Raw genomic sequence first — 288,358 nt, forward strand, 5'->3', positions numbered from 1 at the left:
AAACCTTGACTACCTCAACCGTTACAAATTTTCATTGATTTCAATTTTCACACATATAACTGCTGGGCATACACACTGAGGCACAGGAGACTCAGCAGTGTCATACCTTATTACGTTGAACAAGGCATGCATATGGATGAAGGAGCCTTGCGGTGCAAGGTAATTCAAAACTGAAAGGAGCTTTGTGAAGACCGAGGTGTGGGGATCTGACAATGACAAGCAGCTAGTAATGGGCAAGAGAAGCTTTATTTCCGAAAATCTCCTTGTACCTGTGACAAATCGTCTCATTTATGACCGATGATAGTGTTTACCTTTCCTCTGCTGAAATGAACAATACAGCATTTTTGGAATGTTGTCTTTGATTGACTCTGACAATGAGCTATTATGGGGGTGAGCAATGATACGGAGACAAAAGCAGTGGGAGAAGATAGAGAATAGGAAGTCTTCCACTCTTCCCTGCATACATGAATCATTGCATTTTTTGTGTTGTGTTTTTGCAGGCCACAAAAACATAAGCACAAAGGTATTAACAAGCCAAGGTGTTGAGACAGATGAACTGAAACTCTAGAGAAAGAACATGTTTAAGATGAATACAGCTATGACATATAGCAAGAAGAGTTCTATGCCTTCTACAACCCAGGCACGAAGACTGACAAACAAATAGATGGCTGCAGGAGTCAGAGAAAGAGCTGGGACATCTACACGCACAGGGTGCCAACTGAAATGCCGTCATCTGCCAGCCTGCCTCTTGTCTGCCTGTCTCTTTTACCCAGCAAGAGGTATTATTTATGAATGCCAGAGTTGTTTATGCACTGCAAAATAACATCCTGAGTGGGTCAAAATGAAACCAGCGCAGGAGTCTATGATGGGTACCATATTATTTTCATTACATTTCCTGAAGCCTGAGCTATAGCTTTCAAAGGAAGTAATGTGAAGTGAGACAAACAAACAGTCGGCGATTCACATTAAACCGCTTCAACATGCTGTTCGTCAATTCTCGTCATAGTAGTTATACGACTGCAGAATCATGGCTAGAGAGTTCTTACATAAAAAGCGATAAAATTATATTACTTTATTGATTTATAGAAGACCATTCTCCCCTGGTTTTCTCCCCTTTCCAAGGAGGCCAGGCCAGGGTCCGCTGCAGACTCATCTTGGGAATCCACACTTCCATATTAAACGATCCATGTCTGCAGAAATTCTTGTCAGAAAATGTGCGATGATGAGATACTGCCGAGCCAAAGGCAGAATACTGACAGGCTGTGAGTCTGAAATAGGATTTCTTCAATTGCCCCTGGAAATGGCAGCTATGGTTGGTTTATTTTCCCAGATAAATATGCTCCTATAATACAAACCACACGTTAGCTCCAATTCTAACTTGTATTTGCACTGCCATGAATAATGGCTTTAATCCTCTCCATCTCACTGGGACTCCAATTAAATTTTATTTAAATGCTGTGACATTTGACACTTGTCTTTGAAATCCGTTGCTTGAAGTGTTAATCCTGACTTTTTTTTCACTGGTTTGGATTCAAGCATTTCAACTTCTGTTTTTATTTATCCTGAGTCCTGACAAGGCCCATTTTGTGGGCGGTCAACACATTCAGTTATGCTGCTTCTTTCATTGCAAGGGATAGTCTGATTTATTTATTTTTTATCCGTCATCTTGTTTGTATAAGACATAACCTGCCCCATCTATGTTTCACTCAGATTTGTCAGCCTTGTTTCACGTCACATTAAAATGTAATTCTTCCTAGACAGACATGGTAAACATTTCTCATGATTTACATGATTATAAAAGTAAAACTATTATACCTTTTGTCTTTACCCAGTCTGGGTTCATCCTGTGCATAGTTTGTACGAGTCAAACATAACTGAAGTAATTTAAACTTAGAAATAACCAAAAATCTAATCTTTACTAATGGTATGAGGTCTAAATGGTGCCCCAGTCTGGGAATGGCAATTCTATCTATTCAGCTACACACACATACATGCACACTTGCACACACAGATGTGCATCTCATTCAAAATGGGCTATTTCCACAGTGCAGCAGAGCTTCTATTACTGCCAGAGCGGGCATCTTGATTATTCAGTCTGTTACAGCGGCACAGTGTGGTGCCTCCTGCCAGTGCTCCTAATGGGCCACTTATTATCATGCAGTATTCTAACACCAAATCGACTGGCCTGTAACAATGATTGCTGTGCTTTGTTGCACAGAATGACAATAAAATCAACACATTTTTTTTCTTTTGCTGTTGTTTTTCCATTTGATAAATGGGCAGTTATGAAACAGGACACGATGCAGAGGTCAACAGTGACGCTTTCTCTGCTTTACAGTCAGTTCTTCTGTTAAACAAGGAAACTCTGCCTCTCATTTACCCAAAATGTCAAGTCAATTTTCAGTCAAATTTAAAGTTAAATTTGAAGAACATTTAAAAGATCTTTGACATTTTCTTTCACCACTGAATGGTATTTGGTATTTTCTTGACATATTTGATTATCTGACAGCATTGCTTGTGATGTAATGCTCTTTGGCTGCCAGTTCTTAAGTTTTAGATGTCAGAGCTCAACACAGAGCTGCTTGAGCCAGTAGGACTCACTTGTCACATAATGTATTGTCATATGTCACAACAGTGCATGTTTCTACCTCGGAAAGCCTTGGTGTGAAAAGTAAAATTTGGATTTTGACCTTGAAGGTGTCATGAGGAGATTGAGTTAAGGAAACTTGATCCTTGTTTCAGTAAAGGTCACAATCCAGAGGTGCCTGTCGGATGGTGAATAGCTTCAGAAATGGTTTCTATAACTTTCCGAAATTGACAATCCGACTTTCACACTCACTTCACGCCATGATTGGCTAGCTGTGCTGAGGTGAGAAAAGAGCCAGGGTTTGAACCTTATTTCTACCTCACTTTTTTTATTCTTGACACAACTATTAATGTTGCTTTTGATGTGAAAAACCAAGTGCAACACTGAAAATGCCTTTCAGGGGAGACAGTCTGAAAATGTCCACCGTTATCCCCATATTTAAACAATATCACATCTTCCGTTTCTTCTATGATGGCTAGCTTATCATGCCACCGAACAACTATACTATATAACAACTTTGATTTGCGACGTGGCCAGACAATACATCGTACAAACTCGTTCCGTTTGAGCACAACCCAACACTTAGCGGCTCCTATCAGTTTACTAGGTCCACATAGCTAAACGCTAAAAGCAGCCTAATAGAGCAGCCCTGCAATAAATCCTTTTCAGTAGGATAAAGTATAATATTCGGTTTTCGTTGAAACTGATTTAGAGGTGTAACTGCAACTTTATGGTCATTTTGGAGGATGTAATTTGTGCTGCCGATGCATTTTATTGTGTCATACTGAGTTGTTAATAATATATAGATTCTATACACATATTTGTTTCAGTTAAAGAGGATTTTTTTGTTTGTGCCACATAGCTTTCAACCTCTGTATAGCATCAGTGTTGCCTCCTGAAAAAGTGAGAATACAGTCCTGCAACAGAAGTCCAGTTATCAATCCTTGTTAACATGCCACATGCAATGGGAGTCCAGTGTTTCTTTCAAAAGACACACATTATTCATCTCCATATGGTCCGGCAGTTTGGCCCGGGCAGTTGACCACAGGACCAGGGCTCTGTGGCTCAGCCCCCCTCAGTCTGTGCATATGGCCTCGCTGGCTCCACTGGGCTCAGATGATACACTAGCCGCTGCCGCCATCCTGCTCACTGCCAGGTAACACCCACCCACAGACACACCATCACTGAGGTCTGTGATAGCATGGAAACTCTGGTTGTTTTTGAGCAGTTTTGGCTCATGCAGCTTCTGTCATGTTTTCGTTTATTTGCCTCAGGCGTCAGCCCCGCAGCAGGTTGTGCAATTGGTGTGAAACATTGTATGATGGAGACACACTGTATGAAGCACTGTATGATAGCAACATACAAATCTGTGTTCTTTTCAGGGCAAGTCATTCTGCTTTCCAGTTAAAGAAATCCAACTTTTCAAAAAAAAATTAATGAAACAAACCATACAATCACTGCTGCCTTAGCCACATTCTTTGTTCAATTGTTTATTTAATCTGAAGAAATTCCTTTACTGGCTCCAGCAATTTGAAATCAGTATGGAATACACTTTCCCTGACTTAGATGTTGTTGTGTAACTGCTTTGTAGACTACATTAGCCATTCAAGTACAAAGAATAGTCAATTATGAATAATGTTCTCCTCAAAACATTTATGTAAAGAAATCAACAAGAAAGTGAAAAATAAAGTGTTCTCTTGAATTCCAGTGAGGTGGAATAAAATAAAAATAAAATAAAATCAGATGGGTGGTATTTTTAGGTGGTACAAAGCATCTGTTAAAAATAGCATTAACATACAAAAACAAAACATAAGATGTGTTTTTGATGTCATTGTATTGCAGGAATGAATAACGTTGTTGATGGTACCCCTACTCTGCAGGGGATCGCAAGCTTTTCATGCTAATTTGAATATTGACACAGCGCGGCAGGAGGGATGGCTGAGAGGTCAATACAGCCATGGACACGTGCTGTATGCGCAGGTGAAAACAAACATTCTATATCCAGTGAAGAAAGCTAAGGTAAAAGTAGCACAGCTATCAATAAAATCAGCACATGCTGTGAGATGAAGCCTCAAGCTGTTCTCCTTGTGTCAGTCATTGTTTCTAATTAGTGCACATTTAGAGGATGTCCTGACATACTTTGGCTGAGCCCACGCTGTGCCTTTTGATTACAAACAGCCAGCAATGATTGTGATGATAAAAAAAGACTTGACCCATCGGTGCCCTTCTCTCAACCCGGCTCACTCACACCTTGCCAGACTTTCTGTGGATGTTTGTGGGGGTAATGAGGAAGCTTCAACAGAGGCAATTAGTGGGTCTATTATAACAAGCACTGTCTCTGCCAGCGCTAAGGCTTCTAATGCTTTTAATTCTGTTAATTAGTGTAAACTTTAATGAGTAATACCCAATTAACTCCTGCGCACGATCAATAGAGCCAATGAGTTATCAATATGATTTGCTCTTAACCTTTCAGTTTGGAGGTCGGGAAAGCTTAGAGAAGGATCAATGAGAGCACATGTGTGAGGTTTGTGTTTTTATAATCTAATACAGGAAATGCAGTAGTTTCTTTCAGTATATTTGGGAAAAGTAACAAGGGACCTAATGTCTTTTTGAGTTTGGCAACAACCTCGGTGTTGAGCAGTATTTACTTTGGTTATTTGAGCAAATACACAGCACCTTCATACTGTGTTTTTAATATTTTGTTCCTGACTAACTGCTGTTCTTGCCATAAAACACAACACTTCCTGTGCCACAAAGAAAAAGAAAGCTGAATATGACATATCTAAATATGCATACAATACATTATGTACTGTATTTGAAAAGGTAATAGAATGTTGTTCTCAAATTATAATTTAGAGGTATAAAGTCCCTTCAAAACATTGTAACATGTGAAAAACAAACAGCATTGCTACCCAATAATGTTGATGTGACAGAGCTGGAACAATTCTACAAAGGCAGATGAGTGAAATTGGTAATGATTAAGTGATCTAAAAGGATTTATTTAGATTGTACTTTAGATTGTTGTTACTGATGTTTGCCATCAACTCGTAGAAGAGGAATGCCACTGTAAGTGAATGTCCCCTGAAATTCATTTACAGTGGCTTCTCTGAAGGTCTTCAAATGAGGATTCATTTCAGAGCCATCCAGAGAGTGATCAGAGAATCTAAAAACAAACTCAATTAACTCAATGAGATCTTTTTTTCTCTCTAATAATATGTATTCATTAAAAGAAAGTACAACAAATATATTGGGCTCTGCATCCGTAGCTGTCACCCAATCTTTGCATATGTCCACTTTCAGACCAGAAAGAGACAACCAATGTTAAAGGTTATATAAAATAAATTGGGAACATTAGTATAGCAGCAAACTATTTGCAATGTAAAGATATAGTGGAGTGACAGCGTCCTGAGAAGAAATGAAGTCATACTCCCTAATATGAGATTTTCTAAAAGCATGTTCGGCATCTTGAGCAGTGTATGTAAGTCCCTCCCAATGAAACTGTTGGCTTTGATGAGAGTGATATAGTGGCTGTTTCTTTGTTTTGTCATCTAATTTGGTGAATTAAGAATTTATGTCAACCAAAAAGAGTTGGTGATTGTTGGAAAGACCGTGGAAGGACTAAAAAAGAACTTGGTTTTGGTCAGTTTTATTTTGTTTCTGTCCAGTTTGAATAAAGTGTGTTTTACGAGGTTTATAAACTGTTTTTGTCTGTTTGGTCGGCTTTAGTGCCTATTTGTTTTGGTCTGAGAAACTGGTACTCTAGTGTGACATCTAGTGGCAGTGAATGGCGTATATAGAACCTTAAAAACAACGCAGATTCTTTTCATTTTGACAAGACAACTTTGACCAAATCTTGAAGCGTTCTTACCACAGTAAGGCCTCATTGATATCATGTTAGCAAAGTTACCTTTGTAGAATAAAATGTTTTTACTTTTTAGAGTACATTTTTTTTCAATGCTGAAAACAATGAAACATAGAAACTTTCCAGACCACTTTTCCATCATAACTGTTCATATGCTCAGTTTGTTCCAAACACTACTACAAGAAATTGCTAAACACACTGCTACTTTCACCTGGTAATGATCAATTATGCTCACAAGAGTGATGGCCTCAGGGCAAGCAACAAACTTAAGTATAATTTTTTCATAGCAGAATTTTTTATTTTGACACGAGAAGGGAAAAGGGCAAAAGCGATTTCCAGTCAAAAGGCTATGTGAGTGAGGTCTTGAGTCCTTGGAGTTAAATTGAAAGTCCAGTTGCAACTCATCAGATTTGTGACTCGGGTCGGACTGGTGTCAAAATCACATGACCCTGTCCACACCCCTGGCACACACACACACACACACACATATACACATCTACAGTCTCACAAAGTTTGTGTGTGTGTGTGTGTGTGTGTGTGTGTGTGTGTGTGTGTGTGTGTGTGTGTAGAATTTGGCAGAGATAGAGACTGGTCACGTCCTGCAGTGGCTGCAGTTCAAAGAGATGTAACGGGCTTTGCTTGCTGTGCATGTCTCACTTCGTGCTCCACCTGTTCCTTTGCCCTAACACCACATTACGTTGGCACAGGATCCACATATACAAACACACACAAAGATGCACACACAATGACAAACGTGCAAAAGCAAACCCCTACATACGCTCACATAGACAGTACATGTGTACTATGTGGGCTCACAATCACACACACACACAAAGTTCCCCTTCCCAACCTCCAACAGCTGCGACAACAGGAGGTTAGAGGAGTGAAATAAATTAACAACATCTGCAGGCTGCAGATTAATGGGAGAAATCATCTGTAAATTAGGCATGGAGCTTATTCATCTGCTCAAGAGAGAGAGAGAGAGAGAGAGAGAGAGAGAGAGAGAGAGAGAGATGCAAAGTCACAACATGTAACTCATCTTCTAGAATATTTTGAGTGTGTTAATTTTGCTGAAGCATTTTTTAATGTTTTTAATGTCTCATAAATTCTGATTTGTTTTTGTGTGAAGTGGAAATTTTCTCTCAGTGGTTTAAATTGACTTGGTTATATACACCGATCAGCCATTATGACCACTTGGGCACCCTGGTGGTCATAATGGCTGATCGGTTATACAGCCCCATACACAACAAACTGCAATGCACCGTGTGCTCTGACACCTTTCTATCAGAACCAGCATGAACCTTTTTAGCAGTTTGAGCTATAGTAGCTCGTCTGTTGGATCGAACCACATGGTCCAGCCTTTGCTACTCACATGCATTAATGAGCCTTGGCCACCCATGATCCCGTCGCCGGTTCACCGCTTTTCCTTCCTTGGACCACTTTTGATATACATACTGAGCTGATACAAGAGCTGCAGTTTTGGAGATGCTCCCACCCACTGACAGGTGCCATGATAACCAGATAATCAGTGTTATTCACTTCACCAGTCAGTGGTCATAATGTAATGGCTGATCAGTGTATAAATATTCTCACACTATGAAGAAATGTACTTTGTCAATACATAACAATAGATGATTTTTTTTTTTTATCTCATTCAAAGTATTCTGAATTAGAAAGCATGTGGCGGGTGCACACTGTCTAGAGGATATGCTAAACTGGACAGCAACATATTGCTATTTAACTTTATTAACCCATAAGTGGGTCTAAAATGACCCGGTGAGGTCGTTTTCTTGCAATATCTTTGTAATGAAAAGTTGTTATCGTTTCATATTCCAGGTATTCCTCAAAAAACATGTTATTGATATAATGCCCTTTACATTTTTAACTTACCTTTTATACATTTTTCGAAATTGTAGTTTTTGTATTACTACCCCAAGCTTCCATAAGTGGGTCAAAAATGACCCGCATTCATTTCTTATGGGATTTCATGGGAATCTTTGATTCTTATCAACTGTGACTGTCAGGAATATGTATTTTGTGGACCACACAGACTATATCATAAGTGTCACCCCTTAAGAAGATTATTTTACACAGCAAGATCTGATACAGGTAAGTATTGTCTTCAATGTGTGTGCGTGTCATTCATGACTACTGTGTGAAAGAGTATGTGTTTCTTATCATCTATCATCAAATTTGTCTATTTTATTGTTTGCGAAACTAGCTAGCTAACCAAGCTAACTAACATTACTGAATTGCGTGTCTGTGCGTGTGTCTGTGTTTGTGTGTATTTATTTGTATAGCTACATATTGATCAATAGGTTTGCTTGTCATTCAAAACCTTCTCTTCCTTTTATGTTTTCTCATCCAAGGTGTCATGGCTGGTGTCAGGTATACAGTTGAAATGGTCCTACAGATGCTGGATGAAGAGGCAGTTATGGGATTGACTAGAACCTGAAATACACACACACACACACACACACACACACCACACACACACACACACACACACACACACACACACACACACCCGCATGCCACACACACACACACACACACACACACACACACACACACACACACACACAAAATGGATATTGACATTGGTCTATTGCTGTTGTGTAATTTTGTAATGTTGATTCTTTTCAAATTTTCAAAATGTTTTCAAAATGTTTTCAAAATGTAAAAAATGTTGAAAAAGTGAAAAATAAAAATATTTCATACATGTAATCATTCTTGTGTGGACCAAAATATAATACAAATTATAATACAAATGATTATTTTTAACTAAAATGACAAAAATGGCATAAAAACACATTGATTCTAATACGGGTCATTTTTGGCCCACTTATGGAAGAGTGTAGGGTCCAGTCACTCATGCATCTAAGGGTTAAAGGCTTAACTACTGCTACAGTGTGTAACTTTCATTACACACTACTACACAGTGTGTAACTTTTATTACACACTGTAGCACTGTAGACTTTATTTCACTTAGAATTTGTCCTCTTTATGCTTCAGGGGTAAAGAGTGATAGCCACCCCTGCCATTCCGTAGACACCACCACAGACAACTAAGGCTCATAATAACTGGTGCAAACTGCCACTCAGGAAACTGGAGTAGCACTACTCTCAGGCTGAACTAAGAATACTAATATTCTCAAATAGATTAGATATATAATAGAGTTCCTGAATAAAATTCTTCAAATGATAATTCACCAATGCAATGTATCACTCAGAGTAATGCAGTTTAAGTTGATCAAATATTTAAATTCACCCAAAAGTACATACATCCCAGAATCAATGCTGAACACTACAGTGCCCAGAAGAGAGCTCTTCTTTTCCGTAGTGTGAAAGCAAGCCAAGCTTTTTGATGGTGTGGCTGGCCCTGTTTCACCTTTCTAGCTGTCCAGAGAGGCCTCAGTCAGGCAGGAAATTAAAGCGTTTGTTCTGCTTTGAAGTAAGAGGAAGCATTTATGCCAAACCTCACTGAATGTGGGTCATTTTATGTGGCTTAGGTGGCTTCCATTTGTATTGTATAACAACGATACAATTATACAATGAATCAGTCATACTTGATTATTTGATTATAGGTGACTGACAAACTAATAAAGACTAATAAGACAGTACACATTTAGTATAAGTCTAAAAAAGTAATAAAGAATGTAAAAGTGACATAAAATAAATAAAACAGATACAATAGATATAAGACAACAAGCATAATAAAACAGCATTTCCATAGTTCTAAGAATCTCTGTAGTGACACCTGAGGTCAGTACGATGGAGTATTAGGGCCAGACTAAGAAATTAGTAAAAAGTAATTTTGGGAAATTACGAGAATAAAGTCATAATATTACGAGAATAAAGTCGTAATGTTACGAGAATAAAGTTGTAATAATACGAGAATAATGTAATAATAATACAAGAAAAAAAGTTATTTTAATGAGAAAAAAGCTTCGATAGAGTTAACAAGATCTGATGTGACCAGCTCAACCAAACAGCAGCCTCAGCCTGAGCCCAGCAGCCGCTGTTTGTCTCAGTCGTACAGTACAGTCAACAGGTAAGATTAAAAGAACGTATTAATACGTTCGTCAGTTCTCATAAAATTACTACTTTATTCTCGTAATATTATGATTTTATTCTCGCAATATTATGACTTTATTCTCATAATGTTACAACTTTATTCTCGTAATGTTACGACTTTATTCTCGTAGACCTAATATTACGACTTTATTCTCGTAGACCTAATATTATGATATATATATATAGAATATTATTTATTCTCGTAATTTCTCCCCCAAAAAATATTTTTTTTCTCTTAGTAAGGCCCTAATACTCGGTCATAGGTCAGTTCACATGTGGCTAAAAAGTTGGTTGTATTTGGTCAGTTGATGACGTTGGCAGCTAGGGCACAAGCTGGACCTTGCCCAGGGCAGTACAGACAGCCAGAGGTGATCGAGCCGCACCTGTCTGTACTGCTTTAATGGCCACCACAAATTCAGAGTGGTCAGATCCTATGAAAACTAATAGAAAGAGCCCTGTTAATGAGCAGAAGAGGTACATCTTTGCAGGCTTTCTACTGGATATGAGTGCTCAGTCAGGCTTGGGCTCTCTGCCATTAAGGCATTGGTAATGTGGAACTTAGTTGACTCTCTTTTCACTAGAGAGATGTCAGAGGAAACGACGAGGCGACTTGGAGTTGACTAGCTCATGGCAAAGAGTTTGAAGACGGAAGTTCTCTGATGAAGGTGTTGCTGAGTGGTGTGGTCAGATAAGTTAACAGACGTCCATTCCGACAGCTATATATTGCAGGCTCTCAAACATCCAGGAAAAAGGTGGAAAGAGTCAACAATTAAGAGGCAGGACTTACTGATTGGAGGTCATAAATCTTTCGAACAATCAATCAGTCAAAAACCCAATCACATTCAAAATGTAATTAATGTTTATTTAACATAAGAGGAAAGATCCAAAGACAAACTAAAAACAGGGTGGGAAGAGAGAGCAAGTGGCTAACTGCCACAAGCTTATAGTGTAGTCAATCAGTCGAGTTGAGTTGAATTTCCCTGATGAACTGACTTTTCCCACCAGGCTCCTGTAGAGAGAGGCAAAGGAGTCCTGCCAAGAGAAAGTTCATTTTGGGAGGGAGATCGCTGTGATCTGACAAAGACATATAATGTGTGGAACATTTAAAAGCTCAACTATTAAGCTTTTAATTGTATTGTTTTCCATTAGTGGCCATACAACAATCTAACAAGTAGTAAAAATAACACCAACGATTTTTGCACACCAGCTCTCAGTCCACTCATTCATTCAGATCACTACAGAGAAATACGTGCGTTACGAAAACACAAATTTCTTTACAGTTCCCATGTTTTGATATTTGCTGCATGAACATTACAGCTGACTATTAAAATAATTATGTGTGGTTTCAGTGTCAAAAATACAGAGCACAATCATCATACTTCACAGGAATCAGAGGGAGGGAAAGTACGTTGAGGATTAATTGGATGGAAGTTGACTAAACTCTGAGAAAAACTTATAATAGGAGACAAAATGGGAGCAGTGTTGTTTCTCTTTTGATTAAAAGTTTCTGTGCAGATATGGCCCTTAGCAAAGAAGATCATCTTCCATGAAGAACCAATAATTGCTTCGTTGTTGGAGGTCAGACGAACAGACCAAACAATGAAAGATAAAATCAGTTAAATCCAGGACAGAGAAAACAAAAATGGAATTGTTTCATTCTAACTTTTATTTCAGCCCTAAGAAAACATATCTTTATTCAAATACTGACAGGCCATTTCTAGTTTGTTTATAAAGGCTCACCAACAATAACCCCACCCTGTCATCATGCATTGGTTTTAATTAGCATTTGTAGAGCTTGATGTGGAAAAAAAAAAGAAATAATTCGATACAAAGAAAACTATAAAGCATAAGTTCACACACTGTTCATATCCGCTGTTAAATCACAATATGAAAGTGACAGTAATTAAAATTTCACACTTTACCTGACAAAGAACATAAAGACACAGTAAGCCATTTTAAATGTACTAACAGGGGAAAAATGATTCACATCATTGGTATTTTAAGTTTTGCTTTGCAACTTGTCAAAAAAAAATTAAGCATATTTATTGATTAAACATTGTTATTTCACAATATATTAAATCCGTGGGGTAACCTGTTATATTTGTGTTTTTGATAGGACAAACCACCACAACAACACCTGGATATCAGCCATGTGAGTGTTTGCTAAATGATCAAATCATGTATGTACAAGCTGTAAGACTGATTATTGTTACTGGATCTAGGGAGGAAAAGTCAAGACCTCATTGAGTGGCTGAGTGCACACTTGTATAAATAAGACAATTAGATATCTGACACACAGAAAAGGATTGTTGTGAAGTGAAGGACATTGTGGACAAGCCAGTCAATAATAGGACAGATTCAATTATGTGTTCAAGCAATTACATGCTGGTGAACAATCTACATTTTCAGGAAATATGGCAGTAGCATAGAGACGTCAGCTGTGTATTTATATAGTAAGGTTTAAAATGATACATTTGTTTTAAAAAAAGGAGAAGGGAGAAAAACGATGCTTCATTGCCTTTCTCTGTCCTGACAAATATTCATTAATATGATGTTAGATGTTGTAAATTGGTTATTTTGTGCATCCCTTCACAAATTGTTATTTATTTGTGTTTCAAGTTTTCTTAAAAATATTTTATTATTTGGTTAGTATGGCAGCTTATTTATTTGATAATATTCTTTACTGCCTCATTTATCTGGGGGAAAAAAAAAACAACTGGAGAAATTAGTTTAGAGCAGAAGCCTGAAAAAAATCTCATTAAAACCGGGATGACGTTGGAAAACTGAATTAAACTGTGCTGTATGTAAAAGTATGTATCATCTCCCACTCAAAGTCAGTGTAAACTCTTGTAATGACTGCCTTTCACGCCCCCAGTCCTACTTGTGCTCATTGAAAAGACTGTCAAGCAAGAGGACTGAAACCGGAATAGCGCAGTGACTCAGCCACCATATTAAACTTTCACCATAAAGAATTGAATTCTGCTATGCAAATCTGTGATAGATCACAACTGTTATGGATGTATCATAAAATTCAGCATCATATGTCTGCAAATCCATCAGTACGTTTGTAAAACTTGATTGAGGTCACACTGTCCCAGAGTAATGCATTTCCAAATGCAGCCATTTGTCCAGTTTTATTGATTCTGCTGCGGCACCTCAAGTCTTTATTAGTTGGCACATAATTTTCCCCCCGGCTTGGCCTGTGAAAATGAGCTACAAGCTTAGCAATGGCCTGTGGCCAGCCACCGCCTTCATGCAGAATAGGCCAGTAGCAAGGGGCCAAGCCATTACCATAGCACAAATTGACTTTGCTTGACAAAATCATTTCAAATTGAACACCCTATGAGATTTGTTTTGCATGAAAACATTGCCGCAAAGAACTTCAATAGATGATGGCAGAATGGAAGGATTAATGATCACACTGATACCTTGTATAATAAGAATAATTTGGATTCGTGTAACAAATATTGCCACTAAAGGGCAATATTTTATTTATAACATGCATCCTCCTCAGCGGGTTGACTTTCATCAACTGTGGCCATGCAGGCCCAATTATATCTGCAGGTTCATCTCTTACTGGAGGTCAGACTACAAAGGTCAACATCATCAGTGTATTCCTATCTGTTCATCTACCCATCTCAGCATGAGTCGAGCCTTTGAGACAATGTTTAGCAGAGAGTATGATATCATTAAATAGAAACTGTGACAGCCTATAAGCCAACGTCGAATTTGACGGTGTCTTAAAGCATGCCATGATTACTGCTGTAGGCCTCCTGAATAAAAAAAGGTAAGGGTCAAGCTAATTATATGGTGCCTGAGCATATTGATTTCGGGGAGAAGCTTACTAATCATTGGCTTCATGCTGATAAAGTGTACATGGGGGTTGAAGTCAATCTGTCAATTCCATTTCAGGCAATATGCTGTTCTTGCTTGGATGAGTTTTCCTTAGGTTTGCTCCTGCAGCAGGAATCTCATTTTAAAGTACATGTTCTCTACACTTTGAGCAAACTTGAGCTGGATTATGTTCTGAAAAATGTCATCTGGATTTAAATCTGTTCTTTTTCACTGTAATGAAGAGTGGTATTACAACTCCCCCTTGTTCCAGCTGCTAATGAGAATACATGGCGGGAGAAGGGGAAAACATGTGTCCTTCTAGTAGGAAACCGAAAAGATTCAAATTAATTCACAGAAAAATGCATGTTAGGAATGTTCCGCCTTCTTACTCTGTGCCTTGCTGACCTTTATTAAATTCTGTCTGCTATGGCTCTCTCTGTCACCTCCGTTCATTATTTGTCTTGCCTAGCTTTGCCCTCGTTTTTCACCGCTGCGCACTTTCATTTCAAGTTTACTTTGAATGAATTGCTTGATGCTAATAAGCCATCACAAGACTTTGATGAAAAGGAGGAACATGAGCAATTTTGTATTCCCTCTGAGCTCAAAACTAATTGCCTTTTAATTTATGGCTTTCAGCTTTTATTATCTGTGTTATTCTGAAACACCCTTGCTTTGTGGGTTTTAATAATTTATGACATTTCTGCTACATTATCATGGCAAACACAGAGGAGAAGTTCACATGATAGTTGCATAACATAAATGCTTTTGTTATTTGTCTGTCCCTTTCTGCCCGTAGGCTAATATCTTATTATCTGGCGGTTCACAGTAGGTGGTTAAAAAAAACTAAAAAACTCAATTGACTCATAGGTATCCAAGACAATCTCACACATCTTTGAACATGAGACAGAAACAGTAGTCCTATTCCCAGGATAGTTCTAAAAGTAAAGCTTACAAAACAAAAGCCATACAAGTACAACTACTTAAAGTGCCAAAAATTACTGTTGCATCTCAGGAGACTCTTAAGAAGCTGCTATGATTTGCAAGACAAGGGTATTGTTACCAACACAGGGAGCCGACTTAGCACTTCTGCCAGCGATCTGATGGCTGGTCAACCACCACTGATATTTAAGATCATTACTTACTGTAGAAACTGCTTATTTCATGAAAACGTTCGAAAAGGTTACATTAAGGAAATGATGATTAATGATTATTCAAAATAATGTTTGCTTACTTCAACACGTGGACACGAGAATCCAGGGATCGCAGCACCAACCCAGTGATTAATGGATGGATGGATTATTTTATTTCCTGTGAAAAGTTTAAGTTTTTACAAATTTACATACATAACTTGTGTTTTTGGCATCTCCAATCATTATCCTCTTAAAGTACAAGCTTAACTGTAAAAGAAACCAAGTTAGCCTAGCAAATGAAAAAGCCTAGTAATGCATTCTCCCTCAGAAACTCATGCCCATATATAATCAAAAAACAAGCTAAGACTCAATGAGACAATTTGACTTTGTTTCTCTTCTCTTGCTATGGTTGCTTCAATTCTAATCCCACAACTTTATTTAATCTGTCCATTCATGCTGCTATTACTGTATCTTCTTACATTGGTAATACCCCCTTCCCTGTGTGTCTGTAACTTCCTGTGTTTTATATCTGCTCTGTTTTATCTGTATCAGTTATATCTGACTGAGTGCATACACGAGTAGACCTGTTTTAGCGTGATGTACTCTGTGCTGTGTCTGAGCATATGCAAGTGGGTTTGAAATTATATGCGTATGTGCGTGTCTACCCTGCCCGCTGTCTCAACAGGCCGCTGGTACACCGGCTCCAGTGTCTGGTGGCAGCTGTCTCTCTGTGTGTCCCTGTTTCAGGTGACAAGGTACCTTCTCATGTCATATCATTGTTCTGCCTCAGCACTCAGACACCAGTCTTCTGGCTCAGCTGCTCACTGTGAGACCGGGTAGCTCTCCCCAAAGAAGGACAGTGCTACAGAGATAAAAACAAGAAAGCTTATTCACATGCCAAGCCTGGGAGTTCTTGAATGTGTGTGTATTTGCACGGGCGTGCACGTCTGAATTTGCATGCCTGAGTGTGTGTGCTCTCTACTGTATCCCTCCAGTTTTGGGGATAGCTGTCTCCAAAGCTCGCAGCTCACAGTGGGATGAGCCAGAAAAGAAAGGCATTCACTTCTATTTCTATATTATCCTACCCAAGGGCATGCTGATATAATGAATACATCATTCTGTTATCTGGAGTGAGCAGTACACTTGCTGATACTTTTTGCCAAGTGGACTTAAACGATTTCCGGAAAGTTTCACATTCAAAAACATGTACAGTCCTCCCTTTGTACATTTACACAAGTAGTTTATCTTTGGCCCTCTGAGTTCCTTGTGAGGAATAAAAACTATGTCAAGGTGATCTCGGTTGATATCCTGCACACAATGTTAGTGTGTCCGTATCTGTGTGTGCGCATATGTGTATGAGAGCGAGTGTGAATCTTTTGAATATAGAGTCATATCAAGGCCCATTCACAGATAAAAAATGAGGGCTTAGCTTATTCCTATGCACAGACAAAGTTGTAAGTCACGTCCTCTCCACCAAATTCCTATTAAAGTGGCTTTGGAGAAAAGAGCATTTGAGATTTAAAAAAAAAAAAAGAAAAAGAATTTGCATCTGTAGGTGATTTGACTTGCCACATATTAAAGCTTACACAACCCCCCAGAAAGAAAAAAAAAACATGATCACTCTCCTGTTTTTCGGTTCATATTCGGTTACTACACTTTAATTTTGCTCAATGGCCCACAAGACCAAACTACAGTCTCTTCTTTACACGGTCAGTTTACTTTTAAAATTGTTTATTTCTCTGCCTCTCCTAACTTTTCTGCAAATATACAGACTTTATCTCGAGACACAGAATGTCTATTTCCATAGAAATTAAAGTCTGACGAAGGCATTTCAAAGCAAAATAGTGGTATGGTTGGGGGAGACGGCTGGGGAGGGGACTAAGCCTCTGAGAAACTGTCCCTCTGGGAGAGAGAGGACTAGAGACTGGTGCACCAGGCAATTCATCAGTAACTGAGAACGCTGTGATCCGTAGCAGCCACCAGCATGCTAATGTTCTTCTGCTGACTGGATGTGTCACTCTTCTTCCTGATGTCAGTGCATGAGGGTGCCAGTTTAATCTCACATAACAGATGTTTAGAGCAGGACTATATCACATTTTACTTCCTTGTGGCGATGATGAACAATCCATTCTCTCTGCATTGCACATCATAAAAGTAGTTGCACACTCGTAGTCCTATGCAGAAAGTACACGAATGTAGAAGCCAATGCGTCAACAAAGCTCTTTGAAGATACTGTTGTTCTCATTATTTGATCAATCACAACCTCTGGCATACCCGTGAAGACTGGAGTGCCTATTGAAATCCTGCAGTTGACGTCAAAGCCTCAAACTGCTGCCAGACTTGCAGGCAGAAAATACAGTATTCCCAACCTTGCCAGCATAAAACTGCATTGATACTGACTGCTGAGTCACATGAGATCATATTAATAGTTAAATTTCATCATAGCCCTTTCAATGGACATAACTGACATTTATGGGAATCACGACTTAAAAGTGCTTCAGAAGAAGGGGTTATTGTCTGGGCTTCGCAGTGATCATGTTATAAATTATGACTCATATTTTTAAATTTGTGAACCTTTGTGTGTGTGTTGCTCCTAGCCAATAACATCTCCACCAGATTGTAAGCACTCATCCAAGAGGAGGCTACACTTCTGGTGTCGTTGAGCCAGAGGAGAGGGACCAACTTTGAACATTGTGTTTTCAAACCGCAACAGAAAAATCCTGCTGTCTGTCTTTAAATCATATTATAGTCATATGAAGCCTGCAGCAGACTGCTGTGTTTCCTATAACATTGTATTAGCTAATTAAGAAACATATGTGACTTATTGGATGTACCTGTACAGTAAGTGAGACAAGTTGTCAGAGGGTGGAAACTGGTCTCATAATAACTGATTAATGAAAAAACAATGAATTGCTAATGCAGTGCATTTTATTCCAATGCAGAGTGTCTGGCCCTGTCTAAGTCAGGGGGTTGAATTGGCACATGGCTACAAAGACAAAGTCAGATACTAGCACACCTTGACACAAGACAGCAACAACGTTCTGAGGACCGTGATTATGATTGCTTGAAGAACTAGACTAGACTAGAAGCCTTGAAATTTTCTCCACTTGACATCCGCCTCTCTCCTATTGTGTCACGATCCCTGTATCCCACATGATTGCAAAAGTACACATTTCCAAAACCCCCATCAACCCCCTAGTGTTCAGTGTCAGCACGCACTATGATTGGTTGAAGAAAAATAAAAATCAGAAATTTTTTCAAGGCTTTTGACTTTGTACATGTTTTGTTTCTCCTAATCCAGTTGGTACTTGAAGCTTTTTTCGCTTAATCAAAAGCCTCTTTCCCCCTCCCTCATCTCACAGGATCTTCTGCCAGGCAGATGCTGTTCAAATCTCCAAGGTAAAAGTTTTGTGCATTTCCATGTCAAAGGAAGAGTTCCTGCGCAGACAATGTTTCCTCTCAAGACCAGCTTCAATCAAAGCAGTGTTAACTAGAGCACTGATTCAGATAGCACTACAGTAATGACATTCTGGCAAATGATGAGACTTGCCTGAATACTGCTTCTCAATTACTGCATATTACAATAAGTCATCTGCAGATTGATTTTTGGTCTGCGGTTTTCTTATCAGGTAATTCATTGTAACTGGAAATGCCTATACTTTGGGTTTCACCTAAGTGTATTCATTAAGGCATGTTCCACATTGATATTCTGTCCAAGTCTAGGTAATGGATTCAGGATGCAGAGGGCGAACACGAGACAGTATTTATGAGAACTTGCCACATTTTGCATCACTTGTTTACCCAACTCCTCTGTAATAATGCAACCTGTAGTAGCATTAGAAAACACAGTGTCAGTTGGCCTAGAGCAACAAATCAGCAGAGAAAAGAATGTCCCTACACAATTCATTGGCATTCGGATATTGGTAGTTTTACTTTTTGCTTCATATTGATCATGGTAAAGAAAACAACACAGAACAAAACATGCAGTCCAGTGCACTTATTCTTATAACTGTGGACATACGGGAAACACAGACATTTGTAAAACAACATATGGAGGAAAGCAGCTTTCCTCTTAAATTTTGCATAAATAATATTGAGTCTAAGCAAAAGTAAATAGGATAATTAGCCCTCTAGATTAACACTGGAGACATATGCATCAATATCAACATGGCCTACTTACCAGTTAACCAACATATATGCTTTGACACAGATGACCTGTAAATTATGACCCATATCAAGTCCACAATAATAACTTTCCTCAAATTAGAAAACAATCATGCTTTTTGGAGACTTTTAACCCTGCAAAGTTCTAATGTTTCAAGTTAACATAATTTTGTGTAATGAATCACGGCTAAAGATAGTAAGTTAACAGGATTCGCTCATGTTGAAGCAAGGGAAAAGCTTTTTAGCACAAAGTAAAGTTTTTACTTTAAATGCAAATAATTTATAGCTGATAACAAGTCAAGTTACCTCCATATATGTTGATTTTTATCTCTATTACATTGTTGCCTTTTTGAGGTTTACACATCTTTAAAACTGAGCAGTCTTTCAACGTGCACCCTTGTTGCCAGCTGGTGTCCTGCCTCTAGGTCTATGGTTTGTTTGATTTTTGTTTGCTGGCTTTTATGTTTATTTGGACATATTTTATGTATTTATGTACTGCTCTCACACTCTTTCATTTTTTATTGGCCCCTACAAGGCTAGTTTCCTTTGAAGGAACAATAATGAAAAGTGAAGCGATTAGAAGAATGCGAGAAAATCATGTTAAGATGGATGCATGAATGAGCAACAACAGTGTGCATGTGTTATTCCTGCCCACACTTAGGCTAACCCACACTAGATTGTCTCTTTTTGTTCAGATGTATGGATCCAGGATAAATGAGGAATGGGAGTAATCGGATGGTTCAACCTTTCCTATTAAATGATAAGAAGGCCATCTGCTGACAGGTCTGCATGTTAAGAGACTTAGCACTGACAAATACAACACACATTTCTCTCTTCATTGTTCTTCATCAAAGGCAGCCCAGGGGTGAAGGTTATATGGGAAAACGTCTAATGATGTGTGGACTGAATCAATCTACTTCCTCTCCTCAGTGGCTTTTCTCAACACGATAAATGGTTTGGGCTTTCATTTCCCATCTGTACGCCACATGTTGTGTTAATGTGTCAAGCTAGTTTTCAAGTTAGCCATCTACTTCATGTCGGCAAGTTTTTTTTATATAGTCATTATTATTATTATTATTATTATTATTATTATTATTATTATTATTATTATTATTATTATTTAATTGTAAACGTAAAACAGGACCAAATAGAAAAATATAGTAATTAGTATAAAACCCAGAAACTAAAGGCTGTCTAACTGAATGAATTTCCGGTCTGTCTGATACTCACACTGGTACACTGGTACTCTTGCTCTACACTCCATGGTAATTCGACAGTACATCTGCTTTCACTGCACAGCCAGTGTAGACGAGATGAATTTAAAACAGAGGAAAGGCGTGAACGTCCATCCATTCAATCAACGCCGACTCCGACCTCAGTTACAAACGCCACTGTCCTAAGAAGATGCTGAGCTGACAGGACAGCAGGCGGCCAAACTGTCTTTCAGGCTGACTAATATCAGACATTAAAAGTCATGTAGACTCTCTCAAGAAAGTGGGCCCACTGTAGATTGCCAGTTAACCTTCCTGCTGTTGTAAATACTCTACAGTACCAAAAGTATTAATCAGTTAGTGTGTTTCCACAAAATGCATTATTTACTTTATTTGAGTAATTTTGTTAAAAGCAGTTTTAGGAATTTATTTTCCCTTGTTTTCTGTGAGCCATATATGCATCTTATGTGCATTTTGCATCTATGGACAGCATAATAATGTTCTTTGCCTTATAGTACAAGTTCAGAGGTTAAGCTGACCAGCCTGGATACATTTTCAAAATTGTCATTAAGAAAAGCACAAATGTATTAAGCAAATCTAGACCACTGTCTGGCTCTGCAACCAGCAAATGTGGCTTGACTCTGGGCCGAAGGACACATGCTTGGTTTTAAGGTCAGCAGCCCTGTTAATCTGTCGGCCTTAATCACCTTTCACATTAGCATGTTGCCACTGCTGGGGATCGATTGTCTGCTCACACTCCCCATGTGTTCTGGCCTTTGTTCAATCAGACTTGTCTGATTCAAATCAACTATAATTTATTTGTCTTACAAGTGGAGGAGACGCATACAGACCCGACTTAATCAGCACTGGAAAGGAGAGGGTTGGTAATAGATCGATCCCTTATTCTCCCATCACTGGCTTACCTACGGGGGAAGAACTACACCAGCCAGTTACAGATATAGTAGCCATACTTTCTTCTTTACACGATTCACTTAAATGCTGTCCCCAACAAATAATATAATGCAGACTTCCTATATAACCATATTGTCTTTGGTGATGATTCCTGTTTTGAAGCATGAGCGCTCTTACATCCGACGGAGAAGAGGTAAATCATCTTTTCTGTAGACCTAACTTTGTGTAATTGTTCTACAAGAGTACCCAGCGTATGTTTTAAGTTAAGCATCAATTAGTTTTTGAATAGTGGCATTAAGACTCCCTAAGGTCCTGGATTATGCATTTTAAAAACATGTAACTTATTCTGAGAGTTCCTTGAGAGTTCATTTACAATGTGCTCATACCTCCATAGATCCCTTGGCTTTCATTTTGACAGTCTCAATGTCTTTGAGTCCTCATATGGATGCCTTACCATCTGCTGCGTCTCAGCTCTATAACTCAGCCTACATATATCCACCTGTCAAACCTGCACAGTGTTTTGACAGGCTGCCCAATTTATTCTCATATGGCTTAATTCCTAGGAAATGGCTTTTAAGGTTCTGTAGAGAAATGTTAGTTATGCCTGTGTTAAATGCTGATATATGCATATTGTGCATTGTTATGTTGTTGACCTATTTTGGGTGTGTGAATGTATGAACAGATTCTCTACATAGCATTCTCTTGATAGAGTTTACATGTATCTCACAATATATATGTTTTACATAATTATGTTGTGTTTTGCTTTGCACATTTACCCTATCTACTCAGGAAATGAATTGTGCTGGAGAGCCACAGGCTACCTGCAGTGTTTTATATGAATTAATGATGAATATATATAAATGCCTTTTTTTGTGACATTTTCAAATGTGCTTCAATAAGACAGTTGGGATAAGCTCCAATCACAACATTCCCTCTCCTCCTCTTTAACCCTTGAAAGGCAGCAGACAGTTCAATGAACCAAGGTCTAGGTGACTTTCTGGATGATACTGTTCCCCCCAGGAGATAAAAGGATTGTGATTTTGTTATTATTGTTGATTATTTTTTTAAATTACAATACATTCCTTAATTGAATCAAAGCTCAATCGAGAGTTAGCAAGCTTAAAAATATTCTTAAATATTTGAAAAGAGCTAATTAATTAGTTTTTACTTTTTAAACATTTTAATAGTACCTTATATGAAGCTACACAGTGTGAAAATACAGCAGTAATTAATAGATTTTGTATTTTCTTTCCAAATAGGCGCCTCCCAGTTAGAAAGTGAGATTAGTATTAGTATAAGTTTGATTCAGTAAGCAGCCAAGCTGAACTGTTGAGTGTTTTTGCTTTTGTGATTCAATTGTTGGGTAAATGTGATGGCCTCCTGTAGGTGGAGTCGAAGCTTAGTGCACCAAGTTAGAAAACAACATTGTTAGTTTGTAAGTATAGGCCCTCAGTGCCCGTAGCTCCACCCAGTTAATAATCACCAGCCACCACTGGTTGAGAGTGTGCTCAGCCAACAAGCTTGTATAATTGCTCTTTGTGAGGTGACCTGAACAGATGGAAACGCACGTAAACAATCTGACAACAGTGAGGGTGCATTTGCCTCCACAATCTGCGTATCACTGTGAGGTTCTTTCTATCCCTCACTCTCTCTCTCTCTCTCTGTCGTTGTACAGTCTATAATCCAGAATGTTATCAAAAAGAATGCTGTCTCTGTGTTGGGGCGGAGAGGGAAGATCACTTGAACAGGCACCGCAGAGACATCATTTGAATGTCAATGTTACCAGTTAGAAGTCAGTTTCACTAAAAATGCAACACAGAAACCTGAATGTTCATTGGGACTGAGCAGCATTTTTCCTAGATTGCATAAAGCATGTATGCATTTAAATACAATCATTTTTGTGAGCACGTCTCTAAGTGTATGTGTGTGTGTGTGTGTGTGTGTGTGTGTGTGTGTGTGTGTGTGTGTGTGTGTGTGTGTGTGATTAAAGCTAACTGGCATGCTTGGATGTAGTAAGTGATGGCAATATGGGATGCATGGAAGCATCAATGTTCCCTGTAGAGAACCAATTAGATGGAAGCCTTGGGAACGCTCAGAGCCATACGTTAGCTTGCCAGCATGTAACAGGCCAAACGTAGGGAGGGGGGCTTTCTTTCCATTCACACACAAGAGCACACACACTACCAAACACACATACAGAGCAAATGCATGTGACACACAGGCCCACACTCAAGAACACATATTCACCAGCCATAAACAAATTGCCATTTTCAAGTGTCAGTGCAACTGTTTTCAAGTGGTGACTTGAGGTGAAACAAATTCTGCAAGCTGCTCTTCTCATCTCTTTATGTTTTGATGTTTGAGGGGTACTTAAAATGTCAAAAGCTTTCAAGAATACAAAGTATTCACCACTCTAAAGTTGTGTTAGACGAAGTGGATCTAAAACAAATCTGCAGAAAAAGTTATTAAACTCTGCTTGTTTTACTCTTTGCCTCCGAAAAGAAAGACAACTCTGTGTTATAGGATTATTTTGCGTGCACTGGAATAAAATACAACTAGATTTATTTAAGTCAAAAGAACGAGGATGATTGCGCAACGTGTCAAGTAATATATTTGTCTTTGAGTGTCACATTTCTCCATGCATGGTTGTTCATATTGCAAGCAGACATCCATCTAGGATTTGCTTTTACAGAATGTATGTATGCATCAGCTTCTGTAATACACTGTTTGACTGCAAATGTCCCCTATATTGGCTATCAGTGCTGGCTTCAATCCCATAGGTCCACTAAGCCACAGAATTTCCCAGCATTCTGTGCTTCAGGCAATCTATTCGAATGATCAATATAACAGGTGCTCTGTTTCAGCAAGCAGCTGCAATATTGTGTATAGGATTTTCTCTTAAATCCCCCACAATTTAACATCACTTAACAGAGTTCTGTAGATTTACACACGCGTACAAACACATTCAAGAAAACATTCTGTTAACTATTGTCGGTGTTGTTGTATGTGTGACATTTTATAGAACCAAGCCTCTCCCCTCCCTCTCTCCTATGCATGCTCAGTTGATTTGTAGTGGGCTGGTAATTAGTCAAGCAGGTGGTAAGTCATTAAGGAACAGACGCTCTGTTCGAACCAGAGGAGAAACCTGAGCCACAGAAAAGAAGTTACTGTTGTATGGAAGATGTATTCACGGTCTATTCACAAAGTGTGTCCATTTTTTTAGAAACTGTATTTACCGAGGATTTATCAAACCATAAAAATAAGCTACCCATAATCCAAAAATAAACATTGCTGTTGAGGCCAAAACAAATTTGGAGAAGATAATCATCCCGTGCAAAATAATTAAACCAGGAGAGACTTCATTTTGTGATATATTTTCAAGGAGTTGGTGAAGCCATGATTAGTATAGGAAACCCCCATGATGGAGTCTGGACACCAAGGAGGGGGAAGAGGGGTTGAAGAGAATGCTAAAGATTTGGATGTGATGAGGAGAGAATTTCTGATGAGCTCAGCATGTGCACTGAATATGATGACCTGGAGGTGAATGGGGTGGAGAAGGGTCTCTACGATTTCGCAATGAAATGACATCTGAAAGCAGCAGAGAGGAGAACAGATTTACAGTTTGACAGCAACAGCATGATTGGCTGAAGGACATCATGGCAAAGTCTGACTGGTTTAATTGAAAGTGTAAATGCAGTAAGCTGATTAGGAAGAAGAGTGAGAGAGATAATTGTGAATGAATGAGGCACTCACACTGAGACAGAACTTGTGCTGAGCTTCATTTCAGTTAGCACTCGGACCAGTTATAGATTTTAAATGGTTGCCTTACTGAAAATGAGCTTTCAAAGAATAGTTTCACCCAAGAAGAGTTTCAATCGTCCAAACTATGCTTTACAAATATAATACACTGTAGCAGAGCAAGTGGGGAGGCAGAAGGTGCAGCTGCCCAGGCCCACGGCTCTCTAGGGGCCCACTAGTCTGTCTGCTGCAAAGCAGAGATGAGCCCTGACTGCTGCCAAGGGGTTCTCTGCAGTAGCGGGGAAACCGTGGCCTGTTTGTATTGTCACTGATTCTACACCGTTAGTACCACCTTAATTTATTTGCTGTTTTTACTGACAAAAAAAAAAAAGTTCAGAGAGCAGAGGAAGAATTCAATTCAATTCAATTCAATTTATTTGTATAGCGTCAATTCATAACAGAAGTTATCTCAGGACACTTTTCAAATAGAGCAGGTCTAGACCGAACTCATTAAAACATTAATTACAGAGACCCAACAGTACCACCATGAGCAAGCACTTGGCGACAAGGGCAAGGAAAAACTGCCTGTTAAAAGGCAGAAACCTAGGACAGATCCTTCGGCTCTAGGTGGGTGGTCGTCTGTCTCGACCAGTTGGGGTGAGAGAGAGAGAGCGAGAGACAGACAGACAGACAGACAGACAGACAGACAGACAGACAGACAGGTGCACAGCAACAACAGTATTGGCAATGGCAATCTAGCTGGACCATGGCAGGAGGCTCCACCAGGATCGACGAGAACCTGCGAGACGAGAAAGCACAAGAACACCGGGGAAGAAGTGAAGTTAGTAACATGCATTAATGGAACATGAATGAGTGCAGAAAGAGAGAGGAAGGGAGGAGCTCAGTGCACCATGGGAAATCCCCCGATAGTCTAGGCCTATAGCAGCATAACTAAGGGATGGTTCAGGACTCACCTGATCCAGCCCTAACTATAAGCTTTATCAAAGAGGAATGTCTTAAGCCTGCTCTTGAATGTGGTGAGGGTGTCTGCCTCCCGAACTACAACTGGAAGCTGGTTCCACAGGAGAGGAGCTTGGTAACTGAAGGCTTTGGCTCCTGTTCTACTTTTAGAGACTATAGGAACCACAAGTAGCCCAGCATTCAGAGAACGTAATGTTCTAGTGGGGTAATAGGGTACTATGAGCTCTTTAAGATATGAAGGGGCCTGACCATGAAGAGCTTTATAGGTGAGGAGGATGATTTTAAATTCTATTCTACATTTTACAGGGAGCCAATGCAGAGAAGCTAGTACAGGAGAGATGTGATCTCTTTTTCTAGTTCCTGTCAGTACTTGTGCTGCAGTGTTCTGAATTAATTGGAGCGTTTTAATGGACTTATTGGGGCAACCTGATAATAAATAGTTGCAGTAATCCAGCCTTGAAGTAACAAATGCATGGATTAGTTTTTCTACATCTGTCTGTGATAGTATGTGTCTAATTTTTGTAATATTACGTAAATGAAAGAAGGCAGTCCTAGAGGTCTGCTTTATGTGGGAGTTAAATGACAAATCCTGATCAAAGATAACTCCAAGATTCCTGACAGTGGTGCTAGAGGCCAAGTTAATGCCATCTAGAGTAACTATATCTTTAGACAGTGAGTCTCTAAGGTTTTTGGGGCCAAGAACAAGAATTTTGTTTTTTTCTGAGTTTAACATCAGAAAATTGCAGGTCATCCAGGATTTTATGTCCTTAAGACATGTTTGTAATTTAGATAATTGATTAATTTCATCGGGCTTGATTGATAGATATAGCTGCGTATCATCTGCATAACAGTGAAAGTTAATGGAGTGATTCCTATTAATGTTAGGAATCAATGGGAGCATATATAAAGTAAATAGTATTGGTCCAAGTACAGAACCTTGTGGAACTCCATGACTAACTGTATGAATCTTGTGGCCTCATGTGTTCTGCTCACAAACTTATTCTCACTCAACAACTCAACCCTCCATGTCTGAGAGGCCTGCTGTTAGCTCTACAAGCCAAACAGGTGGAAATGTTCCCAAGCGGCAGCAGCTCTCTCCCTGCAGGTAGCTGAAATCTATCATGATGAAGATGATGATGGTGGACTGCGTTTGGACTGTTTGGGCATTTCATTTAGGTGACAGTGGCTTCATGTCATTTTTGCTGGTTTGGATTTAAACTGACAGCTGCTGGATAAAAACATCATTGTAAGTCATTATTTGTGATGACAGGCTTGTCGTAAATGCTGGGTTTTTTGGCATTATTCAAACATAATGTTGTTTGTTGCTGCTTCTGTTATTCCACCGTTCCACTGTTATTGTAGTAGTCTAATTGCAGGACGCACATTGCTGGCAGACTCGTAGCCTAAGTTATTGTCATGTGTGACTTGATTATGTGACTGCATTGTGTAGGGTTTATGGCTGTGTGGCTGTATGGGCATCCAGCATCACTGAATATCAAATGCTGAATGCTCGCTGGTTTAGTCAATATTGCTTTTTTATCCTTTGTCTGCTCTGAAATAGCAGAAGTTGTGATGCTTAAATATCAGCAGGTTGCTGTTTAATGATAAATCCATGGTACTGTCCTTGTTTGTGAAATAGCACACCTCACTGTAATCCACATTTCACTCCGTTCCCCCCTCCCAGCCTATAGCTTGTCTATACAATATTTCGCACTTTTAAGGACCCACTACAGGCGCGCCCCCCCTCTGCAATGAGACATCAGCTCCGCGCCTGATAATACAGCTCACTGTTCTCACAACACGACTAAGGGACATAATATCCTACCTGACTTGGGAACACCTCAGGATCCAGGAACAGCTGAAGGTTGTGGCTGGGGAGAAAAAACTCTGAGATACCTTGCTTAGCCTGAGGCAGAAAGCATCATCAAACATCATAACACTTGAGGAGGAAGTATATACGTTATATTCATTCTGGCAGGCCAACCCATTTATGCAGTACTTTTACAACTGATGAACAGCTACAATGGGAGCACCTGGCAGCTCAAGGTCGGCAAGTGTTCCAGGCAAAATTTTTACTACTACCTCTTAGAATTTCAAATGCCGAATTACAATACAGTACCTGTTAGTTATGACTCCATACAGGTACTCAGCTCAGGGCCAACTCTTATTTTAACTCATGAATGTGACTGGTTGAACCTTCACAGCATGAACACTGAAGCCTTCTCAAAACCGCTCGCACTGTAGATTCTACAGCTCACAGCCCTGATCCAACACTGAATGTGAATCAGTTTACCCCACTGACATTTCCTTCCTGTGTTACATGCTGCAGGCAGTAAGGGCGATAACACTAACTCACATTGATCCTCCATTTCAGTTCTTTTGTTAGCTGATTACTGGGGAGGCTTGTGACCACAGGCTGTTACAATGCAGAGGCCCAATGTCAGGTGTAACTTAAGGCAAGGCAACCAGAATATATTAGGTAGGGCGGTGCTGATTTATCCCTGAGCACACTTAATCTCTGATGTTGCACTGGACTTGAAGGATGCTGAAGGCAAATTGCCTCTGAGGTGATATGAATCAACATTTTTCACACAGAACATGGCATGAGCTTTGTCAGATGCCATTGTCTGTTGTCTCCTGCAATTTTACAAACAACCAACAGTAAATATGATATTGCACTGGAATGCAACAGAATAAAATGCGGTATATTGGTTTGGAACATCATAGCATCCATACTAACATATACAGTAAGCTGAAAAACCAGCAGCGGAGAAATTACAGTCTGAAAAAGGATTTTATAAGGGACCATATCTTAGTGAAAGCATTGATGGTGTTGAGTTTTTCGTTTTAAAGGAGCCATGTGAGGCTTTTCTCTTTTTTTCTACTTAATTGTATTACTTACTCAGGCGCCCAGAGCGCTGTGCACAGGCGGGACAATAACCATTTTAAAAGTTAATGGTCTCTCAAATGGTCGATGAACACACAGACATTCTTAAATCTTAACGACAGACACAAATACATGGGTAATAGCTTAGGTGATCAAATAGAATTTGGGTGAACAGAAGGTGATGATGGTGTGCATTTCAAATAATTTACAGTAGCACTTTTCTAAAGTTGCTCTAATCAATATATTTATATTAACAATAGGACAACTTACCCATAGGCCCACATTAAATGATAATTTGAAAGTTTTGTGTCTTTCAACTCATTGTTTCTATCTTGGTGCTCTTGTTAACCTTTGTTTTGAGCAAAGAAGCTCTGATAAACCCACTGTATATAACTAACCCAGCATAAGCCGGCTGACAGAAAACTGTAGCGACAAGCTGATGAACAAAGTGGAGCATTTACCTCAGGTGTTGAGGGAGATAAAAGCAGAGCTAAAAGAGGACTGGTCTTACATTTGCCAGGTGGCCAGAAACACAACTCCTGGTTAATGCTAATGTTGCTCGATATGCTAAATGTATGAAAAGGCAAATATTTAAACACACTCGCAATAGCAACTTTATAAGGTGATATTATGTCAATGTTGTGTTTACAAGTTGAATGCAAATTTTTGGGAAGTGATTCAAAATTGGGTAAAAAAAAAAAAACGTACCAGTGAATTCAGTCCTATTTACAAAATATGCCTTTAAAGTGAAGCTTTTTCTGGTATCACTACATTTTAAACCTACCAGGGATGGAGCACAATATTTGAGAAGATGATTGTCTCTCTTTTCTGTGCCTTAGGAATCAAATAGGACACAAGGAGATTTAGCTAGAGGGGAATCTAATCTTCCAGAGAATGCTCTCAAACTATTGCTTAACTCGCTTTGGGGGTCAGATGAGGGGATGGAACCTGTGAATTAAATTTTGGCATAACTTGTTTTCCAGGCAGGACAGTTGAATGTCATGTTGCTCAGAGCAGTGTTTCCACTTCATCGCTGCAGAGCTTTCAGACAAACACTTTGCTGACAAAGCAGGTGAAACCCTCTGGTACCTCAAAGCAAATCTGACATTACTTTTCCATTAAATTGAATAGAATTCATGAATAAAAGCTCGCCAAACACTCAGACTGCTTTTGTAATATTCTTCTTTAGTCCATGTCCTTCACACACAGACACAGCATAATGGTAATCACTGTAGCATTTATTGAATGGTATTGCAGTAATGTGTAAATGAGTTGGAATGGGTCACCGTGGTGCATTTAAGGGTTGGCTTTGTTTCCAAATCTGGATTTTATTTTGCTTTAATTCTGTTTAACATCTGATCTTTCATGGACCAGAATGAAAGCTCTACTGTGAATGTTTGTCATGAAGGCTTTCCACTGCTTGCAGACTTGTATGGCAGTATTCCCGTATGAACTGCATTACTTCTTAGTCCTTAAAGGTCCAGTATGTAACATTTAGGCGGATCTGTTGGCAGAAATTGAATATAATATTCAGGTATGTTTGCATGATTGTATAATCACCTGAATATTTTTATTTACAGACACTGGGGGTTGCCTTCTATGGACTAAACAATGGCTGTAGATTGGACCTTTGGCTTTTTTTGTGAGTTTTGCAGCGACCTTTGTCTCTCCTACACTCTTCACAGCCCATTCTCATTCCCAAGTCGTCAAATACTGACACGAGCGATGTTCAGTTAGTTGCAATTTGCAACTTATCCACTAGATGCCACTAAAGCCTAAACACTGGTTCTTTAATACTGCAGCTGACTATGTAATCTGCTGGATTTATTATAGTCACTGAGCTTGGTGAGCTGGTCAGTTCTAGATGCAGTCCTGGAGCTGTCTATGTAATGACCGACTGCATTAATAAATCAGGCACTGAATACTCTCAAATTTCTCCACAAACTCAATAAAATTTTCATCTTAAACTCTTGCCACAAGTGTGTATTAAATGCATAATGAGATTAGTGCGGTGATGGTGACCATGCACATTTTTGACATTTGGCACCAGTTGTATCCATAGCAACGAAGGAGTAGACTGCCTATCCTTTTTGGCCTTTTTATGCAGCCTCACACCTCTGTGCCCTTTTAAATCCACATTGTCATGCTGAGCAGTCAACTTCAGAACATCTAAAACCACAGTCTGTCAACATTTGGTTTCAGCAATATACTTTCTCTGTCACGCAATCTCGCATTTTTTACTTTTTAACTAACGTTGTGTACTTACTCATATCTCAAATGTTTCCAACAGTGTTCCAAACCCAGAAAAGTCCATAATTTTAATTAAGGTAATGGTGCGTCAATGTCATCCTATTGGCTTTACCCACTCTAGTTGCTACATCCAGGGATACAAAGGATACGTCAGAGAGCGAGGATGTCAGTGAACTTGACTAAGGTGAATAAAACTTTAATATATTACCTGGTCTATGACTCCCCGGATCCCACACTACTTCACAACTTCATCAAACTGTCTTTTGCAATTGTGAGAGATCCCCAGTAGCAGAAATGACATACTGTGCATTTAATTAACTTTTCTCTATACTTTTTTATTTAGTATGTGCATGTAAGCCTACATTATATGTTGTAAGTGCAGTGACAACAAAACAGAAACTGAACTCTGCTCTCCCATCCCCCTCACCATGATCCCCTCACTGCAGTGATACACAGTCACATTTCTTGATCCCGATGCTAGTCAGTTACAATGGCTCCCACTTACCATGTCAGAATCAGTGCACATCACAATCTGTCTCTCAAGATGCGTTGTGACAGCTTCTGCTGCCTGCTCTGGACAATGTTTCCTGTGACGTAAGACTGAAGGAGGTGGAGAGGTGCCAGGGTAAAGTATAAGAGAGAGAGATGATGTGAGACAACAGATACAGAGAGACAGAGATGGAGTTTGTGTGCAAGTTCTCAGTCCTCTGAAAAAAACAAAAAAACATCAGCCTTGTTGAACATCACAAGGCTGTATGTCACACCAGCACTACATGTCCAGGTACAAATAAGTGCTGGGCAAAGGAACATTTTTCTTTCACTTGGGAAAAAGAAGTTTATGGTCTTTATGTTTGATTGTGCTTTCATTTGAGGAAATAGGTGAGATATTGGACTCTCCATCATGGTATCAATCTTACTTTGCTGGTTAAAGCTTTCAGCCTCTCACTTGAGAGACACAAACAAACACGCACCCACAGTTCTTTTGACTAAGATTGTGGGCTAAACTGTAGACACCACAGTGAATATGTTTGTATGACGTGTTAAAGGATAATTGGGGTTTATTAAAACGTTGGTCTTTTTTTCAACCTGACCTTCTTGATTCCAAGTTCCACTTCATATAAGGATGTGAAAGATGAGAACATGATATTTACAACTTACAGTGATCAAACACAATACACAGTAACATTTTAGTATATAGATTACAATTTTATTCAAGGATTAAAGCTTCATCTCAGTGCACCTGTAACCATTTGACTATCAGCCTTGGATCAGGAAGATGTCACTGACATTGTGGGTGAACAATAAAGGATTACAGCATGCAAAGAGAAAGCATACATTAGAGATGGAGGAGGAAGTTGAGGAGAGAGAACAGAAATGAAGAGTTGTCATCAAAATGGAGAAGGAGAAAATAACACAATGCTGGTAAGAGAAAAACTAAAGAGTGTGAATGCATATGACAGAGTGTTAGGGACAAAAAAAAGAGAAGGAAAAGGCATTAGGAAAAAGATATATTGCGATGGAGGTGTGACTGAGTGAAGAAACGTGTATACTAAGAGACTATGAAAGTGAATGGAACCAAATCCTTTTGCCCAGCGTCCTCAGCAAGTGATGAAAGTCATTTCAGTTACAGCCATGATGACATGTCCCCAATGTCCACTGTCAAATCGATCAATGTGTGCACAAGTGTGTGGTTATGTGTGAATGTAACCCATTTACAGCCTGTGACCGCCCTTGGAGTTTGTATCTATAATTCTGCTCCTCGATTGTGAACATGCATGTGTGTTTGTATCATGCATTCATTTCTGCTTTTCTTATTGTATAGGTATATCTCATGTATACAAGAAAGATATGTCCTTATAAAAATAGAAAAACCCTCCAAAGTAAGATGATTTGAATGATTTTCTTTTTCTTTCTTTTTGTTAAAGAGACATTTTTATGGCAAGAAATTGGGTTTAGGCAATACAGTTCTGTTCTTAAGTCTCACATCTTTTAAGAATATTGTAATTACACATTGTCACCTGTAGCCATGAATAGTGTCTGCAGATCTTCCTCTTGGGCTGCACAAGGTTTCCAACAAGTTCGACTAATCAGTAGCCTGCCTAAGAGCTGAAAACCAGGGCCAAAAGATATTCGAGCAAACACTTGTTGATACTTAAGCTTATAAGCCTATTGCTGGGGGCATACAGGTAATAATTAAGGCAATGTAGAGCTCAGGTTTATGAACATTTCTGTAAACTCAGAGAGAACATTTTAATCATACTTAAGTGAATGAATGAAATTGAAAATATAAAGATTTGGGAGGTTGAAGGTAAGGTTAACATGTCCCTTCATCCCCAGTGGAAGCTCTGCATGGTGTTGCAGTCAATAAAAGTAAAGTGTTTGTCTGTTTTAAAAGCCTGTGACCAACCTTGGCATATGTCTCTTTGTGTGTCAGTATATCTGCTTGTCTACCAGTGTCTTCCTTTCTGTGTGTGTATTGTGTGTACCGTTCTCTCTTTTTTAAGAAGTAAATGGACTTGTCATGCTCCTGGCTGCCTCCAGTGAGCAAGCCAAGATGAGGGTTTCTTGTCTCTTTGGGTTTTTTTTTTTTTTTTACCTTTGATCTGCCCCACTGTCTGGTGGAAGAGGTGACATGAGCTGTCACTCTCCTCTCCAGTGCTGCACATGCTTCTCCAGAAGAGCTTAAAAACACCTCAAGGATCACCAAGTCACACAGAAGGACAAACACACAACATGAGGATGCACATCTGCATGTACATAAGTCACATTCACAAACAAAGAAATACAAGTCAGATACACTAGAGACACACTAACAAGGGTATGTGTTAGGGTGTGTGCAGACATCAAAACATACGTGCAGGCATGGGACGAAATTAGCAACTGTTGAAGATAGGGAGTGAGACTGCTGACTGACAGGCCGCATAGCTGACAGCTGGAATCATTCACAATGTTCTTGGGACTCACACTCTTGTTTTGACTGGTGAGCATCTGTGGCATATTCACTCACTTGGTTTACGATAAATGTGATGCAGGGTATTACTGGAAAAGAGCAAGAGAGCTCAGCTGACTTTTCCTGGATAATATTTACAATCGTCCAACCAACCATCAGTTTTCTCTTAACGCTCACACTCTCAGATATAGAGAGAAATGTGTTATAGTGTGTCCAAAAGTGATATGTTTAAACCTCTAGCATGTCCTTTGATGTACCCTTCCAATCTGTCTTGCCCAAGCCACAGCAAAATGAAGGAATCCAAGGGCATTCCTCATCACATATGTGAAGGAACAACTACTGAACTCACCTTGATATATCAGCTGTTAGTGAGGCCACCATCAAATGGAGTAATCTAACTTTTTTAATGAGTTTTTCCCTGTATTCCTCCTAATTGGAAGCCCCAAATGCTGCTGAACACCGGAATCACATCTTAAAGAAACCTACTCGTCTAACTTTAATTTCATTGGTCTGATCCAACTCTGAGTCCATCTTGCGTTGACAGTAATGAGTTCATGGAGGCTCACAGAGAGTCTGAAACCACATTCTTCATTAGATGCCGAGAAGGCATTTGACCGGCTGGAATGGTGCTATTTATAGTTTGTGCTTCAACATATGGGCTTCAGTAAAGGCTTTCTTTGATTAAGCTATCATCAGCTTTCATTTTATCTTTCTTTGGAACAAGTCAGTTGTCCTTGAGCCAATCATCATAGGCAGCACATCACATTTTCTTATATGCAGGTGATATCTTGATTGTTACCAAACATCCCTCTAAATCACTTCCCCATCTCTTTAAACTATTTAAGGGTTTTTGGTAATAACTGGGCAAAATCAGCATTAATGCCACTGGATGAAATAAGCAGGCAGACACCTGCTTTTAGTATTCCTTTTGTTCGCAATTTCAAATTATCAGGGTCTTACTTTCCTTGACACATTAACTACTAATAATACAATAAAGTCCTAAACGACATAGATAGTGATTTAAGGAGATGTGGTCAGAGTTAGGGGTTAGGGTTACACTTCCTACCGCCTTTCAGTCTAGACTTAGAGTCATTAAGATTAATGCATTGCCACGTATCAATTTTATCAGCAGATGGCTACTGGATAAAGTTGCATTCTGTTCAGGAACAAGGAAAAAAAACAGAATCAAAGCTTCTTCTTTTCAAAATAGATTATCTATTATCTATTATCTATTAATCTGTCTAATATTGAATGGTACTCATGGTGTTTGCTCTGCATCCACTTTCTACCTGGTAGAATCCAGAGACTCATGTGTTGTTATCATATCTGCATAATGAACAACATACCCCATAAGATAGTGAAACAGGACTTTGGGACAGTTATATGATCATCCTTTTCCACTGTGTGGTAAAAGGTCCAGCAATTTGCCAAAATTTGTCAAACTCTGTCAGTCTCCACTTGTCCATAACTATTCTTTTTTGGGAGATGGAAAGCCAATTTTCTTCCCAAAGTGGGGTGATAAATGTGTTCCAACTGTCCAAGACATTGTAGGGCAACAAGGTCTCTGTGAATTTCAGCATTTATAAAACTCTTCTAACCTCCTATGCACTCATCCCCATCACTCAAAAAACAGGAGGGAAACAGTTTAAACTTAAAGGTGTACCAATGCATTACTTAAACATAACTCAACTCAAACAACATACAGAAAATATACTGAAATGATGAGCTGTGTTAGTCAGTTGTATCAGTGTGTCATTAAGTGCATGAGTGGATAAATGATGGATGAGGGTGTTGTAAGGTGCAAAACCAAACCAATAACCAGGCCAAAGTCAACCTAACAGGAATATGGTGCCGGAGGAATGAAGGCAGAGTGAATGACTGGGATGGCCGGATCTTAAATGCCCCTGGGAGAGTGGCCAGGTGCTCCGAGGGCACTGATAAACTCCACACACAGACTTGCAAAACAAATACAGACAGACAACAGCAAGGGAGAAACACAGAGCAGGCCCTGCTAAGGCAGGAGGCCGCCAGACACAGTATATACTGTGTCTGGCGGCCTCCTGCCTCCTGCCGACAAATATAGCCCTGTCATCCAGAAATCCAAAACATCAAATTATACACTATAATTTATTTACAGGTCTTGGCACTGTTGGTGAGGGAATGGCTCTCTTCTTACTGGGATATTGCACAGCTGGAGCTTTCTACAGCACAATTACTTTATGCCAAAACACCAAAATGTTATTTGCTGGTGAAAGCTACTGAGGAAAATTTATGTTTTATTATAAATATTTTTTGGTTGGCTGTCTTTTTCAGCTATGCTTTCATGTTTTTACTTACTTGTTACTTGTATCTATGAATACTACATGTACAGTCATTGGTTATTTTATGTGTATACATATACTCTTGGCTATTTCTGTGGGCATAATTATTTAATTATTTTGCGTTTGAATGCTGTTGGTTCTCCTTCTGACCTGACAGTTTTATTACAATGTGAATGCCATTGCCAGATTTTTACTGTGGAGAGACATTTGGTGTCACAAATACCAGTGCGAATTATGCTGTTATTAGCAATTGCATTACATTCAATGCTTTACTCCAGTTCCAGTAGTGGTATGTAACAAAGTACATAACTCAGTAACTGTTTTGACTTGCAACTTTATACTTCTACTCCACTATTTCTCATAGGCAAAAATGGTACTTTCTACTACTTTAGTTACCATTTACTTCACAGATTACAATTTTTCATAACCTACCTGTACAGTGAGAATCATGTATCTCCATATTTGGTGATTTTAAATTTGAATGTTCCTGATAAATTGAAGGATTAAGTGTTCCTTTGAGGGTTGAGAAAATTCTCCTGCTTCTTAAGCTAAATAAACCATTTAAAACCCTCTTGGATTAGCCGGAAATGCATTGTCACACAGCTGAAAACAGGCTGCTCTTCTGAGCTCTTTTTATAGATATGTGGTTCTCACAGCAACGCTACAAATATATGATGATTATATAAAATATGGTGCATTGCTGTAGATCAAACTAACCAACAGTATATACAGTAGTTAAAACTAGCACAGCCTTAAAGAACTACAGCATAGGCTACACATTCATTCAGCAGTAATCCTCAAACATCCATTTTTTTCTGCATAATGAGTACTTTTACTTGTGATACTTTAAGTAAATCATGCTGATAATACTTGACTGCAGGATTTATACTTGGAGTATTTTCAAAGTTGGGTTAAGATTGCGGTTTGGCGGCCCCAATTTGAGAGTGCAGTACTACTGTCGTAAATATGGACAGCTGTACGCTTGTATTTGATATGATTATATTACTTATGATCACAAACTAGTGAGTCAACAACTTTGTTAACACAAAGCATCAAGCAAGTGCAACAACACAAGACATAGCAAGCTAACTAATATTACTTACTAATCCAACAGTCCAAAACCAGCTCGTGGTTTGTCTGCAGCCTTTTATTTCATGAAGCTCTCACCAACAACTAAAAGCCAGCTTGAGATTTATTCTTGTCCAGTGGCTTCTTGCCCAGTCACTCTACTCTCTTCTCCTCTTACCTTCCTCCATCGTCCTCTAAAGTCTCTTCTCCTCTGCCATTAGCTATGTCTATAAAAGCAGCTGAGCCTGGTTACATTGCCCACCAGTTCTGGCTCGACACCGGCGCTGCTCTTTGTCAGTATTCCTGCCCCCTGTCCATCTAGCCTCTCTGGTGAGGTGACAAGATAAAAAGCCTCATAAAATGCTTTAGGTGAAAAAGGACAATTTGCATATATCTACCCTTTGATGTAGGACTCCCTGGATAGACTGTAGCAAGATGATGGCCCATTACAACAAGTTAACTATGAAAGCACAAACAACTCTCTACACGCATATTTAGATTAATTCAGTGTCCTCTCATTTTCACCTTTTTCATCATTTCTCTGTTGTTTCCAGGAATACATTTGAGGTGTTATTTGAGTCTGCCTGTGTTTGAAGCAGGGTGCTGAGTTTAGGAAGATACACACACTGTCAAACTTTACGACTTTAAGAAGAGCAGGCTGTCTTCTCTCTGCCTCTTATTTTCTAAAATGAGGTAAGCATGGGAAAATAAATAAATTCAAATAATTAAAATATTAACTCTTTGTAATAATAAAAAAAAACATTGTAACCATGCACACTACACACCGTTACTTGAACTACATAGTGTACCAGCAGCTTATAACTTCTGATAATGTGCTTGTGTGCTGAGAAGATTTTGTTCCACGCAGGCTGACTGACCCTGAGGGACACTGAGCTCAGAAGGACTCCACATAGCCAGAGAGGTATCAAAACTAGACATAGATGCAGAACTGCGGCATATAGTTCCACCTCTTGGGACAAAGCTTAAAAGTTACAGGCCCTACTTATGACTGCTGCTTCCTCTGAGAGGATTGTAGCACAGGGCACAGTCCTATAGGTCTCCAGCTTTGCTAGTGAATCTCAGTACCAGAACCAACCCATTACCCAAATTATCTTTTAAATCAATTCTGTCCAACTCGTAGACATTATCAAATGGCTTGGAGGCAGCTCCTGGCACAGACAGTGTACATTAGGCAAGTGCAGGGGGTACCAAGGTTTTACAGGGTCGCACTATGGCCCTGGAGGGTGGGAAAAAAAGCTCAGAATAAATTAAAAAAACATTCAGTGATACGTGTATATGAAGGAGGAAAAAGCACTCTCCATGTTGTGATTGAAATATGTTAATTTGCCTTGTCAGATCTCTCTATGTTGAAGTTTCACTTTGTCACTTTGATATAAAATTTTCAACTAATGTCAGTGCACATCAAAAGAAAACTTGGATTGTCTCTAAGGAAGAGTTTTTACTGGGTTACATTAATGACTTATCCAATTTTAAAACTATTATAACGCAAGGCTGGATTGCTAACGTGGGCAACTGCCAGGCCTCAGAACTCTAGAGGCCTCAAAGCTATTTACTTACTGTGCATCAAATGGTTTGCGCTAATTAAAAGTTTTTTGGGGAATATGAAAAGCAAAATGTCAACTAACATGATGAGGTGGGTTTTGAAGAGGATCTCTGTTTCAAAATCTAGCTTTAAGACCTAAGTTATTTATATATTGTGCTTACCTGTTGCATTGTCCTGAATTACTTTGTGCTTAATCAAATTACTACACAGCAAACCAAGTAGTATCCCAGCATAAAAAAGCTGTACACATTACAAGAGGCAGGAGAAGCTCAATTTTGCCCAGAAAAACATAGCAGGTTAATTAAGCCTTGGTAGAATGTATGAAGACTGTCTCAAAAACTCATAATGTCCGACCCTGGACAGTCCCTCTGCAGTCACATGAAGGAGGCAAGCCCATTGTCAGCATAGAGGATCTTTATAGCCCCAGATAAAGGCAGGACATTGGCATAACTCCAACAACAAGAGAGCAGGAGATAGAGGAGTTATAGAAGGAGTTATTGGTTCTCCCTTTACATAGGGAGAAGAGGAGCAGGAGAAGGAGTAATGTTGCATTTCTGCTATCTTGAAGTAGGTCACGTATACAGTGCATTTGTCATAAGTGACAGCCCTATTAATCATGGAAGGGGCAGTGTCAATGCCCAGTGGCTTTGCTCTGCAGGTGGGTTGTCCCTCTGGATGCCAGGTCTCCAACCTCGGTGTTCTACCCCTGTTCTCCCTACTTTCCTTCTCCTCCTCCTCTTATCGCTCTGAAATGGCTCTCCTTGCATGCCCTCTGTGGACATCCGACTCTCACCTCTTTCTTTTTTCAACTCCAATTCCCTCTCTCCCTGCCCTTGGAACTTTTTGGCTAAATTTTAAGTCCTGCACTGACTTTCCCATCAAAAAGCTGACTCTCTTGCCTCGCTCAAAGTCTGAAACGTCTCAGGTTTATCAGACCCTTTCTCTCTGTCGTATTATCAGTTTGTCTCACTTTCTTTCTTCCTCTTTTTCCACTGTCCAACCATTCTCCTTCTTTCCAGTCTTCTTCCACCCTATTTTCTCCTCTAGTTTTCCCCAGACGATGGCTCTGGTTTTTTAGGATACTCAGCAGGACCTGCATTAGCAATCAGCCAGTTTGCACTCCAAGCACTGACACGTTTGTGTTCCCAGGTGTTTTGACCAACCTTGTTCCACTCACAGACCTGTCTCTTCATTCCATCTACTCCTTTCTGTGTAGAGAGTTGTTAGTACAGGCCTTAAGGGGGAAAAATATTAAAAGGTGATTCCTGTGTAACTGTCTGTTTGATTGTCTGACAGGTTGTCTGGATAACTTATGTATGCGGGAACATGGGATATGGTAAGATATGACTCAGGAGGAGTTTTGGGCTTCTGAGTTACTTCCCTCACACCCTTCAACTGCTATTTACAACTGACATGTCTATTGGAATAAATATATATTATATATATATATATATATATATATATATATATATATATATAATTTTGGAAAGAGAAAGCATGTAATACCAAAAGAGCAATGCATGTAAAAAAGTGAGGTTCAAACAATAGCATGTCCACGGGGGAGTTTTACAATATTGAAGAGAAATACATGAAAAGAAATTGTATTACAGTTACAAATCACAGTAGTTCTTGTTCGCTGCCTTCTGGTGTTTTATAGATGTTTTTATATCACTTTGATCTCTCTATGATACCTTTAACAGTAAAAAGTAACATAACACATTTTTCAAGTAACTTGCCTACGACTGACAATGACTCTATTAAAGGTCCACTGTGAAACATTTAGGAGGATCTATTGGCAGAAGTAGAATATAATATTCATAAGTATGTTTTCATTAGCGTATCACCTGAATTAAAAAATGGTTGTGTTTTCATTACCTTAGAATGAGCTGTTTATATCTACAGATGACACAAGTAGCCTTCCATGGAGTCCGCCATGTTTTTATAGATGTTTCTGATGGGACAAACTAAACACTAGCTGTCACCTTTTTTCACAAGTTTCACTGCCACCGTAGTTTCTCCTACACACTTCACAGTCTGTTCTCATTTCTAGGTCATCAAATACAGACACAATCAGTGTTCTGTTAGTTGCTTGCTAGATGCATCTAAATCCTACACACTGGTTCTTTAATCAAACCAGCACAGTCTTTGGATTTCTTAAAAAAAACAAGACAACACATGGAGTTGTCTCATCTAACACTGGCCTCTGTGAATATATGTGTGTGTGTGTGTGTGTGTGTGTGTGTGTGTGTGTGTGTGTGTGTGTGAGAGAGAGAGAGAGAGAGAGAGAGAGAGAGAGAGAGAAGAGAGAGAGAGAGAGAGAGAACCGGTGTGCCCATCACTGCTGTTGATAGTGTTACATATTTCAGTCAGATTCCACGGTCATATATCTGGGTGCATTTGAGACCCGAGATAAGGAGGGATTTATGAAGGCAGCCCTCTGCTAAGTCAAGGTGAACACCAGAGATATGATGCTTTTGTGTGTGTGTGTTTGATTCAGTGTTTGTGTGAGAGAGCACAAATGTATGATACAATGTTAAACCATACACATGCATGTTGGATTGAGTGCGTGTTTTTGTGTGTGTGTTCACTTCTTACGTAGTATTTTCAACTTAACTATTGCCACAGTGGAATGCCTGTGAAGGATTTGATGTCTTATGGTGCTTGAAATCCTTCTTTTTAATATCTCAATATCATTTAATTCTTTCATTCATTTCTTTTTTTCCCCCACCAACTTAATCCTTTTCATGGTCACGGGGCTGAAGCCTTTCCCAACATGCATTTGGCACAGTCAAGAAGTTCTGTGATGGACTAGTGACCTGTTTTTGGTGTCTCTCTGCTTTTTTTCCCCAATGGGTGCAATAAATCTAATAGTTTAATTTAAATCTCCAAACTATATAGATGGATAATTTTAGCAGAATTTCATTACCTGATGTTATCAATCATTTTATCATATTTCTGTTATTTTCATATGAGTGGCACTCAACTGTCATTTCAGTCAAAGGCAGTGTTCCTATTGTATACCTTTTTTTATTTCTTAATCCTGTGGTTAAAGCTAATGATCAACCTCATGTTTGTGCAGCAGGGTAGTCAGTACAATGTGCTCTTGAACTGAAATGTTTTTTTGGTTTAAAATAGTATTGATGCATGCTGAATTTTTAAGCATAGAAAGCATTCAAAGTGCAGCAAGTTGTGTGTCACTGGAAATAACTAATTGTTACTCTCTATCCTATGCTTGCTGAGGTAACATTAATGAAGTGTTGCATTTCCATCTGTCATTACAGGTGGAGGATCATTATCACAGTGCATTATCGCTAACTTTGTCTTTGGGTCAGTTGGCAGCTTCAATTTATTGGCCTTCAGGCAAGATCAACCTTCTCTCACCATCACTCCAGCAATCATGGACTGATTATCATGACCATGGGCCCCAGGCACAAATTCATTTATACGCATATACACTCCACCAGAGCAAAGCATTTATCTTATCAACAGTGAAATAAGCTCTACCTTAATCACAGCCTTCCTTGGCCTTCTGTAAGTCATCAGTCTAACTCCAACTCAACTTGAGCTTCCTTTTCTTTAGGGTTATGCCTTGCTGACCCACAGGAGTATGGCTTTACATGCTGAAATCGTGCTTTCACTCGTCATTAGTGTTTTGCACTTCCTTTTACACATACTTTTACAAAAATCCCTCAAGATGTTATAATTTTCATATTAACAATGGATCATGGTGTATGTGTGATCTGAAAGTAGTCATTTATAGTGACCTATAGAGAATTATCAACCAACTCTGCAGTTCCTAGCAGCTGTATGAAGCTTTTTAGCATCTAAGCTTTCAGCTCATTGTTTTTGTTTTACAGCCACAATTTTACTTATTTGGTTCAGTCTCACTGCTCCCATCAACCTTGTCTCCAGTTGCAGCAGGCAGCTGTTTTCAAAAGCAAAAAAAATGTTCACAAATTTTCATTTTCATAGATTTCGATGGAAATCCTTTTAATAGCTTTTTGATTTCTTGCAATAAGATTAGTTTACTAAGTTATATCCCTCCTGAGCCACTATATGTACCCCTGGAGCCACTGTCACAGTACAGTAACACCTCCCACTTCTGCACTTGTAACTGATGATGATGATGATGCAATATATATAATATATAAGCATTCATCTGAAGAACATACCGTGTTACCCTCTGTGCCTTGTCCCACTGTCACCACAACTGCAGTGACAGCTGGTGGAGTATGTTATCTTACGTTGTTGTGCTGAAAGTTTCCCGCTAGGCCCCTATATCGGCTGCTAGGCGTGTAAAGAGGACTACATTTATATAGCGCATTTCTAGTCTTCTGACCACTCAAAGAGCTTTCCACTATATGTCACATTCACCCATATGCACACATTCATACACCGATGGCAGATTGCCTTTTTTGCAGTGTTTGTGACTAGAGCAGGAGCATGTGTGGATGTTGTGAGTAATCTACTTTGTATCTCTTCCCCCTCACTGCCATCAACCACAGTGTAATATTTAGACATTTTCTTGTTGTGTATCTGAGCTGAAGCATTTTATCTCCTATGGTATTTAAATTATAATAGATAATTGCTTCTGTTTGCTTGCTTAACTGTGTTTAGAGTTTAGAGTAAGTCCTCGTCTCTGCTCTTTATTCACTGCCAAATGCAATCGTATTGAACCTGTGGTAATCAGCTGGTTCTTAATTGGTTGACTGAATTTTATTTTTGCAAGTTAAAGCTCTCAGCTAAATTGGACCTTGCCACGGCCTGGCCATATATTGAAAGCATAAAATGCGCAAAGAACTTATTTATTTTCATATAATTGCCTCCCAAGTGAAAGCATAAAGAGACAACTCACAGTTCTGCATAATGTATAAGTTAATTCCTGTTTACAACAATGAGATGGTGACTGATGACTGGGGGGGTTGTATCTGAGGTGATATTTTAAGTTATACCTTGTACTTGGAGGTCAGAGACGCTGCAGCATTGTGGTTCATTTTATTGGGTCATGTAGGTTTTGAGAGCATTTTCAATCAATGCCAAAGGAAACAATGTTTTTCAAATTTGGGGAAACTTTTCGGGAAAGTTAGATAGGTGATATGACTAAGTTTTGGAGAACAGGATCGGAGACATCGCCGTAGAGGACAGTAGTGTTGGGTGATATGTGTCACTCCCTATTGCGTGTCTCTCTCGCCCCGCCACCCCATCCGCTGGCACACTCCTAACTGAGGAGGATCAGACTGCACAGCACACAGCGACTCCTGCCCCCTCGCATTTTGTTATTTCATCGAAGAGTCTCGCTCTTTTTCGACTTTTCTATCAGGTCTCACAGATCCCCTTGTCTTCCCTGTCACATAACTTTCTCTTTTCAACTTTTCCCCCCTCAGAAAGAACTCTAAAGCCTTTATCTACTTTATTTAACACTCAATCACCATCACAAGGCAGAGAACTGGGACAGAGAAGGATAAAAGGGAGGTTTTTTTGAGAAGCGGATCGCAAAAGTGTAACTTATGTGCCTTATTCTGCCACATTGTTTTTGGTACATCTGTTAAATGCGTAAAATGTGTCTATGACTTAGGTTTTGCTAATCAAGTACGCTATATGCTGTTACTGATGTGTGTATACAGTTCACAATTAATTGATATCAGCCGGGAAAAAAAGCTTAAGACCATCTCATAATGTGAGTATTGGACACAAACAGAAGTTATCATCTGTACTGTACTGTGTTATTATGTTCACTTCTACTTAGTCAAGTGACACCCACAGAAAGTAAAGCAAGAAATAACTCCTTCAAAAAACATTGCATCATTATCACATTCATGTTCTTATGGGGCATGTTTGCTAGAACAAGTGAGACAACGGCTACTTTCATGCCAGGTTTAACACCTGACAGACTTTTTTTTGTTTTTAAAATGGTTTAAATACAGAAGTAAACAGACTATAGCACTTTAACTGTCCCCTGAGTAAAAACTGTGTCTGGTCAGAGGTCTCAAATTAACAGCATTTTGTGTTCTTGTGTCACACTGTGTGAATTCTGAGATTTTTTGCGTATCCCATAATGGATTTCTCAACCCTACTGTACAGTACCATCCTGGTAAATATTCACCACTGGAGATTCCAATGACAAAATACCTTTTTCCTACATTGGTGTAAGGAAAGAACATTGCCACCTTGGGAGTACAGCATAATTGGACTACACTCTCACACACTGAGCTTCTTTACCAAGTTGGTCAATGCTTTCTGTGCTAAATGGAGAAAAAAGGTACCCGTATGCATTCTTTATACTATTTATGTCCGACTGCGGTGACACTAATAACTCCTGTTAACAATGTCCATGCTTTCAGCCCACGGTTATTGACTGTAGGCCCATTAGCACACATTGTAGCTCTCTCTCTCTCTCTCTCTCTCTCTCTCTCTCTCTCTCTCTCTCTCTCTCTCTCTCTCTAGCTCAACATAATTTTACCTTGTTGTTTCTTTGTTGTTGTTTTATATACATACATATACTATATATAGACAAACACACATTACATCCTGCTTGCAACAACTAAATCTATAGAGAGACTGCGAACTGTGGAGTTCTCTAGCTGGGTGCAAAGTTTGATATTCATGAAGCCACCCTCGTGGAATGAAATGGTTTTACACTCATCAGATTATGTGGTGAAAATACTAAATAGGTGGTTGAGACTGGAAAAAAGGTGTGGGGGCAGAGAGATAACTAAAGCTAAAACAATACCCATAAGAAACTGGTGTAGTTAACCTCAATTCATGTCTTGGCGTTAAACCTAAACGTTAGCTAAGGCTGAAAAAGAGTTTTCACTAGTAGTAAGTTGTTTTATATTTTTTATATAGTTTTTATTAACTCCTTTCAGCTACACTGTATGTGACGAGCTATGCAGTGGCTGCCACCTCCCATTATTTAAGTGACAAATGAAATTGTTGGCAGTCATGGTCATATTCACTCTTGCAGTTAAGAGTCAACTCCTTTAGTCTATTTCATCTAATCAAGCAACCTTAAAAGTACCACTTCTCTCACTGACCCGCATAGGTGATAATCACTAATCATCACTGCCTTCTCCATACAGTAAATTGCAGCTGTAGCCAGCTGCTTTCAGCACCTGATGAACTGTGGAGTGGGGATTCCCAACCACCAACTAAAACCTTCCTCGCCATCCTAGAAAGGATAAACGAAACACTGGCCCTAGATAGGGCCTTTAGTGTTTTTCACAAGTTCTGCAGCCATAGTTTCTACGACACGTTTGGAAGGGAAGAGTGAAGGGAGGGAGTTACAATCTGCAGTTACATGCTAGAAGCCAAATCCTTTTTTGCACAAAATGAGGACTGTTGATTGTGTCCCCCATCACTTACATTGAAATTGCTTTAGGAAGGGATCTCTTTAAGACCAATGTAGACAGGAGAAACAATTACAGTGACCTAGAAGTCATTTAATCTACTGTATGGACATGTGAGGTGCACATAGTCTTCAAGCCAGCATTAGCCTGCAATTCTTGTAATCTGCACCCATTTCAGTATTTATTTATTTATTTATTAATGTTGAACAAAACAGTGGCGGTTACAAGGGCTGACCATTCATTAACCATAAGGTGTCTTGTTGTTGCATTCAGGTTATTCCACATATACATCTGCTTTAAGTCACTGCTGCTGTCCCCATGAGCAAGGCCTCAGCCTCTATAGTGCTGTACCATGAACAACCCTTCAGTGTGACATCTCTGATTAAATGCTTGTATGTATGTTTGTGAGGAAAAAACAGACATTGAAGATTCGGTCTTAGTTCTATCCCGCCTCTCAAGACAGGTCACTGGGCTCTGTTTAAACTGCCATTATGGGGACAGTGATGGAAAACCTGGCACTGCACACTGTAATGACATACTGAGGTAAAGTGAACTGATTATTAGCAAGCAAATATGGTGGCATAATTATTAGCAAGCAAAAAAAAAAGATTTTTCTTCCTTTTTTTTTATCTACCTGCCTTCTCTCTCACACACATTTTCTTTTTATCTCTCTCCCCGATCTCTCTCTCTGTGCTCCAGTTAGATACTGTTTGAATGATCACATTCCCTGGCATGAGAGTGCTATGTAATTAACCTATGAGATTCTTGCTGTTGCAACGTGCCTCCTGCCTGCCTCAGAGGCCTCCTCTGGTGGATTATTACTGCCATCTTCTGGCAAAACAAAAACCTCAATATCCCTACAGTGACAGAAGGATGTGACAGAGGAAACAGTTGACATTTTCACAAGTATTCCTGAGATGACTGATGATTACTGCCAAAGTCAAAACTCTCCCTCTGTCTCTTTAGGAATATCTGATGGAGCCTTTTTGAACTTTAAACAAAAAAAGGAAGGTAAAAGGGTAAAGCCCAGAGTTGTATAAATGACATAAAATGAGCACAGCTTTGGGTTTTATTTACATAGCTCTGTTTGAATTAAATGAATAATGGTGTAATGATTTATTTTTATCTAGAAACTTCCATATTAGCTATAAATTCTGGAAATCAACCCATAAACTATTCCTTAATTTCAAATAAGCATATAAATAAAAAAAGGAAAAAACAGACATAGCTTATAAATATGTATATATATGCCATAAACCTCCATTGTTGAGCCACATTGTACTGTTTCTTCATCGCCATGTACACAGTCACTAAAATACATTGTAGCTATCTAGCAAACTATTAGCTGTTGTTATTATTAGCATTTGGTTGCTAGAGCAAGCTGTCATTTGGGTTACACCTCGGACACTGCTCCACCCTTAGCATTATTCTGTTTCTTTTTCCTCCGCCTCTCTTTCTCTTCTCTCTTTTTGTGTGTGTGTGGCTGCTGGAAGGACAGCTCTGCATTTTGTTTCTGCTTCAAAACAAACATCATAGCGGGCACCTGGTTGAGGAGCAGAATGAAACAGGCCCCTTTTAGGGAGCTTTACATGCAGATGTCATTGCAACAGTGGCTTTAGGATGGCTATATTGCTGTTGCTATCAATAATGTGGAGTCAAATCAGTCATTCTTTGGAAGCCCCCTCAATTCTTTTGGGGCCCCAAGCAGTTTCCTGCCGTGCTTATCCATAAATAATACATATCTACTTCTTTCTTGGGCTATTTTTATTTCACTGATACATGACATGAACGCTCTCTTTTTCTCACACCTCTCTGTTAAGCAGACTGTTATCACAGCAGGGTATCAACTTGTACTGTTCAGTTAAATAATAATCCACCCTTGATAAGGTTTATTTTGTGTCTTTGTAGATACTACTTTTTTCTCTGCCTGGTAGACAGGTGTATTAGTATCAATTTCTCTCTAATTATGTGTGTAGTAGGTGCTTACGAAGGCTAATTATACATTGAAACTGCATTGAAGGAGTTTTATCTTGGAAGCATGATGTAAAAACACTGTAATTATAGATAATGTGGGTGTAATTAGGTACTTCTTAATGAACAGACTTTAAATGAGATGTTGCTTAGATGAGAGCAAGAGCCAGATAAGACTGAGAGACTTTTTGAACTTACTTCCTATGTATTGTCCTCACTTATTTCTCCCTATATGAGCTTGCAGTAACAATCTTTGATGTGAAAATGGAGGGCATCTGTGTTGTACACTCATCAATGCAACCTCACAGTGCGGGCTCATTGATTCAGTGGCTGCTGCATCTGTGCCCACCACATTTAACACCTGGGATAAACTCCATGATGATCGGAATATCTTGGATCTCATTTCTGTTCTGCAGATAAATCCGGAACATTACCAAGTTCTAACATTAGTCCGTGCTCTTGTGGCTGAAAATGTATGAGGGTTTTCTGGTACATGTTCCTGAATCAAACTCTTTTTTCTATAAGCGAGCAGTTGCAGTCTTTGCACCCCCAGCTGGGATCAGATACTTGTAAGGGTGACACGGCTGACTGCCATGTTTTCCAGCAGTAACTTCACTCTCCCTTAATTCATTTATTCCCCTGCTCCACCTCATCTCTCGCTGCATACCTCTGCCTTCTGCCTCATCAAAGCTAAGCTTAGCTACCCTCACTGCTGTGTTTGATATTCTCACTCTCCCCCGCATTGATCCATCAATCACGAAACTGCGCTTTGATCCGTACATGATTGGCCGTGACATGAGTGGCATTCATCGCCTTGGCCTATCGCATTCACGGCTGTCTTAATGTCCACTCCTACACAGTTCAAAGGCTTCAGCCCTTAAAGTTTAAGCGCTTCTACTCTATCTCTCTCTCTCCAGTGAACTAGTTTTTACTTTACATTTTCTCTCCTTCACCCCTCTGTTTGTTGTGTCATGGGCTCTATTAATTCTTTCAGGATGAAGGTTGTGAAGCAAAGTGGGAAATTTGACAGGTTATACAGGTATTTCTTAACAAACAAAAAAGATAAGATACACAGAGGTTACTTTTTTGCTGTTTTAAATGCCAACTTGTATTACAGAAAACATCACTATTATAGGATAAAGCCCTGAAGAAAAATAGACATTGCTGAGTAATATGACTTCTCCCTCTGTACTCAGTATAGCATTTTTGTACTTGTGGGAACCGTGTTAAGTGTAGTAGACCTCAAGCTGTGTCAAATGCACACAACCATTGTAGAATATGAGATTATTTACTTCTCTGGAATAACATTACAAGCAGTCTCATTTGATGCTGGCCCATGCCCTTTGAGGCTGATGGGCCTTAAGATTCCAGTCACATTCAGTCTTCTGCCTTGTTGTCTCCCTGCTTGTTCCTCAGATCGGCTTTTAACTTGTACTGTAGCTTCATGGGAATTCACAAGAGGGGTGAAGGACATGGATTGACATTTGTATATTTTAAAGTATATGCTCTGTCTAAATGTTGTTGTTTTGTTCCCTGCAGACCCAGAGAGAGACAGAGACGTGTGACCAGACTTCAGTCCATCCACTAACGCCCTTTGAAAGCCCTCCCTTGGCGGACATGGAAATGCTTTTAGTGAAACGTATTATTCAGACTCTGGTGCCCCCTGTCTGCTGCCACCAGCATCGCAGACTTCATACCCTGCCCTACGGCGCTCTGTTTGCCCGCTCAGGCTGGCTAAACACCTGCTCCCCAAACCCCACGAATATGTTTACAAATCAACAGAGCCAAGTGGGTGTGACTGGGCCGCTGTGTTGAGAAAGCTGATTTAGAGCCACCGAGCAGTTCCGATCCATCAACACACCACAGAGCCTTTTCACAAGCCTGTTTTTGTGAGATGTTCCTTTCACCTGAGCAGCAGAAGGAGGCGCAGTAAAAATGAAATGAAAGAGTAAAAGTCAGGCTCAAGCCCAGTAACCACTCAGCCTTTTAAAAGGGTGAAATATCGCTGCGTTCTTTCGATATTTTGTCTGCCAACAGTTCTCAGTTGAAGCGCCTTCAACCTTCACAGGGAAAAGCCTCGCTGGGTGCTTTTTCTTTACAGATGACAGGGGCCTGAATGTCATTTGATGCAGGCCTGGCAATTTGCTGAAGGGAACAGGAGGGAGAGGGAAAGAGAGAGTCAGGAGAATTAGAATGTATTTCAGGTCTAAGGCAAGTGGTGCATTGCTGCAACTCGTATCTCAGGGAAGGAGGGAGTTTAAAGGGGTGTGTGGAGGAGAGCAGCTGGGAGGGGGAGGCTTTTGCAGCAAACTGTTGCTAGGAAACACTTGTGGCATCTCTACTGCCACTCGTTGAAATGCCAGAACTAACTGACAGAGAAGCCGGAGTGAAATGTCAGTCCAATCCTCCCAGGAGTTTGAAGAATGTGCCGCGTGTTTCTATTTAAGTAGCCATGTTTATCAAAGGGTTCTCAAAGAGTCAACACGAGCCTTTCTTCTGCCGGAGCAGAGAGTGTTTGGGATGCTGGCTGGAGCTTCTCCTGCTTCTTTCTCGTCTTCTGTTTGTCTGGTTGGCTGACTTTTTTTCTTCGTCTTTTGTTTTTTTCACCCTCTCTTTCTGTCTTTCAAGATATTCTGTCTATTCTCTCACTGCCTCATGTTCGCCCCCTCCCCTTCCTTGCCTCACTCACTCACTCACTCACTCACTCACTCTCAGTTGATCTCTCATTATTCTCCCCTTATTCTCTGTCTTTTATTGGTCTCCCTCCCTCCCTAATTCCCTCTCTCCTTTTCAAATTCCAAGCCATATGGTCCATCAGTCTAATCCTCTGCCCAGATATTTGATTATCAAAGCTGTCTGGCTGAAAAAAAGCTCAACTCTCCACCGGCCACTATTGAGTCCATTCCCCTACACTCAGTAAATTGTAATTCAGAGGGAGTAACTGGCTCTGAATTAGAATAAAAGCATTCATATTCTACAGTGACCTCATCTGCACCACAATGCATCAGTAGAGTGAGATACACTTGGACATACCGATGAAGAGACCTTTGAATAAGGACACAAAAATCAAATAATCCTTCATTTCCAGACTTCATTTCCATGTAGCCGTGGTAAAGGGACACCACTTTTATTCTTGATATTTATCTTAAAGAGAACAAAGGGATGTTTGAGGTTCACATATGTTAACATACTGACTAACTTCTATAATACATGAATCATCCTTGTTTTTGTCAGCTATTTTAACATGTAGCATCTCTGAAATATATTCTAAGCTACCACACTGTTTTACCACACCAAGTCAGAAGGATGGCCTTCACACAGTTTCCCTCAAGCTTTGAACTGGATTACCATCCACGGAACCTTGAAGAAATCTGATTAGCCGTCTTTGGCTTTCACCACATACGTACATACTGTACAGAGCACACTCTTAAATACCCTATATCCACATGCTTTACTGCATTCATATACCTATATGTTTCACTCTCCTACTGGAAGGGGATCAAATTTATACCATTAATTGGCTTCCATTGCATTGTGTGAGGCCTTAAAGTTAATTATCTCATAATACATGCCAGGTTCATGCATGGAGAATAATGATTTATTTTGACTCGTGAAAGGGGAGAAGCCAGGATTTGACAGCGAGATGCCAACAGTCCCATGCCTGACTGCACTGTATGGGTTTGTATAAGGGGTGTAATTGGAACGTATTCCACTCTTTATTGCATGTTTACTGTACCATATTTGCACCCAACATTTCAAACTAATACTGTCTTTTTGGACTTTCTGAACTGGCACAAAGAATGATGATATTATAATTCTGTGTTGCAGCTTTTGCAGTTGACATTGTACTAACTGCCTGACATGCCTGAGGACATAAGCCAGGAAAAAATAACAGTTTTAACCACGATGTAATTGGGAAAAAACAAATAAGAATATAGACACGAGGAGACAAGGTTATGCAATATAATAATATGAGACATTTTAATAAAATGTCCCTCTCAGTAAGGTGAACTTTATATTCCCCAACAATTTTATATTGAAATTATTACAATACCTGGTGATTGTTCTGCTTTCCAATGAATTAAACGTGTATTAATAATAGTGCAATATGCTGAAAGAACAAGAGTCAATATAGTTTCTGTATGACCATTTACTGTAGGATGTATTTTTCTTAATAAAAAATGTATGACTGAGACTTTACTGAAGCAAAGCATGTGGCACTGATAGCGCATGTTCATTCATTTTGTGATTTCCAAAACCTTTACACAAGTAAAATGAAATTTGTCAAATGTAGCTCAGTTGGTAATAGATGGGACTGTAAGGTTATTTGTTCAAGCCTTGCTTCCAGCTGCTTTTTCTCAATGGCCAATAACTAGCTCTGTGTAACTTTCAGTATAGCAACAAAAAAGTCAATAAAGTGAGTCTTTTCCAGCAAGTAAATGGGTGTGTTTTCCAAAGGCCAATATCAATATTGACAGTGGGGGGACGTCCTGTGGCCCGGACCTGCAGCTTCCACAGCAGGCTGGTTTTCCGACAGTCCCTGCTTTGTGTTCCTACCCACTGCGCCTGCCGCCACACTACAGCGTCTCCATAAGACTTGTATGTATAGTTCCATTTTATCTCACTATAAATTCTGAGCAGAAACTTCCAGAAACTGGAATTTGATCTGCTTTTGTTTTGCATTTGAGATTTGAGACATGTTGAGTCAATGTGGAAGAATATGCCTCAGATTTGATTCTTAGCGTGAAATGTAGCGTGTATGTATAAATATATGCTTTATATGAGAATTACACCTATGGGGCACTCACCTAACTAGATGGAATACATTTTCTGTTTTCTATCATTATCCTGCAGATTTCTGAGTTCCGCTGTTGATGAAAATGCTGTTGAGGGTCTGTCTCATTGCAGCTCTACTAATATGCTGTAAGTAGCCTACTGCATGCAAAATGTACACTACAATTTAATTTTAACATATACACATATATGCATATATAGGGTATGCCTGGAGTATTTATCCACAATAACTGTACCAAGTTGCCCACCAACAAACATAAACACAGTGATACATGCACACCACACAACCACATGCTATAATCATGCATGTGTAGGCACACTCACATACACACACAGCAATTTACCATTCCAGTGTACACTAATAAGATTCCTATTATAGAAACAATAAATGGTGTATAAATATCTGCCTGCCCCTGGAGATTGCCATGAACTGAGCTCTATTAGCAGACTGTAAACTCCTGTAAACATAAACCTTGGGGGTTCGGGCCTATTGCTGGAGTGTTGGTACAAGTGGATGAGACATTTAAAGCATGATTGAATGTTTAATGCAACATTACATAATTGCATATAACTGCAAAGCTTAAGGCACACTCTGAAGGACTGTTGAGCTACATGAAAATGAGACAGCCATCTTGTCACAGAGAGAAAATGATTCATGCCCCACTGTGGACACAACTCTCACTCCCAGAAATCTGTATGTCAAGTGAACACAAACCAGTCAATCACACAGCTAATATTTGTCTGCATTAATCTATTCTGGTTAACTGGAGACTGAATATCATTCTTTTTTATTACTTAAGAGATTTACTTCATCCATGTGTACTGTATCCCACCACAGAGTAAAAGTATGAAACAATACATCCCCAAATTCTTCTTTTGTGTCTTCTGTGTATAAACTCAAACAATGCTCAAACTCACTTTTTTTTTTTTTTAATTATTCAAAGTTTTCTAAAGAAACATAGAAATCCAAGCTCTGACAGATACTTTGAAGACAATGCTCAAAGTAATTATAAAACTTTAAAAAGTACATTTTTTGTCCTTAAAATTAGGTATGAGACATAATAGTGATGCATGTTGCCTGGCCGGATAGCACACTAACTTTAAGATTATGTGAAAATGTTGTATACCCTAGCAACCATTTAGCCACACCCTGCAAAAGAATCATCAATCACATTGCAACAACATAAAGATACTCTAACAACCTACACAAACAGTGATAAAGTAAAAAGCACCATAACACCCTCGCAGCCCCATAGTGTAGCACCACCACCAAGCAATACACTGACAACCATTTAGCAAAACACTAGTAAAACCATACTCCATGCTAGTATTACTCTAGCAACGGGCACACTTACATTTTTGTACATTTTTACAACTTTTTTTTTTTTTTTTTTAGTTCACTCGCTGAGGGAAATTGCTTTTCCATGCCACAGCCAGCTATCCTGCCTGACTGTCTCCCAGCCATTAAGGCCTTCTAGTGATAAGCAGCTTCTTTCAATCACTGAGCCCAGCGTGTGTTCCTGTGCCAGGGCAGCGTGATTGAAATATTTTCTGTGCCTTTGAGGTTAATAGAGTTAATGAAGATCAAAGTCTCATGTCTGGGCAGGATAATTAGTATTCTGTCAGAATCAAAACTCACTATGAATAACTGAACTATGACTCTGTCTGTCTATATGGACAAGTAACACAGTTTTCAACAAGTGTGCCCAGGCGGTGAGCTAAGACGTACCTAGAGATTTTGTTCAAATGTTATGAATAACCATGCCTAACAAAGGTATTTCAAAGTAATCGAAAGCAAGTTCTGTGAACTCATTAAAGTTTTTCTATTAACATCTATCAGTTGTTAATGTCCAGAAGGTGTGCTTTTTAGCTTTCTTTATTATATTATTTTTTATGGAATTCCATAGCAATTAGCAGTTAACTTATAAATGTATCAAAATTGCTTCAGGATCAGGAAGTTTTGGGGAATAGTAATTTAGTTCTCTTTCTTTTTGATCATGTGGATTTCTTGTGATTGGTTTTTGAGCCCTAAAGTGAATCCATTTAACACTAACCCACCTCAACATTCTCACAATCTACATTTACTTGATATAGTATAATAGATACATATCCTCAGTAGTCAGTTTATTGGGTACACTTACCTAAAACAAATGCAGTCTAATACACCAGGCCAGCAATAAAACCTTCCTTCATGAAGCTTATTGTTCAGTTTTTGTTGAAAGTCTTTTGAGAGATGAGGCTGCTATTTGTGTTGCTGTTGAATCATATTGCGTTATAGCCTACTGACAGCTGTTCAGATTATTTTGGCCACCTCATTTATATCAGTGAGACTGGGCTACATAACAAAAACACTTCTCCATATGATGCAACACAGTTCAACAGCACCACATACTAAGCTACTGAGTGTGTAGATTGGTAATTCGTACCCAGAGTAAAATCATCTCAGTATCCCTTAAATTTGAAGAAACGAAATCCAAATTCGAAGGCAATGGCAAATATCTGTCTCCCAAAAGTTTGATTTAATCCCTAATCCAAGAAAGTTCTTTCATGCCACATTTTGCATCACTTTTAATCATCTCTTCTTAACTCTGAGTACCTTTCATCTCTCCTCAAGATATCCTGTTAAGTTGTGCTTTAGAACATGAAAAGAGGAAAGGTGAAGAATTTCAAAGCCCTGACAAGGATACTGACAGAAACATCAAAGTGAAGAGAAATTACACAACAGCAAATGACAAGAGAGCCAAGGCTGGCACTCCAAGGAAGATGGTCAAGAAGACGGGAAGCAAGAAACTTGCCGTGAGCACAAGAAGTGACATCAGCTGCACCAGACTGGGAGGCATCTGCCAGTCCAACCGATACATCTGCCAAGGCCGATACTTAAAAGACAAGTGTTCGGGGCCCAAGACACGGCAGTGTTGTATGCCAGGTATAGTGACACGTGCAAATATTACACAGGCTGGCTCGAGGCGAAAATACTCCAGCACTACTTCAGACAGTCACACAAACACACTGCTTTTGACAAGCAGGGACTAAAAGGGTTGTGTACTGCTCTTTTCTGTCTGAGTCATGAAAATATGTTATCGTGGGCATGAGACTGTATCAATGTCTGACACACCGCTAATATAAAAAAACATCAATATATGACATTTGAATAGTGTCTATCAGCTGTAATTGGCCTTATTTTCACATAAATGGAACATGAGGTGACTCACACTCTGTGGATGTTATAAAACATTTTTTTTAATAGATTTATATGCTTGGCCTTTTGGAATGCAACGCAGCAGGCTTTAAATATGTTTTTTTTTAAACAAACACTTTTTATTTATTTTTTTTCATCTCCCTCTTTTTATCTCTGTAGTTGGAGCCTGGAGTATCCTTTGTGCCGGTCACCACAACAACAGAGTGAGGGCGTGTGACGTGCATGGCTGTGGAGCTTTCAACTCCAGAAGGTGATTTTGTCCTGATCCGAGTTTTAGTCTTAAACCTTAAGATTACTTGTGCAGTAACATGACATGATTGCTATGGGTGGAGCTCTGGGCAGACGAGTATGTATCCATAGCTAGACATTTTTGAAATAATGACTAACTGCAGGCCTTTTAAGATTGCTGCGTAATTCACATCTTTTCTGGTTCTTCTCTTACAGAGGTAATGACCCACATAAAGCAGTGGACCTGGTGTGTGATGACTATGGTATTGTCAACACTCCATTCTCAGGCTCTCTGGCGGGTCCAGTGAGTCGGAAAGACCCCGCTGGGAATCAGTATGATGGGGTAAAACTTCTCAGTGATGGTAAGGAGCAAAATATGTCGATACAGTACTTGAAAGTGAGTGCAGCGAGGGAAAGAAACTTCTGAAGATTATTCATCTGTATTTGAAATTATAGCTTGTGAAAATGCTACAGTGTCAACAGTGACACTGAAACCAATGTTAAAGTCAATACTTTTGTGTGCTTCTATCTACTAAATAAAAGGATAGTAAACAGTTAATTTTCATTTTATGGTGACTGTATATAATATCAAGACTACAGCCATACTAGACTATAAATGTCTGCAACACATTGGATGGTAATCCATCCAACAGTTGTCAAGACACTTCACTGAACCACAAATTTTAATCTGCTGGTGCTGCTAGAGACAAAAATATCAGGATCGCTACAGGCAGTAAAATGTATTAAACAGGGAACCATGAATGTTTGTACCAAAATTTATGTCAATTCATGTGGTATATGCAGAGATATTTCACTAGATAAGCTTAAAGGTGAAATGTTTGATCTGCTGGTGTTGCTAAACCAAAGTCAGGGAATAACCAATGTCATTAGGATTCATCCTCTGGGCACCGTGCATATCTGTTTCAAATTTCATGGCAACCTATCCAGTGGTATATTTCAGTCAAGACAAGGTGGTGGACCAACCATAATAGCGTGGCTAAAAATCACCTCCTTTTTCCGGAAATTACATCTAAAAGTCATACTGATATTTGAACTATTCAATCGCCTTGTAACCTTGTGCTATTATATCTGCAAATAAATTCCTAATCTCGTATGGGTCCATGGCTAGGCCACAGGCGATGTTAGGTTATTACGGTGTGGGCGTTAGGTGGGAATGAAAAGAAGGAGTGATTTAGAGGGATTAGTCAAGGTGTAGGATAGAGGGGCTGAGACTCCATTGAACTCTTGGTTGCCTTTAACACCAGGACCCAGCTGCATGTGAAACCCCATCAAAGGCTGTTCATGAGTAATGACCCCCAGTAAGGGCCATCATTACAGAACAAAGCAATGCATCAGCGTTTGTGTGTTTATCTGGGTGGAGCTTGGCAGAAGAGTGCACGCATGCCTTTGCAATGTGCATTATATTTGTGTCTGTATACATGCTTGTGAGTGTATTTTGAGAGCATCCTGAGTTGATAAGGCACTGGAGTGATGAGTAAACATCATTAGTCCTCATTCTGCCTCTACTCCTAATTGAACTGTATTATCAGAAGAACACATGTCCTGTCAGCTCCTTTCATCTCAGGGTAAAGCACAGACATGATTAGACATCACAGAGACACATTACCTCGCCATGATACCCACATTAATGCTGAGACACTCATCATTAGGAGCTTGTAGGATTTAATGATGGTGTTGACTTGTAGACTAGCCTACTTCTGGGTTGTTTGTTTCTAAGTTGGCAGCTTGTTTATTGTCTACAGAAAGGTGAAGGGGAGATGGTAAGACAGTTGTTATCTAGGGCCTTGAACCTATGTTGATCCATTTGGAATGATAAACGATCAATTATAAGACTGTTATCTCCACATTTTCTATTTGTTGCCTGCTATACATGTGTGCATTGTGCATTCAGATTTATGGATTTTGCTTGTATTTTTTTAATCACTGATCAGCCATTTGTTCCTATTTACACATTCATTCACCGATGGAGTAGAAACAGCTTTATACTGAAATGTAATGTCGTAAAATATGATTAATTTCTCACAAATGTACCTGAAGAACATAAAGTGCAAAGAGAACAACTTGACTTTACAGGTATAAATTAGCCCAACTTCCCAAAATACTCACTCAATAAGCTGAGTTGAGTCACTGCTGGCATTAGCACCATCTCTTTCTATTGAAAAAATGTAACTGACATCCTCTAATTATTGAAGAAAAAGCTATTCACATAAAACAAAAACTCTCTTCTAACAGGTCCAAGAAGGAAATAACAGGGCATCAATGTCCTCAAAACCACTATTTTTGTTTCTTTCACATGCAGTGCACTGTGTGAAGATCTTCAACATCCGTCCTTATCGTTACATTGGGCCGGTATCACAGGGAGAAGCCTTGGGTTATCTGTTACCGCTGCAGGAACGCTTCTCTGGCATCACATCACACCTGGAGCTGCAAATGTGTGACGGCACTGACCCTTCACCTTTCATATGATCTCTAACCTCTCACCCCTTATACGGCGTCTGAGTCTTGACCGTATGACCTCTCCTCACTCAAATTAACCTTGACCCTTCACTTTTAGTATGACTTCTGACTTTCATCTAATAGCCTTAAAATGATTATACAACCAATGTTAGTTCTAACTTTCCTGTGGCCTGAAAATGAACACTTTTTATTCGATATTTAGCTCTGCCAGTTTTCATATAAGTCTGGTTGATGATACAACAGTCCCAAAGATTCACCCTCAATTGCATTACAAAACTTTGGACTCTCTGATGACAGAATTTTAAAACTAATGTCTCACATTATGGAAACTACTGCTCCCCCCCAATGACAGTCATTTAAGTACATCATTCTTACAAGCTCGTGATGGCCAGCTTTTGTGTGACTGATGATCCCTTGTCTCAGTTCTTCCATTTTTTAGCCCTTTTGTATATTTTTGTACTATCATTATTATCTTTTTTTTTCATTGAATGTCATGTTCTTTTATAAAGTTAAATGGAAAAACTAAATATTTTTAACGCTTATGACTCTTTTCTTCTTCTACTTTCTTATGAAAAATATTCCATCCCACAACGAGGACTCATATGACCCCTTTTATGTCATCTTTTTATATTTGAATGATGTAATAGATTCATACTTTCATTTCTGCTTTTGATGTAAGTGGTTTTTATTTCCCATACCCCAGCTGGAAGTAAAATGTACAGTGTGACCAGTTTAAATTGGAGAGTCACATATTTTCATTACTTTTCATAAAGCATGAATTGCTTAATTTCCTCAATACTTACTCTAAATTATAACTTGTTATGACAATTCTGACTTCATATTGTAGCCGTCATTTTATATTAATGAACTGAATTACTAAAGCAAGGCATGTGCCTTCTCAGATAGGGGACAACTGCCACATATACAGTGTTAATGTAATGAGTAAAACACACCAAAAGATGGAGCTGTCTTGCAACAGAATTTATAGTTAGAGCCATAGACTGTATAATTAAAAATCTCAAGCTTGATCATTAGTCTCTGTAATAAGTATCAATTTGCAATGTGTTCAATTCACTTATAAAATAATTACAATTAAAATCTAAAACAAAACCATTACTGTATAACATTGTGATATTAATATGGAGAAAGCAATAATAACTTTATGCTTACGAAGCATTTTTCTGAAGCAGAATTAGCACGTTTCCAGTTATCTCATGACTAAGAAATATTTACCACATACACGCAGGGACTGTGTTGGTAGGGTTATCATGTGATGCAGTCTCAGTGACTCAAGCTCAACAGTTCCAAGTCTGATGTTTTCCACCATAAATCATATTGATCATATTGCTGTCCATGTGCATAAGCAACAGTGCAACCACTGGTGCACATGATCAAGTTACAAAATGATTATACCATTTGGCATAATTCATTTTTGAAACCGACAATAAAATAGACCAGGTCAATTGAACCCGCGTTCCTAAATTCATATACTTTTATGTCGAGTAAAGTCAGTTGTATTTAACCTACATAGCACAAAATCACAAATGTACCTCAAAGGGCTTTAACAATACAATATGTATGCGGTAGAGGTGAAACCAACCAAGGGTACTTGTACTTCTGCAGTTGCCAGGGGGTTTGTGGATTGTGAAGAGCTCAGCTAATTTGAAATAATAGATGTTAGGATTGAAGTGACAATAAACTGTCAGCAATAGCACCTGAACACCACAGGTACGAGTGCATAAACTCGCATAGCTATTAGCAACATAGCAGAAACGTTTAATTTAATTTAATTTAATGTATTAATGAATACATGCTTTTAAGTAATCAGCCAGCTATATAAGGAATAGCTGGTTGGAATGAACAACAAAAAAAGTAAGAGATAAGTTGTTGAAATGGTTAAAACAGCTAGCTAGAGCGTTACAACCGATGCATAAATGGTTGAAATAGTTTGTATAAGGTTGAAATATATAACTATATGGCTAAATGGTTGAAATAGTTTGTATAATGTTATATAAGGTTGAAATAACTAAAACTATATGGCTTAATGGTTAGTTTGGTTAGCCAAAAGTAATGGATACATGGTTGAAATGTCCAGCTTTACAAAATACACTTAACCTATGCCAATTCAACTGTAAGGGGAAACAATGTATATCAAATAGTTGATTCATATCCAGTTTCTCACATTCAAATGAACACCTTTGAAACGTTAAAGGTGGTGGGATGAAGTTCACCTGGCAGGGCTTAGGTTACAGTAAATGAAAATGAAAACAAAGTTGTTGTACTCTTAAAGAACGAAATACATGTCTTGTACAGAGCAGACAGAAACACCAATAGTACACTTGATGATGGTATAAAGTAAGAAGAGTGCCATCATAAATTAAATATATGCTCTGCTTGAGTGCACTTGGGCTTGATGCTGCGTTTGAGTGCTGCCTCAGTGTTCAGTAATTGTCCACTCTCCTTTTCTAATCTGTGCATTTGGTGGATTATTGCAATTAAACGTTGTTACATGTGAAACATTCACACTTAAGTAACGTTAATACAGCTTTAAATGTAGGAATTGAACCCGTGGCTAGTGATCCCTCAGCCTGTGGTTTGTTCTGACGCTGGAGGGGTTGGTCCATGGAGCATAAGGAAGCGTCCCAGTTGCTCAAATGGGAGTGGGCGAGCTGGGATAGGCTGGGAGTTTGGTAGGAGCCATCAGCCGGGACGGGACTAGGCACAAGAAAAACCGACCGATTATTAACTTCTGGCTCCTTCCGCAGCTGAATGTTGGACAGGAAATTTGACGTTGACGGAAAATAGCATTTGTTGCATTCAGGGGTTCACGGATCCGAGCGGCGCGGATGACAAAGAAGCGTCGCCGTGCAAACTTTTCTCAAACGGGTGTGTGATCGCTCGTAAAAAAAAAAACCCAACGGGGAATTCTGTTTTTCTTTCTAACGGAGGCGTAAAAAAAAAAGGACATCATGCCACGGCGCACCGTACAAGAAGTAACAGTGCAAGATGTCCAGAAGCGGAGAAATCCGAACAAACACTACGTAAGGCTCGTTTCATTATCACAACAACAGGGCTTTTGCTGGTTAAAGTGAGCAACAAGATCGAGGTTATCTTTTGAAGTTCTTCTCCTTCTGCCTTTCCTGTCGGGTAAAGTAAAAACAAAGAGAGTGTCAAATTACAGTTTACCAGGCGAGCCGAAATGAACAGTTAGACCTACTCACTCTGATTTTATTATTCAGACTGCTAGCACCACAGATAATGGAGAAACTGATTTATTAACGAAAGATCCCCAACAACCCATACAGGGAGAAAGGACAATAAACAACAAAGTTTGAGAGCCTTTAATAGTTAACTTAAACTAGACTACAGTGTGCTGCAGGGTGTTTCTGATTGACATGTATCTTACTGTTGAACCAGACTGTAGAAAATAATGTTGGATTCATCAGTTGTTGTTTTTTTTTGCTTTTCAGAGATTTAACCAACAACTTCTGTCTGTTACTTCTTAGAGAGCTCACTCTTGTTGTTGTTATGGGAAGCCTTAAGGGGCATTCAGATGAATCTGGCTCATATGACACTCCTTGACTCTGCATACTTTCAAGTCAGCAATTCAGTATAACATGTACACCATCATAGACATTGTGCTGTTACTGCTACAGTCTGCAGTCTACCCAAATCTCCTCCAGTGCTTCTCATATACCTGCTGCCACGTGTGTGCACTCCTAGAGCAAGGTCCCAGTAAACATCTTTAGTAGGCAAATCAATCAAGTCCACAAACCATCCAGACTAATCCCACTGAGGATATAGAGTTCAAATTGAGCACCCCAGCTTTGTCATGCTTCAGGCTCTCCAAATTACTCAGAGAAATATACCTACAGGCACTGGCAACCAGCAACTAACAGGGTTTCTGAGGTCATCACAGTGAACACAGGGCAATGTTTGATCAAGGGAAGGGCCAAAACATTACATACCACGCCATGTGGCATTTGTAGTTTTATGACTTTAGTGTTGTAGTAAAGTAGATTGTACAGTTTTAGGGCTTTACTGTGTTGATACATTGACTATTATTTGTACATAATTGCTGTAGTTCTGCAGGGTTTATTTGAGGGAGACATTAAAAGTGATAATGTCCTGATGTCAGGTGATAATGCTGTCATTATCTCATTAACAGTGTCTCTCTATTGCCATGCAGTATCTTTGCCAATTTCTTTCCAATCCCATTGCTGTGTGGGGGAAGATAAATGTAGGGAGAGAGGAAGAATCAGTGTGTGGATTTTTTCATGTTTCAACTACTGGAACTCGAAAGTGTGGGAGACAAGAATGTCAAAAGAAGACAAAGACCTATTGCTCGCTTTTGCAATTCATAAACAATGGCGCTTTCATCCGTCTTGTCTGAGAGTGAGTAGTGCGTGGTTATATGTGGGTGAATTTGTCTGCAAAAGTGCAGTCAGTGTAAAGTAACACATATGACATCATAGGATATAGAGGGCCAACAGTGAAAGCCACTGCCAAGGCCTTAGCAGGTGTTAGTGTTAGGTCTGTGTACATGGTGTGTTCCCGTGTGTGCACTTGTATGCATATTGTTGGTTTGCATGCATGTACGTGTGAAAATGATGCCTGGGTTGAGGGACCAACAGACCTTATACTGCTGTGAGTGTTAGTGGTCAAGGACATAGAGTTCTTGAGGTCCTGTGTCTTCTCCATCTGTCTGTTTGCTCTCTGGTGCAGCCCATGTTGATTTGTTGCCCTTGGTACTCGCTTTGTACATGCAGGCTGGACACCTTTAAATCTCCCACAACCCTGGAGGTTTGGTTAAGAGTACAAAAAGCAGTTTATCTCTTCTGCTCATCAGAGTTGTGTGTGTCATGTCAAAGGGAAAAAAGAGACTTCCTAAGAGACTTGCATAAATACGAGCATTTTATTGCCAGCATCAGTGTTTCATTGACCAGAAAAGCTTTTATAGCTAAAGTGATGTCTTTTTATGTCCTTTTCTTCCTCAGAAAAATGGCTTTACCCTCAACTGCCATTGTAGATGTTGTACTTGTAGTTTTAAAGAGCTTATTTGCACACATTGTAGCAAGGAAAACAAAACAAATCATAAATCCTTTTGCATACAATAATTCTCCCTCTTAGTTGTTGAGAATTTATTTGTGAATAGTAGTGGGCCACAGACAATACCCTGAAAATAGTGCCCATCCTCCGTTTGGTCTAAGTTTACACACAAGAATTTGGAATAAATATTACTCTTTTGAATGAAAACTGAATGTGGCTCCTGTAGTTGGTCCATCCATGGCCATATCTGACTCTAGTGCCCTGAAAGTGACAGCGAGGCCAGAGAAGGTCTGGGAGTGGGGCCAACAGCATTCAGCCAGACACAGCGAGCCACCAGGGAGTTTCCAATCACCTCCCTGCCGCTCCTCTCTTCTTCTTCTTTAGAGAACAACATAAAGAACTGTCTCTCTAGACTGCAGTGATTAGGTTAGATGCTTTTGGTTACACATTTTATGATGTTGATATGAGGCAGATGGAATATGCAGGTGCCCATGTACAAGACGTAAAGTTTTAACTTAATTTAGTGCCACAAATGATACAAAGGTAACTGTTTATCTCTGTATTGTAATGATGTTTGTAGCCCCCCAACATTTACAATGTTATGTTTCCACGACTACCTGCCCCAAAAATGTCTTTCAAAGAGCTGCAGTTTTGAAAAGACAGCACAGTCAAATCTGCTGCATTCATACATCACAATGACTCCCTTTCCTCCTCAGCAGGAAGTGATGCAAACGGACTGGGAAATGAAATAATCGGATATCCCTATTGCGTTCATGTGAACGGATGATGACACTGACCGCTGCATGATGTTGCCTGACAAGCGTGCTGTCCGTCTTTCCTCATGCTACCCTCTATAGGAGTCACAGCGCTGCCAATTAGTGGCACTATGAGTCAGGAGTAATGCTCCAGGGGGTTTGGATCATCAAGTGGCTGACAATAATGACTGTTTGTAAGTTTAAATGATTCCAGTTATGCTTGTTGTTTGCTTTTCCAGGTTTACATCATCAAAGTGTCCTGGAGCGATGGCAGTACAGAAATCATTTACAGACGCTACAGCAAGTTCTTCGACCTGCAGGTGAGGAAGTGTGTTGCTGTGTGTGTGACTGTGTGTTAGTGTGCCTTGGTATGTGATTGTCTTTTTATTTTGTAGTTGTGTGTGCAGTTGCATGTTGTAGGGGGCAAGGAATGAGATAAGTTATAACCTTTCCACAAGCGAAGACTAGCATAGGTCATGAAGTACTCTCTCCACATAGCACATTCCCCCTGTGGATGGTGCTTGTAGTCGAGCTCTCCCTGCTCCACCCATATGACACTGGTAATTATATTGTGCGAGAGGAGTCGGAAAATGTCCCAATGAAGTTAATAGAGGACAGTGATGAACGCGACGACCGCACTGATGACCACAGAAATGTCTGAATCATTCTCGATCGTCACGCTTGCAGTGTGTGTTGCACAGGGAGGGAATCTCATTAGTATCCTAGTTTCCCTTCCTCTTTCGAAGGTAATGGATCTGGGGCCCTGGCCACATCTGAGCTTAGGGAGCATGGACTCCAGGAAACCCAGAAAGGCAACCGCTTTTAATGAGCCCGTAGTTGATTTAGCTGAAGCATACTGTCATCCCTAATTGGATTAAATTCCTTTTAATTGATTAGGATGGTCGAAGCATGAGCAATGAAATAAAGCATTATAATGCCCCACCAAGGTTTTCCTGAGCCTGCAAATGCAATGCAAGCCAAACAAATGTAAACTATTTCATTACTAATTTAATTAGTTTGACTTAAACCTACAAAAGCTGCCAACAGTCTTGCTCATACATCAGCTCGTATCACACTCAAAATTGTTTGTCTGATCTTTACTGATAACATTAACATGGATATTAATTCATCTGTGCCCTGTCTTGAACTATTGTCAATCAGCAGGAAGAACAGCAACAACATTAAAGAACTTGTCTCCTCCAACACAAGAACAGACCCCAACCCACTTTATCATTAATTAGTATGGTCTGTATTGACACAAATAATAAATTTTTCATTAGAGACAAGAAAGATGGCTATAATATAAATATAAAGCGTACTAGGAGACATGTCTGGGTTTTATTTGTGTGCGTGTTTGTGTGGATTAATTACTGTATGACCAGTTACAGATTATTAACTGGAATTTAGGCTGAATGGTTGGTTGAACATTTGTCATTGGCTTCTGTAGCTGTTACATATAAATAATTCAGACTATTTATGTTTGGAAAAAATTCCAAACAAAGTAAACTAAGATCAGAGAGAGATTTCCAATGTTGGTAATTAAATAAATTTGGTTTCATCATTCAGCCGTAGCACCGCTTTGCTTCAGATGTTCTTGGCTCAAGAACAAGGCTTTTTATACACTGTGAGTGTGACTGAGTGAGAAAGGGGAGTTTTCTTTCCAGTATTCGCTGGAAAGTGAGCTTTGAAAGCCAGACATCTTAGCACCAGATCACGTAATTTGCTGTAATAGAAATAATTAACAACTGTACTAGGGATGCCACCGAAAACTTGATGATTCGAGTCATCAGTTGAGAAGACTCGCATTATGCCTGTCGAATCTCTGCGATTCTTTAGCTGAGTCATTGTACACAGAGAGAGACAGCATGGCAGGCTGTAAACTTTACAAAATGACCATAAACCACAAAACTAACTGCAATGGAAGCAAACAAGAGTGCAGTGGCTGCCCCGTTGCTGGCTGTCAGTGAAGTCGGCTAAACCTGTTTTGAACCGGACGGCGCTACAACCTCTTCTACTGGCATCCACTGTGATTGACTCTTCGGCAGCCCAGCAGAGAGACACTTTGTGGTGCACTTGGATTTTCTTAACACAAGTATGAGCAGGACACACGCAAATGCATTAAAACGTGACGTAGGCTAAAACATTAGACTCATGTAGCTGTGTTTCCACTGCAGGAACTGCTGATATAGGAGTTTATTGTGGCACTGACAAAATTCTGACTCGGGTACAGCCCCAGACTGTACATGTTGTCATTTGTGTGCTAGGAAGTACAGAATCTGTCTAGTTGCCTCTTTGAAAACATTTATAAATATTCATAAAACACATGTTAACTGCCACTGATCATTTTCAACAATATCATTCCACACTATCATCCACAATCCATACATACAGCATATTACCAACATATATTTCTAGTTACATCCTGAAGGACCTAGTATCGGATCAATGGCATTGAATCAGTTGGGCATGTGTGAGATGTTTTCAGCGGGGGCATTCCCCGCTGGTGTTTACCCCTACCACGGCATTCAGCTGCTTCCTGCTGTGTTGACAGCCTGTGGGTGGGCTCTCACTGGTGAGGGAGATGTAGATAAACCCAGCTGGAGAGATTACAAGCCAATCTCTTATCTCCTGTTAGGTTTAGCATTGACACATTATAAGCCACCTCCGAGCTGTGGTATTTCTTACAGGAAAGTGGCAAGTTGGAACACTCAAAATCCCATCAGCTCCACCTTGATAAAGAGACTATACATGTTTCATGAGTCAGCAGTTTGTAATCTTTTTAAAAGGTTATTTTATCATTTTGACCTGTTACACTTTGGGCTATGTTAAGGAATAAGGCAATGTTTTGACATCATCACACGTCATCCCAAGTGCCCGGCAAGGATGATGACATAGAGCTGAGTCAATCATTTCTTCATTTCATGTCATCCTCCTTTTGCTTATTTTTCCTCTCATCCTTCCCTTTTCCCGTCTGCTCTGGTCATGTCTCATTCTGTGCCTTGATGCTGTTTTATTGTTGTGTGATTTAAGAGGGGTTTATATAAACAGACAAAGAAAGAAAACATGAAGTGTTCCTGGTCACTCCAAAGCTTCAGAGCCAGACAGGAAGTGTTATTCATCACATCCTGTCAACACAGCTGGCCCAAGCAGTGCATGCCTTAGTTCAACCAAGGCAACATGTTCTTTTGTGTGTGACCCGTCACCACAGACTGTGTTTTATTCACTCAGTCTGACTTCAGTGTGAATTAAACATTTATTAAGGGAATCTGTATTCTTCCAGGCTTGCTTGGTTGTCATTGTTTAAATCCACATACACATATTTTATATTTGAATGACACATTATCAGTTATGTTTCCTTTTATTTAATCCAGACCAGGCTGTGTTCAGCAGACAGTGATCCTGATTACAAGGAGAAAAACACATTAGATCATTACAGTCTTAATACTAATTTGCATTTCTTTACCTTTTTTTAAAAGTAGTTATGTTGCACTAATTTGCTCAGTAATGATTCTCCTGCAAGATTAAAGTAATTCTCTGTTAATAGAAGTGTAAAAAGGATTAGTATATAACACGCTCCAGCACATTAAATACAGAGTCTGCTTTGTGATCATGCTGATCATTGCTCAACATTCTCTATAATATCTTCCATGTCTGACAGCATTCACTTCCTGAGAATACTTGACCAGGAACCAGATGTTCTTTTCACCCAATTTACAGTATGTCTGCTACTTCTCACCCACCTTTTTCCTGCAGCACCCAAACCAGAATTTCTATGTAGCTGCTTCCCCTAAATATCATCAGGGAGTTTAGTATCCATTTCTGCATACTGGTAAAGGACTCTTGGGTGAGACAGAATTATTGCCTGCTCTTATGCATAAATGTATGTAATGCAAAGTATGTGTTTACTTTTGCAAGCTGGGCGAATGAACTAAGCAACTAGCTTTTTAACATAAAACCTGTGGGATATTTTTCCTCCTCTGTTTCAGTGTGTTAAAAATAAAAATAGACATGTTGCTTCAGACAGACGGAAAGTGCAGAGATTTTGTGCCATGGGGTCATCCTAGCGGCTTTGCAATTTTATTTCCATGTCACTAAGAACAGTTTCCATGCTGTACACGTATCGTCTCAACTTCCCAAGCTTAGTCTTCCAGCATTCCCAGTCTTTATGGATACAAGATACACTCTTACTTTAAAGCTGTAGGAAAAAATCCAGTACACCGCTACTTGACTTTACAGAGTTGCACAGCTGTCACATATTTTCCATCTGCAGTATTCAAATGACAAAACTTTTTAAAGAAGGGCCAGTTTATTTTGTTTAGAGTAATGGGTGTGCATTTCACCAAGCAAGCTACTTATGTGGTATTTTCCTTCTTGTGCATAGTAACTAAAGTTAATTTTAAATGTAAAGTAAATTTAATTTTCAGAATAAAGTATGCTGTCTGTATCCTCAAACAGTGCAGTTTGTTCCAACAATAACCAAAATCATCTTTTTTTATTTATTCAGGGAATACTGAAAAATAGGAACTTTACTGAAATCCTGTTATCGATGTTAGGGATCTAGTTGGTAGGGACTGAATATTGTGAAAGAAAACAATGGCGGTGTAAGTGAACGATTCATCATAAAATATTTATTCCACTCAAATTTGATAGATGAAGATGAACTATTGCTGATATTGAAGCTATCTATACATCACCATGGCACTCTTTTTTTTTTTTTTTTTCAATTTTCTTATTCGTATGTGTCTTATGCTTCTGACTACTGTTGATGGCAGTGGTTTCTAAGTAGCACAGAAAGCCAAGTGTGAAGTGGAAGCTCTGTTTTGTTTTTTCACCCTCTGGCTCCTTAACCATTTGCTGTTATTCAGCTATTTTGAGTAGGATTGGCCAGCATGATTTGCAGCTTTATGTCAAATGACTTGATTGGTATTAGTCATGTTTTAGGAAAATGGCTTATTGTTGTTGGCTGCTTGAGAGATGACAGGCACAAATGAGCCCACTTGCTATTCCCATCACATGCATGTCTCTCCTTTAAGTGGCAAGAAATGGATTGAGCGTGCATCTGCTGGAGCTATGAAATACCATAAAAACTGAGATTGAGCAGTTGTGTTTTACATCTTGTGATTGACTTGTGACCTGTCCTGGGTGGACCCAGCCACTTGTCCAGTGCATGCTGGGGTAGGCTCCGGACCCGGCAACAAAGAATAGAATAAGTGGATATACAAAATCAGTGAAAGGATGGAAATTGTGCCTTAGCAACAAGGAGGTGGTGGAGGTTGGGGGAACATATGACCGAAAAATTGTGTCATATGCCTCCAGGGAGACAAGGATTGCAGAATCACAGTATGGGATAAAACCCAGGTTTTTTTTTAACGTGTGTAACTCAGGGACCCAAATTGGGGACCCATATTTGATAAGTTGTAGTCTTAGGGGATCCCTGTCTGATTAAAATGTAGCTAATCCATAACTGTCTATACTATAGATTTGCAGATTTTACTTCATTTTGTACAGAAGGCTGCCCGGAATATAGCCATCAATCAAGTTAACCCACCATTTAATTCCAGAGCTACTATAGTTGATAATAAGCCCTTGACATCATGCAGTATAGTATGTGAAACTGTTAACACTGAGAGCCGCAGTCCATGGATGATTTCTTTGTTCTCACTATAAGTGGACTAACAGCTCAGCCTTCCACAAATGTGGGGTGTTTCCGGTTGTCTGCAAAGGGTTAGAAATGACCTCAACTATGACTGTATGGTGGACTGAGTGAAAGAATCAGAGGTCTACCGATATAGGCATGTTGTAAAGAGAGCAGCTATTGTTCTCTGGCCTTTTATACTCTCATTCAAGAGAGCCTTGGGCCTCTCAGATCTTTATTTGAAGGTTGATGATGTGGTTAAAGTGGATATGAACTAGACAAATTATAGCCCCATTAAGGTTACGTTCTGAATCAGCAAGAATTTGGTAAATTAAATAACTGTTTAAAAGTTTACAATACTACTGGGCATGTTAACAGACTGTTAATGTGACAATAGTTAGGTCTGTCAGTCTGTTTTTTTTTAAATGATTAGTTATAAAGTAACCAATGACGCCTCATCAAAACTATACTGTGTTGTAAACAGATTTTGTCCAAAGTGTAGTAATTCTTTCCTTTATTCAGTTTCCCTGGCAGATGAAAGATTTGCTTAATGTTCCATTTATCGCTGGAAGTCTAGATATAAAGCATTGTTTATAATGACCACAATATCTCCCTTATCAGGCTTTGGTAAATGAGAGAATGAGTTCACGAGTCAGTGATACTTGACATTGTACTAGCGTGACATTGCATTTTAGGATTTAAATATAACTCTTTACAGATTTTTGAATTTACACTACAGTACATAGATGATGCACATATCCAGAACTAACTGACATTATCAGTTTTGTCAGGCTGTTGTTTAATGTGATCAGTGTGTGACGTCTAGGGCTATTCAAAAATGCCTTGTCATTTTGTACCAAATATTGATACCTAAGGAGTAAATCTCATCAGCATCAGTGCACCAATAAGCACACAGCTGTTCAACATTACACGTTGTAGTGGCATGAAGGAAAAAACACTATGTTTACACCCAGAGAAACGGCTGACTGTTTTTTCTCATTCAGGAACCATTATCGAAGTGAAAGTGAAACAATTTAAACCATGTCCACACATTACTATCTATATCTGTTATTATAAAATCTATATAGTACTAATGTGGCGTGCCTTTTTCTAGCTGAACTGAACTCGGCAAGATACAATTTACAATAACATACTCCAGAATAGCCTTGGAAAGTCATGTGGAGCTTGATTCTGGTTCGCCTTGGCCCGTCATCCTCCTGCCTGTAGAGCATGAATATTTGATGTTGGGTGCATGATGTAACTGGTATTTTGAAGAGACGTCTTTACTCTATCCAGATGCCTTTTCTTGTTTGAGTGGTTCTGATTACAGAGTAGATACAACGTTTAGAGTAGACACAGAAACTGGGTGTGTCTGTACTCATATGGGAACAATTACAGTGTGTGGGGCATTGGCTCTTCTATGTTTGTCTCTCTCTCTCTGTCTGCCTGTCTTGTGGCTTTTTTCTCTCCCTCTCTTAGTACCGTGTCAGTGATGAAGCATCTGACTCTTAAGCCTAGCAGATTGTTGCTATGTGAATTTAGTGCACTTTTTTTTGGGGCTTTTTCTGAATTCCTTCTTTGCCTCCTGCTGTATCTGAAGGAACTACAAAAAGTGAACTGACTCACCTCTTTCCTTTCCTTTTGTAGACAAAGAGGATTAATAGCTCCCTTTTCTGCTCCCCTTTCTTTTCATTGTTATTGTTTAACAGGCTAACATGTGGCTTTAACTCTGTGATGTTGACTCTGAGCTTTAGCAGTCAGAGCCAATGATAAGTGCAACCATATTGACGATACCAGAAATTTAGTAGTCGATACCAATACCAGTGAAATTTCACAATTCTCGATACCAATTAGATACCATGCTCAAAAACAAAAACAAAACAATAAATCCCATATACTTCAGCTTATGCTCCTTTTTTTTTTTTTTTTAAATTGAAAAAACATTTGAACATTACAAAAAAACAGTGGCCCCTTTTCTAATAGATATTTTCTTATACTTAATTTACTACTTAGCTCACAAACAGTTTTAATCTGCTCACCTTGCTTGTGTCCTTGTTAATGACGTAGCCTACATAAAATGATCTAAACCAACATGGTACCAAATGACGTTGACACCAGGCGATGTGTTCAGTGCCATTTACTGTTGCTTTACCTGGTCCTCGCTGGTAAAATAATAACCGTATCTTCACAATAGAGTGTCTCTGTCTGTGTTTCTTTGCAGAGCATGTGCAACATTTTCTGTCATTAAACTGTACAGGAGAGGCCCCATCAGGTTGGGAAGAACTGATTCTCCGGTACCTACTGAACTTACGATACTGTAGAAAAACGAGTACCGTCATATTTTCAAAACAATGGCATCGACTTGGTACCAAAGTATCAGTTCTGGTGACATCCACAATACAAAATATGCAATTTCACATCATTTTGTCTGGCATTTTGAGATAATCACATTGGCTGATGCCTGCGCTGACAAGGCAGATGAACAAAAAATGACGGCAGACTCATCTACAGCATCAGTATAATCTTTTCTAAATGTTAACATGTTTCTCCCATCCTAAATTATATGATAAATATATATTATGTTATAATACATAGAATAATGACTATGACTGTATCCTGCTCTACAGAATAACCCTATGTATTTTTCCATTTCATTAATTAATAAAAATTGCATCTAAAACAACATGTCACTGGCTATGTAAAGCATGTACCGCTATTGATGTCGGCCATCGGTTGCCCTGCTCTCTAAATATCTGCATCGACCATTGAAAAACCCATATTGGTCAACCTCCTGTGGCTCAGGAAGTAGAGCAGGTCGTCCAGTAATCAGAAGTTTGGCGGTTCGATCCCTGGCTCTTGCTGCATGTCACAGAGTCCTTGAACAAGATACTGAACCCCAAATTACCCCGTTGCTGTGGATCGGTGTGTGAATGCAACTGAATGGATTTGTTTCTGTTTGTGATGAGCATGTGCCTTCACTGTGTGAATGTGTGTGAATGGGTGAATGTGGCGTGTAGTGTAGAAGCGCTGCGAGTAATCGGAAGAATAGAAAGGCGCTATACAAGTACAGTCCATTTAGCATTTAACCACTAATAATTTTTGAAGAGAGGAAAATTATTAAAAGCCTTTTCAGGTGGTTGAGTCACATCAATACAGAATTGAATTTAAGATTCCAAAGGAATGCAAAGTCTCTTTTTCTTTTTTCTTGGCATGCTTTACGATTTGGAGCTTGCAAAGCTAATCAGAGGTTTCAAGATTATGTTAAAATTAGGTTGTTGAAGTTCCTTGTAGATTAAATAAGGCTGTTGTACAAAATTGACAAACTTAATTAGAAGCATGAGGTATGAGCAAGAGTGAGTGAAGAAATAAATAAAGAAAGCAAAGGCCACATAGGGTTTTTATGTACAGATGTCAGACATTTATTCACCTGTGAAACGTATGCTTGAACATATATCATGTTTCCTCCTTTATTCTGACTAGTGCTTTTCCATCCAGATGCATCCAGGAGCTGTCAGACTTTTGGCTCTTGTGGCACTGTTTCGTTCGAGAAACAGTTTATAATTGAGAGATTATATTTCACTTAGAACCTTTTTTTAACTAAAATATCTATTTCTGTTATGGATGACTATACATGGGTGACATCTAATTCAGTCAGTTTTGCAGCTTTCACTATTCAGTCTAGCTGTCTTCTGGCTGTCTTGGTCAAAAAGTTATTGCATCTGTGTTTTGCCCAAAATAGAAAGTATCAAGTCCTATCTACTTAAGTGACTTGAGGCTGTTTAAACATTATGCCACTCATTGTTTTATGGCGACAACACCTCTTTGGCAGCTGACTAGACTGAGGCAGTCCATAGTAAGTACTATAAAATACTATTTGGCACAGGTCTCAGCTTTTCCCATAACCCCTCCATCACCTCACCTTATAGTACACCTCCCCTTGTCGCTCTCTGTTAGTTTTGGCTCAATTCAACTCTTTGTTTCTTTCAAATTCATCAGAGGTCATTTTGTGCTAGCTTCACTTAACCTTATTTATACTGTTAGAAAACTTGCTGTGGAAACTACACGAGTAGACTGGAAAATTGGAAGATAACATTTATTAGCATTAGGAGGGCAGTATTGTATCATAGAATCCCATCTGTGAACTTCAATGAATAATCAAACCTCATAGCAAAAACTGATATTTGATGAGCAGATAAAATGCGGCACCTTACAGCACACATCCTCTACCCAGTGATGCACATGGTTCATGTTTCATGACTCACTTGTGTAAAATTAGATTTAAGAGTAGGTGGATCAGAGGAGGCAGATCAGTGATATAACAGTTTATGTTCAAAGTATATTTTGTAATATAATGGTAATATTTTAAGTCAGTTATATTTCATATTGACAGAAAGTTTGATGATTCTAATTGTCAAATAGGATTTAAGTGGAATCACCAAACCAAATATAAATCCTGCCTTGAATAACACATCAAAAGTCTATATTTTTGTCGAGCTACAAAGCCCAGAAAAGACAAATACACTCATTATGGGATCTGAAATTTAGCCATTGAGGATAAACCCAAACATTCCTGTTTGAGTATTGCCAGTGGGGAGAATTAATAATATCCCTGTTTTGTCGAGCCAATTAGTTTTGACCCTCAAATGCCTCTATAGAGCACAGCCTTGATAGATGTATCATTTTATCAGGTTGATATTGAACAGGCGGTAGAAGAGTGAGTCAGAAATGCTATTAATCCCATTATGTGATAGCTCTGTTGAAGTAGCCTACACATGGGCCAACTCTCAGTATTAAGAAGATCCTCAGATGCAGTTAAAGGACCAATGTGCAGGATTTAGTGGCATCTAGCGGTGTAGTTGCAGACTGCCACTCCCTCGCTTCACTCTCACCTTTCAAGCCTAGGAGAAAATATGGTGGCTCTGAAATGTGCGAAAAACACAAATCTTTGGTTTAGCCATTCTGGGCTACTGTAGAAACATATCGGTTCAACATGGCGGCCTCCATGGAATGCAACCCATGGCGTCTGTAGGTCTAAAAGGCTTATTCTAAGGTAACAAAAACGTAACCATTCTTATTTTTAAACGATTACACTAATGAAAACCTTATATTCCATTTCTGCTAATAGATCTTCCTAAATGTTACCACACTGGATCTTTTAACTATGTTGTCTGTTTTGTTAGTTTGGAGAAGAGGATTAATTAATCTGGTGTCGCTCTGATTTCAGTTTAACCTTAACTAACTGTGGAGGTCGGAGCTCCAATCTGTGCCAATCTGTCACTCATTTGCTAATAATAATAACATTGACACCAAAGTCCTCTGTGTGTCAACAGTAGGTCATTTTAAGGCCCCAATATACTACCAAACAGATTCATACATGTTTGAAAGATTTGAGTGGTTGGAAGACTAGAAATGCACTATTTGTGTGCAGTTCATTTACCATTTACTATTATCTCTATTATCTTACTTGTTGTTGTTTTACTACTGAATAGCCAGTACGTTTTTTTCTAATGTGCACAAGACTGTCTGGCAGTTTTATGTCAAAATTAAACCAAAAACACTGGATTAAATAGCTGTAACTGCATGTCCTGATGTTCTGATATGATGTGCATGAAAGAATGAAGGTTTGAGTTTCAACTGGTGATTTCATTAATGCATCATTCAACAAAGTCAACAGTGAACCCCCTGGTGGTGCCCCTTTTGGCCCATTGTTCAACAACTAAAAACTGTGATCAAATAAACTGGTTAGTAATTTAAGAAATGGTGTATGCTTTTATATCATTGAGCCAAACATTGCCTGGTTATGCAGAGCCATGAAAAACGTACTTGAATGTCCTTGACAATGTTTTTCTGTAGTCAAATAAAATTTGCCTTGGAACATGAAAGTCTTCTCTTAATGTTTTTGAAGTATTGGATTCTGTAGTGCAATATCAAAGAAATGTCCAAACACTGGTCTCTCAAACTTTCAGTTTTTATTTTTATTCCTAACCCTAAATCCTTTGTTTGGAGGTTTCATGTGGTTTTACTTTAAGCACCATACAAGGATCCATGACTGAAGGCAATGTGCACATCCACTGTCAGAAAAGTGTGTTGAGGAAAGAGAGTGCACTTGGAGTTCACTGGGCAATATGGCCAAGTGTCCTTTCATTGGTCTCAGCTGCATGGAGAATGGAGGACATGCACAGACTCTCTTAAATATTTCTTTATACCTATATGGGTAAATGACCATATTTCATTAAGAGCCATGGACAAACAGGGAGACATAAGTAGCCAAAATGATGGAACATTATGTATAGTTCAATGTGACAGAGGGAGGGGAGCAAAAAGTGATGAAGTAGACTCTTAAGACAGAGTGAGAAAAGAAAAGAATGATCAAGAGAAATGGTGATCAACAAATATAAGGAACCACTGCTCTCTGGGCTTTTAAAATTATGGAAACAGAAATGTTCCACTATGTCAGTGTTGCCTTGCTGCTAACAGCCCCCTTAGCTGCTGCAGCATATGAAGTAGAAGGGGGGGAAAAACCATACCATCTGCTCAGGACATTCCTAATCATTGGCAGGCCTTACTTTATTGGCCGAATTCCTTGTAGGAACTGCTGATTTGTAAAAATGTGAAGCCTTCCTCTCCAGCCTGAGCTATCCTGTTGTGTGTAATGTGAAGTGTATGTTTATTATTTTTGTATGTGTGAGTGTAAGTGCTTTGTGTGCTAATAAGTTTTAATTAACTGTGGCGTTCCAGATGGAATTGCTGGATAAATTCCCAGTGGAAGGAGGCCAGAAAGACCCTAAGCGCAGGATCATTCCATTCCTACCAGGTAAGAGTTAAACACAAAGTGTCCCCCAAGATCCTTTAACACATGGCACACACACAACTGCGGCTTGTTTGGAATTAATAGAGGAAGAATTATTTTGATATTCAGTTGAGTAATATCAAGAAACAGTTGTTGGTTCCAGCTTGGGAAATTTTAGGATTTGCAGCTTTCTCCCATTTATATTGATACATTTTTCGTTTGGGAATGTTAGCTGTACAAATCAATCAAACTTAAGAGGTCATTTTCAGTTTAAGAAATTCTGATGGACATTTTTCATTTTTCTAAAAAAATGTAGAAGCAACTAATATGAAAAATAATAATGAAAGTAACTAGTAGTGGCAGTCCTATTTTATGATAATACAATGGGTAAATATGCACATAACAATTAAGACCTTGAACTCATGGGTTATAACTTTAATCCCTCTGTATTTTGTGTCTTTGTCTCATTCCTGCTCCCTCTGACTTCTCCCATCAGAAACATTTTGCACACATTGGGTTAAAATGTGGACAACAGTGACTCAGTGATAGGCTGTGAGTGAACTGGAGCGAAGCATAATATTTTGCACACAAAGGAACCAACCAGAACAATCTGCTGCAACTATAATTGGCCATAACCTCACTGTTTTTGTGAACCAAGAAAGAGTATGTTTCCCCATACACTTAAACATTAAGTCAGCTGATCTCTAAGTATATAGTCCATAGACATTAAACAATTATATAGATTACGGTTCAAGGCTTTGGGTGAAACATTAAATATTTGCCATTTTGACATAAAAATCAAAATCTTAAATGGTTGTGTAACATTCATTTTGAGCTGTTTTTTTGGCTTAGCTGCGCCGTTGTCCTGACTGAATCCTCAGCTTGTGTAAAACCTGACTGGCCAAAATTATGCTTTTCTTCTTTTTAGTTGTCTGTTTAGTTTTCCATTACTTTACTAAAAGTGGCAATGAAGTTTATTTGGAATAAGGGCTTTGGGTGTGATTACAAACTTTTGAAATAGTTTGAGATTAAGATCCTGCTGAAAGTAATCCTTTATGAGAGGTTGGAAGAATGCCTCACCCAAAGACCCCACCCACATCCCCCCTACCGAATTGGGACGGGTAGGGGATAGATTTTTTTTTTTTTTGTGGCCTTGCAGGTCTGGAACTCATTGAGAGATTACACGCACAAAAAAACACACACACTCTCAGACTTTCTGATGAGCTCTGAGTAGGAGGAGGGAAAGGGGGAGAGATAGAAAAACACTGCTTCTTATACTATCCCCCAAATCTCACAATTTTACCCTGAAATTCCAAATTTTCTCAAAATTGTGTCTGCTTCCATGAAGGATCTTTGCTTTCTCTCTTCCTGTCTTAAAGTACTGAGTGCTGGTAGAGGCTTTGATTGCTCCTCTTTTCTGTGGAAGAAAATGGCCACTGAAATGCCACAGAAGAAGGCACTTATTCCCCAGATGCTCCTCTAAAGCTGCTAAAAGACCAAGGTTTAAAACTGAGCGGACTCTACGTGGCATCCCCTACTGTGGAACTGTTTACTTCTGTGGTGCAATGTTGCAGAAAAACATTATTTATGCTCAGTGTCTGCATAAATTGAGGTTAAAGAGAATGACCATTACTAGTCCCAGATCCCAGATCAGGTTGTAAACCTCTAGATAGATTTCAGGCTAACATTTGGCTTATTTGCAGAAGAATTTCCCTGACTTCACTTACTGAGCAGAAGTCTGGACTGTGGGCTGAGACCAACCTAACAAGGCACGGAAGTGGTTTTCCCTTCTCGGTTTGATTTGTTCAAGGCCCCAAAGCTGTTTTTACTCGTTTGGTATCTCCACATCAGCAAAGTGGCTTGTCTGTTTGTGTCCATAGTGCTGAATTTCTGCTGCCTGTTTTTTGCCAGGTGTACACACTAAAAGTTAACTGTTGCATTTTGTCCACCTTTAACTCTAAGAGGAACTTGGCCATTTAAACCCAATCCTTAATCTGTTTTTTTTTATTATTTTGAAGGTCAACTATTTTGTTATCGCAGAGTATCTGTAGGCCATCTGTCATCTGAATATCTCACAGTCCTAAATTCCTTTGACAGGTTTATACATGACATTTAGATAAAAGTGATGCATTTGATCCGTTTACTCCAGAGCCTGAGCAATGCTCTTAAAGGCAATGTCAGCAGGTCAGTCCTCAAAAAAGAGCAAGTAGGCTCATGACCAATTTAAAGTTGGGGTTGTTGAACTACGAGTCAAAACCCAAGATGGAATATGGCTATGTTTCTTTAGTGCCCCTGCATGATAAAATAGGTGATATTATTTCATGAACTTGGATCCCAGGTGTAGAATATGAATGTGTTAGTTGGGTTGACTTTTTTTCCCTTTTCCTCTTAATGATAGATTGCATACTTCAACTGGGGAGCTCTGTGCCTGCCACAGTAGGAGGCACAGTATGTTGGATAGGTCAAATATGTTTCTCTGGATCTGAATAACGCATTCCCCTGTCGGCTGTCTATGAAGTTTAGAAAAACACGAAGTAACTGAACTGTTACAATAACCTTGTTGCTTATGACTCATTCATATCACGTTCATCTTTTGTCTGCAGTGGAAGGCAATCACTGCTCTTGTCTACTTGAATGCGGTGCACCAGCTGACTTGTCTTTTACAGTGGCTGATGCAGTCGTATCTGCCCTTAGTCAGCATCCCACCTAAGAACACAGTAATTACAACACACACAGAGCTCATTCTTTCACACTTAAACTTAGAACCTTCACACATGCCCCGTTGCAGCGTTGTGTAGAGCCTTTTCGAGCAAGTCATTTGAGACAAGACCAAATTACATGTAGTAGCAAGTCTCAAGTCAGTCAAAACAAGTCCAAGTCAAGTCTCACGTCTTGTCTCGTACAATTTGTGACTTGAGACTTGCTGTTAAAGTTACTTGGATTTGTCTTGAATGATTTGAGTCAACTTGAGACTTAATAGTGTAAGTCCAAGTCAAGTCTCAAGTCTTTTAATAGTAGTCTCAAGTCTTGTAAAAGCAAGTCCACGTCAAGAGAGTGTCTGGTCAGTGTCGAGTCATTCTAGAAAAGTCCAAATCAAGCCAAAAGTTGAGCAAAGTGTTTCAGATCTCTGTAGGCCAACCATACAATTAAAAGATTTAGATCAAAATTTGAAATGTAAATGTTTCTTTTTCAAGTCTCAATTCAAGTCTTTATGTTGTCAAGTATCAGATCAGTCAAGTCCTCAATATTTTGTGAGTTAAGTCTGACTAGAATTCATGTTCAAGTCTACAGCTTTGGTGTTGTGTAAAGGTTTACCTACTCAAAATCCCTCTGAAGAGCCAAAACAGGGTGAAAAAACAGAAGGAATCCATGTGTGGTGAGCCCAGTGATTAAGAAGTGAGGGCTGAGAACAGCTTTCTGTGTGTGAGGTGTGTAACAACCACCCTCTCTGTGTTCCCATCTCTATCTGTCTCTTCTTACCATCTACCTCCCTCACTCTCTTCAGGAAACAAAAGTTGTTTGATACCCTTGGTCAATGCTGGCTCTGAGACTTGCCATAAAGTCTACTCTGCCTCGACCATGGCTCCAAGGCAGAAGTTTTCCTTCCCTCCCTCCTCCCTCCCCAAACAAGCCCTTTTCTCTGGCTGCACCCATGAGTTGCCTTGCATACAGAGTGGGCAGTGTTGAGTCAGTGCTTCTCTCCTGACCCCTGAGAGCTTTGGAAAACCATCAAGAAAGCTTTCTGTTTGAAAAGTGACGAGGGGAGGAGATGAAGAAAGAGACAGAAAGAAGGAGAGAGAAAGAGTAGAGGAGGCATGCAGGGGTTGACTTTCAAATCTCTTTAAATTCTGTGAGCTGTCCAGACAGTGTGTCCTTGTGGTTACTCTGGCAAGATGTTACCAACACCTTGGAGATTTGAAACGTCTTCTCTCATTCATCATCTAGTTAATCTTCTTTTTAATAGTCTCCTTTATCTAGTACTGTACTGTTCTCCTCGGCACAAACATGGAGGGAAATTGGACTTGTCAGACAATGCACATTTTTTACATTTCCTATGTTCATTCCTCTTTGATGTAATTCTGAAATAATGAAGAACATATTAGTCTATGCTAGCAGCTCTGGGGACACTGAAATGCTCATTGAACCAAATTGTGAAGTGGATAAGTTGAGGTCAATTGTTGGTTTTTGACCCTTAGTATGAGTATAAAAGTGTAAAAAATGGTGATGGTGTCAAGTTAAAGGTCTTTGGTAACTCATACCATGTTGTGAGCAGTCCATCCAGTAATTGTTGACATTTCACTATGAACCAAAAATGTCAATCTACTGATAGTTCTAGATGAAAAGGGTCACTTAACATCACTACGGTCTGGGAACCAGAAATGTCTGTGTCAAATTTTGTGCCAATCCATCAAGTAGATGTTGGTGTTCGTCCTCTGAAGACCTTGAATATTTCTACCAAATTTTATGTGAATCCATCCAATAGTTGTCAACACATGCCACTCAAACTCAAAAGTGTTGTTCGAGATGAAGTCAGGGGATCACTGAAGTTCGTAGGATTCATCCTTTCGGGGACCATGAATGTCTGCACAAAATCCATCCAATAGTTGTTGAGACATTTGGCATGGCTAACAAAAATAGAAGTTCGAAAACAAAAGCCACAAGAAAATCTGACTATTCTCATAAAATTGACCTGTCTAATCATAGTTATAGCTCATATGAATCTTCAAACCATCCAGGTTATTTATATTATGGTATGATACACTCTCTTACAGTATATTTCTTCACTATAAAGTCTATGAATATGATTTCCTGTGCTCTTTCCTGAGTCAGCTAGTAGCTGGATAGAGTACAGAGGTGAAGTCTTTTGGAAGTGGGGTTTTGTTGATTGCGGTAATTATGTAAAATGTATGAGATCTGAGCTCTTTTGAGGAAGTTGCCATGCACCTCTTTACACATTCTCTTTTTTTTCTTGGTTTAGTCTTTCCCTTCATGTATCTTTTATTTGCTTTAGTCTTGGTTCACAAGACGAGCAGTAACTTATGTGCATAAATCAGTCATAATCAGACACTGATGATCACAGACATCATCAAAACGTCGGTCATTCACCCACACCAACAAAACAAACATTTTTGGTTTTAGCTATATGGGTTAAGGAAGCACAATAATCATTTTTAGTAACATGGTGAAGCGGTGGCGCTGTAGGGGGGGCTGACTGCTCAGTGCTGATCTCGTGAGAGATAGATTCGTGTTTCAGCAAGTCTGTTTTAGATACTCTCTAAACAAATACCATAACCCCTTGATGGAGGTGATGCAGTAACTTCTCCAAACATGTCCTTTTTGGTGTTCAAGATCTTGTTACACCCTTGACTTCCTGGCCAGTTTATATGTTTGCATTAGAGCTGTCTCAGTGAATTCATTAGAAAAGCTTCAGCAGCTAAAACGAGGAGAAAATAAATAGTGGCTCTAAAATATCCTGCATACCGTTAAGTTAGATGTGTGTTTTCAGAAACCCATTTGTAGCCATTTCTTGTTATTGTTATGGCGACCCAGCTCGTCTGAGCCTGTGGTTATTTGTGCCTGGAGATAAGAGCAGTGGAGTAGCATTTAAGCTGTCAAGCAGACATAATTTGCTTTCCCCAAATCATTTATTCATGACTTGGAAAGGCCAGCTATTCACCTAGCTCCTTACCCACCTCATTGTGCTGTCAGAGTTATTGATGACGTGACTGTATTGTGTCTGCATGCTAATTCACTAACCATGTTTCGTAAAATCCACTGTGTCCTCATTGTCCTTCAGTGGACCCTTAACTTTTTAAAGTTGCTCTGGACAAAAGCATCATCCAACTGAATTAAATCAGTGTTTTTCTTATTTGGCAATATTGCTTTTATGTATGTAACAGACAAATACATGCAAATTATAAATAGTAATGATAAGAATATACTTTTGCCGTGGAATTACTGGTACCAATGCCGATGATCGATATTCCTTAGGTTACATTTCTTTGAAGATTGGAATTGGGCATCATAGACATGTACATCTACTGTATATGTTTGTGTTGATTGAAGTTTCTGACTTCTAAATCTGTTTTTCTTCTTTTTATTAAAGGAAAGATCCTGTTTAGGAGAAGCCATATCAGGGATGTGGCCATGAAAAGGCTAAGGCCCATCAACGAGTACTGCAGGGTGAGTATATTGACCAATAATAAATAATAACTAATACCCTGGAAAACTGTGAAGGTATGTTTGCAGTTCATGAAAGCTAAAATGAAAAGTGAGTATTTGCCAGCGCAAGGACTAAAATCAAGGTAGAAAGTACAGTGGTCTGGGGAAAAGAAAAACAAGTATCCCACCCACGTTGTATTAACTTAGTCATGAACAGGAAAATGGAAAATAATCTTTTCATGCCCCCTGTGTATATATGAGCAACACAAGTCGCTCATTCTTTCAGGACATTCAGGATTACCTGACCATCTGATTTCAAGAGAACTGGTTTATGTTTGAATACATGTCTTGTTTTGTGACACAGTTACTGTATTTGTTAAAAATTCCAACACATGGTTAAATTAATTAAAGTTAAGCTCATAGTCACACTGCACAATTTGCATAACAAGATTTATAGCATTACATTGTTCCAAGAACAGCTGTCTGAATACTGCCATTGTCCTTGCCTTTTAAATTGCCAGTGTTTGGTTTGTGCCATGCTAAACCCCCCTGGAGCAAGCCTTTGTGACAGCAGGCATCTACCCTGCTGAGGTGTCCTAAAAGCTCCCCAGGTGCTCTGTAGACGACTGTGACCTCTCTGCTAAAGGAGAATTTCTCTCAGGGGATCGATAGTGTATGAGCAAAAATCTGTTTCCGTGTAGCTAAATGTGAAGAATATGTCATTCTACCTCCCAAATGTACAGTAAACCCCCACGATCCCTGTGGTCAAGATCATTTATAAATGGACTTTATGCTGTGAAATTGCTGTCAGTGACAGAAGAAAAACAGGATGGACTTTTGTGGAGGGTAGAAGTGTGTTGTAATGTGTTAGTGGTGTCTGTTTTACCATTTAACATACTGCAGTTCTTTCCACCAGTAAAAACAGAGATGATATAAAACCTATGCGTTACCCAGCTCATTACATGGCTTTTTACCAAAGAGATTAATCACTTGGCCTCAAGAAAGGGGGGGGAATGCAACTGTACATTCTCAGGCTCCACTGTAGCAGAACTGCAGCCATAAAACTGCCAATAGTTAGCAACTAATTGCTACAATTTGACAGAAATGTAACCACAGCAACCTCAATAAATACATTATGATTGATGTTCAGCTTCTTAGCAACAAGACACAGCTTTGTGCCTTTGGAGTAAATTGTTTTAAAATTTCCATTTTTTCTAATTTAGCTTACCAACTGTTTATCAGCAGTAACCAAGGAGTGAGTCTGTTTTGCAACCAGGGGTCATTACTTTTTATGATCAAGACATCTCCAAATGGATATCTTTGCCACAAAGTCACATGATTTAGGTGTATAACAGGGAGGATGAGCTGTTGATGGGTCTACTGTTGTGGTGGTAACTATCTGCAGAGAGTTGTGCCGAAGGCAAAGGGCTCGGTGGTGCTGAGCTTGCTCTAGTCAGCACATAGGTTGTGTTTTTGTTCAATTTTACTGGCTTGCCTTAGGGCCTCTAAACCATAAGCACCTACTTCAGTCTGACTACGAGAGATGAAATTTGAGGATGTTTTTACAAGTTACTGACTTATCCCTTACTCATGCCTTCGTGTATTTTCAACTGTATTATTTTGTCACATCTCTATGAAGTGTCTCATGAAACCACCACTGCACAAATAAGTTTCTGATATGGTGTTGATGAGCCTTTTGTCACTCCTCTCTGAATAAAATAACAATTCAAAAGGCCTCAGAGTGAAGAGAAAGGTTTTATGTATGATAAACAATGTTGAGGACTGCTGGGGACTGTACAGCTCTACTTCACCAAGTGTCGTCTGGGGTTAAAGGAATGTACAGCTGGGGTAGGCAACATCTTTAACCACTTACGTGAAAAATAAGAGTTTGGGGGAGGAATGGGTAGAGTTGTTAGTTCGTGTCTATGGGTGTGGATGTTTATGGGAATAGCTGAGCCACACTAGTGGCTGACTGCCTCAGTCAAGGTTGTTGTTGTGGTAATGTCTAAAATGCTATAACAGATTTACCTGTTGAGGATTGTTTTGAGGATTCCAACTAAATGTTGCTGATATTTTCACTTCATAATTTTGCTGAAGAAAAAAGAATCAGATTCATGAATTGTACCTGGTGAACTTCCACCACTATTATTAGCATTATGTGGAGTGGAAATGAATAGAATCCTGTTGCACTGCTTTTAAATTGGAGCAATGGAAAGACACAACTTGCCAGCCAGTGAGCTAAATGTTAGCATAAACAGTGTCTGTCACACAGTTCAGCCCTATGATGGCATCATGGAAGGTCAGATCTCAGAATGCAGTGTTGTCAGTGCATTCTGGGTTTTGAAGTAACTACTGAAATAAATATGAATTTGACTGTTAGCAAAAAAAAAAGCCTTTTCATCCACCCCCACATGCAGTCAGGTTGACAAGGTGAAACTTCATGTTTTTCTTCGGGAAGAGCTGATTCAGCCCTTCTGTTGCACAGCTGAGGCTTTAACCTGACTCATATGGAATTTCCCCAGTTGTAAAGTCTTATGTTTTTATTCAAGTCAGGAAACACAGTTGGGAAAGAAAGAAAGAAAGAACATGGAACCAGGGATTGTTTGCATAAACCAAGTGTAAGACTGCTGAGCTAGGATGACTGGAAAGGTCACACAGTTTGATGCACATCAAAGAGCCTATTTAGGTATTAAAGCAACTTCCACCTCATTAATAAATATTCAAAAGATGTGTTTGTTAGTGAAAGCATAACATTTTGCATTGATAATACCTCAAAATGTTCTTTTATTCTGAGGCCTTTTAGGATAGAAAATGCTCACAGGAAACACATGTGCACAACCTCAAGCATACACTAGCACAGGCAGAGGCACAGGCACAAGCACACACAATTACCTTAATGCTGCCTGCTGTAAAGAACACCCATAAAGTCCATTTGCTGTAATGTACCCCGAGCCTCCCTCCCGTCTCCTCCCTGGGGAGAATTGTAATGAGTGGACGGGCCACAGGCTGACACGAGCAGAGGAATAAATCCAAGGAGACGATAGCCAGTTCAGGATCGACTATGACCTCAGGCATAGCTTTCTGCACTGTTGGACTAGATACTGGGAGGGGGGGGGTCCTCTGGAGGTCACTAGTTAAAACTCTTAAATCAGCTACTTGGCTTCAGTGTCTCAAGATGTGGATTAAGCTACTGTAAAAAGCAGATTCCAAGGTCATGTTGATGCACAATAATCTAGCAATATTATATGAACCATGAATCAACAAACATGTAAGTGGGCACACATGCACACTCCATATGACTTTGCGGCTAATTGAAAACTCTAGTTATACTTTGTTCATGGCAGTAGTCCCACTCCTTTCCTTCGGCACAAGCTGCTGGCATGAACTTATGGTCATAAGAATGACAAGGCAAATGTGGCACATGGGACAAGGGCACCTTGGTTGGTCTTTGGCTTCTGTTCCACATCCATCAGCCCTGACGTTATATCAGTGTGTGTCAGAGAGTGCGAGAGGTAGACAGAGACTCTGCCCCCTTAAAGGACTGAGCTGAAACACTTAGGAGTATTAAAATCAGAGGTAGAGGCCAGCAGAGGAAGCTTGATGGATAGCATTGAGCATTGCTTGCCAGCAAAAGGAGAAGGAGTGGCTTAGCTCCCTTAGCTGTAAGAGAGATAGTCACTATTGGGTCGTTGGCACCAGTTATTCTGTCTTCTAGTTTGGGGCATCAAGCTGTTGAGGTGATTATCTGTTTCACTGCTTGCCCTTCAGTGAATTGGTTGAAAGAGTAGGAGAAGCAGATAAAACAGACTCAGGAGAGAACAAAAAGAATGGCCAGAGACAGAGAGCGATAACATGACTGGCAGTGTGTGTCTGTGAGAGAGAGAGATCACACCAATGAAGACAAAGATTAATGTGGATGTTTGTCTTTCATCTCCAGCCGTGTTGTCAGGATTCATCTCTCTGTTGCTAGTGATCCTCCACAGAGACATAAGATTAGGGAGGAAGGTAGGCGAGACAGATCAATGAGCTGAGCTCTGGACCAGCGAGGAAAACGGAACCAGCTGGTGTGATTGAAAAGCCCTGCAAACAGAGAAAATTACTTATTTTACTTATTGATGTGCTTTTAATCCTTATAATTTTTCTCTTGATACTGAAATTGAACACCAGCAGTGATTATACCAACCAATATCACAAACTAGAAATACTGTTAGAAACTAGGGGGCACATAGGCTGCACAAAAAGTGTTATTTTAATAAGATTTTGCACTTCAGTGTGAAGTGACGGAAAGACAAGTGTTAACTCTTTAACTTCCATGTCTGTGTGGGAAGATTGTACACAGGTAATTGACAGGAAACAGAGTTTATTTGTTTGAAAAAATTCAGACAAACATCAGACAAAATAAGTTGCTCTTTGTACTAACTAACTAATTTATCCCTGCCCACGAGTCTGAGAATTCCCCTTACAGACTGTATGTAATAATTGTCTGTGCTTGGACACCAAACACTATATTTAACCTGTGGTTAACTTCTGTGTGCAACAAAATGACTGTAATGTACAGCGTGTACGATTACCTAAGTTTCCTGCTCTCTTTCGTGTCTGCAGGCCCTCATTCAGCTGCCAGTCTACATCTCCCAGTGTGAGGAGGTCAGAGTGTTTTTTGAGACCAGACCTGAAGACCTCAACCCACCCAAGGAGTAAGTACCACACATGTACGCAAACTCGCACGCATATCTCCTTAACTGTTAAAGGCTCACATACAATGGCGAACACTTATCATTGTTCCACTGACTCATGTCATGTCGTGTCACGTCCTGCCACATTTCCCACCAGCCTGCCAGGAATTAGCATTCATTATACCCTCTAATGGATATGATTTCTTACCGTTTTTTCAAGCTGAAACTCACGTAATGGATCCTTTTTAAATGCTGAGTTAGCACTTAAGCATGTAGCTGCAGCTCAGTTCAGCCAACATGGCTCCAGACTGCTGAGGCTGCTCTGAAGGTGTGCAGACCTGCTCTGTTGTCTCTTGTAAATCTCAATCAACAGATTAGCGTCATACCCAGCAGTGACAGTTACAGTGTGCCAAAACTAAGACATCATCGAGCAATGAAGGCCAGCGTCCAGCACACACAAGCACGTGTTGACACACACGTAATTTCACACAGGCCTCAGTTACAGATGTGTTGTTATTAAAGCTAACAGCACCTTCAGGGCAGTAGAGGTTACGGGTGGCTGGTTTCATAGAGACCATAATATGCGGCTCACATTTTGACCCTGGAGAAGGTTTTTACACCAACAGCTGTCAGCTGACGTATTCGTTTTAACCTCTCTGTCATCACATACTGATGTGTGGCACTGGGCGTTGAGAAGTTACCACAGTAGGCATGAAATTCAGTTGATAAGTCCTGTGATATATGCAGGGAGGGCATGCAGGGCCAGCAGTAAGCCAGCACATAGAGAGTGGGTTGTTCAATTTTGGAGACTTATAAAATCTGGGTCATAGAAGTGAGATCCCTTTAAGGACCAGTGAGTAGGATTTATTAGACTCACAACCCAGTCTCTAAACACTTGGCTTAATACAGTGGGAGGACTTTGTTTCAGCTTTTGTTGCTAAAACTATGTGGAAACAATTAGAAAGTTAAAAAGACCTGTATTGCAGAACCAATACTAAGTCTTTAGGCATATGCTGAAATCATGTGCTTGTAAACCATATAAACGTGGCTCGGTACATACATTTTTAGTGTTTTTAAAAAGCTCTCTCTATGTTACTAAGTGATTCGCTATATCTCCAGTTTGCATTTAGAAATTCCAAGATGATCGGTAGGCACTTTAGTGGCATCTAGTGGTGAAGGTAGAGGTTGTAACCAACTGAATACCACTCAAATTTGTGAAAAGTGTGAAGGAGAAACTAAGGAGGCCACGAAACTTGGGCAGACACGCTGAAAGCCCTATCTTGAGCCAGTGAGTTTTTGTCTGTTCTGGGTTACTGTAGAAACATGGTGGTTCAAGATGGTTGACTCAATAAAAGAGGACCCCCTCCCTCTATAGATAAAAATGGCTTATTCTAAGGTAATTAAAATACAATTTATGAAAAATATACTCATCTAAATCATCCTAAATGTTGCACACCACACCTTTAAAACAAACTTAATACTATGCTACTGTACTGCACTAATAGTTTCAACCTAACGTAACTGTTCACAGTATAAATACAGGATAAATTATTGTACGCCATCATTTTGAACTACTGTTAGCAAAATGTTAGAATATGTATTACTTAATTTATTGTTTTCTGAGCTGTCCCTTGAGCTGTTGCATCAGTATCTACTTTATGTTCTTTGCACTGTGCGTTCCATTCACCACATTCAAAAAATCTACCAATCTTAGTATGCATGCTGCTATTTTCAAATATACATCATGTATTTCTTTAGCATCCAATTTGGACACATCTTTTTTAACTCCTCAGTTATTATAATGGCTTTAAGAAAGATATGTTCTTTAGCACAGCTTGGTTCAGACAGCCACAGTACTTCACCTGCCTAGTGCCAGTGTAAATTTGTCTTTTTCATGTAACAATTGCCCCGCTGAGTCCCCTTGACATTTAATCTCAGTAAAACTGTTGAGCCAGTGGGACTGCAAAATGTTGCTCCAATTTTGGATTTATTCTAAGTACTGGAGCTACTGGTGTATTTGTGATTTTCTTGAGTCTTTGCAGTCTTTGCTCATTGCAGCCCTTCCTTCACTGTGAAACAGGGACAGCAGAGAATATTAAAACTCTACACATTGTGGCTTTCGTTTTATTTTGAAACGGTTTCTTTTAAAGTTTAGCTAATAACATTATATAATGTAATTATTACAGCATTTGGTTTAAGGCAGCACAATATTTACATTCATATTGTTAGTATTCAGCCAGTGTCTACCAGGAGTGACTTACACTGAGTGAGCAGCTGGGGGTTCTTGCTCAAGGACAATTAATAGGCCACATTGCTGTTACTGTTATGAGACGGGTACTTGCACCAGCCATATTGTATAATGTGGATGGATTTAATGTCAGTTTGAAGTGCACTGTCTGTTGCAGGCAGGTGGTTCACTGAGTTTGCTGTATTGCTCAGGCCTGTGATAACAGATCAGAAATCATCAATCAGAATTTTGTGAATGTGTCACTCCCAGAGAAGCGTCTCGTCCCAATGTTTTTACTAGTGTTACACGCATAAAAACTTTTAACTTTCCCGTGGAAAGAAACTTCATATCTGTGTGTAATCTATACACAATATATGTATACACACCCACATTTTGTCTTCTGTCCTCCCTCAGAGGAGGTTGCCAAGGACACATACCTCCTTACTCCTCATGCAAAACCCCAAGCATGTGTTGGGAGAGGCAGGAAAGAGACGGAGCATTTACTTAAGGCAGATGAATATAGGAAAGACCTTGGTTTGTCTTTATTGAAATTGGATTACTGCTTTCTGCTAGTGCAGCCTGTTGTTTGGCTGACTGACAACAGGGCTGGTGTACAGACACAGCAGCCACTTTGGGAGAAGATTTATCATCGCCTATAAATCTACTACACTGAGAGGGACATCTTAGACTTTCTCCTTAACAGCAGCAAAGTAAGAGGAGAAGAAAAGCAAATACTTCAATGTAAAAAGGAAGTAGACAATCATAAGGCCAGAAAAGAGGGTTGAGAAGTGACAGAGTATGTAGAAAAGAGGAAGTGTTGGGGGCAAGGAAAGGAAAATAGAAAGTAACCGAGATCATAGGGGAAGAAAATGGAACTAAATGGTGGATCAAGATGTAATAAGAGCTGGATAGAAACGGAGCTCATGTAGGGCTAGGACAGAAGGCGATGACGGGATGGGTTGAGGTGAAATAAGGAAGGGTGGGGATAGAGGGAGAGAGAGCTTATGAGAGGAGGGATTTGAGTAATCATTCAAATCAATGATGTGTGAGTTAGGCATGGAATAATATGAACATTTCATGGCACAGTTATCCTGGCTAAAATAATTGTGATTCACGATATTATTCTGATAATCATCAAAATATACTTAAAACACTGATACATACTGGAATCACTGTACCTAACATTTTGTTAATAATTGAATCACAAAGAGGAGACCTCAAATATGCACCTATGTATAGTATTTCCACACATCTAGTTTCACTTTTTTTTGTGGGGAATACAATGGGAAAACCAAGCCTTAAGTCGTGGTGACATGCTTATGCTTTGGGAATGACTGCAAAGATGTGGGCTCCACTATCAGGAAATCAATATAGGACTATACAACAGCTTTTTCAAGTAACTCATATGAGGACATTCACGATTATCCCGTTAATGTAAACTCACCACAATAAACTGTCCCATCCCTAGAATGGTGTAGAACTTAGTAGCTTTTATTTTTATAGATCTGAACAATCAGAGCTTAGAGTGAATATATATTAAATATATATAATCATCTCCTGTAGCAGAGGGTAGAAAGACATTGCATCATTTGCCTATTTTTTTTTTTTTTTTGTGACGGCAAACCTGTTAAGTGTTGTCTCCAATTCCCCCATTCATCATGTCAGTGGTGACTACATGACTCAGGCATAGCTGCCTGTTGTGAATGTTGTTGTTTCTTCATAACCAGCTTCAGAGCAACATGGAAACTTATAAGTGGGAGGATTCATTTGATTTGATACTCTAAACTAGTTACAGTAAATAATCATATTAAGGATCTAGGTCATTGGCTATGTCTGGTGCATTACGTGACCCTGGTTTCAACTCAGTTCAAAACAAGCAATAAAAAGCATACACATATTTTGACGCACACGTTCCTGCTCTATAATAATCCAGAGCATTGGTACTGCTTTGGTTGGCCTGGCCAGGGATTTCTTTTTATAGTACGTTAATGGGCACACTTGTGGGTAAAGATTTATTGAGACTTAAGCATCTGCAATTAACAGTTCTGCCGATCGAACAATGCTTTATGTGGCTGAGAGCATTCATGTTGATGCAGGGAAATGAACAAGCGGTAGGTGCCAAGGAAAATGATCAAGGGAGACGAAGGAGTACGTTAAGTACACATGGAAGATGTGAGATGGAAAAAGGGAAGGCAAAGGAAGGCCATAAAGTGAGAGAGTGATATTTAGATAACAAAGAGGGAGAGGCAGAGGGAGTGAGAGAGTAAAATGCTGAGCATTACCCACCATTGACTTTTCAGGGCATCTGGACATTGAATCAGCCCCTGACTGCTGCTGTGGAGTGATGGTCTATTTATCTGGCTAATGTCTAAACCAGACACAGCAGATGCTGTATTGAATTTAACATCAGACTAAATTTCAGAGATCAGCTCTCTAGAGGCTCTCTATTCACATCAGCCCGAATCAGAGAGAGAGGCAGAGAGACGGATCCTTTTCTCGTGTGTCGGTAGCATATTAAAACAGAGAACGATTATGTTCGCAATTATTGTTAATTCTTGCTGGAGTAATCAGTGTGAGTGTTGTGCTGTGGGACCATGACAAATTCAAAAAAACGAATGAAACGATTCAAAATCTGATCAAATTAAACGTATTCAAAGTTTGTTGAAAAAGCATCATTAATGCCAGTTTGCCACACAAAGTTAATTACTGAAAACATCAATTGTAATAGAGATTATACTAGTGCAGCAGTAGTATAATGAAATAAATGCATAAAATAAACCACCAAACCTCTTCACAAGAATTAACTTTTTTGAGGTTATGTGAATTATTATAGATATTGATAATGGTATTTGTTGGTCATAAATATATTACTAGCTCAGATTGTCTCCAGTACTAATGTGATGATGTCCTCTCTTTAACAGAGAACCCATTGGAAAGAAGAAATCAGGTAAGACAATTGTATTTGTTTGAAATGAAAATGGGTTGATGGCCTTGGCTATGGTGTATTATTTTGTCTTTTGAAAAAAGAAAAAAAAAGAAGTGCAGGAGAAATACAGTCAGGTACTTTTGTTGTTTTTCTGCCTTTATGGGCCTCCATTTTTATGACTTCCTTTATTATAGAAGTCTTCTATACTTGATCTGTAGTATATAATATGGCTAGATCTCCATCTAGTGGTCACAGAGTTTTTCACAGGCAAAAGAAAAAATTGATTCCCCCAGCTCAAATGTTCTTGTTTCGTTAACAGAGACATATGCAGTCAGAACTCAAACGTTTCAGTTTGTTTTCCTGGAGTTGACTGTTATGGTACCACCTTTGCCATTGTTCAACTGCTCAATTTTATATTCTCTCTCTCCTCTTCATCTAATATTCTTATGTTGCATCCATGTCATTGTTTTCAGTTTTCTTCTCCATTCATTTTCCTTTCCATCAGGGATTGTGGACCGAGCGACTACTTTCCTAAAGCGAGGTAGTAAACACTTGGTCGTGCTGTGTGTGTGACCTAGTCGGTTGCTAGTGGCCTGTTCCCCCTCTCCTCCCCTTGGCCTGGGCAGGTGGGATGTGGCTCTGTTGAAGGCTTGGGGCTTGCATAGGTTCCATAAGGGAAGCATACAATATAGTTGGAGGTCTTCAAACCCTGTGTGGCTCATTTCTTGGGTGTAATTTAGGTATTTTGCTTTAAGACAGAGTAGAAAAGATTGATTGATTGATTGATTGATTGATTGATTGATTGCAGAAATAATGTGAGTGTATGTGGTAAGTAATTTGATTTGATTTGAATAGTTAACCTGAGTTTCTTGGATTAGCTTGTTAGTCGAGCTGATCTTACAAGTTTCAACCTAGCCTGGAATGAATGAATAATGAATTGATTTATATTTGCCCAAAGTTTTTAACCTCAACCTGATGTCAGTTTCCCTTTCGACTGTTTCTGAGAAATATTTCCATAACTAATATGCTAATTTGTAATTGATTGTATAGATTTACTTTTGCATTGATTTATTAAAGAAAAGTTTGCTAATTAAACCCATTGGCTGCTGCTCACTGAAGGATGTACATAAAAAGATGTGGTATTTTAAGGTGTTTTAAGAACCACACAAATATAACTTTACCACATCTGTACATTTCAGATTTTCACATTATATTGAACTCATCTGCTGAGACCTGTTTGCTGTCTGCTTGTGTGATAAGATAAGATGAGATAGACTTTATTGATCCCACACTGGGGAAATTCACTTGTTATGAACACGTTTGTTGAAAATGTGTTTATCAGCACCTTCAGTGATCTGCATGCTGTGGTAGATTGACATTGAATGTCCCTTCACCATCCCTGCAGTTGATGCAAAGGCATACAGATTGTCAAAATTGCAATGTGTCAACCGGAAGGTGTTAATTTAATATATCAGGGTTTGTTTTCAACTTTGTAAAGAATATTCAAGAGAAAAGTCAAGAGGAAAAAGCTTTAGTGATGTGAGTTTGTGCTACTGGTTGTATTGTGAGCCCTCACGTGTTGAAGTAGGTTTTCCTCAGGCTGGCTTGGTGCTAACATTGGTGATGGGACTTAGTGGTGCTGGTTTCTTTCTGTGTGGAAGTCACAGCCACATTGATGATTGACTTAACCCTCTATACTTTTTAAATCCCTGCCTTTCACTCCCCTTTTTTTTTTTTTAAATCTCCCATTATCAGCTCATTGTTTCCCTCACGCCATCTCTCCAATCACATCCACTACCTCCTCTGCTTCATGTCTGGGTGAATCTCCATACTCTAGATAAGCCTCCTCTCACTTAAACTTTTGAAGCTTTTGTGCCAAAATTAACCTTGGAATTAAAATTGGCATTTCATCAAAAATGAGTTGTTCATTTATTATAGCTCCACAGATGCATTTTGGCTGTTTTGTAAAGACCATGCTAAAATTGGATTAGTTAAGTTATTTAAAGGGCCTATAAAATCTGACATTTTAAAAAGGTCATATTCCCTTCAGTCGGTGAGATTCCCTCAGTGAGGGATTTTAAAGGCCAATATCTCTTATCTCTGGTGATTTCACATTCGTGGACATCCCTTTAATATCCATTAACAAATATTATCACAGATCCTTGGTGGAAAGCAGATGGCAATGATTAGAGGCTTATTTACATTATTGAGACACCCTTAGCTTCCTAACAACAAAGGAGCAGAAATGAGAAAAGGGCTAAATGAGCCTCTGTTCTGATTTGTTCCTCTCAACAGGAGATTCCACATCAGCAGACCCTCTCCTCCTCGACCAGTATGTGGCAGTAACAGACTATGAGAAGCAGGAGAGCTCTGAGATCAGCCTGCATGTGGGTCAGGTGGTGGAGGTCATTGAGAAAAATGAGTCTGGTAAGTAAGCTTGCAGGTTTAAATCTGTCATGCATTTCGACAATGAATTATTACAATTACTTACATTTTCTCAACATATCTTGGATGTCAATGTGTTCATATGCTGCTCATTTAGGGTGGTGGTTTGTGAGTTCAGAAGATGCCCAGGGCTGGGTCCCTGCCACCTGCCTTGAGGCACAGGATGACCCTGATGACTTCACTTTTCCAGGGGAAGAAGGTACATAAAACTTTCCATCTGGGTTATATTGTTTAGATTCAATACTTCTTCAAGAAAAGGCTTAGAATGTAAAGAGTCCATTTAGCATTTAATCTCAAACCCACTGTACGTGCAAGTTATTTCTTCCCTTTGAAATAATGAGAGTAAGCAGAAGTTATACTGTACTTTTTTTTTAATTTTGACAAAAAGTGTTTGTGCTGTTGTCTTTTTCCTTCTTAAGTGTAACACACACCACACCTAGTACTACGTCATTTGGCATGCACCATTTGAGTATGTTAGCACTTACATTTAAATATAAATAGAAGTTGTCATGGTGATGTACAGATCTCAACAGCAAATGTGACACCTCACAATTATGTATTTCAACATAATTGGATTGGGCAACACACACACACACCGGCAGAATATAATACACAACCTCACCCATTGCTCAAACACTTGCTGTGTCTTGTAGCCAACACTTGGCAATAGACAATCCAGTTATGTAGAAATACAAATAATATATGCAATCGATGCACTAAAAGGTTAAACTTGAACAAAAACACGAACAAATAGGTAAATAAATGCTATCTGTGGTATAACTTTGGAATGAGATTATATAAAAAAGCACAGTGTACAGTAGATGATACTATAATATAATGTAATGATACACTACAGCACATGGTAGCAACCATGGTAAGCAAAGAAGGATACAGCCAATATTCAAATTATAGACCATATAGCAAGTCTTGGCAAGCCTAAAAAGTATGTGGTTTAAGAGTGGACATTTAGCTGGCTGCCCTGTCTTTGTTGGGCAGGTCACCCCTCCGAGCCCTAGAATTACAAACTCACTCACAACTAACATCCACATTCACTGACATTACTGCAGATGTATAGATCTATAATACAAAAATAGAAGCAAATAAATGAGCAATTGAGCAAGTACATGATACGGTCAAGTTGTCTCTATGCTAGTCGGCATCAGTAATGACAAGATTTAATTAAATAGTCCCAAGACCATGCCTACATCTACATCACCCCCTAATTAACAATAAACTGTATGGTCTACAACTTACTATTAAAAGAACAACGTATACAGTAACTGCCTTCGGTGGCAGTAGCATTGTACAATCGTATTCCCAACATACTGATAAGGACAGCACTTGGGGTTTGAGTAGGAGAAGACATATTTCACCTAGCATGGATGGAACCTGTAATACTATGATTTAAAATGATTAAAATGTGCACAAACCTAGAGGAATTATTTGTCGGTATATGGGTAAAATGTCACCAGACCTGCCAGGAGGAGAACTGTTGCCGTTTTTCCACTGCATGGTACAGCTCGACTTGACACGCTTTTGGTATCTCTACTTTGTTTTCAAGAAGTTGCAGCCTTTGTTCATTGTCAAATTGTAAAGCGTGGTCCACACAGCACGCGTGAACAGCGTGTCCAGAACACGCAGTTCTTGCTTTTTATTTTGGCACCCGTGTTAACAGGTTAGCGCAGCCACACTGTCCGCATTAGATGTGCAGCTGCAGCAACACTTTACTAGAGAGTCAAAAATTTTTCCTGTTTTTTCTGCAGACAGTTCCCAGCAAAATAACACAGTGAAAATGATCTGTTTATAGTCATATAGACATACAATACACCTTTCACTATAGTTTAAGTGTCTATATTTGTAGGATATGACACGGATGTGAAAAGAAACTATATTTCTTTAATTCAACACCTCCTGTGTCAGTTTCAGATTAAAAGCTCTCTAGCGTCTCTGTGCACAGAACCCATTCATTTGTTATCAAGACTTTTATTGTATTGTTTGTCATGCTGTGTGGACAAGGGGTAACTTATACTGTACATTTACTGCCAGGCATCACCTTTTAATATCTGCTCAGCTCGCTTAGAACCTCTACTGAGGTGATACCACAAAAAATACCAGCTTCTACTATGCTTAATGGTAAACCAAAAGAACAGTGAGTCAAGCTGCGCAGTACCGTGCATTAGAAACACGCTTTATGATTTCTACTTGGCCCACCAATATTGACAATGCTCTCATTTAGGATGAAAACATCCTCCAGATGGCTTATGTAATGTTCACTTCCTATTTTGCCCCACTTACTGTGCTGGGATGTCAGTGCCTCGGAGATTCTGGTCACTGCCAAGGCACATGGGTCGTCGCAGAACTTTAGGGGATCTATTCAGCACAGGCTTTGGGCAAGGTGGAGCGCACGCCTTTCTTCTCCCCCTATTCTAAATGTGTGTGTGCACACACATGCAACTGTGTGCATGTTTGTTTGTGTGTATGCATGAAATGTTTGTTTGCATGAGAGATCCGAGCATGTAAATTAAATCCTTGCATGAAAAGTGGATTGATTTTATCTGATATAAATACTTATTAAAAAATGATATAAGAAAGATGTCTATCATTTCAATTAACCAGCATTAAACACTTGATAGATCTGTAGAATTACATAGAGTATAATAAATAGTAGAAATAATAATGAGAATAGTACAAATGGCTTAATGTCCAGTAAGTTTGTCCTGTTTGTGGTCAATATTTGTGGAGGATGAATGTGTGTTTTATGTGTTGCACATGTGTGTATCTTACATCTTTTCACTCCACAAGATGCTGCTCAAGCCTTGCCTCATTTAATCAGGTAGTTGAAGTTAAAACAATGCACTTCTGTACCAATTACAGGACCGCATCCTAAATGACATAGGCAGAGTGTCATGATGGACCTTCCATTAAAAGATTGCAGACATTTTCACTGCATACCAACGACAAGAAGCTTAAACAATTTCATGAATGCAGCAATACACACTCTGACATCTTTGTTGTAGTTTGATTTTTAGGAAAGTTCCAGATTGCAGCTTTAACTTTGAAACAAGCCATTGTAATCCATGTGTGCGCTTTGTCTCCCAAGCTATTACGCTACATCAGCATTTCTTTGTGCTTCCCTATTTGTGAACATGTACACAGTATTTTATTAAAAACAGACACTGTGTTTTTAGATTGACCAATATTGTCTTTTTCTGGCAACAGAAGAGAAGTATTCTGTGATTTACCCATACTCGGCCAGGGACGAAGATGAGATTGACCTGGAGAGGGGCATGATTGTTGAGGTGATTCAGAAGAACTTGGAGGGTTGGTGGAAGATCAGGTAATACAATCAATGACATCGATATAAAAAAAACTGTATTTACTAAAGAGACAAATAATTAATTTAAACACATAAGTTTAAGTAACAACTTAGATAATAATAATGGAAAAGAAAATTGTCTGATATCATCATACAGACTACCTACCCAGTCCAACAGTGTTCTCCCCTGAAGCCACTGATTGTACATCTTTCCTCCACTCAGGTATCAGGGCCGTGAGGGCTGGGCCCCAGCCTCCTACCTGAAGAAGTCTGACATCCAGAACCAGAAGCAGTCAGCAGGCGGCGCTGCTCATGCCAGTACCAATGACCTAGATGGGGTTTCTAAACAGAACCAGCAAAACAATGCAACCAGAGACAACCGAGACAACAGCCATAAAGAAAACAGACTCTCTTTCTTTTCCGAGAACAAAAGTAGGAAGTGAATTTAAAATCCAGTAAACTGCTTATCTGTTTTGCTGCTGCAACACTTTCATACATTTCAAAGCTGTCTTTCAACAAAATTGATTACTTTGTGTCTTTTTCATTCACAGAAGTGGGATCAAGACACAGACCTCCCCCACGTAGAGATCTTACCATTGTAAGCGATCCCATAAAAACAGGGGGCACTCTATTGTATTGTGGCTCTTAATTGACTGACTCAACCTTTATGTGTCTCTTTCTTATTCCACAGCCACGTGGTACAAACCTTCCCAAGCCGCCCATTCCTCCTCAGGTTGAGGAAGAGTTCTACACCATAGCAGACTTCCAGACCACCATCCCTGATGGTATTAGCTTCCAAGCCGGAGTCAAAGTTGAGGTGGGTCAGGCACTTCTTAAAGTTGTATTAAAGTGTGTGTGTGTGTGTGTGTGTGTTCGTGTGTGTGTGTGTTCGTGTGTGTGTGTGTTCGTGTGTGTGTGTGTTCGTGTGTGTGTTCATGTGTGTGTTTGTGTGTGTGTTCATTTAGAAGGATCTGTTGGCATAAATGGAATATAATATTCATAGGTATGTTTTCATTAGTGTGTAATCACCTGAAAATAAGAACAGATGTGTTTTTGTTACCTTAGAAAGAGACATTTTTATTCACAGAGGGTGCGGGTCCTCTTCCACGGTTCCTTGGCTGTTGCTACAGTAGCCCAGAATGGGCAAACCAAACACTGCTAGATTCCACTAAATCCTACACACTGGTCATTTAAAATAAACAATATAGTGAATATAGTTTGAATACAGATTTGTACATTTTTTTCCTACTAGGTGATTGAGAAGAATGCAAGTGGTTGGTGGTACATCCAGATAGATGAAAAAGAAGGCTGGGCCCCCGCCACCTTTATTGACAAGTACAAGAAGACCAGTAATGCCCTGAGACCTAATTTCCTTGCCCCTCTGCCCAATGAGATGGAGAAGCTGAGACTGGAAGATAGTGGTTCTTCAAATGTTTCAGGCACAGATGACAGCTGGTCCAAGCCTTTACCAGATGAGCCAACCACAGTCCCCGAGTCCTGTGCCCGGCCTAAGCTCAGAGATTGGAAGTCCGGTGCCAGCAAGGGCGCCCCTGGGCTTTTACCTCCAGCTCCAGCTGCCCCTCCAGTCGAGGAAAAACCAGCTCTGCCGCCTCGAAGGGAGTCCATTAATAAGAGCTTTGAATTAGAGATAGCAGAGAAACCGAGATCTGATCATTCCAAACCTTTGCCCCCAAAACCCCCAGCTCCTGGGGTCATCATGCCGCTGGTTACACCCAAGGCAGCCCCCTTCAAACAAGACAAACCACCAGAGACCAAGAAAGAAGATAAGAACAAACCTCTTCACCTTCGGAATGAGATGGGTCTTGAATGTGGCCACAAGATATCAGCCAAAGAGGTGAAAAAGTTTAATCTGAAACCCGTACCAAAACAGCCACCAAAACCCAAATCAGAAGCGCAGGAGGAGAAACCAGAGGCAGCTGGCCCAGCCGTGTTTATGAAGCCAAAGCCAGTGATCCGACCTAAACCTCTTCCAGCTGCCAAGCCGGATCCTCCGGCAGAAAACAAGCTGGACATCACCAACTTGAGAAGCAAGCTGAGGCCGTCAAAACCTGCAGATCTCGGCTCTGCGTCTGAAACCTCAGCAGCAGTAAATAGTTCCCAACCCAGTCCACCCCCTAGCTCTCCCCCCATCCATATCCCTACTCTCAATAATGGTAAGCACTGTGATGAGCCAAAACTCCCCCCAAAACACATCAATGGTCATAGCCAGGAGAGTTCATCACCCCCTGGAAAACCAGCAGTGCCTCCCCACAAGGAACCTCCCCAGAGACCCCCCGGCATGGCTCCAAGGAGACCTCCTCCTCCAAAGAAGGAGAATCCATCCAGCCCGACTGAGCTCAAACCTCCACCTGCCCAGGACATGCCCAAGGCGGCACCACCCCAACTCAGCAGACCCCCTCCCCCTAAACCCAAAGGGTTTGTTTTGGCACCTCCAAACAAAGAGAAAGAAGATCCTAAAGTTAATAAAGTCCCGATTCCTCCCAAGCCCCTGGTGAAGAGTGAGAAGCCCGGCCCGCCAAAGGACAAGCTTCCACCTTTACTCAAGGAGCCCAGTAAGGATGAGCTGTATCTAGCTGTGGCAGACTTTGAAGGGGATGAAAACACATCCGGCTTCAAGGTGGGTACAGTGTTTGAGGTGATGGAAAAAAACGGCAGCGGCTGGTGGTTCTGTAAAAATGTAAGAGAAGAAGTCGAGGGCTGGATCCCCTCGAATTACCTGAGCAAGAAACCTTAGTGTGAATGTGCCCTCAAAACCATTGCCATATGAATAAATAAACTAAGGATTTAAATTAACTAAATATCACTACTTTGTAGCTTATTAGCATTTGTTTTTATTTATAGGTACCTTTTTTTTATTGAATTTGTGTTACTTTTCATTTTGATAAGAATATTCTACCTAAACTGAACCAGCAATAACACATGACCTTGTTGGGTCTTGTGATGTTTACTTTTGTTTTTATCTAATATTACATGAACTCTTAGGTAAAAAAAAAGTTAGATGCTAGAACAGCAGTAAATGTATCTCCACCCATGCCTTCTATGATATGGTGCCTCTATATTATATGCAAAGTGCTTCAGTGCTTAATATACTGTATGCAACTGTAGACATAGTCCTTCTTGGAATCGTAAAGAGCCTTCTGACTAAAAATCAAACATCTACATCACAAGAGAATACACTAAATGGGCAAGTCCAGCCATTCTTTCCCCAGCCGTAGACAAAAAAAAAATCCTACATCCCTTAGACAAAGACTGCACATGAACTCACTGGGGGAGTTCTATGACTATATCTAGGCTTTCAAGTGCTATTAGCAATTACTAAGAGATGTCTTTGCCAAGTAGAAGTGCTGTTTGTTATACTAGAAACATGCATATTTGTTTTTGTGCTATCGTAATGCTTTCTTTGTTGACTGCATAATTAATGTTGCAGTGACTTGTAACAGATGTGCACTTTTTCAGTCATTTCAGATGAGGTAGGTTTGAGGTTTGCACACGCTGAATGAAGGGGAAGAATGCCACAGAGCATTTTATTTCTTAGTTTTATTAGTCATTTTTATTAGCTATGTTTTTTTTTATACTCACTGTAACAAATATCCAAGATTGTCAAGATGAGGCTAACATCCAAACTGAAACTTAAAAAGAAACTCTCTGTCAAAGTATTTCAGCGTAATCATGTTATCTCACACCCAAATAGGAATGGTGAAATGTGACTTGCAGAGCATGTCTGCATATCTGTACCAGATGTCTGACCTAAGAAATTGGAGCTCTACAGTGATTTGTGCAATGATTTACAGTATTGTAAGTGTACAGTCTGTTCTTAACCGAAGTTTGGTGCTCAAATAACAGCAAAGTATGACCATTGTATAAAAATGTTTTACATTAATGCTTGACTGGTCTCAAGCATGGTCAGTATAGCAAATTATTTTTTATTGTACAGAAATGAGAGACATATCTTAGCTGTTGTCACTTTTCTTTGATGGTCCATCTGTTAGGTCTTTAACTCTGTACTGGTGAAGAGATTTAAAGAAGAATGAGACAAGAAGGAACTGGCTTGGTTGATTTATGGGATTTGCCAATTAGAGGAAATACAGAGTTGTTTTTTTTGTTTTTCTGTCGATAGATGAGTGAAAAATAAGTCACTTAATAAAAATATGTGAAACAAGTGGCTGCTAATTTCACAAAAAGCAGTCCAGAAATGATTGACAACTATACATTGTTTTGATTAAGTGTTAGGTTTACTAAATAAATAAGCCAAGTTGGAAAATAAAATTGTATGTTCATGGTTCTCGACACAATCAGACAAGGCTTCAAGCTGCAACAGATTCTGTTCTGCTTCTAGTCGCTAGAATGTTATTCCACCTTCCACCCATGTTTTATAAATAAAGGACAGTACGTTACCAACTACAAAAAAAAATGCAAAAAATTGTATTGTCCAGGTATGTTATGTGGACAGAAGGCAGGAAGGTACAGTACAGCGCAAGGCAAGTGGGTTGATGGTGTCATCATTTCAGTATTGTAATCGTATTTACTTTTTTTGACATGTATTTTTCATTACATTGTGTCTTCTTTTGTGTCTTCTTTTACTTAAGTCAATAAAAGTTTTTGATTTTTCAGTTCAGCTGTCATACTGTTTGTCATATTAAAATCCCATTGGTTTCACTCGTTTCCACTGATGGACATTTGATGGGGGAAAACACCAGCCAGTAAACATGTAGTGTAAAATATTTTTTAAAATCGGTTTTACAGATGTTTCATACGGAAACATTCAATGTGTTTGTTAGACTAAGGATTCACACAATGAAGGTAAAACTAACTTTTTTACAAGAAAACTTCTCAGGGCACTTAACAATGGATTAAATGACTACATGCAAGAGTGGTTATTCCTTGGTTTTAAACTTTTAGGTGACGATGTCAGTGTTGTGTTTACAGCTTATTGTGCTGCCTCCAAGTGACCCAAAAAACAAAAACAAACCCAAATATTAATACAGATTGAGTTGCATATTGTAGGGACCCACCTCACGCTGTTGTTCTAACCCTTGCAAGTGTTGAGAGAGCCAGTGACTTCTGCTACAGTGAATGAGAACAAGCATGTGATTAGATATGGTAATAAATTATAAAAGTTCAGTGCAGGTACGTGGATGAAACTTACTGTAATGTACAGATGATCTAGCCTTCTATTCAATGTCCCTCCTCTCATGTTCAGATCGAGAATAAAAGGAAACCTCGCCTCTGCCTCTTTTCTAAAAATCTTGTGGTATCCAAATTGATAAAATAGAAATGTGACTAAAAATCCTGATGTATTACTATTACTACCATTAGAAAGAGCCTACAACACAATCCAGTAATTAGAAAATCTGCCTTTATTAAGATTTATTTACAACAGTGGTTCCTTCTGATACAGTTCCATTCACACTCACAACCCCTCCATGCAAACTATATCATGTAAACTGAGGCAGAGAGGAAGGCATAGATGGAGCCATTAAACATGACAGGAAAGATCATTTTTACAACAAATATAAATACTTTTGAGAGAGTGCGAGATGGAGAGAGATATTAAGCTGTACCTGATTGCTGACCTGGCTCAACGTAAATCTGTAGGCAAAACTGGTATATATATAAAAAAAAATGTCTCACTCAGTAAAGGCAACAAGTTCCTCTGCTGCAAGCATAAGCTTTCAGTTTAGGATTAAACATCTAAAAAAGGCATCTTACAGCAGACTTTATTGTTGCACTCTCAAAAAATGATATGAAGAGTTATGTTCCAAAATCAGATCCTTATTTGAAAAAAACAAACCCTAAATTATTGCTTCCCAAGTACTAAAATTTCAAGCAATGCTGTTTCTTTCAAAAGGTTGATACATCTATTTGTGGAGTTAAACTCTTCATATTATTCCCCCTCTCAGTGCAAAGGAAGGCAAAGTTTAAGAAAAAATAAACCTCTTTAAGCTTAGCAAAGACATACACGTAATATTGCACTTTGGTTAGCAGGCAGTGCATTTACTGCACATGGTATGACAGTTACACATTTAATACATTTTTTAAATTCAAATTTAAGTCTCCTATCTAACATCGACAACAACAGTAATTTGCTTTGGCTTTGTCAGTTCCCATCCAGTGTGACTGATTTTACAGTAAAAATACAACAGAAAAGCACAAATGTCACGATAACAATACTTTGTGAATATCAAAATAAGTCTTCCCTTGTCTGTTAAAATCTCATTCCTAAATAATTACTAAAAGAAACTATTAAATTCTGATCTGGATTTAGCCTAATCCCCCATTTCAAACATGATACAAAATGATAAGCGCATCCTTCATACCATGGGTGTTGGTTAAAAAAAAGAAAGAAAATATTTAAATTAACATTTACAGTGATGAATCTGGATACGGTTGTTCTTTATCAGTAAAAATAAATAAAGGCAGACTTTAGCTGCTATGTGACATGCATCTGACTTATGAGCAAAGCTATACAGAAATGGGGTACATTTAAAAAAAAGTAAATATTAAATTGTGGGTATGTTTTTGGTCATGCTATTTGGAAGACGGCACTGATAATTTGGGCTAAATAAAAAGTGCTCAGTTACTGGCTCACCAGCTTTCATAGAAACAAAACATTGTTCCACCTCATGCAAAAATAAATTCTCTCGCTGGGTACTAATATTGCAAACTACATCTTCCCATCCAAAACAGTGTTTTTTCCTCAATATTAACTAAATTAGACAGACAGTTTGGTATCTTCAGCTCACCCAAACTCATGGCCACTGTACCATATTACCCTCATGTTTCACTGGAAGAATAAGAAGCAGACTTAAACAGAAAAAGGAAATTTAAAAAAAAAAACACTGTATGGGAGCAGATACTATGTAATTGAGTCATGTGATAGCACATGATAATTTATAAATCCAATAAATGCTACAACACTTAAAAAAAAAAACCAAAAAAAAAAACTTAGAACATGAGTTAAAACATAAATATTCACTAAAACAATAAAGGAACCTGATGGAAGGATAGGCGTGCTGCCATTACAGGCAAAGCCTGTGGGCGTATGGTTGAGTGTGTATATGGTCATGTGTCGGTTCTAACAGTGGCCAGGAGATATAGTGAAACGTCACAGCAGCTGTTCTTATGTGGTGGAAGAGTCTTGGTAAGGCACAAACTTAGAGAGTTTGTTGGGAGAACTTGGGTTTGGGCAGTCAGAACTCACGCTCATCCTGAAGAAAGCCTCCTGCTCCCTTTTCTTCATGTTAAGCTCCTCTTCGAGGGTCTAGGAGGGTTGGAGGAATAGGGTGGAAAACAAAATATGTATAAGATTACCTGACCCAGCTTACTTAGAGGGATTTAAACTGTATTCACACTTTTATAATGTCATAGAGGTGGAATATTTCTGTACCAACATAATAGGAAAAACTATTATATCTATCAAACTTCTTTAGTGTGTTCTTAAGTCTTTATTGAATATAGGACAAGCTGACTATGTAGACTGTACTGTATGTTGAAAATGATGAAATAATTGATACCACTCAATATTATATCTGTGCTTTAGGTACTGTATGAAGCTGGAGCCAAAGAAGGTTAGCTTAGCTCACTGCACCCAGCCTCTTTTTGCAAAGAAAAAACATGTAAAACCACAACTCTTTACATTTTTTTGTTTACAGATTACACACACAAAATGCAGTGTCCATTAGTGAGTTTTAGAGGTGTTGCACAGGTAAGTATCATCAAGATATCAAAATAGCAAGATAGCATATTTCCCTAAAACTGAACTACTCTTTTAAATGGGTCTCTTATATACATCAATGTATTAGTTAGTTTACTTGCTTCACACATTGTAATAACATTGTGATGGGAAACATACCTTCTTCCTGGGTTTCAGCTGATCCCTCCATTCCTTCATCAGCTGGTTGTGCTGTTCATCCAACTGCTTGAGCCTCTGAGTCTCATTCTCAACCAACAGGTGACATTTTTCATTCTGAAAGCACAAAACATCCTCTTGTTAACATCTGCAGGCCATTTATTGTGCTCATTGTGTATAAAGTGTGTGTGTGTGTGTGTGTGTGTGTGTGTGTGTGTAAAAGATGAGTGTTTCCCCTCACTCACCTGCAGCTGCTGCAGATCTCTGATATTGCTTTCACACTGGCCAATCATCTCTCTCATCTGGTTCTCGTGTTTCTGCTGCTGATGCAGCCTCTCAGCCTTCTGTCGTTTCTCCTCCTGCTGAGAAAACTAAAAAGAGAGCAAAAGGGAGCGAGTTACTAAATAATTAACTTGATGCTTAGATATGGAAGGAGAGAACCCTGTGCTACTCCCCCCACCTGTTTGATCTTCTCTCTGTCTTCGGATGAGCTCCCTGTTGAGTTGATGCGGAGGCTCTTCTTGAACATGGCCATGCGGGTCTTGGCCTCACCGCGCTGGATCTTAGGCAGCCGGTTCTTTTCCTGCTGCTGCCGGGCTTTCAAAATCTCAATCATTCGCTGGTTGTAGCACTGCATCTGTTCCTGCTCCTGCAGTGACACAAAGAAACAGATACATTGGCACATTCATTCGATGAGTATCCGGGATAAATATGTACTTAGGAATGTTAGTTCCTGTCTCAAGACTTGATTTTGACACGTGATCACACGATTTAACCCAAAGCTAAATGCGTGTAAAATGCTGGGTGCAAACATATTGTGGCATTGGAGTTGTAATCCAATGATTTACCTTCTCATGTTTTTTGAGAAGCTGGTGCCTCTGGAGGAAATACTGGTCTTTCAGCTGCTGCTTCAATAACTGGTGTCTCTCGTAAAGGTTCTTCTCCTCCATGTCCCATATCGTAGCCTCACGCTCTAATGGAAGCAAAATGACAAGAGTTGCTGAATGTACAACAAATGTACCTTCCCACACCAGAGGGTGGGCTGAGACCGATAAGACTCAGAAGACTGATTTGAATTAAGCCTATGCACCTCTGATAAGGTGCTGTTTCTTGTTAAGGCATTCCCTCTCAGTCTCTGCAATCTCTCTCTTGTTGTTGGAGATGATTCTCATCAGCGTGGTGTCCAGGTAGTTCTTCTGCGCTGTGAGGAATTTATTTTCCTAAAACACAGAAAAGAAAGAAAGAAAGCCATGAATGAAGGGAAGGAATGTCTGGTTAAAAAAACAGTCAAGTATGAAAGAGTGTATGAAAATACCATGAGCCCAAAGGACTGTGGATCAATGAACTTACCTCGCTTATCTTCATTTCCTGAAAGGAATTCATTTTCTGCTTCAAGGATTCTTTACGCTGACTTCTGGGCAGCTTATCAACAGACTGTTTTGTCTAAATATATTAAAAGAAGGCACATTTCAGCTAACAAGATTCCTGTTACGATTTAAGTGGACAAATGATAGCAAAAAATTAAAATTGTGAGTTTCTTTCCACACACACACATTATCTTTAACATACCTCCTTTTTCTTTTGTTTTAACTGATCCTGGAACTTGTGGTAGTCGCGTTCCTGCTCGGATTTGATGCGTTTGGTCTCATCCTTGAGTTTAACATTGTGGTCCGCCTCCATCTTCTCAATAGTCTGCTTCTGGTGCTTCTCCAGGTTCTCCAGCTCCACATCATAGTGCTTCTTCTTAGCCTGGGACACACAAATAGGAAACAACAATATTATAAGCTGGTGAAAACTGAAGACTTATTTTTTACAGGTGTGGGATTTTTTTTTTTTTTTTACAGCTGTTGGATTAATGATATGTTGCTAGGTGTACCTAATAAAGTGGCAACTGAGTGTGTGTGTGTGTGTGTGTGTGTGTGTGTGTGTGTGTGTGTGTGTGACTCACATTCATCTCCTGGTCAAAACGTCTCTGCATTTGTTCTCTCTGCGTTTCCAGTTTGCCGTTTAGAACAGCCTGAGCACGGTGCTCCTCCTTCTGCATCAAACGGAGCTCACGCAGCTCCTGACGTCTAAACACACACAAACACACAGAATTATTTTCAACATGTATACAACGTATACTAACATTAAAGTTAATAATTCTACTGTCATTTAAGGGGGGCACACGATGGGATTTGCATGGAATATAATTCCTAGTCTGGCAGTACTGTGATCACACATGCAATGCCATATTGTTAACACTAGATGGCATAAGTAATGCACCAGGAACTCCTGGCTTCAATAACAGTACAGAGTAACTGTTCAGAGTTGTAATTGTACATACTGTTCATTTAAAGAACATCAAGTGATTTATATCATTGGACAACACATATAAAACTGTATTTATCTACATCACCAAATACAATCTTCACCCTGATCTAAAAGTAACTACAGAGATATTTTTTTTTCAAAGCACAGACTGTATGTAACACAAACATTACCTAAATGAGTCTTTTTCCACAACAGTTCAGATATTTGTGAAAATCTCAAGGGGCTAAAGCCTAAAAGAGCAGGATGCCTTAAATAGTATGTGTATTAAAAGCAACATCCAAAAGGCTACTTATCACTGTACAGACTTCACTCTGACCTGAGGAATGAACAGAGTTCATGGACCTCATTCACAGAAAATGAAAACAGATTATTTTTCCACGAAAAAAAAAAAAAAAAGGAAAACGAACCAAGAGATGGAGACCGCACATTAATCTCACTCTGCTTATCTAGGTGGTGAATATATATTAAAGTTTGTGTACTGAATGTGTGTTGCGTGCAGACAGTCACCCACATACCTCAGGAATCTCATCTCCTCATCTTTCTTCTCGTCGTCTCTGATGATCTTGGAGGTGGTCACACTCACCTCTACGCCATCAATAACAAACTTCCTGGTTCGCTTCAGAGTCTTACTCGAGAAGGCCTGAGTGGCAGACAGAGGGCAACAAAGGTCACAAAAAAGGAATGAGCTTCAATACAAGTGCATACTCCATGCATCATTTCATGTATTTGAGAGTACAGTGAAGGTCTGCCAGGGGGTTATTCTAGTAGTTTAGATGTAAATTAAAATGTTGTAAAGTATCTCAAAAGAGCAATTTAGCACCGCACCGCTATAACTTTGCCAGATTCACGTTAAAAAACGTTTTTCGCGACAAAACAAAAAACAGTAGGACCATTTAATACATTTTACTTCCTTGTCGAAGCCTGGTGCCTACATTACTCACAATTCCACTCGAACGCTGACAACTAGGTCAGAGATTCAGTGTTATGCTAGTAGTTGCTCATGTTGCCTCGAGCTGCTAGCCTCAAGCAGATAGGAGATTGAGGAGAAGGCTACAGAAGTCATGCAAGCTCACTTCTTCTCTTTTTCCATTTTCAAACTTGTAGTCTTCCGCCCCCAAACAGCACTGACTCACGTGACCTCACTTGAGGCAGTTTATCAAAGTCTATGCAGCTCCCTCAGTAGCCACAAAGGGCTTCACACAAATGTTTCTTCACATATGCAGTAGTGCTTCTCAAGACCTGTAAACCAACTATGATGTGTACAATTAATGGAGTTCCTCTTTCAATATGCGTTTGTGATTCCCAATGCAGTAATTTTATCTGACGGAAGAAGAGGCAGCTGTGTGTTAATGTGTGTTGACAAAGGCATTAATATTCCTGTCAATCTGGTTCTACTGTGAAAGAAGATGCTCCATCTGTCACTGTAATGGGGAGCGCCATGCAGGAAGTAACTGTCTAACAACAATCCGACCTCATCCAGTAAATATGACACAATGTGACTTGGTTTTTTTTAAACTCTTTACAACAATGCTGGTTGAAAAGTTGGTTGGTTTTTCACTTTAGGTAAGAATAGCACCTCTGCTGCTTTAGAAAACAGTTCAAAAAATGTCCTTAGTTATTGAAACAGTCACTTTTTGGAGATTCAAGTTTTTAACCAAACATAAGCAGTCTACCAAGAACAGGCCCATGACCTTTTTCTTTCAAAGTTGAATGAACTCTAATTTAACAGATATGAGCCAAACATCACAGGCCAATCCAACAATGTCTAGGGAGATCATACATTACGTTTTTAAATGTGAGTCAGAGCATGACCCAACCTTATAAATGAACAGACAAAATTGTCATGGTTAACAAAGCACATGATGTCTAATGGTTACATTTCCAGTGTCTCCTATCTAAATCACCCTCCACACACAATATTTACAAGACTGATATGGCAGGGTTTACTCTGCAAACACTGGGTAAGTCAAACCCTGGATGTCGTCATTACCTGGTTTATAAATAGTTTATACATAAGAATTCGAAACTGAACCAAAGAGTGGGAATTCATTTTAGTTTGTGAAAACTTTTGTCTACTCTGACATAGCTTCTTCATGGCCCCTTTACAGCTGAGCAAATAGACAACATACGAGTCCGTGCGAGGCTACTGCCACCGATGACAGCTAACTGGATACTACTTCTACACTGTTCTGGTAATTCCCTTTTTACACAACAAGCACATTTACAATAGCAATAAATGTATGTGCTCGTGCGTCTGAGTGTGTCATTAAGTGCACACTGGCACTGTAATCAGAGGACATGTGGGTCATTCTGTGGCTCGGCTGCGTTGTTTGCGTTTGAGGCTCTACGTGACTCTGCTGACTTCCTATCGCTCCTCATTCACAAAAATCACACACACACACACACACACACACACACACACACACACACACACACACACACACACACACACACACACACACACACACACACACACACACACACACACACACACACACACACACACACACACACACACACACACGAATTTATGAGCACATGCGCGTGCAAACAGCGATGCAACACGCTTGTGCAGATGCACACACTCACACATATGCGAGTGTCCTCCTGTCCAAAAACAAAGAAAGCCCATTCACTCTTAGTGCAGGCTGCTGGCTGAGTTGCCTGCTGAATAATCTGTTCTGGAAAAACATACCACAAACAGACACTAGTCCACGCAGAGTCAATAGGATTTCAATCATGGTCAGTCCATAAACCTCCAGAAGCAGCAGAGTGACAATGAGCCGCATAGAAACTTCCATTCACACTGGTGAATACTGAACTGTGCCCACACAAAGGGCAGTGTTGGTCCTGATGAATTGAAAATGTTGCATATTTTGCTTCAGAAAGGCTTGGTGTCTAATGATAAAATGGTCTCTCTCTTCTCTCCCTTCAGCTTCCTCACTTCCCTCCCACACTGGGATTGTCAGGCTGAGCACAAATTTGGTCACTGTTTAGTCATCTACGAGTTACTGGAATTCTCCTCTTTTAGGACAATAAACCCATTGGAATATGTCAAAAATAATGTTTTTAAGGTGTGATGACATTTGACTTTTTGGTTGAGGTGTTTTAATGAACTGAAAAGTTTTTTTGTCAATAATAAAATAAAGTCATATTCACCACAATTGAAATTAAATAACCTTGTGTTTAAGAACATTAACTAGTATCATGTTCCGTATCCTGCCCAAAAACAAAGTGTAGTGCAAGACTAATGGAAGACAGGCTATCCTCTGTTGCAGATGGTTAACACCCACATCCCAAAACACAACACAATGCAGTTTCAGTTCCTCTGTGGGTGCCGAGAAATAGTTTTTCCAAGGAGGGGTTTTCCTACAGAGGCAGGGAGCTGTCTATCCTTTACTCCTTGTGTGTTTCAGCAGAAAGATTGTTGATGATGTTTATATCCCAGGTTAATTAATCTATTCCGAATCAACAAACCATTACGTAAAGATATTTCCATGATGGTACTTTAAAATAAGAATATTCATGCAGGACAGATCAGGATGCTTAGTAGGTACTCAGGTTTTATGTTGACTTACCCTTGCGGAGATGCTCTCCTTGTGGATCGACATGTCCATGCTCTCTGATGCCATGCTGCCTGAGTATGAGTACCGTTTGTTGAAAATTCCTCCATTGATATAAGGCGAGACATTCTCAGTGTTTCCTCCTGTCGATGTCTGCTCTGGGGTGCCTTTGGTTAGGTTGCCATTTGACTCAGAACGGGGTGTCGGTACCGGGGTAGGAGCAGAAGAGTGAGCAGGAGTGGGTGTAGGAGTGGCAGTGGGACTTGAGCTTGGAGTTGATAAGCCTCCGTTAGCCACAACGGGGCTCTCCTCTTCTGTCACCTGGATCTTGGGCACCTCTGGGTCTGTTGAGTCTATGATGATGTCAACATGTTCCTCAGATGCCTCTGGCTGGGGGAGAGACGGTGGCTGTTCGGTTTCCGGGGTCTCCACAGGAACCTTAAAATGGATTTTAGTATTATTACTTACAAATCTTTGAATAGACCACAGTCAATACTTTAGGATTATCCATCAGTAGACACAGTAGTATTTCATTTTCTAAATCTAAAACAAAGAGCACCTTCTCCTCCTCAGATGTGGGGGTACTCTTCCCATCTTCAATGCCTGAATCCGAGCTAGAAGTCTTGGTTGAGCCCTCGCTCTCAGACTTCTCTGACTCATGAGTGACTTCATCACCCAGTTTGACGCCCAACTCCTCTGGATCTTTTGGAGGGAGATTCTGCCGTGGTAGGGGGACAGGGACAACCATGATGGAGCCTGGCTGCTCCTCGGTTTCTGACTCGGGCCCCTTCCTGGGTAAAGGTATTGGTGTGGTTGGGGAGGGTGTGGTGGGGCTTGGGGTGTCCAGAGACTGGTCTCCTTCCAAACTGGTCTGACTGGTCTGACATGGCTCCTTGCCTGGAGACTTAGGGAATAAGGAGGAGGGAGAAGAGAAGTATTGTTATGCATCGATTTGACAAAACATTTGATGTTTTTAGGCCTGAAGTCAATGGTGCTCACCAAAATGTAAAAATCCTACTATAATTTACACTTTAAAAAGGAACAACAGTATGTTTCCATTCTGCATAATGTGCTCCAGTTGAACAGGTAATTGGCCATTTAGCCTCCAAACATAAGACTCAAAATTGAATGTTTTCAACCTTGTTTTAACAAAAGCTACAGTCCGTCTGGCATCCCACCTTCAGTGTAGTAACCTTAACCTTAGCTTTAGGAATGCAGTCATTCCTGCTTAGATTCCTCCACTACTTCTCACTGTGGCTGAGACGGCTATCTGATCTGTAATAAGTATATTAGTAATTACAGGGGTGAACAGCCTAAGTAAATCATGGCTGACAACCAGGAACAAAGAGTTCTTAATGGCATTATTACCAAGAATTATGTGTGTCGATGAGCACTTGGCAAAAGATTTGTCCCTATGGTTTGTGTGTTCAGATTTTTTTTTTTAAAAACAGAAACTAAAACAGGGTATCTGGGAGGTTCACCAAGTCCAATTTGACTTTTTTAATACCACATAGAATTCAATTTAATACCTGTTTCACGGTCATATTGGCCAAAGTATGAAAGATATCTATATGAAAACCAGAAGGGAAAATACAAACTTTTAAAATCCATTTACAGAAGTTGAAGACATGTGTATGAAGACATAGGAATTCCAGGGTCTGTAATTATAAACACCACTTAAGAGGCCAAAATGATGTGCACAGCTATCTGTCAAGCAATTCTGCTTCCTGAAATACCTCTCTGTTGTCTTCCACTAGAGGTAAACAATACTATCGGACATCTTTACGGTCAGGTTCAGCCTTTCTAATGTCTCAGCAAACAACTCTGTCTGGCTGTGTATGATATATAGGAAGACATAAACGGTCAGGAAACTGCTTGGCTGGCTTTCAGGGCCTTGCAACTGGTGGTGTCAAAATATTGCTGTATGCGTACATGAGTGCCCTTGCTGGAACAGATGGGGAAACAACTGTAATGGTATAGTAAACTACTTGGAAAATGGGTGTGGTCCATGCAAGGGCGCCAGAATTAGGGAGGGGGCCATTGTTCCTCCCACTTTACACCCCTGGTCCACAAGATGGTAGAGACCATCTTGTGATGGGGTCACACCACCACGCTTGTCAAGATGTCAATTTTCGGGTCAGACCACACCCTCCGTCAAAAGCTACTCTAGCGGGAACTATCCCTGAGCCATTTTTTTTAGTACTTTGGCAGGTGCTTATACGACATACAACGTCTGATTTACAAGATGTTTGGAAAGTGCAAAACACAGAAGCAATGGCTGCTTAGCCAAGTTTCAAATTGCACTGGAGCCAAGTTATTCACTTCAATAAATTCGGAAGTCATCGCAGCAACTGTTGACATTAGGGGAGGAAGAGATAAGTGGGCAAACATTCATCTCCACAGAGAGAAAAACATCCATGTTCAACACATGATAAACACATTTGACTAATCACAGCTTCCTGTTAGCTAGAGTATTTCTAGGGTCTTCTGTCGCCGTGGGTCACTGGTGTACAGTAAACCATCTGTCTTTAGTTAAGGGTCACAGAACAATGCGCAACCTTAAATAATTTACTCCATCAGGGGTTGTGAGATGACAGCGTTTGTACTATACACGAGTGAGGCTGAAGGCAGGAACTATATTTAACCATGTGTGGGTGAATGCCAGGATTACGGTTTCTGTGCCTTTGTTTGTGCCGAGGGCAGACGGTAAACTGCATTTATATAATGTGACTTTCTAATCATATGCCCTCTATGGATTTCTGAATGGCTTCTGCCTAATGGCCCTCGATTCCTTTGGCAGGAAGGCCATGTTTACAGAAAAAATGCTGTTCAAAGGGGTCAACAAGCAAAGACTTCAAAAGTAAAGGAAGTGGACAGTTAGGGCAGAATGTGTGTGCTTTTCAGGACAAGGGTGCATGTACAGGTGAGTGAATGCCTTTGTGTGATTATGTGCATGAGTTTGAAATTAATTACATTGTGTGGTGACACCAAAACAAAGGTGGTATTCTAATTCTAACATGTCTGATATTTTTTTTTTAATAGAAGGTCACAACATTTACTGTTCCATTATTACATGCCATTATTGACCTTGTAAGTCCAAATCACATGTATTCTTACAACCCAACAGCTTAAAGCCACCAGACCTTTAAAAAAAGAAAAAAAAAAGCTACTGGAAGGACATGGACTGCCCACTCTCCTTTTGGAAACAAACAAAGTGAAAGGACAGAAAGAACAAAAGTTTAGTACCACAGTGAGCTCCATGGCGTCGTCCTCCTCTCCTTCCTCTCTATTGTCCTCTATTTCCTCCATGACCTCAGCCTTGGCCTCGGCCACCAGCTCCCGCAGTGGGCGGTTAGAAGTCACCGATCTCACAAAAGGGTGCTGTGGACACATGGGACAAATTATCAGTCAAAATGCAAAATGCAATGAGTGACAGGTGCTTAACTAGCAAATCAGTTTTATAATAACTTATTGTTTTTTTCCCCTTGTATTTCATTTTATGCATCATATTCTGAGCATAAATTAGCTTGTAAATACCACCATAAATATCCATGCAAAGCATTTGGCCGTTGCCTGCACACAAAGACGAAGAGAGACTAAAAGGATTTATGTGACCACAGAACAAACACCCTTACAACCACAAAACAACATTTGCTGGAAGGAAAGACAACCCATTATCCATGGATCTGAGTATCATTAGGTCATGAGACTATTGCTCGGGAGATACTGCAAGTACTGGACCAATGATAACAAAGTGGGGAAAAAATCTGATACATGTTGGTACCTTACTAGACTCACATTAGCTGTAAAGGTCTAAAGTGACACAAAACAATTAGTAGGTGTGAAAGCCATCAATTAACAGGACAAAAGATATTCTAAATGTTTAACTACTCTACATACTAATTACTGTTGAAAGAGACAACGAGAGATGAAGGTAGGCTACTGAATTAAACAAAGTGGTGAAAAATAAAGTAATTGCTGTAATTACATTAGCTTGGCAAATTTGGCTGTGAGACGCAACATGCATAAGATTCTAGAGAGGACTTTCACCACAGGGGAAACTCTATCTACCACCTGCCAGTTCCTGAACAGCTACAACAATAGCGGCTCGACAATACTAACTCTCCCCTTAATGGCACACTGATGTAACAGTGTTCAATCTAACAATGTCCTTAAAATAGCAAGCTGTGTTTATTTCTACAACTACTAAAGAGAAATTGTGTGTTTTGCCAGGGTGCAAACAAGGCAGTGATAAGTTCAGTGGAAGGATAATAAAACCTAAATTCAAAGTTGAGTGCAGCTGGGATACAAGGCGAATCATCTATTATTCAAATGCGTTGCACTGCTGTGTAATTTAATTGGAACAGCTGACAAAAGGGAAAAGGCTACAAGTGGTGCTGGACCATGAAGTGTGTATAAGTCAGGGTTTTTGTGTGTGTGTGTGTGTGTGTGTGTGTGTGTGTGTGTGTGTGTGTGTGTGTGTGTGTGTGTGTGTGTGTGTGTGTGTGTGTGTGTGTGCATCGTGGGTGATCACAGTTGTTTGTGTACAGAAGCTTGTCCTCGAGGACTGCATTAGGCTGCAGCTTTTAACTTCTCCGATGACTAACAACAGTCAGCTAATGTCTAATGTAGTGTAAATGCTGAGTGCCATCTAACTATTTTTTACACTGCAGTGGAAATAATGGAGTATGCACATTACACATGTTATTGTTCACAGCCATCGTCAAATTAAGATACCAAGGGTCTTAATATTAACCTATACCGTCTACATTGAGACGTCTTGTTTTTGTCCATGCTTTCCCATCTTAGGGCATCAAAGAGTGAGCGCTACAGTTGTACATACAACTAGTGTATCCTTCTCTTCACCTGTCCGACAGTTTTGGGGCAAGATTTACATTTTTAATTAATCAAATATGTTGCATATGGCATACAATATTACCAAAAATAAGTGTGTGTTTTGAATTCAAGCATATAAAAGGATGTCCTGCAGAACATGACATAATCACAGCAAAAACAGCCTGGAACTGGAATTTAAAGATTTATTTCATACTGATCAATCACCACAATAATGGTTGGAAAATGATTGAAGCCTAGAAGACGGTGTGACATTTGAGCAAGGGTTTCAGTTGGTACATGCATTCGGAGGCGAAAGTAAATAAATAACCGAGTTCCTGTGAACAGGCCATTTACTCTCTAACTATCTCAACAGGAAAAGGGCGTCTTTATGGACATTGTTAGGTTTCTTAGGTTCTTTAGGTCTAACAAAATCAAGTAGAACCACTAGAACCATTGAACAAGAAAAAAGACAAGTCCAGCTGGACCTGTTGAGCTCAACTGGCATAACACCAACATTTTCAATAACTCCCTCCTTGAGTCTACAGTACCACAGTGCTTCAAGGACTCAGCCAGAACCCCTGTGCCAAAATCAACCAAGATAACTGAGCCAACTCTTCTGTTGAGGATGCTTTTAACTTGGTCCTCCACCACACACACTACAACACTTAAGAGTCAACCAACACCTACTCCCAGATCCTGTTCAGTGACTTCAATAAACAGTTGGGCATGAATACTGACCTCTGCGTATGCCACAGGATCTGGAGCTTCCTGTGGAGAAGGCAACAGAAGGTTAAGATGAATAGCTTTTCATCTCACCCTCTGACCATCAACACAGGCGCCCTTTCAGGGTTGGGTCCCCTCACACTGGCTCTTGTCCCTTTATCAAAATCACTTCACATCCCACCACAGCTCAGTCACCAGTCTTAAATATGCAGAAGACACAACCATAATTGGACTGATAAGCAGCAACATAATGGACTGACACCGTGAGCAGGTAGCCAAGGCATTCACTTGATGCCTTGATAACAACCTCCAGCTCAACTCATGATAGATTTCGGACACTACCCAAAACCCTCACACACATCTCAGGAAAACCCATAACCATCACAGACTCAGATTTCTTGGCAGACACATCAGCAACACACTCAAATGGCACACCAATACAGACTACATCACCAGAACAGCCCAGTTCAAAAAATCCCAAGTAAAACAAAGCCTACTCCTTCAGTTTTACACATCCATCACTGAGAGCATACTCACGTCACATATAACAGTTCGGTACAACAGCACGGACAGTCACGCAAAAAACTGCAGCACATCAGTTGAATCACTATTAACGCACAATTCCTCCATCCCTATCACCCTGCTCACAACCTCTTCCAGCTGATGCCCTCTATTAAATGTCCCTGCCCACCAAATCATCCCATTATAAAAAGAGTTTTTATCCACTGCAATAAGGACTCTGAAGACTTCTTACTAACTCTGGCAGATGTTCCTGCATGTAAAAACACCTGTTTGAATTGTGGAAATAAATAACTATCGTGTGTTGCAGCTCAAGAAGAAAATGAGGAAGACACCAGCATCAAGCTTTGTGAAGCTGGTCAATAGACACCGATGCAAGAGCCAAAGTAGGGTGAGTACTAAAAATCAATTATTTGACTACTCATTCCAGCTTTAGTACTTATACTTTATTCAACATAAAAAGGCTAGAATGGTAATAAGTTCCACTGCTGATCTAAGCCTACACTGTTAAGCAAAGGTAATTATTGGAGTCAAAACAAAATGTTATCCATGCATCTCTTTTTCTTTCCCTTTAGACACCAATAGAAAATCACCTACAGTATTAAACATCTGAGATTTCAGCTTCACGCTGTTTATTCTAGCAAGTGAACTCAGGCCTTCCATGTTCAAGCTAAACCCAGTTCCTTGATGCATATCAAAGGGAAAAAGGAAAACAGTGTAGTATTGCTGCCGTGTTAAATCTAGCTATGTTTTTTTTACTGCCATAATGGATTAAGATGTGGATCAGTGGAGCTTATGTCCTCTCTTTTAGGTTTCATGTTGCTTTAGACCCAGTGAGGCTGGTGGTTTTTTAGGTCTTACACGCATGGCTGGGCGGGAAAAGGTTAAATGTGAACAATATGGCCCATTAGGGGACCAGAGCAGACGCTGCATGAGAGTTACCTGTGTAGCGAGACAGTGTGTGTATTTGTACTTCTGTTTTTGTGACGATAAATTTTAGTTTTAGACCTCGAGTGAGGACATTTTGGGAAGGTGAGGGCATTTTGGTCAGTCCTCACTTCTTCAAAGGGTGGTTCGGAGGTTTCAGACTTGTTTTTAGGGTTAAGGTTATAATTAGGTTTAGGTTAAGTTCGGATGAAGCAAGTAGTAATTTTGGTCAACATAAATAAAACTTACTTGACTTTTATTTGCCCAAATTTTGAAATATCAGTCCAAGATTTCTGCCTCAGTTGTCATGCTCAAAGCACTGCAAAGTTAATTTTTTTTCAAATACATTGTTTCCAGTAAAAAAGACCACATGAACCACAGACCTCACAGGAACTTTTCTTTACTGAAAAATAGATCCTATTAAATCTTCACAGCTTGTTTTGTGGTTTATCAAGAAAAACAGGTATCTATTTCTAAAAAGAGATGTTATTGCCTTTTAAGAATGTAATTCTTTAATTCTTTCAGCACCAGAACATTTCATTCACCTCGATCATATTGGGGACATGGTAAAAAAAAATGGTAAGGATGAACATCTCAAAACCTAGATTATTAAACTGGAACAGGGGTTTCCATGATTTACCTCCCCCTTCAAAATAAAACTGAGATAATTGTGCCATTAAAAGTATGTCGAATTAACCATTCGCAGTTTTCAACATAACCATGGATGTATGGACAGCTATCACAGGATTACTATAATACTGCAGAAAACTTAAAAATGCGGTGATTCTCAGGCAAGTTCTGGAGTTTTAGTAATATACACTGGAGATAATGATATCCTCAAAAAAGTGTAAGTCACTAAAAATAAGTGATTTGTGTGTCACACTGTTGACCATGTTGGTGAGCGGCAAATTGGCAGACCAAACTACAATTACTAAATTCCTGTTTTTAGATCATCATCATGTACTTGTCCATTTCACCGCAATATCTTATTCTACTAGATGAAAAAGTTAATTCCATTCAGCCTATAGTCTAATAAGACTGCTAGCCTTTAGGACACAGTTAAAGACATTTCTCATTTTATTTTTAACCTTATGGCAAGATGTTTCTTTAGTTGTATCTACTCATAGGTTTGTTTTTCTGTTTTCTTTTTCTCATTATTTTATAATAATAATGCCATTTTTTACATTTTATTTTGATAAAACAGGAAAGGACTGAATAAACCTTCAAGGCTCCCTTCCTTTCCTACACTACAATTACTGTCTTCTATATGTATTTTGCTTTGTATTATTATTGCAAATAAAACTATTATAGTCACTTACACCCTCCATGACCCCACTACAACTCCTGGGCACCCACCTGGGGAGCTATGCCTCAACGTTTGGACACCTTTGAAATTTGGGTGAACTAACTCTTTAATCTCAGAATTAAGTTTAGAGTAAGGGTTGGGCTTAGGCGTACAACTGGGATACAGTTATGGTTCACGGCTAAGGAATGCATGATGTCAATGAGGGTTCTCACAAATAAAAGTATGAATACGTGTGTGTGTTGGTGCCTGCACACGTCAATATTGCGAAACCACTTCAAAATCCTGACTCAGAGATAAAATAGCCAAATACTCCCATGGCAAAATTACCCAATATGCAGACACACCACAATACAAATCACAAAAAACATGAAATATTACACATGAATTGAAGTTACAGCGAAAACACTGTAAAAATCCTGACCATGAGAAACTATGTGGGAGGAGAAGCTATATTCAGTACAATGAATACAAGTCAACCAGATGGTCCCCAGGCAGCCAGAGTGACTGATACTGTGTCATGTTGTTTTGTATACATTCTTTACAAGCACACATGTGGGACAGATACAAGGCGAGAGGTTCAAACATGTTTTAAACTAAGACAACCTTGGAAAATGCATGATGACAAAGAGTTTATGAAGCTCTGTCCTTTCATTTCCTCTTTTGATACAGTCACATACAACTCATACAGTTTAGCACCTACAGATACTTTTGTTTATGATTCACTATTATCTTCCTCTTCACTTACCGCATCCGTTTTCTACATCCATTCACTCCTATGAATAAAATGCATTACAAAGTCTGACCTAAAATATGTCACATACATGATGGTAACTTCCTGTAAACTGACATCAATCAACATTCACTGCACAGCTGAATTTAATGCCATCATTGCACAGCCATTTTTCAGTAAATCTGACAGCCGTTAAGGAGCAGCAGGCATGATAAACATCTAAAACTTCCCGCACGGCACCAAAAACTGGACCGCGCCCGTCTCTTTTCCCCCCCCACTGGAGAGCACATGCAGAATTCCCAGCGGGCCTGAGTCTAGGAGTTTCATCTCTGCCTCTCTCTAATTGGCCAGAGGTGGGGAGCTCATGGTAATCCAGACATACTATTGGCTGAGGGTGGGAATGTAAATAGTTGGCATTCCCTCAGCTGTGGGATACAGACAGGAAACTGTGGCTATGAATTTTAATAGACGCTGTGCTCGTGCTTTAATCCACACCCTGTTTAACTTTTTCTCTCATTTTTCTTGCTCGGGATTCAGGAGTTTGAGGAACATCTGTCAAAGCTCATCCTCAGATATTATTGTTTTACTGCCAGAAAATTTGTCATCAGCCTCTCCTTAGCAATATCCTAGCTGTGCCGAAGTGCACTTACTGTACATTTGAGTGGTCCTTTCTAACCAGTGTCACTAGACTTAAAGTATGTGCATATATGGTTGAAAAAACAAAGGGGATTATAATAAGAAACAAGAGGTACAACTATGTGATAATCCAACAAAAATGGGAACAAAAACATCCATTGTCCTTCAAAATAAAATGTCTGTGCCTCAAAAGTGGAAAATTGCTTCTAATAAAAAAAAATTCTAAGTCACCTTTCTTCACTCTTTTTAGCTTTGTTTTCTCATTTTCTTTTAAGTTATTCACTTTTTTACTCTATCCCACTCCTTCTCTGCCTGCTCCATTTCTAGCCCACTCTTATACACATTCTATTCCTCTCCCACTCAAATGCCAGTGCCCTCTATGGGGCTCACTTCCCTAGCATAGATCACTCCATTCAGGTCCTAAAATAGAAGATTATGTGTGTCGATGCAAGATAAGGACAGGGCGAGGACAATGTTCCAGCATATATCAAAGTGCAGCATTGTATAACATTTGCTAGGTTATAATTGCACATTGTACATCAGTGCCCACCTCCATAAGTTGTGCCGCAGTCGGACGAGTCTCCGGGTTTTTATCCAAAGCTTTCTTCAGGAAATCTTTAAAATCCTTCGACCTTGGGTGAACCAGAGAAAACAGCATTAACCACAAAACAAGAGGTATAGAGAAAGGGGAGAGGGAGGGGTGAAGGGATCGTTACAACACAACAAATCATCTCAACACAACATTTCCAGATATGTGATGTTGGCACACGTGGATTATCTTTGTGCACAGCTGTGCTTCGTAAAACAAAGCTTTCAACAAGGATGATGAGTCAGCTCTGCATCTCAAATCTCTTTTCAGCACCTGATAACTTCACTTTTGCTGTACTAAATCTGCTGTAATGGAACATTCGGACTCATAAAATTGATAAGGGAAAAGTTAGAGTTTGGCACTTGCTGAAGTCCTGCAGGCAAAATGGACTGCGGGCGGAGAGGGGGAGGACAATGTGATGCATTGAGTCTCTGCAGTAGATTACAGGATACTGAGTGTGCAAAAATTTGGTAATAGAATGAAATTAAATGACCTGGTGAAATCTAGACAGGAAGATATAATACCCTGTTGACTGCACCAATCATATCCTATGCTAAAACTAGTGAATCATGGATTTTGCAAAAGAGCTGTGCATACTAGGTTTTGTAATGTACAACAGCTGATTCATTTTGAATGCATCCTCACCATTTGTGCGGCTGCTCCAGGGTGGGAGGCTCCGACTTGGCGATCTTCAACAACACCCTCATGGGGTTGAGCTCGTGGTGTGGGGGTTCAATCTGGGCGAGCTCGATCAGAGTGATTCCAAGAGACCAGATATCAGCCTTGTAGTCATACGGCGCATCCTTCATGGTCTCACACATGACGACCTCTGGGGCCATCCTGAGAAAACAAAAGTGAAATATTTATTTATAGGGAACCATTACATAGTGAGGGACACTGAATCTACAGTTAAGCCTAATTGCTAACAAGTAAAGACATACTGCACAAATAATAACATTTATGCTTAAACAAAAGAGTTAAACTGTAGGGTGGAGAGTTTTCTCCCTGCTCATGCCATTTGGTATATAATTAACTTTTTGTCTAAATGTAAGAATGTATGGAACATGCATTACATAACCCATATGCGATAACCAGTTGCGGATTATATGACCATGTGTAGCGAATGTGAACAAATAAAAAACAAACTGTTCTTGCCAAATCAACACTAAGAGAAATCAGTCCTACCATGATTCTGATATCATAAAGATATCCCACTAGTATTTACAACAGTTATCCCTGAGCAGTGGTAGGAAATGACTAACTGATGATTACTGCAGTGGGATAAGGAGGGTTTCTCCTCTCTCTTATTTACGATTTTGCATGTGTCAACACCAAGCACACGTCTTCAGTCAGCCCATGTTTGCAGACAATCTGCAAAATGGCTCTCATAACCCAAAGAAACAAATGTTTGCTCCCTCTTTCTTGTTGACTTTGCTTATCAGTGCATTCAGGGGAAGTGGTATACAAAAAAAAAACCTGCAATATTTTTTTCAGGACTAATTGGTATTGTGCAACATAAGGACATGGTCATGTTTCTTGAGCAGGGAGGGTATTCCTGATGGGTGATAACCTTTTCTAGTCAATGGTTAACTGGCTCCAACCATAATTGCACAAGGATAACAGTATGGAACAAGGTTCAATGTGAATGAGATTTCAAAAGGAATCTTTCCAATTTGTTCAGGTATAGGGGAGAGAACTGCACTGTTGGATGCAATGGAGGATTAAAGCATAGCAGCAGTTGAGTGTGTGTATACACAATATCATGCTCTTTCAAGTATTATGGAAGAGTTGCGGCGAGCAGGAAATTTGTTCTCAACAAGCAATAATCCCCCGCTTACATAACTCATGTAGAGATGCTTGGTATGTCTACAGATAGAGGTTTTTCTGTATGGTTTATACCAGGGAAAACATCCTTTTAAAAGCTAAGCTTGTAATAGTATATTGTCAACAATGTTTAATGCATTATAAGGTTTGCATCAATGTAATGAAAAACCTTGAATTGCCAGGCCTTTATTTCACTGTATTAAGCAAAACAGAATCTGGAAATTTCTTTATATGTAAATATCAATAAAATTTATTGAAAACAAAAATCTGAAGCTTTAATCCATATGACCCATCCCTAAGCTCATACATAGCTCTCTTCCTTCACGGTGCCCTGATGAAGAGTGAGGTCTTACTCACCAGTAGGGTGTCCCAATGAAAGAATCTCTTCTTTGTAAGGTTTTGTTGTTTTTTGCAGATACACCGAAATCCGCTACAAGAATGAAGAGAGACAGAACACAGAAAAAAAGAGAGTGATGACGTGAGATAGTTGAAAGAAGATACCCAGCAGCACTTCTCAGTAAGACGAAGTGAAGTCCCCCCCCCCATCCCCCCTTCCATCCTTGTAGTAACTTGTAAAGCTGTCATGACACTGCGATGGGCAGAGACACAAAGCCAGAATTTATAGTAGTCCTGTCTCCCAAACCAGCTGCCCCCATTTCCCTAACATGACCCTCAGATTACAGGGGTGTTGTTTTCACTTTGGCTGAATACGTTTTTCAGGGCAAGTAAGAATATTACGTGTGTCCCAGGGCTGAGAAGTGTTTGGCAGAGGCTTAAGGAATTTACTTACAAGGCAGCAGGCTGACTGCTTCAATTACAAACTGGCATGTTCTATTATGGGGACTGAACTGTCTTGGTTTTGCAGACTACAATTCAAATATATTTGACTTCCCAGTGAAACATATCATTTTGACTATTGCAGTCTAAACTTTTGCAGAAAGAATCTTTAAAAGACAATAAATACTACTTCAGCTGTTTATTGTACATAAAATAAGAGTTTTACACATGGATATCCCAGAGGATGGTAATGTATTCTGGTGAAATCATACGAATAGGGCATGACGGTGTAAAGCCAGACACCAAATATACTTGTAAAATCTGTGGCATCAAGTACATCACACCAAGGTGTGTCTCTCAAGAAGCATTATTAGGATTATACGCAAATATTTCTACCTTAACACACCTAAAGGCTCCCATAATGCACTACTCCACGAGGAACTAAATGAGTGCACAAAAACAGGTGTTTCAGAGGGGAATCTCAAAACAATAATAGTATTAACTGGGATTCAAGGTTTAAATTTGTGAATAAATAAGTGGAAAAATACAGATTGTGTATTAACTTATGAATGCAAACAACAATACTATGTTGCCTGTTCTGTACTGATGTTTGCATGCAGCTCTTAAAATTGCAACATAATGTTAAATGCCATGTATCATAGGTGGATATAAGGCATCTGGCTGGCCTCAGTGACGGCTAATTGTTGCCTTTCTTTGAATTAATAAGTAGTTACATAAGTTTAGAGACTGTAAATGAGTCAGTGTCATGACTTAATGAGTTTAAAAGCGGCAACTCCCAGTGATTATATGTAACTGTGGCGTCTTAGGGGAGAATGTAAGGCAATGGAACTTTAGCAAGAAGTCCAGCTCAGTGAGCCAAATGTGTGATTAGAAATGTAGCAATCAACTCCATTTAAACAAATGTGCAGCACACAGATATGAAGCTATATGTAGCTTGCAGTTGCTCTCTATTCAGCATGTTTGGTTGGTTGTTCACGACTGAGTGCAAAATGACACAGAGCCACAGAGAGTAAAGGAAATAAAACATTGTTTATGCAAAACAGATATTTTGGTTTTTGTTTAAAGTTTTATGTCTCAGGATCCAAAATGTCTGGCAGCCATTCAGGAAAAAAAACAAAAAAAACAAAACAGCACTTCCTTTACTGACACATAAAGCATGTTAAAGTCAACATTTTTCCTTTTCTGGAAACTATGCTTTAACCCAAAACATACTGCTGATTCGGGTGGATCCATAACATCCATCAGCTGTGCAATGTGAAGAATGTGAGAACTCTTCAAAAAACCCAATAAATCAAAATATGCAAAAATTCAGAGAATGCCGTTTTCCCACACAGCGTTCACTTATGATTCTCCTACAGCGCCACAGGAGGGGTACAGGGCCTCTTACTGTGTGTGTTTGTGTGACAGCAAAAGCCAAAGAAACAACGGTCCAGAAATGTGCAAAGGAAATGCGGGGTTTATCTGAGAATTTGGCTCCACTTGTATCATTTTGGCAGTGAAATGGTTTTCTTTGTGAAGGATGGAACGTAAAGAGAGACAGGTTACTCACAAATTTGATCCAAATCCAATCAATGAGTTGCAAAAATGTCGTAGTAGTTCATACATTCAGTGCATGTTTTGTATTTCTTCTCTTCATACATCATATTTATTTCTAATAGTAGATTGGTTGATTGATCAAATTTAAAAAGCATCACTTCTCGTGTGACAGGACGTTTCTGTAATACCCCATGTTTTTTTCAACCCTGTTCTTTGAACAACAAATACGGACTCTTGTCTTTTGTCAGAAACTTCAAAAGAATGTGTGTCTGGATTTAGCCACCATAACTTGTTAAATCTGTTGGGAGGTCAAACACATGCAAATGCATGTTGTAGAGCCAAGCACTGCTTAAACCCAGAATACTTCATTTCAACTGCCTGTCAGGATTCCAAGAATTCTCAAGATGAGGATTCAATTGTGCACAACCCAACTGAGATTTCCAACAACTAAAACACAACAAAATGTTTGCATTGTCTGCACAAATACAAATACAAGAAGGGAAATATTGTGGCCCTGGAATTTTTTTAAATGAGATTACCCTCAGAACACACCGTATTGCATTTCAGACTGTGTAGTTATGTGAGCATGGACACAATGGCACACCGTGATGCCAACATAGTCATAGTACATCGTATAAATATCTAAACCCTCACCCAGTTTGATGTCCCCATCCAACATGAGGAGGATGTTACCGGCCTTCAGGTCTCTGTGGATGATCTTCATGCTGTGGAGGTAGACCAGAGCTTCCAGCATCTGGCGACAAACCACCTTAATCTGCGGCTCTGTCAGACCACGATCCAACTCTGATAAGGGCAGGGGAGGAGGAGGCAGGGGATGGAGAGGTTAAATATTTGGTAGGAGAGGGGTGAGAACAGGAGCAGAATGGAAGTGAGAGTTGAGAAAACTAGCAGAGAGGGTTCAAAACCCATTATGCACACCTTGCACATTCCATATTCGATGTATATACAAGTCTTAAGGACTGATCTAGTGTGTGAACTCAGAAAAAGGTAAACCTGTGATGATATCAATGAGTACCCTCAGATAGTGTTGCTGGATAAGTAATCCCAGATCAGAAAAGCTTTCACACATATAAGCTGGTCCTGCCCTGCAGACTTTATTCTACTGTGTCTGTGTTTGGTTAGCTGCAGTGGGGGTACAGACAGTTATGAGGATGTGGATTACCCAGTAAAAACAGACCAGGGGGGTTTCCCACACCGGAGGACTCCAGTATGTCTAGAGCATTCAAGGCCAGACTAGTGAAGTCGCAGCACACGATCACGTTCAAATGGTCAGTATTGTGACAAATGCTGGTTTTCTAGATTGTTTCTATACAAAAGCTTAAAAAAGGATAGCATTTTTGACCTTTTAGCAGGTCTCTACACTTTCTTTAAGTCACTGCTGAAGCGGCAGGTGGAGTCACAGCACTGCCGCAGGTGTGGTGCTTGACTCTCGTGACAGGGAGGAAGGTGGAGCGCTTATAAAAATACACAGAGAGCAAAAAGAGAGAGGGAGAAAGGCCTACCTAGCATTGTGGCATCCACAGCACCTCCAGGGCAGAACTCGATCATGATCTGGGGAAAGAAGGGGAAGGGAAGAAGGGGTGAGGTTTAAATGAATATACATTGCAAACACACAATTGACAGATGTAATCTCCCCTTTTCAGGAATTTATATGGAGAAACAGGAAGAACAGATCACTTTTCATCAGCAGCACACGCACAACTAGTGTTTACACATGGGCATCTTTTCAAATACTGTTAATAAACTGTATTTCATTCTCTGACTAGAGACATTCAGCATCATTAAGATTTGGCACTTGAACTTGAGTAATTTAGGAAAACCTTACATGAAGTGTGGCAGTAAAATTAGTAAATTAATAACCCTCCACCAATGACAAATAGTACAAAAGGTAAAAAATAACAAGCAAATTGGCAACATTCCCAGTCAGTGCTATTCGCACTATTTTATCATTAGCCAAATGCATGGATTGCATGGATCTAAGGGTGCGTAAATCTTGGGACACACTGAGGCTTCCAGCACCCTAGCAAGGATTTAGAAAGGGTGGAGCAGTTGTCTTCCTGCATGTCAACAGCCAAAAGAAAAAAGAAAAGAAGATAAGATGTGTTTTATGAGAAGATCTGATAAAAAAAATTTTTTTAAAAGACTCCCAGCTGACTGTGAAAGTCAACACTGCCTCTCAGCAGTAAACCCTGACCCACTGCTAATATTTTCTTATAATATGTGTAATATATTCTTATAACACCAGCAGAGTTTGACATGTAATTGCTTTGGGCAACTGTAAATTCACTCTGGCTGTAAATCAGTGGAGCATATTTTGCATATTAGTTATTCAGAATAAAGAGTAGTGACAAAGAGAGTGAGTTCCAAGTGTTTGAATTTGAATTCTTGTTGTCTTTAGTAGAAGCTGTTACAGTGTTTCTGACAGCAGCGACATTCATATACACAAAGAGTGGACACTGGGGAATCAATGCAAGTTTTTTAAATTACAATATCAATTCCTTCATGGTATTTAATGTAGCTTTAAGTATCGCAATCAACAGTGCAGGCTGCAAATACAGACAGATGTTATGTCAGCACTCCCCTTGCTCTACATCAGTCCAAGACTCTTGATAATATGTGGTGAAAGTACTAGAATACACACACTTTGTAAAGTGGACAGCTGGATTCAGACTGAAGTGTGTGATAAACTGCCAGGCTGTAATTATACACACTTCCTGAGACACACTGCCAAATATATAATACCAGTTAAGCAGTGAAGTAAAAACACAGTGAGACAGGAGAGAAAAAAAACATTCTGAGAACATACTCCCTAAATGGTGTCTCCTTGGCCAATAGCAACTTCCAACAATCACCTTTCATTTCCTTTCCTTACATAGTCAATCTCTCTTACGCACACCCACGCACCCACACACACACCCACCCACCCACACACACACACACACACACACACACACAACTGTCAGAAAAACCTTGAAGTGTTTCATTCATGTAAAGTGGGAGCAAAGAAAATAAAGACACCACAAGATTGCATAATAATCCTGTGATTCCAAATGGTCAGAGATCAACCCTAGGCGGTGTGGAACATACACGCCGTGTGATGTCATTCTTATTTAATCACCGGGTCCTGCTTGCTATGACAACACTGTCAAAGCATCAAACGGTGTTGGACAGGGAGTGGAGTTTCAGTCCAGACAAAGCCACATGGAGAGTACAAAAGGTGCCAACACACCAGGCGCAGACAAATACAAGAAACTATGCATACCACCAATCACAAGACACTCATACTTTGTGGAAGATGAGGAATGTCAATCTTGGCATGCAAGTCAAGGTGAAACAATGTTCTTTTGTGGAGTATAGATTGACAAACCCCAGTAGTTACAGTTTTGTCAATTGGTTTCACGGTCTCTTTAAAATACAGTTTCACATCTTCTTAAATGACAGACAGCAGAAAGACAGTCTGGGCTGTGTGTTTCACACTCTAGTGCTTTCAACCTTTATATCTCTTTACAGTGTCTCAAAAATCTGACCTCTGTTTATAAAAGACAATAACATGACTTAAGTCCTACTAAAGCACCTCAAACTTAGGCTTAAAACTATTATTTGTTTGTAACATTGAATATGTGTGTCCAAACGTGTGTATGTGATAATAAACGTTTGATTTTGCAGTTTCAGATTCTTATTTTAATGTTGTTGAATCTAGATTGGTCTAGAAATACAGGGTGTTTAACACCTTTTTTCCATCAAACTGGGTAAGAAGAGCGCAGAAAAAAAAACAGAGGCAGAAACTTCTCCTGCAGATAACACTGTACTGTTACAACTTACAACAAGATAATACTGTTAAATAAACAGTCCGTTTGTGATGCAGATTGTTAAACTGTATCTCCATGCAGTGCTGAGTAAATGCTAATAAAATAATATTCTTTATAGAAAGCACACCCTGTCTGCGTATCATTAACGCTACAGAGCAAGGTTTATTACACATTTCAGTGCATACCACTTCCCTATTCCTGCCCACCGTTAACCAAACATTAATTATTTTTATTTCTCTTCTGTTTTAAAGCCACCCCCCTAAATTAAATTAACTGTCCTTCAGTAGTAACACACTGTGCTGCCCAACCTAAACAGCTGTACATTACACGACTGTGTCAGAAGCAACTGGTTTGTGTTCCCGTCAGTGTCTCTGCAGCCAGATTTCTGGATGACATGTTGTGCTACGGTTAAGAATGTGCCCCGACTGGTCAAGCTACATGCAAAACATACCCACTATGGGCTGAACACACATACAGACTAAAGCTTTCTCTTGCCCTCTCTCACACGCACAGACACAAACGCACACGTGCACACGCGCACACACACGCACACACACACACACACACAATGTATCACATGCCACATGTTTGGAGAAGCCATCATTTCAGTTTTAGTAGGAAGTCATTATAGTTACAGTTTGTGTATTAAGTACAATTTTTTACACTCAAGAAATTAATCTGATTTAAGAGAATTACCAGACTGAGCCAAGCTGGTTTTGTGCAATATCTTACAATAAATAAAGCCTCCATTTTTGAGTGCCTCTTTTATTCTTTTGAGACAAGCTGAACCAAATTAGACACAGTCTGCAAAATCCTAAAAGCTTTAAAATAAATGGAGCCAGCCTTGCTGACATTGCAGTGTTCCTGTACTTCTCCGTACCTTCACAGTGATTTACCAACTCATTTTGTCTAGAGGTCTAAAGGCCGCCAACAAAAGACCTGCTAAGAAGCTGCAATACTGAATAAAGAAAGACACACAGCCATATAAAACATGACGCACTGTTATACTTTGTCACTCTATGAACATGACTAATGCTTCAGCGATGTGTGTATATGAGGTGGCGCCAACAATGGCACAACATAGTGACTCCTATCGATTTCCAGTGTCATCAAAAATCTCCTAGCAACCACTACAGGTGCCATTATGTGGACCTCACTGTATGCAAATAATGGCAAATAAATAACCAGACAATTGTGACATATTGTCCTTGTCTCACTGTGTCTAAAAACAACAAGCACCATTATTGTACAGTGATGGTCTCTTCCTTGTTTGTCAAACTAAAGCTTCTTGAAAAGAATTAGACACTATAGGTAGACAATACAGAAACACACTCATGCCTATGTCATACTCGCAGGCACAGGCACCTTGCAATGTTAGTGACACTTTCTAACTGGATCTCTGCTCTGATATCAGCTTCAAGCATTACTTTTAGTTTGCATTTCACCTACAGGCCACCATAACTAAAGGGAGTAGGAGTTTTTTCCGGGTGTAGGAGACATGTGAAGAAGGAAACAAGTCACCCTGATGCTGCTGTACACTGGCAGCCACGGATGAAGGCCCTTACTGTGCCCTTTAAAAAAGGTCATCCTTTCTAACTTCTAACAGGCTTCAAAGGGTTGATTAGAACCAACCCTTCAAACAGGCTTCTAAATGGTGTGTGCAAATTCTCGTCTGTGTTTATTGTCTTTTTTCATCTGTTTAACTGCTTTCTCCATTCCCTCTCTCTTTCTCTCTCTCTGTTCGTTCTTCTCAGTGTGCTGATGTCAGCAGTCCCGTCCCCATGTTAAAGGCCCTCTTTTTCTCACGCTGTGGGCCTGGCTGCCCTGCTATAGCCTCAAGACCAGATTGTTCCTGGAAGAGAACAAACAGCCCTTCTCTGACTGTCTCTCTCTCTCACTGTCTCTCTCTTTCTTCCTCTAACCGTCTCTTACTCAGTAAAAAGCAGAACGGGTGGGTTGGTACAGGAATTCATCATATCAACCCTGCCCAGTCCACCCAACCGGAGGTTACTGAGGCCTGACCGCCAACCACTGGGCTAATTGTTGAGATCCGGAGGCTAGTACACACACACACACACACTCAAAGCAATGAGGTGTAGAGCTTGCTCCCTTTGTCATGTTGTATATAATTATTCTGCTGCTGGTTGGAAGCTCATATGTCCATTCTGGCTGTGAGTTATACTAATCCAGAAAAGTATGGTTGCTGTTAAATTCCAGCTGAATAACAAGGAGATTGAGAGCAAATATGTGTAAGATCTAAAGTAAGAGAACACATTAGTATCTGAACACAGCTTGGAAGTGAGACAGTAAAACAAAAGCTGACACTCAAGCCCCACACACACGCACGCGCACACACGCACGCACACACACAGGAAGCATGTGGTTTGAATGCAGCAGGAAGGGATGTTTGTACATCTGACTGAGTAGAACAAACTAACAGTTTCACAGTCCAGGTTTGACTGATGGGGAACACTCACCTTCAAGCTCAGGAATTCAAGCTATGGCCAACACAACCCCGACTAGCTCTCGGGCTGTGCTATAGCTATGTATGTGTGTGTAGAGGCAGAGATTCCAGGTCTTATATAGATACAAGTGGTTTGTCATGTTGCTGGATTAAAAGTTATAATTATTAGGATTTTCATGAAATCAAACCCCAGTCTTACCATTTATGGTTAGCATTTTTTCTGCAGTAGCCATTTAATGCTATAACATTTAGTAATTGTCGCTTTTATGTAGCAGTTATTGGTAGTGGCGGAGTCCACCATTACCACTCAGGACTCCGATTCCTTAGCTAAACACAAGAACAACAGTGCAAGCATTATAGTCCAGCTTAATTTTACATCATTGATAACTTCCTCACTGCTTCGTGTTTGCTCTTTTTAACACTGTTTCAGAGTGCAACGTTCTACAGCTGCTATTTCACCTTAAAAAGTGTTCAACTGGTGAAACATGGGGAAGCTTTTACTGTGAAGTAATCACAGGAAACTATCTGAAATTGTTCAACAAAAATAAAAATAATCAAGACAATTTTCAACATTGTTTGCAGATAAGACAGGCTATGGTAATCAACTTTACTGTACACAGCATGAAATCAGATTGCAGTTGCAATTATTAGAGTTTGTCTGGCTGAGCTGTAAACACATACACCACTTCTGTTGCTGTAGTATTAAACTGCACAAGCTATAAGCACAGTAACCATGGGTGTTGCCAGATCAGCCAGGACTGAAATCTTTAGTATTTAAACTTGTTCTTAACAACTACTATTGTTTGGATAACTGAAGACAGTAAGAACATTGGAAAACAAAATAACATTCAATTCACTAATTCTCATATACATTTCTGTATATTTAGATTTCTGTGCGTTTAGAATAACACTGCAAAAAGGTGGGGTAAAAAAAAAAAGAAAAAAATACTAACACAACTATCTTTAGTCTTAACGTTGCCTTGTAATTCCTCAGATATTCAAGGTTGTGCCCCAGCATGAGGTCACTATTATTTTTCTTGGCCAGATCGACTGGGAGATTAGAGAGGGAGTTGAAAAGTTTACACTTGACCCAGTGTGCGAGTGTGGAGAGGAAAACTAACTGAAGAGCAGAAAACACTAAACTGAAATAGATCCTCATTCTTGCAGTAACATCAGGGTGAGGATTGGGTCATGTCTGATGCATTATGTCACCCCAAGGGGGCTTCTGTCATCCCCACTAAGGCAATCCACTTTTCTTATCTTTATTTTTCAACAGAGCTTTTTATATGTAGGAGAAATATACTCTAGATGAGATATTGTTGCAATAAAATAACAAGGCAGTCACAGATTGAAATGGAACATCCCAAGAGCCTCCAATGTACATGGTTAAAAGGTCTGTTTTTCCACTTCCCTGCTGATCGTTTGGACTTGTGTATTGTGGCTCTGTTTGGAAAGGTTGCAAAGAAAACTTGGTGGACGGATAGAGAAACTCCTCAACACAGCAAGAACACTACATCTAGTGAGGACGGTAACAGTGTAGACAGCAGATAAGGTCCCTTAGGTACATTATGCACCAGTCTAATAGCAGCTCTGACCGCAGTGTTCTCATGCAGCAGCATACTGTCCGTTCGTTGAAGTAAACTGTGCGTCGTTATATTCATTGGTGGATAAAACAAGTATAATTTCGTTTCAACTCAGTCTATCAGTTTGGTTTGCATGTTTAAGTGCTAAAATATGGAAGACATGAGACAGAAAGAGAGAAGGGTTGGAAACTTTGTGGTTTACACTTAAAGCTGGCTATCTCAACCAGATGCTTGTGGTACCTACCCACAGTTTGTTGTCATGATAAAAGGCATCAAGCAGCTTGACAATGTAGCGGTGGTCACATTTAGCCAGGATGTCAATCTCAACCATGTAGTCCTCCAGCTCGTCCTCACATTTTGTCTCGATCTGTTTGGCTGCAGCCAGAGCTCCTGTCTCTTTGTTTTTGGCCTGAAAGACGGAGAAATGGAACAAGATTAATTTCAACATGCATAAGTAACGGCGGGCCTGTTAAATAGATTTTTGCATTTCATTTCCTTTCTTTAAGGCTAAACCTCTCTCAGCAAAAGTAAATAGCAGGCAGTTTTTTCAGTGTAACTAATCCAATGAACTCAAGAGTTTCACTTCTCCAAAGGTCATTTTTTAGATCACTCAGCCTTTAACAGAAAACAATAATAGTAGGGAAGATACAGGGTGTGGTAGTGTGATATAAAAAGGGTGTGAAGAAAATGTATCATGCCTTTACTAACAATTTACTAACATTTTTTGTTGTATATGTCAGACTAAAAGGTGGAAAATAGCTAAATCAAACTGACAATGTCAAGCTACATACAGATATCCAATGCTAAGCGGCATAATTCCAAGTTTGCAGTTCACTGTGCTTCTTGCATGTGCCTATCACTCTGGCAGCTGGACTCTTCTACCCGAGTTGTAGTCAATGGGAATGCTAAAAGTCAAGAAATGCAGGACAGCAATTCAAATATTGACTTACTAACATTGTAGGGACCAAACAGGAAAGCAAATTCTACACCCTCCCTGAGCTACTGGGGAAAAGGAAGAACCACAAAAACCATCAGTAAGTGTAAGTGTGGCTAAACTAAGACACAAAGACACAGAATCCCTAGTAATTCTGAGTAATAAACGTAAAGTAGATTGTTCTGTGCCTTTCTGGAAAACATCAAAACACCCAAACCTTAAGGGTGACTGAGAGCAAAGCACAAGGAACAAAATGCATTATGTTCGTCCTTTTGAAAGGGACAGAATGTTGTGAATGCTGACTGATGGGATGTTGTGGGTAAACACGACATCAATGTGCGCCTGCAGAAAGAACCACACGTTCAGTGCCGTAATTGGAAGAGCACAAACGGAGACAAGGCAAGACTTAAAATAAGAGTCCAAAACAAGGTGGTGATCCATGCTTGCACCACTTTGCAAACCTCCAACACCGTCAGAGCATATGAAATGACTTCAGGTAATTCCACAAAAAAGAAAAAAACTATGCCGGTTGCACCTCTCAGGAGGAGATATCATTGTGCGCATGTGTATTTATGTCCACCCAGTGACCTGTAGGAACACGGCAGACTAAACAGCCCGGTGGGGTGTGATGCCTGTGTGCTTTACAGGGGCTGTGGGAAAACATCTGAATAAACAGAACAAGCTCACAGCAAAACACACTCTTTATAACTCATCTCAGATCGCCATGACTGTGTGTGTGCGCGTTTGTGTTTGTCAAACAGTGCTCCAGAGAAGCCAAACTGACTGACCCCCCCAGAGTGAGTCAACAGGACGTCTCCTCCTGCCATCAAACCATCAGTCTGTTAGTTAACAAGCCTCGACAGTTAACACAGAGACATCAGACACTTTCACTTCTCTGCTAACATATCAGCTCTCCGCTATTCGCTCCCTTCCTACACCGGCACTGTCTGCATCAACAAACTCACTGTCTGGGGTGGGGAGACCTACTGGTGTATGCATCTATGTTTGCTGGTGTTTTCTGCCATCTCTGTCAAGAAAATGTTCTTTGCATCATTCACCAAGCGGTTTAATATATTTAATTTCAGACATACACGCAATGTAGACTACAGTTCTGTGTATCACGGCGCAACACACACACACACACACACACACACACAAATCTTTGATTATCTTGTCTTCAACATCCTTTGCAGGAAAGGAGACAGTGTGACACATAAAGTTACACAAACCGACACAGACACAACATCCGAGAGATAATAATCTCAAGTCTTACTCTAGCAAACATTAGACATTATCACAACTTTATCAAAACAACAACTCCTCCCATTATTGTAAAAAAACAGTACTCCACAGACTTTAAACATTGCACTTCTGTAACACTGTCAAGCTCATGATGGACAGTAAAAAAAGTGGTATATGGTGGCATATAAGTATAAACACACAACAAAGCGGTGAAAGTCTGAAGCTCATAACTGTGTTTCTTGTCTTGCATAGTCACACACACACACAAATGTATACACCTTTACACTTCAGTGGGAACAAGGCTGAGGAATGCGCCTGTGGCCTTCAGATGGTTGGGGGGGACAAAGAAGGTACACTGAGAGAAGTGAGCCTCATGCATTTATGTGGTGCCTTTTTGTGTGGTACGGGGAATGCATTACGTCAATGAGGCTGTTCAAGTATAGCATGCAAACGTGTGTTTGTTTATGTGTACACCTTACCAACTGTATACACTGCACAGAGAGGAAATCACACTGAAACGCCTCATTGTGTCTCACGAGGCACCACCTGACTTCCTACAAGATGGCGTGACATCAACACACAAGTGTGGGTAGATGCTTGAAATGAGGAAATAATTGCAGGAGGAAGCATCCTTCTTAACACTCTTTAATCTCAACCTTCAAAAAGGCCAGTAGCAGCCTCCCCCATCAAACACAAATTCCTGTCTAATTGACTGATGTCTTTACTTACAATCTGTAGTGTTGGATTGGTGACATTTAAGGTTAATTTGTCTTCAACACTTTGTGCCATACAAACCGTAGTTTGCAGAAGAACCGACTCCCACAGTCACACCGTCAAAATGTCAAAAACTAGTCATGCGCACCTGTGAGACAAGCAAGTTCTCGAGTTCGAACAGAGAAAAAAAATGTACATAAAAAAAAAAGAAAAGCCTCTGAGCGACCCCAAGTCACTGTCGCCTACTTGCAGCCCACAGAAGCATAATTCCAGCGTTCGAGGGGATGACATGTTGTTACCAGTCGGCCCAGGAGGCATCTACATCATTCTCAATTTGTTTATATGTGACAATATAAACAAACACCAGCTGTCATACAAAAATCACAGTAATTATGACATAATAACAGTTCATGACCACAGGACTGAAGAAGTAGGAACACAGTTAACTACATTCCCTAGCTGCTGTAGCCATCCCAAGAGAAAGTACACTTCACTGCTTCTAACCCACTGACTCTTCACTCTTTCTAACTCTCCTCCAGAGCAGAACAACAGTATTGGGCTTTGTTTGGGTCCGGTCTCCATGGAGATCAGAAAGACTTGTTTCTGCTCTTTCTCGCAGCTCGCCTCACTAGATCTGTGCTGGGTCGTTTTCCTGTTCATTAGTGACTTGGCTTTCATGTAGGTTAAGTGGAGAAGCATTACCTGAAGCTGCGGCTCTCAACCTGAGGTCCTTTGGAGGGGGGGGGAGGAATTGGAGAATATTGTAATTTCACTATTATTTAACTGAGTAAATACAGGTTCATGGCCTGATGTGTATCAATTTGGGGGTCCTTGACAACAAAAAGGTTGAGAACCACTTAGAGGATCCAACCTGGAATCAAAACAGACATTGTGTTCTTCTACGGTCTGAACAAACTGCTTCGAAAGACCAGAATATTTAAACAAAAAAAAAAGAAGGTGCCATAGAACATTTTCTGCATCTGCACAAGTCCATTTCTAATTTGGTTTTAGTAAATGACAACATCATATGAGAGCTATGACACATAGTAACAGACCTAGAGACTTACAGCAAAATGCTAGAGAATCTAAAAGCGGAAAAAAAGAAAAGTACATATCAGCTCACTTTCACCTAAATGCAAACAGTTTCTTTTATCTTATAGTGTGAAAGGACATCTTCTAAAAACACAAAGTGATTAAACCAAAATAACAATGAAAATCAATCAATTTGTATTATTCCTTTCACTGCAATTTAGGTGGAAATGTAGGACAGACCTGAAACTTTTCTATCAACCATCCAACAGTTTATCCATATTTATCTATCTCCTTGAGTATGACCAAATGTTTCTCTTTGTTTTTCCTCTTTTTAATCCCCTTACTGTAGCATATGTACTGTACACCCATCTACCCTCCTGCCCCATTCGTCCATTGTCTGCCACACTGTTCATCTTTTGTCTCCCTCGCCAAATTTGTCTGTCATCCATGCCTGTATATCTCTCCCCATCTGCCATGTATATTTATCCATCTGTTTTCAGTAACAGGCCGTCTGAAGGCCACAATCCATGACAGAGAAGGACTCCAGCTGCCGCTCGAGAAAAGCTTTAGTAAAGGCAAAGTGTAAAAGCAGATGTTCCTGACCCATGTGTTGGTATACAAACATACTGCACTGTATGTACTGGTAGATTAAGTAAACACACATTCCTAGCCTTGTGTCATTTAGTATTCAGACACACACACGCAGTCTTTTCAAAATGAATCAAGCTGGGAATAATAATGTTTAATACTGTGTCTGTTGACTTGTGTGTTAGCTTAAAAGCACAGCGCAGAGGAAAACCAACTTAACTGCCCTGTTAAGCCTAAAATTAACCAGAAATATTAGAAAAATATTACTTTTACCATCAGCCTCTCAACATATTTCATTTACTTTTATAACACAATTAAGGAGCCTTTGTCCATTTAGACTGCAGGCTAAAAGAATGAGGGAGAAATTAATCACGGGGTCGATGGACCAGACGACCTCCTGTAACCGACAACACAGAGAACTCTTCCTAGGGTCAGTCACCTCCAGGCTGAATGAACATACCACATGCTGACGTGTATTTTGGCTTATATACTACGTTACAGTCTCTACAAGCGCACACACGCACGCACACACGCACGCACGCACGCACGCACGCACGCACCCACGCACCCATTTAGGGGAATGTATGTATGTTAGACCTTTGCCCCATCATAAACCTGTAAAGCGCAACTCCTCTGAAGGCTCTCCCCATGCGTCTGCGGACAGGAATGTGGTTCTCTGCTCCTACACAATGACAGCAACTATTAAAAGATGCCTGTAGAAGTGATGATCTCTCACTCAGGTGAACAAGGTGCACAAGCATTTGTTTTAAACAGATGCATGTAGGCTACTGATTTGTTTTATGGAATTTTTATTTTTTTCCCATTACAGTTGTGTCATTGAAACCCCTTAGCTTCTCTTATTTACAGATAATTCTCCTAATAGTGATGCCAGACCACACCATTAATCAAAGATAATGCAGTAAAAGACAAGTGCTGTATGTAGTAAAGGCATGACTAAAACATTATTTGGGTTTAAAGGTAGAAATGAAAAATTTTTATACAATTTGATAGATGATTTATATTAGTTATATTTCTCTTATATTACTCTGAAACCAAACCTACGCTCCTGCTGATCCCAAAAACAGCACTTGTTAATTATAATAATATACAGTATAATAATATTATCATCTCTATCTGGTTACTCCTGTCACCCAAAATCAAAAGATGCACTGCATGAATTAGTTCCTGGGTGTATACATGTATGTATATAAATAACTGAATGTGTTTTATTTTAATTTCTTTTCTGTTATTCAATAAATGTAATTCTTAATTATTTTTGTATCACGAATGGACTGCAAACTTTAATTTCATTATACAACCTTGTGTTACACAATCATAAATACATGTCCTTGATTCCTTAAAACTTAAAATATAATTTGGTTTACTTAAAACCTACTGTGCAGGAAATAGACTAAAACATTGTTTCAAGGCTGCAGTGACAGGACTTCCTTTTCACCTATCTAATTTTTTCTAAAAATATACTAAGACAAAGTAATGCATGGATCTGTGATTTTTTCAGAAAAACAAGCGAATGCAACTGCAAAGAGTTGGTCCTGTTCTGAAAAAATTATGGCACTCAACACTTCTATCAACTAAGCTTCTTACACAACCCGGTGACTGCATGAAAGCAGAACTCACAGAATCTAAGTGGGCCTGAAGCACAAAGCAGTACAACGTTCAAACTGAACACCCCAAAAAGGAGCAATGGGTCTTTTCACGAGAAAGTTTTGATCAAGACTGCAAAATGTCCTACATTCAAAACCTTGAAGTGAACGAACCACAAGCACAAAAGTCAGTGAGGTCAGTGAGGCAGGAAATCATGATGTGCCACAGAGAACCTTGAAAGAAAATAACGCATGTTCACACTGCTCTCTTCAATCATTCATACTCATGCAAGTTCCAAAAGCAATACACTTCCTGACTACTGCTTACAGTACACAATACAAGTAACAGATTGGAGGGTCTACACACTCACTAACATGGTTAGAGCGTGCTGCTAAAACCAAGCTCAGGCAGGTATTGCAAGATGCCAGATTATTCATTGGAACTACTACATAGTACCTAGAACTGATCTGATATAACTTCAAGAGAAAGGTATGGTTACAATGCGCTCAATGTTAAATTCAAAAAGGAGGAAATCCAACCAACACAAAAGTGAAACAAAAATGTCTCTGAGAACAAGCAGAGGTACACGGCTACTGTGTGTTATTCTGCTTCTTGTATTGATTCTAACATTTTCTGAGAGTGGAATCTGGCCCTAGGAGACTAAAAGTCACTATCATAAATTCTCATTAAGGCCCTAGACCTACAGCTTGTCACAGCTACCAGCAGTATTTGGATGTAGGAACACAGAAGAGGCTTTCTGTATGTGCCAGTAACAATGTCATCACGAGAATGAAGGGGACTCCCAGCACGCTGAGCCCACGCCCACCCAGTAGGCTCCTATCAGTCACTGTGGTGACCAGCTGGTCCATGAGATTAGACCCAGAGTTTCAGGAGCACTGACGATGGTCTCAGTAAAGACATTTCGACATACGTCTTTGTGGCACTGCCATATACTAAATTAAGACGATAGCGTTTCACATTTCCCTTGTGGTTTTGCTTTGCATAGAAAATGTTGCAACCTTTGCCCCCTCCCCCTCGCTGATGACACCCAGTGTGTTTCTCTTTCACTTAACTGAAGAGGATAATCATGTTTGAAGTGATTTTTCCATAAGCCTTTCACTCGTTCTACCATCTGTCATTGCAAGTCAGACAAGCTTTTTCTATTTTTTTTCCCATAAAGCAATCCAGTTGTCGTACAACATCTGGCCTGGTAGTAAAGATCTTCAGACGCCAAAGAAAATGGAAGTGTTCTGAAGTTACACATTATTTAAACCCAATGTTGCATAAATTAATTGTCCAAAAACAAATACTGGTTCCAAAATACAGCTACAAATTACATAATTTCCAAAATGGCCCAAAGGACAATTATGTTCCGGCCTTGGCTGAAGGACAATCAGACCCCTTAGGCCCAACCTCATGGTACCCAACCTCATGGTACCCAACCTCATGGTACCCAACCTCATGGTACCCAACAGTCTTGAATGAAAATTGACAAAAGATAATGCTGTTAAAAAGGGAAACAAACCCCTTACTGTAAAGTGTTTTTCAGTCATCTAACCAACTATCTTTTCCTTTAACAACCCTGGTTCAAAAGTGTGTTTTCACTTGCAAACTTAGTTCTCAAGATCAAGAGTAGTCCAATACTTTTACAGTATGTGGCTCACTACACAAGCAATTCTTGCACCACAGTTTAAGTCCTGGTTTAGCACATATTACAGACCAACGAGGATAGGATCCACTGTGGTTTTCATCCCACAATGGGAATTTGACGGAGCGTAACCTCACAGCTTGCGCGTGTCTATGGTAACATTTCACCAGCAGCAGCAGGGTAATGTGCTCAGCGGCACGTGCCTCATTAATTAGTGAGAGGAACCATACAACTCCTCTGTTTCATGCTTCAGTTGCGGCCACACACCTTCACACACACATGAACACACTCTTTCAGACAAGTGCAAGCATGCATAGACAGATGCATGCAAAACAAAGAAAACTTCCTATGACACACTGGGTGGACAAGAAGTGAGACATTCCCTTTTCATGATTTTAAGTACGAGTGAGATTTAAGTGGTTATGGTCAGAGTGAGGCACGTCTACAGGGAGACAAAAATACCAGGGGTGATTTTTTAAGAATCAGTATCAACTAGTATTGTGGTAATGTTATTTTGGAAGTATTGCACAACACGGTTTCAACATTTCAAGTCAAGGACGTACAACATGTATCAAAAGGGGATTAAACATGACAAATGCAATTAAATCAAACTGTGATTGTAATCTATAAGTAGCACCAATTGAACTGATTATGGCGTCAATATCTAACACTTAGAGAAGTTAAAAAGCTGTGACAAGAGTGCCAAATGTGTTTATTAAAGAGGGTCTAAGGTAGAAGCTACATTTCTAAGATTTAGCTTGTGGGCTGAAGCAATCATAGATACTTAGCAAAATAATGCATTGTTAAAAACACGACATTAATCTTTCTGTTTAACCATTATATGACACTAGCACACTGATGGTGGACAGTGATACTGTAACCCTCTGACACAGAAAACATGATGTCAACAACAGCATGTTTGTCCATGTGTTTGCTACTGTGTGGTTATTACACCATGAACCCACATTTAAAAGTGACTACTCTGCAACTGGTTTTATTGTCAAATTGTTGCTAAGATGTTTAGTTAAAAACACCTGGAGCAAGAGTTTTTTTATTAAGTGAACAAAATATGAACCATCAATGGCTTAAAATTAACTTTGCAATGAAGTTATTTTTTTTTTTTTTTATATTACACGTAACATCATTTTTATTTGTTTGTGCAAATAAACTTGTTAGACGTCTTTGAGTTTTAGAATGTGAACATATCATGCAATAAACCAATGGTTCATTTTGCCATATGACCAATAATAAAAGTAGCAGTTTAACCAAAGAGCATTTTTAAATGTGAATAACTTGTGAACATAAAAAAACCTATGCAATATTTTACCCCCCCCAAAAACAAAAGAGTCAAAAGATCAGAGAAAGGTTAAAAATACACTTAATTTTATGAAACAAGTCTCTTTCTTGTCTTATTAATCATTTTGTGAGCCCTCAAACTGCTGATCATGGACCCGTCAACCGCAGCGGACTATCCACAATAAAAAAGTGCAGTTGCACCCACAGGGTAAAGGGTATTTGATAACTAGGGGATTATATCGCATTTTATGAGATCCTCCCCTCCTGCAATATATAACCACACACAAGTGGTTATATATCTGTACTTAACACTCCTCTTAAGGAAAAAAAAGTTGGGTGTGATTCTGCAAATGGTGATATTAACCTTTGGAGAGTCAGTCTGACAGGAGCACTTTGTACTCTCAACCAACACTGCGCAATGTAAGAGGTCTGCTCAATCTCAGAGACAGGTGTTGGAAACAAAAAGGAGTTGCCTGAGGGGTCCATGCCACGTACAAATGACGAGAATTCATCTTTTTATGAAGAGGCAATGAGTATTGCTCCCCTGCTGACTGTCACATATCTCAAACCAGCTCTTTTACTTGACTTCTGTCCCAAACAGTCTAAATATGTGACACATATTACAAATCTCCTCCCCCTCACGCCTTCCCCCTATCAAAGACTTTAACAACGGAAAACGTGGGATTCACCACTTGAGGTCTTTCACTCCTACAGACGAGCCGATTATGCTCAGGTTCGGGAGCTTTCAGGGGAAGTTGTCCCCTGATGAAGTCCCACCATTTCCTCTCTTGGCCGTCATCTGCTCCCACTCCGCCTCCCTCCCCTCGTCTGACAGATGCAGGTGTGCGGCTGTCCTCCTCCAAACGCACTCAAGGAGAGGAAACAGAAGCCAAAGAAGGCTTGACATTTGAAACATATCGTGGGGCCCCATAATATTTCAGAAAGCTTTCCAATTACTCAAGTGGAATGGACACACTGATAAGCCAGGAATCATCTCTGCCTTTTAGTTTGGATTTAGTTTGAATCATTTTGGAGCTGAATTGTGATTGCATGCTACCATACTGTAAAAATCCATTTGAATTTCTGTACGTAACCTTTAAAAAGGCTTTTTCAAACGTAAATACCTCGTGCTCAATCAGTCGCTCAGCAAAAACTGAAAGCTTTGTTTGTTTTCATATACTGGTTGCCTGACTTGTGTTTCTGTTATTTTCTGTGTTGTCAAAATACCATCCACAGGCCTTCTCACATGCTTCCTCCGCTCAAAAGATACATTATGGGACAACTTACGTCATGCTTAAATTAGACCTGTGGCTATATAAGCAAGGCTGCACTGATGAACTTTCAGAAACCATCCCTCCTATGTCTGTGCTCCTGTTTCATTGCCCCAAAGCGTGTATACTGTCCAGCAAAAACAAAATACCTAAATAAGGTGGAGTCCTCTAAAAAGACTACATTTTCTGTTCAGTGCGGACCTCTGGTAAGGCATCACTTCTTCCACTGAGGCCCCCAATGTGTCAAAGACTCTCACTGTGCTCTGCCGGGCAGTGCAGACACAGAGCGCCTGTGGCGTGCTTCACAGAGGGGACTGACCAGTTAACAGATCCAGATTAAATAACTCCTCAGAGCCAAAAGTGCTGCTGCTGCTGCTGCTGCTGAAGGTTTGAGAGGAAAGGACAGAAACTAATGAAGAGTGCTTTCACTGTCACTGTGGCTGCTTCACACTGGGCTCACAGTAAGGAGCGGGGGAGTCAGGTGGCTGTCTCCGTACTGCATACGTTTGCAGAAAATCACAAGAGAAGGGAGTGGTCTCTTTTACATGTACTTCAGTAAAACTATGATGATTTAAAACTGCCAAATTTGAGGAAAGACAAAACAAGGTATACACAAAAGGAATAAAACTGAAGATGAAGTGGATCTCAGCAGGTAGACATGAACTTTGAGTACCAGGAGTACAATGAATGATTATTATCCTAAACAGGTAAAACCTTCCATCCACTGGTAGTGGAAAACCTCTCAGATACCCAGAACTACACTATGGTGTTAGACAGGGTAACTCTGGATCAACAACATAGTTGAAACACCAGTCATGATCTCAGCAATGTTGGGATGGTGAAGCATCCACAGGTGATCTGAAGTGGTTCACACCTAAATTATTCAGACTTTATTCTAAGAACATGGGATATAAAATATTGTGTATCACATCAGAAACACTATTTAAAACAAAACGGATGTAAGAGCTGTCACTTCTAATTAACAATATTTCAAAATTTAAACGTGTCCAGGAAGTTTTTTTTCTGAAATCACAGAATGCTTCTAAACTTGGGGAAGTTATGAAAGTTTGAGAGGATTAAGAATTACAAACAGGTGTTTTTAAATCCACACTTACCTTGTAGACCTTTCCAAACGCGCCGTCGCCCAGCTCCCCAATGATTTCCCATATGTCGTTAGGGTTGATGTCCCGGTGGACGTGCTCGTACTGCTTGACTTTCTTTTTTATTTCAATAGTGGGAAGACGCAGAATCCTGCTGAATCTTGCGAGTGCCATTGTTTACAACGCAACAACATAAACAAAAAAGTAAGTATGAAAAAGGCTCTACGCACAGAGCATCACGCAGAGACGCGCACCCCGTCAACAACACTTATCCACCAATTTACCACTTTATCTTCACTTTCTGCTTCGTAGAGAAAAGAAAAAAAGATCTGAGCTAATTCAAAAGGAACTTATTCTACTCCGTCCATTTCAGCTCTGAGAGCTCTGCGGTCATAATCCCATCCACAAGCTGCGGTAGTGCTGGACGCGCGGTGACCACCTGCCGCTGGAAACACGATGGAGTAGCCTGCCTGCCTGTCTGTCTGCCTGACTGACTGCCTGTCTGCCTGACTGCCAGGGCAACTTGTTGCTTCAAACTGTGTGAAAACGCCCCACCTCGTTACTCAATAACCCTCCCACTGCCGTCATGGAAATGTAGTTTCTTTGAAAGCGAGAGCCGTCGTCACAGTTGCGCTGATGAGGTTTAAAGGACTTCATGTCCGGGTCGGTGCTGGGCGGGTCCTCTGGCGGCTCCAGCAGCTGTGCCATCAACACAACTGCTGAACTTCTATTGGAGCTCTTTGGAAGACAGGTATACGTTTATTGTAGCCTTCATTTATTGTTCTTTTTCACCCCAGTGTATTACAACAACGTCTAATGCTATTGCTTATAAGTTTGATTTTTTTTATTACAGAATAAAATGAGTGAGAGTCAGACTTTGGATGACACTTAATTACAGTTTGGTTTACAGAAAATGTTGAATGTGGTTTTTAAATCATAATTTGCACTGTTCTTTTTATTCTCTTTTCATTTAAATGAACATGCAGGCTCAAATCACTTGTTCTTCCCCTGTAGCCTACATGCAGCGCTATGGCGCCCTCTAGTGGCACACTTATCTCAGTGAAGGTGTACCTGTTGAGCACGTGGGAATAGACACTGAACATTGAGACAAAACAGTCAGATGAGCAACTGCAGATGATGAACATATTATTAGTGCTAGAACGATCAAGCACAAATGCAAGACTACTTCTTCAAACAACTTCTCAGATGCGATAATTTTCTGCTTTTATATTTATATTTTAAATTGAATATATATTGCAAAGGCATTTGAACTTCCAAGTCTAAAATAATGAATCAGTCCGTGAGGAATTGGTGCTGTTTTTGTATATTCACATTTCTAACTATTATTTCTACTCTCTGTTAATCAATCAGTCAACCAGTTTAACCCTAAACACTACAGAACCAAAGGTAGGTTAATGTGTTTTGTTGTGCAATTAACCTCAGGTGGATTATTTGATAGACACCAGGTTCTGAAGAGTGTGAGCTGTTCTTTGTACAAATGTTTGTTGTCATTAAAATTAACCTCATGCCCCATTACTATTGATCTCAACACAATACTCACATTTATGGAGGATGTAACCACTGGTAGTCCGGAAATATCTGTCAGTGAACTTCAGGTAACAGTTTTCTTTCAGAATGTATAAATCCTGATTCAGATTGAAACTCACTGACCTTGATTTACTATATCATGAGTCATTTTATGAAAAAATTAGCCAAACAATTAACTGCTGAATTACTAATTATGTTCAGGAAGATTAATGGCAGCGGGTTGATTGTTGATTATCATCAGTTCTGCACTGACCTGTTTAAATTTTAAAGACTGGAAAACATAATTTGGCATGTTGCGTTTAAAGAGGAGCTTTACTGTTTCAGGATATTTATCAAGATATATTTATCCATTTATCTTAGCTGTTCAAACTTAATGTTTAAACCCCTTGTTAAATGTTTTCGGGTACCACTTTACATTCACGATACATTATGAAAAAGAGATTTCATCACAACTCTTCCTTTAAATCTCGAAAGGATCGCAGTAAAGAGACAAGCTCATGCAAGTCCAACCAAGCCCACAGAGATTTCTGCTAATCTCTACACACTAATGACTTGTCACCATTGTATATGTGTGCTTCGCACAGTTCCTAACATGTTTATACTTGATGCACTTTGTCTTCCTCCCTTTGGTGCCTGTTAACTTCAAGTCATTTTGATCCATTCACACAATAATAAATGGTTGGTGATGATGATTTAGAAATATACAGAAATGGCAGAAGGCCTAACAATAGACCTTTTGTCACAGAAGAAGAAATTTTGTCATTTCACAGTAAGAAAAGCACAGGAGTAAATAATGAAATAAATGATGTCTGAATTTAATTTAATTGCTTCCGGTTCTTGTATTGTACAAGCTGGCTCAATGTCACACTGTTTCGACTTACTGGGGCACTTGAATCCATCAGAGGCCTAATTAATGTTATTATTAAGACCTCTGCTTTCCCTGCTATGACAAGTGAAAATGTCCGTTGAGAAAAAGGTCTTTCTGTCTTTCACATTTTGCTTGAACCAGCTGTGTGAACTCACTGACCCTAAATCACTGCATTTCATATTATTAGTGGCATAATTAAAACAAGTAAATAACATATTTTTAGAATAGAATAAAACAATTTATATATAGTGTCTTTTAATTTTCTTGATGCTTTAATATATTTTTGTTTCTTTCTGTGCACTAGATAGAGCATAAATCTTGAAGTACACTGATTATATTGGCAGAGTGAAGAGTAATTTCAGTAAGACTGGACAATATTGCAGTGCATGAACTGTAGCTGTGATAACCCTGATTTTATATACAGCAGTAGTTTTTTTTACTCCATCGTCATGTTAAATGAGAGTAACAAAAAGCATTTTAATAAAGTTTATTATATGAAATGGTTCCTCAATCAGATTCCATAAGAAAGATGTGATAACTAGTGACAATAAAACCAAATTAGAGTCAGGCAACAGATGATTAAAGTAATTTTTTAGGAACGATACCATAGATACCATACATAACTTCAGTCAGTCTTGTGACTTTCAATCATCACTTGAATAATGTACACAGAACAACTCTTGTTGCTGTCTCTTCACTCTCCTTAAGCAGACATATTGCTGTTCAGGATCCAGTATGTTAGCGCTCCAGTGCAGCACAGTCATGGATCTTGAATGCCAAGTCCTGTTAAAAAAAAAAAAAAAAAAAAAAAAAAAGTTAAATAGACGTGTTTAGTATGCATGTACAATTGAATAAGATCTTCATTCAGGATTCACGTTGTAATAAATTAATAAATTAAATCTATCATTATTTGGATTGAAATTGCAAGATTTCTAATGACCGGAACTGAAATGACCGTAAGTGAATTACCTCTAACCCTTTGTCGAGACATTGTGGCCTGGTCTGCACAGACAGGTCATTTCAGTCTGTCATAGGAAACCAGCTGCAAACCCAGATGTGTCTGGCTCAGTTCAGGTGAGCAGGCTTAAACATCCACTGAGCACTTAACGTTTTTCATAATCCGCATCATAAACCCTGTTTAATCCTGTGAAATGACCCACTGAGTGACCCATTAACCAGCAGAGCAGTCAGTCTGAATGCATCTCATCAGTATTAGTCTGTTTTCCCTTTCCTGTCTCATGTTGGGCTGCTGTGACTCAGACTCCTGCTCAGCGGATATACAGCCGGTAGTTCTTTTAAATTTAACATCCATAATGGAAAGTTAGTTGTATAATCCATGTACAGTAGACCTAATTAATTTCAGTGCTGGATTACAGCCATATTTTATTAGTATTATTATAAACAGTTATCATCTCTTGTAAGGTTTCAGTTAAATACCTGGGAAAGGACCACAATGACTGAAAAGACAACAGTCTATTCTTTGAATACATAAAGTGGATTAGATGGTCATATATCATGTAACTTTTCAAAGATTAGCTGTTTACAAAATCTCGACATAGTGCTCCTGTAGTGTCTTACAGTAAAACCTTTGCTAACACTGCTACTACTACAATTTTTACCTTCCCTATTTACAGAAGAAAAGGTCACTCTTTCAAAAATGCACATTTAATGCAAGATAATGTACGGTCTAACGGTCTTTCTTTGCAAACTGATTTAAGGTGCAAGTATTTTTCCATAAATGTATCTTTAAGATATTGCTATACTTTCCCATTTACAAATGCAGCAATGAATATGAGGTCCGAAACAAGTCCCAGTGGCAAAAAATAAATCTCTCTCTGCCTTTATTGCTTCATGGCACAAATAGATTTACCTTTATGGTACTTATATAGTCTCATTGTGTTGAACTTATTTGGACTGTTTGTCTTGTCTTACCCCGTGACATTTCTCTGACATGATGATGAAGAGCTGTCTCATAGTGACACCCAGCTTCCTCACTTCTCTGGTGTAAGCGCAGCGGCGCTGTCGCAGGCCTTCCACCAGGGAGATGTAGGTCCTCATTTTGTACATCACACAGGAATTCTGACAGCAGGAGTAGCAATTAGTGTCCCTTTGCGTGACTGAGACTTTCAGTCAAATACCACAGACGTTGGAGTAGAAAAGTTTGGGACAGCCAGAAAACTCAAAGCAGGGAATGAAAGATAAACATTGACTAAAAGTACTGATCAGAAGACATATTTTCTTTTGACGTCACTGAGAAGGGGTTATCTTAAAATTCCTTTTAATTTAATAACAGTCTGATTCACCATAAGTCGTTTTTTGTTACAATCATGGGGAAATTTTTAAGACATACTCACATGAACATCAACGTAGAGATCTGGCATGTGCGCCATACAGAAACTCTGGATAAACACAAAAATTACAATATGAATCAAAATTCAACATTGTCAGGATAATCTAATTACAACAACAACAACAAATTTTATTTAGGGTAAAAAATGTTCATGGCACTTGAAGGTCACCTTACATCATTACAATACAATAAAAAACAAACAATCAACAACAAAATAGAAAAATATAAATATGATCAACAGTAAAACATATAATAAACAACAGGGCAGCAATAATTTAAAAAAAACTTTACAACGTTTGTTTGCATTTAGCCTTCTGTGTTTTGATTTCATAGGATTCAACTATATGAATTAATTAATTAATCTGTACCTGGATAATAAATGAAGGAATACAATTATTATGACCTCCAATGTGGTCCATAGTCCAATATATTAAAGTAAGTAAAAATCAGCATGGCACACAAATAAACTTGACCATTAAAGAATAGAGAAAAGAGTGACAACACAGCTGACTTACAGTTTCATGGTCCCTCTTTAAATATGCAGCCCACTGTGTGACCTCTCGTGCCATGGTCAGCACCTTGCTGTAGCATGTTGGTGGGTAGAAAGGGGAGCTCAGTACCAGCGGCACCAAACACAAAGCAAGCAACAAGTGGTTAAAGATCGCCATGACTCACTGACACCTTCTGCACTAACAGAGCCTTTGTTTGTGTCTGTCACACACGCAGCCACGTATGCATGTGGACAGATTTTAACACACCCTCTGTTTACTCCAAAATAATTATGCAACTGCACAGGAAGGACAGGAGACTACCCACTGTGTCAGATAAGACACCGCTCATCTTTATTGAAGAATCAAAGCAGGCTTGAGAGGAGAGTGGGCTGTGATTTTTGTCAAAAATGTTAATACTGAGGAGACATACATTAGTAATTTGCCTTAGGCCAGCTTAGCGAAGTAGACTGATCTTTTCCTTAAGTAAAAGTAACAATACCACAGTGTAAAAATACTGACGAAAGCAATGACAAAGTGAAAAAACAAAGGCAAGCAAATCATATCAATAAACCCGTTAACAATAAAGTTAATGTGCAACTGAGTATTACGAACACTTATCACTTAACACATCTCTTATCCTGCTGACTGGGGTACCTGCAGACCCCAGAAGTATATTTTTTGTCGTACGTCACAGGTGCTTTATTCTATCATTAAAATGTTTCATTACTTTGTCAATCAGCGTGTTGCTACAGAATTCATATTGTTTGCTGTTTCTATTTTAACTGATGCTTTTTAAAAATACCAGTGTACTGGGTCAAAAGCACCTAATTTCACCTATGCAATTTTAATAGATGTAGCTATTCATTGAGGTCATGTTTGCCATGGGTCTTAATTATCACACAGTATCACACACTATCAGGGGGGTACAGGATAGGAGATAGACACTGGTGAAAAATGTAAATACACCTCTACCTTAAATATAATACATGAAGGTGCATAATAAAATGTATGACTATCAAATTAAGGAAGGAGAGAATATTAATAATTTCCAGTTACATTAATTATCTAGGTTTTGAGAAGAAATAAATGATCATTTTCTTATGATGGGTATTTTTTACAGTAGTTTATTCTTGGGGACCCAAGTCGGTAGTCCCTGTATGTTAAATATGTTGGTAGGATGAGGGTTAAGCAAATAACCATATGTGTTTATATTAATTTCTGTAGAATATAAACATATATATACATATATATGTATATACACACATATATTACCTGCAGTAAAATAACCCTCAAGTATGAAACATGCCTGTTGAAATGTGTACATTTCAAATAGAAAAGCTTTAATAGCCTGTACCATGATATATGTTTGACATAATAAACCATGAGTGCATTGGGGAGGAGGGTGGTGTTTAACTGCTGCTACTTTGACTGTAATATTGATCATGGAGGTGAAGTATAAATACATTCTATTCCCATAAGACCCTTCCTGTATTAATATTGGCTGCTGTCATATATGTTATGTCTTTTTTATCCACCAGATGGGGCTAATTACACAGAATTAAATACTTGACATCCTCCAGTCCTGAGAAGTTCTGCAAATAGTTTTAATTTGAATGTAATATAATCATGACTTCTCCAAGATTGATTCTCTTTAAAGGCAAAAAAAAATAAAGATCCTCACTTGCAAAACTAGGACAGCATCACGCTGAGGCCTCCTGAGTGTCAAGTAGCTTTACTCAGTCCCTGTCCAGGTGTGAAACGACACTGTCATCACTCATCTCATCTAAAAGAGGAGCACACTTCCCGACACTGCCAAACGCCCGATAAGGCATTGGCCTGAATCTGAGTGACGCTCGTCACCTCTCATGGCGTGTGTTGAGAGTTGGCGGTCTGTCTCCTCCCTCCGTATGAAGATGGATGGCCCACATTGAGTGAGTCTTGGCATGACAGAGGCATAAAGAGGAAGAAAATGTACAGTGTGCGCTGTAAGCATATATCTGGTCCCACAGTCCCTACCACTCAGCCGTTCTCCTCCTGACCTTGGCCTGCTCAATTAACACCCAGGTGACCGTGGAGTCCTTATAATGGACGGATGTGTTTTAGAGTTAGTAGTTAATGGCCACAGAAGTTAATGCATGATGAGAGGTCTGACTGCAGGAATCTGCTCAAAAGACAGCAAATTCCTATGCGGCAAACACATATTCTGGATTTAGAGTTTTTCTTTGCTACACAGTCAGGTGTCCACTTCTATACCTGCTGGCTGTCCAGTACAACCATGATCCGATGAAGTCAGGGAGAGTTAAGTGACTTGCTCAACAGGACCCCAAACAATGACAGTAGTTGTTGGGGTAAGTGAGGAGGGTGCCATGTTTTATTTATTTTATATAAGGTTTAGGTTAACACCTGCGATGAGTAATCTTATATTTCAGGTTTACTATATTATTTCAGTTGTTGCATGCTATTTTAATAACAACTTTATAAGTTTAAGGTCATTATGATAATAATCCAAACCTTTGTGAGATGATAAGCAAAGTAAATTTGGGCACCGACTGCTCGAATAAAAGAAAAATTATCATAGGATCTGGTATATAGTGAATATTATATTGATGCCTAAGGAGATAAAAAACACAGTAAGATAGGTATAGACTCACAATAGAACACCAGAGAGACATTAGTGTCCATTATTCTCACTGTATAATGACTATTTCCATATAACTTTAATGGCTATTATGAGACAGCAGCCTCATCTGGTCTATAAAGAGACTCCCCCTTAGCTGGGGGCCACCAGGTTTAAAACAGCATTATCGACAATTTGCCTTGCTGGTGCCTTTGAGGAAGGTATCAAAGCAGTATGAGCTCTGGGGGGCGCTGTTCTAAAGCTGACCATGACCCCTGACTCTGGTGGGAGCAAGAGAATAAAAACCAATTCCCTGCATACGTCAATAAAGTCTATTATAAATAGAGTATTATGGGTTAATGTGAATTTTAAAGTTATGCTTGATACAAAAAGATCAGCATTTTTAATACCAGACATGCGCATAGGTTCTGTTGGAATAGGCAACTGTTTGGCCACTGCGGGCTATTGATAAATGACAATCACGTATTCATTTTAGGCTATAACCCAAAAGAAAAAGTCCTACAGAGGCTATACAGTGACTCTGCAGTGCTGAACTGACTTTTCAGTAAACTTGTAGCTGTGAAAGGGACAGTCCCAAAATGTAATATTCCAGTAAATATTGTTATATATTATATATTTGGTATCTCACTAAAAAATGCCTTAAAGAATACAACTTTTTTGGGGGGATGAGCGAATGTTAACGACAGGGAAACCTCAGCCCCACAGCTACAGCAGATCAGCCCGGCCAGCCTATGAAACGTGCCTCTCCAGACGCACGGTGGTGGCCAGCCCCATTAACACAGGCGGCGATGTGGAGGTCAGTCGCTCATCAGTGCAACGCGCCGAGCAGTTCCCCCCCTTTAAACCCCCCATCTCTGCTCCATTTGTCCCCTTGTCCTCCAGAGACAGGGGATTTCGCATTGCACTCCTTCGGCGCAAACCAGCAAGTCACGTCTCGCTGTGTGGTTCCATTTTTTTTTTTTTTTTTTTTTTGCGGGTGGCAGGTGTCCCGGTGCGTCGTCGTCCGAACACCGGACAAGTGATGCTTTGAGAGGTGCGCTGTTGCTCCCCCCCCCCACCCCCTGTCGCTTCACATCTCTGCAGCAAAACCGGGCTGGAAATGGTCCTATGCTCAACTAACCGGCGGAGCTCAGAGGTAAGTGCCCACATCTGCCCTGCATGGATGTAGGGGGGGTAAAGAGGAGGAGGCGGGAGGGGGGGATACTTTCTATTCAGCGCATGTTTCTCTTCAATTGATCAGATAAGGGATCCGAGGCACAATGTCCTCTGCGGGGAGCTCAGCACTGCGGCTTCCCGCACTAGTTTTTGAATATTTCATTTAACCCCAAGAGGGTTATTCACATATGCCGTGGTGACCTTATCATGCAGTCTGGGAATGACATTCATGAAAAGGGTTTCCCCTCGCGGATTGAATGTTGCCACGATGACTTGAAGTTTGCCTATTTAAGCCTCAAACGCATCTCATCATAACTCAGGTCAGTCATTCAGTCTCCTTTAAGATATTGTTATGGGACACGCTGTCATTCCTTGTTAAAAGGATGCAACAGCAAGCCCACATAGTGGAGCTGTGATATGAATATTGTAGTGCCATAGGAAGAAATTAATGTCATTAAAAACTTCAACTTACTTTTCTGACACACCAACTTTCTCTAGGACGAGGCTTTTACAGGGATACACAGCCTACTGACATGCCTACACATTTGGTTAGTTCATATCCAGGCTTACATATTTCATGAGACAGCAGTTTTATTTTTTTCTGTCAGTTTGTGGAACAAAAGCGTTGATAGTCATGCAATTTCATGTCCTGAAGAGGGCAGCCTGAGGGATTCCATTTACAGTGCACAACACCAGCAAACTATAAATCAGAAGCCTCCCAATTTTGTTTTCTTAATGGGAAAACAGATCATACCATTCATCACACATGCACTCGTAGACGGCGCTCCACTGGGATGAGTCTGAGATTAAAAATATAAAAATTAAATAATTGATAAATGACAGATGAAGGAAGTAAGGATGGGAATGAAGGAGGGAAAGAAGTAGGAGGGAGACCTGCTTATGTAAAAATAAAGTCTCTCCCTCTCCCCTCCACCCGTTCACTAATCAAGTTAATTTCTAATCAGCATTAACATTAATATACCTGCTGTCATGCTATTATTACTGGAGGTCATTTAAGTTTGCCATGTTTTTTTCTTCTTTTAGTAAAACTCTATTATCTGTGTGGATCTTTCCTCTGATCATTAGATGCTGTGTAGGAGCTGTCCATGTCTCATGGCTCTACCTCTCTACTTTTTTCTCCCTCCCTCCCCTTGCCCCTCCTCCCCTCTCTTTGCTGGTGGTGTCATGTTTTCCTGCCTCCCCTCACAGGTTAGACTCTCAGTCAACAGAGGGTCACAGCCACAAACACATCACCCACCCTCCTCCCGGCTGGCAAGAGACGTCCATCTGCCTGCGTTCATCTAAACAGCAGTGAAGACAGACAGGAAACTTACAGTGTAGTGGTACTGCCTGTGTGTGTGTGTGTGTGAGAGATAGAGAGAGAGTGTGTCAGCGCTTCAGTGCCTTTAGTGTTCCCCCAAGCGCTCTACTGAGTGTGTGTGTGTGTGTGTGTGTGAGTGTGCTCAATGATGTGTGGCTGTGTCAAGGTGGAGAATTAAGAGAAAGACAGGACCTGATCAAGTCAGCAAAACCGAGCCAACTGCTGCGTATGTGTCAGGGTTGAGCAGTCCAGCACGTGAGACAAAGTGTGTGTGTGTGTGTGTGTGTGTGTGTGCGTGTGTGTGTGTGTGAGGGGGCTAGTGTTGACCAGGCTATGAGTGCATCTCAGAGGGAGAGGCCGTTTGATGCTGAGTTGAGCTAAGGGGAGCATAACAGGAGAATCTGTAAGAGGAGGCAGCCATGGGGCTCGGACAGTCCAGCAAGGCTCCGGTCACCGATGACACAGACGAGGGTGAGTAATGAAACATCCAAAAGAATTCTTGTTTGACTTCTTTTGGTTTCTCTACTTTTGTGGCTCAAATCCAGTAAAGATACACTGGGAAGGTGGGTCTGCAGTCTTATCAATGGGTTAAGTTATTCCTGTTAACCGTGAATGGTTAAGACTGCTATAATGCTGATTAGGTCTGTCACTATAGTCTTCCTCAGCTATGGAAAAGAGGAATACCCTTTACTGTAGCCACAGTTTGACTTTTGACATAGCCGCAACATTGTATATTTACACAAAGATACATATAGTAGAGGGTATGGAATAGAATAGAAAGTTGTTTTCAGAAACCCAAAGATACTGAATGAACTATTGTGGACATTTTTACCTCTAATGCTGGCTTTGGTGGTAAAGTCTTCATATTTATGAATATTGAAACCTGCTTGAATCTTGCCAGACTATTATCTTAAATTCTGTCACACTGATCGCCATCAAGGTCAGCGTCAAAAAAAGTTATTACATTGATTGGCATTAGTATTACATGGTTTGAATTTATTTCCCTTTTCTTTGTGACATGAGTAGATAATACAATGTGAATTTATTGATCTGAGTCAGTCTCTGAAATTAATTCCACTCTGGCTGAACCCCAAGGACTTCAAATAAGTCAGCGTTACATGAGTCAGTGATTTAGTCAGAAGTGGAGTGGTTTTCCCAGGTTTTTCTTACAGGAGAGCAAATTGGTTTTTCTCTGTATCTGGCATCCTAGATGATGTGATACATTTGTTTCCTATTTATAAAGTTGCAAACTGTAATATCTGTTTTCAGTTGAACCTATTTGAAGGGTTAAAATTGCATTAATTATAATGGGAATTTTCTGTTATTTGTATATCTGGTGAGAGAGGTATTTCATTATTGTGTGTCAAATTACTGCCTCGCACCCTGATGAAATCCATATCTGTGGCTTTCTCTTTTTCACTGGAGGCAACCTCTATCAAAGAGGAAATCATTATTCATGGTTAACCTTGCTGCTTAGTCATCTAGCGTGCTGTTCTGGAAATGTCACTCATAACAGAGCTTCTCTGAACTCTGAGTTAATGCAACAGTACACCTTTCCGACTTCTCTCTCACAAAACAGCGTGGGCGATTTCACCGAGGGCACGGGGAATAATAAACATAGAGACACATCGTTTTGAATTAGGAAAAAGCCCCGCTCACTGAAAACAAAGTAATCCCCCTCGCTGATGAAACTCACATCAGACATAGGCAGGATTCTCCTTTTGAGGTTGCAGGGACCAGACGGGTTCGCTGCATGTTGAGTATACATCATATGCGGAGTTCTCTGAGTAGCAATAAAGATGCAAATTGAGTTTTCACTTTTACACTTCAGGAACGTTAAAGGTCGCTCCAAGGTAATATTGGCCACAGAGGTGGGATTTAGGTTTGTTTGTTAATTCAACAGTAAACTTTAATATATGCTGACATTTCTAAAATATATTATCAATGTATGTAAAAGCTCTGAGGTCATTTTCATCTATTGTTCCTGTGCAGTTGAAAAAACTCTCTGACTGTTCAGTTGGTGGTAATGAAGAACAGGTTCCTTGTTTACAAAAAATGGTTCTCCTTGATCCCTTTATTTATCCATTTCATGTAACCTTATACTTCTACTCCGTTACGTTTCGTGGGCATATATATTGTATTTTTACTCCACCATATTTGTCTGATAGCTGTAGTTTCAAGTTGGTTTACAATTACAATTTTTAAACGCTCTTGGATTGGATGGAAAATGCATTGTCACAAAACTGAAAAAGGGCTGTTTGTGTTTGCTGATGAAAAGTTGACTTTTAAGAGATACGTGGTTCTCAAAGGACAGTGACGCTACAAACATGATGATATTACAGAATATGATACATTGTTATAGATTAAACTACCCTACACTATATAAAGTAGTTACCATACTTTGAGTACACATTGCTGATAATATTTATATACTTTTTGAATGCAGGGACCTCATTTATGAAACTGACTTAAAATCAGTTTTAATCTTAAGTATGACTTAAGTAGACAACAACGTAAATGCAGTTACTTTAAACTTGAAACCTTTTTATGTTTTTGTCATATTTGCTGAAACTTTCTCTGTATCCTGACAAGTAATTTACATAAAAGTCACCTACTGCAGCTTTAAGTTGTTTACCCTCTGAATGTTATCAAGGGTGAGGGGAGCGGGGATATCTATCAGTAAATGTGTTTATACAGTGAATTGTCAAAGTTGTATTGACCAATTATCAGAAATAAGTATTTCTGACTCAACACACACAATGTGCTATTAGTACTTTTACCTTAGTAAAGGATCTGAAACTTCTACCACTGTAAATGTATAGATATACAAAACAACCTAGACATAAATATTTTACAGCAGAACCAAAAAGTGTCACAAAGACAATATAAAAAATAATCTGTCTTTCTAAATACATTTCTTGCAGAGCGGCAAATGTTAAAACTAAATTTCCTTTAAGAAAATAATCTGAATTTATTTTCAGAATAAATTCATAGACAGTTTTCCTTGCTGGCGTCAGTGCAGAGTCAAGTGCATATTTTGTAGTTCATACTCAACCTATAGTAGCTGATTTACAGAGGTGGGTGCATGAAGGTGAACTCTGTCAAGACATGTTTATCTCCTCTGAGAATGATGTGTGTACCACATGTGTTCCTTGTGTGCCACATACGTTTTCCACTTCGTATAATCGGGAGCCTCTGGTTAATGGACAGGCCTTGTTTACTGCCGATCATGCTTTATTCACATTGCAGTGGACCCATGGGTTTTTGTTTCAGTTGTCAGAGCAACAGCATGAGAGCACTGATGTTACCACGTTGGTGGGTCCTTAAGTGATTTACAGGCTTTTGTGTGAGAGGCGTTGAATGAGAGGTAGAGAGAGTGGTGTGTGTGTGGGGGGGGGGAGAGACAGTACGTCCACAATTAAAAACGTCACTTATGTTTGCAACACAGAAACACCTCAGCAGGACAAAAGCTGAATCTCTTCTTCTTTGTCCTATACAACAAAGGAGAGACACATCTTGGTTGTCTACAGAGTCTCAGCGGGTTAAACTGTTTTAGTTTCCCCCTGCTGTCTGTAATCACCTACTCCTCTATACTGTGTTTTGATACAGGTAATTTACCTGCCCTTCAGTGCACACACACATCAATGAGCCACACTGTTGCACTGGCTGATGTTCCTTCCTGGCTGAACTAGAACGCAGTAGTTTATTTTGAGTCAATTCCACATACATACATCATCCTGCTGCTGGAAATGCTCAGTAGAGCAGCAAATGAGTATTAATCCGCCACTGATCCCAACAAAACTACTATTAACCTACTTAAGTAATGTTTACTATAAACTACCGAGCACTGCTGTTTGAGGGAATTACTGAGCCTTCAAAAAAAAAAAAAAAAATCTATTTGTGCCCTGTTTTCTAAAGATTTGTGTCTGAATAAATGTGCTTGGGGCTGAGTGCAACAGACAGTAGGGGAGTTAGTATTGCGAGATTCACTAAACACATTGTTGGTTTTGGCCTTTTCATTTGACTTGTTGACAATGAGGAAAATATTAAATTATGCCAGCCTCATATTTGAAAATGAGTGATCATAGAGAGGGTCAGAGGGAACAAGCATTTGTCTTCTTAACATTAATGATACATCAACCCTGTCCAGGCTCATGTCATCATTGTCCAGAAGCTCAATTTCCTTGTCCATGTGAAAACTTGCAGTTGCCGGTTTTCAGGCTTCCAATTGAAAACACTGGCCTGCACTCAAATAGCAAGTTTTGTGTCTGAGTAGCTGGTAGGATCTGAATAATGTAAATTGCATCATTTGCACATATCCACAGGGGCCGATGTGGACAACTCTGCAAAGATTCACAAGCAGCCCAAAATATACGAGCAGTATGAGTATAAAGAGGACCACGTGTTTGTGAGTTTTGGAGTATATGTAGTTTTTAGTGTGGACGGAGGGCCAAAACCAGGGTCAGGAGGGTTACTTTAAAAATATAATCAAATACAATTATTAAGTATTTGTTAAAAAATGTAGTCAGTAACCTAATCCAAGTATGACAATGTTAAATTAACATAACTGATCACTTTACGGTACTTTTGGATTACCTCAACACTGAATATCCAAAGAAAGACAAGAAATATCAATAAGAATGGAATGGAATGGAAGTGTATTCTATAAGACAGCAGAACATTATAACCGTTGTAAAGAATAAACCGATCAACCATAAAATTAGGACCACCTGGGTTCCCTGGTGGACATAATGTTATGTAGCCCCATACGCAACAAACTGCAATGCACTGTGTGTTCTGACACCTTTCTGTCAGAACCAGCATGAACTTTTTCCGCAATCTGAGCTACAGTAGCTCATCTGTTAGATCGGACCACATGGGCCAGCCTTCACCACGTGCATTAATGAGCCTTGGCCCCCCATCACTGCTTTTCCTTCCTTGGACCACTTTTGACCACTGCAGACCTGGAACACCCCACAAGAGCTGCAGTTTTGGAGATGCTCTGACCCAGTCGTCTAGCCATTTGGCCCTTGTCAAAATCGCTCAAATCCTTATGCGGACCATTTTCCCTGCTTCTAACACATCAACTTGAGGACAAAATGTTCACTTTCTGCCTAATATATCCCACCCACTGACACGAGCCACGATAACCAGATAATCAGTGTTATTCACTTCACCTGTCAGTGGTCATAATGTTAGGGCTGATCAGTGTATGGACACAGAAAAGAATTGAAAGATTTTTAATATCACAAATGTGTCCTCTGCTAAGTATTTTTAAAGAAAAAAATGATGTAATGTTAAAATTATAATCCAGTTAAATAATCCCCATTTTTACAAAATAGAATCGTAATCTGATCACGTCTTTTTTTTTTTTTTTTTTTTTACTACCCAAAACAGAGCAACAGAGAGCAAATGTTTGTTGGCTTATTGTGGACATGTGGTGATTTGTGAGACAACTTCTGACGGACAGAACGAAAGGGTATAGACATTCATTACAGTACAGTCATGCAGGAGGGCACAAGAGACTCAAACGGAACAAGCGTGATTACTTCAATCCAATCTGATTAGCATATGTCAGTCAAATTCCAATTGACTGGTAGATGAGTTCCTCGGTCAGATGATTTCCTCAGTTAGTTTAAGCCATGGAAAGGCTGTCAATGTGTCAATTCCACTCGTGCAGATTTCAATCAGTACACACTCTGTTACTCATATGTCCATCATTTAATACAGCACATTAAACTATTCAAAGTTCTGCTGGTAAATGTGACAGTGTCCATCTCACTCCCTCCCTCCCTCTCTCGCTCTCTCTCTCCCCCTGTCCCCCTTTGTATGCCTGCCTCTCTCTTTCTCTCTCTCTCTCTCTCTCTCTCTCTGTCTCTCATCCACAACCACAGCTGTCTCTCTGAAAAACCCATCAGAGGAGAATCTGGGTAGCTCAGCAGGAAAATGACCATGTTTATCTGGAGTGTGTGTCTGTGTGTATGTTTAGTATATACATTGTCATCTGTAAGTGTATGCATGTGTGTGTGTGTGTGTGTGTGTGTGTGTGTGTGTGTGTGTGTGTGTGTGTGTGTGTGTGTGTGTGTGTGTGTGCATTATAAAGCAGGCCACATATGGTCCCTATCAGAGTAGGTTGTGCAAACACTCCCAACACAGATAGTGTGAGAGGAGGAAGTGCCAGTGATACGTGACTAACGGAGCATAACATTAACTGTCACATCCAATAGATCTAGTGACTGCTGGCAGAATTACAGAGTGTTTGAGTGTGTGCACGGCGTAGGCCTACAGTCGCAGGAGAAGCAGGTGATGTTTTCAGTCAGCACTTTATGTCGAATATACGTGTACTTTTGGGAAAGATTGTGAATGCATTGTGAATGTACGTGTATGGCCAGAGGAGTGCAGAGAGTGGGCAGCAGCTGCTCCATCCTCAAGGAAACTGCAGAGAGGGAAAACCTTCTGTCCTGGTTGTCATGGCAGCAAGAAACAAACAGCCCCATCCGGTTCCAATTGGCGATAAATGTTGCTGATAGATGGAGAGTGAGATAGGGAGTTAAGCTCTGGTTAGGGTATTTATGTGTGTGTGTGTGTGTGTGTGTGTTGTGTGTGTGTGTGTGTGTATGTGTGTGTGTGTGGGTGAGACACAGAGAGAGTAAGACAATGTGTAATAAGAGGAGAAGAGTGAATGATAGAGACTGAAAGGATATTGAGCTGCAAAAATTAGTCTTTTGTTCGGTAGAAAAACATGCAACGATCATAGAAGACATCTTTATGCTGAAGCTCATTTAAATTCTCTGCTATATAATGTCAGTGACCTGCTGTTGCCCTGGAGACCTCTATCTGTTGCAGCATGACTGTCTGCATTGTTCAAATGAGCTCAAAGCAAACCTCACAGACCTACTGTAACTGTACACTTCATCCATTTCCATTTTCAATGATCCATTTAAAATGATAGTTTGTTCTATTTTTCATTGTAAAAGAGTTGAAGTGTCATTTGATTTCTATGGAAGCTTGTATCCACTTGTAGCACATTTTAATATTGTTGTTGATATTGTAAAGTATTTTCACCTTGTTTCAATAGTGAAGGAGAAAAGAAAAAAAAGAAAAATCAGATTTCAGGTTTAAATTTCTGTTTTGTAATTCATATAAATTAACCAAGATTTTCTACTCCTTTCTTTCTCACAGTAAATTTCGACCACTTCCAGATCCTGAGAGCAATAGGAAAAGGAAGCTTCGGAAAAGTAAGTCCATGTTTCTTTTCATAAATGTATTAATCCCAAATGGGGAAACAAAAAGAAAACAAACAGACAAATACGTTGGATGGACATATGGAAGGTAAAAACCAGTACTGACATATAAACTATCACACAGTCCACAAGGACATTAGTGTTGCTCAGGAGCCTGCCTACAACAGATGCACTTAAAAACAAGACCAACAGAAATAGGTAATATGTGAAACCCTAAAAATATATCTAAACTAGATCCAGTCTTACATAATAAATTAGAATATCACATGTTGTTCATGTTTCATATGATCCTGGTGCTGCAATTACTGATCACTGACTAGATTATTCACTTGATCTGTAAAGTGTCATAAAATAGTGAAAAATGACCATCACACATTCCTAAAGCCCAAGGTGATATCATCAGAGTGCTTGTTTTGTCCAAACAACACTCCAAAACCTGAAGTTATTGATTTTACTATCACATTATACAACAAATAGCAGAAAATCCTTACAATGTAGACAATGGAAGCGGGGAAAGTTAAGCTTTTCTAGTTGAAAACTGACTCAAATAATCAGTTATCAGACGATTATCGTTTAAATAATTGTTGCAGCTCTACATGGTCCCCTTTAGTTTTTTTTAAAGAGGCACGTGGACATTTGGCGTAACAAATGATATACCGCGTCCCCTCTCTGTCAGTAGTTATCATACACAAGCTAGCAAAGCCTTCCGGTTTAATTTGCTCGAGACCAACCAACAGCTCCACAGACACAAATCAGAGGTGGTCGCAGTCTTGCTGTTAAGCCATATAGTGCAGAGTAATTCACATCAGCACTTACAGTACATGCAAGCACATATAGCGACGCACATGCACACTCCCATGCACATGTATACACAGACCCATAAAGCATCTACACTCTGTCCAACAACAGATAAGCAGTCTAATCACAGTAGATGGCAAGCTGTTCAAAGGGAGGAGTGATGCGATCAGGGTTTGGCTGATTAACTGTGCCAGCTGGTCCACAGATCACTCTCTTAGATAGCAGTAATCACTGGCTTATTGACGCTTGTAGCACACACAAGCTCGTCTACAAATAAATATGGGGTATTGCACTGCTGCATATTGAAAATAGTGGCTATTCTCGGACGCATTGTCAAAAGGGGGTAATCATATACAATTTGATATATATATATATATATATATATATATATATATATATATATATGCATGCAATAACAGCTCCCCAGATTGCAGGTGCTGTATTCTGCATTTTGCTGCGTCACATGAGTCATGCTTTTTATTTTCACTGATGTAAGTGCAACAAGTGTTGTTTAAAAGGTCTACATTCCCTACTGACATGCAGTAGCAGTTTCTAATGAATGGTAGCATGATGTTTCCCCACTCTAAAAGGCAAACTGGTGTGAAAAGTTGAACATCTTAAAAGAGGATTACATTTGTGATCACAGAGATTAAAGAGAAATCCTGAAGTTTCCTTCCAGCCTTAGATGGGCAACATTTCTGGTTATTGCATTATAACACTAAATGTGTCCATGAGTCTCAAGTAATGAAGCTTTAGACAAACATGGATGAATGATAATAAACACGAATTGATGTGTCAAACAGACATCAGAATTTTTATTTTCCTATGTATCATGCAACCTAACTAATGACCATACTTGACAAAACATAGAAGAATGATGCATCTCACTACTTTGTGGCTACAGTTTTAGAATTATATAATTTTGCCCAAGAGGAATAATTATGTTTATCATATGTTATCATGCGGTTTATCATACTGGCAATAAGGACTATATTATCATTTTGTTTGGATGATTGGCTGTTTAAAGTTTGCAAAAAGCAATATTGTGTATGAGTCACTTTTAACATCCTTGAGCGTACTGGAGCATAGGACAGAGATGTGCAAGCAGAACACAGACATTATTCAGTATTCCTTTTGACCATAACAGTGAAAGAATGTACCTTTCTGTGATCAGGTCTGTATTGTACAGAAGAAGGACACTAAGAAGATGTACGCCATGAAGTACATGAACAAGCTAAAATGCGTGGAGCGGAATGAAGTGAGGAACGTCTTAAAAGAGCTGCAGATCATGCAGAACCTTGAACATCCTTTCCTGGTCAACTTCTGGTAAGCCACCCGTGCTTTGGTGAATATGTATTTGAATGTGTGGTTGTATATGTCTGTCTATCAATTAGGTCTGTAAGGTTTCCTGTGAATAATTCTGGATCACTTCTTACAGTGTCCCGGAATTTACTTTAGCCACTCTTTGAATTGGAACTCAGACTGCTTTATTATATTTAGCAGGGAGTGACTTTGACAGAGCCTCCGTTAAATATGTACACAAAAAAAGCTTCTGTGGAAAATCTTAAGCACACTCGGAGTGATTTCTTCTTCATCTCCACCCGGGCTTGTGTTTAACACTGGCTATTAACATCAGCCATAGCAGTCATTTGAATGATTTTGTAGTGCACTCCGTGTCACCCATTTGATTTTTATGGTGATTGTATCGAGTCCATTAAATCAGTGTACGCACAGACGCACAGAGGGACCATCACCCATTAAAGAAAGCTCTGGATTTAGGTGTTGCCACTGAAGAACACTCTCATGCCTCCATTCACGTCATCTCACCCTGTGAAGTTGCTAAAAGGAAAATGTAGTTTGCTCACTGATCCAAGCTTCCACTTTTATGGGCACGACCCTCCTCCTCTCTTGGCAGCTTCTGATTTGCCTCACCACATCTTGGGGGTTGAGGAAGTCTTTCCCTCAGCACACAACGCACAAGCTCACTCAAAACTCTAGTGCGCTAATCTAAGATGACTCATCAGGTAATTTTAAGCATTCATCATAATTTGAAAGCCCCGAACTTATTGAGCACCAGGAATCGTACTTTTGAGATTCCTGATAAGTATGGCTTGTTAAGTTTCTGTCTGAAAGGCGTCATTAATTCTTGATAAGCACTCCCACTCTGCAACGTTCTGAGAGGAAGCCACCCTGGTTTTCTGTCAAGCTGAAAAGCAGAGAGGAGGGGATGTCTGACCAAAGACAATGAATAACTGCCATGTAGTCCAGTTTTTAAAAATCACATTTATTTATTTATTTTATGTTCCTCCTTTTGAATTACAGGTTCAGTACTTGCTCTTTATGTGTTGGGCAGCTCCATTTAAAAAAAATAATTAAATGAGATACTAAATGAGTTGTGGCACCAATGCTACACAGGTAGCCCCCCCCCCATCCCATCTACCCTTTGTCCTCTGTCCCACTTTTCTATCCTCTCTTCACCTTCCCCTTTCTCCCATTTTAATTTCATATCTTTTTGAAAGCTACTCTGGCAGAGTCAATAGCTGTCTTTTACTAATTATGAAATTGAGGGGAACAACACTGAATCCCCCCCATGGTGGGAACGAATGAGAAAAGACTAAAAGCACAGTCAAAAGCAGAGAGAAGGTAGAGAAAGAAACAACAGAGGAATAGAGAGAGGTGCAGTGTACAGACTCATCAGACAAACAATGCCAGTGCTTGCTTTCTTGCTTGATTGCATGCTGTGTTGGACAAAAAAAAAAAACGTTGGAAGTTAATGCTTTTGGCAGCGTAAACCCCCCCCCCCGAGTGGGGGTGATTTCCTCTAGAGATGTGCTTGGGTCAGCGCTGTGCCCCTCTCTCTCTCTCTCTCTCTCTCTCTCTCTCTCTCTCTCTCGAGTTGGCGTAAGTTATGATTGTCCTGAGGTAAGCGCTCAAGGTCAGAGATGGAGAGAGATTACCTGCAGGCATATGAACCGCACTGAGCGAGCTACATGCAGAAACCCAGGCTTTATTTTTCTTTTGTCCCCTGTCTCATCTCCCGTCGCTGTCCTCTTTTTCCATTTACCCTGTCCTCGTCTTCTCTCACCTTCCCCTTTCCTTTGTCCTCTGCTCGTATTTTCCTCTTTCGCCACCTGCTTCACTTCCTTTTCGTTCCTCTTGCTGTCACTGCGTTTGCTACTGGGCATGACCTCCAGCCAAGCAACAACGCACTTGGAAGACAGGGGCAAAAAAACACAACATATCTAAACTAGTTACTTTTCCTCCATGCAAACTATTATGTAGAATAAGGAAAACTGACTTTGAAGAATCTTAGCCTCTGGGTTTAAGTGTGTGGTACGGTCAGTGTATTGATGTGCCAGCACTGGTAGGGCAGCACGATGTGCCTGCGCTGCACTAACTCCCACTGTGTAAGGGGAGCCCTTATTGCACTGCACTGCTTTGACTCAAAGGCCAGAGATACACTCATGCTGTATCAGAGACGTGCAAAGAGAGGGAGAGACGGCAACCAGCATCAGTTGCTGCTGTATCCAGCTTTCAGTCTTGCTGCCTCTTGAACTATGGATTTTGCAGTTGATTTGTTTGTTGATGGAGGAAAGTGTCACAGAGGAAGAACTTCTTGAAACTACCTGCTTGCTGTTTAGAGTGTTTGGTGATGGATGTGTTGATCACAAGCTGTGTAATGTGTTCTGTGTGAGTAGCACATTTCTGGGGACATCAATTGAAAGCAAAACATGTCCTTTGTGAAGATGTTGACTTATTTTTATATTCAAGAACTTCCATCTGGTAAAACTGTTTTGGACGACAATTTCATATATTTTCATACTGTACTGAACTTTTTTTTTTTGTTCATCTCAAAAAATGGCGAGGATTAACGAACTGTAAGATCTGTTAGGTGCTTCATTCCATGACATGCCCCATGTCTAAACTCTCCAACAAATACTGCTATGATGTAACATGCTATTGTAAAAAAAAAAAAAATATTGCGTAACTGTCAAAGGAAAGAAGAAGTACATTAACAAATGTCTGAAACACTTTGGAGTAAAAGCTTCACTTGCTTCAGGGAGTCTGCTTTTGCTCAGTTATTACGTAATCTTACTAATGCAATACATTTCAATGCAGGAGAAGACATCACTATGTTATTCTCCATTCATGTGCATTTATTTTCTCCTCAGAAAACCAAACAGAAATTACATAATGTCTCACAAAGACAAGTTTTACAAAAACAACATCCTCCAAGCATAACGATATAAAAGGTCTAGTACACCAGATATGTTGCATCGTACAGGCACTACAGTCTGCTTATAGTGTACATTTTGAATGAATAGCATGAGCAAAAAAAAAAGCTTAACTCCAGACTATAACACTACAACTAAGCAATAGTAAGATCTGCTGGCACCTACGGTCCACACTGTATCCTTGAGTACCTGCAAAATGTGCACATCACATCCTCATTTTACTTTTAGCACCGCAGGCATTGCCGAACACTGGAAAGTAGCATGTCAGCATGTCAAGTATTTGTCCTGATGTCAAGGTGACCTGATGAAATGAAAGATCATACAATCAGGGGTGGTAAGAATAAGAGACGAGCCTGATCAAGTACTCAAAAAAAAGTAGTTTTTTTTTTTTTTAAGGGATGTGTGTGTGTTTGTATTACTGCATCCATGCATGTGTGCCCAGGGAGTATTAGACACAGACTGATGGGAGCTGTCAGTCAAAGGAGGTGTTGGGAGATGGGGCAGGAGGAAGGTCGGAGGGCTGTCGGCATTGATCCATCGTGTCACAGTCTGAGCGGCTGTGTCCGTTTCAGCGAGGGGCTTTGGTCAGATGGTGTGAGTGTGGAAATGTGTGTGTATGGTTAGCATGTACGTCTCCTTGCCGTAATCGCAAAATCCTTGCGTTGAACAACAAAGTCTTGATTTGTCATTTTATTACTGAGACTCTACAGTTTACATTGAGGTGGTTTAGTTAATTTACTCAGTAAAGTGTGTTCAGGTTATGGAAGATGGGTTACTGAGGGGAAAGAACAAGTCCTTCTTAAGGAGCCCAATATCATTATATGAATATATATCAAAATTTAATGAATGGGTGCAAGTGTTACTCTTTCAGAGAGGGGATACATTTGGGAATATTGCCTTTATTTCCATTACTCTTAAAGAAGGGGAATAATTCTTTATTAAGGCACTTACTGTAAATGAATGAAGAATCAGGATTTCTTTTTGCTGAATTTTGCTGTATGAACACCTGTCTTATTTGATTTAATCTAATCTACTTAAGTCTAAAAAGGAATAATTTGTGTGTCTGAAACATTCCCCTTCTGTAAAAAACAGAAACTTTGTAGCAGTTTTTATAGTATTTGAATGTACCGCGTTGCCTTTCATGTCACAAATGTTACCTCAGAAAGAGAGAAAGGAAGTATTTTTGTAAGGACACATTACCATTAGCTTCTGAGCCCCTGTGGTTTCTGGAGACTTCCATTACTGAAGTGGCCTGGGGTGCCGGTGCCTCTAAAAGCTCCATGCAGGAAGCTCTCCCATCAGACTGGCTGCCTGGAGGCCACAAAGGGGTCACATTGAATTGCATGTGTGGCGGAGCAGATATAGACACTGAGAGAAAGAATGACAGAATTAGACACAGTGAGGAGGAGAAGGAGGATAAAGGGGAACAACTAAAGGACAAGCGAGAACAAGCAAGCAAGAGAGAAACCAGATGATAGCAAGGTGCCAGCAAGGCTAATTAAAAGCACCATTTCAACATAATGTACAGGTGCTAATCTACAGTCTGACTCCTTTTCTCTGCTTTCTACCCAAAATGCTGGTCAAGGCTGCAAGCAACAGCTGCAAATGGATGCTGGAGAACTTGTTATGTCTGTATTGTTGCTGTCTATGTGCTCAGCCCATTGCAGATGCAAAAAAAAAAAAAGATGGAGACAGTAAACAAAGTAATGCTGATATCAAAATGAAAAAAGAAAAAGACCAGTGAGTAAACTAAATACTGGTAGGCTGATTTTTTTTTCAATTATTATGTGGTTTATATTACTTCTTAGTTATAACACAGAGGAGTAGCATGAGCAGCACGTCAGCAGAGAAGCATCAGCAGCTTCAGCGCTTAGCATGTGTCTACGTAGGATGCCTTCAGGAACAGTATTGAGTGTAGATCACCAATGTTTTGGAAAGACACAATTACTGTATTATCACAGGTAAGCAGTAAACGGAAACTTGGAAAAGGAACAAAATAGACTTGAAGCCTTTAAAACACAAGTATGCAACGTAAGTATGTGGCCTGTGTAGACAGCTGAATTTATTAAAATAGAAGCGCATTTGTTCCGTCATGCATGTGAAACAGACAATTGAAAAATGTGGCTGAAATGCTTTCTATGTAGACATGACATTAAGGTCATGAAAGTTTAACCTCACGCATCTGCCCATGCTGCAGTTGTGCAAACACGTATGCCACCACATGCTGTTGGTTTGGCTGTTAATTGTTTATCGGGTAATACTGCAACGATTGAGTGAGCAAACACCAAAAAAGTTAAATTGAATCACTTGGGCACAGCTGCTCCGCTGTGATGGCTGTGATGTTTTCCTACCTCATAACTTCAAAAGATAGTTTCCAGTTATATTTTCAACATAAAACTTTCATCGCCATTGCACAGCTTCAACATAAAAGAGGTTCCTTTAAATCACATTAGTCATACATATATGTTGTCATATTGATGGCAACTCGGATGACCCACTGCCTAGAGCACCTTTGACAAACAACTTAATGAGTACCATTTCTAATTCATTTTGACAGCAGTGGCAGCAAGCCAGTGGAAACTTAATTCATATTCAAACACCTTCTAAATACTCTGGTGCCATGTCAGAGAAAGAGAGGGTGTGCTTGTTTTTAGAAGAAATGGGGTTTTTGTTGTCATAGGAGACCAATTTACACTCTAAATAGAGTGGAGATGTTGCTGAAATAGCATAAAATAGAAAGTTCAATTAGCACAAGGTCAGTCAGTCCCAGAAGGATGAAGTTGATTTGCAGCTATAATATCTTACAAATAGTACGTACAGCAATACAAATCATTATTAAGTGTAATAATGTGCACTTATGCAGATAGTCAAGTGCTGAAGCGGTAAGAAAAAATACTTAGTTGTTCACTTTGTGTGTGTGTGGTGTGTGTGTGTGTGTGTGTGTGTGTGTGTGTGTGTGTGTGCGTGTACATGTCAGAGTTTGTATATAATATATGGGACTTTTTACGACTTATAAAACAAGCTTCAGCGTCTGTCATCAGATCTTAAGAAAAAGAGCTGGCTGCTGGATGGCAGTACGCATGAGTGTGTGTGTGTGTGTGTGTGTGTGTGTGTGTGTGTGTGTGTGTGTGTGTGTGTGTGTGTGTGCACAGTACAGTAATCAGAAACTACTGGAAGTGCCTCACTGTGTGTATAACCATGACCATCTTTATGGCAGCTTTGTTCCTGAGCAACTGTGTAAGAGATTGCGGTCAGTCAGTCTTGTTTGCTTACGAGAACAGAACAACTTCCTCTGGACAATGACGGCTGAGCCCTTTCAGTTTTTACCACCTTGGCTTTCTGATGGAAAGGCTTGTGGGATTAGAAAACATGGAAACCTCAGCCGAGCATGAAAGCTGGTTTTCTACTCGATTAAACTGGTTTCATGGAGGACTCACGTGCACTATCGATTGACTTGATGGACTTGATGTCCTTCAACCCCAACCCAATCATTCATCCAGTAGTTATGTACTGTATGATAAATTAATAGCATATTTACATGAAAATATATTTTGTTTTGTTTTTTGTCAGTGAATATTATACTAACCGGCTGATAAAAAAGCTGTTACATTGCATTTGCTTTTCTTATAACCCAGTGACAGGTGGGTTTTCCAAGGTGAAAAGCCTGTAGTGCACAGAAAGTGATAGATCAAGCACCAACATCAGTTTGGCTGAGAATCATGTTCGGTCAGTGCAGACCAACAATAAGCAGCAGCACGAGATATTACCAAAATGATCAAAAAGAAGGTTGAGGATTGTCACCTCAAAAGAAAGGTTAGTAGACAGAAAGATAACAGTTTTGAAAACATTTAATTAAAGGTAAAGATTAAGGCCTTGATCCTGCTGAGTCCTTTAATAATGGGTATCTGCCAATAATGATCACATTTTGTTGTACTATTTTAGCCAATACCTATCCATACCAAATAATCCTGGATTGGCCCTGATACCAGTCCTTACAATCGGCTCAGAACATCTTTAGTAAAGATTAAATAAAATATAAAATAATTACATAATTCAATAGTAAATACTTTATACTGATAAATAGATGGATCTAAAAAAGTAATTAATGATGAAAGTGAAAAGTTGAATTCAATTTAAAGTTAAACATGATAAAGTTGAAGATTTAGGTTTATAAAAGTCACAGAACTCTACACTACAAGAAACTGCGTCATTGTATATTTTAAATACTAGAGGAATTAACAAAATTTATAAACTGCTGTTTTCTGTTAACTTTTTTGCCAAGAAAAAGAGCAATTAAAGTCTAGTTTGTGTCCCCTAAATGCTTGTGACAGCAGGCTCTTGGATTCTTTACCACCTTTACTACCCTTGCTGGTTTAGAGGTATTTACACTGTACGTGTGTGTGTGTGTGGGGGTGTGAGACAGAGAGAGCGGGTGGAGAGACGCTGAGGTAGACTGAAGGAGAGAGAAAGAGGGGGAGAAACCGAGGGAGAGGGAGAAAGAGAGACAAAGGGAGTTAATCAAATGATTAATAGATAGAGTAAAATGGAGTCCACCCAGCAAACACAGAATGCTATCAAGCTCACACTTTAAACCACTGAAGGGTTTGTTTTTCTTGTCTTGGTTTACAGTTTTCAGCTTGCCTTGTTTTAAGCTTTGGCCATCCTATTTGAGGTCATGAATCACATTCACACACATTTTTACATGCTGGATGTTACACTATTTCCCTTAATTAATGTTTATACTAGTCTATCATGCTTATTCCCATGACAATATTTTTATAACATTCTAACTAATGGTAGTGCAAGCATTTCCAAATGTGTGTTTCATTAATACTTCATATGTCCAACTACACAGAACCAGAGGAGGAGCACGTTGGCTAATTCAGAAAGAATGTTTTGACCATCTATGAACCCAGTCAGAGTTGTGTTGTTCCCAAAAAACTACAAATCCTGTATCAAAGTGAAACACTGCATTGATATTTAAGAGAATGTGATGATAATATGAGACCCGTTTGATCTGTGCTTCCTATCTCCGTGCCAGAATCGGGTGTCATATCATTTTCCAACACCACACTCGCTTTCATTTCCATGCGCAGACACACACACACACACACACACACACACACACACACACACACACACACACACACACACACACAGATCAATTCTGCATCCTCAGTTATCTCTCCCTTACATCTAATGACAGCAGCTGGAACTTTGATTATTATTATTTTTTTCTTCAGATCCAAGACTCTCCATGGGAGTCCCCTCCTCTCAGAATATGTCGCTTTTAAGTAATTTTGGCTCTGTATTTATAAGGCTCGTGCTGCATTTTTTGCTTCAAAAAATCCAGGAATGATAGGATTTTAACATTTAGAATATGTCCATGAAATAGGTCATTTCTGCATAGTATACATTTTTCTACCTGTGTGGCTAACACTTCCAAACCAATCAGTGATCTCACATGAACTCATTGATTTTGGTCTTTCATTTAAAAAAAATAATAAGAAAAACTGAAAACAGAAATGTACTCAAAGTACTTACACTGCTACAAAATAATGAATTAATCAATGTAAAATAATATAGCAATATATGTGTTAAAATTAAACCTAATACAAAAATTGGAAAACCAGATAATTATATATTAGTGTTTAATGAAATTTCATATACAACGCATAATTTGTAAGTTCTTTATCTCTCTTTTGTAATATACTGGGTTTGCATGCATTTCCCCATATGTCTGTAACCGAGCAGATTATACAACTGTTATATAACACCTGTAGTGCTCATTTAAATCATAAGTAATCCTTGTACTGTAAATATACTCAAAATAAAAGATGCAGTATCATCCCAGTATGCTGTCCCCTCCCTATGGCACACACACACACACACACACCCACACATGTAAACTTTGCCAAAAACTTTAGAGAACCTCTGTGTCCGCAGGTGTGGCTAAGTCTTTGCTGCTTGTCTGAGTGATTGATAGCATTGCAGCTGGTCCCATCCATTCAGCTGTACTGTATTATACATATTAAGTGTGAAGGGCTGGCCTCCTCTCATTTCTTTCATCCCTAAAACTGATATTCATCAGTAGAGAACTGTTTGTTGGTGTGTGTGTGTCTGTGTGTGTGTGACTGTGCATCTATGTGTTTAGGGTTGAGTGACATTCAAATTCAAGATGTTTTGGTTTTTTTTGCCATTTTAAGTTGTTTTGTAATAATACATCATAATATTGAATGATGAATGCACAAAAGGAGAGTACTTTGTGTGAGTGTGTGCACATGTGTATCTCCATGCACCTCAGGGCGGGCATCTAACAGATCTCTTTCCACACTCTGAGGCCATTGGCAATCAGATGTTAAGTGGTCTCAGCATTATCTGAGCCTTAGCAGACACTTTTGAGTCAGCTCAATCAATGTCCATCCATCCAATGCAGAAAAGCACCACCTCCAGGGCCCTGAGGAAGGGAGTTCACCAACGTGGCAAAAAGCTACCCTCTGTCACAGAAGATTGAGTTTGAGCCAAGATGACGGTGCTTACAGAGAATCTGCCAGTAGAAACCCCAGTGGAAAAACCAAACAAACTAGCGGAAGTGTTCAGTGAAATTGTAGCCTGTTTATTTTAGATCAGGAACATGTTGAAGGGAAGAAGGGGCGGTGGTTCAGTTATCCAATGAAGATCTGAACTTGCAGACGTAGGACATTGTGTTGCATGCAGAGCAACGCTTTAGGCAAGCCAGAAAATGTTGGCTGCTGCAATTTTTGTAATATTATTTTTGCATAAATTAAAGCTAATAACTAACATAAAAACTTTCTTAAGGGAGAGAAACTAATTAGCTCATCGTTTAGAGACGGGAAGAAAAAGTGTGGCCCTGGTGGGACGCTCGACATGTAAAAGCAATGATGATTTGTGCAACAGCTTCTCAAATGGCGATGCAGTGGGCCGCATGCTGATAAAGGCTTGTTATACATGATAGTGCTCGATGGATGGATGGGTGGATGAATAGATGGATGACCACAAGTAGCATTATCACCGAGAATATCATTCACACACTAACATAGGACTGAGGCATATGCAAGAAAATACTACATATAGTATGTAATAAGAACCACAGAAAATAATAAAAAAAAAAAGAATTAAAAAATAAATTAAGTGACATATTGTGTCACCTTCCCTGTTGGAGACTGTTCACTTTTCCCTGCCAAATCTTTAGACTATACACTAACATAAGGAATGTTTAATAAGTGTAATGGTCTGCTCTAATGAAATGGCAATATACTCACCAGCCTGATGGAAAAACTGTTAACCCTAGAGAGACAGAGGCAGGGCAGGGAGCCGCCTGAGCAGAATAATGTTGCTGAGTGGATGCAGAAATAGAGGTATAATTAAAGATTTTCCTACCGCCAATGTTGATGGGATTATGACTTTTTTTTAGCTATACAGGGCTCCTTGGAAAGCAACATTGATCAGTTTTGTTCTTCTTTCCTTTAGAATTTGCATTTGCTGTTGTTATTATTATCAATAATAAGAATGTCAGATATATTACTGGTAATGAATGTAAGCCTTAATGTTATTTTTAAATAAAATAAAAAAAGAGTCTGTGTGACTATAACACTGAAAACAAAATAAAGAATAGAAATAATCCTGTCAAATGAAGGTTGTTCAAAACATGTTCAAGTAGGAACACTATGTTACCTGTCTCACCTGTCTCCTAACTATCATAGCCACTTGTTTACACGATCATAAAAGATTTTCTTTGCTTGTTAGCCTTGAAGACAGGATAATGAGCATTGCCTCAGGCATGACTCAGCCAATATGTAGGCGCTCTCCCTTCATTGTGAAAGAGTGTGAGTGTTTTTCTTCTGCTTGTTGTAAGTCCTACAGAGTAGAGCAGCATCTACCCTCAGAGACCCTGGGAAGCCCCTGAGGTGGTGTTTTTCAGAGATCATGAGGTTGAAACACTGATGGGTAATTTTGTTGAACCGTTTGTTCTTGTCAGACCGTTTGTACTGAGGTCTTTTATGCTGTCATCAAAAGGTTGATCTGCCTGAGGAGCACGAGGCTGATTCAATTCAATTTGCACTTATCATCCTCTTTTATTGCTGATGAGTCGTGTCTTCAACATTGCAGCAATCCAGAAAGTTAGAAAATCAACCTTCTGCTGTTAGACAACACACAACAAACATTGTTCCAGCATGGGTTCCCCCATCTAAAAAAAACAAAAAACGGTTCTATACTTTTTTTATCTTTTGGGTTCTTGTAACAATGTTTTATGCTAAATCTATGGCTCTTTATTGTGGCTGCTTTTTCCTCTCCTCCTCTCGCCACCTTCTTCCCTTCTCAACCCCCCCCCCGCATCTCCTACCACTTCCACAACTCCATATTTACCTTGCTTCCCTCTCTGCTGACTATGTCTTTCCTCATACCTCATTGTTTCTGTATCTGCTGTTATTTTCACTCCCATATCTGATTCCGTCTATGCCTCCATTATGATTGCATGTCTCTCACTTCCTTTTCTATTCCCTTATATGCATCTACCTATCTCCATATTATTTTGTTTTCCAAATCTCCTTCATCTCCGGCCCATGTCCTTGCTCCTACCTGCCTCCCCTGACTCATCACTCTTGACTGTCTCCCCCTGCAGGTATTCCTTCCAGGATGAGGAGGATATGTTTATGGTGGTGGACTTACTTTTGGGAGGAGACCTGCGCTATCACCTCCAGCAGAACGTCCACTTCTCAGAGAGCACTGTCAAACTCTACATCTGTGAATTGGCCCTGGCCCTGGGATACCTACGCACCAAGCGCATCATACACAGGTGAGGTGTTTTCTTGTATTTTCTTTTCCTGAACTCTTTTTTTTGTAGATCATTGCCGCTTCCAAGGAGGTAATGAACTACACTAACATACAAAAAGGCATACATGCAAACTTACCATATTTAAAGTGAATGGTGGGCTTATTTGCATATCATAGAAGACTGGACAATTGACCTAGGCAGAGGTCTGCAGCCTCCTGTGCCTTTTTAGTTATACTGTAGTTTGTTTTATAACTTTTAACAAGGCAGATAATGGTTTGCTTCCCTCACAAATAAGATGAAGTAAATAGTCTTTGACTGGTTGCCCCATTATTTCTCTTCCTGATACAGTTCTGTCTCTTTCCCTTGTTTTTCAACACAGAGGTTGAGCTTTAAGCACCCCGGTGTTCTTTTCTCCTTGGCTGTCCACTTCCATATTATTTTCTAATATGACTGCTCCACCACTGTGCAGAGAGGTCAAGCTGTCTTGACATGAAGGTTACACCTGACACAACAGTTTACCCTGAGCTGCAGACTATGGCCATCATGAAATGCACCAGTTCTGTCTACGTTGCTGTGTCGATGCCTCATTTAATTTGTAAAATGCAGGTTAAGTGCTTTTTAGGCAGAAATAGCTGCTGCTGTTGCAGAGCCACAGACTTGCATTGGCCAAAAAAGACATGGCTACGGCCCAATATTATTATTTTAAGTTGTTGCTTTGAAAGAGCTTGGGTTATCCTGTTACAGTCATTGATGCTGCCAAAATACATTAATAAATTGAGTGAGGGAAAAGTTAAAAAATGTCCTTTTTCTGAGGCACTAACCCATTGAGATGTTCTAGCTGGAAATACATAATAAATCTTATTTATGTAGGGACAATGCAAATACTGTATGTCAATGTAAGTCCATACATTTTGCAAGACACTACAGGTGATCATGGTCAAAAATTGTTGATTACTTACATTAAAACAATTATTTTCTGTATATCTGTTTCTGTATTATTTACATTTTCATTTGAATATGCAAATTAGGTATTATGTATTGCTAACTTTTAAGGAAATCTACAGATGCAAACAGTGTATTTTTGTGTGGTTTATTTCCACTAGTCTAAAAGAAGACAAAAAGCAAAATAGGCCAAAATCTCAAAATTGATCACATGAAAAAGTGTCTCGCCTTATTTTTGGATAGGAGTGCCACATGCAATATAATTTGGCTCAAAATAAACATTTGCTCATACTGGTAAAAACTAGAATCTGGGTGGAACTGCATTTCTTACTAAATTTGACATGATTTTGTAGGAGGACTTTAGATACAGAAACCTATACTTAGACTGCTGCAACCTAATGTATACTTTTTGCCTTTTAATGACTCTTACAGGACTGTAAGTGCATACATTTTTAGCATGGACAACTAGAGTAGTGATATACTCCTATCTCTGAAACACTGCAATGTCCATATTCCATCCACTGCTGACTTACTCCTCCACTCTGGTGACCGTGGTAAACATAGAAAGAGAAGCTTTCTCAGAGCATGACTAATAGGAAACATCACTGCAACAGAGAACACTCATTTATGAACACCCTCAGATAACAAATTACGGCATTTAACATAAAGCAGACTACTTGCACTTGTCCACACTCTTAAACCTCCACAGAAAAGAGAGAGAGAGAGAGAGAGAGAAAGAAATAAATGGGATAGATTATTAATTTGCTTATTCATTCAGTCCATTGAGGGGTATGAATATTTAAATCATGTTTTCTATTTCAGTGCTAGAGAGGACAGACTTGCCACTAGATGTGCAGGTGTTGGGGGTGTTTGTTTAGACGGAATCAACATCTTTTCAATCTGCATTCATTAGCTTCAAATAGGAAGAGGAGCTGAAAGTAACTCTCAGCTCATCTCTATGGAAATTGAATATATAATTTCCTCCCTCAGATGTGGACGTGATGACTTTGGTACAGTGGGTGAATGAACTTAAAGCCTTCCGAATGTGTTTGCGTGTATGCACCTGTGTATGTGTGTAAATTTAGCATGTACACATTCTCCTTCCGTTGGTCTTTGATGATAATGAGGGGAGTAATGATAATAATGATAATGACATTAATCATATGCAACGTGACGACACAGTCATTATGTTATTTACAAGTTTGGTTGAGACTACCACAGAATATGCTTGGCAGTAGTTTGGTTTAGTATGATGTCTAGATGTCCACATTAGTTAAAGGTGCAATATGTAAGAATTAAGGAGATTTATGAGTTTAAAACATAAACAATCACCAAAAGAATGTGAAGAAATAACCATTTAAAACAAGGGAAACAAGTTTTAGTCCAGTTTAATAATGAAATTTGGATTTTAAGCTTTTTAGCAAGATGTTCAACATGAGCTTTGTAGGCCTATCAGCGTTGCTATTTAAAATGCAGTACTGAATTAATTACATTTCCACTGAGGTCATGGGAACATCAACAGTCTATGATCTTTTGAAGTGCAGACATGTTGTCTTTAAAGTTTACAAAAATCTTAAAATTAATCAAAAACAGAGTAATCTGGAGAAGAGCTGGTTTGTGGTAGAGATAATAACATAAAAGATGGTATCATCTGCATAAAAACTGACAGCAGTGCTCAGTTGGGAAATAAACATTATTTATCTGAAGAATAAATAGCAGGGGGGCAAATATCGACCCTTTATTAACTATTTGGGTACTTCATTTAAAACCACTGGCAACCACTAGAGTCTATAGATTCCTCCAGGATTCTGCAAAGAAGCACAGTGATTTATGACGGATAACAATTCAAAATTAATGGTAATAATTAATTACCATAATTCATAATCAATAGTATGAATAAAAGTTATTAGCCTAGAAATATAAGGATTATTACAAAGGCTTGGTGTGGTCAAGGTCAGGGTTAAGATCTTGGAGGGAGTTCTGTTTCCATCTGTAACTATACTGGGATCCATACAGTAATAACATGACAACACCAGTGACACACCAACAGACATCTTTGTGTTTAGCATTGCTAATTATTTTCAATAATGAGCTCTTGAACTATATGACAAATATGAACAATCTCAAGGGAGTGAGGACAGAGCAGCAATGAGGTTAACAACAGCAGTTTAGCTCATCTTGACAGAGCCAGGATGGAAAATCAACAAGAGGGCAACCTCATCATGGTGATGAAGTATGACGCAAGGTGGAAGTTACTTTAATTCCCCTATGTTGTTAAGTGGAAATGGATTATGCTTGAAACCTGAAAAGCAGGGTAAATCTTGGAAGTGTTAACTTTAAATGTAACTATATCAGTTTGCAAATGTTGGAATGTTGCAAAGTAATACACCAAGATCATTTTGAATTATAATTCAGGTTTATTACAACTTGGGTCTTACTTAATTTTTTTGTCCACCATCTGCTTTGATTATGAAGACATTGTACTCACCAAAGTAATTGCTGAAATCTGGGAACACTCTGGTATCGCAAAATGAAGTTAGACGAGGAAACATGGGCAGTTAGTTGATCAAACAAGTTATAAACAAGTCAGATATTAACTATTATTATTTATTTGGAGAGCACCTGAAATAAGAGTGGTAATCACCCATTTCACGAGAAAACTGTATGCACAGCTACAGCAAACACGGCAGGCCAAACATGAAGCATGCAGTCCGTCTGTCAACTGTGTTCTCACAGATTTATTTTATAGATATTTTGCACTTTTACCAGATCTCCGCAATTAACTTGGTGAGTATGGTGAATTTTACTATTAACGATTGAAATGATAGCCAAAACTATAAAATGATGATGAATAACCCAGGTTGTAATAACCGGAGTTATGCTTGGCTAATGTTTTTGACCAATGTTTTTTGGTTTATGTGTTTAATGAGAAATAAATAAGGAAATTTCAGTCACAGTTTGAGACTTCCCTAAGCAGAAATCCATGTTTTCATAGACACATAAATTCATCACATTACATTCCACCACAGTGGCTCAGTGGTTAACTGTCGCCTTACAGTAGGAGGTCCTGGGTTCAATTCCCGGATGTGTGGAATTTGCATGTTCTCCCTGTCCTAGTACTTAGGAGTGCAGAGAATGATTTTCCCTCTGGGTATCAATAAAGGTTATTTAACTATACTACAGTCTTTACTTGTAGTACTCGTATTTTAAAACCTTTTGCTTACAATATGACCAACCTTTGGGGTGTTAGATATCAGGTCCAACCTAATTCAGGGTCAGTTAGTCTATTTTTTTACCCCCAAGCTCTATGCGGAGTTTGAATTATTAACAACAGAATGAGTCTCAATTAGATGACATCTTCAGAGACTTGATGAGTCTCTCCAAACAAGTGGAAATATAAATGGCAAGTATGTGACAGGGGAAGGGATATACTGCGTCTGTTTACGTAAGTTAACCTCACAGTCTCTTTGACATCAACAACAATAATCTCTGGCTGAATCCTCAAGTGCATTTTGTTACCTCGTGGAATCCTTGTAATGGAAAAACTTGCATGATGTCAGCCAGCAGACGCACTCAATATGCCTCACTGTTTCGTTTAGGGGACACACTGCCCATTAAAGTTGTTAAGAGACTAATTATCTGGTTCTTATTAAACTGACAGAGATGGATGGAGATCCGGCAGTCAGGCCTCAGTTTAAAGTAAAAATTGCCTATGTGCAATACATTCATTTATGTACACTGGTTTGAAGCATCAACTCCAGTCTTTAATACAGACTATCTGTATTTAAACAAGTAACTAACAAATAACTAATTGATTAAGACCAAGAATTTACAAGATACTTCTTCAAGAAGACGGTATAATGACTCATTAAAGGCTAAAACCATATCATGAAAAACCATAATAATAATTGTCTGTGTAGCTGAAGCTGATATGCAGTATTTTGTTCCTCTGTGCCTCAATACTTCTACTTCTAATCTAAAAACATATCAGTGAGACACCATTGTACTGGTTGACATGTACGGTCATGACCATGAACGCGGGCACCGTAGTCTATTTTGACTCAATCCCACATACAATGTCCTGCTGCTGTAAATACTCACTAGAGCTTCAAATGTGTACTAATCCATGGGTGAAAGCTATTTACTCCTGTTTGTGAAGTTTGCTGCAGATGGAACACGTGTATTTGGGGCTGAGTGCCACGAACTGGCTGGGGGAAGTCGGAAAGTAATGAGAGATGGACTAACACATTGTTGGTTTTGGTATTTTGGAAATTGTCCAGTCTATTTATTCAGATTCCTGTTTCTTATCAAATGAACTGAAGCGTACTGAGACCCATCTGTTGCAGCAGCAAGCCTATTTCAGCCAGGAAGGATTCTCTTTTGCAAGCTATGATCTCCTATCGCCATTTCTTCTCCCTATCTCTCTCATGCACACACAAACACACAATATATTTTGCCTTTCCCCTATAATCTCTGTCATTATCACTCCCCCCCCTTTTCCCTCTTGTGCTATTTCCTCAACCTACAGTACTTTTATTTCTTTCCCATGCTCTTCTTTCCATCATCCTCATTTCTTAGTCTTGACAAGTGCAGGAGCCGTCTTTTTCTCTGAGGGAGTGGCACAAAGTAGCTCTGCTTCAAATAATTTATTTGCTCCTTCATCCCCTTCTACTCTAGAGGCCTTTTGCCAAGCTGCCAAAGGGTAATATGGTCTTAATTCGCCTATCTGGTTAATTGAAGGTGAAAGAAAAAAGAATAAAAAGTCTCAGTGGGTCTTCTCATGGATGGTTCTTGAAATAAAGAGATAATATACAGTACTGCAGATTGCGTGGAGGCAGGCTATGTCGTTACTCTTACTCTCCATCAGCTGCTCGAAATGGCGAGCATTTGTCATGTCTTCAAGTGAAGTATTCTTTATTCATGGAGTGTTTTAATGTTTTATTTCCCAGCAGAAGAAGAAAAAGAAAAACCAGGAGGGATGGTAGGGAGGGAGGGGGGGAGAAATTATACACTCATATTTCATAAATACAGATTAAGGTGCCAGCTGGTGCCAGCTCTCCGATTTCCACCACAAAATGGTGAATTGAGCATTATCGTCCTGGAAAATCTCCCCCAGCTCAACCCAGCTCGCAGCAGCAGATTAGCCGATGGGAGGAGGTTTTTTGCGCCCTGAACATGATAGAATGTTTACTAGCTAGTCTGCTCCAAAAACATCGCTAATTGCCTGCTTGTGTATCTAACTCACGTGCTTGCCTGAAGGAGAAAGAAAGAGAGAGACTTTGGCAGAAAGCGATGTATTCAAGCAGTCAGAAAGGCAGACGGGGAGACAGAAAGGAGGAGCTTCGGGCAGAGCTACAGAGTCAAAGAACCAGGCAGAGAGGGTGGAGAGAGCTAACATTTTTTGTAACACTCCCTGAATGTTTCTGACTCAGTGAATTATTCATCACTGGTAATTGTGATGTGAGTTTTGGCCTTGGCTTTTTAGTGCCGACTGACTGCGTACAGTGTCTGCTTGGCACTTTGCGTCTCTCAAAAATCAGATCCAAATTAGACCGGGGACTTGTCAAGCCTGACTTTTGTTAACCAGACACACTCAGTATGTGTTAATGAATAAGGAATGAACATGTCTCAGTCGCTACTGTCAGACGCACACGTTTAACCATGTGCGTAAACATGGCGACACACACACACACACACACACACACACACACACACACTGAATACACCTGTGCTGTTATCACACTTGTCAGAGCTGCTTTTCTTTCACAGAGAGAAGAAAGTGTGAGGGAGAGACACAGCAGTTTGCTGGGGTGGAGCTGTTAGCCTCTGTGGGTCTAGTTGGGCTTTCAATTCACGTTCAAAGGCAACGGCTGTCTGACTCGCTCTTCGATGGCTGGTGGGCGTGGGTACTTAGAACTGAGGGATTCTGACACTGTGTGTATCTGTGAGTGTGAGCATATTTCTATGCACAAACGGTGTATTCCTGTGTCCATGTGTGTTTATGTGTGTATTGCTTGTTTTGAGTGTGTCGTGTAGCTGAGCTGTGGGCTTTCTGGGGCTTCCAGAGCTCCTCCACTCTCCTTTGTGACAGAGAGGGAGAGGCACAGTATCAAACAGCTCTCTGCTTTTATTCTGGAGTGGAGAAGAGAGCTACTAAAGCAGCAGAGCCATGAAAGAGCCACTGATTAAACTGCCTGTAATCTAGGCCAAAAAAACCCCACAGAAACACCAATTTCATTGTAGCATCTACTGATTTAAAAAAAGAAAAATTGAATTAAAAAGTCAAAATCCACTAAATTAAAGATTTTTACATGGCTTAGAAATATCCATGTGTTTTAAATTTTGCCCAAAGCCATACAAAAAGTAAAATACTGTACCTGACATAAAGCAACCAGGGCTGGGAATTTACTCTCAATACTTTTGTACTCTTGGGACGGTCTTAAATGTGTCCATTGCACAGTCCATCAAAAAAAGTAGAGCTGAAACAATTTGTTGATTAAGTGAATAATCGATTGAGAAGTATTTATCTGACTACTATTTTGATAATCGAATGTCTCCTTTGATTAGACCTTTTCTGATTACAATTTTCTTGAGCTGCTTGTTTGGGCAACATTTGACAAGTATATAAAATGTAGTTTTGTGGAAGAAAAAACAAAACAAAACATCTACTTATCTCTCAAAAAGCTAGTTGTTGTAGTAGTGTTGATTTGGAATCATTCATACCGACATTCAGGTATCATATCGGCACTAGTATCAGAAAATACCTTCACCTAAATTCAACGACAGAATGTATCTAAGTTTTTTGGTTGTCAAATGTGATTATTTGTCAGACCATTATATGATTATTCCCTGAAAATCCCCTGGGAGCTCTTACTTCCTCACAGTGTACATCTAATGGGAACAGTCCATATGTGTGCGGACGTGTATGCTTTCATAAGCTCTCTGAATGATTTGAGTGTCACTGTATGGTTGCATGACCGTGTGTGTGTGTGTGTGTGTGTGTGTGTGTGTGTGTGTGTGTGTGTGTGTGTGTGTGTGTATAAGCCTCCGTTCTCAGGTGTGTTGGCTGTTCCAGTATCAGTGCAGTATCGTATGACCAGGTACAGGGTTCCGTTACCCCTCTGCCTCTGATAGCAGGCTGTAATGAGGCCATTAGATCCTGGTAATAGCTTGTAGGGTCAGTCAACCGAGAGAAAAGCCGAGGGGATCAGCTTGCACCGAGCTCTCCAGGCCCTTCGTCTCACTCCTCGCTCAGGAGAGCCCCAAATTTTTTTGCTCCATTCTTCTCTTTTTCTATTGCTTGCTCCACTCCTTTACCCCACTCGCTCAATTTGCTCTTTGTACTCCGTCTTAATTTACCTGTAGTGCCATATATCTCCTCCCCTCTATCACTTTCTAGTCGTCTCATTGGCTCTCCACTTCGTTTTCTCAATTTATTCGCATATATAGCACTATTAGCTGTCTTTCATGTTGACACTTCCTCCTTTCTCTTTATCTTCCTCTGTCTGACTTGTTCAGTTCACCTCCTCCCTCTCAGTCTGGCCTGAATGTTACAAACTATTTCTCCCAATTCATCCCTTTTACCTTTCTCCCACCTCTCCCTCTCTCAGTGTATCTTTATATACTTTATTTTATACAACTACTTTATATCGCATTCCCTTACTTTCGGTTTCTCTTCATAAACAGCTGTCAGGTCAAACGCTTCCATTATCATAATGTTTTCTTCACTTACTGTTGGAAGAAAAAGAAAAATCGGAAAACAGATTCAAAAAAGGAAAATGTGCACTTAAAAGGTGCTCACATGTGCTACTGTATACAGTGAGAAAGAATGACTGATGCTTACAAATTGCTACCTGATAGTTTAGTGATTGGCAGTACATACTGCAGGATCTGGGTTTAGAAAGTGAAGTAATACACTTTGTCCAAATCCAGGCTCCCACACAGTCACACACTCCTACAGGTTTACTTATTCAAGTATTTCCCAACATTATTTTTTCTCCCTGACATTTCATCTGATAGAATAGTGTGACTCTTTCATCTCATCTCGCCTTTTTGTTGTGTCATCTCTGGAAGCATCCCATTCAAAGTGGTAAACACTTGCAGATGGTTGAGGTGTCACCTAGCCAAGCATTCCCGTCTTCACACAGCACTGGTGTGACCGGGGCTCTAACAGACCCATCTGTTTCTCAGCACTAATAGATGCTGCATAGCAGTTATCCAGGCTAAAATACACATGAGAAATATGCAGGTGACAGCGCAAAGTGCCCTCTCAAGTCTTTTCTTTTACTATAGAAATTGACAGTGAGGCATACAGATGAGTTAATTTAAAAACTCCATTTAAATCAGTAACACTGTGCACACGGGTCAAAGACATCATTACATCCAATGCACACTGAATGGAAAAAAAAACTGAAACTATATGAATGGAAAAATGCATAAATGGAATTCCTCACTAAGAAGAATGTAGTTAAATAGGTTAATAATGTTTCTTAATAACTATTGCCAAAATCATAGCCCTCTCATAGCTGTCAGGAACTAATAGTAAACACTAAAGGCTCTAGCTGATTCAAGGAGATTAAATAACCTGTAAATATTAGCACTGCTTTTTCCCTAGACATCATCATGACAGAGCCGTCTGACCCCGTTTTGATCATGACTTTATTTTTGATAGAAAGACTAGTTGGTAATTGCTGAGTAATTATTTCATGTCAGCTTCTATGAAAGGAAGATATAATTGAATCCATGGATCATTAAACTGAATGCAACTGAGAAACTGGGACTATCGATTGTGACTGTTGGAATAGGCTTCATAAGTCTCTGAGGTTTATAAAATACTGACAATTTTAGTGCAAAACCGCTATGTAGACATGGCTGAGCCCATAAGTGTGTCTGAGTCTATTTGCTCTGTTTTGTTTTAAATAAATCTAATTTTTTTTCATCTTGTAACATAATGCTTATATTTATTTAAGATATTAGCATCAAGCTGCCACTGAGTGACAGAGACTACAGTTGTGGCTAATTGTTCTGCAAGTTGACTGAAACAATACTCCAAGATGCCATGTTATTTTAGTAAGATTTAGAGACAAGGGAAATGATTCTGTTAAAAAAAACAAAAAAAAAACATATTTACTTAGAATAGACAGCTTGCGCAGCTTGCCCTGATTGTTTAATGCAACTCCTTGAATCTCTACAATGGAGGCTGGCGAGAGCTAAGTAAGCACAAGCCATAAAGCCTCAATAGCCACATTTACGGGAAACATTTCAGGTTGAAATAAACAAGAATTTTACTTTAAAGAATATCTGAATACTAAATCCACTTTTTTGAGTTATCATTACTGTATACGTATGGTCACTTTACTATCTTTCTGGTCCCAAACGTAAGCCTTAATTGCAACAGCAGTGTTAAACAAAACTAAGAGTTTTAGTCAAATGTACATGCTATTGTTTCAAACCAGTCTGTCTCCAGACCATGGCAGTTTTTTAAAATTTGAAGGGAGCAAAAACAGGTGTTAAGTTGCACTTTAATGTCCACTGTCAGAGGGACAAGTCAGTCATGGTCATCATCATCACCTCTACCTCAACAGCGTGACTGTTACCACACACCACCTCCTAATGAGGCTTTCTGCTTTGCTTTATCTCTTGAGACAGTTGTCTCAGCCCCCCCCCCCCTTGTGCCGTGGCATCAAAATGGCAGCATGGCCTTTAGCTATAAAAGAGGCTTCCTTGCTCTGAATTACAGCCTGCTTTTTTAGCAGCGACACATGCCCCTCCTTTCTCCCCTAGTGCATGGCTTTGAGGCAAATGTCAGCTAATTAAGGGTTACATTGTTGACCTTTCTCACCCCCACCTGGGTCCCCGCGCTATTCAATCCGCCAAAGCACCCAAGAGCCGAGCTCCATGCTACAGGTTGTCCTCATCTCCAAGAGTGCGCACACAGGCTCATACAAAATACAGGTCAGCGTGGCCTTTGATATGCTAAATACTGCTGGGTTCCTACAGGGCAGTAGACTCAATTAGAGGAGACACTCGCTGTCTAACACTGAGGATGCACAGTGAGTTGGCTGTCAGCGGAGACTGCCACAAAGATGATGTGTGTGTGTGTGTGTGCTACAGTGCTACAGTCTCCATACTGTTGTGGTTCAAGAAAATATATGAAGGTCCTCTTGAATGTCCGAGTGTTCTTTTTTTGCTATTGCTGCTACTAATGCCAATTTTGTGCCCTCAAAATCTGCATAATGTATTATTTTATTCCCACAAACCAATAACAGAAGATAATTTAAAGCAACAACACCCCCCTTCCTCCACTTGGTCAAATGTTTTCGATGTCATGGGAGTCACTTACTGAAACCCCCTGCTAGTGCTAGCCTGATTACAAATTGAGTCACATTAAAAACACACACTTGACAATGCTTTGGAATAGCGTCTTGACCTAGCCTCCCTGCTAATGTACAAACAATTGGTACTTCTCAAATGTCTTACTGTAATGTCGATGGCAATATCAGGGTGTGGTAACACTCCAAATGAATGCTGCATTTGATCGTCAAGCACAAACGAAACATTTGAGAAGGGCGCTGAATATTGAATATCGTCTCTTCAGTTCAAAGCATTTTTAGAGCTGTGGGAATACGTTCCAGAGACGAAAGAACAGAGAGAAGCTGAGAACACACTGTACCCTTCCACTCTTTTAGTCTGACGCTACACACATGCATAAAGAAATGGACTGTTCAGATGAAAAAAACAGTCATATGTCTTAGGAGAGGATGGTAATTATGAGTAACTAACACTGTCATTTAACTCTTGAAATTTGTGTGGATGTACATGCAAGCCTGTGTATGTGAGTCGATGTTTCTGTGTGTGAGTGGGCAGTGGTGGGGACTAAATAGATATATAGATATATAGATATAGTGGGTTTTTTTTTAAGTATGTAAGTTCATTTGTTATTAGGACTAGCCTGAGTAGCACAGACAATGTTATGGCTATGCAAGAAAGAGAAAGTTGACAGTGTCAAGGACAGATAAAGATCAGTGAAAATGAGAAGAAAGAAGAGATTAAAGTTGCTTTGAATTTAAATAATTGCCAGTAGGGATGTCATTGGCCACTGAACTGTTCTTTGAAGTGGCTGATTGTCACCAGCGACATTGGTATTGTTACTGATGCTTTTATGTCACTATGTCAGAATTTGGTAATCCAGTCTGTGTTGCTCTGAAATCTTTTCAAATGTATTCTCCCCTCTATTAATTTACCCTTTTATGGTTCCAGTATATTGCAGAGTATTTAATGCACCATCCCTGGTGCGTTACTTTCACGATAAGAAAGGGTGATGAGTATCTACAGCATGAGCAAATGTGTGTAATCAGAAAGACATGAGTAGCTGTATATAAAATGGTAAATGTCACTCAAAAATATAGAAATAAAGTGCACCAAAATGCATTCTGGGATTCTGAAACTACTTCCAAAGATGTTGATTTGCAAAATGTCTGTAAAGAAACTATTTTATTTGTAAAGCAAGCCAATTAATGACAAATTCTATCAAAGTATAAAAGTTGCATTAACAGGAAAATATAGGTTAAATATATGTTTACTGTACCCAGTAAGGTATAGCTATAACTTTGTCTGTGTACAATCTCTGGACAGTAGTTTGAACCTCTTAAGTACTTTCCTGCTTCTAAGAACAGACTGAGCTTCCAGAACAATTTGGAGAAACTGTGCTTCTGGATGCCATTTTAATTTATGTGCCTCAACAAAAAACAAACATCTGCTTGAAAATGGGGAGAATAAAAATCTAAACCACAAAGGATGGTGAGAAACAAGCAGAAGCCTTTAGCAAGAGCCTTAGTCCACACCTGTTCCCCTTCTCAGGTGTCTCAGCTACTCCCACAGCTTAACCTGCTGTCCCTTCCTCCCCCTCAAAAATATTAGATATTCATTTGTTTTTGTCACATGCCTGGTGCCATAGAGTGTCATTTGAAAGTTTTGATCTGGTGTACTACATGTCCATTTTTGTCATTCACTGAAGCAAAATGATTCAGCACAACAAGAGTAACTCAGCCTATTGTAAAATTCACCTTGTGGAAGCTTTTACATCTGATGATCTATGCACACAGTTTTGGGTATTACTCTGACACACAGGGAGTGGCTCGTTCCAAATTCAGTAGTAGAAAAAGTGGTTTGTTTAGAATACGCAGAGGAAGAACTGGGTAATTAATATGAGCAATGTAACCTCCCTGGCAGGGCAGACAAAGAAGAGAGTGCCACCTACAGAAACTCAAACGTCATCAGCAGTACCACCCACACCGTTTTATTTACAGGTAAACTGTGGGAAGTGCGGTCTAGAAACATGAAAACCATACATGTTATTTAAAGATATTCAATTTAGTAGAACTATCGAGCATCTTGTACTACTTTAAAGCACATTTTTAACGATGTATCTCATGGGACTAAATGTGTGATGATGAAATGAGACTGGAGTGACTAATGTTAACAGACCAGAGGTGTTATCTCAGTCTGATACAACTAGTCTGATTTTGATACATTTTGGTGGTGTGTTACATTATTCCTCTGACTGGACGAATGGGGTCACAACAATTGAAAGTTATATCCTTGTATAATCTGCATACATTTTTGAGGCATAATTTTAAGTAAAAAAATTTAATTTTTTTGCCTACCAATAAATAAACAGTTGTCAATACATGATACTTTCTCATCTCTTCATTTTAATACAATGTTGTTAAGAATAGTTAAATAAATAAATAATGCTACATAAATAATGCATCCTGGCATTGGGGGAAAAAAAGGTAATCTTCTTGATACATATCATGAATGGTGTTTAAGGTAATAACAAATTATACTGAACTGCCCTTTTCTGATTCAGGGTTCACATATTTTATTTAACCATTGTTGTCTTAAGATTCTGACTATTCTCCGTAAAGCCAGATCTTGCAAATCCCACTGCTCGTTCTCCAAACAATAGTGTGAATTTGAATTTAAAATGTTAGCACGAAAATGACACAATACATACAATTTGATCCTGATTTTACATACATAAACACAAACTAATCCCACTGTACTGTTTGTGTTTTCTACTCCAGAGACATCAAACCGGACAACATACTACTGGATGAACATGGTAAGATTCCTTTAGTCATATTTCATTCATTCATATGGATGTGAATGGTTGGAATTCAAAGTCAAACTGTGCAATAAGATCAGGTTTCGTAACTGCTTACATATGGTAATAACATTTGACTTGACTCGCATGGTGACCTGACATGACTTAGCGTCCCAAATTCAAGACTTAACTGCTTCTGACTAAGCATTTTAACAAACCTCCAACCTCTGGGATCACTTCTGTACAGATCAAAAGAACCTCATGCCTTATTTTACCAAATGCAACATAGAGAAGGGGTGCACTTCTTTCCTGGAGGGATGTGAAAGGAGTGTGAGGGACAGGGTGATATTCACAATGCCTGCCAACTCTCTGAGGAAAAAATATTGTGCTGAATGATTGATTAGGTCTCATCATAGGCTTTAGTGTCAGTTTCAGTTTAACGCAAATACACGTACACACATGCACGCATATACAGTGAGGAAAGAGACAGAGAGAGCAGCGTGTGTGCGTCAATGTCAGAAGGAGGGAACGATTGGAAATCAAGGTCATGTTGAGAGAGACTGTAAATATCTTCATCAATATGTTAATAAAGAGGTAAATTAAACTCCTTTATAGTATGATCCATCCTGGAAAAATACAGGCTGCCTAAGATAGATATGATAGTACAGTGTGCACATGTACACTACAAGGCCAAAGTATTATAACATTACAAACCTTACACCTTCACGACAAAACCATTGGCATTAATATGCTGAAGGGATTTGCTCCCATTCAAGCGCAAGAGCATTAGTGAAGTCGGCCAGGTGATAAGGCTTGGCTCACATTCGGCGTTCCGGTTCATCTCTCACGTGTTGGATGAGGTTGAGGTCAGGACTATCTGCAGGCTAGTCAAATTCTTCCACATTAAACTGGGAAAACAATTTCTTTTTGGACGTGGCTTTATACACACGACTATACGGTCATGTTAAACAAGAAATAGTATGTTGAAACTCTATAGGAGTTGCCTGGCAACCTCACAGTGACGACAAGAGTCCAGGAACTTACTGCGTCCGGCCAAGAAATAGTCAAGCACGTGGCCCCTCATAAAACAACAATGTGTCCTTCTTACACTTCCGTTTTGTTCATTTGTGAGATTGAGAGGTGCCAGTAGGAGGATTTTGTTACCTTTGGACAGAGCCAGACTATTCATTTCCCAGTTTTCATTCTTTGTGATAAGCTAAGCTAACAAGCTGCTGTATAGACATCCGAGTGGTGTTAACCATTTCATCTAACTCTCTGCGAGAAATTTAATAACCGTATTTTCGCAAATGCTGAACTATTCCCATTACTACACACACTAAACACAAAATGGGTCATGTTCTTATGTCTGATGAAGCATCTGCTTGATATGCATGATAATCTGTTGGGTTATGTACTCAAATTTACTAAACCTAAGAATGTCATGAATAACAAAATGGTTCAAGTAATGACAGTACAGTATTATTGTGAACTAGCACTGAACAAGGATGATGTCGCACATTACCTGAGCAACAGCTGTGCTCTCGTGGCACTGGTTTATAGAATGAAGATACTATTTGTCATCAACATCAGGAGATTTCAGTAAAATTTGAGCACAACAAAAATCATTGGAATACTATATTTATCAGGCACAGAAAAGACTCTCACACTTTGCTGAAAATGTTGGAACATAATCATGTTGTGTATATATGGGCAGATGAAATTGAAATGTATATGCAATACCGTGTGATTTAATACTATTAATGAACCAACTATACTGTAGCATTAAGATTTCCCTGAACTGGAACTATGCAGTCAAGCCCTAACCATGAAAACAGCCTGAGACCAAGTCTGTCCATATATTTTTGTCCATATAGTGTACACATACGCAGACACACACACACACACACACACACACACACACACACACACACACACACACAGACACAAGTCCTTAGATCTCAGAGGGCACTGGACAGCTGCTAAAGGGATCTGACCAGATATGTGGGACGGCAGCCCTGCTGTTGCTACAGGCTTAGAGCAGACAAAGACAGAGAGAGAGAGAGCCACAAGGACAAGACAAGAAGGGGGGAAGTGATGAGCAAACATTTCTGGAAAGAAAGATTTGTCAAAGGAAGAAAAACAGGGTAGACAAAGAGATATGTGCAGAAGAGAGATAAAAAAGGGAGGAGAAAGAGAATGGCAGCATTGTCAGCCTCAGCCTGCTTTCCAACAGGACAACAGACTTTCACCTGTGCTTTCTCTCTCTGTATGTGTGCGTGTCCTTTCGAGCTCAATAAGCACTTCCCTCCTCCTCATGCACTCTACCCCCACTCTGTTTGTCTGTGCAGATCTGTAGTTTACCTCTCCACTAAAGTCTAAAACAACATGACGTATCAGACAACGGGGGAGTAGGGTGTTTTGCTTCTGCACACCATGTCAATTTTGCGAGCTGGAATTGACCCGTTTCTGCCGTGTTCCTTTGGGAGCTTTCAAATGGGGAAAAACAATTTACTCATGCACGTGCTGTGTCACTTTGTTAAATGGCATAGCCTCAGGATGCTGAGAGAAGCTCCAAGAGGGCCGTTGTCTAGGTTGTCCAGTGTGAGAACGCACACATGCTGCAAAGGCAGGGACTACATTAAGGCGATATTGTGAGGAAAACCACATAAACACCCATGGGACTCTTTAGAAATGTACAGTATATGATCTTTTCTCATGTGAAATACCAGATAGGGTTTTCAGGATCAACAAGCAATCTTGATAGCGTCATACATTCAGAAAAGTTATACGACAGAAACAGATCTGATTAGATTATAGTGCATATTTTGTGCACACGTTTGCAACAATCCCTTTTAGCTTAATGAGAAAAACGGTGTGATCTTGGCTACTTTAACTGCTTAGGTGTAGAAATTATATGAATTCAACAGATATAAGACCAGTATATGTCCATAGAAGTAAGTAATGCATTCATCAACCTAATTGATGGCTTCATCTGGCAAAACTGGGAATTAAAGTGATAATTGTCATGAAGATTTAGGAGCTGGTTTATTAAGATATCTAAATCAAATTCCACAATAGTGTACAAACACTAGGGATGTCACGAGAACTGATACTTCGGTGCCAAGTTGATGCCGACATTTTGAAAAGGTGACGTCACATCAGCTGGTGCCTATGTCATTTGTTACCACGTTGTTATCAATCGTTTTAATAGGCTACATCATTAACAACGAGCCCCGTCCACAGCACCTGCTGTTATTAAAACAGGAGAGTGGGTGAAAAAATATGAAACATGAGTTGTGTATTTTGGGCGACATTATGTAGTGAAATAAGTAAATAAGAAAACATCTATTAGAAAATGGGCCACAGCTTTTGTTTTTTGTAATGTTCAAATGTTTTGTGTAGTGTATGTTGAAGTACTTGGAATTTATTATTTTACTTTTGTTTTTTACCGTGGTATCAAATTGGTATAGAGAATTTCACTGGTATTGGGATCGACTACTAAATTCCTATTAAGTACTTATGTCACTGAAAGGTAAATATTGTCCATTGCCAACGAATAAGTGAGAAAACCCTGGAGTCTAGGGCTGCAACAGTATACTAATACCATGGTATAGAGTCTGACTTGGTAAAAGGCTATGCGTAGGGATATAACGTAAGAGTTTCAAGAGGGCTAAACGTCTGCTTTGGCTTCATCACACCTGCTTTGTTAAACGAAATATGAGTATGTTACATAAAACTTATATTCAAATTCATGAGCTCCAGCCCCGAATAGCTGCTGTAAATGGGGGAAAAAAATCGTCCTGGGGGAGCATGCCCCCAGACACCGCTAGGTTTGGGCGAAGCCCTGAATGGCTCCGCCCCTGGTGGTTGTCATCAGTGCTGGGGGTGTTTTGAGGTAGCAGAAAGCAAAGAGAAATTAAAAATAGATATGCAGCCGCGTGACATAACCCCAGGATCAAACCTCGACAGTTGTGGAGGTAATCCCAGTAAAACACGTTAGATAACTAAGCCACCAGGAAACCTGCTGAACCATTGTTCAGCCACCACACATTGCAACGCCCGCAGGCAGGGAACAGTTTGACTGGAGACAAACAGGGGTTAATCTCACATACTGACCATAGCTTTTAGAGGAATAATACCACTCTGAACTTTATGTATTATTTTAAAAGATCAGAGCTCAAGAAATTTGATGTGTATCGCTTCATTTAGTACACACGCTTGATCAGATTGGTGACTGGAGTGAAGTGGCCATCTCACAAAAACTGCATTAGTAGCTTAAAATCCAAATGAAAAACATGCAACAGGAACTGTAATTAGGGCTTAAAAAAACATTAACATTTTAAGCATTGCAACAGCAGTTAGTTAATTAAGAGATGCAATATATGATGTATTAATATCTAATAGATAGATGTATTAAGGCCTCTAAAACAGTTTTGCCAGCATAACATGTCAATAATAGGCTAAACAATAACAAGGACAGAGCATAAAAAGAATGACTTTCTTGAAAATGTAAAAAGAGAAGAAAAATAATTTTCAAGCCAGGCCGGATTGTTATGTAGGTAATCTTAAATCAAAGGCCTATATATTCCTTTCTGTCTCTGCAACAAGCAGACTCCTGCTCCTCACTCTACTACGATGGAGTATTAGGGCCAGACTAAGAAAAAAAAAAAAAATTATTTTTTGGGAAATTACGAAAATAAACTCATAATATTACGAGAATAAAGTCGTAATATTATGCGAATAATGTAATAATAATACAAGAAAAAAGTTGTTTTAATGACAAAAAAGCTTCGATAGAGTTATCAAGATCTGACGAGACCAGCTCAACCAAACAGCAGCCTCAGCCTGAGGCCAGCAGCCGCTGTTTGTCTCAGTTGTACCGTACAGTCAACAGGTAAGATTAATTTCGTCATTAAACAGTTATGACTTTATTCTGGCAATATTATGACTTTATTATCGTAATGTTACGACTTTAATCTCGTAACATTACGACTTTAATCTCGTAACATTACGACTTTATTCTCATTACATTACGACTTTATTCTCGTAACATTACGACTTTAATCTCATAACATTACAACTTATTCTCGTAACATTACGACTTTAATCTCGTAATGTTACGACTTTATTATCGTAGACCTAATATTATGACTTTATTCTCGTAATGTTATGACTTTATTCTCGTAGACCTAATATTATGACTTTATTCTCGTAATATTACGTCTTTATTCTTGTAATATTATGACTTTATTCTCATAATATTATGACTTTATTCTTGTAATATTATGACTTTATTCTCGTAATTTCCACCAAAAAAATATGTTTTTCCCTTAGTATGGCCCTAATACTCCGTCGTACTCTACAAAAAAAAAAGCACTCTGTCAGAGGCATCCGCTTTTTATTTACTCACAACAAACCCCACTAGTGAGGAACCACTGCTTTAGAACATCCATTCAGTGAACCAAGTAATCCATGGACACCACTGTGGTGACAAAGTTATGTTATCAAAAGGCTGTACTGTACATTTTCCATAATACAGATTTTAAAACTGTATCATAGTTAATCTCTTAATGTCTCTCTTACTAATGCCATCTCTCTCTGACTATGCCACGTTTGTGTCCCAAACATCACTGTCGTATCACTGAAGGAACCAGGCTCCACATTACACTTGTCAACTCCATTAGTCAATATTGAAAAAATACATTTGAACTGACCGAGCAAGGATCATCACTGAGCTGTTTCGAACTGATCTCAATATGACACTTTGGTTAAAATTTGATACTAGATACTTTTGGCCAAACATTTTGATGATGGCTGTCTGTTTCTTCCTGCTGGCTACTGTGTAAAACTCTTGTCCTAAATCTGTCTTCTGCAAAGCTAAGAGAGATGAAGACCGAATAGACAAAAAGGGGAGATAAGAATATGACAGAGACAGAGACATCATTAAATATGAAAACAAGAAAGAATCTCTGCTCTTACTCAAGCTCCACTTAAAGTCTACAGTGACGTTTCAGTCCTGATGCACCTTTGTCATCAGACTACATTAACAATGGTCCATTCACCACCACCACCACCACCACCACCACCCAATCTCCCCTCTGTGAATCACTATACTCTCATGTACCACAGCTATGAATACAGTATGTGGGCATATTTCAAACTGTAAATTGCACAGAGGGGTAAAGAACCAAAAAAGAGATGGAGTTTATGGAGACAAAAATAAAAATAAAACCTGAAAAATAAGAAGAGGATGAGAGAAAGATATGGGAGGCAAAGGGCAGAAGAGACGAGGGGTGGAATAAAAGAAAATGTGTAAAATGCAGCGTGGCAAAAAGAGAGGGAGAAAATGTTCTCTTATCTTTAAAGCTCTGTATCTTTTTGTAAACATTCAAACTGGCCAGCTCCTGCCTGCTTTATATTCAAACACAGTTATCTGTTGGTGATAAAATATTCTGCTTTTAAAAAAAAATTAAAATGGTGTATAGTATGGCTGTGCAGCTTATGTGTTGTCTTTCTGTATGTGTTTGCTGGGGTTACCAGGGACATCCATTCATCCGAACAATCACTCTGCGGCAAAAACTCTTGCTCTGTGTTTCTCTCTCACTTAGTATGGCACGCGCACACACACACACACACACACACACACACACACACACATACATTCAGCTCATTAGTGTGTGCTCAGTGTGCATGGCAAAGACTATGGGCCATCTTGCAGCATGGTGAGACACAGGTCAGTGGTTTGACTTTGGAAATCACTGAGGTTGCCACTAAAACACCATGGACTCTCTTTCAGCCCAGTCACAATATCATCACACTCGTTTTATTCCATCAATAAAGCCTCAGTTAATTTGCATTTGATGCCTTTTTAATAACATCAGCGTAAGAGCATTACGATCACGAGAATGCGTAAAGGAAAAGGCGTTATTTCAATTGATTATGTTGTATTTTAAAATTCTTTTGATCCTCATTTTTGCATATTACATAAGCAGCATACAAAGTAGGATACCTGCATGTGTAAGCTGTGATTAAATTTAATTCCAAAGGAAAAATCTTAAACTTCTAAGTAAAAACACAGTTACTGTAAATACTGATGGTGTAAACAGAGCTCTGTGATCCTACAGCTCTGTGCCACCTTAGAATTTATAGGGCGTGATATACACACGTGATATACTGTAAATGTTTATTAAAACATGCTTTTGTCACTGTGAGGTAATAGAATCTCTCCGTTCTACAGGACACGTCCATCTTACAGACTTCAACATCGCAGCAATTGTAAAAGAAGACCTAAAAGCAACCTCCATCGCTGGGACCAAGCCATACATGGGTAAGAAAATACACAAGGAAAGTTTTAACAACGGTGACATCAAACAGAAGCCAGGGGAGACGGTTTTACAGAAATCATGCAACATAACTTATATAAACTCCACAGAGCATGCTTATGTTTGCTAATCCAAAATCCCAAGGACACTGAGGGGATGTTAACATTGGTGAGCCCAGCATTCACTGGAGGACGCATCCTCCAAATCTGAGCATAGAATATTATTATATTATATGCCGTTACTGAGCAATTTGTTTGATCAATTTGTGTGTCTTTCTTGTGTTCAAATACAATATATATGTGTATATATATATATATATATATATATATATATATATATAGTATATTCTTGAGGCTTATCTAGTTAGATTTTGATGTATCCTGAGAGTACTGTTAACATTGTAAAGTAATGCTGCCTTCGGAAACAAACATTTATTCTTTTCAGCATCACTGCAGTCATCCTCCTCATTACTCTTAAGTCCACTCGCGATCAGGTCGATGTGTATTCAGCTCATGGGAGATCAGATAGTAGCTAGCAGGATTTCCAGGGGGATATGAATGACAAGACAGCATGTTTGTGTGTGGGTGCGTGTGCCTGTTTGTCTTTATCCTTATAAAGTATGTGCTCCTGATGGACAATGATCTTGTAATATTGTGTGACAGATTTCAGGCGAATTCTCTGTGGGGTAATAGATAATTCATGTATACTCTGGGAACAAGAAAACACCCTCTTTCGGAGGCTTCAGTAGATAAATTAACTTAACCCCTCCTCAGCGAGAGAGCAGAACGAACCTGCCGTGATGAACAGGAGTATGGTGTGCATGTGTGTGTGTATGTTCCTGACTATACAGTATGTTTCTCACAGTCCTGATTTTGACACCGTTAGATAACAAATCAGAGAGGGAAGGGTAAGTGACGGGTGATGGAGATTAGATTATTTAAAAAACAATTTGTTTTCATAGCTCATCCCACACAGAAAACCTGTTTACAAAGACATTGTGATGCTATATTGGCTCAAAATAAGATACCAAAAATGAATATATGCCTCTGGCAAGAATAATGCAATTTATGTTTTTCATCCCAGAACAACAACAAAAAGTCACATTAAAATGTGAAAACTGAGCTCAACATCAACCTGTAAAGGCTGCTGTCAGTTTCTCACAGTCCAGAAGTTACAAAAAATCATACATGTATTGTACATGTATGTATGTATGTATGTATGTATGTATGTATGTAGTGTATGACGCTGCGTAAATGTGATGATATATTTGCTGTTGGCCTAATGTCTGAAAAAGTATCCAGGTCACCTTTTACACAAAAGTCACAACGGCGCTCTGCTTGGGGAATATTTTCGTAACACTTCCAACAACCCCCCCCAGCTATTATTTCAGTTTTCACCCATGCTAATTTCATGGAAGATAAGCAGCAGAATTCTAATAAGTGATAAAAATTGATGAGAAAATTCACGAGGGCAAGAGGGAGCAAGTGTCCCTTGCATTGATGATGGTCATTAATTAAGGCTTCAACAGCAAAATAAGTTTTAGAATCTATCACAATTCAGCGCCCTTTCAAGGGCTACTGTGAGTCTGAATAGAGCCATTATAGAACATTTACATAACAAAGGGCCTATGTCTTGATTAGCCATGTCTTTGGCTAACAGATAAATGAAGCAAGCTATGTATTCCGTGTGTGAAAGGGGCTGTAGTTGAAAAAAATTGACCCTGAACAAAATGACCCCCAAAACAAGAAACGGGGATCAAAATACACAAACACACAACAAAAAAGTGCATTTCTAACAAAAGAAAGACACATACGCCATACTTTATTACCTTTTGATGTACAATATTTCTCTGTTTATCAGCTCCGGAGCTTTTTCAAACCTTCGAGGGGTCCCACCCTGGCTACTCCTTCTCTGTCGACTGGTGGTCACTGGGCATCACAGCCTATGAGCTACTAAGAGGACAGGTAACTGAGCACACACACACACACACACACACACACACACACACACACACACAGAGCACCATCACCATGTCCACATCTCAACTGAGCGTCGGCCTGGCACACTTTACTGCAGTAAATAATACATATGACATCTACAGGAGTGTGCTAGAAAAGTCCTGTCAGTAGGAAGGGCAGACATAAAGCGATTCCTCAGCCTTCACAAAACAAAAGGGGGGTGAAGCCATAATTGAATTTTACATTTAAGCTGACCTTACTGGGGGAAGATGTTTATATGTTTAGTCACGGTGTGAGACGAATTGCTGCAGCAGAATGAGAAAACAGAATTGAGTTATTTTCAGAGCCATATAATTGGAATTGATTTTTAAGATATAATTTATTCAATTTTGTGCTGGTCCCATCTGGAGAAGTTTAATTCTGATGTCATGGAAATAAACACAGGACATAATGTTTTCACTCTGTCTCCTCGCTGTATCAGGCCGAGTGTCGGAGCCGACAGTAGTCTGCGCATTGTGGACTTAATCCAGACTGCAGCTGCAGAATTTCCTCTCATATTTCAGGATGGTGATTACAAGCACTACAGTAACCTCTGTCTACACTGACAAGGAGCCAGAACACCTGAAACTGATCTGGAGCTGTCATGAAGTGATCCTGAAATGAAATCTTATTTTTAGACATTTGAATGCTCTCCCTCTCACCCTTCTCCATAAAACTGTTCACAGTTATTTTGCCTGACTCTTTCCATTATACTTTCGAGTAGTCCTGGAAAGCGTAGTCCTCCATCCAGCTTTATTTTACTTCCAAACCTTCATTTAACCCTTCTAAAATATGTTTTGTCCTCTTTCTGACCTGACCAAAGCTACATCTTATCTGCACAAAAATAGCTTAAGTTGTCTCTCTTACCTCAAAGCTGTGTCCTGTGATTTTCAAGCACTTTTGACCTTCACTCATTCAGGAGAGGATTGCTGAGCACACACTTACACACTTTCAAACCCAGGAATTACTCAGAGTGACATAGATGTTAGCCCCACTCTCTCTCTTTCCCCATACTCCACTTTTTGTAGTTTCTGTATAATATGCGTCATAAACCCTCTCTTAAACTTTCTTTCACCCCTCTCTCTGCACACCACCCACCCTCACCTTCTCCCAGGCAATTCATTTTCACTTCATCCCTCTGTCTCCTAGGGACTTTCTTCTACACCTGTCTCTGACTGCCACATTTCAACACCGTCTATAAAGCATAAATCAGTCTCAGGGCGTTGAAAACTGGCCTGTTGGATGTGCAGAATTATTTGGCTGTTGAAAATGGAGCGCAAGCTCACTATTATCCAGCTCCAGGCACATTTTGATCACTTCTCAGCCTTTACCTCATCTTATCTCTCTCTTAAGCTCCAACACCGTCTTATTTCATTCATGCTTCGCTCAGACCATCTAACTCCTCTCTCGCCAACCAATGCTTTCACTGCTGGGCCTGACCACTGGTTGCAGGTACAGATCCAGGCAGCTAAGCATCTCTCCAGAACCGCAAATCCATCACTGTCACTTAGTTTCTATGCCTCCAGCCTCTGTTTTCTTTCTAAATTGGACAACCCCAGACAGGGAACACAAAGACCTCATGGTAAATTTCCAAAAAAAAAAGAAAATATATTGTGATACATGAGCCAATTTCTGCCTTCTGAACATCTGACTCCAAAATATATTACTGGTTAGCTGACACCTTTATGTGTGCCCTGTCTGGGGAACATCTGCAGAATTGGAATATAATTGACATCATGCATCTAAAAGAGCCTGTAATAAAAATGAAGAATGGCAAGGCATCCACCTGGATTGCACGTTGTTTACTTTTCTCTTTCATCTTTCCTCTTTCTCTTCACTCTGACCCATCCAATAAAGCAGAAATTGCATTAAAAGCTTGTCATAAAGAGAATATGGATTTGCTCTTCTGTAAACAATCTGAGAGGAAAAGGCAAAGATGCAGATTTTCCACCTCCAACCAGCCTGATCTAACTGTGTCTTGTCACTGTGTAATTCTCTAACTCAAGTGCATGGAGTCTCTTTGTACCAGACTAAGACCAGAGGGTGGAGGAGCACTGATTTGAAGAAATCTCAACAGGCTTTCCCTTGTTTTCTGACCCATAGAAAGCCCTCTCACACTGCATGGCAGAGAGTTTAAGCTGTGTTTTGAGAATAGTCCCTTAGTCTCCGTTTCCTCTATCATTTGTCCTCATCAGGGCAGGAAATGGGTTCACAGAAGGTGAGCACAAGGAGAGGAGGAAGAGAGAGTGGAGAGGGCCAACTGCAGAGCAAACTTAAAGACACATACTTTATCAAAGAAACTCCTCCAGGCAGGGCATGACTATGAATACAAGTTGTCTGTAACATATTGTCTCTTCTCTGCTCCTCTCCTCTTTTCTAGAGACCATATGTGATGAGATCCAGTACACCAGCTAATGAGATCCTTCAGACCTTCCACAAGGTCCACCCCAGCTACCCAGTCGCCTGGTCTTTGGAGATGAAGTCTCTTCTCAGAAAGGTAAATGAGTTGCACATGCATAATGCACAGTATATTGTAGGATTTATCTCACCTTTTCACATGATACTAACCCCCTCACTTACACTCAATTACAATACAAACCAACAGGTAATGGGGGAATATTATGAGGGATATCTTAAAAAAGGAAAAGCCATTAGAAGAGGCATACAACCAGACACTGAGTGCTCTTTGCCATATATGTGTTGTATATGTGTACAGCTTGATGCGTAGGAAGTAACACTACACCAATCAACGCCTGAGGATGTAACTTTAACACTGTCCTTGGACGGATCTGTCATTTTTTTAAGGATGTCACATTCAGAAAACCGTGTGCTTGATTAATACCGGAAAATATTGCCTCATGTTGCTTCTCTTTATCCTTAAAAAAGTGTTACAAATTAATTCATGTTTTCCGCCCATGTAAACTCACAACGGCAGATGCAGACTGTTTCTTACAGTATATTCATCTTCAGTGCACAATACGTGCATTCCATCCTATAGTGGCATTTCGCATTGCTCAGGATCTGAAGTAACTATCCCCTGTGAATTTTTAAGTGTATGCCAAGCCTCTCTCAAATGTGGGTGGGTGAGAGTGTCACATTGTACAACAGATATTTCTTTGAATTAGGTCCACCACACCTCCAGAACGTACTGTGGTCATTTATTTAAGCCTGCACTTGTCAGCTTCTCACATCTGTGATTTCTGGTGGCCAAATTGATCACCAATGAAAAATTACTTGAGTAAACTGTAATGCACATGTTGGCTTATTTGACTATTGTGATCTCATCATAAACAATTAACTGACAAGAGAGGGTGGATCCTCTGCTACTTTGTAGGAGATACTTTGGATTTTTCTCTTAGGGTTGAATTTTTTATTTCCTGTGGGAAGACAATTATCCATACCTGACACCAGCACTTCATTTGGGCGAACAAGGTGCATCTAGAATCTTAATTAGGGGCTTTATTGCATTGTTGCAGCCCTACTTTGTATACTAGCTGTTTATTTGTACATGGAAATGTTTCAGCCAGCAGTGCAGCTTTAAGTACAATTAGTATTCCAAAAGAGGAATTTGTGACTCAGTGTTAAAATTACACAGTACATAGGTAAATAAATCAAGGTACAAAGTCAACACAACCTCACAAAGAGACAGCGCAGACACACAGAGAAGCACACACCTTGGCTCTGAAAGACTATTTATATCACTGCTTAATTATAATCATTTAGAGGTTTCTTTTTTTTCATTTAATGTAATTAGCATATTCTTAAATCTTAAGAGTGGATCCATAATTAACTGTCAAACATCTATTCTTCTTGTCGCAATTAGGCCACTTGCAAAGCTAACAGATACACTGTTGCTGTAGCATTTGGGTTTTGTCTTGGCAGCGATCCACTGCAGTCAAACTGTTGCATTACTTCGTGCTCAGACTCCTCGTACCTCATTGGCATTCCAGCTGCATAAATGTGTGTGTATGTGGGAGTGCAAGAGAGAGAGAGTGTGTGTGTGTGTGTGTGTGAGAGAGAGAGAGAGAGAGAGAGAGAGAGAGAGAGAGAGAGAGAGAGAGAGAGAGGGAGGTATAAAGAAAGTGAGAATGTAAGGGGAGAATTCTACGCTCAATATATTTGTCCTTCATCCTACACATTTCACAATATCTTGAATTCTCCTCATCGCCATTTGCTTCCTAAATGTATCTCATTTTCGTTTTCCTGTCACTCATTATCTCCCTCTCCCTCCATACTCTCCTGTCCTCTCCTTAATACTTTTCACCCTCACCCCTTATGTCCCCATATCCTCATTCTCAGACACATCCTTTAGGGCAAACATGTGCTCATGTCTCCATGGGACCCAGCCTGTAACTTTTCAGCCATGCCTCCCTGTGGACAATAATTCTTACTCTAATCCTTTTGTCTCATTCAGTTGCTGTGCATAGATGTCCAGAAGCGCATTTCCTGTCTAGCAGAGCTGCAGGATCTGGACTACATGTCAGATGTCAACTGGGACGCTGTGCTCAGCAAACAGCTTCCTCCAGGCTTTATTCCCAACGTGAGTATCAGAAATAAACTGAGCACTGCCTCAGTATGCTACCCTACAAAATGCTCACATTTGAATAGAAAAGAAAATAATGTTTATCTGACTTTGGTCTGCTATATAATCAGATCCACCACACTTTCTCCAATCACCCTCCCTGAAAAATGACAAAAAATATAGAACTGTCCAATGCTTTAAGAAGAGAATGAAAGCCAGTGGCAAAAATAAACAAATACCATGTGGTGAATATGCCATCTGTAGATGCCTTAGTACATATTTTACATCTTGGCTATTTTTTTACATTTCAGAATAAAAAAAACCCATCTATTCCTGAAACCCCTCCTCCTGTCTACTGTTCTCTCATGCCTATTCCCAAACCAGTATTTCCCCGAAGGCGACAAAAGATGCAAGGAAAAAAACGATGTAGCCAGACCTACCCACTCTTCATCTATTTTTTTCTAGTCGAGCTGTAGAGACCACCCCCTGCTGGGCTGAGCTGGATCTCCCACTGAGTGTAGACAAAAAGACAAAGCAGGAGACATGTGTGGATGCCTCTTACATACAGACAAAGGCAGAGAAAGCCTCTGCATATACCTGCAGCTCTACAGGTTGTCTCTAGCTCATTATGATGAGTTGGGTGAAGATAGTGCTAGCTGGGCTAGGGCCATATGTTAAAACGTTTCCAATGGCCACCGACAGTCCAACAATTGGCGATTGCCGATATATTTGCACATGCGTGTGCTGCGCGAGCGCCCACCAACACCCCTCATCCCCACCCCAGTACTGAGTTCAAGAAGCTCTCATAGCTTTAATAAAGAAAGTGAACTCACCAAGTGTCAAGAAAGGAAAGGAAAAACGCCTATTTTCTGCATTAAACAGAAAATACAACTGTACATCCTCTGAATTCAAGATCTAAACTAGGCGATCTTAAAACAAACTTCATTAGAATTCGACAGAAACAAAATATTAAATTCACCAAACTGTCTTTATAAGTAGTTGATTAGTATTAGTCAATTAGTCTTTACACAGTTCAAACAATCACCAACTCTGGTGTCCTAACTGTCTAACAGCGATACACTGTTGTTGTAATTCACCACAGTGAAAATATTCTGGCTCTACAACTATTCTTCCTCTCACTAGTTATTTGGCTCAGTGTGTGAAATGTGCCAGTGAGGTAGACCATTAAATTAGCAAAATGAGGGGCGACTGGTTAGCTCAGTGGGTAGAGCTGGCGACCCATGTACCGAGGCTGAGTCCTTGCTGCAGCGGCCCTTTGCTGCGTGTCATCCCCTCTCTCTGCCCCGCTCTCCTGTCTATCTTCAGCTATCTCTATCATAAAGGCAATAAACTATATATATATTTACATATACCTATAACTGATTAATCTGCTAATTATTTTCTTGAGCAATCAATTCATTTCCATTATAAAACCTCAAATGTTTTACAGTCCAAAACCCAAAGACACTCTGTTTACTATCATATCAGACAAAGAAAAACAGCACATTCTTACAATTTAGAGACTACAACTATGGGTTTTGGCATTTTTGCTTAAATCAATGATCAAGCAATATAAAAACTATCCTGTATTATTTGAGTGAAGCAGCAAGGTGACAATAACTGTCAGTGCTTAGTGTCAGAATTGAATAAATGCAGAATAATGACTGTTGAAAGTGAACAGATGACTAAATGACTTTATCTAATTCTAAGACTATAGCGACTGCAGAGCCGTGAGTATCCCCAGTGGTCAGGCTGGCACAGCAGAGGAAAAACACAGAGGATCGATGGGGAATTGACAGTGTCTCTCTATCTAATTATAGGCCTATCCTCTGTCTTTACTCGCTTATGGACTCAGCCCTCATGCTTCCTTTCCTAAGTTCCCAATATTCAGTCTGCTTGTAGAATAAAAGCGTCATCATTCTGTATTGTATCAAATCGTATAATATTATACTGTATCGTATGACACATCAAATTTAATCACAGCCTATTCAGTTATGGGAATCAGATGTCAGAAACACTATAACACTACTTGTTTCTAAAAGGGTTGCCAAAAATAAAACCATGACAATCTCACAAGATAAATATTTATAAGTGTTGACTTGGCATTTAAATGTTTTTAAATATTAATAGGATTCAATATTTGAAGACATGGATCCGTTGTTAGTCCTTTTAAATGTGCCCTTGCATGTGTCTGCGTCTCCACAGAGGCGGAGACTAAACTGTGACCCCACATTTGAGCTGGAGGAAATGATCCTGGAGTCCAAACCGCTTCACAAGAAGAAAAAAAGGCTTGCTAGAAAAACCAAGGACCAGGGATCTGATGGGTCCCCACAAGTAAGGCTTTCAACTAGAAGCATTAAACACATCACACAAGAAAAATTAAAAGAGTTTGTTCCAAAATGAGATGACTAATATTTGAAAGCAGTAGCAAACAAATATAGTTCAAGAGCCAGTGGTACGTGTAGGTTTTAAGTCATCAAATCACTTAAAGAGCATCTATAATTTGGACACTATGCACCTTTTTTCACTCAGTTGCATATAAACATATAAATGTAAACTTAATTCAGAGCTGGTGTATGCTGTCTTCAGAGGATCACAAATGCCTCTCCCTCTCAGTGTCCATCATTATTCAGTAGAGAAAGAAAGCTGACCGCTGGTTCCATTTGGCCCAGTTACAGGTGATAAGTTGCTCCTTAGTTTGTCTTTTAAATGTGTCTGGGGTGCTATTAAGATTGTTGAGGACATTTTAGAGCTCTGTCCTCCCTCACCTTCGTCAGAACAAATGGGCCAACCTGCCTGCTGAGAGTATGGGGAAGGCAAAAGAATACAATCACCTAGCTCTAGTCTTTCAGTATTTCGCACTGTCCACATAAATCAAATGTTGTCCTCTGGGTGTTTATACAAAACAGAGAGGAAAGCACTGAAAGGTTAATTTGATCACCCGGTCAAGTGAGAGACGTGGGAGGAACACACACACACACATAACACACTCATACACACCGTGATAGTGAAAGCTGTTAGGCAGCAGTGATTTTATTTTTGGTCTAGTGCAGCAGTGGAAACTGATCACTGCAGTCATTTTTCTTTTAAGGCAAACTGTAGATCAAAAGACCTCAAGTCATTTGTGTTTACTTGCATCTTAAGCCCAAATAGGAGCTATGATGTTGAAAAAGCTTGGAGGAAACATAAAATATATATATTTTTAAATTCTATAAACGTTCTATAAAAATATTTTGTGTGAGAAGAAAGGATGAGTTGATGCAAGGGCCATCCCTACATTGAAGACTGAAGCCAGCATTCAACATGTTCCTGCCATTATAGATATTTTAGTAATGCACCTTTAAAAACAGGTAGTCAGGTCTGTTTATCAGAAGAAATGTATTTACAGTACAGGGGTCAATTGATCAGTACAACAGGGAAGTGCTACACTGAATTCTAGGCTTTTGTCCAATTTGGAATCTTTAGCGTTAACCATTGAGACAGTAAGAGATCAGAGAGATCCAACAGTGAACACTAAGCGGCCATGATTTGATTACTGCACTTTTACCAGTTATAGTATAGTAATAGTGTGTGGTGGGCCTGTCACTGTTCACCAACATTGTGGCACACCACTGAAACTTACTTAGAGTATACACACACACAAACTATGCATGCAACCTAACCTATTGCACATACAACGTATGCCCTTACAAAGTCAATACATTTGGACCCTCTCCCAGTCTATGGCACATTAGAACAGTTTATGTGACTCTTTTCTAATAGAAGCAAAGCAATTTGTGTGGTCTAGACTCTAGATCACATACCTTGCCAGCCTGCAATAAGAAGTCAGAGCTGGCCCAATGTGCCCCATGTTTTAGGAAAGCTGACAGCTGCTTGTGGAGACCTGCCTATGTGTGTATATCATTGATATCTCACTGTGCAGCCAGACAACATTTGTCATCCGTTGGCCCATTCAGACAAAGAGAATGTCTCCTATTCTAATGAAATAATGATAGTAGCCTTTCAAGGAAACATTATGTTTATGGAGTAAGAATAAGTAACAGTGTCCGGTCAGACTAAGGGAAACTAACATTAAATCCATGAAATGGTTTTGTACTCTAGTGGTTTCCATTTCCTAATTAAATTACCTTATTCATTCTGGTGCCAATAAGGCATTATTTGATTAATGAGTAGTAAATAGTAATAGTGGTTAAGGTTTGTTAAACATTCTTGAAGAGATCAAAAACAGAAGATAACCGGAATACATTTTAAGTCCTGTTGAACTCCCTCTCTGGAACACTGCCACTTTAGCACAATAACATGAGCAGACAGAGTGTGGGTCATGTGTCCTCCCATTTCAAACTACTTGCCAAATACCTCAGTGTCACTTTTGAAGGTGTTTTTGATAAACAAGTTTGTTCAGAAAATCTAGCTCAGGGTACAGAGGAAATGAAGTTTTTAATGACCCCATCTTATTTTAAGATAATCTATTCTGTAATGAGCTTTGGGTGTACCTCCTGTTGTCTGTTGCTTGTTCAGAATTCTGTGGCCAAACCGATCCTATTCTGGCTTCTCAACATTACTTCCTGGCTTGACTGAATAGACTTTTTCTATATTCTTCTGACTATTTGATCTAATTGTCCCCCTCTTTTGTAGAGACTTTTGTTACATATTGTATTGTGTGTTTAAATCAGTTAACAACAGTGTAAAATACAATACTGAAATATTTACCTTTCTTTCAGAATGATTTGCTTAACGTGCATGTTGTTCATTTCAAGTAGTCATATTTTGCAGCGTGTGCAGTTCTGTCTGTATATCAGGGAGAATAGTCACTTTACTGTCTATAAATATCAGTTTTTGTTTGTGCAATGTTTTGCCATATCTATTCACAAAGGAGCTGTGGGACCACTTGTGATGGATGCATGTAAGAAAGAAAAGGAAAGAGAGTGAGTGTTATTTGTGTGTGTGTGTGTGTGTGTGTGTGTGTGTGTGTGTGTGTGTGTGTGTGTGTGAGAGAGAGAGATGAAGGTGGTCTTGCAGGATTTCTGAAGCATAACAGATCAATATTGAATGAAGTGAGGTAGTTGCCCTAATGTCTGCCCCAACCAACTTTTTTCTTTACCCCGAGGCCGCTCTGTATCCTTTTTTTGCATATTTCTCATTTTCCTCTCCTATCTTATTTCTTCTCCCCTGTCCTCAGACCCCTTCTACAATGTTGTCTATATGTCACTCTCATTCTCTCTCCCCATACAGTACTGGTCCCCTTCCTCATCCATTTTTCCAGCTCCTCTTTTATCTCTCTGCCTCCCTGTCGCTGCTATGCTCATAATGCAGCATAAAATTAGCTCAATTAAATCACTGATAATATACAGCAGAAAATTGGACTCGTGCTGTGAGAACAATATAAATTGGCGGACTCCCATCTCACACACACACACACACCTCCCTCCCTCTCTCTCTCCTAATCAGAGATGTCATTCAAGTTTATTGTTCACTGCTTGCATGAAATATACTGGAACCCTGTCGTATAGAATTTATTTAGACAATGTACACCAGGGTGCATTCAAAATAACAATACAGAGGGACAAAGCGCAGAAGGGTTATTGTGCATATGTATGTATGTATGTATGTATTTGTGTGTCTGTGTGTGTGTGGAGTACAGTATAGCCATTTTAATGAACCTTCCTGTAGTCATTTAAATGCAAGGGAGTGAAGACAATGTTGAGGATTTGGATTTTGAGACACAGCATTTGTGCTTTTTTAGTCTAAAGGTAATGTTAGGGTTAGTAGAAATATGTTAAATGGTCCAGTAGATGCCACTAAATCCTACACACTGGACCTTTAAATGATATGCAGAAACTAAATTTCAGACCAATTTAGAATAGTTATAACTACCATAATAAAGAAAAAAGTATTACAATATAATTTCCAATTAGCCTAACCTTTTTAATTACAGCTTAAACAATCTTTCTTAGACTATGTTTTTGCAAGGGTGTTATTAAATGTTTGGTAGAGTATTGGCTAGTTGTTAACATCTGCTCAGCACCAAACAGTAGACAGACAAAGTTAGCAACCAGCTGGTGAGCATAAGGGAGCATTTACCAGCTAAAGAACCAGATTTCCCTCAGGAGTTGGTACAGACCAAAAACAGAGCTAAAAGGAGAGTGACTATCGGACCTTTGGACCGGTACTTTCACCAGGTGGTCTAAAGAATGATAATGTTGCTCAGTAAGTGCTAGATGAGAAAATAAGCAAATGCTGGCTAACAAGTTTGCCAAATCAACTTAAAAGGTGATGTTATGTCGTTCTCAACTCCATTCCACTGCCTTCAAGTTGTCACGGAAAGATGTATTGCAGGTTTAAGGTTACTGAAAGCTGCAGTAAGATCATGTGGCAGAAAGACAGATGACTAGTTCAGCACTATGGAGAGAGACACAAAGAATAACTGGGTTTCAATGTTTTGGTTCCATGCCAATAGACACAAAATACCATCCTGTATACAAATGTATGTATGTGTGTTTGCTGCTAAGAAAATAGAAGTTGAAAATATGGGAAAATCACTTAATTAGCATTAGAGTCAGGTAAATGAATGGGCTACTAGAAGAGTCAGAGAGCTGCCAGTGTATCTGGGGATGTGGCTCTGTGTGGCACTAATTAAAAGTGCAGAGTCAGAGCTTGTCTCCAGTTTAGTTCTGAATGCAGGAATATAATCAGAAGCAGTCAAACTGCTCAAAATAAAGAACTTGTTCCAGTAAGATTTTTAGACTGAACAACAGCAGGCTCAGCTAAAAATTTTGACATAAAATATGTGTCTGGACTGCTAAAATTGTAGTTTGAGCATTCTTCCTAATCATTTTTCATTATTTCCCATGGGGTAAAAAAACATCACTGTTTTTCATTTATTATGAACCATGTATTCCATATTCCCTCTCTTTCTTTAGTCCATGATCTAAAAGTGATCAAATGTACTTGAACCTGTACTATATCATAATCAGAAATACTAATTTATTTAATTTATATATATATATATATATATATATATATATATATATATATATATATATATATGTAAATAATAAACATAGACCCGACTATTGCACCTTAATCAAATTATTGCATCACTTAATGTCCGCTCATGCTCTCTGCACACTCATGCAAGGTTTTTTGTTTTTGTACAGTGACCTTAAAACTGTATGAGATTTAGAACATAAATATAGCAGCGAAAAACTATTTGTTGTGTAAAGATATAGAGGAGCAATGACGTCCTGAGCAGAGAATGATGTGGCACTCCCTTTGATATCGCAGCCTTTTAGTGGTTTGTTTGCATAGCCAGCCTGCTGCTTGCACAGCTGAGTAGAGCGACTGACGCAACAGTTTTTGTCATCCATCTCGGTGAATTAAGGATTTAATTTGACCAAACCAGAGCTGGTGATTGCTGAAAAGACCAACAAAGGCTGTTTTGGTGAGTTTTATTTAGTTTCTGTCCACTTTGAATGAAGTTACAAAGTGAAATTACTGTTTTGTCTCTGGAGTCTGGTGGCCATTGTGGCAATAGTATGGATGTTTCTGGTTACACAAAAGGTCTATCTCTGTAGGGGTCCTTTCCACAATGTTGTCAGACACTTAGAATAACAATCTGGGCCTGTCACTGACAAAAACAAAAACAAAACAAAAACAAGTTGACGTACTGTGACGGGCGCATTTGTCCTCAAGTATTAATGTTAGCTTATGCTGCAGCCATTGCAGCCCCTTTCATGAATATTTCCGCATCTAACTCTTTGAATTAAGAGTTTATTTTGACCAAACCAGCAGTGGTTGGTGATTGTTGGAAATACTGTGGAAAGACTGAGTTTTGTTGTGTTTCAGTCCCATTGTTTTGGTCTGAGATGCCGGTGTGATGTCGGTGTGTCCAGTACACAGACATACATTAATTTCATGTATATCACCTTTAAGATAGGAATCAGGAATTATTCAAATATTATTTAATTTATTATAGATTGTTTAAATTTGACCAAATTCCTACTTCAACCATGAGCAATCACATTACAGACAAAAGCTTTCCTCAGCCTCAGACAGAAACACAGGAAGCCTATAGAACATCGCTGAGAAATGTCCCTGTTAGGCTCTCGTCCAGCAGAGCACTCCCTGTTGGTTTGTCTCATTAAATGGAAAGTTTAATCTAGCAGCTGGAGCAATTAGCTTCTGAACTGTCTTTTTAAAAGCATCAAATAAATAGAGAGAGAGGGAGAGACAGAGCGAGAGGAACAAGTGGTGAAGTGGCTGAAGTTAAAGCATTGTTAGTGCTCTCTCTGCAAGGCCAGAAGCTTCTTTTAAGTACCGTCCATGAGCGTCATTTCCACCAAACGTCACTTCTTTCTTCCTACCAGCCTCCTCTCTCCCCTTCTTTCGTTCCATCCTTATTTCCTTCTCTTTCATTACTTATTTTCTTATATACATCTTTATGTCCTTCTTTCCACCGTTAAATCATATTTCTTTCCTTCTTTACATGTTTCCTTCCTTATTTTTCTTACGTCTTCCTTACTCCTTGTTTTCTCCTTTCCTTAGTTCCCTATTTACTTCCATTCTTAATTCCTCCCTCACTCCCCGGAGAAACCAGAGATGTGCTTTGTAAATGAACTGGTATATGTGGAAAGGTTATACAAAGGCTTTTTTTTTTTTTTTATTGTCAGGTTCTGTCATGCCTTTACATCTAAGAACGTGTCAATATGACAACATCAGTGAGATACTACATCATACCGTGTGTCTCATCTGTCGTATCTCTTATGCATCACATCTATCACTGATGTTTGACAAATTATGCACAGTATTCCTCCTCCGTCTCTGTCTGCTCTGTTTGTTTCTTTGTCCTTTCGTTATTCTGCATCATCTCCACACAAGCACACCCTGTTCTCCCAGTCTCTGTCTGGATTCTTGATGGTTATATAGTTATGTTCCTTGTATTTCCATATAAATTTGCTATTCTTCTCTGTGATACTTCTGTGACTGTAACCAGAAACCAGACTGCCTTTTTTTTTCCACCCTCAATTAACATATATGTTAATCATAAACATGCATCTTGTTTCTTCACCCTCTTCCTTTCTCCCGTGCACACATGCAAAATGATTACACAATGCGCACTCCACACCTTCTGTTCTTTTTTTTAATGTACGTGCACAACACCCTCGCCTGTTTCCCTTTTTCTCTCTATTTTCCTGCCCTAAATTAGTTGATGGCTTTTGGTCTGCCAGTGGCTGCTTCCCCACTGTGACAGCACCTGTACATAGCCTCACTACTTGGCTGTGTGACTGACAGATCTGGGCAGGGAGTCAGCCACATCTCTCCTGAAGGCGCTTCCAGGAGCCTGGAATTGGGAGTGTTTGAGGGTCAATCTGACTGGAGGGGTGTGTGGGAAAGCAGCATGTACTCCTTGTGTACGCACTGTCTGTGTTTTTGAGTATGAGGCCCTTCTTTGCCCTAATCGTAAAAGGTTGAGGAAATCTTCCAAAGTAAAGACATTTTAGAGGTACCGTGTGAACAGTTTGGAGTTTTTTGTGTTCATTTTGAAATCTGTATTTTAGTTCAGGTGAGGCCTAGTTTTAAAGGTGTATACACGCAGAAGTGATATTGGTAGATCTTGGAAAATCTTCTGCACAAGCAAATGAACACACCCTTCTGCATTTGTTCATTTTCTCTGTTGTGTTCTTGCATCTCTGCTAGTTTGTCTCTCTGTCACACACACACACACACACACCATACACAAACACAAAGTACAGTGTCATAATGATGATGTATCTCTATGATCTCTCTCCTCAATGCCTCCTTTGGAGAGTGAAAAAGCACCTGTCTACTTGCCTTGGCACTACAGTAGTTGTGAGAACAGCCTGGCATGACAGGGCCGGATGTTCTCACTTGATTAAGTGGGCCAAATATGTATGAGTACATGGAGCAGGTGGATACATCAGAGCATAAGTGTCCTCTAAAGTTAAGTCAATTTCCTCTTCTGGCATCTTATTAAAGGGGAAGAAACTCACATGAGGAAAGTAGTGTGTATTGCCTGTAGGACATTTTGCACTATACCATGTGTGAGTGTGTCAGGCAGCCGGTACCACAAAACTGCAAGTTATGTCTCTAACAAGTGACACCAAAACTAATGTATGTGCATTTAATGTAATTCGATTCAGCTGGGAACAATAATGACTAATGATTGGCCAAGGTTTTTTTTTGTTTGTTGCTTTTTCAGAATTGCTTGCAGTGGTCATTGAGTTGCTGATATTGTTCTGTGTTTGTCTCTCCTCCAGAATGGTCAGTTGCAGCAGCGATTGGATAATGTCCAGAGAGACTTCATTGTCTTCAACAGAGAAAAGTAAGGAACCTCCATTAGATGCCCTATACACATTCTCGACAATATTGTAAATCTAGTTTTCTTGCCACTGTAGTATTAACTTTAAGTAAACATCACAACCATAAGTGTTGTGAAACTTAAAGCATTCCAGAAATAATGCTTGTTTTTCAAAATAAGGGCATAATTTTACTTAAAGTTAAAATAGTTTGTATAATAATATTTGATAAATGCTGTAAATGATGTTTGGTTGACTGATAGATAAAATGTTCTGCAGTTTCTAGGCCTTGTTTTAAAGTGAAAAAAACAAACTTACTTGCTGGCTGTTGAAAGCATGTAGGATGGTGTGAAAGGACAGTATTGTGGCTATTTGTGGCAAAGGATCTAGCCAATATATGTAGGTGTGTGATTAAGGCAGAAACACAACAACTGACAGATAGGGTCCCCCATGTTGACTATATACTGGAGGTAAATCCAAAACTGACTAAATTAAAGAGACAACATCCATTATTTATTTGCATAAGTAAATGTTAAAGCTAGTCAAATCTTTAAGGGGAAAACAAGAGAATAATAGAACTGAATAATAATATTACAACAGAAGACTTTTAATAAGATATTTGATAAGAACAGAGATTTAGGTCAATAATTGTCTGTTATAATCTGTCTAAATCGTTCATCATTCTTAGATGCAGAAGGCATACCAAATAGATACTGAATCTTATAGAAGATTAAGATTTTGAGGAAAAGAAATTAGACCTTTTTTTGTTAAAGGCGTGCGTGAATGGTTGGGCAGTGTTATGCTGGGTAAAATAATTTAACTATGGCTGATCGTGTTTCTGATAGAGGTATCTTTTTATACTTTCTTTAGGTGCTGGCATATGTTCAATATTAATAATAGATGTTCTTTATTTACTAGGTCAAGGAAAGCAGTGGTGGACTCAGACTCCTCTGAGTTGTCCATGAGTGAGAAGAACAAGGCAATAGAGGATGGACAGAACAACAATGTTGAACCGGCTGCCTACTTATCAGGATAAGTCTCATGACCCGAGATCCCTACCAACTCCCTTATCACTTGCATCTGTCCACAGCTTGTAGATCAGCTAGTTACACACAGACACCTATTGTTATATCAGCACAGGCACTCAAATGCGGTCTTCAATGTTCCTGCACCACTACATTGTCTATACAAACGCAAATGCAGTATGCATCACGGTTCATCCACAAAAAACACATAACAATAGCTCCAGAACTGCAGGAGTGAAACGGGACTCCTGGAGCAGCAGCCATGCCACAGCCAGACTTTTCGCTTTGCTGTCACCAAGAAGAATGATTCTCAACAGAGTGTCACTCACATCATGCTCCCTTACATCACTCTGGTGCTCTAAGGTCTGCTCAACCTCTACTCTGGGCAGTTTGCTGAAGTGAAGAGGAAGTCACTCCCCTGCCGAAAAGGAAATAATGCCGCATCTGCTCAGCTGTTACAGAAAATAAAAGACTGATGTAGTCAACTATGGCTGAAAGCTGTATGTGCTGCTGCTGTCTTGGGCGAGAAACTCAGATTTTTCAGTTCAGCGAGGTATTTTCTGGTTAATTACAGTTAAATATAACACTAGTTATCCAGTGCTACATAGGAATGGACTTAACAAGACAAAAAACAAACACTTGTGTGGCTGCATCTACATGACGTGAGAGTCGAGCATGACACTAAGAGTAAAAAAGATTAAAATGGAGAGGTTGATAGGGTAAAACGAGGCCTTTGTTTTTAAGACAGCAACCACAGATTCCTCTAAGATAGAAAATAGAGAGCTGAACTGTAGGCTTGAGCGTGAATGGCTCACTTTATCATAGCAGCAGATACATGGTGGTAGTGGTCATTATGCTTAGCTTTGCTAGTGAAGCTAACAAAGATGGTAGGATTGTAACATTTGGTATAATGTCCCAGCTCCATCAGCTGCAGATATAGGCAAAAAATGCTGCAAGTTTTCTATACTTGCATATGCTTTAAGACAATACAAGAATCTCAAACGCAGACAAACAATGGTTTTATGGTTAAGCTTGAGGGTCCATTGTTGACCTTGGAAGTTTATTGCTTAGTTAAGGCCACCAGATGTGGTTGAAAGCTTTGAGCACACCAAGTAAACACACCTTCTGATGAAAGATTTTTGTCGAACTGGTTTTAAACTCATTTAAAACACTTGACATTTCGAACTGACCTTTGCCTCAATCTGCAAATGACCAGCTGGGTCTTGAAATAAAGGTTTGTAGCTATGAAAACATAGAAAAGGTAGCTGGTAGATGTTATATGTTCTGCACTGAACCTTGCTTTGCACATGCTTCTTCATCAACTGTAGCATTTATGCACAGGGAGGCAAAAAAAAAAAATCTAAAGCTGTGAGTAAACACTTATTCCCTTAGGGATGGTTTTATAGACAAGGATTAAGCTGAGTCCTAGATAAGATTCGTTTTTTGTTTTTTTCCAGTTACTGTCTGCATCGAAATTTTGTTTTTGTCCAATAATTTTTTAATGTCCTTCCTTTTTGTGTGGGATACAACCAATTACATATGTGCCACCAGATAAGTCTGTAAATTTGTATTTGCAATTAATTGCTTCCATACAAGAATACATTCTGTAACAGCAGTCTTTTGCAGATGGTATTCAACATTAATTTGGCACTACCTGGATAGCACAGAGGGAGAATATATTGATTTTCAAATTTTTGGTTAACAGGAAAAACAATGAAGGAAACAAATAAACATCAGGAAAGGCAATGCCCCTCATTCTTAGTGTAAGATTTACTGCAGACTTGGCTAAAACCATGTCTAAGAAAACCACACCTGCCTCTGATGTTTGCAGAGGGATGCCTTATACCATAGATATGGCACACAGCTGGTACCCTTAAATTATATGTGTAGGTAGAAAAAACCTGAGCTTTTTTTCACAACCAGTAAGTAAATGTGATTTCTACTAATGCCTAGTCATTCTATTGACCTTGATCTGCAATATCTGCAATATGACTCACTCCTTTCAAGCCTATGATACGTGTAATTAAATTTAAAACAGATTTCACTCTATTCAATTCATTACTGTTGGCACTTTTCTATTGGAAATTGATACAATGTTTTGACTTACCTTTGTGTTGTTGTTGTTGTTGTTGTCATTGATGTAATTTTACAGATCCAAAGGTGGTTTCCTGTACGATATAGTGGGGTAGTTAAACAGATGGACTAATCCTAAGTATACCCTGAGTAAATATTATTTGTGAATGATTATCTTAATTTGTTCATATATGATAGGAGGACCAGTTGTGTTGAGTTCATCGCATCAGGTTAGTGACTGCTGATGTAGCAGATGGAACCATTCCAAATGGTGAACGTATGAAATAATCATTGACAAATAGTATTTGATCCAGGTAATACAAATTTTCGACAAAACGTCTATCTAAAAAAAAAAAAAATTAGTCCGGGAACAGAATTGTTCCCCACCTGTGAATTTCATTCTTATCAAGGTTTTGTTGTCCTTCAGTTGTCACTGTGTGTTTATTGTATTCAAATGTGATGGAGTTGCAAACTATTAAGGTGTGCCTTAAATAATAATGACTTTCTTTTTTCTGAACCAATCTGGCTATGCCTGTGCTTATTTCACTTTATGTCTTACTGAATTACGGTATTTTATTGAATAAGGATTATATAATAAGTAAAAGGGATGGGGAATGATATCAATAATAAAAGTTTTTTTTAATATAATTTGGAATTGTGAAAGGATATAAAAAGGGGAAAATATGCTAAAAGATCTATACCCTAATCCAAACTTGGATATAAAGGTATGTACTGTGATTGTGTAGGTGTCGATTGCTCTCTACTTTCCTAAATATAATGCTGCCCCCAAATGTTAACTGACTAGTAGTGCAGTTTAAAACATACAGAGGGGTGGAGAGACTTGGTATGAACACCCATGGTTAACATATAAACATATAACTGAGCTACAAAGATAAGCACTGAACACATTTTAAATACAATAGAAGGAGAAGTGGAAACATAACGCAATCCTCATCCCAAACTCAGAGAGGTTGCTGTTTAACTTCACATGAGTCTACTTTGGCAAAGTGTTAACATGCTCTCTCTCTCTGTCTTTTCCAATGTGTCTCAGGGCATTCCTTGATAATGAATCCTCAGTATCAAACACGCACCACAGGCATTTCCTCTTCTCATCCACAGTTAACAGATCTGTGTCCACCACTTCCCTAGGTCATCTAGAGGGCACAGTCCCTTCTCTTGTTCCCAGTGGGATGAGCTGAGGCAGCACTTTTTCACATTAATGGCTGATCTGATTTTCAGTTGATGAATGCCTTCCCAATCTGCCTGGAATCACCACAGATAAAATGCAGACAACCTTGGCCCAAATATATATATTATTTAAACTCTTATCTACTTGCTGTCACACACACACACACACACACACACACACATTTAAGATCTTTCTCATTTAAGTAAGGAAATGGTGGATAATAACTATTAACGTACATTACCCTCTCCAGAAATATTCTACAGTCAAATATACCAACATACAACCACCACACGCAGCACACCAGATTAGACTGAGGTTTGCTGACTCATCCCTCTATCCAGACCAATTCCGCATTTTACAATCGTCATCTCTGCCGCCTGTCATGATGGCTTATGATTTTATGAGGCATTTACTCAATATTAAACAATGCGCGTGGGACATCACAGCAGCAGTTTTACCAGTAGGCCTCACAGTGAGGGTGAGTATCCCCCCACTACTAGGGAACATAATGAGACTGAGTGGATACTTGATTCTGCCAAGTACTTAGACCCCAGTGAGAGTGTCATGTTTTGTTAAATTATTTTTATAATGTACTAAACTTACACAGTTTGGACACACTTCAGCCTCTCATGACAAACATTATCTGAGTCTGTGAAGCAGGAACAGCTTTAATGATTATCCATAGACAGAGAAGGAAAGGTAATATATGAGACTTACCTTTGTGATGTGTCATCTTATAAGTTCACTTTAACTTCTTTTTACTCTTTTCTTCTTTCACAATTTCTCCCTGTAATATTGACACTTATTTAGCAGCCGATAATATTGACTAAGGCTGAGTAAGCTGTAGTTGCTTCACAGGAAGTGTGACTATCTTTGTATTAACAAAAACCTAAAATATCTTGAGTACTACAACACATTAGCTTTCCAGGTGTTTCTGTCTCAGCAGCACAAACTTACCTGAGTCAGGCCAATGATAGCCATGTACAACTCTGTTATCATAACAGCAATGAAAAGTGTCATTATTGGCTTGAATGTTGTTGTTGCTAAGTTAAAAACAATAAATGTGGCAATAAGAATAAATAATACCTCTATTGGTTGGGATTCCCTTGGCTCATTTAGAAGCTGATGGTGCCACCATGTTGCTAAAGCTAGGTTAAATTAGCTAAAACCTTATACATATTATCAGTGGCTAACACTAGTGAGATAGCTGACAGTTGACACTTTCTACTGACACGTTTCAGGGCCCATGGCAGACATTTGACGTTAATTAAGTTGCTTATTGAAGAAATGTTTACAATATGAACCAACTGCCAGACAGGTGAAATTGTCAGCATCAGCAAGGGAGAGTTTTCGGCGTTGTTAGCGAGGACTACAACTTCAAAACACACTTTAAGTGCAGGTAGGTACTTGTGCTACTCAGGGCTCCCCCTGATGGTCGTTAAGGTGAATTACATCACAGTTACAGCACTCTCGACCGTTGCCATGGAGCTTAAAGATACAGTGCTTCTGGTTTACTGAAGAAAGTAAGTACAAAGCTACTTAAAGCTTACAAATTATAGTAAAAAAAAAAAATATCAGTACAAAAGAACAGCCTTATATTATTTAATTTAAAATCCAAATGCAATGCCAAAGCGTAAATTGAACAAAATGTGCAAAGTTAATCCGTGAAGCAGGCTATTTTTAAATATAATTTAGAATATATTGTCATATGAAAAGACTTTAAGAGACTATAAAGCCTGCTTTTACACTTCAAGATCAAATGATAGGAGTCTCTTGAAAGAACTATTCAATTAATTAATAAATATTATATATAAACCTTAATTGTCATATGTCAACCCTTCATGCATACTTCTTGCTGTTAAATTAAATAATAATGAACAAGATATCTCAGTCAGTCAGTTGCAACTCATGTTTATTCAGGAAACAAATCATACCTCCACAACACACCTTATTTTTGACCTGCCATCTCTGGGTTTTGATACAACAGTAAAAAAGAAACAACATAAAAACAATAACAAAGGTTGTCAAACCAACATAAATACAACAAACCACCACTTGTGCCTGCCTCAGTCTGCCACACCACTGCCAAATAAAAACGCCATTTCCTTCCCTCCCTCTCTCCCTCCCTCCCCCACGGTGGGACAGCGACAAAATAAAAGCTTCCCTTGCTGCACCGCAACCCCCTGCCTTATCAGAAAACAGCAGAGACATAAAAAAGAGCTCTAAACCCCCCCAACACAATCAGATCCAGAGTGTTTAAGGTAAACTGAATTGGACCCACATGTATATTTAGGCTGATGTTGAATTAGTATTGGTCAGGATTGCGTTAGAGGCCTATGTTGGGATGACAAGGTAATGATGGTCTTTCTCTTGTCCTAAAATGAGAGCCCAGTTTGTCAGCAATGAAAAAGTAAAGCCAGAGGTGAAGTGCTGTTATCTGAAAGCAGGTTTTTGTTATTTATTCATTTCATTGCATCTGTTTTTTTGTTTTTTCTTTGCCCTCAATTGCAATGCTAGTTACGGTTTAGCTACAAGGGACAAGTTGAGTTTATTCGTGCTTCTTGTGAACAGGTTTTTACAACTTTTTTTCCTCCATTCTCCTTCATAACATGATTTCAGGATGACAGGAGCAGGCAATTAGCTAGAAGCAAATGCAAAGGACGGTTTCTTGCCATGTTCATCTTTATAGGGCCATGATGGAGTGCAGGAAATAAAAACTGACATAAAGCTTTTGGGGATAAAGAATACTAAAACCACTTCAAATATTTCTTTTTTTTCTATTCTTTTGTCTTCCCAAAATCTTTTTCTTGAGCAGGTGTGTCTATGTTCCTTTTTTAACACCAATAATTATGCAATCAATACATCATGGGGATGGAATTTATCAAGCACATCAGAGGAGGGGGGCAAAAAAGGATCATGGATCACGTCACCTGTGTTAATGTGGCCCATGCAGCTCCATGTCCAAAAGCACTCCCGCTCTAAGATTTGATAAATACCTTTTACTTGGTCCAGTAAACCCAAAACAGGCTGCAACAACATCATTCACAAAGCTACATTACATTTACCGTACATACAATGCCACCTAGAGCTAATCAATGGAACTGCATGATAATACATGGCTAAAGTGGGATCTAGTGTTATGTTTTGCTGACTATGGAGAAAGCAGGCTACTGAAAAGGGGGTGACATTGAAAGCCAAACAGGATGTAAGAACCATAGCATCATTCTGAGAAAGGCAGTATCCATTTTCCTTTAAAAGCATAGCTTGTTTTCTTACTTGGTTGAATGTGGGGATGTGCCATTTTACCTTTGTATTTTCTCATTACCAAAGCACCAAGTGAACATGTTTTTACTGTATTTATAGTGTATTCTATACTGAGAAGAAGTGAGGCTAAGACTGCTCATGTGTATTGTGCTTTGGTGGTGATTTTAATATTTAGTAACAACTCCAAACCACTTCAATTCCCCAGGAAAAGGGATACTGTTCTCATCTGAGCAAGGTAGCATTGTGACAGGTAAGGCATGAGGATTCAGTGTTTTGCTCTTTTAACTTTTAACTAATCATGGTCCTATGCATCTCTTCCTCCCTCCCTCCCTCCCTCCCTTGCCTTTTACCCTCCCTCCCACCCTCAATCCTGCACTCTGGCTGCTGTCCATTTCTGGATGCGCCCCCTCGTCCTCCCGCCGTTTAACTCAGGGATGTGATGTTGGAACGACCACCAGGGGGCACTACAATACGGCGACCAGCAGGCCTGATGGGGATGTCATCTGGGGTCGGGGGACCTGGAGAGAGAGAGAGAAGGAGATAAAGATGAAGCGAATTGCATGGAAAAGGAGCACATAGGGAGAAAGAAGAAGGTGTGAAAACAAAAAAGGCCAGGGCAAAGAGAGAATGTAGGATGTTTAGAAGATAGTGGTTTGTACTTGTGTTGCTCCAGAAGATATTAACACAAAGAAAATCAATGCTTAAAATAAATGCTACAAATCAGATTTCCATACATTATATTATTTCCATATATTTCTTGTCTTTGCAGAGGATACAATTACAAGAAATGGAGAAAAGGATGGACATTGACACAGACCTGTTAGACTATACAAATGCCGATGACATGATTTAGTCCTTTTGCTCTCCTCTGGAAACTACTGGTATCATTTGTTAATCCCTTACTCTTCTCAGAATAGCTTTTATGCCGTCATAGCACACACATAATTGTTGTCATGCACAGCACACACATTATTATTTTCCAGGCACTAGAGGTTTTTCAAGACACATCATTATTGCCTATGACATACAGTATGTGTCAATGAGATGACAGGGGAGTGCAGTATGAGTGCTGCTGAAACATTAACAAGAGAAGCTACAGTTTGACATAACACATGGTGTTTCCAAAGGATGAGCCAGGGTGTCTTGCTGCAACAATTTATCAGCAAGTATATAAATGGAAAGTAGAATGATGTCAGACTATGATACACTGCATCTAAGCAAACAATCTTGCCCATCTCCTTCCAGACAAGTAAATTAACTCTGCAGGTGGTGTCCCTGGAAAAAACTAAAATAGATGGAAGACTGACTCATTCTGACAGTACGCACATATGTACACATTACAAATGACACACAATACTCACACTATTAAACACACATAGCCATTACAAAGCCTGGGAAACCAGGAGCAGTCTCACTCGCCTCGAAATTCATGTACTCATATGTGGAAATTCTTTCCAGCAAAGGTCACCTCCTTCTTTCATCAATGAGGTATCGCACATCAGTTACGCTCGTAAAGACAGCCAAAGGCTAAACATCACTCTGTGAACTTCTCTTTCAAAATGAGTTATCCAACATTAAAAATAGTACATGCATTCACAAAGAGAGCCAGTACCATAGTGAGTACAGCTGGGTTCTGTCTAAGTTAAAAGGGGTAGCTACCACTGATTTAAAGGCAGAATGAGTAGGCTTTGTAGGTTCGCCCCTCCTCTCCCAACGACACATCTCGGATGCGTGCTTAAGATCCGGCACCTGGTTGCTATGATTTTATGGAGTCCTGCCCTCACACCTTGTGTGCAGTTATGGGCTGGGGGCTACACACCCATTTCAACAAGGTTGACGACCAGAAATGTCCCAAACACAGCAAAATAAGAACAATACAGGCAAAAGGCAGGGTCTCTGCACATGCAGACACCACCAAACACTTTTAGTGGGACGAAGTGATGATTGAGGGGGATTGTCTTTGTTTGAGTCTATACATTGTTTTTTAGGAAAATCCTACTAATTTTGCCTTCAAGGTCACACATGGACGCATTTAGTCTGTCAGGGAGGACAGAATGACTACAGTAACAGCTATGGTTGCTCTGTTTGATTATAAAACAGTGGAAACACTGACTATCTGGTTCATTATTTTAACATGTGTACAGAGTTTCACTGTTTGGTCGCCTGACAAAAACAATTTATCACATTGGTTTTCTAAATCTAAGCTAGTCCAATGCTGACCTTACATATGGGCACCATCAGACTGTCACTCAGCAGCTCTGCATAATGGAACAGATGTTGAATGTGAATACATGGTGTTGTGAACTCTCACATTAGATAGGCTTTCTTAATAGACCATGTCCAGATGCCTGGACTGAAATCTTGTACAGTATACATTTTAGGCCTTGAGCCAAAATTCATATCCAGCGTGACTTACAAGTGCAACCGTGGAAAAAACGTAATTTCCGATTTTAGCTTGACATTACAAAGAGGCTGCACTTAAGAAGTCATAGGGAACTAAAGAGCAATTAATAGTATTTTATTTGAGAGGTGTGAGATACTGTAAGAGAGGGATTCAACGGGATTGAGGCTCTGAACTCTGAATACAAGCACTATAAAATACATGCAGGTATACAGGATAATATAAACCATAATTAGCTTAGTACAATGTGCATTACACAGAAGACTCTGTTGCTATCTTCTATTTAAATATATATATATATATATATATATATATATATATATATATTATATTATAATTCCCATCATGAGTTTGGGTCAAAAGTACAGTTTGTATGGTTTTATGGGTAATGTTGGCTTCATGTCAAACCACACTAAAGGAAAACAGAAAACCAGCCAACTTTAACTGATTGTGTACATACACTTAACTGAATTCAACGTCTGCAGTGTGCCTCATTAAAACTCAAAAGAGCTAAGGCAGCCAACTTAATGACATGCATAAACAGACAAATCATCATATAAAACAGAGATAAACCCTTTAACAAGGACGCGTGATATACTGCAGGCAAATGCATGCCATACTGTGCACATCATTACTTATGAAACAGGATAATGAGAGATTATCAGATTACTCTACATGCTCGATGCTTTTCACCATGGACTGTGAATGCATCATTCATAAAGTGACAACAAGCTAAAAATCACATGACTGTTGTCCTTCACGCCATGAAATAGTAGCTGCGTTGAGTTAAAAGGGGGGCGTGATGGGAGCTCGCCTGATGAACATGCATGATCCTTTGATGTCTCATACAGAATAAATCAATACAGACCGAAAACAGATGAAAGGAAGGACTACATGGGTGGGGGTTGTATTAAAAAGCTGGGCTCACCGCATAGTGCAGGGTTACCTGCTAGACTAAATCCAGACTGGTGCAGGTTTCTGACGGGCTGCTTGGTGGGAGAGGTTCTCGCAGAGGCAGAAGGGGTACCACCACGGGACATAGAGAATTCAGACACTGGACCGTCGTACATTCCCCTGGGTACTGCCCTCAGGACCGCCAGCTACACGACAAACAACAAGAGCAAAGATAGAGGAGATGGAAAGAGAAATAAAGAAAGGATGGGTAAGAACATACAGAGAAATTATGGTGTTTGATATCACAAAATGTCTATTATAACTGAATCCAATTCTGTTTACCATTATATAGTTTTTGTTGTGCAACTGTTGGTGTCTGAATTGTATATGCATTTTTGAGGGAGCCTTTTTCCTGCAGACAACTAGTTCCAGATTCCACACACACACACACACACACACACACACACACACACATACACAAACATAGACATACAAACATAAGTAAGCAATCTCTTTAACAGACTGAAGGAGAAAAACATACAGTATTTGTATGCAATATCAAAGCAAGTTGAAACTTTATGCTTGTAGTGAACGAACCACTGTCTGTGGCGTGACTCAGTGGAATTTTGGAAGCTCTGTCAAGAGTTAAAAAGAGACATCTGTGAATGAAGAAAGCATAACAGAGACTGCTACCAAGATAAACAGCACACTGTTACTACAGCTACATTTTCTCATCACCAGCCAGCTGCAAATTAGGAAATGGTTGAACAATGAGATTTTTGGCCCTTAAGTAAGATGGCAAGAGAGCAGAGAGCAGGGTCTGCTTTGAGTTTAAACTGTTAAATCAAATGGTTAAATGGGGCTAACTCTTAATACTTTGAGGCAATAGGAATTAACTTTTCCCCTTTTATTTCTAATGAGGTCCAGCTACTGGACAGCGAACCTAGCACTCTGTGTTGGTAGGCACCACCAGAGTACATACTGGTGGTGCCCACCAACACAGAGTCCTAGGTTCGCTAGTATTTTAAACAGGCGTTTGTGGTATACAGGAATATGACTGCAACTAATATGTGCACTCATATTAGAGTGTAATATATTTTATATTAAAGTTTGATGCTTGTTTTCAATTAATGTAGCAGTGCACTTCACACTTATTAATGTTATTTCTCCTCTATGACTTTTATTTTACACTTACATATCACTTTTGATGAATGTGCGACACAAGACATTTCTTTACTTGTAACTGATGTAGCTCTATAATGTGTCGCTGTAGATTTCATGCTATATTTATTGTCTTAATATTTATTTTGCCAACCTGTCGACACTTTCTTGTTATATAGAAGCAATGTTCTTAATAGCTTTTAGAATCAGAGGAGTCTTCTTAAAACTAGGGTAAATGGTAAATCTGGGACTCTTTGGTAACCCTTTCACTGTGTGTGGTAGGTCTCTGTGGAAATTCATCAAAATCCAAACTCACTGCATCTTTTTTAAAACCATGATGACAAATCCCCGACCACCCTCACTGCACAGACCTTTTGCACTACAGTGTAAAAGCGCAGCGAGCGCCCTGTGGCTGAACCTTAGAGGCTGATGTCAGACTGTATCTCCCCCACATCCCACTTCACTGCTTCCACCCTGTTTTCTCTCCACCATTGCAACTTCTATTTCAGCCCATACTTCCTTGCTTACAGTCCACAAGACTCCCATCGTGGTCATCTTTGGTGCTAAGTGGGCATAGTTGTGGTGTTTTTGGCACTGCATCTACCAGAGATCACGCACAGTCCAACAGCGTTATGAGTACTATGATAGCTTTTTGATTTAACCTTTTCTTTCTGTAAGAATTCTTTTTGTATTCATTTGTTCAGCACAACTTAATTTTGTATTATTAAAAACGGTAAGGGTACCTTCACAATGTACAATCTACAGTATAAGGGTTTACCTTTCAAAAAGAACATACTGTTGCATACTGTTTAAGGATATGACAACTGCCTCAACAAAATGATTGCTGTGTAGTGTAAATGTAAATAGTGGATTGGAGAGAGGTAAAAACCTGTATTTACCTGCTTCCTGGCTTTAACACGCTTGTAGGCATAGTCAGGGTAGGGAGCGCAGGGAATGAAGCGACCCACACCGGAGGTGACATGCATGTTCCCATCTTCCAGAACAATCTTCCCCTGGCAAATCACCACGAGTGGGGCTCCACGCAGCTCCATGCCCTCAAAGACATTGTACTCAGCCACCTAAAGCACAAGTATAAAATGATCAGATACATGTGAAGTAATACATTTACAGTAACATACATGTGTAAATGTGCACCATATTTATATTTAGAGAGAAACACATTTTATCATGTTATGCCATTAATAGAGCATCCAGTCAAAGAAGCCTGACTTTTTAAATCCATCTCACAAATCATAACAAAGTTTTTTACATACTGTCTAAAATTAACAGGACGAGGAACAAAAGACTCCAAGAGCAGTTACGGAGCTCTAAGAAAAGCATCAATGAAACCTCTTGAACCTCTTCCCTTAAAGGACTGAGGAAGGGGTGAGGGAGAAATCAACAGGGGGAGCTGTGGGCTTGATGAATGAAGAGACAAGAAGTGGAGGCATAAACTATCTTTCTCTTCAACTATTTCTTAATCCCACACTCCTTTTCTCCCACTCTTTATCATTCATCACCTTGTTTCTTACACTTGTCTGTTTGGCATGTACAAACAGCTGCCATCATCCAGCTGGCGTTGAATGCCTCTATATTACTACTCACTCTCTTTCCCTTCCTCTCATTGGCTACCTCATTCTCTCAATTTATCCCTCTTTCTATGTCTGTTTTTCATCCTCTGTTTTTCTCTCCCTCACCCATTTTGGCTTGATTTATGTAATCCCTTGCATTTTTCAGCACTGTACATTATTCATTCTCTTCCAATTTCCCTTGTGCCAACTTTCTTTTCTCTACATGTTTGTGATCTGTGATGGTCCCCTCCCCTCATTCCATTGTTGCTTACTTCCTCTGCACACGGCCCTGTTTTCTACTGCCGTCCAAATTCAGGCCAGAACAGGACATAACTAAGACTTGCTGCATGCCAAACATGATGTCATGACTTAAGTTGAGTGTGTCTCAAAGTGTATCTGTTGCTGCCTGTTCTGTCTGATCTATGTATTTTTATGTTGACAACAACAAACAGTCCAGACCAGATGTGGGTTTACTGATAACAAACTAAGATACAGCACAGTCTTAAGTCATATGCACTCTACAGGGGAAGGCATTCCCCAACAAAGCGTCTTGGTAAAGAGCACCGCTCCTGTTTGGCCTGTCGTCAGACTATCCATTAAGGTGGATTTATTGGAACTGGGAGCTGTCATGCTCTGGTCTTCTGCTCTCTTCTGTTTTATTTTATCTGGGAGGACGACCAGCAGGAAATGAAAGGGTGACATCATTATGTAAGAACCCACGGATCCTCAGTGGATGTACTCCACATTTGGAGAAAGCATATTATTAGTCCAGTTCTCTCTTTCTCTTTCCATTCCTCCATTTGGAGACACAGAAGTGCTCTTTCTCTGCTACTAAACAACTGCCATTACAACTTAAAGCAAGGCAAATTAAAACTTACAAACTTCACCTCATCATTCCTATGACCAACCTACATACATTGTTAGTAAATGCATTCTCCCCTCACTCATGTATTTCTGTATAAGCAGGATTTGTGCTAGTCTAGTAAAGCCTTAATTTCCTGTGCGGACACTTCCTCTGCTGCCGAGTGGCCTGTTTGGGATCCTCCAATGTCTGTGTAATGGTAGAAACCTCTCATTACTCACATGTGCCAGGTGGACTGTACACACAGTTTATGTAAAATGTGTGTGTGAGTAAGACATAATGTATGTGAGTGTGTTCTTTGTGAGGCCCTTGTCTTGAACCCTCTGAGGAAGGACAAAAAACATCTGCAATGGGATAATAGTTTCACATGTTTCTAATGTAGTTTCATTTCAACATTTAACTCTGAACACATGACAATTGACAAAAATGCTCAATTTCAGAATGTCATTAAGTGTAATTTAAGAAAGTTTTTGAATCACGGTGATGTCCAGACTACTGGACCAGACATTCAATAAAGAAAGTAAGTGACAGAGCTAGACAGACCCAATTACAGGAGGATAACAAGGAAGCAGCACTAACAGGCAATAACTTATATTTTACTCATGTTGTTAAATTGCAGTCAAGTCAATAGATTTTTCCAAATATTAATATATGAAGATTGGATTGTCTTCCAGCTGTGATTAATGGTCAGAACCTAGGCCAACAGGGCACCCCAAAGCAACAAAATCTAAGTGAAAGAAGTGGATTGCAAAGGAGGCAGATAGAGTAAATGGTGCCCAGGTTATACTACTGGCTCTCATTTGGACTGCATGTTGAGTGATACGTTTGCCATGAAATCAAATTTCTTCTGACCAAAGCTGTTTGAGAATCTCTTAAGTTTGTGGAAGTATTTGAAATATTAGTATTTACTGTTACATAATCCTGTGCAATGAATGACATTCTTTAAACCCACTATGGCTGTCCAATCATGAAAATATTTTTGGATGATCTGTTCAAGTGAATGTGATATAGTGGCAGGAAATACCTCTTGATTATACAGCACAAATCATTACATAAGTCATTGCTGAGGGTTTTTGGATTTAGTGAGGCTCAACTTTACATTGAGAGCTGGTCATGTGGCGAGTGCAGTGTGAGTCGTATTAGTAGCGAACATCCACTGAGACTTCATTTCCGTTCAGAGGAACTGAGAGCTCACTGGAAGCTGTTCAAAAATGTGCTCTCTCTCCCTCACCCATTCTCTCTCTCTCTCTCTCTCTCTCTCTCTCTTTATCTCACTGTCTCTTGCATACATACACACAGAGATTTAGGCACTTATCTCATATCCTGCTTTACTCTTTCACTAAAAGAGAGCCTTTTTAACAGCATTTTTTAATCTCTCTCTCCCCCATTTCACCCAAGGCTCTTATGTTTAGCTAATCACATATCTGCATAAGAGAACATAATGGACAATGGAGGCCATCAGGAATTACCGTAAGAATAACTGCATTGACATTAGTCAAGAAAAAGTCCTCTCAGTGTTGGTGAACTTGAAACAAATACAAGTACGAACTTTTGATCAGTGCACACAGTACGTACCGAGTTGTGTGTCTTGGCAGTGATGGTGCGGAGGGAGTCTGTGTCCCAGATGACCAGGTCGGCATCAGAGCCCACAGCAATCCGACCCTTACGAGGGTACAGGTTCAGGATCTTAGCTGCATTGGTGCTGGTGACTGCCACAAACATGTTTTCATCCATCTTACCCGTAGTCTAGCAGTGAAACAAGCAAAAACAGGGAATAGTAACTATTTTTCCAACAAATGGTGACTGGTTACTCAATACAATAATACCCCTTTTACCTCATATGGAAATGCATATATGTGATACAGACAGATTAGTTATAAAATACACCTACCAGCACCTCACAAGGTTGCATTCAGTCCAACTTTTAAGGAATTGTCTTAAAAAAAATAGAGTCAGTTTAAAACTTAATAAGCTTATCTACATTTTAGAGGCAGCATAACACTCCAAAGCTGTATAAACCTCCATGCTCTGTGTCTGTCAGCAGTACACTGATGCAGTGATAACGAGAGAGAAGGAAAAGGGAAAAATGAGGGCAGTTTGCTGTATCCAAGGGTGAAGGAAAGGACAGATGTGGAGATAGAAAAGGAGAGAATAAAGACAGAGACAGTTACAAAAATAAGCGTCCTTGTAAAAATACAAAAATAGAAATAGAAACCGCAAAGATGAGAAAATTGTGGAGCAAAGAGCAAACAGCTCAAACTGAGCATCACAGAATGGAGAATGGAGACGACTGGTTTAAAAAGAGACCAAGTGAATCAAGACTAAATATCCCCCATTATTTATAAAAAACCTCAGTTCTCACCACAGCTTTATCCCAGATGAGGGTCATCCTCTCCTCCACTCCATTGACACCTTCTGGGATCTGAGTGAAATCATCCTTGCCAATGGCCTTCTGGGACACACTGAAGGTACAGTGGGCACTGCCAGTCACACTCAGGTCTCCACTGGGGGACAAAGAAAAATGAAAAGTGAACACATAAGTATGCCAGCACAGCACAATCTGTGTATGCAAGTAAAGTTCTGCACAAGGACAAGGGAAGATGTTTATTTATTTTAGCAGGAGAGGCGCAACAAATTTAGAACAAGGACTGTGAGTAATTTGAATATGCCGGGTGCCAGAGTTTGTTTTTCCAGTACAAACCGTTACTAATGTTTCCTGTTTCCATATGATGCTCTAACTCACTTACCAGACAAAGTCAACAAAAATATATCATAAGCAATTTTAAAACCCACAACTCCAGTTTCCTGCATTAATTTAATTGAATGCTGTTTAATGTTTGCACACCTATATACAGGCAGCAGGTGCACAGAAGGACATATAAACATATTTTTGACTATATTCTATCTTCTCTTTTATATTCCTAACTTACAAAAATGGCTTGGTTCAAGGGCAACTGCCTTCTGATGACAACTGGGTAAAGAGATTGAAGGCAGAATTTTCAGCAAAACGTTTAAATTAAATCAGCCATGCTTTATTTGTTGCTATACCAGCCTGTATGGTAGCCATGGAGCTAATTTGGGTCATTTGTGTTATTCATCTGTGTCTATAGAACTTGCAGATAAAATTAAATTAGTGCTCATGCCAATTGAATTTAAATGAATCTAAGCAACGAGCAATGTGTGAATTGGATAGGAATTGAAGTATGAGACAAGCAACTATAACATTTAAATGTACTGTATCCTGCTTTGCTTTTGTGTTGTGTTATCTATGCACACTACATTAATATCAGATGATAAAAATTATATACAACTGTACCAAGCACAACATGATAGACAGGTCAACAATCTAACCAGAGGGATGTGCTATGATACACACCTGGACAGCAGTGTGTTCAGATAGTCTGGAGTAGTGGGATCAGGGCTGAGAGGAGGTGATGTTACAAAAGAAGCCGCTTTGGCCCAATTCTTGCTCCAGTAATGTGTCCCATCAGTCCCCAGGCTGGCCGTGATAGGCTCTCCAAACACAACATTTCCTAGGAAAGAAATAATGGTAAAACAAAAACCTTTAAGGAGTGTATCAAACAGATTCATTTAGTGATTCAAACAAGAGTTTCATCAATCAAGGCTGATTAATTTGTCAGCAGTTTAATCTCACTAAAAGCTTTGGTAATTCAGTGTGTTTCAGAGTGTTTGCAGGAGAGGAACCCCGCCTAATCCTGGAAAAGCCATCACCCTTGGCAAAGTACAAATTTTCACTTTGGCTCAGTTGTAGAAAAGAAGAGAATTAACTTTACTATTACATATACAATCATACACAGCACAACGCATAGTGAAATTTGTCCTCTGTATTTAACCCATCCTAACTACTAGGAGCAGTTGGCAGCCACTGCACAGAGCCTGGAACTCCACTCCACTCTAAGCCAGTGCCTTGGTCAGGGGAACTGACTGGAACCTAACATACATGTTTCGATGGTGGGGGAAAACTGGAGCACCCAGAGAAAACACAGGCAGACAGAGGGAGAACATGCAAACTCCACACAGAAAATCAAACCGAGGATCTTATTGCTATGAGGCTACAGTGCTAACCACTGAGCCACCATGCTGCCATGGCTGAGCTCGTAGTTGAGCTTGTTCATCCGTGAATGACGAGCCAGGGTTTGATTCCTGTCACTAACACTGTCTGCTCTTGAGTTACTTCATGGTTCTTTGTTCACTGTTTGACTGTCTTCCTGGTACACATCCAAACAAAGGTGTCAAGGCCATTAAAAGCCCCTAAAAGGTGTACATGACTGCAAGAAGAAGTCCTCTTGAAGTCACTAAAGACTAACAAACACACATTCTCCTTTTCTGCCCGTTCCCATTTTCTCAAAAAATTTATATTTTACAATCCATCACAATGAGGCAGACCCTCGGTTCACCCCTGCTCTTCCCTGTGACTGTGAGGAATGGTCTGTATGACAAGTAAACTGCAGAAGAGACCTGAATGACAAAGCTGAAAATACCTTTGAGAATAGCATCTATTTCCCTCGTGTCAAGCAGAGCCAAAGTCTGTGGCAGCAGCAACATCAGCAAGGACAGTAAAATCCTCTTATAAGGGCATAGGTACAGTGATACTGGAATGTGCATTCCAAATCAGACAGAAAGATGCCAACCAATGAGAAGAAGTATATTATATTCAGAGTGAAAACATGGGCTGCAAAATTTCTATGCTTGGTTCTAAAGTAGTAGTTTATTCTTTGTTTTTACTGATTTGAGTACCAGGAATTTACAAAAATCAAGCTAAATGTTGTAAATAAGATCATAAGATAGACTCAACATTATGTTTTGTCTTATTTTAGTGAGCAGTTTTCAAGACTATTTGTAGATGATACAAAGATAGCCTTTACTCTACCACTGTTCTACTCTAATACACAATGCACTAAGGCACTGCAATCTCCATTAAAAAAAAGTTAGCGATACACAGAGATGAAAAATAAAATCTGATATTTTTGATGCTGTGTACAACCTACCATCATGTAGGTGCCCTGTCTTTACGTGTGCTGGCAGAATCATTTCAGACAATCACATTGTTTTTTAATGAAGCTAACATTTGACATAAACACATAGTTTAAAATATTCTACATTGTGCATTGAAGTCTCAATGCTGCTCTTTACCTCTTTTCCGGGCCTGTGAGATGATGTCAGCAGCACTCTTGCTCATGACCCGGGTCACATAGAGAGGACAGTTGGTTTGGCTCGCGATGGTGATGGCACGAAACACCGCCTCCGCCTCCAGCTACAGAAGGGACAGGACATTGTGGTTGACTTGGAAATGTTTTTCCCATTAGGATTTTCTCAAATAAACTCCAAGTATCGTAACCACAGCAAATTGTGTATTTTTGGAGCTGAATTATTTAAATAAATCATTTTTAACCAAAGAGACAAGTGGAAGCTTATAATTTTAACATCATAACCTTTATTCAGTTACACTGTTAGGGTAGTTAAAAGTAAATTTGTGAGATGAGCGAACAAATGCTCAATAAACCTTGGTGAGACAAGAGCACCACATGTTCAAACATATAACAGTACAGCCCGTAATATGCATTAAAAGCAAACATCTCTGGACACATTTTAGAGGCTTTTTGTTGTGATTATTAAATTCCTAAAATGTCCATTTCTATATTTCAGTGTTTGGGAATGTCAAAGAGCAAGAACAATAAACAAATTTCAATACAAAACGGTAAAAGATAAAACCAAGCGTCTGTCTCCTGCATGTGTTTCGGAGTCTGCAACATGACGCAAACACTTCAGCTGATTGTTGTGTTCTAGTCCACAAGCTCAACCTGGGTCCAATAACCAATAAATTAAAACTAAACAGGACACCAGACACTTATAAAACACTTATCCAACTCGGCCTCTGCTCAATTAAATTATGTTACCAAGCTTTTGATTCTTAAGACTCAACAGCACAGTGACACTGGCGGGACAGCTTCACTCCACTGCACCGCAGAATGGAAAATCTCAGTCAAGCTAAAGGCAGGCAGGTTGCTGAGTCGAGAGCAGTGCTTTCTTTTTGCTGTTTGTTGAAGAAACGCTATCAGCAACAATTGGGGTAACTGGAGAGTTTTCACCCAACGCCTTTAATGTATCTGAAACCACATGTGTGTAACAAGAACAATGTGTGTGTGACGGCCAGTCCGAGAACGTCATCGTGGACAAGGAGAGTGTGAGTATGTTCGCACTGCTGTTGTTTTTGTATTTTGACTATATTTAATCAGGTTGGTTGTGTCTTTAGATTCAATTTTAATTTATGAGAGACTACTGCCCAAACTGCAAATACTAACACATAATTAACATTCATTGAAGAAAGAACATCAAAAAACACATTAAAACACACATATCTCAATAGAATAAGGAAGAAAATGAAGAGAGCTGAAGAGAATTAGTGTATAATGTGTATAGCGTGTGTGTGTGTGTGTGTGTGTGTGTGTTGTACCTCTTCTGGCCTGCTCAGCACGTGTCCCTCTGGTCCGGTAATACCCATCTGCAGCATGCGGGCCTGCTCCTGTTGAACAAACCCACAAAAGGCAAGCTGTTAGCTACTTAGCTGACAGATAATGCACATGCAGGACCTTTTTTTTTTTTTTTGGTATTCAGGGGTTTGAGCGCTCTGGCTGATGTAAGGCTTTGTTCACACTCCAAAATGATATTCTGTTTCTGCTTCTCTGTGCCTGTGTGAAGGATATGAGCAGCAGTTTTGTCATCTGGGTCAGGCCACACACGGAGGGCTGTGGGAATCCATGGGCTGTTGAGGGTCTTTGTATACATGTAGACCTACCTCCCAAAACGTTCTGGCTGCACTGGTGTGTTGTAGTAAATGCTTAGGTGACCCCTGCATGGAGCCACTAGCGTCTGTGATGTTACCATGGTTGCTTTATGATGACATGCTTCCCCAAAAAGCACTTCTTTAAGTGTTAAAGAAGAATAACAATATTTTAAGATAAAACCAGGGTTTTATTCTCATAATTTGACAGTTTTGACTTTGGGTCATGCTAACTTAGATACAGGAAAAGTGGACCTCAAATAGATCTCCTTCCAAGACTGCCTATTCATCTACACATGTGTGGAGCTGTGGGTTGCTGTTGATTTAGCGCGTGCATGACAAATAGAAAAGCAGTAGCAAACACAAGAAAGGAGAGAAGGAAATGAATTAAAAGTAAGTGCAATGGCTTGTTATCCAGTGGGCTATTGTGAGGATGAATGTGAGTCATTACTGATGGCTGATATTTATTCCAATCAGAGTGCACAGAGGAGAAGCTAAATCAAAAGGGAGATGAAGAGGCAGAGAGGCAGCAAGAGGACGATCCCGCAAGACAACTAGTAACTCAAGAGCCTGGTGGTGTTTCTGTGGTCATTGCTCTCCAAAGCTGTCTGAGGAGGAAAAAAAACATCGAGGATTGCGACTTGATGATGACAGACTTGGAAAATCTAGACAGAGTGTCCACAAATGAGAGTGATCCCAGCTGTGTTACTACAACAAGCAAATTTGCAGCTCTGATCAACATTGCCGTGCTGGAAACTGTTTCACTTCCCCCAAATCTACTAGAAGACGTTCCATATGGTTAAGCAACAGCGATTACAACACAGCAATAAAAGCCTTTCAGGACATTTTTGCAATACCTGTGTTGGCCTTTTTGAACAAATCGTGCAATATATGAATGATTGGAGTCAAAGACAAGTGTTTATTTGGATAGCTTTAGGAGGCTTGTGCTGCTTGCCCACTTTTCTTGTCTCTGCTTCCAAAATCTCTACAGAGGAGAGTAGTAAGTAAAAAGTCAGAATGACTACATTAATAAGAATAAAACCCATATTTAATTTAATATATTCTCCATGTTTTTTATAAACCCTACACACAAATTCACCAATGAGACATAAACTTTGTGAGGACAAGTCACTTGGTTACAGCATTGACAACATTCATCACACACAGGTCTAAACAAGGCCTCTCTCTCTGAGGGGCTCTAAAGTACAGTCAGGTCATGACATAATCCGGGGGTTCAGACATTTTTGGTCTTAAAGCTGATGGAAATCAGACTCCCTCCAAAGTCCTAGTTTAAGGCTGGGTAGGAGAGCTGGGATTTGCAATGAATCAGATCCAACACACACACGGTGACATAATGCAGGCATGGTCTGGAGCTCTGACTAATACCAACCCTCTCAATCCACCAACTATTACGGTTCATTCACTTTCATTTGTCCACAATACAGCACAGCCCTGTATATACTACACCCACACATTACTGTCCTACAGGAAACACATTCTCCCTCTCATCAGTGACAGTGTGTTTAGTCTGTAGGTAGTGGAGATGCACTGCGATAAGACTAGAAAGGCGAACTGAAGCGAATTAAACTGAAATTAATCTCACTAAACCAAAAGGGATCACAGAGTTGGCACCAGACAAGTAATGAACGAGGGAGGGTAGTAAAGAATAAAAGACAGGGGAGAAATGGAGAAGAAGATGTTCGAGAGCTGCATCTGTCAGTTCATTTATCTTTGATTTTACCTCAGCGATGATCTCGCCGTTTTCAGCATGGACCTGAACGATGCCTCCTCTCTCTGCCAAGAAGGTGAAGATCTCATAGAGCTGGAGGAGCAAGACACAGAAACAGTGAAATTACAGTGGCACTGCTATTATATTTAAAATTCTGCCTGGGTGTTTACACAAGAATCAGACACTCCTTTTTTTATCCTAGGGGTCGCCTTCAAGCCACAATTTAAAAGAAGCCCACAATTTACATGATGTCTACCACGACACACTGCAATTATTGTGTGTGGCCTCCAGAAATGGTAAAACTCATGTGGGATGAGCTGCAGTTGTTGTTGTGCTGCTATGCCACAGTTCCTTAGTGAGGTGCATGACATCAGTTTTTCAAGCTGGACTATTTCAGTTGCCTCATGTGCTCCTCTGACCGACCGAATTAGCCACGGCCGCATAAGAGACATGAAGAGTTCTGCCTCACACCATCTGGACTTATACTGTACATCACAGGCTTCAAGTTACATAAGGACGCTGTATTTCAGGGGAGAAAAAAAGATTAATGTGTTTCCAAAACTTTACAGTTGGAAATCTTGAGTATTATAGTGAACACCAACTAAAGGTCATAATTAGTCACTTTTTTAGCCTCTTGACTCTTCAGTTTCTCAGCAAGTCAGAAGTGATTGATTACATTGACTGAAATTACTCTTATTTGATTGCTTAAATAAGATATTGATATTTAAATTACACACTGAGTCAAACCAAGATCATACCATCCCGTTTGGGATTTCTAGTGCAGCCTCACATGCCAAACTGCATTTGCGTGTTCACACTGTTTCACATTTTCAAGTCTGTCTTAAAAAATACTCATATGCATACGTATATTGAGTAAGAGTTTTTGGTCGCTGTAATCATTCCTCTTGTCCATACTGGCTGCGAAGGAGATCACTTCCTAAAACGTAAGTGATGGGGGGCAAAAGCAACAGTCCTCATTCCATGCAAAGTTAATATTAGGGCTTCTGTAGACAGACAGACAGACAGACAGACAGATAGACAGATAGATAGATAGATAGATAGATAGATAGATAGATAGATAGATAGATAGATAGATAGATAGATAGATAGATAGATAGATAGATAGACTTTATTAATCCCCAGAGGGAAATTGGGTCTTCATAGCAGCCAGGTACATTAAAATACAATAAAATACAATAGAATAAAATACAACAATAGAATAAATAGTAAACAGTAACCTGAAATAGCAAAATTTTGTACTAAAAAGACTTTCAATTTGGAAGTTACCCACTAGATTTGTCTAAGTCAGACAACAGAGGCCTCATATTAGCATTGTATTCATTCACAAAAGAAGAACTCTGGATTTTGTTTTCCATCTCTTCACTGCCAGTATGGAGAGAATGAATTTACTTAAAAAATGTGTCAAAATGTGAACCTATCCTTTAAAGTATCCTTCTAAGTTACAGTTATTGTACCTCACTGTTGCTCATCTGGTAGTAGTCCTTGTAAGCCATGTAGACCTGGAAAGAGTTCACACCTGTAACAAAGGACAATGAAGAAGAATACGTGAAAGGTCTAAGGTGGTTATAAAAATAAACTGTGAAAAAGATGTGATTTGAGTCTTTTATTCATCAGTTACAGTTTATATTTGTCTCACTCTGTAACATAGTTACTTTTTCCAGGGCAAGTTAAACTATTAAAATTTATATTGTTTGTTTTTTGTTGTTGTATTTAGCTTTCTAGCTTCATTTTCATGCTTTCTCCAATCATAAGAGGCAACATAGAACACACTACACACACTCACTTCTTTAGGCAGTTGTTATGTTACACCATCATAGCCTACCTTTCTCCTTGATTAGGTTATCCACCTCCTGTTTTATGCTGTCGTTCCAGTGGGTGATATCCACATGGAGGGAGTAGTCGCAGCAGGCTTTCTCATCGGCCCACTGCCTCCACTGGTCATAGGCCTCCATCAGACTGCTCCCGGGCTCTGGGATCACATGGTCCACTGGAGGAGATGGATGATAGAGGACAAAGGACAGAAAGATGAGGGGAGCATGAAAGGAGGAGCAAAGAAATTTGTAGGGAGAAAGGGTCACCAAGAAGTGACAGAGTGGGTTGGTTTGGGGAGTCCGGGAGATGAAGACAGGGTGATGTCAGGATTTGTCCGCTGGTGTTTCTACTTTCTCCCTGTGTTGTTTATCTTGCATAATCAGCTGTCTGTCTGAGTTGCTGCAGTGCTCAGCCACTGGGGACCAACCTTGTCAGATGTCACATTACATTTTGAACATCTTTGTCTGGGTGCTGGTGTCCATGATAAGTTTAGGGGCCGCTTCAACTCTGGTTATTTTCCAACTTTTGTTTTGCATTATGTAAGCATGATCAATCTCTTAGGTCGGAGTTTGGCAGACAAGGGTAGTCGATTTTCCCAATGGGACCACCCATTTTAAAAATGCATTTAGTGGTGCAGTGGTTTACTGCCTGTAATGGCACAAAACATTTGGAGGTTATCGTGTTACGGCGTTTAGTGTATACATTCATTGAAGTGTATAAACCTACTGTAACTGACAAGTAAGATTTAGCTAAATTTTAATCAGAATAGTCCCACAAAAGCAACAATGAAACATATTGTTAAATATAATATATATATACATTGTATATTGGATAGTTCATTTGCAAAAACATTTTGCAAAGCATTATTAAAATTAATAATTTGGGGACAGCGGTTTGATTGATATTGTGAGGGCACAATGACATGAGTTAGGAAAATAAATTAATATAGAATTTAATGTTCAAAAACTCTGGTAACCATTAGCTGCAGTATTATGCTCCAGCACATAAAATTACAAATATAACAAAATACATAAACAAGATTTCTGATGTGTACATTTGCATGATTCACTGTGTTTATGCAAACGTGTTTGCCTTTGTGCATGCCTGGAAGGCGAATATTCACTCGGTGAATATCTTTTGTGTCTGTTCTCACTGAAATTATTCATGGCCAGTAAATCCTCATCGTACACAACAGTATCACCATGCACAAAAAATCCCACTCCATCTTACTCAGCTGTAAAACAATAAGGCCGCCTGCTGGCTCACCACCTGACTGGCTTCTTTATCTCATTAAGGATGACCTAATCTGCTTATCTGGTCTTTGCATGTTAATAGGATAGAGCTGGAAACGACAGTCACAAAAAAACCCTACTTTTTTCTATGTCAACCATCTGAATTAGTCGTTTGTTCGGCATCACACAAACAACAAAAAAACAACATCATCTGTTCGTAGGGATGGAAAGAAATACAGAGTACAACCACAGTACATATCTTAACTTTCTCTTTCACACATCACCCGCTAGAATATAATCCCTCAATGAATGGAACCCATGAATAGAGCTTACTACAGTAGCACCCCAGTTAGTGAATGTGTCTGTTTAAACATAGAGCCACACTGGCAGACAAGAAGCAGAGTAGCAGCCAGCTTAAAAGAAGTTAATGGTATTAATGCGACTGTGGTGCCTACCAGCTGTTGGCTGCGAAGGCGTCACAGCTACATGAAGCACACATATAAACCCACACTGTACACAGAGGAGCATGCAGACAGACACTGGTGTTGTATTTCCGTGGGAGCGGCGTTTCACTCTTTGCCCCCCTTCCAAAAACCCACCCCCTTACACTCAGTCTTTTGTATGGTCGTCTTTTGGAGAGCTGCCCAAAAACAAACCACAACCGCTTCCCAGCTCTTGTCCTCTGTTAGGGTTTCAGCCCCCCCCTCATTTTAGCTTTAATCTGTGTCTGAAAAGCTGATTTTCCTCTGTGGGTGACCTTTCCTACAGCTCTTACCGATCATGGTCGTGCCCCCAGCAAGAGCAGCCTTTGATCCCTGAGCAAAGTCATCAACGGTTGTGGTTCCACGGTACGGCATCTGGAAGTGGGTGTGGATGTCGATGCCACCAGGGATCACCATCTTCCCGTTTGCCTCGATGGTCTTCACCCCACCGGGCACGATCAGGTTGTCGCCGATCTGCCTGTCGAGGGAAGAGAATGTCATAATTATATATAGCATATAATAATAAAAATGTTTTGAGCTGTGCTATGGAATGTACTATGTTCTGGAGGTGGCCCGATTCCTCCATCAAACCCAAATATGTAACGTTGTTGCAATTACATAGTAGAATGGAAAAAAACAAATATGTACCAATGCAAGTACAAATATCTTAACATAAGTTGTTAAGGAAAGACATCTTTCTAATACATTTAAATCAACAGCAACACGTTTTTACTTTTTAACTTTAGACTGACCCCAAAGCAAAGTCAGCCACGCTTGAAGCAGCCCACTGTCACCATGTCAACGCATCAATATTCACCCCTGTTGTTCAGACTTTACAGAAGGGACCAGACAGACAGGCAGAAACCAGTGTCTCTGTGAGTTTGCCAGCAGCCCCATGGTCCAACAGGCATCTGGGTGTTTATTATGCAACACCAGGCTCCCTGTGGGTGCCTCTCTCTGAGCTGCCTCACTAAGGGGCAGGGGGAGACAAAGGGCCTATAACTGGAAAATCAAGTGGGAACAGAACGGGGGGGACGAGAGTGATGGAAAGGGCGGACTGATTCAGGGTGACACAGAGAGAGGAATTCACCCAAACTACCCATGCCTTGTCTGGTGGGGTGGGGACACGCTCATACTAGTGTATAAAATTGGGGACTAGACTGGTTATTATGACCCTACCTTTACTTTAACAAAATCACCACTGTGGCAAACCCTAGAAAGAAGGTTTCTTCTGTTCAGGTCAGCCAGCAGTGTGCATGTTCATTTATTCTCTATAGTTTCCATATCACTCATACTAGGAGAGTTAATTAGATTGCTATATTTAGTTTGGGTTCATTTAGACAATAATAGCTATATGCAATATTTGTGCTCGACTTCCCTGTATCACTGAGAGTGAAGAGTTTCAAGGTAAAAAAAAGTTTTCATACATACATAATTAAGCTAATCCTAAAGGGAACATTTGAGATCATTTGTCAACCTAGGTGTTCATTATTTCTGTCCATTATGCCAAACCAGCTCTGTTCAGACAGGTTTAGGTTATTACACTGAAGTAAACGGTAGGTGCTTCTTCCCTGATTGATGTCATTCTTGCAGATGTCGAACATTTCTACAGCAAGCATTGGGAGCAAACTCAGAATGGACAAAAATATGACAGTAAGGAACAGGAATTTCCCTTTTGCACAAATCCACCTCGCCAACCCATCGGATGGAATGATCAAGATCTCTTAACATTTCGCACACATGTCAAGAGGAGTTTTACTTTCGGCAACATCAATCTGATCAAATGAATGTTGAGCCTGAGTGGTCGTGGTGAGATGAAAGCAAACAGGAGTGAATAAAAGCAGAGCAGAGAGGAGGACAGCGAGGGACTTACTTAATGACGCCATCCTCCAAGTAGATATCGGCATGGAAGGACTGGTCATCGTTCACAATCCTCCCTCCTTTGATCAGAAGCCTGTCGCTCTGTAGAGAAAGGGATGGGAAGAGGGGAAAAAAGAAATGTTATGATTCAACGCAATTTTCTTCCAACAAAGACCCAGTTTGGCTTGAAACATTGTCATAAAGAAGATTAATTGGAGGACTATCTACTATGCCAAACGATTCCTGTTCTATATTTAGAGCTGGTGTTCAATTATGTCCTTATTTTTCCACCCAGAGGAGATGAATAATGCTTAATCCATCCATTCATTCAGGGCTACGAAGAGACCACCATGTGGGTCTGCCTGACCAGCACTCCCTGTGGTCTTGTGCAGCAAATTGATTTGATTTCCCCTGCAAGCAACACATATCTGCATCGACATTTTCTTGATAGCCGTGTTAAATGATTCCATCAAGCAATACCGAGCTTGCAAAACTAGTTAGCTAGCACTATCTCACAATGGAAAATGTGCAGTAACCAATGCAGTGACTTGTAGCAGCTTGTTAAACCTACACAGACATAGAAAACGTCTACTACTACCTTATGTTGAATTTGCATGTATTTGTCATACATGTGTCACCATGTGACATCCTGATATGCGTGGCATTGTTAATAGTCAACCTATGTTAGTGATCCAGTGTGCAGGATTTAGTGGCATTTGTAATATAACTGCAGATTCACCCTCCCCTTCCAAGAACAAAGGAGAACCTACAAGTGTGTGTAACTACTTTTCTCTATGGCTTGTCTGCTCTGTAGTCATGTGTGTCCAATTAAATCTGGTTTAATACATGAACTAATATAAGATTACTACTGCACAAAGTTATTCTTATGATCATTATCATTGTCACCATCATCATGATATCTACATTCCAGCCCACACAAATAACATTTACTGGTGCAAATGCTGACTGGGTCAATCTGGGAATGCCAGCTTGATAACATATGTATGCTTCACCAAAACAGTAACTAGAAGGCATTAATTAAGATAGACAGAGAAGCTACCGTTGTAACTTTTATTCCTCTGCAGTTAAATGACCTGGACCAGTCATAGTGGGGTGGGAGGATGACAGTTTGCTGTTGGAAGCAGAACTGAAGCTGCTTTTAAAGACTGATCATGGATTAACATCTTAACCAATGTTTATCCAGATTTTATTATGCAACAATTCTAACTGTGGATGTTATTTTCTCTGTATAATCCATTTTTTCAACCGACCAAATGCAATAGCCACAATGCTGATTATCGATCATTTTATGATGCAGGATATTTTTAATCTGCATGAGAAAATAAACCTTGCACACGCCCACTTTGCTGCACTAAAATGGAACTACAAAGCACTGTCACATCTGAGGAACCCTTCAACCCCACATCTCGTAATATGGTCTGATCTGGGCGTTGCCATGACGCCACACAGTCAGACATCAAATCTGCTGCTGCTGCTGCACCACGGGCTGACTCTAGCAGACCGTTGTCATAGCGACGGGTTGACTGCAGGGAGACAGTCTAGAGAGGAGAGGAGACTGGGCGCCTGGTTTTGCTGACTTGTGGGATAGCTGGTTCAGTGAAGAGCAGGATGTCTGACAGGGTGAAGGAGTACACGGATAAAGGGGAGGTTGGTTGGGTGATGTGTGGGCAAACTGTTCATTTAAGCTGCTGGTTAGTCGACTGGCCACATGAAGATAGGCTGAATTGACTAATCGATCAACGGGAAATTATTCTACAACAATTGTTTTTCAAGCAAGGATGCTTAATATCTGCTGGTTAAATACATAAAACAACAGATCAATTACTCTATGTATAATGTATATGTGTGAAGTTCCCTCAGAGCACAATAATCCATGCATTGTTCTGGAGAAACAAATGTTTAAAGTCCATCTTTATGACACAACTATTTTTTTAAAATGATAATATTAGGTTGTACTCCAACAAGTATAACCTCAGTAATACATTCACACTCAAATATAAAATGGCAGGACTCAGTTCCTAGCCCTGCTAGGAGGAACAGACTTCCATATTCTCCCATCAGCCCATGTGCACAATGATTTACAACCCTGGCTATGGACCCAGTGTTTCATCACTGTAATGAACTGCAGCCACTCCTTCACCCGTCAGAAAAAAGGAAAAAGCATAATATGGTTTTGTATGCGGCTTAGATGATACAAGCTCTATATCTGCTGAGCTCATGGACACACGTAATGTGTGTATTTTTGTGTCTGTGTTTGTGTGTATGCGATGGTGATGGAGGAGTGTGAAACAGAGCCCAGATCCTTCCCTAGAAACCACACCCTGAAGCAACACATTACAACACAGTCATCAGTGGCTGGAACACAGCACCAGCATAGATCATACTTTAGAGCACGCTGCCCTGAAATTAGCTCAGAGACAATTTCTTCCTAATCTAATTTTGACTATAAAATATGAAATACTTGCATACTGCATATATATGCATACTTATTTCACCTTTTTCATGGAAATACTAAAATATGATTAAGTCTGATGTGGATAAAAAAAAAAAAAACACTTTAGATAAGATCAAAGTCAGCATTGACTATACTTGGAAGAGATGACCTACATTTCAGTAGTAGAGTAAATAATCCATCAGTGAGACAACAAAAACAGTGAATTGACAACAATTTTGGTATTAGATTAATTGTTTAAGTCTTTTATCAATGACCAATGTCCAGCATTCACTGTTTCCAGATTATAGATTTGAATTTGAATTGCTGTTTTTCTTAGTGTTGTTATAATTTTTAAGTTGAATATCTACAAATACTTTCATTATTATATTTTTGGGGTATTTTTGCTTGAAAAATTATTGTAGCTCTAAAATAATTGACAGATGAATCAACTTTCAGCATTCAGTTAAAAGCTGGTGAAAGCACCTAGGAATAAGTCATAACAAAATGCACATTTGTCACTCAAAATGACAACACTCGGGAATCAGATAGTAATTTTAGTCATTTAATAAGCATTTAATTATCCTTGTGAAATGAATATAATATATTGGAGATTTATTTTTCTATTTCCTGTCATTTTATAGACTGAATGATTCATTGATTAATGAAAACAGAATCCATAATAAAAACAATCGCTAGCTGCAGCCCTAATACAGTCATAATGGAGTATAACACATCTCAGCAATACAAACCTGCTCTCATCAACTGCATCAAACGAGTAAAGATTTTTTTTACCTGATTTATAATACTGCAGTGAGGGGTGTGCCCTCATACAGAGACTGAATCGGTGCATCTCTCTCTTTCTCTCTCACACACACATATTCCCCTTTGTCAGTTTCTGCCCACTCTCCCCACTGGCCTATAACGGCATGCAAAAGACCACAATCGTTCGACAATCAATAGCTTTCCATTTCCATTACAACCCAGCAACTGTCAGTCTGCTGCTTTCAGTATTCCTCAGTTAGTGCATCTGCCTGTGAAATACATAATGAACTTAAATCTAGACTTGAGTTATTTCCAGTCAGTGGAAAACTACATATTAAAATGCTTGATGTCAACAACTTAAATCATCATTCAAAAATATAACAGTACAGATCTTTCAAATAGCAACAAGCATGACCAAACTGCCAAAGAATATCAAGAACACAACTTAAATTTAAGTGGCGAGGCAGCATGGGTGACCAAACTGTCAAACTTGTCAAAGACACATAGTCTGAGACAGCACTTTTTTTCATTTCATTAACACTTGTTAATCTCACTTCATAAATCTAAATGCAGACCTAGAATTTAGTGTGGCTTTTTCCTGGAAACTATGACAAACAGACTTCCGTATTTGCCAGTGCTCATGTCCAGAAACAGCAATACGTTACACTTTCACACATTTCATAGAAAATATAGCAAGTGAAACAGTTTTGTCCCAGTGCCATGCCAATGTGTGCCAAAAGACGGTTTATTGTTTCAGAATTTATCCACAATTCAGTCTTCTTTTTAATGATGTTTCAGCATTTCTGCATTACATTTAGAAAAACCAGGAAGTCCACCCATAAGCTAATGGAACTCAGGTCTTGTTACTGTGTAACAGTGACATTATTGGAGTTAAACCATCACTGCTATTATGTGGTTATGGGAATAAACCTAACCATTTGTTACAACATTAACAAGACAGCACCATCCACATAATGAACAGAGACCACAGTCATAATTCTGCTGGAATTTTTGTTGCAGCCCTGACTTTGGAAAGGATGGTTTAATGGTCTTCAGTGGCCGTTGTGGTATTCACATGACAGAGTCCTTAAATGAGATGAGACTGGAGGCCCACAACCGTTACAAGATGGTGGATTCAGATAACATCATAGTGTACAAATATGCAATGTGCGACTTATGACTGACTTTGAGTCAACAAGCCCTGATGAGCAGAACAAGAGTGATGACTAAACATATTATTATTATTATTGGATGGATGGTAAATGGACCTGTACTTGTATAGCGCCTTTCTAGTCTTCCGACCACTCAAAACACTTTTACACTACATGGCACAATCCCCCTTTTCATTTATACACATTCACACACCGATGCATGGCATCGGGAGCAATTCGGGGTTCAGTATCTTGCTCAAGGATACTTAGACATGTGGCACCAGGAGCCGAACAAACAACCTTCCGATTAGGGGACGACCCCCTCTGCCTCTGCACCATAACCGCTATTACAATACATGACCACCTATTAAAATGTAGTGCAATTCAACTTGTTTAGTAACTGCTTTCATACACGCATGTTGTTGCAAATGTATGATCTGACGATACTAAAGACTGAAGGCTGTGTCCATCATGATGGACATTGATTTTAGGTGATTCTTGCCCACACTTCCCCCTGAATCTTCGCTGGACATTTTGTTTCAACCAGTTCATATTCCCTACCTTGCTAGTATTTAACCTTCAGAGATTGAATCATTTAGGTTTGGACTGGTTTGGACAAACTGGAACAAATGACCTGACCAGACATTAACCAAAAATAGGGATTTTCTGAGTTTCCCAGACTAAGCAGCCACAGTGGTGAAGAACAGCTGTACAGCTTTAAGAGGTACAACTAGACCGAAGACCCTATACATCTCTTTTATGGAAATCCATTTAAAATAGCTTTTACACTGTGTTTGATTCTTCAGTTTTAGGCATCCTGCTGACATGTACAAAACCATATAACAACACCATGGCACAACATGCTGTGTCACCTCATCATCGACCTACTAACATTATTACATTAGACCACAAAGATTCATATTATCTTACAATAGTTACTCTTGGTTTAGTGCAGGATTCTATGTTGGGTTGAGAATATTAACACTCGATATCAATGATGTTGATCCTGATTTGGTCCGACCTTCCAGGGTCACTGACCATGTCCTCATTTGTCAATCATGTCTCTCTTACAGCGTCCAGCTTGTGGAAGGGAATCTCACTGGATGATCTGCACATAGTAGTCACTGGAAATAATGATCTGTATCACCGCGTTCAGACAGAAAGCGAAGCAAATATTTGAGCACTGAACTGTTTGCGTAGTCCATATTTATTCATCCAGCTGTTACTAGCCTATTAAAAACAAAACAAACACTAATTCTTCACTTCCATATGTGTACTCACTTATGTGTGTGCGTGTGTGACTGTGACCTACTCTCAACATGTTGGCTCAGTAGAGGATTTGGTGTTTTACTACTGTAAGTCACAGAGATTTCTTCAGCTGCCTGGAAGTCGACAAATTAGGACAGTTGGAGAAGGATTAGCTTGCCGCAAACATTCACAAGTGATGTCAGCCACAAACGCTTATAAAAAGTCTGTTCCAAGTTGCAGGAATCGAACAAATGTATGCTTATGTCTGAGTTTGGTAAACAAACTGCTCAAGTTAATGTTAGAAATCTTCATGGTTTATGAAAGTGTGTGCTTCCAGCTGCTATACTTTTTAAGTCATTGGGAAAAAAAACCATTAAGCCCTTTTTAGTTTCCTCAACTACATCTTACCTCTAGTGCTGACAAGCTCTTCTGTTAGATTTCTGGCAACAAAGTACAGTTCAGGTGGAAAAAATATCTTGTCATTCAACTCTTACAACAAAGCACCGAAAATAAATCACCTCTCTCGACACAGGAAACTGTTATTTTCTGTTACACAAGCCAGCAGTAATCAAAAATAGACGGCAGGATGTTGATCTTGTACTACTACGCTGATATACACTGACAACTTTTTTCCACTTCCACCAGACTGGAGGGAGAAGAGCTCATAAACGGGGATGCAAATTAATAATAGCCACTCCTTGGTGCTTAATAAGTAGGAATGGTCCTGGAAAACTCCCCGGCTACAAAACAGGCCAAAGGGGCTGAGAGGACATTAGAGGAGACCTCCATTAGCTGTGACTGAGACCCTTGTGTGGGAGGGGAGAGGAGTACCGAGGCAGGCAGAGAACCAGTGGAAGAGGGAAGTCATCCTGAATGTGCACCGGGGCCTCTGCTCCAGCCCTGTTGCCTAGCGAACATAAATATTTACTCTTTACCCAAAACTGCACAGGATTTTTTTTTCACATTCTGGAAATGTGAAAACAATGAGACTTATCAATCTAAATTAATTGTGGCGGCTCCCGCCAGCCACAGTCAAAGAGAAATCTTACTTGTCTGGAATGTTGATCTTGTGATAGGCTCGAGCAATGTAACCGTGTAACCATGGCGATGCAAAAAAAAAGGAGAAAAAAAAGAAAACTCAACATGGATCTGATTGAGCCAGACAGGTTGAATTATAAACTCTCTCAGTCAAGAAATCTGAGAAGTGTCTGTTTGTGTGTGACTGAATCTAAGTGTGTGTCAAATCACATCCCCACAGGACAAACCAAACAGGGGTTGTATTTTGCTGCCATCAAAACTGTATGTTGGTCGCCATGGTGAGTCGCACGGCAACATCTGGGTGGCCACGGGGTATTTTGTTTGCACTCAAGCCCACTTGTGCCCACTGTTTTGCGGTGCCGTCAACAAGGGGGAACGGGTTTCTTTTCCCGGGCAGAGCCGCCGTCTGCCGGCCCTGTTTCATGCCCACAGATGCCCATTCCAGCTGGAGGGGATTACTGATGACATGTACCAGCCTGGAACAACACTGTGGCTGCTGTGAGCGGGTATGAGGGAAGGGAAGAACCACACCTAGAAATCTGACAGAGCCACTCTGGCAGAGTGCAGACGCAAGGAAACAGCTGGAACAGAGCGGGCAGGCATGGAAAGGCAGGAGGAAAGTCTGGGGAGGAAGGTTATAGGCAGGTATATGGTCGTTGTTTGGCAGTACGTACATTTATACTCTAAATGATTTATGACATGAGCACTTATTGGAGAGTTGTTTGTCCACTAAGAGTTGATATGACTTTTGGAAGGGTGTTCAAAACTGTAAGTTTTATTTGGTACTTTAACCTTAGGGATTACAGTGTTTTTGTCTTCAGTTCAATTCCTTATACTTCCTATGTTAATTATATTAAACCCCCGGTTATAATTATTGATTTGATTATTATTCCCTCTACAGCTCTCAATGTTACTGGCATAAAGTAGTTGGCCTTCCTGTGCACATCTTGACGCTCAAGGGATTCACAGGAAATGATTAATGCACCTATTAGATATGATACAGAAAACAACAGTTGGTTAATCATAAGTTGAGTACTACTTATGACACTGTTAACTTCCTTCTTTTGTTTCTTTACTAAAACAACGTGACACGATGAATCCTCTCAGGTTGCACTATAAACTGATACAGAAGTTCTTCAGATTTTTGCTTCTGACTAAGCAATTTTAAGTACCCACACGAGGCATGTTTGCTGCCCATAGTGGTTGATACAGGTATTACATCCAATAAATTAAACTACAAAATACGTTGTCTGTCCATGCCCTTTCTAAAACGACACATACAATTGTTTTCTGATCCAATGTTCCTAGGACAACCCCCCCCCAAAAAAAAAACCCAGCATAATAAACAACTTACTTATATTCTTTTACCCCTTTGGGGCATAAGGCGTTGATAATGTTCTTCCACACAGTCTTTATCAGTTAGTTGTGCCTCGCCCCATGAGAGACCCACCTTCAGGAGCTCAGCATCCAACATTTTTTGCCAGGTGATCTTTGGTTGGCCTTGTTTCCTTTTTCCTGAGTGCCACTGGGGATCTACTCTGATTGTAGTATGGGTCCAAGCCATCTTCTGAGATCAAGCTTCGACAGCTTCTTTATATAGAGTTCCTTATTTTATTGGGCCATATAATACAACAGATCTTTTGCAGTCACTGTGGAATGAGCTGACTTTGTTCATGTCATTTTTGGTTAACTGCCAGCACTCAGCCCCATATAAAGAACCAGCTTGATCAAGGTGTTATACAAGCAGATCTTGATTTTGAGGCTGTAGGCACTAGACTTCCAGATGTTCTACATGCACTTGCCATTACCCCCAGTGACCACAAGTGTCGCCAGATCAACAGGGACTTAAATCTTAAGAATTATAGCTTCAGTCTTTTGGAAAAAAGACTGGACTAATATGGTATGTTGAGTGCAATTACTGATTAAACTGGCACAGCAGTGACAAAACTGTGCTTCATTACATCAAGTATGAAAGACAATGAATAATGTGAGTTCCCTGTTAACTCTGCTCTTGATCATTTGTAATGTGGTAGCAGGTGAATGGCAGTCAATCTAAGATGTTGGTTATAACTGGGTGGAGCTGGTCTTTGAGGATTACAACAATCTGCCAACTAAAAAACTGACCAGACAGAATGTATCTTGAGGCCTGCCAGACTGCACGCAACTCACTCATGCTACACATTTTTCCAGTGGGATTCCTTGCCTCAGTATCAAACTAAGAAGAGAGACAGATCTTATCTTGGTGAGTCGCTGTTGCAGTATCACTTACTGATCTGTCTGTGGATATGGGTGTTTTGACATAAATATCACGCCTTATGCAAGTTTAACACCGCAAACATGTTACCATAAAAGAAGGCTAAAGACGAAAACACCCAACCTCTCTGTGGGGGGGTTGGTAAAATTAAAATTTCCATCCCTATAATGACCGTGGAAAACATGCCATGGAAAACGTTGGCCCACTTTAGCATATTATAGAGACGTGCCCTACTTAAACAGTAATGACATCAAGAGACTGTGCTCAGAATACAAGACCTCTACAGGCCAAAGCTACCCCAGTCATACCCCAAATCACCCCTTTGGTGTAATATCAGCTGAAAAGAAGAGACAAAGGCTGTCTCCCACAGCCGAGCAACACACCCCTGACTGCAGCCTGAGCTGCAACAATGAAAACTGGATGGCAGGCATTTCAGACACAACACACACACACACACACACATACACACAGAGAGAGAGAGAGAAGGAGAGGGAGTGGGAGAGGTTTCTCTGCAGTTGTAACACACACTAGCAACCAGCTGGCGGGCTGTGTAACACCAACCTGCCCCGAATTCAACCTCCACCCTAGATGCTCTGCCATGACTCTGAATCTTTCTCTTTCTTACAAAGGCGAGGACTACAAGCCAAGGCCAGCTTATCACAGCTCATCACAAATGGGTGTGTATTTCCCCCACCTCTCCTTGTCCTCCTCTCCCTCTCCCTCTCCTCTGCACCAGCCTGCAACATGAACAGTAGCCCATGTCTGTAGTCTGCACACATTTCATTCTTAACCTTAAAATAAATAATTGATTGATGAAAAAAAATTTTGCCTATGTACATGAATTGCAATTTTTTTTTTCACAACTCACTTTTGTTCTATGGTTTGCCAACTAATAGCCACAGCACAATATAATTAGGCTGTCATTAGGATACTTTAAAGAATGTCAGTAAAAACACTGTGTGCCATCAAAATGGCTAGAGACGCTCAGTGAATATGAGACTAGCATCCCTGTCCAATAACCTCAGTGACCATCAGTGATCAATAAGGCCCGAAATACAGTCCATTAGAGAGAAAGGGCCGAGCACATTCTTTTCAAAATGGCTAAAACGTGATTTTAATCGCTCCATGCACATTACATAAAAATAATTTATTTTGCAAACTGAAGCAATCTGGGGGGGGGGTTATTAGACTATAAAGCACATTAATACAATATTATAATAATATGCAACCATACTACATTTAAATAAATGATGATTAAGTACAATAGGCTCAGTATAAACTCATAACTGTGCACTGCAGACAGCAGTTAGTCCATGCAGGAACAGTACAGTGATTTAAAAAAAAAAAAAATTTATGGGCGAGCCGGCTCGCCACACGCATGGATCCCCTCAACAAAGAAGATGCAGGACACCTTTAAGAAAACGCCTCATCTCCCTGCCTGACTGTCACTATGGCAGCCACTCATGCTATTTCATGGTGCGTATTTTTTCCAGCGGCACGGCTTCCTGCAGTCCAATTCCGACAATAGAAAAGAAAAAAAAACTGCAAGCGTGAGCCGGCGGCCGCATATATGATCCATCGCTGCGAGACGGCAGCGGAACACCAATGCAGTGATTTGCAACAGCGGGCATCAAAGTTCCCACAGCCGATGAAGCATAAATAACTCATTATTTTTAACTCATTATTTTTATTTTTTTACTCACTGTGATCTTTGGGATGTTCTTTTTTCCTTGATAAGACATTTTGCGTTCGATTCCACCTTTAAAATCAAGCTTTGAAATAAAATGGTATTCCCTCTTTGCGGATGCTGCAGCGGCCCTCGCCTGGATGGGAGCTTCAGGGAATGGTCGCCCCTCTGTCAGTGCGATGTAAAGTGCCTCGCAGAGCGCTATAGGAGCGTCCGTGGTTCACTCTCCCGGCCCCTCCCTCAATAGGCTCAATTGGGAAGAAGTGGTGCCACAATCTTTCCACCGGAGGGCGCTTTGGAGCAGCCGGTGAACAGCTTTCAGCCAGCATCCAGTTGTCTGCATTACTGAGCTGTCACACATTTCTCTTCCACATATACAGCACATATTATCATCATTGACCTATCAGAGATTCTTCTAGCAAATTAGTCTGAACTCGAGGACTATAATTAACTAGTCTGTGGTCTATCTGGTCTCTGTGTATCACGGCCAGTGGGGTTAACTGATCAGAGCAGAAGGCCAGTAATGATTGATTTATTAGAACAGAGTGTGTGGTACCATATTGCCAACAGGAAGAAGCAAAAGATTCTCTAATCCCTGGTTTGAGGATATAAAACATCATGTTTATAGTCATTATTTTAATCCACATGATCAACATTAGATACTTAAATGAATTGGCTTCTTTAAAATCATGTTGCACTAATGCAGTTGACCATACAGGCATACTGTACACTGACTGAATAGACTTTCAAAATGTCAGAATTTGCTAAATCATTGGGCATTTCATTGGGCTGTTGATACAAGGGAAGTATATGACTAGACTTGTGTTTTAAGGGAATTTTGAAAATAAAAAAAATTCTTAAAATGTACTTAGATGTATATTAATCATCCTGTATTTTGTTTAAACAGAAAATATTTGAATATATTATATATAAATATATCATACTCAAGGAGGTTAAGAGAGTAAATCTTTACCAGTTATTACCCTCATATTTCGGTGTTTTGTTTTTCTGAAAACAGAGGAGGGGCAAAATGGTGTAGCAGCTGTCACAGAGACTGCCCACCACATTACACACCCCACATGTCTACTCACTATGACTGACACACACACACACACACACACACACACTCCCTTTCTCCCTCTCTGCATGTCCCCGCACCCAGCCATGTGTCTCTTTTGTTTGGCCCTAAAGTGGATCCCCCCTCCACTCCACTAGTCGTTTCCTCTGCCGCTCCCCTCCTCACCGCTAATGCACCCATAATTAGGAGGCACGTGACTGAGGGTGTGCCTGTGCATATAGGTGTGTGTGTGTGTGTGTGTGTGTGTGTGTGTGTGTGTATAAAGACACTATGACCATCAACTGGAAAATCATACTCTCATCCATCATTGTTTAAAAGAAAGATAGTAATTAACAACATAGAAGATTTGAAGTGTAATAATGACAGTACCTCAGTTCTTTTTAGTTTAGTTTCAGTATTTATGTGTGAACTATATTAAAATAGCATTAACCTTGACACTAATATCATATCCTGAATATCTCATCTCATCAATTGTAAAGATTTTAAGTGACTTGTTTTGTAAATTTTGGAGGAAAAGCCTTCTCTGTATTCAGATTCAGATGTTTCATAAATCAGTACAACAAACATTTGTCAAATAAATTCCTCCCTGTTACTGTGAATTAAGAATTATAGACCTACATTTCTCTTCATAATGTAAGTGTAAAGCCTCAGAGGAGATCAAAAAGGAAATCATTTTGAATTTTGTATGGTTTTTTACATTTCATTACATTAAATATCTATTTGGATTTATGCTTTACTTGTGTGTTTGCATATGTGCGGACACAATACCTAGACAAAATTTTGTCTAACCCTGAACTGTTCTCTACAATTACAAATTGCATATATTGGGATACACTTTACATTTGTATTTCTTTTTACAATAACCAATGATTGTTATCCTCCTGCCTTTGGCTACAAAAGGACACAGCGCCTGCATGCTGACATGTCCTTTCATGGCAGCCAGTCAGTAAGGCATTACCTCAGCAGTCCCAGGCCTAGGAGAACGCATCAACAACACACTTGAAGTTTGCAAGCCTGCTACCTCTGCAGAGCACATTAAACAACTGACACTGACAGACAGACAGGACTCAGACAGATCAGTGATGCAGAAAAACCTCTGTCAGGTCATCAAAGCTGCACCAGCAGACTTAGCACCCCGGTGGCCCAAAATGGAAAAGGTAACAGATTAAGGTTCACTTTAATACCTAGCAGACATATTAAACCTATACAGATTAGCATGGTAATGTTTGCTTCCCTGTCTAATGTGTGATCACTCTATATCAAAGGCTACCACAGAGTTTAGGAAGGCCAAAGATACTGTAATACTGTGACACTGAGACGTTTTTCGGGGAAAGTAATGAATGTCATGCAGAGGAGATTTCATTTATGACTTCCTCTGGGTGAACAAGGCAACATATACACCAGCACAATAATTACAGTTTGGTAATTGGACAAATCTGCGAGGATTACAGGCGTACTACAGCAATTTAGTAAGGCAGATAGTCCCATGTATGAGTCAAGCCCCCAAAACACCAGATCCTACATTTCCCATAATGCAACTTAATAAGGTCTCTTTGTTTTGCCATGGGAAATGCCCCTATGTGTATACCCCAGTATATAGATGCCTTCATAATTAAGCAGTTATACTTATGGATGGATCACATGCATAGGTACAGTAGATATGTGCATATGGGCACAGCGCATACATTATGTTTGCTGTAGATGTGTGTCAGCATGAATGAAAGTGTATGAAGTGCTCTTCCTAGTCTGACTGCAGGACAACAAAGGGTGGGGGGCGGGGTTGGGAGTCCTCCCCAGATCAGCTCCTCTTGGACATCTGGCTGACCACTCCCCATTCTTCACTCCATTACAGCAGCTGATTACCCTCATTAGCTCACCAGACAGGAGGAGTCCAATACATTCTATAATTATCATCATTATTGTTTACTATTACTTTAACATAAACACAAGTTTGTTGAATATCAAAATTATTTTTATCACAGCCTTAAAATATCCACCACATTATATTGTTAATTATATTCTGAATTACTAGAAATCAAAAGGGAATCGGGTGCATTCGATTTGTCAGACATCATTTGTCAGACAGCTTTTCTGTGTTTTCTTTGTATGTAAATGTTCGTGTTACATCTGACCCAAAAAAAAGCACACAGCCCCACTCTCTCCTATTTCTGCTGAATCATCTGGTCCTTCAGGAGGTGCAATACTGCAATTCAGTATCAGGCCACATGGGGGGAAATCTGCTGTACATAAATGCTAGAGGAAAGGGAAAACATAATTATACCATAATAGACTGTGGTAGTAAAGGCTGTTAATGGCTAGATACAGGTTACATTTATAATCAGGAGCGAGAAAGTAAAGTAAATATATTATAAGGATGATGAGAGGATTCAAACAGGTTAGTTAGGATGCGTGCACTGGCCCAGTGCCAAGCTGAATGCCGTCAGGCTGTGAATCAATAACAGCACAGGATTCACTGAGGTGTAAATAATAAGGACAAAGAGTACAAACAAAATAGTGAAATTGTATCAATGTTCTCAAATAAACAGAGTTAGGTGGCTTCAATCAGTCCCCTAGAATTAGTCTCACAACAAGACTGTTACTCTTCTGCTAGCTGCTGAGTCTCCAATGAATCACTGATGGGAGACAACAGATAAGAGATCTGCCACTACAACAGAAACAGCAGCAGGCATTCTTGAATCAAGCAGTATCAAAGCTGCAGAAACAATGAGTTGGACTTGCATCAAAGGCCAGTACAGTACATTTCCGAGCGTTTAGACATTCACAAAATAATCATTAAATTTTATGTGATAATCTGGAACATTTCTAATTAATGTGTTTCTTTCTTGTCATTTTTTGGACGTAATAGATTCTGCTGCCAAAAGCATAAAGTGCATATCACAAGTGCTGATTAGGTGTTTCTCAAGAGAAATACACACAGAGGAAGTGTTGGTTTCCAAAGACATTAAAAGAACAAGATGTTGCAGTACTGGACATACTGTGTCCTAATTAAAGAAGCAAAAAGTGCAAACACAGCAACAACGTTATCACAGTTAAGAAAAACTGAATTTTATCTACTACCTCTTTAAATATATGAAACTGCTCTGTAATTGGTATCCCCTTAAGTATTACACACCATGTTGTGTCATTCTGAACATGATCACAGCAAACACAATCGCTGCTGCTGATTTCAGACCAGAGTTGACGTCAGGTTGATGATACGTTTATGCATTTAAGCAGACAATTAAATTTTATTACATTTGACTGTAATCGATGACATATTGCATTACATCAGATCTTTCCAAAACGTTTAACTCTTTCCTGCTCCTTGTAAAAAGCTATTTGCTCCATTCATGCTTTATATGTGTGTGTGTGTGTGTGTGTGTGTGTGTGTGTGTGTGTGTGTGTGTGTGTGTGTGTATACCAACCCTGAAATGACTAACTAGTAATCATCCTCACTTTGTCAAATGATGTCTTTCCTCTCTAAGCCACAATTGTGAATGTGTGTGTGTGTGTGTGTGTGTGTGTGTGTGTGTGTGTGTGTGTGTGTGTGTGTGTGTGTGTGTGTGTGTGTGTGTGTGTGTGTGTGTGTGTGTGTGTGTGTGTGCCAGAGCCAGAGCCAGAGAGAGAGTGAGACATGAATCATCATTTTTGGTCCTCAAAGTGTGATCTCAGTCTGACATTAAAACTAAAAGAATCAACTTTCCTGCTCAAAACAAGTGCCATTTAATAGTGTATGTAGTAAGTTATCCTGACTGGTAAGCAGAAACACTAACCTTGGTGCCTAAATACTCAGAAGCCTGCACTTCTGGAGTCGGATATAAATGTAATCTTCAAAACACACATTGCAGCTTTGTACTTAACACTACAAACTCAATTAAAAGTGCTTCCACATTTTGACCTTTACCACCTTAAATCATTTTTTTAAATATATATTTTTGGAGAAAAAAAATCAACACTGAAAAACAAATTTACTCTTGATTTCATCAAAAAAGGATGGAGAAGCCGGTTGTAAAAACCATACTTAAATTGTTTTCCTTTCGTGTTTGTCATGGTTGCTCTAATGGAGGGTCAAGGAGACAATTGGACAATTGTTTAAACTTGCTCTGTTTCATTCTATGTTGCTGAAATATTAAAATCCAGCCTCTCCTTTAATCTCTCTCTGTGGCGCATCAGTAAAACATGCAGCACTGTCAGGATACCTATGATTTCTTGCAATAATGGGCCTTTTTGATTGACCTGTCACAGTAGGAAAATCACAGGTATAAAGAACAAAAATAAAGATGGCTGAATTTCATTTATCTACTTCAGTTTCAGGTATTGTGCATGCTGACTCACTGTCATGGTTTGCTGTGATGATGTTATTACTAACACCTGTTCTTTTCCTCCCATTACAAATAAAAAAAGGCCTATCTTGCATATAGCATTCTAGAAATTCTCTATGCACTTTGAGAACAATTGCAAAGTTAGCCTATTATACTTTTTGGTTACTACTGCTGCTTACCAGTACTTCTAATATTATTACTATGTGACTCCTAAAAGCACACCCTAGAAATCATGCAATCCTTCTAAACAGCCACAACCGGCATAATAATCAACTCATGCATGATAGCAACCTAACAAAATTGCTACAGCAAATAAACACCCACCATTGCATTCATTCCAACCACCTGATGTCATAGCAACAACCTCAAAACACCCTAGCGACCATGTGGAACATGTTAGCAATCTTTCACGTTTGGTTTTTACACAATATATCACACAAGAACCTCAGACTACAGTCTCCAAGTGACTGAATTAACGCCTATCTGACATGGTCTCAACAAAAACAGATTAACACAGTAACTTTCATAAAACTGGAATTCATTTCAGGTCTGTTTTTCAGGTTTGTGATTAAGTGTATCTAATAAAGTTAGATAAGGGTTTCAGATTTTCATATCATCTGAAGTTGTAGTTAAAGTGTTACTTTAACGCCACCTGTGGGACTGTACCATTCCTGCTTCACTACAATTTAGTTTAATGTTCAGGTTTCTTCCATTACATCAGTACATTCCTGCAGCTTCATTGTTGTGTGTCTAGTGTGCTAATCTGCTACAGTGTGCTAATGTCAAGTGTCTGCACAAGTTTGATTGGATTTCTTCAGTAGCCAGATGTAGGTGATTCTAAGCTGTTCTGATTGTAAGTAAAAAAAGGGTTAGGGTTAGGATGCAGTTGTTACTACTATGACTTCTCTCAGTACCTTGTCTTTTAGGAGTACAGTACTGGCTTTAATGGGCCTACAGTTGTCACACAAGAATGGCAGGATTATGTTACTAAATGTGTGGGCAACACTTGTTGCATTTGTTTCCACTATAATATTTATCATCATGGTTGCCAGCTCTAAGGTTTCATTAATACTTAAGTAATGTCTGCAGTGGCCTAGGCCTGGAGCGATGACAGAACTTTTCATTTGTCCAGCCTTGAGGCTTTCCAGCCTTGCTCTGTGGCCTTAGTTGCCTGAGTCATTTTCTCTTTTTTTTATACCATTTTATTGTCTGGATACACTGGCTGAAAAAGGGTTTACGAATTATACAAATCCAATTCAATCCAACAAATTCTGGATGAATGGTGGCTCTGGATGGCAAGTCTGTCTCATTGTACCTTAAAAACTAATTCTGTTAGCTGAGAAATTAAATTGTCTCCGCCTGAGGCTGTTAACTATTTGTTTCATGCTCTTTGGGGTTCTATAAGATGCATTATACACTGATTAGCCTACTTGTTACAGGGCAATCTCTTACGATGGTTTATATTCTTAAATTAATAATCTGATATAGTGATGTGGCAGTGGGACCAATCCAATCAACAATTTCATCTATAATTGAGTTCCCAAATGCACTGGGCATAAATCCAATCTCTCTCAGGTGAATACATTTATTCAAGGCTTTGAAGAGGTGGAGGAAAGACAGAATCAAAATGTTACTTAGGTGTGGTCAATGTGGGCATTTGTGAGTCAGTTAATGGTGCTAACTATTTGCAAATTCAAAAGGTTCTACCCCTGTAAAGTACCTCTCATTTGGTACTTTAAAACAACAAAGAGGGGAATTACCAGAAGAGAAAAAAGTCAAACTAACAGGCACACACACACACTGCAGAAACCACTCCTGTCATACACACATGCTGCATCAGTCTGCTGCCATTCACGCAAAAGTTACTTACCTTTTCATCTCCCAGGTTCTGCAACACTTCCTTACCGCCGCCGGTTCGGATCTCAACCTGAGGAGAGTCTTTCCCTTCTCGCCTGTTCGCTGCGGGACTTTCCACACACGGGGAATTCTTGCTGTCACTCGCCGAGCTCCTCGCCTCCTGACCGGTCTCTCGTTTGGCGGTCCTCGGGGTGCGGGAGCCCCTCTGGCCGACGCTCAGGGCATCAAAGTCTATGGTTTTACTCTCAAACGCGCCTTCGACGTTGCAAAACAATCCGCCGTATTTCTGCCGGGGCACCTGGTCGGCCGTGCCGGGTCGGGCGAGATAAACCGGCAGGTCGTCCTCTGCCATGTCCCAGTTTCCCCTGCGCTCTGCCATGGTGGAGCTCTGCACAAGTGACCGAGAAAGACGGTTAAACTAGTGCTGAAGTGGTGTGTGCCTGTTTCTGTGCGCGTGTGTGTGCGTGTGTGTGTGTGTGTGTGTGTGTGTGTGGTGCTGTGAGGAAGCCTGAGCAGACAGTCAGGCAGGAGTTGAATTAGAGCAAAAGCTGGCACTGTATGGTGCATGATGCATAGCATGTGGCTTTCTCTCAGGTTTTAACATGGTTTAATTAAAAATACATATGATTATGGACTTTGGTTGGTGTTTGTAGTTTAAATCAGCCAGTGAAGACACAAAGGCACCTGCGGCTGAGTAGAGTGACCAAGGGACCCTTTCATATAGACATACGTTGAACATCATCTGTATAAATACAATGCAAAAACTATATGTTTTTACTGAAGCAATACCTACATCTCCTTTCTTTTTTTATATATATAAAAAGATAGCACAGCTGAGGTGGAATGACATGCATCAAAGGGCCACAAGTCGGATTCGAACCCTTGGCCACTGCAGCTAGGGCTCATCCTTTGTACATGGGGCCCTAGCTCTACCAGGTGAGCTGTTCAGGCGCCCCTAGCTCTCCTTCCTGATGTAGTTTCAGAGTCAAAATACTGTATTCATCCTTAAAGATCCCCAGCAGTTTCAATGTACCTGATAGTAAGTGGACACAGGTGAGCACTTTGCAGGTAACACAGGTTTTCAAAGAGGAGCTGTCCCTCTGTGTCGCTGTCCTTTCAGCACCACTTAAGACGTTTGATATGTAGCTACACCTGCTCAACCGGAAACTCAAAGTAGGCTAAAAGCTGATATGTCTTCGTATGGGGCCCCCCACCCAGGAGTGTTTTCTTACGCCAGCACAAATGAGACAGGATCGTGTCAGCAGCGGTGGAAGACAAGCAGCTTTCAGGCAGCATGTCTCAAACTGTGAGACTGCTGAGTCATAGAGGACACAAAAGGGAGACAGGAGTCAACGCCGTCACTCAAACTCAGTTATGTAACGACTGCTTATCAGCGTATTTAACAAGTTCCAGTGGGGTCAAACTAGTTTCACAGAGTCTTTTTGTAGGCTTCTTCTTCTTATGATAAAGTTCTGATAAAGGTAAGAATAAGAGGACAAATATGGCATGGCCCTCCTCTGGATTTTGCCCCTGTTCATGCAGTTAGAAAGTTTTTTATTTATTACTACGTTATTGCCTCATGTAAGTCTCATATCTAACATGAACTACACCGATAGCCCACAGGCCACAGTATAATCTGTTATACCTGATTAATTCAAATTAAAATACATTACTCTTTTAACTGTTAAAACCCAACGTGTTGATATGGACTAAAAGTTGAAAGAATAATGGCAGTTCAGTCCTTCCACGGTGTGTCCGGTACAGTATACAGATGGCGTTGGTTTCACTGTGAGGTTGAGGCTTGATGGAAACTTTCATCAACTGGATTAGAAATAACAAGCATCTGCCCTCCAGATCCCATTGAAGTGCTAACTGTGTGGGTGTGTCTGTGTGTGTGTGTGTGTGTGTGTGTGTGTGTGTGTGTGTGTGTGTGTGTGTGTGTGTGTGTGTGTGTGTGTGTGTGTGAGAGAGAGAGAGAGAGAAGGAGAGAGTGACAGAGGGTTCATAGAGATGATAAAGAGTCTCAAGGTCAGTCACACTGTAGGCTAAAGTGAAGTCAAACAGGACACATCCTCAGGTCTCATCTAACAGGTTGTCATCACTGAAATGAAGCCTCGGCTGTTGAGGGCCAAGTCATTGGGGCCTGGAAATCAAGCCAGCTTTCAGTATCTCCCTATTATGCCCCCTCAGAAGGAACTAACTCATGCATGGGAACCAAACTTTCAAATGACTGTGGCTGATTTAATGTTTTTGGACATCTATACGCCATCTAGCTGGCACAAAAGTCTGGCTGCAGTAATGTGCAGCATTTGAACATTCCTTTTACTATCCCTTGCAGATGAATGCTAGTATGAAGGAAATTCATGCTGGAAATAAATATAGTATCTAGTGCCATCCCTTTTAGTTCAAATGTGGTGTTATTTTGTCTCACAGTGGCTGACATTGCTTACATTGCTTTACTTTTCTACTGACACTCCTGAGTCCATGAGTTCAAATGCATGGGAGAGTTAAAAAAAAAAAAAGAAAGATCAAGCACTATATTCTGAAAAGATGGCTTAGTGAAGATTTTTTTTAGGGGACTGAAGCTGAGTAAAATATGATAAGTAGCTCTATTTCCACACATTCCTTGCTGAATACCACTGTTGCAGTTCCTGTGGCTCAGTTGGCATCTAGCGCAGCAACTTGTCAGGCCAGCAGAAATTTCCCCTCACATGAATGTGATTAAAGCATCAAGGTTTGCAGAGATGCCAAGAGCATACTAAAATGTCCTGCCTCTGTACTTCTATGGTGTCGTACAGAGTCTCTGCATTTTAGGAGTGTCTGTCCTGTCCTCCTTTGTTAGACTGTAAGTAATGCTGAGAGAAGGGGGACAAAACAAAATAAAGAAAGCTGACAGGAACCTATAGAGGACTATGTGTTTTGGCTTGCCACACATTCACATAAGGACACCAACCAGTTTCAGTGCCTTGAAAATAATGAAATATTAAGTGAGAGAGCAAGGACAGTGCTCAAAGGCTACTGGAGATGTTTGTTTTACTGTGGTCTGTACAGACTAGACTGACTGGGAGGCAGTGGAGCCATCAGCTCACACTGTCTGGCTTTCAATGTCGGTGATGTCATGATAGCTGCAAACCATAATAACAAAACATTGTTTATTTCATTTGGGTGAATCTTTCAGTGGTTCACTGTCAAAGTAAAACCGATCTGACCATCAAGAACGAAATTCATTCACATGGGCTGCCTGGTAATTTCCAGCAAATAATACTCAAGGATCTGGATCTTCTGAATGACATCATGTGACAAGCATTGTTTGGCAGTTAGTCAAGAAGCTCGCCAACAGGATATTGCCCTGACTTAATGAGGCTTTTAAAGCAATGACAGCAGCGATGCTGGAACAAAGCAGGAGACTATCCCCCATCTCCATATTAAAAATGGATGTAAGGTAAGGCTAGTAAAATGAATGTCCCCCATAAGACAATAGCTCTCATGTTGCCACTGGCTTAAGTGCATGTTCATCCAGGCATGATGGAATGATGGCAGATAGGACAGAGTTTGGCAAATTCACGCCGAGTGCTCTTCACGGATTTGGCACAATAGGCCTTACGGCGAGTGAGACCTTTGAAGAAGTGGGTAAGTGGGCCACTGTTTCACAGACAAGTCAATAAGAGTTACTTCAAACGGTAAATGTAAATGCATGAGGTCTGACAAGTTCCAAGTGGGTTCTGCATTGGTTCACCTTTATTAAATAAAATGATAAATAACATTTTAAAAACAAAATAATTATTCTAATAATTATTATGTATTATGTTCCACTCGCTACCTGTGTTATTTTCTATAGTTGCATTTCCGCTGCAGGAATTTCCCCAGGGACTAGGAACCTTTTGATGACCAGGGTCTAAATTAAGATCCAGGGACACATTTTTTTACCCCCTAAAAAGTCTCTGCTTTGGTGGTAGTACTTTCCAACTAGTGCTTCTGTATCGTATGTCTGTCAAAGGAATTTATGTTTGTCTGCCACAAAATGTAATTCCTAAGACTTGGTATCATGCACACTGTAAGATTTATTTAGCATAACCATAAGTGAAGTCTAATGGCACACCTGTACTTTCACTACACCTTACACTAATTTGTAATTGTATATTTTTAGAAACTGAGAAACACTGGCTGCAAACGTTTCCTTTCACTATTCACAGCAGCATGGAGCAGCAGTGGAGCAGTAGCCCACAGCGGCAGTGAACCTTTGGCAGCATGCACAGGATGATCAGGAAAGACAAAGGCTTATATTCAGGAACTTTTTTTTGGATGCTTGGATGAGCCTGATAACAAAGGAGCTGAGGTGAAAGCTGCAGGAGAATGCACAGCTTTGTACTGTACCTCACAATGCTGATGCAATTTCCTACTGTTAACAGATTAAGATTGTAATTAGTCACTAATTATGGCTCCTTTAAAGGGCTTAAACACTCAGCATTGCAAACTGGCAATTTTGTCCTTGAATACTTTGCTGACTAGTTGTTAAATCTTCTATTCTGACTAAAAAAGATGAACAAGCACATAAATGAGTTGCCAGTCTCACATGTTTAATAGTAGTATGAGCCATGAAGTCAGTGTTGCTAAGCAGCTGAACAGAGCAGACTGGGCAGCTGCATCCGCCTGGACTGTTTGGCTGCTGACCAGCTGCTGCTGAAATAAGGTTAAAGAGCCTCCAAGGATGTACTGTCAGATATTTGAATCTTGTATCCCTTGGAGCAAAGCAGACCATCTAACACACAATGCCACTGGGGTTTTCATGTCATTTCATGAGTTTTAACTGTCCACCCATTTCTGTGCTGGAAAAGCATCTCCGGTTGATTTTCTTGCATTTCCATTTGCACTCAACAAATATGTCATCACGGATTACGTGTTCAGAAACGGATGAATATACAGAATTCAATGTAGAATGCAGAATAAATAGCCTACTAACTGTTTTAATGGGAGTTTTTTTTCATTCAAAAGTTTTTTTTTCAGTGCACAATAATCTCTCATAGTGACCTCTGTGTGGGTGGTGAGAGAAGGACAGATAGAAGTGCTTTTATAACAGACATCCTGTGGCAGGGCTGGTCTATAACACAAAACCTGGCTCGACCCCTGTTCTCTTCTGGCTTGGCAAGGACAGACATGAAGTGAAAAGACAGACTGTTATCCTGGACTGACTTTGCTCTGTGTCCAGCTTAACTGAAAAAAAAAAAAAAAAAAAACAAATGTGGAAAAGCCCACTGTTTAACAAGCTCATGAGACAACTGAAGCCTTCATTGCTTCAGTGAAGGTTTTATGATTCTCGTAATAAACCACAAGTCTTAAAATTGTTCTCATAACACTAAGCACTTGTATTTTTATGAATACATTTATGAAAAACTTTAAAATATCACAGAAAATAATGACATTTGCGTTGAAGAATACAATTGACTTGTAACGGCAAATGGCATACTGTACAGTAGTTACCCTTGCTATTTTTGTCCATTGAGTGAAACATGTGCAGTGCACATCAGATGGAAGAATAACCAATACCAGCCACAGCTTACAGCCCGTTTCCCTCTTCCTGACCTCAACAAAGCAGAACTCCATTAGCCGGGACAACGGATGACAGATACTAACTGACACTGACAGGAGTGCAACACACACAATAATGGTGCAAATTGTAAAATGACATCTGGTTAATAAAGATAACAAAGAAAAAAATGGCAAAGGTAAATAATGAGATTGAAAGGAAATAATTGATCTTGAGAGGAGTAGATGAGCAAACACATACATGTCTCTGAGCACTTTAATTTGATAGAAAGTTCCACAATAGCTATTTGCAAAGACAAGAATTATCTTTCAATCAAAGCTTTAAAACCATGGATGTGAAACATTGATCAGAAGTTCTTAAAAGTGCTCAGAAAAAATTCAAATGTGAGCATCTACAGTTCCATGATGACTCCATCTGCTGAAAAAGATTGTGTGAAAAGATTGAAAGCTCCAGAAAAGCTAATAAATTGACCGTTTACTAAGACTATATACTTATAGATGAGATTATAATTAATCCACTCGCCAAATAAAAAACTGAATTTACTTTTTAAAATAGATCAATAACAAATAGGACAGAGACTATTGTACGTTTAAATGTGTAATGTATCTTAATTATTTAAACAGAATGTTAAAATACATTTCTTCACTTGTTCCCCAAAATGGATATAGCGCATTTTATAGTATTATAATTCTTTAACATTATATATATATATATATATATATAATAATCTTTTTTTTTTTTTTTTTATCTAATATATATATATATATACACACACATTTATCAAAATATCTTTTAGCAGCCATTGTTCTTCATGAGTTGGGAAGACTCAAATGTATTGATAAGAAAAATTAAAAGTTGCAAATTTATTAGGTAGTTAGGATGTAGATAGAGTTGGAAGTCTGGAAAAAAAAGCAATAATGAAAGAAAAATATAAGATTAGAAATTCTTACCCTTAACACAAAACAATCACCAATAATACCTGGAATAAAGATGTAAAAAGAAGACAATCAAGCCTTTTAGGTCAAAGGCCATGAATTTTGTTTATTTTTTACAGCATTGCTCATTTTTTTTTCAGTTTATTTAATAATCTAGACGTAGAAGTAGGGGGAGGGGTTAAATTCTCGCTGGAAGACAGACAGGGTAAAGATAAAAAAAATCCTCTGTGAAATAAAAACAAAAAAATATACATTACATTACATGATAATATCAACCGCCTGAAAAAATAATTGTGGAAAAAAAGGGGAAAGTGCATTTAAGGCAACTGCTAGTTAGCTGAGTTTGCACAAAAATAGTCTCAGTCATTCCCCTTGGTAAAGTGAATGGAGTGGGTCATGGCTACTGTCCGCTATGTAATGAGACGCTTCGATACCCTAGACCTGTGAATGGAGCCAGAGGGGTGGTATGACGGCAGATACACTAGCTCAGGTACATAGGGAAAAAGCATGGTCAACTAGTAAATATTGCAGTGACTGGGCAGAGTTAGCCTGACAGGAGAGAAGTGGAGCAGGTGTAGTGTTGCGTTCACTTTCTCCTGTTTCATTTTGGGGAAGTGGACCCCTAAATAGCCAGTTGTGTTTAGTAAAAGAAGGTTGTTAGTATCAAAGACATTATTGTTAGTAAAAAAAAAAAAGAGGGGTAGAGAAAGAATCAGCTGTATTCTTGGGACAGAGAAATTAGTGACGTTATAATGTTTTTTCCATATAAATTCAACAGATGAATTTAGCTTTCGTCAATATTTTGTAAGACAAGAATGTTTACTGATGACATTACAGTTAGATCTGACCAATCATCCAACCAGAGTTGATGGAGATATTTTGCTAGGTAATCTGAACATATTTACAAGTTTGATAAAAGATCATGTCACTTTAAAGGGCGAGTTGGAAGTGGCTCAGTTGGAACCAGCACCCCCTGCTGGTCAACCAGAGCAACACATTTGAGACAGTAGAATAATAAATACAGTATACTGTGGGTGATAGAGGACGGAAAAAAGGATACAGGAGGCAAATATTCCATTATTCCACATTCATATTCCAACGATTTTTCAGTTATAATTTTCAAGGAAATAAAGTTCATCTTTGCAGCCGTCACCACAATAAAACAGAGCAATTTATACCCCCTTTGAATCATTTATAAACTGCCAAGTACATCAACTGTTCAAGCTGCTTCAGAGAGTAAAAGAAAAGTGCAACTATTCACAGAAATAAAAGGGGAGACTACATGAAATAATCCGACACATGTACATATCAACAAATGTATATATTACAGTACAGGATAGGGATGTTTTTTTTCTCAGTGGAAATCTTGGGACACAGTATCTGAGTGGTAGGAGCTGTAAAAAAGAAGAAAAAAAAACAAAAAAGATAACCAGAGAGTAAAGCTCTTACAGTCTGCTGGTTTTTAAGACAAATTAAGAAGCAGTTTAACAATCTGTAGGTTTTTCTGTGGAGATCCAGGATGAGTGGAGCTGGATCAGTGTCCCCTGTAATCTTTTCCTTCTCTTTTTTTTTTACCTCTCTTCACTCAAGTCTGTAATGTGTGTCCCGTGAAGACGTGGCGACCTGAGTGTCCTGTATCCCCCTTTGGTGTCTGTACACACCAGTCTCTGCAGTGTAGTTATGTCTTTTTCCAGGCATAACCTCTGGAGAGTCCGCGCAGTCTCGTGTAAGCACCATTCTGGGAACAGCGAGGGCAAGCCAGCAGGTGACACACCATGTCCCGAGTATTCCTTATAGCAATCTGACCTAAAATGGCCTCTGCACTCATGGGCCCTGAGTTGGCTCGCTTCGATTCACCAAGAGGTTGCGTTCATGGAGAACGTCCTTTCAGGTTTGGAAAGGAAATGAAAGATGAGGAGAAAAAAAAGAGAAGCTGTGGTCTGGCGGTTTGTTTGCTTCGTTGTCTATGAGTTTTTCTGTCTGTTTATATTCCCACTGTGGCTAAATGGTGGTGAATGACATATTATTACCCTGCATGGCAGAGAGAACGTTTCCCAGGCTTTGGTTTGGATTTGTCAAAGCATGTGTGTGTACGTGTGTGTTTGCATCCGCATGCACGCGTGTCCGTATACTGAATGTATGTATGTGTGTGTGTGTCTGCATCTACTGTAAGTGTCTCTCAAATTGTGTGTCGTTCTTGCAGCCTGTTACAGTACTCCCAGCTGTTTGGAGAGACGTTTAATGTCCAACAATGCTTCGGAAAAAAACATCATCCTGGGCAGCATCCTGAGAACCCTGACCCCCCATTAAAAAAACGAAAGAATAAAATCTGAAGTGTGAACATCCATGGCCAACACACGACACATCCACCTACACTGACAGCAGTCACTGATGTTATGACACTTGCAGCCACTGCTACGCACATTGTTCCACACTTGTCCAGAAAATAAATAACACTGCAGTCACAAACAAGATCTCCAAGCTGACACACCACCTGAGAGACAGACAGAGAGAGAGAGCGAGAGAGAGAGACAGAGAGAGAGAGAGAGAGAGAGAGAGAGAGAGAGAGGAGTCACAAAGAATTAGAAGACTCAAAAGTACTGTGTCAAAGCAATAGTAACACACAAATGTGGCACATTTTATAATATTTAGAAATCAATATTGGTGAGTGGTCCTTGGAGAATTACTGGACTATATACACCCCCTTATTTCTAGTGAGCATTTTATCATCTTTCAGCTCATTGTTTTGGTTTTCCGGCCTACAGGCTTTACTGTCATCAGCATTGTTTCCAGTTGAAGCAGGCAGCTGTTTTCAGAGAGAAAGCTCTAATAAAAAAGCTCTTATAAGCCCAATGTATGCTACCTGCTTTCCCCAAGGCTGGAAAACGTATAAATACAGTTTTAAGGTAATGGCTGAGATACAACCTAGGTTGTAAAATACATAACAAAACCTCCTGTCACCCAGAAGAGTGTTTGCATAATTAAAAAAAAATCTGTAGAAATAGAGTTGACAATAAACAAATGCACAAGATAGGAAGAGATGGTGACGTTGATGGCACTGAGATTTCTGAGATGTCTGCTACCTGGAAACCTTTTCAATAAGTAAAAATGATGATATGGAAAGAACATGAATGTTAAAAGAAAGATGCAAAGAGACAGAAGGAATAACAGTTGAATATTTCTAAGTGAAGTGAAGCAGGTAAATGTGTAGGAGGGAGAGAGCAGACCAGGGTCAAATAGGTTTTGCTTTGCAATTTTGCTTCATTTAATGTGTATGATGAGTAAATCCCAAATTCAATTACTTTAAAACTAGTTCTCATAATAATAATCCCCTGCTTTTATTTTGAAGGTCAGCAGATGGTATCAGGAATTCTTAATAATGCTACAGAAATGCATCTTGCCTGAGCGCTTGTCAAGGCCAATTCAGGCTCTGCAGCCGGAGTGTTCCAAGTTTTGACTTTGGCGGCCGCACAAAGCCAGAACACTTGCTGTGCAGGGTTCTGCTTTGATGGGAAACTATTTGACCAAGGTCCAGAAAAGATGTTGGTTTGAACTTTCTACTCAAAGCCCTCAGGACTCACCTCTGCTACGGGACACGCCAAAGACTTCAAGGCCAAAGGATAAAGGCAAGAGAAAAGAACAAGAACAGAAACAAAAACTGGAGAGAGAAAGAAAGAGATGAAGAAGGGACAAAGAAAGTGAGAGAATTAGAGGAACACTCAAGATATGTTAGTAACAGCAGAGACAGAAACAGAGGTTCACTGTGCAGGGAAAAGACTGAAACACTATCCATGAACCCATACTTTTAAATATTACATATGTAAGCAACTAATGGAGCATTTTTACTTTGAGAAATAGTGAAATTTCTTGTATACACTCGAAATTCAGTTTAATATAGATCCCATAGGCTTTAGTCTGAAAAATCTCCTACTTTGCCTGTAAGCAAAGACCTTTAAACTAATGAACTTGGTAGCATTTCATGGGGAGTTTTGTCTTCAAGCTGCTGATCTTTAATTAATGGACATGGCCTACCTTCTCCTCCAGGTCTTTAATCTGCCTCCTCTGGATTTCTGTCTTGTCTTCAAGATCCCGAATTCTCTGCAAATATTCAGAGAGAAAAAGATAAGTAATATGTTGCAGAAAGGCAGATTGAGGCAAACTGCATTAACAGCACCTTTACAATTTCACACATACAAATTAAAACATACAAAGCTATTTGAAATAAAAAGCTCTACTATCACACACATACACACATCTATCACCGGTAAAAGACATAGACAGACCTGGTGTGCCTGGTGCAGCAGTTCCATCCTCTCCTGGAGGATCTGGCAGTCGTACTCTCGGCTCTTCCTGAGCATCTGCCTCCTCAGCTTCTCCACCGCCGTCCGCAGCTCGTCCTTCTGCAGCTCATCCAGAGGCTCGCCATACTTTATCACCTTGAGGAAGAAGACACGAATCACATATAGTGGATACCATGATGGATATTTAAAAAAAACATCTCGACACATGGTATTATCTCTGACCTTACCAGGACACTTAACAGCAGAGGCTTCAAGGAAACGCGAGATTTCTATCTAATGTTTCCTTGAAGCCTCGGTGTTCCTAATCTGCCTTCATAATTGCAAATTCTACATCTTCATAACATTCATTTTCAAGACACCGTGTAATCGGTCATGCAGACTGTGTAGATAGTGCAGATGTCCACATTAGTGGGATGTACATGATTATAAACATATAAAATATGCATTTCAAAAGCGAATTAATAATAATTGTTTGTGATGGATTTCTTTACATTTTATAAATGTAAACAGTACAGATGTTTTTGAGAGTTGAGTTTTTTTGTGAAATGTACAGTAGTTTTCATTTAAAAAAAGGCTGTAATATGTCAAAATATGAAGCACCTTGTCCTGCTGCAGGGCGTTGTATAACGTTGCCTCCAACTCCTGGATTTGCTGTTGGAAGGAGAAAAAATGATTTTTATTACTTTGATATCATCTGACTGCATGCTTAACCATTACCATAACTACTAAATGTGTAACCCCAACTCTTAACCTAACTATGTCATGATTAGAACAATAACCCTAAACCAAGTTTTAACCTGAAAAAATAATTATAAATCTTGTGGGGACCCATAGTGTAAGTGTGAACAGATTTTGTCCCCACAACGTGAGTCACACACAAACACACACTTACCATGTAGGCCTGATCCAGGGCCTGTTTTCTGTAGTCCAGCTCCTCTTCTAGATATCCTTTCTGTTTACAGAACATCTCCTGTACAGAATAAGCAGGTTGGAAACAGTGGGTTAGAGGAAAACATTTGTATTTATATTTTTTTTCACAATTCTTTATTTAAACCAATATTTTACTGCTAGGGTCTCAGCGCTATGGGGGATATTTAATAAACTAGCTGAAAATTACCATCAAGGTTGTAAACACATCAAGTTTCGGTTAACCAAGGTATTTACTAAGGCTACAGAATGAGTTAATGAGCTCAGCTGCAGTTAATCTGGTCTACATAAACTAAATAACTTCAAAATAAGACCTGATGCCAGGCTTTTTAAGACACGTGTTGCTTACGTATTCATCCTGCAAGATGATGATTACTGTATACATGAGTAAACATTAGTTATATAGCTTAATGTAATCAGCTTAACAAGGAGAGTTATGAAAAATCAAGATTACTGCTGTTGAAAGAGAAAAACTACAACTTGCATTGCAGCATCCATCATATAACACTGGACTAAAGCTGCTGTGAGCCTTTAAAAGTAAGAAAAACATTTATAATCAAGCTATATTATGATGGTAAAATTATGTAAAATATGTATTTTCCTGTACAGGATTGTTGTGACTCACCATCTCTATCTCCAGGTCCACCATCTTCTGGTGCAGAGCTGCCTCCGTCCCCTCAATCTGTTGAATCCACTAGAGGGCAACAAACAGCAAAACACCAGTCAGCACAGCACAAATGATTCTGTGTGTTGATATTTTTTAATGTTATCATGTTAGAAACCATGATATAGTTTCCAAACGTACCTTTTCTGCTAGTGACAAAACTGTGCTAGCCTGAATGATGGCCACTTGCTCCTCATTCCTTAAGTTCTGTACAAAAAGGGGGAAAACATTCTTACTTTCTTTCTTCTACTATTACTATTGATTTATAATGTTCCTGTTTTAGCATTAGAGCTTTTGATATGTTAAATTCCATATGAATTACCCCGTTGTCTCCCAGAATATCTAGAAGTTTGATGAGATCTGGTACGCACACATCCTGTAGAGAAAACAGAATAAAAATAATATCAGGAGCATACAAAAAAAATATAATTCACCATTCATTTTTACTTTTGTTCATGGCTTTCTTCCACTATAAAAGGTTCAGAGGATATTAGTATTTGGGTGTTTAACTTTTACTAAAAACAAACACTGCATGCTCTTATAAAAGGGAATACAAAAGCATGAAACTTCACAGGTCTCAGCTTGCTGCAGTCATAACAATTATGGAATTTACAACAGTGGGATCCCTTGCAAGAAAAGATTTAGAAACCTGCTCTACCTTATTATTAATTACTACCATAAAGCAGAGTTCTTCTCCTCTGACATACCTTGACCCCCTCCTTCATACAGTAGATCTGCAGTGCACTAACTCCTTCAGAGAAAGGATGCATTCTCAGGTGGTTGAATGGAGGGGACCTCCTCTCACGCTCCTATGGCAACAGAAGTATACATTTCATTAAACAAAGAATGTACTGTAACTGAAATCATGAGGGCCTGTTGACTCTGTATTAGACCTTGTTTTGGATTGTCCTCTTCAGACAGCATTAGCCAACTAAAAATCAATGTTGACATTTAGAACAAAATCCTTTAAAACAAGACTTTGTAAGACATATCTTATAGGTTACAAAAATAACAGCACAGCTTCTCCGGTACTGACCGTGCTACTCTGTGTCAATCTTACAAAACACTACTGCCAGTAAACTAGAGGCAACTGACTTGAATTAAAGCAGTAGATTACCTTCAAGAGTATTTTGCATCAATTATATGTTGTGTTTTTTGCTCTCTGTTTGCCAAAATTCCCCCTAATCAGTTTCAGTAGATGGTGCTCTTTGCTTTGTTCAGCCATGAAAATGCTGACTACCCATATTTACTCTACTGTATGCACATCTGAGCGATCTGTTCTCCTCTCTGCTCACTAGATGGCATCTTAGGCCCTCACAAGCTGCTGTCAGTACCGGCACTGCAGCACAGCCAGAACAAAAAGACCACTGTTAGTGGAAGTGTATGCACGGGTCAGCCACAAGTCATTCCACAGCGTGGGACGTTTCTCACTTACAAACCCAGATTTTGTTCTTTTGCTTTCAAAATGTAATTCCTCTGTCCTGCATCTCAAGTATTTTTTTATACCTCACTATATTTTACTTCCTCTAACTTTATAACATGGCTGACCTCCAGGAAAGCAGGCTATGAGTTCACTGTAGCTGGATAACAGATCAGAGAAACCCCCAGATGCTTTTTTTCCCCTACTAGTCGCAAAGATCTGATTTGTAAGGGGATATTAAATTTTTATCATTTAAGACAAGACCTTGTTTCAACAGACAAAAACAACACTATGAAAAAATATTTGGACTGCATAATAAACAATGGCAGAATGTTAATATGGGATTTCTCTTTAACAAAAGGCTTGGTAGGAAACTCTTTGAGACACACCTCTAGCTCCAGTATCCTAAACTCTAACAGTTCATTCTGGTCCTTGGAGTCTTGTAGCTCGACCTGCAGCCGACTGCACTCTGAATCCATCTTTTCCACCTGGACCGTCACAAAGAATCAGAATGAATACAGAGACAGGAAGAGGTCGTTGGTAATTGTAATTAAAATATGTTATGTAATATGATATAAAGTGATATAACTGTAGGAAAGTACAAATAGTTTTCCAGGCCATTATTAAGATTTCTTTCATTAATACCAGTGCTGTGACAAAATCATATATCGTATATTAGCATAACTTAAATACACTTCTGACAAATCAGATTCTTTGGATGATGCTTTTTAATAGTGCAATCTACACAGTCACAAACATCTTTAGAAATTCGTAAAACAAACAAAAAGTCGAGCCCAACCTTGTCTAATAGCTCCTGATTCCTTCGTAAGAAGAGCTGCTTCTCCTCCACCCACTTGGAGTCCTGACGAAGACAGAGGCAGTTGTAACAACTTGTTACGTTGATGAGAGGACAGTAGGAATCAGAGATGTTCACAAGTCTTTTTTTGCGAGTCCAAGTCAAGTCTCAAGTCTCTAAAAAATAAAAGTCATATGTCTCTTCTGGTTGTAATGAGCCTTCTGTCATCTGCTGCTATCCGGTCTACTAAGAATACTGCACAGCTATATCTAAGAAATTCAAAGCATTTACTGTATTATTATCACTCCTTTATCTATTAGCATACAGTATCAGTACACCCTTGCACATATTTTCATTTCTAATTACATTATTTAGATTTTATTTAATTACATTATTTACATCATATTAGTTTGATTTTATTCATATTTATCTTATTTATTCTATTTATAAGGCCAGTTTAGGAGTTACCAGGAGACATTTCACTGCATGTTACTCTGGGACTTCTGTTTGTGACAAATAAAGTAATCTTGTAATCTTGTAAATCTAACAATATTAGTCATGCAATAATAACTAATCATCCAATCTCAGTTATAGTTAGCTACATCTGCTGGACACAGAATTAACACCATTCAGATGCTGGTAAATCATGCAAGTGGCTGGTACTGTATGCTGCACTCACCAGCCAAAATAACAATGGTAATGTATTGAGTGGCTGGTAAAATTTCAACATTCACTAGTCTAGCCATTTTGCCAGTGGACAAAAAAGTTAAAAGGTTTGCACTCGTATTGTTAATTACACTGGGTCCCTAATGACACATTCCTCTATCCTCTCACTCAAACTCAGTGTAATGGTATTCTGGTAAACATGTAACATTAACGTTACGTGGTCAACAATTAACCTGTAACCTGCCTGTAAGACGACAGTATAACTATGTATTGTTCTACAGTTAATGTAGATGATTAACGTTACCCAACCTTTTTTTTTTTTTATGTCATGTCAGGGCCACTCAATGCAAACAAGTGCGACAAGCAAACTAACATTCACTCATCTATTCAAATATTCAGTTACAAAGCTAGTAGCAAGCTAAATGAACATTACATAGCTGATGCTGAGCTAACCGTCCATACAGGTGCCTGATAAAATTTGATGTGGTGGATCCAGCATCCTTGATTCGGGTACTGCAGACTTTGCAGTCGGCCTTTTGTTGGTGCTGTCCTGTTCGAAGTTTTTATAAGACAATAATTCAGAAAATGTATTTGCTGTTGTTTTACGAATCCTTATTAATCTGATGTCAAGCCTATTTGAGAAAAGTTTATACTGTCAAACAGTGTGTAAGTAAACATACGTTCGCAGTATATGTTTAACACAGTGTGTAAGGAAACATACAGTCTGCAGTATATGTTTAACACAGTGTGGAGTCAGCTGTGGCAAAGTGTGATACACCCAGATCAACTGGTGATCTACACTTTAATCTCACCTATCACAATGATATTATATACACAACAGCACACTCTTTCTTCCAAGTAAGACAACTGTCAAATCTTATTTTGCAATAGGAACATAAATTGGATAATGTTAAAACTTTAATCACTAGAGGGTCTACACTATACAAATCCGATTCACATGTCACAACTTTGTGGGATTTTGAATAAATTGGACAGAGATTATAAGATGTGATAGAATTGTGGTATTATATATAGAAACAGTCAGTATATGTTTAATACCATCTTGAATTAGAGTTGTGGCAAAGCATTATATAACCAGATTAACTTGTGATGCAACATCTGTCTACCATTGATCACGTTTCATATTAAAGTTGACAGATTTTTATCTTTTATTTATACTCTATACATGTCAGCAAAGTCTTTCAACCAAATTAGATATTGTAACCACTTTGGCAAATATGGGCAAAAGTTGGATGCCCAGCTGAACAAAATTTATTGAAATCCACAGAGTTGTGACATGTCCAGCAAACATGTTGACTGAATTTTGTAGACTATTGGGATGAGTGAGTGAATTGCTAGATTTTAATATTAAAATGATCGTCAGTAAATACAGATAGTGAAGCACAAATGAATCTGCACTCTGCCACAGCCGACAAAGTTCTCCACACTGCTTTGTGCACGTGAACTCATACCTCAGACTGATTCATTTATAGGCTGAATGTAATTACACACATTAAAAACAACTATGAGACAAGACCGATAACATGAGGACTTTGGACGTTTTATTGACACTTGTAGTGTTTAGTCACATACATTGCCATTCCCTATAGTCCTCACTTTATACCCCCTATGGATTTGAGAGCCCCGTGAATCTGGGAAATGCAGGAGAACCTACTAGTTCCAGAGGAATACATAAATATTCATTATGGAGACATCTGGAGACGTTTTTGTGAAGGTTTTGTTTTTATCACATCAGAAACTACGAGCTTTGAGCTCATCATCGCAACCAGTCTCACGCAGGATAATATCACCTGTTAATCCAAACTCGAGCGTACTCCGTTAATGTTGTTTTACACTAGTGCGAGCATGTGGTTGCCTTAATAAACGATTGAATTTTGGTGTGTTTAAATTATTAACAATAGTTAGTGTTCCTAAGATGTATTGTAAAGCTATTGTATGATTACAATATATGGTATCCAAAGGAGTGTTCGATGTATACTCGGGAAGGACTCGAAAGAACTGAAACAACGGTAGCGATCAGCAGTTGTTAATGTCACCATGACAGCAAGTAATAGTTCCGCAGTGAGGAGCAGACACCAACATTATTGTCCCAGTAAAGTGTTTCTATTGCAGTGTTTTAAAAGTCACCAAGAAATGAATGTCATAGAAGTAGTTAGAATCTTTATTTCCTGTTTTGGCAATAAAGGGTCCTAAAAAGCCACGCCTACACACTTCTGCCTCAGTATCACAGGTTAATTCAACTCCAGTTAAACTGTCACACCGGTCGCCATAGTTGTCATCCGAGTTACTAGTGCGTGAGGCTGCGAGGCGCACACCCAATGCGTAATATGGTTACCATGGTTACCATGAAAAAAAGGAAGGAATTACATTAAGCTCGTCAGACATTTCAGAGTTTCCTCAATATTAATACGCCAAAAAAGAAAACATAATGATTGTTCATGAGTCCCAAAACACGAGTCCGAGTCGAGTCTGAAGTCTTTTGAGCACGAGTCCAAGTCAAGTCTGAAGTCTCTGTGTGTGCGACTTAAGTGTGACTCGAGTCCCCATCTCTGGTAGGAATCCTAAGATTTTGATGGAGTGAAGTCATTGGCACATCTATCCTGATTTGTTTGCATATTTTCCCCTGAATAAGGTTTAAATGAGGCTTTTTGCAATTAAATACATGCCATATATAATTCATATTTATATAAATAAACCATATGTTATGTGTCAACTCAAAGAATTACTTGATGATTACTTTACTGATCACTTAGGGGCATTATGACATTGACTCTTCTTCACTTTTGAGGATGTGCTGCTAATCTTAATAGTATGATGAATGTATTGCAATATTGCATTATATTGTTAGATATTCCTGTCCTTTTGTCCACCACCCTATGCGTACATTCATCTGCCTTTATGCGCACATGTGGTTGTGTGTCCTACCTGTCCCTTCAGGGTCAGTTCCTTCTCCAAGTCCTCTATTTTGGCTTTATACCTGAGAAGGTCTGCTTGGAGCTGCTCATGAGCCTGAAATATGAGAAAAAAAGACATTCATTACTAGGACACTTAAGGGGTCTTTGCCAGTATTACAAAAACCAGACATATACCAAAACAAGTTTTATCTTTTTATAATATGTCATTTTTAGATTAATAAAGATGCACAGTTTGTATCATTCATTCCTCAGGCTAGACAAGCCTGGTGCTGAGACTTCACCTTGTCCTAACTGTTTGTGTGAAAGCATGTCAGCTTCATTCCTTCATCACTGCAACTCTGGATCTGTTCAGAATACTCTGGTGCACTTGAAAGTGTTTTGAAAGCATTCACTGCCCAATACGCAATGTGGTTACACAAAGGGGAGGTAAGAAAATACAGATAAAAGGATGCTTTGTAGACAGATGTATTGATTATTCTGTGATGTCCCAGTGCATCTCCCTCCTTCACATCAGAGGCAATAACATACTCCTAAGCAAGAACCCAATGAGGAACAGTAAAGAGAGTTTTCAGGTAAAAGTCCTCTTCCCTCTCTGAGAACTTCCATGCTCTTACAGGAAAACTGAAAAACCACAACTGGCTTGATTTAAATGTGGCTTTGTACGTGTATTATTCATATACAGTTGAAGTCACAAAGTCAGCTCATCACAAGGGATTCAGTACCCAAAAAAGGCTGAGAACCACTGCACTAGAGGACAAACTGCTATACTGACCCTCTGTAAGGTTTTTATATAGAAATTCACTCTGATGTCCTCTGTGTTGTACTGAGCAGTACAGGTCAAATATCAGCCTGCTAAAATGACACAAACTATATGATAAGAACCAACAAAGGCTGTTATCATGTAGGTCCTGAAAAGCCAGGTCTTATTTAAGATCTGTTTTCAAAATCATGCCTTAGGATACATGTTTCAGTCTATAGATAATCAGATTATGTGTGACTCAATTTCCACAGCCTTATAGCAACCATATGACACCGATGTCCACTTCCAGTGATCAGCACCCCACTACAACCCCTGGTGTGTCTTACATTTCTATATTATATATTAACCATATGAATGTACCATGACGTCACTTCAGCCTATCTCCAACATAATCAATAATTATTAAATTACTTTTATATGTTTGCTTTCACTGGATTGCTAAACCGAGTGATGCCTCACTGACAAGGCTGTTTTAAATGTGTTTGTGATGGTAGCTTTATAGTTTATTTAGCAAATCCATTAAGTACAAGTAATGGTTAATAACAGTATTTTGAAGAAACATATATTTTGAAGATTTGAAAACCGTAGATCCAATTTACTTTTCACATTTTAGTTTTCACAGTATCTTTAATAGGACAAAACACAAAAAAGATTGAATATGGATAAAAAAACCAAAAAACAGTGATTTTCTCCATGTCTATGTACCTTTGCTTCCATCTCAGCATCCAGAATGCCTCCTTTCTGTTCCTGCAGCAGGGCGTAGGCTCGCTGTAAGGCCTGATACTCCCTGGTCAGCTGACGGAAACGCAGCTCCGACTCCTCGTTGGTTAGACCCTTGTTTGACACACACAGGTTAGAGGTTGGATTTGGGCTTACAGTATATCCTTATTCAGATCTAATTAAACTGATTTGTTATGGTTTAAGAAATTAACACAAAATGAACAGAAACAGAACAAATTCAGGTACCCTGACATAAGCACACTTCAACATGTTACTGTGATACTCCTAAACTTTCTTGCCAACTGGACAAATACGAGGCAAGTTCACACCTCTTCCAGGTCTTCATCAGGAGTAGCAGGAGTTCTGTCCATCCGGAATGAAGCCACTGATGACGTCTCTGAGTCCATAGACTCTTCATCATACCCAAAAAAGGTGTCTACTACGATGTGCCTCTGTAGAGAATAAAGTTAAGATTACAAAATAATTAATTAATAAATAAGAATTACAAATGTTCAAAAGTGACGAAAGATTTCTTTCTGTGTTTTCAAAGAATACACAAGCACAAAATGTGTTTGCTGGTTTTATTTTGGTTTATTCTGTAACCAAATTTTAAGATTTTAAGATAAATAGCTTGAAACTAATTCAATAATGTGTACCTTTATTGGCCTTGAACTTCTTTTATGCCTTTTCTTTCTTAGCAGTTTTTCTCGATCCTGGAAAAACAGACAAATGGGAAGAAAAAGATAACACACCACTGTAAGATCAACATAGGATTTTCCCTATTTTCTAATTAAGTAAAGAAAACAACAACAACAACAATAAGCTCTTTCACACAGTTCACTGAGGAAGTTAGGAATTATTAGATGTTAGTGGGGTTAAGTCAAATTTTTTCCTAAATCACTGTAGTGAACTTGAACACACCATACAGTTAAACAAATAATGCACTTTATGTCTTGTGGTCACTGCAGATGATTGCTAATTTTTTCAAGTCTGCAAGTTTGCAGTCAGATCATTAAGGTAATTACTTATTATATGTGTTAAATAAGCTACACAGAGTGCCTTGTTACAAATATATTAGTTGATCTAGCTGGTGGTAATACTGTATACTCCAGGTTGTCCTTAAAAGACAACAGCATGGAGACGACTGCAGGACATCTGGTATTATATATAATATGTCTGGTAATAACATCCAAACAAGCAATTGCATAAATGTTAAGACAATTAATAATCACATTTTTTTTAATTCTTACACTTTTCTTTATGAAACACAAAAAACATGTCCCAAACTATACTGTGTATGTCTTAATAAGGATACAGGAACATCCTGTCTCCACATGAGCTCGGGATTAACCGCCATTGCAAATTACTATTTAAATTACTTATAAAAAATCTGAAGAAACATCCAACAGGAATGTAAACTTTCAGCCTCAGTATATATAAAAAAACGCACTCTTGTCAGTTCATCAATCATGCTTTGTTGCTCCAGGACTTGAAGCTTGAGAAAGGCTATTTCCTGGTCATCATGGGCTTGGTCTAGGTCATTCAGGGACTTTGGCTTCTTCATTGGAGGATGGGAGCTGATCTTCTCCTTCTGCAGAGAAACAACACGCAGACAATAGTCCTCTAAGATCACAACATCCACCTTACAATCAGCCTCTTGAAAAAAAAGTACAAAATGTATATAAGATGCTAATATGAGTTTTTGCTGACCATCTCAAGGTTTTCCTTGGCCAGGCTCTTGAGTTTGTCCTCCAGCTTCTGAAGAGTCTGAGTCAAATCATCATTCCTCTTACTCAGCAGCTTGTTCTTGTCCAGCAAGGGCTTGCACTGCTTCTCCGACTCGCGAACTCGCTTCAGCTGGTGGGGAGAGAGGCACATGAGGATATATTAAACTGTGATTGAGATGGGGAAGTTGGACAGTGACGAACAGAAGCTGGGACATCTGAAGGAAAGGCAGAAAGATGAAGATAAGTGACAGAAGGAAGAGGGAGTGGGAGATCCATCATTTTTAATTAAATCATTTGATCCTACCAGTTCATTCCTCTCATCGACCAGCAGTGAGTTGCGGTCTTCTAATTTGCGTATAGTTGAGCTGAGTTCAGCAATGCGCCTCTGGTTTCTCCTGAGGTCCTGATGAAACAAAAACAAAACAATAACTTATCATTTCACAAATCCAATGTCCTGATTTATGGTGTTTAATAACAGCCATAACAGTGTTTTCACATGATATGTTGATGTCACAGTAAAGTTGACCTTTTGGATAAAAAATGTCGTCACTTCATCGTTGTAACCCATTAAATATCTGTGTGAAATGTTGTCAAAATGACCTGATAAATTCTTGAGTTATGACCAAAAACTGTCAATGTCATTTTGAGGTCACAGTGATCTCTGACCTTTCAGTCAAAATTCAATTTTTGTCTGACCAATTGTGAAATATGGTCATCAATGCTTGAGTTATGGCCAAAAAGGTTACTGTTACCTTGACCTTTCACCACAAAAATCTAAACAGTTCATAATTGAGTTCAAGTGGACTTTTCACACCTTGAGGCATTCCTGGTATTTAGCAATCACAAAAATGGCACAGATGTACAGATGGCCAACCTGAAAACATAATACCTCCAGCCATGGTTACCACTGGTGCAGAGGCATAGAAAAATGCAATAACAGAAGGTACGTAGCATGATCACTTTAGCAACTTAGCCAGTGCAACAATTAAATATTTTGTTCAGTAAGTCTATTAGTTATAACAAAACTACCACATTAAGTTAGAGTAACGTGTTAGTGGCATGTTGCTGGAGGCTGACTTCAACAAAAAATAAAAAATAAACAAAAGAAATGAGAAGGCAACAAAATGACCATATCTGTGAGAGACATGACACATTTAATCTTAATGTGCTTGCATCTCATGGGCATTACATGTTAATCTCACAAATTGTCACACTTTAAACATGACAGTCAATATGTTACTCTGAGCTGATCATGGGACTTCAAATCATGATCTAATTTGTTCATGCAATCCAGATAATTTAAAACCATTATCTGGGGTTTTATTAGTCCCACGTGGAGTTGTCTGGATCAGGGATCAGGCTCATTAGATTTCTCAGGGTTAGTTTTTCCCTCAGATGTGACAATGAGCCTTATTCACAAATATATTTCTTATAATGGTTCCAGTCATTTTCTCTGATGAAATTATCCATGAAAATGAAAAAAGAGTATCGCACTAGAATAGATGTTACCCAAAAAGATCACACAGCCACAATGATATATAGCTAGTAACTACTATGAAATCAATTTGACTCTCAGAATTACTCTGGCTTAAAAACTAGATCATTTACCAACAAACTGAAGTGTAGTTAGTGTCAATGCATTTTTAAGATAACACAGGCACCACATTTTCTCTTTTTCTCCATCTGGTTGTTAAAAGAATGCCACAGTCCCAGCTTCTATTTTAAAAGCACAAGAAAGTCCTCCTTTGCACACAAATCTAATTCTGCTCTTACAGATCTGTGCCTGTGTGCTCTTAAAGGTTGACTTGCAAACTAAGTAATGCTGCAATTGTTTTGTGCTCTCTCAAATCTTTTGCTGACAGTATACTTGTGTATACTACAAGTTTAAAGCTGGCAAACTGTGTGAAAAGAAACCTCTCGAAACCAGAATCCGGGCACACTGGCACTTTAGCTACAAAGTGGTATTCAAGTGCTAAGGCATAAACTACATTAGAATTACCGCCCAGGAGTTGTATGCTTCCGCCAACAAGTCAAGTTGCAGTTTACATCCATGTCCTTCCAGACTCATATAATATATGTAATGAATACTTGGACATTGGATTAGTTTGCAGTTACAGTGAAATTCAGAGTGAGGCAGTAAATGAAAGGCTGAATTTGTGCAATCATAGTAACCTTGATGTTTGACCCAGAAAATTGAATCAGTTCACCCTTGAGTCAAAGATATTTGTGCCAAATTTCCACAAAGCGTTCCTAAGATTTTTCACAAGAAAGAGATGGACAGCTGGACAGATAACCCAAATACATAATGCCTCTGGCCACAACTATTGTTAGCACAGACGCATTAAAAATGTGGTTCAAGAAGTAGAAAGGCAGTTCCAAGAATAGGTTTATATTAATGTTAGATGTTAATGAGTGAAGCATGAAACTTCTTGCTATTCCTCTCTACTTACTGGGCTACCACAGTGCTCTGCTCCATCTCCAGCTCTGCCTGGGATCTCTCTTTTCGGGCTTCCCAGGCCACACTCAGCCTCTTTGACAAGGAACAGTTGTTCATCCAGGGCGTCCTTCTGAAGCTGCAGCTTTTGTAAAAAGCCCGCCGTTGACTCCAGTTCCTTCTCCAGAGCAAAGATGGTGCGGTCTTTAGATTTGATTTCATCCACCTATAATGAAAGAGAAGTACATAATAGTGTATTGAGGAAGTTGCTGAGTTGTGTTCTGAGATCACTCTGCTGTTGCTAACTTGTATCATTCACCTGGTAAAAAGGCAAGGGCAGTTATTGTGCTTGAAAACCAAGTGACTTTCATTATGAAGTAAAACATACCTTGTTGTCTGCTTCTTCTTTTTATATATATATATATATATATATATATCTTGGGGCTTTTATTGCCTTTAATCAATAGAGACAGCTGAAGAGTGACAGGAAAGCAGGGGAAGAGGGGGGATGACATGCAGCAAAGGGCCACAGGTTGGACTTAAAACCATGGCCACTGCAGAAAGGACTCACCCTCAGTGCATGGGGCACCAGCTATAGCAGGTGAGTTACCAGGGCACCCCTTGTAGTCTGCTTCTTGTTATTGTAAAGTAAATTGACTTTTTACTTTTGGTTATTTTAATACATTTTATTGAGTAAAAGATTAATTTATTAAATTGATTCACCTGGAATTATTTGCTAGATTCATTTATTACTTAAATGCATACAAATGGTCATCAGTTGAAGCCCTAATTGCTACTCCACACAACTGGTTAGGCTCTCTGCAGCAGATCCCTTCTTTTGCATGAACATTTCCAGGTTTTTTTTTTTATAAAAACCTATACATCCTCTTCAACAAAGCCTTAAAATGATCCCTCAAAAGAAAAAAGAAGTCACCACTTTTGTATGTTGAAACAAAATGGTTCTTACAACAAAATCTTTCCTGCAGTTCACATGCAATAGAAATATAGCTGATGTAACAGGTCATTAAGTATTTAGTAACAGTGACTATGCGTACCAGTCTGCGGATGTCCCTCTCACAGTCCCACTTGATCTTGGAGATCTGCTCCTGGTGCTGCTGGTGCTCCACCCGCAGGTCACCAGCCTTCATCTTGTCGGCTTGGATCATGTTGCTGAGAGCCTCGTCCGTCTGCTTCTTAACACTCTTCAGCTCCGCTATCTCCTGCAGGAGCTTCACTCTCTCCTGGTCAAAGAAGCGACGTGCATCCTCCTTGGCTTCTAGGGTCAGTGCAGTACGCACCTGAAGAAGCAGAGGAGAAAGAGGATGATGTAGCTTGGCAGAACACTTTTCAGTTTATTTTTTATTTTTTAGATTATCTGGGGAAAAGATAGGTGAGTAATGAGTATTTATTTCTAGAGTTCCCCCCATCAGGAGCTTCTTCTCAGAAGTGAAGGTGGCTGCCAAGCCCGTCTGTCCTGGTTTAGTTCCACATCTGCTACTTTGGGATTTTGTTTTGGGTTAAATGTATCTATTATTTTTCTCTATATCTGTTTCAAAACTTCAAAATCGACATCTTCACTCCCCTATCGTAATCTCACCTTCTCTCCGCTGCCATCGCGCATGGCGCTCAGTGCGGCTTT

At 39.5% G+C, this 288,358-nt stretch overlaps 7 protein-coding genes across 15 annotated transcripts in view; 3 read left to right on the plus strand and 4 right to left on the minus strand.

Annotated features, from left to right (window-relative positions):
* Positions 1–51,229: 51,229 nt before the first annotated feature.
* Positions 51,230–60,093, plus strand: LOC127364102 (leukocyte cell-derived chemotaxin-2-like). The gene is made up of 7 exons (XM_051401279.1): positions 51,230–51,420; positions 53,311–53,451; positions 53,707–53,775; positions 56,261–56,572; positions 57,005–57,095; positions 57,290–57,435; positions 59,394–60,093. Exons 3-7 carry the CDS (start codon positions 53,727–53,729, stop codon positions 59,558–59,560), a joined length of 765 nt encoding a protein of 254 aa, XP_051257239.1. The 5' UTR covers positions 51,230–51,420; positions 53,311–53,451; positions 53,707–53,726; the 3' UTR covers positions 59,561–60,093.
* A 2,104-nt stretch (positions 60,094–62,197) lies between these two features.
* sh3pxd2b (SH3 and PX domains 2B) lies at positions 62,198–104,160 on the plus strand. Of its 4 annotated transcripts, XM_051399923.1 has the most exons (15): positions 62,198–62,592; positions 65,595–65,675; positions 77,729–77,804; positions 83,887–83,963; positions 88,545–88,636; positions 93,764–93,789; positions 94,274–94,309; positions 96,064–96,195; positions 96,311–96,412; positions 98,525–98,608; positions 99,433–99,550; positions 99,753–99,961; positions 100,081–100,127; positions 100,221–100,346; positions 100,782–104,160. In XM_051399923.1, the coding sequence occupies exons 1-15, from the start codon at positions 62,521–62,523 to the stop codon at positions 102,282–102,284; spliced, it is 2,781 nt and encodes a 926-aa protein (XP_051255883.1). In that variant the 5' UTR covers positions 62,198–62,520; the 3' UTR covers positions 102,285–104,160. The 4 variants fall into 4 exon arrangements, with proteins under 4 accessions (XP_051255883.1, XP_051255886.1, XP_051255884.1 ...); XM_051399926.1 differs by lacking the exon at positions 98,525–98,608 and having other exon boundaries at positions 62,199–62,592; XM_051399924.1 differs by lacking the exon at positions 94,274–94,309 and having other exon boundaries at positions 62,199–62,592.
* Positions 104,161–104,889: 729 nt separating this feature from the next.
* On the minus strand, positions 104,890–147,525 carry stk10 (serine/threonine kinase 10). The gene is given in 21 exon segments (XM_051399922.1): positions 104,890–106,776; positions 106,779–106,811; positions 107,403–107,516; positions 107,645–107,770; positions 107,860–108,048; positions 108,248–108,372; positions 108,490–108,619; positions 108,750–108,842; positions 108,969–109,148; positions 109,348–109,471; positions 110,228–110,352; positions 113,291–113,713; positions 113,835–114,179; positions 116,522–116,656; positions 123,503–123,584; positions 124,187–124,381; positions 125,723–125,795; positions 128,354–128,503; positions 129,223–129,271; positions 135,821–135,985; positions 147,022–147,525. Coding segments are annotated over 21 exon segments (3,051 nt in total). The 5' UTR covers positions 147,181–147,525; the 3' UTR covers positions 104,890–106,740.
* A 2,369-nt stretch (positions 147,526–149,894) lies between these two features.
* On the minus strand, positions 149,895–152,518 carry zmp:0000001268 (CYTL1 domain-containing protein). The gene is made up of 4 exons (XM_051401232.1): positions 152,288–152,518; positions 151,777–151,821; positions 151,355–151,501; positions 149,895–150,205 (listed from the first exon to the last, which is right to left on the minus strand). Exons 1-4 carry the CDS (start codon positions 152,438–152,440, stop codon positions 150,161–150,163), a joined length of 390 nt encoding a protein of 129 aa, XP_051257192.1. The 5' UTR covers positions 152,441–152,518; the 3' UTR covers positions 149,895–150,160.
* A 3,185-nt stretch (positions 152,519–155,703) lies between these two features.
* stk32a (serine/threonine kinase 32A) lies at positions 155,704–220,277 on the plus strand. 3 transcript variants are annotated; one of them, XM_051401654.1, is made up of 13 exons: positions 155,704–156,036; positions 157,266–157,848; positions 164,560–164,615; positions 166,594–166,745; positions 178,299–178,472; positions 192,482–192,519; positions 199,739–199,828; positions 201,684–201,787; positions 204,201–204,317; positions 206,235–206,360; positions 208,548–208,676; positions 216,620–216,684; positions 217,577–220,277. In XM_051401654.1, exons 2-13 carry the CDS (start codon positions 157,797–157,799, stop codon positions 217,692–217,694), a joined length of 1,221 nt encoding a protein of 406 aa, XP_051257614.1. In that variant the 5' UTR covers positions 155,704–156,036; positions 157,266–157,796; the 3' UTR covers positions 217,695–220,277. The 3 variants fall into 3 exon arrangements, with proteins under 3 accessions (XP_051257614.1, XP_051257615.1, XP_051257613.1); XM_051401653.1 differs by lacking the exon at positions 155,704–156,036 and adding an exon at positions 156,162–156,376; XM_051401655.1 differs by lacking the exons at positions 155,704–156,036; positions 217,577–220,277 and adding an exon at positions 156,160–156,376 and having other exon boundaries at positions 216,620–216,688.
* Positions 220,278–222,840: 2,563 nt separating this feature from the next.
* On the minus strand, positions 222,841–263,282 carry dpysl3 (dihydropyrimidinase like 3). 3 transcript variants are annotated; one of them, XM_051401132.1, is made up of 14 exons: positions 262,902–263,282; positions 245,050–245,138; positions 243,470–243,654; positions 241,473–241,637; positions 241,105–241,166; positions 239,642–239,722; positions 237,574–237,642; positions 236,253–236,373; positions 234,475–234,631; positions 233,461–233,602; positions 232,674–232,844; positions 229,565–229,744; positions 227,557–227,710; positions 222,841–224,727 (listed from the first exon to the last, which is right to left on the minus strand). In XM_051401132.1, exons 1-14 carry the CDS (start codon positions 263,265–263,267, stop codon positions 224,633–224,635), a joined length of 2,037 nt encoding a protein of 678 aa, XP_051257092.1. In that variant the 5' UTR covers positions 263,268–263,282; the 3' UTR covers positions 222,841–224,632. The 3 variants fall into 3 exon arrangements, with proteins under 3 accessions (XP_051257092.1, XP_051257091.1, XP_051257093.1); XM_051401131.1 differs by having other exon boundaries at positions 227,539–227,710; XM_051401133.1 differs by lacking the exon at positions 262,902–263,282 and adding an exon at positions 255,648–255,831 and having other exon boundaries at positions 227,539–227,710.
* Positions 263,283–269,447: 6,165 nt separating this feature from the next.
* The window catches only part of jakmip2 (janus kinase and microtubule interacting protein 2), a 33,253-nt gene continuing 14,342 nt past the window's right edge, over positions 269,448–288,358 (minus strand). The window contains exons 3-24 of one of the 2 annotated variants that reach the window (XM_051401761.1): positions 288,317–288,358; positions 287,775–288,017; positions 286,736–286,945; positions 284,590–284,688; positions 284,269–284,415; positions 284,009–284,149; positions 283,215–283,271; positions 282,888–283,010; positions 282,544–282,672; positions 281,089–281,172; positions 277,480–277,542; positions 277,070–277,168; positions 275,968–276,069; positions 275,583–275,636; positions 275,402–275,467; positions 275,222–275,290; positions 274,562–274,639; positions 274,270–274,320; positions 273,652–273,804; positions 273,401–273,466; positions 272,950–273,026; positions 271,764–271,862 (exon numbers count right to left, since the gene is read on the minus strand). The exon at positions 288,317–288,358 is cut by the window's right edge and continues 213 nt beyond it. In XM_051401761.1, the coding sequence (XP_051257721.1) occupies positions 272,976–273,026; positions 273,401–273,466; positions 273,652–273,804; positions 274,270–274,320; positions 274,562–274,639; positions 275,222–275,290; positions 275,402–275,467; positions 275,583–275,636; positions 275,968–276,069; positions 277,070–277,168; positions 277,480–277,542; positions 281,089–281,172; positions 282,544–282,672; positions 282,888–283,010; positions 283,215–283,271; positions 284,009–284,149; positions 284,269–284,415; positions 284,590–284,688; positions 286,736–286,945; positions 287,775–288,017; positions 288,317–288,358 (2,127 nt within the window). In that variant the 3' untranslated portion in view covers positions 271,764–271,862; positions 272,950–272,975. Of the gene's footprint in view, positions 271,863–272,949; positions 273,027–273,400; positions 273,467–273,651; positions 273,805–274,269; positions 274,321–274,561; positions 274,640–275,221; positions 275,291–275,401; positions 275,468–275,582; positions 275,637–275,967; positions 276,070–277,069; positions 277,169–277,479; positions 277,543–281,088; positions 281,173–282,543; positions 282,673–282,887; positions 283,011–283,214; positions 283,272–284,008; positions 284,150–284,268; positions 284,416–284,589; positions 284,689–286,735; positions 286,946–287,774; positions 288,018–288,316 lie in introns of both variants that reach the window. The other variant, XM_051401760.1, reaches the window with a different exon arrangement.

This window comes from Dicentrarchus labrax, unplaced genomic scaffold (assembly GCF_905237075.1).
Source record: "Dicentrarchus labrax unplaced genomic scaffold, dlabrax2021, whole genome shotgun sequence".
Lineage (NCBI taxonomy): Eukaryota > Metazoa > Chordata > Actinopteri > Moronidae > Dicentrarchus > Dicentrarchus labrax.

Coding starts and splice junctions, on each gene's coding strand:
- zmp:0000001268 (XM_051401232.1), bottom strand. CDS start 152,440: ATGGCGATCTTTAACCACTTGTTGCTTGCTTTGTGTTTGGTGCCGCTG. Junction 151,502..151,776: donor ATCTCTACGTTGATGTTCAT/GTGAGTATGTCT, acceptor TCCTGCTGTCAG/AATTCCTGTGTGATGTACAA. Junction 150,206..151,354: donor TGTCAGAGAAATGTCACGGG/GTAAGACAAGAC, acceptor TTTTTTTAACAG/GACTTGGCATTCAAGATCCA.
- dpysl3 (XM_051401131.1), bottom strand. CDS start 263,267: ATGGCAGAGCGCAGGGGAAACTGGGACATGGCAGAGGACGACCTGCCG. Junction 241,167..241,472: donor TAACCTAATCAAGGAGAAAG/GTAGGCTATGAT, acceptor CCTTTGTTACAG/GTGTGAACTCTTTCCAGGTC. Junction 229,745..232,673: donor CTGCCAAGACACACAACTCG/GTACGTACTGTG, acceptor CTTGTGCTTTAG/GTGGCTGAGTACAATGTCTT.
- sh3pxd2b (XM_051399923.1), top strand. CDS start 62,521: ATGCCACGGCGCACCGTACAAGAAGTAACAGTGCAAGATGTCCAGAAG. Junction 99,962..100,080: donor TTTCTTTTCCGAGAACAAAA/GTAGGAAGTGAA, acceptor TTTCATTCACAG/AAGTGGGATCAAGACACAGA. Junction 100,128..100,220: donor CACGTAGAGATCTTACCATT/GTAAGCGATCCC, acceptor CTTATTCCACAG/CCACGTGGTACAAACCTTCC.
- stk32a (XM_051401654.1), top strand. CDS start 157,797: ATGGGGCTCGGACAGTCCAGCAAGGCTCCGGTCACCGATGACACAGAC. Junction 166,746..178,298: donor CCTTTCCTGGTCAACTTCTG/GTAAGCCACCCG, acceptor CTCCCCCTGCAG/GTATTCCTTCCAGGATGAGG. Junction 178,473..192,481: donor ACCAAGCGCATCATACACAG/GTGAGGTGTTTT, acceptor TTTCTACTCCAG/AGACATCAAACCGGACAACA.
- LOC127364102 (XM_051401279.1), top strand. CDS start 53,727: ATGAAAATGCTGTTGAGGGTCTGTCTCATTGCAGCTCTACTAATATGC. Junction 56,573..57,004: donor ACGGCAGTGTTGTATGCCAG/GTATAGTGACAC, acceptor TTATCTCTGTAG/TTGGAGCCTGGAGTATCCTT. Junction 57,436..59,393: donor GGTAAAACTTCTCAGTGATG/GTAAGGAGCAAA, acceptor TTTCACATGCAG/TGCACTGTGTGAAGATCTTC.